Source organism: Netta rufina (genome assembly GCF_964035555.1).
Source record: "Netta rufina genome assembly, chromosome: 5".
In the NCBI taxonomy this organism is placed as follows: domain Eukaryota; kingdom Metazoa; phylum Chordata; class Aves; order Anseriformes; family Anatidae; genus Netta; species Netta rufina.
Window position 1 is genome coordinate 58,932,273 of NC_140128.1, and position 283,939 is coordinate 59,216,211.

Below are 283,939 nucleotides of genomic sequence, written 5' to 3' on the forward strand. Positions count from 1 at the left end.
CAAACGCTTCCAACTTAATGCAAAGCTCAGCTAAAAGCAGACTGGGACACGAAGATCCACACCAAAGCTTCAGCAGCTGAACCAAAGGGCGACGTAAACGTCTCCAGGCTACCTTCATATACCTACAGCCAGTGTAACAAGACTTCAACACTGCACTGATCCGTGTACTGATCACATTGCATGGCGAATCCCACTCCTGGCACTTGTTGGGCTTACGAGGGGCTAATTTACAGCCTCACAAGTAACTGCTCCACGCCGTGCTTGCTGATCTAGCTCAGTCTACTCACGTTGACGGGCAGCGTTCTCCACAGGCCGCGTTGAAGCACAGAATGACGTCCACATCGTGTCAGCCTGGGCCTTGCCCGAGGTCACCCCTCCTTAGGGACACTCTTGAAAGACAAGGAGGAACAGCAAAGAAGTGAGCACGGCTGAACGACAAAGGGAGGAGAGAAATCAGGCTCCTCATTAAGTCCCACCTTTATAAAAACTCAAGCCTAGGATGAGACGGGGAGATGATGGACCATTTTACGCCATCCTGACACCCTTTAAAGGCTTCTATGATTATTTATCCCCCAAATATTCTGGAAAAAGACACAGGAAAACCAGCCCAGCCATCTCCAGCACAACCCACGTCCGTGCTTCTGCAGCACACCGGGGGCTCCCCGCGACCTCAGCAGCACCCAGCCAGGTTTCACCCCCCCGATGCTGTGGCCTGGCACACCACCAGGAATTTCTGCCCTCCCTGCAGCCCAGGCTCATGGCTTAGGATCAGACAACAGAAAGCGATTTTTCCTCAAAACCACTGCTGCAGCCAGAGCCCCCCCCTCCCCACCCCCAGCCGGCAGGTGCCGAGCCCCCCCCCCCCCGCTCCTCGTCCTCCCACGACCACCAAACGCCGTGAGGGAAGCCCCGGCGAGGGGCAGCGCCCCTCGGGCACCTTCCTCCCGCACTCACCGTCCATCGCCATGGCGGCACGGCCCGGCACAGCCCGGCTGGGCTCGGCTCGGCCCGATGGCGGAGCCCGGCAGCCGCCGCTATAGCAGGGAGGGGACGCGGTGACCCGCACGGCGCCTCCCCGCCGCGGGGGGAGCCCCCGGGCCGCGGCCGCCATGAGGGGAGGGAGAGAGAAATAGGGGGTGTGAGGGGGGGACCGGTGAGGAGCCGGGCTCCGTGAGGGGAAGGGGAGTGTTTGTGGGGTGAATAGCGGGGGATGAGGCTACACCCGCTCTGCAGAGATGGTGCACCAGTCCCAAAGCCTCTTTCCACATGCGGGTGCCTCAGGTGTTGCAATAAAGAACCAATAAAGCATCATCTCCACCATCCCTATCACAGCACCCAGCCCCTGTCAGAAACTGATCTGGAGCCACGCAGCAGGCTGTGGGTTAGCTTGTATCTGAGCTCATGATGCCTCACATGTTGTTGCGTGTACAAAACTTTTCTAAAGAAGTTAAGCCCAATAACCCCAACAGCTGACAACCTGCCCTTATATCCACCATTCTCCATATCCAAGTTTGTATTTCTGTGACTGAAGAGGAACCAGGTTGGGGCCCGTTACATGAAATTCCAGCTTTTGCAAGAGAATTTTCCTTTACATCTGTTTCTAATGCAGTCTACCTACCGCGTACCAGAGAAAAGGCTGACCCAAGCCCTTAAGCGCTGAGTATGATGGAGCTTCAGCACATTGCTCAGCAGCTTTGCACAGTCCTGTGTCCACAGGTAGGCTCACATACAGCTGAAGGACACAAGTATTCACTTACCAGGCTTAGTCTGGGGCCCATATTTGAGGACACGGCTGAACACGGGGTGAGAAAACCAGGACCTCACTCCAGCTCCATGTGGCAAGCTTCATAAAATGTGAGTGGATGACTCCAGAAATTATACGAACTTTAGAATGAAACATTCCAAAAAGTGAGGGATAAAATAGCCATGACAGTTGAAGAACTTTATTTCTATGAATGTGTGATAATATAAACCATCTGCACAGGGTCACATTATTTAAAATATTAAAGTACACGACTAGATGAAACCTGAAGGTATGCTCTAGTTCTCCAAAGGTTCTCCATCAGGTCTACCTCAGACAACCATCACTACTATTTTTTCAATAGTGTTTTGAACTCCTACAGTAAAAGTGACTCACTTTGCTACAAGGCCAAGCTAGCTTCTTCACTGCACAAATCTCTCATTATTTTAACAACTTCATATTGCTGTGAGTTGTATAGCTCTACCTCAGTGAACATGGAGAACAATTAATCACCACTTGCATAAACACATTACATAGTTATGAAGACTGTTACATTCACTCTCAAACCTTTTCTTTTCCACACTAAACTCTCCTAGAGCTTGTTTTCTTTTTGTTGCCCCCCATTTTATTTTTTTTTTATTTTTAGATTTTCTAGAGGTGTCTACATACTCCCCAAACTGCAGACAAACATACCACCACTGCCATCCGTAACACGTGGAATTTTTCACATTAGCACCACGCTGCTGATCCACCTTCAGTTTGAGAGCTGCAAAACCCTCCAGACCGAGAACAGCTACTTAGTAAAGCATTCCCTACCTGGTATTTGCATTTAATTTGTCCTTCCAAGTGCAGCCTTTCGCATTTACCTTTACTTGTTTAGACCTTGTTGATTTCTCCCATTAATAGAGTAAAAATTGTATTGGAAAATGTCCTCCACTTAAGCTGTTTCTAAACTGATGTCACCTCTAAGTGTTTTAAAGTATATTCTGCTTTTCATCACCCACGTTATACTTGTAAACATGGCATGCCACACATTCAAACGTCCACTTAGAAGATCCTTCAGCTTTGCTAAACACAAGGTGATTACTATTGTATGAATGTTATTTTTTAGCCACTTGTATATCCATCTTAGAGAAGTTTCAGCCAAAACGTATTTCTCTAATTTATTTAGAAAAGCCATAATAGCATCTAGATACATACTGTCACGCTGCTACACCCTTATCTAGCAGGCCAGCTGGAAGTTAGACTGGAGTTACAGAGATGAAGTTATTTTGAGGTCTTTCACTACTTTATTAACTGAGGCTATAACCAGGAGAGAAGTTGGATATTAGAAAACAATATTCTTGGAAATCTAGATTTACTGTTTTTGTTGTTTTTAAATGACAACACCTTGCTTTACCAAAGCATCTTAGGAATTCCTTCTCTTGTTTTTAATAGCCTGTGATTGCTCACCAGACTGCAGCAAGGGAATTTATATATTTAAGAGATCACACCAGCATTATGAAATGTTGTTTACAGTTGCCTCAAAATTCTAAAGATTACTCTTTAGAAAAATTACCACTGCATATAGTCATCAGTCAAGTTTATCCTTAAGCATAACTTTCTTTTTACATCTATGTTATTTTATAAACAAATTAAAGAGCACATTTGTTTTCATAATTATAGTATTAAAATAACTGCTAGTTGAGTGCACCCGTCTTTGTGCGTATTCAAGCCTTTGCACGCATCAGATGTTGATCTGCAAATCGTTTTCAGAACAGGAGAACTCATGTCAAAAACTGAAAAATGCTCCTACTCAGTTCTTGGGATGGTTCAAAGATACAAAATGAGGCAAACAAGATGATCACATTATAAAAAAAAAAAACCTGCCACTTTAGGGAAGCATGAGAAATATATGCTTGACAGAATAATAATAATTTAACTGAAAGGAGCATGTCAAGAAAGTGAAAAGTAAGTTCTTGTACAAGTGTTTATTGTTTAGTCTCCTTGAGAAAGAAACCTGCAAGTCAGAGGGAAATAGAGAAACACCTTCAAGCTTTCCTTCAAGAATTTAAAATCCCATGGCTGAAAGACCTAGTTTAACCTTAGAGCCTAGGAACAACACAAGGGAACTGGTGCTGCAAAGTTCATCTTTAAACAACCTCTCAAGTGAAAAAACTATTAAGTGGTTAATTTGAAGCCATAAGCCCAGTATCTGCTAGGAAAAGTTCTGCATCTTTTTTAATGGTCCTGGGATTTCCCAAGAGATTCAAGTTCTGTACTTTGCTGCATCTCATTTTCAAATTGTTCCTCTATTACACCTATATTGTTGTCCTGCAATGTCAGGATACCGGAGGCTTCTTGGTCAGCCTCCATATGCACAGCCAGAGCATCAGTTGGAGTTGACAAAATAGACAAAGGCAGCATTGCCCACAGGATCCTAACAGCATTATAATGAGCAGACAATATTGACCAAAAAAGGTCTAGTTGTTTTCCTTAAGAAGTTTCTTTACATCTCTTGTATTTGCTCATTAAAAATTAGGGGCAGAATAAGTTTGTGCTGGTAACAGAAAAGCACAGCCTTCATTCACGTCAGAAAATCCAGATAAAACCACATCATTCCAAATTAACAGGTACGATACCTGCCCACGTTTATAACTACAGATGAGTCTTTTTTTTTTTTTTTTTTTAAACAAAAACACATCTGTGGTACATTTTATCAACAGACTAAACCTAACAAACTCAGCACCAGAAGATCAATGGAAGCAGGCGTGTCACATCAGGAAAAAGGAATAGACACTGGTTGTATGATAAATTTAACTGTAAATTACTTCTATGGAGATTTTGTTTTTCCTGTATAGAAGTACTCTTTTTCTGTAATGACCACATCTGGACTAATAATGACTTTTGGATTAAACCATAAAGTTTTTAGCTGTTTGGTTGAATATTCAATTGTTCACTTAATTATATAATACATTCTTGGCTTTATTAAAAAGTATTTCCTCTTTGGCCATAAACAAAGTTTCCAGTGTAATACTAGTACTTAATTAGTAGTTTTTCCAGTATCCATCCTGTTCATCACTTAGGCCCATTCCTCCTTACCAACTAATGCATTTAATACATGCCTCTTTTATATTCAGACCCTTTATATTTACACTTCACAGCTTCTTCTAGATAAAGGCACTTCAATTCCTTTGGCCTTTGAGAAACCTGCTGAATTAATTCATTCAGCTTAGGCTCCTTTTACATTGAAAATCTTTCATATTTCTATTTTGTACTTCTTATTGTAGAAAAGGACACCCAAATTCCATTGGCCTTTCTTGACAGGTCGTATTTTTTTCAGCTCTGTTCAATTGGAGAAAAATACCAAGGAGAATAATTATCCACATTCTTCTTGAATTGTCATTGTCATAGGGGGGTATTTAAGGCCATAGCCTCACAGGGATGAATGATGACAAATTCTAATGCTTGTTGTTTACAGAAAATACACACGTACAGCTTATGATTCTCAGTCTTTCTGCTTTTTCTGCAGTACTGTTGCCTAGCAATCGTTTCTCTGTTCCATACCTGTCCTTAATACCAAGCTTCAAGTTTATTTCCACACCTATTTCCAAACCTATTTCTTCCACATCAGCATTCCAATTTATAAAGATCATTCTGAGTTCTAGTCATGCCCTTGTACAGCTCAGTGACATCTGCAAAATTAATAAATGCACGTTCTATTTCTTCTTTCAAATATGTAACGATACCAGGTCTGCTGGAGACTTAGTACAATAAAAGACTTACCACCAAGTTCAATTCCAACACCTGTGGGATCAGTGATAAACATTGCTAAAGTTGCACAGTATAAAATGTAGCAAATAAACTGTGAAAAATGATTTATTGTACTAATTTTAAACAGTCAGTAAGCTTATTATGTTCACAGACAAAAGATTCCAAACATCTCTCATATGGGAAAGTTTTTCATGAGCTGTTCTTCCAACAGCCTCAGCTAAAAAAATTGTTGCAAGTCAACATGAGTTCCGAGTAATTACTCACATTGTACAAAGTAAATGCAAGAAACAACCATCTTCTCGCTCTTCCCTTCTCAAACAGCATGTGGCAACTTCATCTCCCACAGGCATCACTCACCAGGTGCTATACCATGAGACTGCTAAGGTATAGCAGTCACTACCAATATCCCAGTGTCACCTGTAGCTCTGGTCCCAGCCATTTCCTACTGTATGTCCAAAGGCATCCAAACAAGCACTTTGTGCTACATCTGACATTTACAACGTGTCATTAAAATTCTCATTAGTGCTTCTCCAAGTGGATCCTCTAACGTCTTCTTCTCCTCTTGGGAAGAGATAATTCTGAAAGGAAATAAAAAGATTTTTCTGACAAGCTTTTCAAACTATCTTCTCTCATGGGAATGACTAAAGTAGAATTAATTCTGCACAGAAAAAGGAAATGAATTAGATGAGCTCTTGAGATCTCCTCCTAATTCCTCTCTGCATGGCTTTAAATATGAAAAAAAGTCCTTCTAGTTTCTATGGCATATGATATCATTCAAAATATTAAATACAACTCCACTGATTAACAAAGTACTGTACTTTTAAACTAATTCAACCTTGACAGCTTTCTGTTCCTTGTGAACTCGTAACATTTCATTATGAATTTGACACACACAATACTCAAAAATTAAGCACAAAATTGCTTATTGGTATGTTTTAGCACTTCAAGTTTACTGGCAAAGCTACCCGGAGAACTCCTGGTTTAAAGTCAAAACATTTGGACATTAACAACTTGAAGGAGTAAATAAAATCAAGTACAATATTAAATGCACCACTGTGCCTTCTTCAACCTGAAGATCTAAAAGTTGAATGACTTCAAATTGTCTATAGCTAAGGTGATCAGAAGATGTAAGTCATCTCAGTACCAAATATGTTCTTTAAGAGAAGAGAATATAAATGTGCTACCTCACTATGAACATATTTTGATACTTGCTATTCTCTTTTATATGAAAATATCTTTCTGTTTCACACAGTTTTTGATAGTAAGTTAACTTAGTATCTACGAGGTTAGCTCCTCTCCCTGAGAGGCTGCCTGTATTTGAGATGTGGCCCCAAAGCAAAATCCTAAACTCTTCCAAGAGCCCTACTAAATGAGGTATCTCAAAGAAAAGATGATGTGGTTTCCTCTGGACAGTGTCTGTTCCATGGCACTTATGTTCCCCTCAAGTGATAATGAGGACAGACACAGAGCAGTTTGAGATTAACATATCAACATACACTAAATGCATTTGATGCTTCTGTACAGCAACTCCACCATCAGCTTTGAGAAGCCTGGTTTACCAATGCTTCCAAATAAAATTTACTTTCTTTTCAGCGACACAAGTGACAGCAACGTCATCCATCCTTCTACCTCAGTCCCCAGATTCTTACCCCAATGCTTCCAATATAGCGGAGGAAGCTGTTACCACGTATGTATACTGGAACTAAAGCCTCAAAGCATTGCCCAGCTGAAACTAAGGCTAGAGAGGAAACTTCTACGTCCCTCACTTCCATGACAGTGAAGGCAGCAAGGGCTGCTCAATCTTCCAGTGCAGGTTACAGAAGTTCCTGGAGCTACTACTACAGGTATCTTTAATAAGTTGGGGTATAACCCAAAATCACCTCTTATACATGAGTACTCTTCAAGGGAGATTTATATTACAGGAGAGTAAGCCATCTTTTAACTGGACTAATTTTAACACTGAGCACGCTATAATGAATTCGACGTACAAAACCCACTATTCACAGGATTTTACCATCTCGTGTGCTTATAACAAACCCTCAGAGCAAAGCTTCAATTTTCATGCAACAATATACAGGTTGAAAACTAACCTAGCTTTTGCAAGGAAGCAAAACATGGTCCAAAATATCAGGTTTTGTTTCAGTAAAAATACCTCACAGTAGAAAGCTATTAAAACAAGTCTCCAGCTTGTTAGAATTTCAATCATCATACCTTCTTCACCTGAGTTATCTTCTTCTGTGATTACAGGCATCCCGATGTGCTGAGTAACAGCTTCCTTTTCTGCTTGCATCTCACCTGCAGATATATTTTTAGGAAAAAAAGTCAGTTTTTTGTGTGTGTGTGTTTCTGCACCTCAGGTACCTCAGTTAAAAGACTGTTCTCTTGCTGCTGTCTCAACTTCCCAGTCAAAGACTGAAGAAACACCGACGTTTCAAAGCATCTTCATATGGCTCACTAGAGAAATCCTCAGTAAAAAGTAACTAACAATACAAGCTTGGAGCATACTAATCACCAACTCAGTTCAGAGATTATTCAAAAATCCTCTCCTTATTCCCTCTCCAATACGTTGCCTACTGTTCTGAAGAAAAATTGCTCAGTGCCCACCTCTGAAGAGGGCTGAATTTTCTCAGAAGCTCTTTCCTAGCAGAAGCTAAAAGTACATCAGAAAACAGACTTTAGAACTTCGAAATGAAATCACTGCCTTCAAAGTAAAGTTTATGCAGAACTACTTTGTTGCTCAAATTTATATAACTTTTAATAGTAAGTCAAGTGATTGACTTAAGTGGCTGAGCAACTTTTATCAGTTTAAAAGAAAGACATCAGAAAGCTGACTTCCTTCAGAAGACAAAAGCTATTTGCCACGTTTTCAGAACTAGGAGACAAAGATCAAAATAAACTCTTGGAAAAAAAGACCGAAAAAAAGGAAGAAAGAAAAGAGATGCATAAGCAGGGATGCGCAAATACGTGGAAAGAAAGTGAAAAAAAAAATGCACAAATTCCAAGGACATAAATGCTATGATAGTAAAATAAATCACTCACTGAAGAGTTCATACATGTCAAAGATCAGTAAAAATTCCCAGAGCTATTTATGATGCTTTAGTTTAACTATAAACAGCATGCAGTCATGTCTTCCTACCTGAGTAGACTGTGTAAAACAGACAGAACAGTTCAATTATGACAGAGGTATCACAAACCTTTCCTTAGTTTTTCACCTCCACTAAACAGTAAAAATTTAACCCAGCTGCCTTAGCTAGCAAAGTAATTGATAAACTTCTGCAGCCTCTCCAGAAAAATACCTTTGAATTCCAAAGAACCTCTTCTCAGTGCTGGCTGTGGTCTCCTACTGTTTCTTCTACTTCGGCTTGGAGATTTCCTATAATCTGACCCTGATTCAGAAGATTCTAATTTTACTTGACGATGTCTTCTGGATTTGGAGGCCTAGAAGGTAAGCATATGCATAAATGATAAAAACAAAAGTTAAAGGGCTACAACCTCACATTGTTGTAAATCACCAGTACTTAACAAGCAAGTACAGACCAAAGCATCAACTTCCTCCCGTATCAAAAGAAAAGGGAATGGAGGAAGGGAAGACTCCCACTAGTTACTGTTTTTCAGTTCAATACGACAACATTAGAACTGATTCTGTGATTTAATGAGCCCATTGTTTAAAATCCAGGTAAAGAAACATTAATTTATGCTCACTCTCTGTCGGCATCAACCTACACTGTACTGCACACCACTTCATGTAAGCAAAGGGAACATTTCCAAAAACTGCTACATCATAAAGCTTATTTACTATCATATTTTTCTCAGGTGCCTAGAAAACAGTACCACTGCATATCCACAAGTCTGGATTGTTCATTGTAAATTCCAGAGCTCTTTTTCATTTAATAATGCACTCTCCAATAAATGATTTAAATAAACAAGGAATTATGTAATGTTTATATACGTCTGCCATAAAAAGGCAATTCAGCAATGTTTTAGAAGTAGTACTTATTGAAACGTTTCAAAAGTTTGCCAAGTGACTTTAAAACCCCAAATTCCATTTTCATAACCATCTTCACAGCTTCAGATACCTAAGCCTTGTGGAATTTGAACAATTAAAATCACAAGTATTTTTAAATTCCATTTACATAAAATTCCATCTATTAAAAAGCAGAGTACAGACATTAAAAGATATCCCAGAAATGAAAATCCCTCAGGCACAGACCATATTGCATTGCTTCCCTAAATCTAACAATAGTGAGGGCTTTAGGTTTTCCCACTGTGTTAGTTTGGAAACCAGAACATGCAAAAGTTGAATTACAGAGTGCAATTTTAACTCCTTCCTTTCTGACAAATCACTTACATTGAACTGGTATTTAAAACTACTATTTAAAACCAAATACATCCCTATCATCAAGTTTTATATCTACCTCAACAACTGCAGAATAAGACTTGTATTTGATTCTAGCCAATGCACTTGCTCTTTCAGAACCCTGCAAAGAAACAAAAAGATCAGTCAGAAAAAGTTTCCATATTACAGCCATATTAAAACAAAATATTCAATTAGATTTGAGCAATATTTCACTATAGTTCTAATTCTACAATAAATGGTAACAAATTATTTCTTAGTTAAAAAATTCAAACTCCATTAGGAATGAAGAGCATAATTTTGGTTGCCTTCAGTTACATAGCCCAGTAAGAGAAAATAAAACTTTGAACTTCACATGTTACTCAAATTCAATGTTGCAACAAGCAGGTAAGTACAACACAAGCATAAAAAGTGGATATTGCATTTAGCTGAAACTCTAGAAAAAATCATAGAGGAGTTTGGCCAAGAAAACAGCTCTTTCCTGTACTTACCTGAAAGAGCCACAGTTTTTTATTGCAAGTGTCCAGGAACTACCACAGCAGCATATGCACGAAGCTTAACAGAAGACAATGCAATTTAAAAAACAAATCCCAATCTCACTAGCTATTCCTGGAATTTACTTTGACACGAACCCTGACAAACACCACTTCAGACCACTGTGATTTGAAGTTAACAAACTAACAGATTTTGCCTGTGCAAAAAACACAGCAAACAAGTTCATTCTTCTTACTTCTGATTCTAGTGAAGTTCCTTCTTCCTTTTTGTTTAGCACTTCATCAGCTTCTTTAGCATTTAGGAATAACTTCTGAAAAAAAAAAAATACAAAAAAGAGTATTTTTAAATGTCTATTGTTCACAAAGCGGTTAAAAAATTCAAGAATTTTGAAAAACATAACAAATATGTAATAATAACATAACAATTAAGTAACCACATATGTTGATTTCTTCCCACCAACATTACAGTACAGCCCTTCCTTGACCCCAGACTGTTACAGAGCGATTTCCCACAGTCATTCTAATACTATCCACAAACCACTTCTTCCTTAAGGGCTTACCTTTAAGCAATCATTTACATTATCACAGAAGCAATAAAAGCCATTGTCCTTCCCACCACACCAGAACTCTGCCTAGGGTTTTACTTATTCCATGTCTTCAGTGTTGCAGTTCCTCTGCTTATGTCTAAGATTTACAGAGTATGTTCAAAGGTAATGACACTAAGCCAGTTCTTACATGTTCACATAATCTGTTAAATTGCCACAGCATAATGGCTGTACTACCTACCATCCTTTTTTGCTGCCATTCCTGATGTTCCAAAGTTATGTCTTTAAGAGTAACTACAAATTCATCCTTTATCAAGCTCAGGGCCTTGTCTGGCTGGGATTTGTCAGCTGATATGACACACTTCATTTTCTGGTAGTGCTCATGGATATTCATCAGCTCCTAAAGCAAGAAAAGAGATGATTTTCAGGAAAAAGAAGATTACAGCAGTAGAGTGATACTAATGCTCACTGAATAAAATTAAGGTTATTTAAACTGTTCTAAGGAGACTACTGCAGTAGAGAGGTGTTAGATTGTTTATATCAGTTCAGTTTCAGGGCGCCTATCAATAATGTCACCTAGCACTTTCCCATTAGTCCACCAACTACAAAGAATGAGTACTTATTATTTAAACTCAGAAAAAAAGTATCTGCAAGAGTTGATCCTTTGTACCACTGAGATTTCAGCCTGATATGGTAGTCTATTTTCTCTCTGGAGGAAGCATTTTACAGTCTACTTACACTGTCATTTCACAGATTACTGAATTTTGTAGCACTGTAGTCAACCTTACTGATGATACATATTTGCTAGCAGCAACTGGAAAAATTATGTAAGCAAAGATATGCTACTGAGTCATAACAAGCAATGTAAGCTATACCCTGCTTGAATTATTTATTTACAAAAAAATTGTTACCTATTAAATGAAACCATGTTTTAAAAGGAGAAATGAAGGTCTGAGAACACTATAATCTTGCAGATCATTCATTTTCTTTTACAAGTACCCAGCTTCCAGCTAAAACTTGCAGACATATCAGAACAAACCTGCTTCCCACAACCCATCATTTTCCATTTTCCTTTGCCTAAGTGATGGTTGACTATTTTTTCCCTTCCTCTTTTACATCTCACCAAGACAAAGCCACAAAACATTGGAGAGTATGGTACAGGTACCATATGGTACCAGCAGATACCACAGTTCTTCCAAAATGTCCAGAAAAATTGCTAGCACAGACTACTACCTTTTTCTGCATTCCATAAGATGACTCATAAAGGACAATCTTGGGCTAATTAAAGAAGTTACAACTCTTCAGAAAAACACAAACGGTCGTTAAGTTATTGTTCAAAGTTACTGTACCTCTAACACATCATTAGTGATGAGGCTGCTAACTCTGTTACTTGGGTCTTTAAATTCTTCTTTAAATTCATTTTCCTGAATCTTCTTCTTAGTTCTGTAGTTTAGCTGTAACAGAAGACAATGCTTTGTAACTTAAACAGTCAACTTAAACCTCCTCTTGAAAAATCTTACTGCGTATCCAACAATCAAGAGATGCTGAAAGGCATAGAATTAACTCATCAACAATAGCGTGCAGCTTCATTGTCAAGTGCTCAGCACTTTTTGAAAATTATTCCCTAATCAAGAATTTAACCCAGCAACCAAACTCAAGAGTTCACTGTTTCCACAAATTATGAGACATCTCAAATGTAATGAGAATATTTGATGCTGGAAAAAAAATATTTTCAAGCGAGATGCACACTACATTCAAACATTCTCTAAGCTTTATATCACATATCTAGTTATACAAAGCAAGACATAGTACATCTCAACCCAGCACGACAGCTAAACTAAATAAATTAGTGCTGTTGAAGTGCTAGCCATTGAAAGTGAGGATATTTTATTAAAAATCGTAAGCCAATAATGTAATAACTCACTAGCTTTGGCATTGCTGTGAAATGGAATGCTCTGGCAAGTCGCAGTGTCCTGAAGATGTATGCCGCATCATAATGCTGGGAATCTATCAGCTCTTGTTGAAATTTCAGGATTTCAGGCCAATCCTTTAGTGCAATTCTGATCTGCAACAAATCCATGGTATATTATTATACTGACATGCGTATTTCAAAGAACAAACACAAATTCAGCTGACTGCTATGACCACATTGCACACACAATAATTGGATGTCTGGATGCAGCATGTCACGCGATCACAGAACTACAGAAAGGATCCTACTATAACACGTTACTACTATCACAAATTTTGCAGATAAGCTTCTTGTACTGTTGTGTTAAATATTCTTACTGCAGTTGCTGGCTATGATAGTGACATGAGTACTCTACAATATCTGAGAAAGTTAATTCTTCATATTGAGGTGTCTGAAACAAAATGAACTCCTAGAAGGCTCCGATTCACCAGGTAATTAGGAAACAATACTTGTACCGTGATCTGTTGCCAGTCAAACATTCATTTAAGTCTCTCTTTCATTTCTTGCTTTTCCTCCTCTCCCATCTACACTGTCCTCTTAAAGTTTGTTCTACCTGAGGTACCTTCCTTGATGATTCCTGGACTCTCTAACATTTGCTATATAGCAGCTGTTTTAAATTTGCCTAAATTCATCTCTGTAAAAGGCAGTGACTTCTCTGAAGTTGAGATATGAGAGGTAATGGCATCATTGCGGGACGTTTAGGTTTGTTTCCTATGTAAAAAATTTGGACTCAAATGTTAATAATGCATACAACATACATGACAGTTCCTGAATAAACCACTTCTTACACTGATTTTCCAACTCCTTTATATACTGATCTCCTCCCCTAAAAGCAGCAAGCAGGCACGTCATTCAGGCATTCAAACTTTAAACATCTTTACATATTCCACTTCTAGTTAACAGAAACTGGAAATAATTTCACCTGCCTTCATTCTCTTGAAATTCTAAGGAATGACTGGGGCTGCAATGGAGTTGTCTCTGCATTTGATGAGTACATTCTCAGGTCCCATTTTGAAAACTAGCCTTGTTCATTCCTTCAGTCTTGCAAACAAGATTTCTATGAACATGGCCATGATTTAAAAGGCATAAACACTATTGTAGTCACGACCATGTAAGTTCTCAAACCCAACAGTGTCTGAAAGGTTACTTTTTCAAAAAGACCTTTTAAATTCTAAATATTTTTACGTTAAGAAAGTGAAAGGAAATACCCCACCCATTTCTGATGACAAAGCAGACAAAGGTACATGAAACATGTTATGTCTAGTCCCTCCTGAGAAGGAAACCCAAGAACAATTACCTTCTGTTTTGGCTGGCATAGCTGCGTATTGTAGAGCCCATACAGCAGGTACAGAGCACCAACTCTGATCTGGAAAGCATACGGTGGCAAGAAGTACTGCTGTGCCAGTTCTAACGTCTTCTTCGTGAGCTTATTCCTCTCCAGAGCTCTTATTCTACCACTAAAGTAAACAAAAAGGAAGCACGTTAAAAGCAAGTAACTATAACAGCGCAGGCTTTACAAAGTCAGTAAGGCAGAAGCAAGCACCACGGATTTGAAAACACATTACCACAGGGCTCAAGTTCTCTGAAGTGTTGAGAGGCCTCACGTACTGACACTTTGTAGTGAGACCTGCAGTGAAAAACGCGATACCCCATGGTCGTGTTTTTTAATATCATTTCTTAAGGAGCGCACCAAGATCCTACTACTTCAGTTCCAACCATCAGCGTTCAAACTCATTGTGCAATTAGTACACAAAACAAACCGGCCTAGTACTCAATAAAACGACTGATTAACCCTTTTTTCGTTACCCTTTACCTGCCAACACCCCCCCGGGAGCCCTCCCTGAGGGAACCGCGGCTCCCCCCTCAGCACCCGGGGGGGAGCCCGGCGGCAGGGGGCTGCGGGACGGGGGGCATGGAGGGTCGGCTCCCTCCATCTCCCACTCACTGGAAGATGGTGTGGAAGCGGCGCTCCCTCCACAGCTCGGCGAAACGCTCGAAGCGGACAGTGTCGGCCTCCTGGAAGGCTCCGAGCAGCTCCTCGCAATCCGCCTGCAGCCCGGGCACCGAGCCCGCCTCAGCCACCGCCGCCATTTCGCGCACGCTCAGGCGGCCCCCTCAGGGCGGTCGCTCATGCGCTTTTCCCCGCTGCCGGGGCTCTGCTACCGGGTAAGGGGGGGGGGTTGAAGGGAGCCGGGGCTGAACCGAGCCGTGCCCGGCATGCACGGCCACACGTAGGCGGCGGGGCTGGGCGGCTGCCGAGCCGCACGTAGGGTGCCTGGGCGCGGCTTCAGCGAGCGGGTGCCGGCGGTGGCGGCTCTCCCGCCCCTCAGCCGCTGAGGCAGCCGAGGGAGCCCCCCGCGCCCCGCCGGAGCCCAGGTGGGTGGTGAGGGGGGAGCCCCCCGGGGCCACCCTGCCGGGGATGGGTTGAGGGAAAAGGGGGTCCCGAGGGGTGCTGGGGGGCTGGGGAGAGCCAGTGGGGGGAAAAAAGGGGGATTGGGAAGGGAGTGAGGGGTGCGCCTCAGCCGGGGGGCTGCGTGCACCTGCGGGAGTTCCTCGTTGTGGGTAGGGGGTGGATTCACGGGTTGCTTTCTTAATGATGAATTAGGAAATTAATGATAAGTTTTGGTCTGCCGCTGCGGCGTTCCCCAAACCGGTTCGCCGTTAGCAGCAGCTAACCCATCCCGAGGCTGCTCTTTGGGGCTGGGCACTGTCAACCGCTCTTATAACCTTCACAGCTTTTGAGGTACAAATATATCTTTCTGTATGAATTATATGCACAAAAAGGCTCCAAAAAGCTGTTGTTAAGCGTCGCAGATAGCTGCTTTCATTGACGAGGGGCAGGGAGGCTTTAGCAGAGCTGTTGCATGCAGTCTGGGCACGTTTCAGCAGCTGTCGGGGGGGAGCTACACCTGGTGGGGTTTTGGTTGTTTGTCTTCTGAAAAAAACATTTTTCGTCTTATTGACACATCATGGGGTGACTTCATTCCTTCGGGGCCAAGCCCGGCTCCTCATCAGTTTCAGGAGGAACTTCGTTTAAAGGGAACAGAGCTTGGCGTTGCAGTGACGGTGTGTAAAGCTCGAGTGTGTTTTCAGAGGATTGAAATTAAAAGTGCAGCGAGCGTTGCGATTTCTCAGAGATGCTGTATCAAGAAGCGCTAGGTGGGTTGTTTTTCTTTATTCTAAGGCAGGTGGGGCTGCAAATCATGACACTTTCATTCCCTAAGAGGATGTAAGACGTGGTGAAGATGAGGCTGTTGTGTGTGTGTGTTAATGCGTGATACGTCTTGCAGAAAATTCGGCTAACGGTGCAAAGAAAATGCGGTGGAGAAAAAAGGCAACAAATTCTTGCAGAACTCCTTTTCTGTGCCATTTGCAATGAAATACAGTGTTAATTTTTTAGGTTAATTAATCGTCCACTTTGTTTTCTTAACTCTCTAGTCAGTGTTTTCATTCAGCGCTCCTTCAGGTGCTGAGTACGTTTTAATTGTTCCTTGGAAGGCAGGCTGTAGGTTACTGTATCCTCCTCATGTTCTTATTTAACTCCTAAATGAAGGGCTGAAGTCCTGTTTGTCCTATTAATTCCTAGCTTATAAGCAGCAAGTTAAGAAGCCAGTCATCCTGCGTAGATATGGCTATAAATAACGGGTTTCTTCAGTTGCACGCAGTACAAGAGAACTCACTCACTTTTGAATGCCTTATGTGATTTAGATCATATAAGCAAATTGAAAACGTGAAAATCATGTTTTCATGGATTTTCATGAAAACGAATCATGGATATGTTTTATTAAACAGTGCATTCCAGCTTCCATGTGTGCAAACCCATCACTTCTAATAAGTAACGGGATCATGCTCTACTGTGACAGCAGCTCTGAAAGCAGAACGCATGCACACTTCTTCCCAGCAAAGCAAAAATGGGGCAATAGGTTTTGAATTTGTGCAATAGGAAATGGCATTCATTTAATGAGACAGTAAGAGCCGCAAGATGTTGTCAAATTTATTTGCATGTGGTGAGAGCAACTGAAAAGTCACCTGGAAAAAGCCTTTTGGATTTAATTTTTCTTTTGTTACTAAAGGTGTTCTTGACTTGTTTACCCAGAGGTTTCCTTTAAAATTTCCATCCCTCTGGCTCTGCATCTTCTCGGTAGCTTCCCCCATGAGAGCCTATGCAATCCCTGGTGTCTGACTTGTTGAATTGTATGCCTAACCTCTTCTGTTCATGGATGTAGTTTATGTAATTTAGGTGGGACCTAAATGTGACCTTTTATAAATGCCATTGGAAAAGAGACCACATGTATGCTTAGTGTCAAAGTCTGTTGACTTCAGTAGCAGGTGGGTCACACCTCCAAACGTGCACAGCGTTCTAGTTGTGCTACACAGTGTTTATTTAATTTGTGTTTGCCATCTCCATCTTTTAGAACAGGAATAACTGATGAACAAATCACAGACATCACAAGTTAGAAACAAACCCTCTCTTTTATTGAATTTTATACTGTTACACAATCAAAAAGAAATACAATCACAAGTATGTCAAAATGTTTCAAGAGAAATATCAATTGCAATAGGTTGTACTTGGTTCCAGAAAAGAATCTCATTAAAATATACCACTTTTTCATGAGAGAATACTGCAATTATTCACAAAATCTACCATACTGTATAAATCCAGTAGCAAACTCTTTAACCTTTTGGTAACTTGGCAAGCCTTGCTCAAGGTAAACAGGGAAGCAGAAGGAAAAACAACAACACATTTTTTGAATTTGGATCAAAATCACAGTTCTCCAGACTGGAGCTTTCCAGGGAGTCGAGTGTCTGATCACTAATGGTACTTTTAATGAAAGCTGGATACCCAACTCATGAGTTCCTATGAAAATACTGGCCTTTCTACAGAGTACTCCTGGCCTGTGAAATGTTTGTTTTCATGCCGGGTAATTGCAGTTTGAATAATCTGCACGAGTGCAGTGCCATCTGGGTGAGATGTGTGCGCTGTTACAGTAGCAGCGAATCAAAGGGGATGGGGAATAAACGACTGACCCCAGGCATAGCCTCTAGTGCCTGCTGCACAGCACTGGGGTGCTCCTGGCTCCCAGGGTCGTCAAAGGAAATGAGTCATTCAGCACTGTGACAAGGGACAAAGCCTGACAGCAGATACTAGTGGAACAGCCCACATCACGTATCTGTTTAGCTGTTTAAAAAACAATTTAAATAATTAAAAATGCCATTAAATATGCACTGGTTTAACCTGTAATAATCAGCTATTTAATTCCTATAGCTTTATTTCATTGCAAGCATGTGAAGTTTTAATTGTTCTTTCTGGCCTCAGGCTGGGACTTAAAAGTAATTCATAATTACTCTGAGGGAGTTTGTGCGTACACAGGAATGGAAACTGATCATAGTAAGATAGTAAATTGCTTTAATTTCGTTTTCCAAGATCAATATACAGTCCAAGCTATCTTACTACATGGGTGGAAGGTGTGGTTAAGTGTGCACTTTGGACTCCAGGCTACCCTTATGGAGTGTAACATCTGCTGTCCAGCAGCTCAGCTGTAATAGTGACTTCTTTGGAGCTACAGCTGTGGTTAATTGCGACTACTTTCAGGTAAAGGACTGAATGTCATCACCATAAATTCTGGCCAAAAAAAAGGCCTTTAGCTTTTAACAAACCCATCAGCATCCTTGATAAAACATCAGTTGGAATCCATATGCAAAAAATAATTGACATGCCATGAGGAAGACATGGTGTGACTACTGCTGCAGTCACAACCTACTGAAAGCTAGCTTCGTTATGCTCAGCTTATGGGGAAATGATAATTTAGCATGTTTCATATGCAAAAGCAAATACTACATCCAGCTGCAGTTTCTTCGTTATTACTGGTGAAGGATAAGTGCTCTAAGTAGCAAGTCAGCACGGAACTTACTCAAAATTGCTAAGAAAACCTCTAGAAAGAAATGTATTCTTCCTCCAAAGAAGGGGTAGAATCTAAGGCTATATAGCCTAATGCTAAGGAAAAAAAAAAATTAAAGCAGCTAAAAAGCCTACTTCCCGCTTTTGTAAACTTGCAGCAGTTTTTATAGCAAAGCTGAGACTAGGCCAGAGCAGTTACTGTTACTTTTCCATGCTTTCTTCAGCATTTCTATGAGCTGAATAACTGTTCTCAGTAACTACAGCACATCATTCTTAGTCATAAAATTAATTTAGCCATATCCTGGAAGCTAGAGCTTCTACAGGGGATGCTCTAATAATGAATGGGAGAGTTAAGCAAAGGAGGGGAACATTTGTTACATTTATGTGTAACTTTACAAGCTACTTTTCAGTTTGAGGCTTTTTCTTTTTAATCCTCCGAAGTGCAAACCACTATGGGTACTACAATTCCTCCAAGAATTATTTATTTCACTCACTTTTACAAGCACTGTAAACAAAATGCTATGCCTCAGTAGTACGTATAATAGGAAATGTATGTGAGTGGGGACGATTCTTAGGCAAGATGATGCTCATTTAAATCCCTGGCTGTTGTCATTAAGAACAGAGATGATTCCTGCTGGCTCATAACCACAGATCATGCAGGTCACGTAAATTTTCCTTCTCCTTGTAATATGGATTTTTCTCTCGTAACTCACTACCCTCTTTTCGTACATTAAAGAGGGACTCCAAGATAAGGAGTAAGTAACAGAACTACTTCAAAGAGGACAACAGAACATTTCTAGTGGGAGATGAAAAAGGATAGCCTCCCAGGACAGGGAAGTAAGAAAAGCACAACCCACTTGTACTTCTCTTGTCTACAAGACTCTCCTCCCTATCTCAGCTCCTGTCAGTCTATGCAGAGCTAAGGATATGGGTAGCCCCTGCCAGCTGCTGCTTAACTTGGCTGTTACAACTTCTGCTACTAGAGAAAGCAATGCTAGGGGAAAACGTGCTGTCTTCAAGGCTTCACACAGCACACACGCAGTATTCTACTGCTTTTATCCAAAGAGCTTTGTAAGCTTCGCATACCAAAGCTTTATTACAAATCTTTAATACTGAAATATTAGGTGCGTATATATTCAAATTGTTCTCTACACAGATCTTGAGCTCTAGCTTAGTGTACCTTCATGCTTTCCTTTCTCTATGGAACTTCTGCTGAAACTAAGTATGCAACCACATTCTGCTACCAGTGCTTTACCTTTCTCTAAGTCAGTAGCTAGCAGTTTCCATGTAGTTTCATTAGCACAGCTGTGTCAGTTTGAAAAGTGCTTTTGCTTCAGTGAAACTGTAACAGTAATTTTAAAAGACAGGTTAAGCTTATGCACAGTTATATCGATTTCAAAATACTCTAGACAAGTTCAGTGAAACCAGTTTCCAAAATAAAAACACATTTTGTGACACTCCACATTTGATTTCTTACACTGAGATACGCTGCTTAAAATAGTTACGTAGGTATGAATGTACAGAATATCTTGACCCTATTTACACATTACAAGGTTGTATCAGTAGTATCATGTTTTATGACAGCAAAAGAAGTCACCTAGTCAAAGTTACCGAGTCAACAGCACAAGAAACTAGAACAACCTTTATCGTGGAGTACCAGCTTCATTTTCCATTGTGCAGTTTTGCAATTTAAAACAAATCATCTTTAATCGGTCACTCTTGTGAATTTTACATATCCTGCTTTCCAGTGTTACCTTGATAATGCTTCCAGAGACAAGCCTTTAAGCTGTTTGCGAGGAAGAATCTTTCCGCTCTGAAATAACGCACGTGCTGTCTTTGCACTTTCAAGTTTGCTAACTGGTGTGATAACATTACAAAATTTCACGTCTTTGGCCGGCAGTAGTACAACACTGTCTAGGAGACTTTAGTACTGAATAGGCTCAAATAATTAAGTCGGAGATGTTACGATCAAAGCAAGGAAGCAGTGATTTCCAATGAACTCTAAGTTAAAAAGGGAACACGGATGAACGATAACCACTAACAAAAATATAAATTATTTCATCTTTCTCAGATAACACACTCCCCAAGGGGGCCTGGTCCACATATAGTTTATTGATGTAAGAAAACAATACAGTTAGTGTTAGATCCAACCACGAAGAGCAAAAGAATGAGTGAATGAAGGTTTTGTACAGTACATATAGGAAAATAAGATGTCTGTGACAACTATATATTTCTAAATAAAAAGGCTTCTAAATATATTCAAGTTATTGAAATCTACATGAAAACATATGGATGTTAATAGCAACAAGGTGCGTGAAACCAAAACATCAAAATATTGAGCAACTCAATGATGTACTAGATAAAACTCTGCTAACAATGCAAGATGTTTTACAATCTGCTTGAAATATCACCTATACCACACAGGGTAAGCTGAACATTTAGATTTAAGATCATACACAATATTAGCATTAACTTCAACAACTACAGGCAGGGATTTATTTTTTTTTAAGCTGGCAAAGTGACTACTTTAAGAACATCAAACTCTCTCTAAATTGAGAATGTACCCAAATAAAATGCTGCTAGCCCTTCCCAGATAAAAACCTTTCCCTTTGACTAACCACACTCATTTAAGTCAAAAGCATAAGACAGCATTTAAGAACAATTTATATTACAACATGACTAAAATAATGACGTAATCCAGGTTTAAACATGATTTCATAGGCAAACAAAAGATTCTTCTTAAAAACTAGTTTTTATAAACGCAGAATATATTGCATGAGGAACTGCTGGTATTTTTTAAGAAAATATATTGTGCGATTGTGGCTACAATGCACTGCTGCAAAGCATTGTTGTTTCTTATAAAAATTATTAAAATAAAAAAAAAAACTCACTTGAACATAAACAGTAAGAGAGCACAAGTCTTCCAGCTACCTATGAAGAGCAGGATGGAAGTATTGCCAGTTGTTCCTGTGTTGACATTTTACTAATGATAAATTTTGGTGACCAACTCCCCAGCCAAAAATAAATATTTTTTAAAATCAGGTGCATATTTCTAAGCTGCTATTGCAAGTGTGTTTTAAATGTAATGGACTTAAAAGTGTATGTACCAAAGAATTATAAAAATGCACTATAGTTTGAGTTACTGTTACATAAAGAACGTATTAAAAAGACTGTCAAAATAAGTAGAAAGGGGATCAAAACTGAACTAACTGAATTAGTGCAGTACTGTAGCCAGGCTTCTAAAATCAGATATAGAAAATATAAATAGACTGCTTTAGGTGATGATTCACCAGTGTCCAAAAAAGGAACAAGTATTGTGAAAGCTCAGTTAACTTGATCCAGAGCTCTGAGCAGTTCTTCCCCCTGTAGCAGGTTTCTGTTGCCTTGTATGGGAGCATTTACTTCACAATCATAACTTGTGAGTTGGGGTAGTCCACTTTCATCCATCGACTGCCCTAGAAGTTTACTTGCTATGTCTACAGAGGAAGGGGAAGGAAAAAAGTGCACTTTATTCACTTTCCTCCAAAACTGTTCATAAACGAGACAAGTTGGATATGTTTTTGTCACTCGGTTCTCTTCCACGCAGCCCTCCCATCCTCTACATATTTAAAAAAAGATACTAACCAGTTGATAATAGAATGATTGTCTTTTGCTCCACTCCATTATGACCAGTTGTTTTGCATGCCTTTACACGTTTCCAAGCAAGCGATGCATTTCCTCCACGGTCACCTGTCTGCTGGAATAAAGACCCCTAGAAAGAAGTAAAACAAAACTGCTTTATTGAATGCTGCATCCTTCTCACCTTCCACATCCCTTTTCCAAACCAGCAGTTTCTGCCACTAATTACCAATGCAGGCATTATTACAATTTAAAGGGGACTTCATTCAGAATTTAGGGAGAATGTGTTTCCAAGTACACTGGCCTTGAAGATTATTTAGAAGAAAACAGAATCAGATTTTTATTTAAAAGAAAACAGGATCAGATTTTAAGGTCTCCTCCCTTACACAAAACAATTACAAAATCCTGGTTATCAGCAGCTACCATGCTCGCTGTTAGCGTGGACATGTACACACACCCACACCCATTTAATTACCACTGCTCTTGGGTGAGTAAGCATCAGGTTTTCACTGAAGTCGCTAATGGTTTTCTGCACTGGAATTAACAGCGTGGACAGGAGATTCAGGAACCGTGGTTGGTTGATTTTATCTAAATTTAAGGTATAAGTTCTGCTTGCACTCCAGTTATTGCCACCAACCCATCTGATCCAAGTTTTGAGGGCAATGCAGTCCCAAGCCTTTCTATTGCAGATACAGCACCTTGACATAAGTCTTTTGGCAGCAGCATACCAGGTATGGAGATAGAAAGTTTTTTTTTAAGAGCTCCATATAATTAGTGCAAGGAAGAAAAAGCCACCACTGAAACAGAAGATGGGATGGAAGGAGAAGCCCCATTTTAGTAACAAGTTTGCTAGCAACAGTGGCTGAATCAGCAAAGCTGTGTCTTGTTAGTAGTAGTGACTTGCAAAAGAAGAAAAAGTATTTCAGAATGCTGCCATTACCCTGAACACTTAAAATAGTAAAGGAGGTGATTTCAGGTTATAAAACACATGCAAGTCAAAAAGACAGTTGTATAATAGAAGTCAAACAACTCAGAAGCTGCATTTCATAGTAAGGTACGTCATCTACATTGTTCCTGGTTTAAATTTTTATTTTATTTTTTTAAACTATGAATGCAATACGGCCTTCCGTATCAAGACGTATAACTCACATTTTTCCCCTTTGGAAATTTGGATCATCATTTATAATCTCATTATAACACATTTTGCCTTTGTCTAATTCTCCTGCTTTCTAAAACCAAACTAAAGTGGTACTGTCTTTGCTTATTTTCATTCTTGGAAGTCACGGCAAATTTTTGCACAATCCCAGTTCAGCCTGGATTTAATCTAATTTTTGTACTATGCATGTGTAAGGACTAGTTCATAAACTCAAATCCATTTTGGAGAAAGAAGCCAGATGACAGAAGTACTTGATTGTAGTAATGTCAATAAGACCAAGCTACATGGAAAAAAATCAGCTTCTGACTGTGCAGAAACCTTCAAAATACAAGTTTTGTCACACACAGGAAAAAAAAAAAGGGTTTACAGAGAATGAAATTTGAACCTATAAGCATTAAAAAGGCACTAAACATAACAGTGTATGTCCATTACAGGAGTTAATATAAAACTGCTTGTGTTCTGCTATTTTATATCTATCAGCAACGCTATATCACAGCCATAGCACCACTGCGTGAGAAGGCGGCAATGAAAAGCAATAAAATTTTTAGCAGAGCTGTGAATTCTTAAAGAGCTACTGGCAGCAACAGAACAACATGCATGAAAATTGCAAAGCATTTAACAAATAAGGACAATGGCATCAGTACGTTGTTTGCTTTTTAATGAAGTCTGCTAGGCTCATAGAAAAAAATGGATGTATGAATGCTTTCTCAGCTCTCACAGAAGAGGCCAATGGTAAGGCAACACACAGTGACTTGTTGCATTCCCAAACCAGAATGCTAACTCAGGAATAGTTCATAATTCAGAGGAAAAACAACCCTGCACTGTAAGATGTGATGGATGACGACATCTAGGAGATGGATCACCAGAGGAAGAAAGAATCTCAAAGGCTACAAGGCAGTAGAGGAACTAAGAACTAACCACTTAAAAACTTGAGAGAAGTGGGAATTTGCAATGAAAGCAAGAGGAGAGATGCAGTACGTGGCAAAGCCCAAGGTTTCAAAATACTAAGAAATGACAGTAGGTGTCAAAGATCTCAGAGACAAAATACCCTTACAGAAGGCAACAAGCTTAATAGCCCAAGTTAAGTGACAGAAGTCTAAGAAAATCTAAAAAGTTTATTTTTGAGTTACTTAGCCTATGATGAGGTACTTGCTATCACATACTAAAACTAGAGAGACAGCGCATGAAATGGAAGTGGTAGTAATGTAAGTTTGCCAGATTGTAAGAATTCTATCTATTCCCTTATAGATCAGATGGTATTGTTATCTGACTGTTGTTATCCGACCAAATTAAGAAAAGAAAGCAACCTCAGTCTCAATGGAGAAATGATAGGAAGAAGTGTAAGAACACTGTCCAGAACTCACAAATATAAAAACTGAGTTTGAAACCAGGAACAAATGACAATAAACGACAATTTTGCCTTACATTTGTGCATATTCTACAGATGAAGCATGCCTCCTTGCATGTATGTTCACAAATGAGCATCTCCTACCTAATCAAGAAACGTGCTTGGGTACAGAGGGCACTTTTGAAATGACTGACAGTAAGAGAACTAAAAACCAGTATCTGCATATACGAGGGAATTTCATGCCCAAACAATCATCTCTGATCCCAAGAGTCCATTGCATACCAACAGCTAAACTCAGGAGTCTGCACTGAAGCCTCGATTCAGAAATTGCAAGGTTAAAAGTGAATATTTTAAAATGGTAAAACAAAACTCACAATTCCAACTGCCTGAAAAAGTGAACCATCATGTTCCATTTTTCGTTTTCTCTGAGCATTATGCAAAGCTAGCATCTTTGGATTTAGTTCTTCATCCATTGCAGTAGATCTAAGAAAAATTGATTCAGGCTGTTAAGACGTTTCTACTATCCTCAAGCCATTCTTTTTTTGTGGACACTTATATACAATATGACAAAACTGAATTTATGAACTATACTAGTTTTCTTTTGTAACTGACTCATTTCAACAATTATTGTCTATGAGCATAGAAAATGTTAGCATTTAATCTTGCTGTGAAGCTCAGAATGAGTTTTAGCAAAAAAAATTTAGTCTGTAGGAAAAAAAACAAAGCATAAAAGTTCAGCAATTCATTTTCTACAGGAAGGAGGGAGGGAAGGGTGAGGAAAGTGAGTATTTCTATGTACAGATAAAGCTTCTGTGTATCAAAAGTCTGACATTCTGATTTTGTAGAATTTTCTATCATAAAAATGTGCTACGTATACCTTCGTCTGTCATTATGAATTATAGCTAATTTTAAAAGTAATACGTGTAGCACAGAGACTGCCGATGACTCTTACCTCTTAACGAAGTGGACAAAAAATATCAGATATATTGTGTGGGTATAACTACCTCTAAATTGCCTACTGCATTCTTTTTAAATGGTTGCATGTCAGATAAAAAAGCAAAATAAACTTATTAATGCAGTTGGCATACAGTAGCTGCCTATTACATGAGATGTAAAAGCTACTGCAAAAAAGCTGCTGAGAAATTAACTTTAGGGAAGATCAGCATATCAAAAATATAGTATGAAGTGTCTGGATTTCAACATGTCAATATCTACTTTGAAGCAGAACACTGAATACAATGTATGCCAGTTGCAGTATTTAAAAAGCACTTTGTATCTAATTTCTTAAATTCCTTGAAAGTGAGCTTGGCTTTTAAAATACCTTTTATTCAGAGTGACTGTTAGCAAACTGGGTGTTCCTGGACAAGGTTTTTCTGTCTGATCCAATGTTCCTTTTCCTGTTCTGATTGGAGATGCAGTTCGACTCCTGTTCCCACCATAAGGTGACGCTGGGGCACTACTCGTGTCATTGATTATGTGGACAGGAGATGAAGGAACAATTAGCGTCTTCACATCATCCACACGTTCTGCCACTGGTTTTATTTCATCAGCAGTAGTTGATGGTGTCTGAGTCTGCTGAAATATGGTAATAGTGGCTGCGTTTTGGGAGCTGGAAGAACTGCTTTCCAGTGGAGATAGCTGATCAAAGGAGCGTAGCTGGAAGTCATCATCCATCGGGATGTAAGGAGCCAACATCTCCAAGTCTAAATCAGTTTCCTGGAAAACAAGACGTAAAACTTACGCATAGGTCAGAACATCTGAGCTCTGAATTCATGGCTCCTTTAAGGCTCTTCTCTTTACCAAATCCTTAGAATAATTATTTAGTTTATTTTAGTAACATGTTCCATAAAAGAAGAATGAGGTCTCTGAAAGCATTCTAAGAAAGCAAGAAGAACATTGAGAATAAGCATTAAGATGATGCAGATTTCAGGTTAATATACATTACCTGAGTAGAGAATGGATTTTTTGCTTCTGTATCTATCGCAAAGAGTTTCTCCACTAATTCCAGTTTGAACTCATTAGCCATATCATTATCCACATCAAAGCAATAGTCATTGGGACTACTGGGCTGTGAAAACATTTTGAATGCAGTTTTAAATTTCTGTCATTACCTTGTTTTATGTTGTATTTACAGGTGGTCTTAAAAGTGTACAAATGTAAGACTTAATTCCAACCTGTGGTTGCACAAAAACTAAAATGGGAAAGGAAGACATTTACATTCATCTGTATACATTTAAATTCACCCCATTTGGGAAGCACAGAAGTACCCTTTGCAAGTAAATTATGGCAAGTAATTTGCTGTTTACAGGAGTCAACTCTGACTCATCCTTTTCTAGAAAGACCAATCCCAAGCTTTTCTTCTTTCTGTGACACGTACTACTGCATGCATTTGCAAGACTTGCTTCCATGAAGATATAATTCTGCCTATGAAAATTTATCCATTTCCTCAGAGCTTAACTAAGTCACAACCTAGAAATAATTTTTAAATTCATGCCTTGGCTGCATCTTTAACTAGATTTGCTCTACAAGCCCCAACACAGCACATACATTTTAATGACAGCATATCCAAATTACGTAACTAACCTCAGGTGAACTTTGGCTGGTACTTGCATCAGAAGGGCTGGTTGGCTGCTCTTGCACCTGAGGCATGGTAAAAGAAAGTTCGAGTGTCTCTGTGTTTGGCTCCAGCTTTGATACAACTTCTCTATTGAGTGCAGGATCAGCATTGCTACGAAGTGGCTTTGTAGTTTCAGAGGCAGGTAGTGGGGACATTGCCATATTTATATTCTGCAATTTCTCACTGGATGAGGGGAGCATTACATCGTTATACAAAGGAACTTCATCACATTGTTGTTCATCAGACTCTATAAAAATTAAAAGAGACCATCAACCTAAGTAACAATACTGAGCGTGTCTACGGACCTCATTAAATTTCAATAGTGGCTGAAATATCACTAGGCAGTGATACTCAGAGCTTATTTTCTGAAGTTCACTGTAAAACACTAGCTTTACTAATTAGCATGCTCTCCAATTTAAACACACACCCACCATTACTGCTGAAATCTAGAGAGATAATTGTGTCTCCAGCAGCTGGAGCCAGCACAGTTAAAGCATCTGGTTCCTGTTTAAGTTTTTCAAAAAGGTTGTTGGTATCATCCAGGTCATCTTTGTTGAATATTTTGGTCATTTTCATATCTGGAGACTCCACTGGTTTCAGCATACACTCAGTTTGTCCAAGGGAAAAAATCAAGTCCTTCTGAACAATTCCACTGCCAGACAGAAAGGAAGATGATTATTAAAAAACAACTAATGCACAGCTAAAATTCAGCCTTAATGGTTTGTAAGTTGCAAGTGATTAAAAGCTAACAAAAATATTTCCTCAAATGTAATAGACAAAGCAAATACTAATTCTGGTGCCATAAAAAGGTAATAAGTAAATAGACACACTTTTCAGAAAGCATCAAAAAAAAAAAAAAAAAAAAAAAACAGAAAATTGCAGATTTACATAAAAAAACAAAAAACTTTGTTTTAAACAAACGTACCATATGGTGACAGACTGACACTAGTACATTCACTAAATTTTTGAAAAACTTAGGACTACTCTACAGTTGCAGAAAAATAGTTAACAAGTCTGCTTTAAGTTGAAGCTTTCAGTTAAAAGAATCCCGAGGAAGATAAATAGGATTGAGATATGATTATTGCTGCTCTGACTACATCAGCAAGAATGATTAGTAAAATAAATCACTCCAGACTGTGTACAAAGATTAAATAAACATACAGAATGCACAGAAATTCTCAGACGTTTCCATCATAGTAAAACCCAGAAGAGGTTGGTCCTATACTCATTTGCCTGCAGAGATCTTCCAAATGACATCACTAGATCAAAGAAGTGGCTTTTGTATTTGTTTTTAAATACAACTGCTAATCCTTTGACTAGCAGTATTTTAAGTAAAAATCTAATTGGCAAGAAAACAACATAGCAACATCATAACAGGGGGAAAAAAAGATGCAGGGCCATCAGAATCTGAGCCTTCAAAGAAATCGTGTCAAAAATGGCAATATCCACTCAACTTACCTCAATACATAGTTTACACATACTATGCACTGTGGCTGAGAATTCTTAGTGTTGTATATAACAGTTGCTTGAGTTTCAACCCAGACATAGCCACCTTGTTTAGCAAGCATTCTGTACTGCCCTGTTGTCACCTGCCCTTTTGTGAACACTGAAAAAAGAAAGGACATCAGCTTTAACCACAGGCAGGAAAAGAAAGTCAGTTTTCAAGATAAATATTCTCTGCAGATTCCTGTCTGCAGTTAAAAGAAAACCCTTGTTATTCTCTTGTTTTCCCCCGGTGCTGCATCTTCCCCACTTACTGTCATGGTGCGTTTTGGTCAGATGATCAGAATCCAGCGCATGGTAGTACTCATAGATGGAACGACCCAGGAGTTCCTCTGGCTCATATCCCATCAGCTCTGTAATTCTTTAAGACAAGGGAGAGGTTGCTAAGTAGAAGCAGACACTGAGCAGTGAAAATACTAGAGCACACGGATGCTTGCAGATACACGGAGTTCTTAAGAATCTCTCCCATATACATTAGCAGCAATGGTGGTTTAGTGTGAGTTCCTTTTGAAGTGCTATTTCTTAATGCTTATTTAAAAGAGAAGGTTCAGCAGGCATAGGATTTTACTTCTCACTGAATAAGTATTAATCATGTCCCATGATAGACAGGATTATGTATATTCCTGCTTCCTAGTCCTTGTTTCTTTGCTTAAAGGTAGACAAGCGACTTATGGATAAGAATATACAGCTTACACAAATGTGAGAACATAACAAAATTATAAAGATATGCTTTAACAGTTTTAACCATGCTGCTAAGACAAATTAGGAATCCGATTTGTTCTTCCCACTGTCTACAAAGGAAACAGTATTTTCTTCAGCCCCTAGAGGGCAGTGCTAACTAGAAGAAAGGATTTCTTTGGCCCTTTTCTTTGCCCTATTTTACACACACAATGTGACCAAATAAGTACCCTTCTATGTGATACCACAAATCCAACAAAGGTGAAGGTATTGCAGAGGCCAGAAAATAACGTGCACTAACATACCTTGCATCTAACTGCAGCAACTAATTAAGAAATTAATTTCTGGTATAAATAAAAGGAAAGTCTTAGCAAGCAGTAACAGGTAATACCCAATTGAGAAAACCTTAGGCCAATGATTTCTTTCACTTCTGCTTTTCAAATTTGTCAAGCTGAAGTTTCCAGATAATAGTAAGAGCGGTATTTATTAGACTACATCTGTGATTTCTAACAGAAAATGTTATTTTTGCAGATGTTATTGCATTAAAAGTACAGAGCTTTTTTTTCTTGACTGGAGCCAGCAGATGCTGATCTCCTGAGGAAAGGGTGGGGAAGAAGGTGTTGCAAGGAAATGTGCTTGACAAATATTATACATGTACTCTTTTCAGTCATCTTCAAGGATCTTAAAATCCTTCCCATCTTTTTCAGTGTCCAGAATGATTTTTTCATTTAAATTTGATTGTTACCACATTACTGAAGGCCAGTGTGAACAGGCAGTGGTATTATTCTCAAGTAATAACCCTACATTTTGCTTAAATTTAAGAATTTAGCTTTTACATAAAACATCCTGATCAGTTAGTAAAACCTAAAGCATCCCAGCAACAACTCCATTTTGCAGAAGAATCAAGTTATGCTTTTACATAGTCTCACTCCCTAAGTCCTACATTAGCCACCACACGTACAACCCCTGCAAATCCTTCAAATGAGCACAGCTGTTAAGCACAAAATGTAGTTTACCTTTCATCACAATAGGAAAACTTCATATCGAGACTGTGACGACTGAGGAACGTTTTACTGTCCAGCGGGACCTCAATGTTGGATGGGTGAGGAATAGGTTCACATATCAACACCAAGCACGTCATGGGAGGCTTCTTGTAGCCACAGTGAGTTTGATTACTGCACGTGTCGTACACGCGGATGTGCCCGGTGCAGTGCAGGACCTGTGGGACAGTTACATTTCAGAAGAGACCGGGTTGTTTTCTCTCAGACCACACAGACTGCACTTCCATCAGCACCCCCCTGAGGGAGTTCTCCCCTCCCCACCTCTCTACGCTGTGCTATCAACAGCAGGAACCCAGCAGTCCTTTCCATCTGATTGTTAAAGCACAGCCAGGTCTCTTCCTCATGCTACGCAGGCTGCAGTCAGTTCGCTGGCTGCCAACTCCTTCCTCTCTGGTGTTTGCAGAAGCAATGCTAGAAATTTCTGCTTTTCTGTCAGTTGTTCTTCTTTTAAAGTTACATTAATTACACTGGTAAGCAATTACCTCAGCAAAAGGCATCCTACTAAGCCAACTTGAAAGCTATGGTAATAGGAGCAGCCTCCATTTTAGATGTTAAAAGGAGAAATCAAGTGTGTTCTTCAAAAGATGAGCAGCTTTGCATTTTCTGTCCTCCCCCCATTTCTTTTTTTTTTTTTTTTTTAAATTGAAGTAAAATTGTTTACATACAGCAGCAAAGAGGAACAAGAAACAAGTTGTTTGATCAAGAGCAAGTTAAAAAGAATATTTTGAGCTGTAATGCCACTTCATACAGTAAAAGGTTACATTTTTTCCACAGGAGAAAATGCATTCATTTCGGAGTTACCAGACTGGGCTCTTTTTATTCTGATTACTACAAAAGGGATAGCCAGCAACTTCAGAAAGAACAACATACAAGTCCTTCTCAGAGACCTCGATGTCGTACTTACAATACCGAATCAAAAGGAATCAGGTATCAGTGCAAGTGGTGTCAAGTATATTTTCTCAGAGGAGGCTTTACACAAACGTTTAGTAATTGTAATTTCTAATAAGTGAACAACCTCTAATTTAAAGTGGAGAATTAATTTAAAGGCTTTTGAAAAACAAATTTTAAAAACATTGTTTCAGTTGCATCCCGATGCACTCAGCATTAAAATTCAGCATATTGAAGCACAATCATTAAATTAGTTAAGTACTTACTGAAACTCCAGCTCAAGTTACATGAAGGGAAAATGTTGAAATACAGCAAGTTATGCAAGTTATGACATCTGAAAAGGAAGCTGCCAACCTATGCAAGTATTCCTTTGTATTCATTACCTTCCACGTAGCAGACTTTATATTCACTGTTCTTCCCCTGCTGGTCAGCGTGCACTTCATTCTGAGAAAAAAGCTGCGCTCCGTGTTTTGTTCTTTGCCCTTTTTCACAGGACCTAGCAAAAGTAAATAGTAAACCAGTTCTTAAACTCTTGGAGCATCTTCTGACTGTATTCAAAAAACTAAACCAAAAAACCCACCACTCAAAAACCCGTGTTATAGAACTGTGGAAAAAAACAGCTAATAAAACTAGAAGCACTTTTGATTAATAAAGCTTTTCAGAATGAGTTTTGCTGTGAGGTAGGCAAAAAAAATGAACTTTCACTGTTTTAAGATCAGTGTTGTATTTGTAGCCAACTCCACACTCCCAGATTTCAGGAAAAAGGCAGGGAGAGACTGAGAATTTAATATATTTTGAAGTTGCAATAGGGGACGAGAGAAGCATATACAGAATAAGTACTTTAAGCTGCTTTGCATTAAAACAGATCAGTAATTCACTGCAGGGAGGTCCACATATGTTTTGGGCCCATTCCTCTTCAGGACTGCAGTATTTTAAGTTTTTTTTTTTAATTCAGAATTAAGCGTTAATTAATGTTTAAATGCATCCAAGTGTTTCCACAGGGATTTATACTCTTAGAGTAAGCAGGGACCAAGTTTTTAAACACACTTATTAGCATTCTTGAAAGAAGTCAAGACAACCTGATACAAATTAATATCCATGGTACTCATTTTTCAGTCTTACTCGCTAGCAGCAGGCTCTAAATTAAGGTTTTGCCTTTAGAGAGGAGAACCTTTCAAAGTCAATTACTAGCTAGGCTACTCAAAAACGCAAAGCCTATTTTGGGCACAGAAAACACAAACTGATGCTATCAGGAGAGCTGCAAGCAGCTCGCTGTGCATGGACAAAGGCAACAAAGCACCTAGGAAAAAGAGCAGTGGAAAACAGTGAGCTTGCAGAGGGCTACTAAAGAGTGAAGCCCAAATCGTGGCAGTGTGGAAGTTCAGAACACGCAAGCTTACTTCTGATACAAGCTTCTATAATAGTTTGCCCATCCTCCACAGGCAGCAGTTGCGATGAAATTCTTCGTGGTGTGGTTTGCACTACCAGCTTGATAAAATCCATCAGAAAACAGTAAAACCACTACGCTGCTTTGTCTATCGCTTCCAGCAGATGCAAAGACTAATGGGGACAAGCCTACTCTATGCCACATCATAACCCTCAATAAAGGAGGAAAAGTAATAACAATGCAGAGTTCAGAGAAACAGCCTTATTTCATTATGTTTTTAAAAGAGCTAAACCAATCTAGATGTTCATAATTGAAAATCATGCAATGTTTTGGTACAAAGTCCCGATGCTTAAGGCTCTGCTTTAAGCAGCAGCTGTAAAAGAGGGAGCAACTTTCTCAAGTCTGATGTTTTTTTTTTAAAGTCACCAGCTTTGAAAGTAAAAAAGCAACCTTCTAAAATCAGAAGGCAGTTCAGTTTCTGCCAATGGCAGCTGTTTTCATTTGCACCTGCACAATCCCAAAGAGAAGTGTTTAATACTCAAATCGCAATAATTCCACTGATGTAAGAGGTGCAGTAGCTGCAACCTGGGAATAATAATAAATATAAAAATGTACTATTATTACTCTAATTTAGACTTCTGTCTGCCAACTTCATTTGCGAAACAGATTTAGTAATAATGTTTTCCAGACATCGTATGCCAGTCTGGTCAATTTAGACATGCGAGAGTTGGTTTGCATGAAACTCACTCACACTACGTTTTTAAGAACATGCTTTTGCAACTAGACCAGCTTTTACACTGCTTTAGTGACTTTTTCCCCCTCCAAATACATCAGTGTATTCCAAGAGGGGAGAAGAAAGAGGGAAATGTCTAATTTAACCTTAAAAATACACTTCAGTATTAGGGACAGAGAATTTTAGAAAATGCTTACAAAGTCAAAGTCCGGGCCCTTACCACAATGATACTGTATCTGGTCGCTTCCACTGAATTAAATACAATTACAGCTATACAAGAAAGCAGAGGTCAGTCCTAATGACATGGTAATTTATGACTACCTAGATTCAGAGTCTATATAACCCTCTTGTTTGATGGAACAGGAATTAGAGAGGTCCAATTTTAGATTTATAACAACTGAGTAAAGCAGATTTGTTTGGAGACATGCATGTTGCCAAGTCTTTAGAGTCATTAACAAACCTTTAGAAGACTTAAAGGCAGTAATTCATGGGCATTTGTTAAATCCCAAAGCGTACAGCATATGTGAATATGGTGTTCTATTCCCTTCCATGGAGAAAGGAAAAGTCTGAAATCTGTGAAAAGATACCAATTTCATGCACCAGTTAAAAGGTGCAGTGAAGCATAAACACCGAAGCCCAGAATTAACAGTCGCTTTTTGGGGCTTTCCAAGTGTTCTTTTTTATTCTTAACAAAGCAAAGAGTATCCAATATCCCTAGGACCACTACCCAATTAGTTTTTCTGCGTCCTAAATATACCATCATTTCTGTGTACTAAATGTAACACCACAGATTTCTGGAAGAAGCCATTTGCTTTTAAGCTGTCCTGCAAAGGCAAGCTGAGACCAAGACAAACATAACAACTTTACTTCTCCATACACTTCTATAGCAATCACTTACAATCATTCTCACTCAACCTACCTCTACATTTATTTAATTCCTGTAGGCATGCTAATTCTTTCAACCCTCAGTAATTCTGTTCATCTTTTTAATTATTTTTAACATTAAAAGTGTACGAATAAAGTCTTATGTGTCCTAAATTAGAATATCTCCAAAACATTCTGGCTATTTCTGTTTTTATTATGTCTGAAAATGACTTACTTTGAGATCTAGGCAGCAAAGCATACTAGTTTGTTCTCTCAATTCCTTTACCTGGCAGATATCCAACTGTACTAATGCCAACAGGAGCTATCCATAAGTAAATTAAATAGATTGTTTTTTCATTCTCACCATTTCTGTGCGTAAGCATTTCTCTCAGCTCTTCATGGTCACATGGATGAGTGAAATCAAATACACTGTGCCCCGTCAACTCGAACTGCAGAAGTAAGAGGTATACAGGTGTCTAACTTCATATATACAAAAGTGTAACAACTTTTACAGATTTGGAGCAGTCTTAGGAAATGTCAATATTTCACCTGAGTGAGTCCCATACACTTGTTCACATTTTCAGACATGTAAATCATGTCCCCATCTTCAGAGAGAACCATGACAAATCCATCAAGAGCTTTCAGGTAGAAACAGTTCAGTTCCTTCTCCATTTTGGCTTCTGTCTCCAGCTCACCTATAAGGACCCACACATTTATATTAAAAGTAAGCATCAATCATTCTTTGCTTACTATCAGGAATGACTTCTGGCACCAGTCTGCAAGGAGCCAATCTTGCAGGGCTGCTCAGAAGTAGCATAATTTACTTAAGTAAGTGATAAATTAAATTCAAGGTCTACCATGAGTCAGAGAAAATCAGAGTGACATTTAACATCTGTGCTTTGATACAAACACCAATAAGCCTCCCAATTTAAGGAAAGTCTAGTTGGCAAAAATACTACCATTTGCCTCAAAGAGACCTTACAAAATTTTCTCAGGGGCTTCCTACGAGACAAACAAAGCTACTCCTTTGTATGGTATAGGTAGGCGTAGATGAGTACAAGTAGCTAGTACAGCATCTGTGGCAGATGTACCCTGGGTTAACTTCACCTTCAGTAGAATTCGAATCATAAGAATTTCTTCCAATTTACACTAAAGAGAAACACATACAGTTAGCTACGTCAGCCCTACACCAACCTTCTACAGTTTAGTAAAGCCTTAATTCCCTAGGGTAAAAAAAAAAAAAAAAAAAAAAAGGTTAAATGAAAGAAGTTAACTCTGGGAGAAGGGTCAGAACAGAGAGAAACAAAGTCGATTAAATTAAACACTGGCCATATTTTCTTGTGCCATCTTTTTGCTGAAAGGTCTTCTATCTTTCCATATAAAGGATGCAACTATTAATTGTTTTTCAACTGCTGAAACATTTTAGAAATATATCCTTCCTCAACATATCTCCAGTCCCTTTTCCAGATCCTGCTGACAATTTATCTGCTTACCAGCATCCAGCAGCTTCCTCATGCGCAAGTAGCTGATGGTCAACCTCATGATGGAGGCCTTGTCAAGGTGGGCGCTCACCGTGTGCGGAAGAGGCAGCTGATGAGCAAGTTCGTAGAACACTTCCGACTCCTTGCTTCTTCGGCATCGAGCTGCATCTCTTGATTTTTCTTTCCTGCGTTCAGAACTAATCCTGTATAAACAAAGTTTGGGGTTAATATGAAAACTACGAAATTCTCTTAAGTTCAATTTGAAGCTGCCTAAGCTGCCCGGGAGCCAATTAACCAGTTATTGAAGTTGGATTATTTAAAACCTCAATTTATATATTTAAATGTAATTCTGTATATACAGCTCTGCAGCAATCGGGTTCTGACAGAATTAGATTCAAAACCACAAAGTCTTCCAGCAGAAAAAAAACAGTTCTTCACACAGACATCTACAAACTCTACAGTTCTCGCAGTCCTTGTCTCACACCTTGACTGCTGCCTCTCCAGCCTCCAAACTCTTTCTCCTTCCTGGTCCTTAATGCCTAAAATTCATCCAAAATACCACAGTTTAAGTTTCTAGTCTAATGCTCCAGTAATATCATTTCTACTCTCCGCGCTCTTCCTCTTACCACCCCATCCCTCACATGCTAAAGCTGTCATTCATCCCTACGGAGCCTGCCAAACAGGTCAGATAAGCAAGCCTACCCATACGGTGTGAGGTGTCCTGCTTTGCAAGTGCTTCAAAAAAGTCCCCTTCCCACTTCTTCCTCCAGCACAGCCCCTTGCACTGCCTCTTCAGCTTGCATCAAGTCAGCGACAGCTCGCCAAGAGCAGGCACAGACACAGCTGTGCTCCCCAGCCATGATCCCAGTAACCCTCCCTTTTCCAGGTGCCCACATCAGTGGAAAATAACTGCACTGAAATGTGCTTTTACTTTTAAATGGCCTATGGAAAGTAGTACCATATGGTTTTGCATCTTTCTTTTTTAATATATACACACATATGTATGTGTGTGTCTTTCAAAGGCATCCCATCTTCTGCTTACATACAACCAGGATGCAAAACGCAGCTGTACTGATCTGTAGGATCCCCTTTTTCCCATCTACTTGAATGCAAGTTGTAAGATAAATAACATGCCCACAAACACTGCTTTTATAATTCAAAGCACATGAATGTTACCATAAAGAGACCAAGCGTCACTAGCTGAAGATGACGGAAGATAAGCCTTTGTTATACTGTATTATATTTGCTACCAACAGTTTAGGAAATACATTTTCTTTTTTTTTAATTTCAATAGACTTAAAAGGCAAGCAGTAGCATTGCCAATTTCTCACTGCTAAGTTTGTGCAAAAAAATCTTTTTAATTAGCACATCGTCCTGCGAGAGGTACCACAGATGACAGAGGAAAGTGATTCACTGGCTGATAATACCCGGGCAATAACGACCAGGTTCAGTGTAAGCAGTTAAACACATGCATAAATAATGTGCTGCTTGCAACAGCCAAAAAACCTGCTTCGTTTGTGCACGAGCACCCAAGTGACCACACTACTGGTGTACGTAAGACCGACCTGGGAAGCACGAATGCCTTGAAATAAAGAAGTTTAAAGGGTTGTTTTAGAGACAAAGTGAGCCATCAGGATTTCTTCTGTGACTACCTTAATTTTTGCCAGCTTTGGGAAACTGTAAGGCACGGATGGGATACACCATGCCTGTCTTCTACCCCTTTGGCACTGCCAACAGCAGAAGGCATTAAAAGCTTCGTTTTCTGAATCCTACATTTTATAATAGGTAAGGTATATTTCATAATAGGTAAGGGTGTGATTGTTACCTCCTTTGTGGCAGAATCAGGCTGCAAGGTCACAAAACCAGCACTTCTTTATCATGAGAAACAATATATCAAAATAATAGTAATGGAGGCCTTTGGATAACTAATTTATGGTTATATGAGTTAAAAAAAAAACTGATACACAGTAAATCGATCAGTTTCTGTGAGTATAGCTTGCGTTCCCCAAACAGGTAGCACAAAATAACTGATGATCTCTCTTATTGCAGATTTCTTTCCATTCAGTCTCAACCTGAAGGCAGATATTCCTGCTCCAGAACTGGTATCTGGGTCTGAGAAGTTTGAGGTTCCCAACGTGCAGGTGTAATCTGAATGTCACTACTAGCAGCCTGAAATGGTCAGGCTGAAACAAATTGAATACTGAATGTACAATACTGAAAAAAGATTTCAGTAATTTAACCTGATTAAGTATTTCTTACTGAAGTCAGGCCTCAAGTACCTTTTCTCTTGGAAGAAAACTAAGGGCGGAGGTGAAAAACCCTTCCCAATTCTTTGTCCTTTTCCTGGACCACAGAGCTCACTTCTGACACAGGTAAAACAAGTAATTACGCTGCCTTTGACAGCTTCACCTTTATCCTTCTGCTTTTCCCCTTGTTAGCTACTCATTCCAGATCCCTTCACCTGTGAAAATTTTGCTCTGCTATAGAAAGGCAAGGGAGAATTACTTGAAGTAATTCACTTCCATCTGCCTGGCTGCCAGCGCCTTGCTATGGCTTCCCTTTAAACTGCAGGCAGCACTGTCATGTAAAAAAATGAAAAAAAAAAGAAAAATGGAAATAGCTGCTCACCTCACAAGTTGTAAGAGGAAGGGCTAACATTGTGTTTTCTTTGTGAACGCTCCATGTTCTTGAAAATATTTCAGCCACTTTCTAGATTTTGTTTGGTTTTGGCATACTTTAGCACACAACTTCTCGTGGCCACTGAATTATTAATTACCGGCTGAAATACCGCTCAAATCAAGCTCATAGCACCGCCGTTAAAAATTAATCCCAGAGCAAGAGAACTGGGTGCTGCCTGCTGGAGCTCTGCCCGGTGTTACAATGGGCAAAACTCACGTGAAGCCGAAGTGTTAGCACCAAGTGCTGGTGTCCCAGCAAAGCCAAAATGTGAATACCAAGAGCTGGTGTCCACGAGGCAGGCTCTGGTCTCCCCCTTGCTATATATTTCCTTACGAGAAAGGCTACTACTATAGATAGATGGTTAAACTGTACAGCACAACAGCTTGCTATTTTTAGCTGTTGTTGAAAACTAAGCTGTAACTAATCGGAGTAAAACCCAGCAATTTAAATAGGAAGATTAATCTCCAGCTTCAAAGAGCGTTTCTTTACTGGATCAAATTAATGGGGAAAAGGTCTTTCACAAATGAGGTTTAATTACCAAGTGAAGTCAGAGTTACCTCAACCTGGGATGGCACCAGATACAAAAAAGCAAAGCAAAAAAATCCCTTTACTGTTGTAACTAATCTGAGCTTTGTTGCTTCGAGTTGCACAAAGTAAATGAGAAAGCACGGTGTGTGCAGCTGCCCACAAATTTCTGTGTAGTCAATTAAAGGACGTTGAATTCCCATACAGAAAATACATCTCTGAAGTGAGCTCTGTCAGCGAGAATAAGAAGGGAGCTCAAGGAAGGGGCCTTTAGACACTAAGATGTGAACTAGCACTAAGATTAAATAAGTCTCATAACTGCAGAGCCATTTCAGAAGTGCCTGTGCTTAAAAATCCTGGTCTCCACAGCAGGCGTACCCTGTAAGGGGAACAGGGACCTGATTCCCATTTAAAAGAAAAGCAACTTCAGAACGATTTCAACCTCCTGCTATCTGTTTCACATAAAAGAAAGCCACCTAAGGATTCAGAAGAAAGATCTCCATTGAAGAGCAGATTATACATGCAATGAAAATATCAGAAATGCCCACTCTAGGCAGGAAATTGCATGCGTTTTCAGGTATGTTTCCTGCCCAATTTCAGTGCCAGACATTCGTTTCCATTTTGTGTTCCCCCCACCAGAATACAGAAGCAGAAATCAATCTAACGCAGGACACACGCTGCAGCTCACCGAAAACAGGGCTCTGCTGACAATATTAAGACCAATACTCAGCACAGCTTACATGTGAGAGATGTTCGCATGTAATGGCTGAACAAACAGCTGAGTTCCCAAAGCTACCCAAGTCAGACACCCGAAGCAAAGCCCTATTTCACCACCAAGATTCACTGCAGCTAAACCAAGGGCTCAGCTGAAGGGTATTACCCAGGCTCCCACTCCTGCCCCACACGAGAAGGGCTTTAAAACAACGGTGAATATAAACAGACGTCTTACAGCAGCCTTTCACAGCAAGCAAGAGCCAGCCCAGCAGCCTTCAGGCAGAGCCCACCAGCAGCAGCCACACGTGCACCGGTTGCAGATGTCAACGCAGCCCCCATACTCGACATGCAATGCCTGTAATTGCAGCCACATGGGCTACTGGGGCCACAGCATCTTTCTTAAACAATTCATTGTTCACCGAATCATCTCAAAGAGCCCACCACGGCACGTTTCTACAAGCAGCTCCACAGTCTTCTAAAAATAACCCTGTTTTCCTCTCCTCAAGTATAATACCAATCCACGGCCACACTAAAAGCTGCTCCATTCCTCCTTACTTAACACCACTAACAGAGACCAAGAAGAACCCTGGAAAATGCCATTAGTAACCAATACATTGAAATTAAAAATTGCTAATGAGATTTAAGACCTGCACACTGACCAATTTTTATAGCTGTGGCATATGAACTTTGCCTCGTTCTAGTTTCTTAAATCATCACCCAGCGTCAAGGACAACTCTGCATCGTGTACACAGCATTACATTGTTTTACTTTCTTCTGTATATTGCTTTACTGCTATTTGTTTTCTCTCCTTTCTAGCTGCACACTTGTTCATACTACCTTACCCTTCCTCTACTCAGATTTCTCCTTTGTAGGTGTTTTCAATTCCCATGTAAAACAGCTATTGTGCACACGGGAATTAATCTGGCCTCATCTTTCCTGACTCAGGTCTGAGAACATTCTTTAAAAAAAAAAAGTTACAAACATCTCGTGTTAGTGATTCACAGTCCCCTTCTCAGAATTGTTTTCCACAATTGAGTGAGTTTGTATACTGCATTTAAACAGTTTCACAGAAGTGTACCATGTGGAAAGAATACAATCCAAATGAATAACGCGTCTCAAACGCTGTAACTTCTCGTTATGGATCTTTAAGTGGCTTTCGGTTCTGATCTCCTTCGTTTGCCAACACAAGATTTCATACGCAGTGCTCCCAGGTCAGAAGCAAACTCTCCCGAGACGGTCAAAGTAGTGCCAGCAACAGCAGGCTTGGACGACCACATCTTCTACAACACAGCTTTGGTTTTTCTTCTTTAAGCAATAAAGAAGACAAGATGCAGCTATTGCAATAAAATCATACATTAACGCTGTATGTCAGTTGAGGGTATTTGAACTCAGAAAGGAGACGTGTAAGTGGCCTTGCGTTTAGCCCTTCAGGTTGAATTTTCTCCTGCAGTTCGAAGGAAATGGTCATCAGCCTAAAAGGGAGCTTCTGCCAGCACCGCTGTGTGGGACAGGGGCACAGCTCCTGGTCTGCAGGTACCTCCACGTGGGCATCGCCACACTGCCGTAACCAAAACCTCACACCGACAGCTCTCACCTGCCACCACGCAGCAGTACACATGGACACGGGCTTGCTGGAAAGGCACGGGCTGCCCAAAAACACGCTAGAGCAGGGCTCTGCTCTTCAGGCTGCGCTGAACATGCTCTGGTTTGATGTCACTGTGGTTAGATTCGTTCAGGGCTGCTGGTCACAGCGCTTACCGAATTCTTCTTCCACGGAAAGAGGACCCAGCCGAGCCCAGCGCTTACCGCAAACTAGCGCAGCACAATTCAACTTCCATAAAGCGGCCTTCGTAAGAAAACCAGGTTTATGATGTAAACAGAGGGCACCACTCAAATCCGCTTTTTTAAGCATATGGCAAGCGCATGAAGTGTTTTTTAGAACAACACAAAAACAACCCCCTGCCCACCTTCTGCCCAGCACACACATGGAATAAGCCTGCTTGTCTTAAAAAACAGAAGAGCCAGGCAGTGGGGCAAGGAAGAGGAGGGCCAGAGGACTTTCATCCCGTGTGCCACCTCACAGGACTGCCTGCTGCTGGCACCCGGCCTCCTGAGAGCAGGGAAAGGCATTTCAGACGCCGCTCTCCAACATATAACGCAATCAGAACTTCCAGGTGAAGGAATCATCGAGGGACGGGCTCTCCAGGACCTGCAGTGAACTTCCACGCATGTTTTCCACAGGTTTTTCTTTGCAGGTTGGTGTGGAAGGGTGCTCCTTCCTTCCTCCTCCAGCTGCACCGCGCAATTAGCACGAGCTCTCAGCTTCCAGCTCACGATGAACTCCAGGCTGCGGCTTCATCTCTTCTGGCTTTGATGTGATTTTAAGTATCACTGCTTTTGCCATTATGGCCAATTTATCAGTTTTCCTTATTTTGTAATCTGTGTAGAATAACCAACACCCTTATCTCCTGCGCGGTTGCGAGCATGTGATCTTCTAGATGAAAGTCTTGCTCGTTATGAATTAATGAACTTAAAAGCCCAGTAACATAACACAGAAAATTAGCTACTGTATTTAAAGGATTTCTAAGATTTTAAAAGAAATTTAACGGTAAAAACTAGAGTAACATTAAGGCACAGAAACAACACTTCTGTATGTAAACTATTGGTTAAGCTTCATTCCTTTGTACATTTTCTTCTGACAAAGCAATTTAAGCTGCTTTCTTTACATTGCTGTGGTTATTTAAGGGCATTTAACATAATTTGAACACCACTAAAAACCTCTTAACTGAAAAGAAACCTAACAAATTAAGAGCAAGCAGACAGTTCAAACTGAGTTAGCTTCTGAATGAGCAGTGCTTTGAAACCCATCCCTACCTGCGGAGTGATAGCAGGGGCTGGCTCTCCTTGAGAGCTACACGGTGAACAAAATACAGCGAGAGGTTTTACTACCAGGACCATGAGGTCTGTATAAACAGACGTCTTACAAACAGGTAAACGATGGCATAAAAGAGCCAGCAGCAACCTAGCACTCCTAAAGCTAGTGCAAGGCCACACTTCCAAGATTATCTATCAACTGTACTTGGCCTCGTGCTGACCTGGAAACCCTCCTTCTCCCTGCTTAGAAAGCATAAGAAGGTAAAAGCTTCCAAATTTAGTATTTCTAATTAAGAACGTGGTGAAGTGATTCTGCTGTGTCTTACTATACAGTGTAACCCCCAGACATTTTCACTGTGCATAGTAATTTACTGTGTAAAAATAATCATAGGACATACAAAGGCTGTTTGTAAGAAAATCCAGATTTTTTTTTTCAACCATGTTATTTGGCTTTTTTTCTTTTAAATAGCTGTACTCTACCCTTCGGGGGGAAGGGTGCATGGTAGTTAAATCATGGTTATTACTAAAAAACTACGTGAAGATGATGCCTGGACACGGACAGAACTAACCTTCAAGTGCTCTCCCTCCTCCAACACTCTTGCTGTTAGTAGCTCTTGCTTCAGCCAAGCTCACAAAAAAGATGAAAAACACATTGCTAAGATGAGTTCTTCACTTGACCTCGCAGCTAACACTGTTTTAGTTCGGAGCTAGCTAGTCTTATCCTCACACAGTTGGAGACTCGAGTTTTCCAGAGCAGAGACTGAAGGTTTTTCCTCAGTGCTTCAACGCAGGTTCTTCACCTCATCTCTTCACCTTGCATTCCTCAACTGCTTTCGCCTAGCAGGGTATTTCATGATCAAAGGTTTTAAGAACAAAATAAAAAAAAATAGAAATAAGCAATATAAAGTTCTATTTCTCTGTATGAATAAAGAACAAACAGATCCAGTGAGCAGTCAAGAAAAATGCTTACATCAATAGGCAGGATAAAGAGCCTGCAGCAGTGTCAGTTCCACAGCCAGGAGATTCAATGGTTTGCACGAAAAAAAGCCTCTTCTGAAGGACTGAGCACCAAATACTCCTCTTATCAGCTGAATCACTTCCATTTAGAGAGTCCCATTTGCAGCCTTTGTACGTGACATGATTGCTTCAAGTCTTCTGTTCCAAGGAATACATTCCCACCTCTTCCAGCAGGTGTAAGCATGGGGAAAATACGAGGAGGCAGGCTTCTGAACTCCCTCCTGGCCTAGCAGTTCATTAATTACTCGCAGTTGTGAGCAGCGTGAAATAATTCCACAAAAACAAGGTTCCTGGCCTCGGTGTTCTTTTCCTTCTTGAAACATAACCTCCACAAACCGAAACCAGATGGGCGCTATCAGTTAGGACCGAGGGGATCACGACGCGTTCTGGTAAACAACACGGGGCAGCTTTTTCGGGTAACACGTCCAGGGTTATTACAAAAGGAGTTGAAAGGGATACTTAGTAAGGTACTTGGGATATTTAATAAGTTGTTTGGTAAAACCTTCCGCTGCTGTAAATATAATAGCAGAAATTTCTTCACACAAACGCGATGATTCAGTTTCCTCAATTCTTCACTTGAAATTCAGGCTCTATTTTAACGTGGCGAGTTATAGGATCTGTTGTAACATTTTTCTACTGAATGCTTAACAAGTATGCATTCATACCACCCCAAATTAAACAGAATTGAAGTTTCTCTAGAGTCTATAATGCACATGGCGTTTATTATGTATTAGATATCTTAAAGGAACTACAAATGGATCTACTTGAAGCACCAGTTCTCCACCGTCCGCAGACACCACGTGAAATAGCCTGCTAGAAATACCTCAGCATTTTAAAACACCACATTTTTGTACAAGTCACCGTATCACCAGGCTGCAACAGAAAGCAATGACGAATTCTGCATGTGACGAAACTCATCGATGCACTTGGAGATATCAGTTCTGATATCTTGGATCAAATCCCCAGGCTGGTACGAACAGGCACAGCTTCAATGAACCCGTGCTAATTTACATCAACTGAGGCTATGGCTCCACATCAAAGCAGCCTAAAGCATTCGTCACCAACATAAACTGTATTTAAACATACATGTATGCTGGCATGTATTCACTTGACTTCATGTTTCTAAATTTCAGAGCTTAATTTTCATAGAGTTTTATTTTAAGATAAATAACATCTCAGTCGATGAAAAACTTAACAGCCTTCACATCCAACTCTAATTTGGAAATCTGTATCTTTCCTGAATTTTCTGTCATTAATTAAAACGCAAAGGCTCCTCTTTTCTCCTGGGCCATTTCTGTAGTTCCCAATGTCATAAACGCCCCAAGCATCTCCCGTTTCGGAGCAGTACTCAGTGGAAAACAAATTCTCCTGCATGCTCTTCTGCCTGCCCTGATACAAAAGAGGGTTCTTGAGAGAGGCTCCAAAACGCTCAAACTTTCTCAAATCCAAAAGAGAAAGGGCTGTTATGACATGAAAAGATGAGTAAGGCCTCCGTTCTTTCCATGCATTGCCTAGGATTTTTTGAGGCATGTAAACACCTGCCTATGGTGAGATAAAAGCAGCATTTGGGCTGATGACTCGCAATCTGGAACGTTCCTCCCTTTTGGACATCAGCTAGCAACACAAGAGGTGGGAAACAGGTTACTACACCTTGCTAAGGTTCTCGCAAGATGTGTTTTTGTTTTGAAGTTGCTTTGTTTTTGAAGAACACACACGGTAATCTGATCTGTATTTGCATCTCCTTGAAAGAGTGGTATCACCAGGAAAATCTGGGTACTCCCCTTGCCACTGCTGAACCAGGCGGTACCTCCCACCCGGGTTCACTTCACAATGCCTGAGAATTGTGTTGTTGGCATATCATAACACCAAGCTCCTCACGGCTAAGGGGAGACACTACTGCTGATTTTTTTCCCCCTGCAGTACACAAAACTGAATACACAAACCCAGTGGTTCCTGCGATACACCATCGCCCTGAACTCTGGAAAGTCTCATGAGAACCTAGCTGAAATCCAGCCCTCTAACACACATTAGTGTAATTTTGTTACCGTGCAGAACAAACGCACGAGAATTTAATCCATTTTGTTAGATCAGCTCAGGGAGAGTCTCCAAGGCTTTCAGCTCAGCACACCGAAAAACAGGCACGATCGTAGGAGCCTCAGAACGGCTCGTGCTCACACCACAACACTGCTGACATTCGCTGGCGCTGGTAGGAGCTGATTTTGTTCCTTTTCCACTTCGCCATCAGCAATCAGAGTCCTGGAAACAACTTTATGAACTCCAGGCATACAATTCAAGGATACGGAGGAACAAAGGTCTACAAGCTGTGCTCACAACATGCAGAGGAGGAAGTAAACGCTGCCTGTTGCATTGCTGCCCAGTCTTACTCTCGGTAGCAGGATTGGCACGGCACCGCACGTCCACCCCGCTTCGCAAGGCTTACAGAACCCTAACGTGGCCCTAAAGAAGCCCTCAATGGCCATTCCTCGGGAAAGAGAAGCCTACCTGAAAAAGGGATCGCAATTAGAAGAGGAAATAAGGTGGATTATCAACTTGACACCTCTGCCTTTAAATCGATAGCTCGCTAATTGCCAGGCTTCGGGTGCCATGACCAGTGCACAGCTACATCTGCCCTCCCTGCGGCCGAAAACATGCCAGGGTAAGCCTCCTGAGAAACAAATAGCATTTATGCAGAAGGTAGCTTCCAAAAAAGGCTTTAAACTACATAAAATAAAAGCCTTTTATCATCCCAGCCCCCCGACACACCTATAGCAAGCCTCTCCACATGGACCACTCGCGGCTGTTCCAAGCCCCCCAGACAGAGCAAGTATCACTCAGCAAAACCCAGAAACCTCCTGCTGCTTCCATGAACGTGCTACCAGGTTCTCAAACCTCCACTGACACAACCAGACCAAAGCACCGAGAGCTCAAAATTTTAAGGAAAGCGTATCTGCAGTTGGCAAACCCTCCCCAGCTATTCCTGCCTGGTTTTCTGTGCCTCGATAACCACGAGGCAGAGCTGTAGCAACGTGCTGCTGCCCTCATCTTTAGCGGGCACTGAGAAGTAGATTCCGATCACTTTTACTGAAGACACTTCAAAACCATTTTGTGTTTGAGGAAATGACAAAGAGCAGACAGCTCGGGCAATACCATTTAAGTCCTAAGGCAAGCCAAACAACCCAGAAAGATCCAGAAAGCAGTAAAGACAACCACTTCTGTGCAAGCCATAAACCACTCTGCCCTCCCCGTACCTGCAAGGAGATTCTGCACAACATTTAGAAAGGTTTCTCCTCTTCGTACAACACAGAAAGGTACAGTTATAGTATATACAAAAGGGTTTTGTATTAGCTTTCAACCCTGTTAGCAGTGGCTCAGTACCACCGGCACTGAAAGAAATTAACAGGCAGAAAGCAGCGCACAATCCTAAAAACCTCACATAGGTTTAAGAAAGCCAGCAGCAGTCATTGCCCCTTTCATAGGAAGTGGCACAGGACCAGGGCCTCTCGGCCAGATCCTGGAGCTGGAACAGAAAAACCCCGGTCTTTCAGATCCCCCTCTCAGATACCAGACGATACAGTTCGAGTCCCAACTATGAGAAACTGAAAAGCTGAAGTTTTTCTGCAAGAGGCTCAAGTCGGGATGTTAAAACATCATGCTTTATACCTTCAAAAGTCCCAGACTGGGCACTCAAGAAGATACTTTTTATAAACTCTCTGCTTGTCATTTTTATTTAGCACTCATACCATTAAGTATATATTTATTTATGCTACAAGTAAGGATTTTAAACAATCCAAGATTCATTTTTAAAATATATCTATTTACCAGCTCAGGCCCTTACCAAAGTAACCAGTAACCCTAAATGGTACATTTACTTAAAGTGTTGCAAGATTCACTCTCCTAAAAGCAAAGTGTCATACCACAGAACTGAGAAAAACTTCTCATGGCACGAGCAATCTGTACACTAGAGTTAGTTAAAAGAAAATTGAAAAGAAAGTCAGACTTACACAAGTCTTAAATTTGAATAAAATTGGAGTTAATAAGCAAGCAAAGCTTCCAACAATGCTCTTTTATTCACTCTATACACAGAAACAAACTGAGTCCTTGCAACATATGTAAAAAAAAAGATCAGGAGCACACAAAAATGAGGCAGCTACTGAAGAACAGCTAAAACCCACAGAGCTGGCAATACATAACAGCGTTACCCGTACATACAGGGGGTCAGGATTCCGAAAGAAATCAAATGAGATCTCCCGAAGTTCGGGACTGCCTAACAGAATGGGCTCAAGAAACCCGTAAGTGAATCTGCGCTTACAGTTACTACGATGAGGAGATTTCACTTATGTAAGAATGAGGGACACACTGGGTCAAATTTCATAATTTCTGCATCCCACAGCACATAATTAGCGAACAACAAGCTTCACTTTAACTCTCGAGAGCCAAACGCTACCCAAACACACGCACGCAGAGGGATGAGAAGCGAAACGAGCCCAACACATGGTGAAAGCGAGGCGCACTGCACCTACAGTCAGCCAAAGTTTTATCATTGAAGGACAGACTGGAAGGTATTTCCCCTACAGGTATTCTGATCAGGGACACTGGCAAACCTAAAGCCTTCTCAAACAACCCCCGGTTCTTGAGCAATGCTTGGGATTTTCAATAAGTTCTCTGGTGAGCTCACATCCTTCCTTTTTTGCTTAGCCATCTTTGCTCAACTGCAGACTCGCAGCCCCAGGATGAGCGTACCACAGACACAGCTTTATGTTTTAATTTGAAACATACCCTACAACAGAGGTAACCTCAATATTCCTCGCTACTTTATAAGAAACATTCCCAACCTCGAACTTGGTCTACAGGAAGCAGAAGGCAACAAATGCTCTTTCTTAAGCTCTCCTTTAGGAAGGGCAGGATAAGCTATGCATACTGATTCCTACATTCAGAAGAAAGCAGATTATATCCAGGACAAGGAAATTGCAAAAAAAAGTACCCAAGCAGGACAGAATGGTAAGTAAAAAATAACAAATGCTCGAGGACAAAGCAAACAGCAACAGAAGGGGAAAAAAAAAGTCTCAAAGCCTCTTTCCAGGCAGCCTTGCCACCAAATTAGGCCAGCAGAGCACAGGACAGAACAATCATTTCTGTTGCAACATTTTCTCTGTGGCTTCTCAGTAGTTAGTAGCTTCGAGAAGGGAAATAAAAATAAAAATAAAACAACACGAAAGGTTACAGAAGTGGAGATATCTCATTAGACCGAAAGCTCCTGCAACCCCCCTGCGCCACCCTCACCACCCAAAGCCCCCCGGCCTCTCCCTTCCAGGGCTTCATGCAGCCTGCTGGGGTGCCCTCCTGATACAAAAGCGGAGATAAAAGTAAATAAATAAATAGATAGATAGATAGATAGATAGATAAATCAAAGGTCCCGGTACCGATAAAAACGCCGTTTTCTGCGGATGCCAATTACAGCAATTTTAATCCCTCCACAAAGCACGCTGGGGGGAGCATCCCATCGAAAAAAAAAAAAAAAAAAAAAAAAAAGCCGCTGACCGAAATGCTCCAACTCCACAACTTCGCTGCCTAACAAAAGCTTTCAAGGCTTTTATCCCCCCCCCCCCCCTTTCTAATTTGAGCGAGCAATCCGCGGTGAATTATTCATACTTCTCAACTCACATTGTTCGGCAGCCCTCCTCCTCCTCCTCCTCCTCTCCCCTCGATTTGCTTTTCTCCAGCTATAACCTAAAATCCTCCCTTTCCCAACCAAACCCGGCGAACCAAAACCTCGGCGACCACCCCCAAACCCCCCCCCCCCTCCCCTTCCCCACACAACCGCGACCATTTGGGACCCCGAGCAGACCCCCCCCGGTGCCGGGCCGGCCGCACACGTTTCCCCTTTCCCCACCCCATCCCTAACTCTCCCTCTTTTTGTTTTTTTTAACTCCGAGACTCTCCCCAAGCAGCCCCACTGAGGGGGCTGCAGCCCCCCGGGCAGCGGGGAGCCGGGCTCCCCCCGCCGACAAAATGGCGACGTGGAGCAGGAGGAGGAGGAGGAGGAGGAGGAGAAGGAGGGAGGATGAAAGAGCCCAGCGCGCTGCGGGGAGCCGGGCTGGGAGCGCGGGCCTGGGCTGTGGGAAGGGAGGAAGGGCGCTGAGGATGAGGAGGGTGAGCCCAAGCCTCTCCCCTCGGTACCTTTTCTTGTCGCTGACGCCGCCGGGGCTGTCCATGGCGGCGGTCTGGCTGCTGCTGCTGCTGCTGCTGCCGCCTGGCTCCGGGGCGGCTCCAATGGCCGCTGAGGGGCGAGGAGATGGCGGCGCGGCCGGGAAGGGGCCGGCGCTGGGGCCGCTCGGAGCTCAGAGCATCGGGGCAGGCGCCGGGGCCTGCGCCGGGAAGGGGAGGTGCGGGAGGAGCCGGGCACGGGGACCGAGGCTGGAGGCGGCGAGGGGCCGGCCGGGGCTGTGCGAGGCGGCGGAGGAGGAGGAGGAGGAGATGGAGGAGGAGATGGAGGAGGAGGCAGAGGCGGGCTCGGCCGGCCCGGGCCCTGCGCTGCGCCAGTGAGGAGCGGCGGCGGAGCCCGGCCCCTCGGCCGCCGGGGTCAGCTGAGCAAACAGCTGGGAGGAGGAGGGGGCCGGCGCTTCACGTGGAGGGCCGTGTGCGGGGCGGGAGGCGGCACGACACGCGACATGTCGCGACATCTCACGATATGGCGCGACGATGCGCCCCGCCGCCCACCCAGCGCGGCCGCGGCTCTGCCCCCGCACGGTCACCGGGAGCCAAAATGTCCGTCCCCCCGCCCCCCCCCCCCCAGCGTGCGTCGCTTCTTCAAATTAAATGTTTTTAAGCCTCTCGTCAGTTCTTAGCTCCTTTTCCCCAAAGTCATAAACGAGCTTAAAAAGCCACGGCAATTAAAGAGAGCCAGGCGGGCCAGAAGGGAGAGACACTTTAACAATGGATCACAGCCGAAGCAAGCTTTAACCGCTGAATAAAACACCCCATTTTTACCCCAAAACCCCCAAAGCGGGCCGCCGGGAGGTCGTGGGGGTGCTGCCTGCCCCCCACACCCGCCCACGCGTGTCCGTGTCCCCGCTCCGTGCCCGCCGGGGGGCGCCCAAGGGTGCCCGGGGGGACGGGGGGCAGCCCACGGTACCCCCACAGCCGGCTCCAGGCTGACCGCGGGGGTCCTGAGGGCTGGGGGCTGAGGGCACCGCGGTCGCCTCCGGGTCCGAGGGTTCTGTCATGGGTGTTGTCGGTTCTGTGGGAGGTGGGAAGGGGATGAAGGGGCTGCAGGGAGACTCCAAGGGGGCTGAGGGGAGGCCTCATGGCGGCCTGCAGCTCCCTCACAGGGGAGCGGAGGGGCAGGCGCTGAGCTCTGCTCTCTGGGGACAGCGACAGGACCCGAGGGGACGGCATGGAGCTGGGACAGGGGAGGGTCAGGATGGGTATGAGGGAAAGATTCTGCACCCAGAGGGTGGTCGGGCACTGGGACAGGCTGCCCAGGGCAGTGGGCATGGCACCGAGCCTGTCACAGCTCAAGAAGCACTTGGACACCGCTCTCAGACACACGGTATTAATTTTGTGTGATCCTGCCGGAGCCAGCAGTTGGACCCGATGATCCGTGTGTGGGTCTCTTCCAACACCGGGTGTTGTATGATCTTGTTGGTTTCCTCCAGCAGGAACTATAAGTGATCATACGGAGCTGAGCCATATGACACTGCTCAGTCTCCATATGACACTTCTCACTTCTCAGTTCTGCGGTAATGATACCTTTTAAAAAGAAGCTCTGACAGGCATATGTAACATCCTTGCCCTGCTGTATGCCCATGTCATGTTGTAGGAAACACCTGCAGGGCAAAACGATGTCGTTACAGTACTGGATCTTCCTAACATTTCTGCAGTGGTCTCTGAGCTTCCATGTGATGAGCAGTCATGTTTGCATACAGACATGGCTTGTTTTTAATTTCTTTTGAAGAAAAAGCAGTGACCGTGACATTTAATAGAAATCACAGGAAGCGTCTCTATGAAACAAGATGCCTCTCCCTGCACCGGTCTGAGACGCAGAAGAGACACAGGTGCTATCGACTCCTTTTATTCCTTTAAGGTTTCTCATCCGCATACTGACAAAGCCTGGCTTTACTTAGCTTATGAGATGTGACAACACGATAGCCCATGGCAGTGTGGCTGTGGACTACTGCTATATTTATTGTTCTGTGCTCACTGGTGCCTCAAGAAGAGAAATAATCAGAACAAGACTCAAACTCGGGTCTCTTGCATAAGTACCAAGAAGCCAAACAGCAGCTCACAGACACCTCATCTTTCCAAATGAGGTACAGCCAGTCAAAGCACTCCTGCACAGCAGCCATGCACTGTTTTAATACAGTCTCAGAGTCACCGTAACAGCCACCGAGGAGTTCCCCTGGTGAAACAGGGGGATGCACTGGCAGGGGCAGAAATGTCAAACAGTTCAGTGCCACCTTCTCCACCAGAGCCCCTGCCACTGGGACACGCCAGGGGAGTTTTGGTAGTGAAGTGTTTCTACCAGAGGTACTTCCCATGCCTGAGAGGAGGCTGGTGCAACTCTGAGCAACTGTTTCAGCTTCTCTAATGTGGGTGTGAGGGTGAAGTGGTTCCTGATGAGCTGCCACACAGCAGTGAAAGCCTGCTTTGCACTTCAACTGCGGTCTCAGTGCTCACACAAAGGTGATTGTGCTCCTTTTAAAGACCAAGTAGCACCGATGGGATCCAGACCAGGGGTTGCCTAGCTCTAACGCTACAGATCTCACCTGATCCCACCCAGCAGTCTCTTATTTTCAATCCTTTAGCTGTTGTTCCTTTGCATGATGATTAATTTTGGTGCCCATAAGCATTGATGTTTCAGGATTCACTTGTACACCTTTATTACCATTTTCCAAATGTACATACTGTACAGTGCATCGAAACAGTTCCTCGTTGAATGCTCTCATGCTGGGTTCTGATCATTTTTAATAATTGAGTCACCAAAACCCTAGATGTGTTAGCAGTCTCTGAGCAGAAGACACGGCAGAAAAATCTCGGTGTACAAATTACTAACATTGCTCAATTTAATTGTTCAAAGATGTCGGACTTCCCAGCATGAACTGGCTGAGGAGCTGTGAATAAGTGTTGTGGTCTCCTTACTAGACACATTTCTCTCATGCCAAACATGCTTTCCCCAAGCCCATAATAAAGAACACTGCATCAAAACCCAATTGTGTTTCAGGATGATGTTAGTGGAAACTTGTTCAGCAGTTAAACATTTCATGCTACAGCATCTCTAGAGGGACGTTAAGCAAATATTCTCCCCACCATCCTCCCCTTTATTAAACTTTTGAGTCACTAAAACTCTGCATATACATTTTCTTTTCCGCTTTGCCAGTGGCCGATAACAGAGCCTTATTAGTGTATAGCACACTCACTTTTCCTGATCTTTATTGCTCTGCTAAGTTCATACTCCAACTTACGTTAAAATAACTTCCTGAATAAAAGACTGTTTGCATATGACTAATTAGGGCAAATGCAGAGAAGGCGAGCTGATGAGTCAGCAGGTGGCTCGGTGAGGACAGTGGCAGGGATTCAGCAGCAGAACAAATCAATGCAAAGATGTGAGATATGCTCCCGTCTGTGGCTTTAGATCTATCTGCTGATGGGCCGAATATCACCACGATGGGCACTGCATGCATTAACTCTCGGGACCCTATCACGCTCTCATCAATATTGACTGGCAAAACTTCTGCTGACTCCAGTGGGAAGAAGTCCAGGGCTTTAATTTTCTCAGGCATCTTTCTCCCAAAGAGCACTTAGATTTTCTGAGTATGGACTTCCTGATGGGGGGTGTTAAAGAGCAACAAAGGCTCCCTCCATTTACGTCACTCGAGCTGGTGATGCACATCGCATGGGGTGCCACTGTGACAACCCACCAGCAGCTCTGCCTTTCCTGGGCCTTCGCTTGGCAGCACAGCTCATTACATTTAGGGAATTAATGTTCATCGATTCAATAAATAAGCACCGTGCTACAGTGAAGGGAACATACCAATCTATCAATATTTGGCCACAAAACACGCCGTGCCCACAGAGCTCCTGTGGGAGCATCTACTTGAAAGGGAAGTGCCAGAAGGTCTCTAAGGCTGCGCAGCCTCTTGGCTCCTCTGCACACTCGCTATCAGCGATCTAAGGCTCGTTACTATGACTCACCGTGCTTAACAATGCAAGAATCTGAGATGTCTGATCGCCAGCTCCTTTCACAATAGAAAAGTGAAGTGAAATTTGAATTAAATTCAAATCAAAACATTGATAGTGAAAGGCTAATGCTGCTGTTACTCAGAATATTGTCTGAAACGGGAGCACACAAGGGGAGTCAGAGTCTCTGCTTGGCATCTGTTATTTCCACTGGTCTTTTCTAACTTTAGTTCCTCTCCTTCTTGTGCCAGGATCTTATTTATTCTTCTGTTCACATTTGCACAATACATTTGTTTTGAGCTATGACCACCTCATAAAGCCTGCTTGACTCAGTGCACATTCAGACATTTGGAAATACTCTCCTGACTTTGATTTCTGCACAGAGAAGTACACCAATGTGGCTAACAAATTCTGCAGCATAATAAGAGCACTATGTCCAATTCAGTGTAATTAGATTTGAGGGAAGGATTTTCTACCCATGAAAGGAATTCACCAGATGAAAGCATGAGGCAAGCATGCGCTCGGCAGGCTACGCCATGCAGTTTCACCAGTTGGCTACATCCTGCCAACCCCAGGCCACTCCTGGGCAGATATTGCAAACTGTATGGTGGTTTTCCTGATGTGGACAAAAAGCAGGATGGAATTTTGAAATTATCCTTACAGAAAAGAAGGGTTTGTGGTCGAAGCCCTGGATGCTTCGGTTACAGGCTTCCCGCAGGATGCTGTACAAATCACTCAGAGAAAGGATTTCAGATCTCATTGCTGCAATCCTTCTCCACACGCCGAGCGGAGGAGTTCATGGTGTGCCAGGCATGGAGTTCGGCTCCTCATGCAGTGCACCGGGAAACCTGTTTCCCCTTGGTCCTTTAACTCCTGCTTACAGAGACACTCAGGGATATGGAGGAGCTGGGTTTACATCCTCACTCCGGATCAGTCAGAACAGGGATTTGGGCACAGCTTTGCCCCACTCTGCATTTGGGGGGTGCAGAGCTGCCTAAACCACGGGTTTGATGCTCCTCATCTCAGTCCTGTGTCCCTTTGAACACCCCAGGCACTGTCTCCATGGCCGTCTGTCCTGCTGTTTGGCACTGGGACACTTCCTCCTCCTCCTCCTCGCCTCTGCTCCCACACCCAGAGCACAACTTTCTCATGAGGCCACGGTGACCAGCGCGGCACCGTCTGTCATCACACAAACAAGCAGGGCACCGGCTGTTTTTACCTGTGACCAACAAAGTGTTTTTAACCTACGTCTCAGAAGCCAGCAAGACACTCCCAATCTGCCAATCAGCCCATAATACCTCATACCTACCAGGCTAGTTTTACTTTCTTCTTTGCCCAACTTCCCTTTTGAAGGTACTACAAACGCAAGTGAAATGCCTTGAGAACACCCGGGGGAAGCCAGAGCAGCAGCCGGCAGAGGCAGCACGAATCCTGCGAGGGTCCGTGCGTGAGTTATAACCCAGAGCAGAGGGAAAATACGCATCTCAGAAGGTGAAGTGGTTTCAATTTCATGCAGATATCTGACTCCTGCAGCTCCTTATGATCAGCAGCGACGTTTTGAAAGAAGTTTCTTTTTCCCCTTTTTGATCTTTTTCATCCCTCCTACTGAGCCCTTTGTTATGTTGCAGCCTGGACCACAAGTTTCTCACACAAAGCAAAAAAAGGCTGAAATAAACGCAAAGATGAAATTGAATGGGTTTCACTTGTAATTAAAATGCAAAGGGGAACAAACTCTTTTACCCAATCAAGCATTGGGAACCGTTTCAAATTCTGTTTTCTTCCTGTTTTGGCATTAAAACACGCTTTCGAATGATACAGTTTGTTAAGTGTTTCTACTTAACATTTCCCCAACTTGGATCTAGCTGAAACACAAAGGACTTGAGGTTTTGTTTGTTTGTTTGTTTTCCCGCAACACATCAAAAATGCAGCGCAAGCTTTAATGACTACGTCTGTTATAACATGCCTTTTGCAGGACTGTAGGCATTTATGGGGGAATGAGGTAATTAATATATTACTTAGGCATGCAAAGACAAGTTAGAGGCAGCTGTCTCTCTTCGCTTGATATGGCAACACAATCATTAAAACAATGGCTTCTTACATCTGTGTTTTTTTTTTTTTTCCTTTTTTTTTTTTTTTTTCTTTTCTCTGTGTTCACAGACCGCTCAGGTTGCTTGTTGAAGGCAAAGCCTCAGGAGATAGCCATATCTTCAGGACCAGTCATTTCTGTCTCAAACACACTGTCCTCTCATTTATTTGAAGTAGCTACATGAAAATCGATACCATGATCCCTTTAAGGAAATGCTGGTATTAAAATAAACTCAAGAGCTCCCACGTTCTAGTCCCGACCTCTAAAACATGACTTTTAGAGAACATCCATTTATCTTTCAGGCTCAGGTACTGCAGTGTCTGGGGCCCACAAGGGGGTGAAGGAGGGCTCAGGTCGCACCGCATCCTGCCTTGCAGAAAGCCAGGTGGGTAGGTGAGGGGCAATGTGTAAACCAGTGTTTCTAAATCACAGGGTCAAGGAACTGATCGTTGCTCTAGGCAGAAATAAGCACTTTGCCAGCCTGATAACAAGAGAGCTGAGACACAGCAGATTACAGTTCCTTTAATTTTCTTCCGGTTAATTAAATGATCAATTGCAGCGTTGGCTTTCAGCCATGGCAATGCCAGCTTGAGTGAGCTCTCCATTTTATGAGAGGATAATCAATAGACATCATTTACATCAGCGTTACAGGTTTTTATTTTAAAGCCAAATATCAAAATACAGAGCAAAATATTGCCATTTTCAAAGCAAGTGGAGATCTTCTCCTGCCCCCCAAAACATCCTAACGAAGGGAAGGATGGCACTGTAATTACAGCTTTAACTTGGGATGTGTTTTCACTTCTCTGCTTACCATAGACTTCCTGCATGACCACAGACAAAACACTTAGGCCCAGATATGCAAAGATATTCAGGCAACTGAGATAAAAATCAGCTGGAATTGTGTACATAAATAGTTTGTGGATTTGGGCCTTTGTAAGAGAGACTGAGCTCCCCATTTACTAAGGGGTAGTAGGCACTTCCAGTGCTGCAGCAGAACTGCAACGAGTCACGTCACAGAAGACATTGGCCAAGCCAGAGACAAGGAAAGGCAGCAAATGAACACCTGCAAGGTATTCGACCACAAAGCAGCATCTGAGCACACTGCCCAGTGTCTTCTCAAGGTGTACTGAGTGCTTCCAAGTGCTACTCACCTCCACCAGCAACATCTGGATTCCCCCTTTGCTTGCTTCCAGATATTCCTTGGTTCAAACTCTTTTTTTTTCCAAGGATGGTAGCTGGAGACACTACGGAGAGCAGGGAGGGTGAGGTGTGGGGCAGTGAAACAAGGACCACCAGCACTGGGCTGTCAGTGCATTTGGGAAAATTATAGAAAAAAATATTAAGACATAGCATGGACAGAGGGCATTGCCATACTGTTAATGTTGAATTCGGCAGTCCTGTCAGGTTATGGTAGGTTGAAGCTAACAAGCACAGCACTTCAGAGGACAGGAAAACCCTGGGTTCATATGTCAAAAGATGTCAAGACAGGGTGGAAAGTGTCTGCCAAGGAACTAAGTAAGCAAAATTCAGGGCCATAATGACAAAGTTGGTGCATCAAACCTCTCTTTGCTATCTGAGATCAAATGTTAAGTAATTAAACTGTTTATCAATAAGAGGCAACTCATGAGCGTGGGAAACAAAGATCTCATAGCAACTGGATCTAGATAAGAATGACCACAGACCTCACCATTTTCAGAACCAAATGAAAATTTGTTTATGCTGCCAGCTTTTGCTCAATACAAATCTTTAATGCATATAGGCATTCATGCACTCCACAGAGAAAGATCTATGCAAACTAATCAGGTTTTCTTTTTCCTGTCTTGGAAAGAATAACAATAACCAAAAAAAAGTTAGTTCATGGATGTGATTTTCAGTTTTAGGCCCTTGAGGAACCCTCAGTTCATCATGACCAAAATACCTCACCAAAATCTAGACGGCAAAGTCAGCAAGTAGTTAGTTCCATTTCATCACTGCTTCCTGTCTGCTGCCATTATTAAAAGAAAAAAAATGCAAAGGAGCATACCAATAGCAGCTCTAACACTAATTTATGTTACTAAAACTGCTACACAAAGCTGAGAGGAAACAGTACTGCCAGCAACCTCCCCCAGGTAAAAGCAAGCACAGTACAACAGCTTGTGGGTTATTGATAGGACTAGCATTAAAACTAAGTCATATTCTCCCAAAACAGCAACAGAAGAAATCTGTTTGGCAGAGCAGAGCGTGGTTTCTGGAGAAGGAGGGATCCATCCAGCTGCAACAGGAACATTTTTGCAGGTTTTTGAACTGAAAACAAACAAACCCAAATCAACCCATTAGGTACCAAGGCCTGCAGGAGAGACCATCGATGTGAACTGGACCAGGAATTCACAGGCCAGAGAGTCTCAGCAGCGGTTAGAGGTGTCTGTACTCCTACGAGTGGTTTATTGGGCAGGAACATATGCCTGGCTCCAGTGCACGTGGTGCAGAGCTCACCTGCTACTCTCAGCCTGATGTGTCCAGATCACAGCACCCTCACCTGTCTTCCAACCATCCCTCGGGCTTGGACAGACAAAGGCCTACAGTGGTAATGTTAGGGGGAAGAAACACAAAGGTGATATCTCAGGCTCTTCTGCAGCCCACCTGAGACTAAGCAATGCCTCTCAGGGGTGCAAGGTATCCCTGGCTCCGTGCTTCAGGCAGTGCCACAGCAGGACAGGCAGGGACAGTGTTAAAAAGGAAGCATAGCCACAATAACAAAAACCAGCAGAAAACACCCCTTCCTCCCTCAAAATGCAAACAAGCAGGCTTGGCTCAACCAAAAGGTCAGCTCGTTGCCAGCCCATTGACTTCTTCAAGATCACGTACACAGCCAGTGAAGTTCCCAGGGATGCATCCCAAGTTTCCAAATTCACAGATCTGTGCAGTAACCACTAATCTGGCAGGGATTTTTGCAGGCAAAAAGTCCCTCATTTTTTTTTCCCCTTGTCAAGAAGAGACAAGTAGCTAGCATAATATGACTTTATATTTTTCCATGTAAAGCAAACTTATCTTTAAAAAAAATTGGTTGAAAATGATTTAAATAAGCTGAAAACTATTAAGGAACAATGTTTATTTGGCAAAAAATAATAATGATAATAATAAAAAAATATAGTTATCTCATGTCCAGGAGCCCTCATTAACTTGAAAAGTTTCCACATGACCTCAGGGTTTCTGGAAAATGTATGAACATCTCTCAGCATCTGCTGCTTATGATGGTAAAGAAATTGTTACCGTAGCCACATGGAAATAGTAATGAAGTTTCTGTCTGTGACTTCTGAGGCAGCACAGCCAAGCTGCTTTCTTTAAAAAAAAAAAAAATAATAATAATAAAATAGGCACTTAACTCATGCATACGCATGCCCACCTGAAGGATGCTGCTCCACACACGCAGCCCAGTTGCTGGTGGTGGGTTTGGGGTCTGTGCCAGTTTCCTGGGGCTGGATGTGGCCAGGAGTGCCGGGTGCCAGAGAAATCAGGCCACGCTCCTGCAGCCTCATAGCAGGGGTATGAGGAAAAGAGCATTTCCTGGAGTTAGCTGACACATCTGACCGGAGAAAGTCAATCTCATCGATGATTATCTCTCCTTCTGGTGGCCCACTCTAATCTCTCCTGCCTGGGAGGCTCCTCCCAAATGCCTCCTTGCTAAACAGCAATTAAAGCACAAGTCCATTAGCAACCCCGTGTTGTAAAATGGCTCGCAAGCCGCAGAGTGCTGTGAAGCCTGTCTGTGACAGCGGGGATCTGGCTTATATCTGTCTGCTTTCCAGCACCAGGAACATCCATCACTCATCCCAAGACCTTGTCAGGGTTCGTGTCCCCTCATAACTCTGTCCCAGCCTTTACAAAGTGCCCGAGCTCTCTGTGTGAGGCCGGCTGAGGGAGGCCAGGACACGGGTTGGGCCCTGCAGTGGGTGACAGGAGATGGCCTGGCTGATGGTGACAGCAGGCCTGGGAGTCTCTGGCCAGCTCCTCAGGTACCACAGGAACAGTCTTGATGGAACAGGAACAATTAGAAAAATGGGCAAGAGGAAGCCATTGCTCATGTCCTTCCTGAGGTGATTTGGTCTCATTTTGATTTAGAGCAATCTATGGCACATATGCCAAGAGATGTGCTTTTGGGAAAAGGTATTTCTGGGCAGAACCCAACCCCTGAGTCCATCCAGCAGAAAGCAGCTTGGCAGAGAAGGACTGGGAAGTCATGGTGGTTGCCAAGTTGAACGTGAGCCAGCAATGTGCCACAAAGGTGGCTAATGGCATCCTGGGCTGCATTGGACACAGCATGGCCAGCAGGCCAAGGGAGGTGATCCTTCCCCTCTGCTCAGCCCTGCTGAGGCTGCACCTGCAGTGCTGGGTCCAGTTCTGGGTGCCCCAGTACAAGAGAGACCTGGGCATACTGGGACAAGTCCAACAGAGGACCACCAAGATGCTGAAGGGACTGGAGCAAAATGTCCTGTGGCGAGAGGCTGAGAGAGCTGGGGCTGCTCAGCCGAGAGAAGAGGAGATTTGGGGCGATTTTTTCCATGTCTGTTGGGCCAGAAAACCTTCAGAGGTCCCTGCCAACCTCAACCATTCTGTGATGCCGCAGAGCCCGGCAGGGCAGGGGAACCCAGCACTTACCTCTCCACTTCTCAGCTTGTCTCCAGGACCATGGGCCCAGCTGTGACACCCTATGCCTCCATTTATACTACCAGAAGTGCAGTTTGGAGCAGGGTTTCTCTGAGGCTGAGGTTCAGGGCTTTAAATGAGAAACCATCATCTGCTGTGCTCTGGGGGCACAGGTGTGGCGAGGGGAGGATGGGCAGTGAGATAGAGCTAAATTTGTAATCCCTCTCTTCACAAATAATCCCTGCTCTCACGACTGATCTCTGACGTTTTGCACCAGCAGGTCATAAACATCAGCTCTCCCGGTACAAAAATGGGACATTTCCCCCAAACATTTTGTATTTGGCTGATGCTGCTGAGTGCATGAGCTTCCACACAAGTCATTTCCCCTTTGCTGCATCATTTCTTCTGCATATCAGCATGGCCGACACCATTTCCCCTCTTATGAAAGAAGGAGATAAAGAGCTATTTGGAAGGCTTCAGTGAGAGCAGACTGAGGGTCTGGGCTCCTTGCTTGCTTGCACACTTGGAAAGGTGACGAGGCAAGCATGGGGCTTTCCCCAGGCATCCTGCTGAGCTGTCCTGGGGAGGTCCCCGAGGTCCCAACCAGCACAGGGGATCAGGAAAAGGATGGAGGTGACTGGAGAGCACAGGGATAATAAACACATGACTCAGGGGCGAAGTGGTTTCAGCAGAGGGATGGCAATGCACGAGCAATAAAATGGGAGCTACCAACACCACGCTGTCTGTAACCACACACCACACTTGCTCAGCTTTCCAGGAGGCACCAGGGAGAAGAAGGAGGGATCTGCTGAGGAGCCGTGGCATGACCCATACCAAAACATCCCTGTGGACACAAAAGATGAGGAGCAAATGCCATCGCAACCTGGAGGGGTGCCTGGGACCAGGGAAGTGTGAGAGGTGCCGCAGGCAAGAGTGCACGAGTGAGAGGTGGGAATGGGCTACAGAGGGGCTGAGTGGTGCTGGGGATGTGCAGCCACCCCGTCGGGGCCTGTCTGCTTCTCCTGCCTAGGACAGAGGATTTGTGCCAGGGCAGCCAGCCAGAGCCACTCTCTGAGCACTGCTGCTTCTGGAGTGGCGCTGCCATCGCTACTTTTGGCTGTTTACTTTAATAAATGCTCTCCGCAAGCGGCCTTTTAATGGTATCTTTTCCCTCTGGAGGATGTGACGCGTGATAGCAGCCTGCAGAAACACCCGCCCGTCTGTCTGCAGAAATAGCCCGAGCAGGGGGCTGGCTCCTGAGTCACGCTGGAGAAAGCGGTGAGCTGGCTGGAGGTGACCCAAAACCCCTGAGTTTCGCAGAGCCCGGCGGGGGGAAAGCTTTGCTCCTCATCCCGTGCTGCCCGATCTGCTGCCGGCTGCCCCATGCTCTGCTCATACTCGTGAGATGTGTCTTGTGCTTTCCTGCACAGGGATTTACCGACGTCGGCAACTCACGGAAAGCCACCGGATATTAAAAAAAAAAAAAAAAAAGGCACCGGGATTAAAAAACATGAAAAACATAAAATATTAACAGCAGCACTGACTTTAAAAAGCCTTGACATAAGTAGAAAATGGAGCTGGAAAGTTTCATAAAGGTTTCAAGAACGGAGGGTATTTTGTGGCAGAATACTGCTCTCTGTCACAAGTGTGGAGGGAGCATCTGGGGGCAGAGGGACCCGATGACATACATCTGCCTTCATGTGTATTTTGGAACATGATTTATTTGTGTTCATTGAAATGGCAGCTTTTCTGGTAATTTCTTCCTTTCCTAGCAAAGAAGCCTTAATCTCCTTACTGGAAATTGTACTATTTATGCAGCAAATCCTGCCTCTGAAATTGCTTGAGATCACAAGTTATGTAACCTGAACAGATGGAGTTTGACCATTTTTTTTTTCTCTTTGTCAATTCATATTACAGTCTGAACAGGCTGCAATCATTTATCAGCCTATTTGCAGCATAGACAACATAGAGTAAGGAGTTTAACTATGAAGTTAATATACTCACACGTAGGAATGCTTACACCAGTGATGAACCATCACTGAGCAGCAGTGATAATAATAATGGTTATTAAGGACTTTCCTCGTTCTTGCAAACATAGTAAGCATTATGCACGTAGTAAGATGCACATTGTGTCATGGCCATCATCCTGCAAAGACATGAAAATGGCTGTATTTACACAGGGGATAGGTGTGATTATCTGCAGCTCTGGTGTGAAGGTAGGTGTCTGAGAGTGTCTGTGAGATCAAACAGATGAATAAGGGGGAAGGAGGAGCTGCAGAAAGGCTGGAGAAAAAACAGGCCAGGGAAAGGCAGCCAGAGTGAGAGCCCTGATTAATGCTGCCCGGTTCAACCCTTCAGCAATATTAAGTCTTAAAATGATGAATCGTCCACCCAGCTCCCAGCTGATCACGTGCGTGCCCTATAGAAGCCAATACATAACATACAACATGCAGCTTTAACATTCACATTAGCTTAATGGTCCTTCTGTTAACACTCATGAGCAAGCAGATAAAATCCTGAAGGGCTCAATTATGCTTGTAGAGATTTTATCTTTTTTTTTTTTTTTGTACTAACATGGCTGTTCTTATTACACGTGAGTTTAAACTGAAGTGAATCAAGGCCATAGGGAATTAGATGGAAAAAGATGATGAAAAGGGACAGGAGGGAAAGGTAAAAAGCAAAGGTTATTCCAAAATAAGATATATATGCATGACATCTCTTAGGTGTTCTTAAAATTGAAGGGGGCTCGATCAGACAAGTTTAGGGGAAAGGGAGAAAAAAATAATATTTTGAGCACAAATCTGGTTTTCTATCAAGCCAAAGTTCAACCAGGGCTAAAAAAGCCACCAAGTTTAAATACGGCCTCAGTCCAACCACATTATATACTTTTATTCCGTTCTGTGGGAATGTTCAATGTGACACACTTGCATATTCGGGGCCAAACTGCAATCTAAGGCTCAGCCCACGTCGAGCAGCTTTGCTAGAGGAGAGCTTTCAAGAAAACCTCAGAAAGCCGAAACGGAGCTCGTGGTATGATGCAGCACTTTTTTCCAAAGTAAAACTGAAACAGAGGCACGATGCAGCCACCAAGGCTGCTGTTCTACTTATCCATGGGTGCAGTTTTTCCTCTTTTTTGGGCAGCTGAGGAGCAGTGGCTCCTGAGAAACCCCAGTGATGCTGCGAGCAACAGCTCGCCTCCACGCTGCAGTTGCACCCTGTGGTCATGCTGGGGGGGATGGCAGCAGCTCAAGTCTCATCACAAGATAAAACCTGGTTTGATCCCATCTTTCACTTTGCTTAGACCTAAAAGCATCCTCTGGTCTCCTTTCAAGGGACCAGCCTAAAAAAATTAGGCAGAGAGCTTACTTGCAGCCAGAGGCTCCATCAGTCCCTTCCTGCCCTCACTATTGACACCAGATCTTCCTCTAAAAACACTTCAGATCAGGACAGTAAAAAACAACCCAATGGGAGCTTCAAACTTCAAATTTTCCCTTTCATAATGTATTTAAGACTGCAGAGACAACAACAGATTTTAATGAAGCATCAAGTGACAGAAAAAGTTACAAAGCCAAGTGGATGGCAGAAGGAATGAAAATTTCAAAGCCAGCCCCGATTTTAGCCAGGGAATTGCCATTTCTTGTGCACAGTGCTATGCAGCACCTCAACCTGCTTTCTTCTGGGCTGGGGGCTTTACATGCCTGGTACTGCTGATATGAGAAAAAATATAATGGGTTTGTAGTCCATTCTGGATCCTGGCCAGTGGTTAACATAGTCAGATGCTTTCCTATTAGAAAAAAAAAAAAAAAAACAGATCCCCTTTTTTATTTATTTTATTATTATTATTTTTTTTTTCCACAAGGAAAGAAAGCCCACAAGCCTGTGCTCCTGCCTACAAATGCATGTAAATGTTTAGCTGAACACGATTTTGCTCAGGCTTATGAAGTGCTCTTTCTTTAGCTTAGCTTTTCCCTGGATGATGTAATTTACTTGACCGGGTATTTTCTACTCTTGCACAACTGTGTTAGTCGAGCTAAGCAGCTTAATCTGAGCGCCAGCCTGGCACGCGGTGTGCCAAATGGTTGTTCAGTGCCCTGCGAAAAGATCTGCTATTTTTGCGAGGCAAAAGGATTGCTCGTCTGCGCCCGAGCTGACTTTCAGATGGATGTCAGTCTGTTTGTGTGTAAGTAGGTCTCAGAGCCCCAAGGACTCGCGGGCTGGCTGAGCCAGACGCGGTCGGAGCAGTTACCTAACAGAAGCGGTGCTAAGAGCAGAAAAATGCTGTTTTTCCCCGTTTTTATGATGGCTATCCTGGGTCAGAGGATTTAAAGGGCGCGGTCGTGACTTTAAGGGAGCACCCACAGCCCTGGCTGTGCTGACAAGATCCTGCCTAAAACTCCAGCACCACAAAGCTCTTGATTTTAGAGCCTGGGCTTGTGGGGGACTGGGGAAGAAAAAGGAGGGAGAAGAGAAAAAAGTAGATTTTTTTAATTTATTTTTTTACTGGATGAGATTCTCAGACAGGGGAAATGGGACAGATTGATCACCTTCAGAAAGCACATTTGGTTTAAAAGTACAGCCCAGGCTGCAGAAGGTTTGTCCTGTCTGTAAGGCACTACAAAACGCTTCAGCATCGCTCCGTCTGTCTGCCCTTAGGGGTGGGATAATCAAGGCTGCACTGTCTGAACCGCTGATTTTTTGGTTCACTGGTCAAAAACTTGCTTAAAATCAACTCGAACTGAAAATTTCACTCCCTGTTTTTTGGGGTTTGGGGGAAGCTGACCTTTTTCTGTCTGTCACTCCAAATTATTAATGTAATTCAGACACTATTCAACAAAACTATTTGTCATTAGGACTGAGGATGTTTCAGGAAGAAACAATCCCATCATGAGTAGTTTTATCACTGTAAAATGACTTCCTAAATTCAACTCGGGTGTCTCTGAAACTGCATGCTCCCGCAGTGACATTTCTGCCTGGACTGCTGGTGGTCTCCGTATTGATATGCAATTCCTCGCTATTTCTGCATATCAAAGACTTAGATTTGGTGCATCCAATCACATCTCCCTCTTGTGGCTACATCCAAGGACTAAAACAACCTGCTGTTTGTTGTATGGGATTACACGGCTTGCTTCTTTTGCTAGCACGTCATTTTCCAGCATCAAACCTTGCTGATGACAGCGAGGGGATGGCTGAGGGGCCACATCACAATTTCCTGCCTTGTGTTTCCCAGCAAGATGCCACCAACTGCGCCGGGAACACAAATTCCCCAGAGAGCAAGATGCAAATCTCCGAGTCCCAGAGCACTGGCGTTTGGGCTTGGGGACACCGATGTCCAACTGCGGGGCAAGAGCTGGGGGTCCTGAGAACCCCACGCCACCCCAGACAGCTCGTCATTTAGACAAATGCCCATGCCCAGCTGAACAAAACCAGTAAACAGGCAACCCTGATGAAATTTGGTCTTCATCGGAAGTTTTGCCCCCTCTTGCAGAGGTTTCCCCCTAAACAACTACACCGCTGCAGATCAGCGCTCCCCATTTGGGTTTTATGTTTGGCTTTTAGCTGCTTTTACAGCGATGTTCCTTCTCCTGCTAACGGTCTCACAGCAAATGATATTTCGTTTTGATGAGGAAGCTCTTGAGCAGAAGCCAGGTTGCCCCAGGCAAAGCAGATTTTTATTTATTTATTTATTTATTTTTCCCCTACAGTTTAATCAGTAGGAAACGATCAGTAGGAAAAGAGGCCAACACTGTGCTGCGAAGGTGAGCGGCCGCCTTGGGATGAGATTTTCCTTTCTCCTGCTCCCAACAACAAAACCAGGAGCCAGCATCCACACTGTCTAACATGAACCCGACCATCCTGGTCCTCAGCCCCCCTCCCTCAGGCTAACGGCAGCACTGCTGATTTGGGGGCACAGAACAGTCCGTGATCGGCCCATCTCTTATTTATTAAAGAGTCAGCTCTACCTTTCAAGAGGAAATGGAGAACATGGTTCGAGTTCCCGTTTGTGTCCTTGCCTCAAGAGGAAGGCAGCTCCTAGGCGGCTCCTGGCAGCTGTTCAGACAGCGTGAAAAGCCACTGAAATTATATATATGTATTTTTATAGCTCTGCTGTCTGAAAGGGTCAAGGCTGGCTGCTGTGAGGGAAGGTGTTTCTAGACAAACATTAATGTGACGCTGTGTTTGCGGGAGGTGACTCAGCTCCGAAAATATGTGCCTTTTATCACATGTTTCTAACTCGGTGCAGGAGCAGGCGCAGGGGACACAGCGCTGCTTATGCTGCGGTGGGATCCAGCTCAACCTCTCCATCCAAATGCTATTTATCTGCCAGGAAACGGAGCTTCACCTGGTGTCACACTGTACAGACCAGGCACTTTGCAATGGCTACGTACCCAGTCCCATGACTGGCGGTGGTTTGGTGCTCAGCCTTTTATACAGGGTCACCCCAGGCTGAGAGCCACAGGGGCTGTGTTGGCTGGGACTTTTCCTGCCTTATTTTCATCAGGATCAGCCTGAAACTCATCCCAGTGCCTTGCCTGGACCCTGAGAGCCTGGGACAGGCTGCTGAGAGGCTGGATGGATGAGATCAATCCCCGTTACAGCGAAGGAGCTTGATGGGGTGGCTTCAACCCCACGGGGATGTGCCACAGACAGAATCACTGTCCCTGCTCCCCTCTGCAGCATCTGAAGCCCGTGGGGCGGATGATCAGGGCTGCTGATAGGGAAAGACATCTTCCAGCACGGCCTTGGATCTCGGTGACGTTCCCAGGAAGGAAATGAGAAGGTGGCGAGGCACCCCACCACCTTTCCCCAGCTTTCCTCCTGCCGAGAGTCAGCACTTTATCATATCGCTGCCGGAAACTATTTAAAGGCTCCTTAATTAGGCTGTGGTCTCGGGCAGTTCCTGTGCTGACTGCTAGATGGGCCCGGCCGATACCACGCGGTTCGTTTTTGTCAGGTGGAAAAAGTTTTTGTGTAAACCGCAGCCAAACGGTGCCTTCAGCTGGCTGGAGGTGGGGGCAAGCGGAGGAGGGACGGGGCAGTCGTCACGGGCAGGATTTGTTTGCTCCTCTCAGATGCCCTGATCGGAAGCGACAGGCTCCAGAGGAGCTGGATTTCTGCAGGGCTCACCTCTAAAGCGCTCCCCGATCCCGGCTCCTGGCGCCTGTGCTGGGGGGAGCAGGATGGGAGCTGCAGCTCGGAGGAAAGTCACTCAGCATCTGAGACACTCGCGGTGTGTTTTGTTCTGGTCATGGAGCTCAGGGCCAGGGCAGAAGTTTATTTTTGGACCTGAAGTCTCACAAAAGCCTTTTCCAGGGCACCACCAACCACCCCCAGCCATGCCTCGGGGTACCCAGCACTGCAGCATCTCCACCTCGTCCCCCACTGCTCCAGGGCTCCCGGCCACAGCCTCGGGAGCAGAGGCAGAGGGGGGTCTTTCATCTGCTTCGGGCTCATGGCAGAGGCTGAGTAAAAACTTTCGATCAGTTGCTGAAACCATTGTTAAATTAAGTTGTTAGATCAGCTGTTTGCTCAGCTAAGAAACCTGCTTTTCAGCCGGGAACCCTCACTGCTTTCCCCGGAGCTTGGGCCAAACCCCAAGCAAATCAAAGCCACGTTTCCTGAATCAGGTGGGGATCCAAATTCAGAGGCTCAGGGATGTCTCCCTGTTGCCCAGCTCCTGGCGGATGCTTCCCCCTGTCCCCTACTCAAATCCCCACCAGTTGCTCATTAACAGGGCAAGGCAGGAGCTCGCTGATCCTGCCCAGCACCTCCTGCATCCCTCCAACAGACCTCGCAGACCTCCCATAGCCCAAATCCTTCAGCTGGCATAAACGTGTGTCCTACAGCCCGAGGCTTTTCCCTGTACACGGGGTGCCCCTGAAGACACATCTACATCTGCAGTCAGGTACACATCAGCGGCTGTACCGCGCTGTGTACACCCCTGTGAATGTTGCTGTAAGTCACAGGCAAACGTTTCTCCAACAAGTGTCCAGGAACCGGTGACCTGGCACTGCCTGCTGCTGTTTTTTCTCACTCTTACTCCCCCACACACAGCAGAGGCTTTCAAAGGCAATAACAACTGGAAATAGATTTCTCGAGAAGCTCAAATTCAGAATATTTTCCTCTGCCTAGGCAGGCATTTGACAATGTAATTCTTAAATGTACTTTATTGCTATTAAATTTAATCCCCGTGAAGGATTACATATCTGCTTCATTGCAAGTCTGGCAGGATTAGCAGCGGAGTGTCTGCTTAGTGTTTTAAAAACATCAAACACGAACACAGCCCTAAGCAAGAAACCTTTTCCGAGGGCTGCAAAATGCCAAGGGTCCGGGGAGCTGCCGGGTGGCAGGACCACTGACAGGTGCCCTTTGCTGTGCGTTTCAGCTGCCAAAGCCTCCAGAGAAGCAGCTGCAGGAGCCCGTGCTGTCCCTTCGTGTGAATATTTCCAATTCTGCTCTCCAGCAGTCAGAAACCACCGGCTTCAGCGCCGCCAGCCAGACAGGGGAGCGGGAGCTCGGTGTTCTCCATGGGGTGGAGAATTCGGGGGTTTGGGGTTTAAATATGATTTGTGATGTGGTCATTGCATGTGATTGTTCATGGTTCTGTTCGTAACTTTCTCTTTTCCTCAGGTAGATAAGTGGAAAGAAAGGCAGTGACTGAGCATCCTCTCCATGTTAGCCCAGGTGGACAGGGATGGAGGTTACAGGACCCCGTGCCCCGGCACTCAGGATCTGCAGCGGGGATGTGAAATCCTGGCTGGAGTGGGATGTGCATCCCTGGGATGGGATGGGATGGGATGGGATGGGATGGGATGGGATGGGATGGGATGGGATGGGCTGCCTGCACTTGGACTCACCCACTTGGAGGCAACTGTCTGTTTAAAGAGGATCTGCAGTTCCTAAAAGCTGCCAAAACTCAATATTGTTTGGGCTAATTAATGGCCTCTTTGGCCCAGGCACCAGCCTTAGGCAAATCCAGCTCCCAAATCCCCCAGAATAATCACAACTGCTCTGATGGCAGTGTGCAAGGTGCTGCGTGCTGCAGTAGATGGGTGTGTGGCACGGCACGGCTGGCAGGCTCTGCCCTTGGACCCAAGAGACCTGGCATTGCCAGGCTTCCCATGCCCCACACATAGGTGTAACACAGCAGGCAGGAGAGGTGCATTTTTGATGTAGCTGCGATTACAGTGGCTCTGGAAGAAGAGATTAGAGAGCAAGAACTGCTCCAAGAATTGCCCTTAAAACTCAGGCAGCAGATACGAACGTAATCTCCAATTACCTCTGCACCTCCGCAGCGAAGCTCAAATTCCTCCTAACTGTTTCCTTGACATCAAAGTCAAAGAAACTTGAAAAAAAAAAAAAATCAAAGCAGCAAACAAATCACAGAGCAAGGAGGACTTCTCAAGCAGGGAGCCAGCCAGGTCCCTGCTCATTTGCCTCAGAAGAGCCCTGACTGCGCAGAGAGAGGCGTGCAGTTGCTTTCAGAGCTCAGGTCACACGGGAAGGCTGACGTTAAATCCTCCCCCAAAAAACCTGCTCAGGTGAGTCTGTTTTAAAGCTGTGCTTCCAGATTCAACGCCATCAGAAGCCAGCGTGGGCATCCGACACGGGACAGAGCAGACTCTTTGCAGATGGCCTGGCTGGAAGCGGACCTCTGGCTGAGGAATTGGTGGTGGCCAATTCATCACCCAGCCCGCTGCAGCGGACGCCGCACGGTTTATACACTCCGCACACAAGACTGATTGCTCTGGCAGCGAGCGGTGCTCTCCTGGGAAGTTTCCTTTGCATTAAGTGCTCCTGACACTAATGTCGGTGCCTAAGCAAACACATTAGGCTGACTGAAACGGCGGCGCTGCTGGGAATCGCGGCATGCGCACACGGAAGGGCAGCGGCAGCGTGTGTCAGTGGGGCAGGACAGGGAAAGCACGGTGATTTTGTCTGCTGGGAAAGCTGGGGAGGAGGCCGAGCCCTGCTCTTTTGCTGGGCCTTGAGCTTGCCTGGTTTAGGTTTGGTTGTGCCCCAAGCAGGCGAGCAGCTCCTTCCTCGCAGCGCTCCAGATGCTGTATAAGAAGCAGGCCCAAATATTCTGCATGAAAATCTCCTCTGTGGATCACGCTCAGGTGAAGCACAACTGGATTTGGTTGTGCTCCGTGCAGCCAGCCCACAGCCTGCACTCGGCAGAAGGATGGTGGTGTAAGAGGGGCTGAAACCAGCCGAAATTCAAGCTCCTTGCCCAGGGTATTGGCACGGCACGGCGCCGAGCGTTTGGGTGCACAGATCCGTGCCCAGGTCCTCCCGTTTGGAAGAACCTGAGAGCTGGGGGATTGTAAGGGCTGAGTGGGAGTACTCGGCAGTTCTCCACGCCGAAGATGAAAAAGACGAATAGAAACACTTAATGGCCTTTGAAACAAGAATAAAGCAGGCGGGATATTTTTAGCAGCCCGCCTGCACTTGCCAACACCTGCGTCCCGAGCACCGACACTCAGCTCCTCTCCAGGTTTGTGCGGGGCCATCCGCTGCAGCCCAGGAAAAAGGGGCACGGTGAAAGGCTGGGGTGGGGAGCACACCCTATAGCATCCCTGAAGGGGCACCTCTGAACATCCTCGGGGACCCCAGTCCCCCCTCTGCACAACAAAAATGTGTTTGTGCTTTGAAGATGCTGCTTTGTGCATCTCCAGAGGTTGCGTGCTGCAGGAGAAGGACCAAGGTGGGATTTTCTCAGCAAGACCTTGACGTTTCCCTGCTTTGCCCAGCCCTTCTGTGGGGTAGGGGCACAGCAGCTCCGTCTCCAGCCAGGCCATCTGTCCCGGGCTCCTTTCTGGAGAGCACAGCAGTGGCTGCCCTTCAAAGACCGTTCCCCCGTTAGGGAAATGCTGAAGCACTGTGAGTGAAAATTTCTTTGAAAGCCACACTTCAAAGCAGCGTACAAACACAGAGTGGTTCGGCGTTTTGCATATTTCCCTACCACTCCAAAGAACGGTTAGGAGCAGGTTGATAAGCAGGGTTTGTAATTATGCTCTGTGCTTTTCCTTTCACCCCCCTCACCATTATTTTCCTTAGAAATATGCACAGGCAGTGGAAGGCAGCGTTTTCCCATGAAGGACTTTCAATGCTAGGTTGTGTAAGTTCTTAGGAAATTATTTATTACTTGTTTGGGTTTTGATAATAAAAAAAGTGTTGTTGTCTGAATTTTCCAGCGAGAGAAATTCAATCTCGTTCAATTTTAAACAAGAATTATCCCGAGCCAGCAATAACATTTCTGAAGGAGCCGGTCATGGAAAATATGTTTCTGAGAACAGTTCTCAGGACGAGAAATTTCCTCGGAAAATCTAAAACTTGAAACAAAATGAAAGTCGAAACGCGAGGGCGCGAGACCGAGCTGGAAGTGCTATGTGAGAGTGGCACGTGGGGATTCAGCGTGTTGCTGCTGAAAATAAGAGGGCTTTTCTCCTTCACCGGCACAGGTAATGGTCGTGCCTGAGATCTCAAAGGGCTGCCTCACAGGGGAAAGATGACAGTAAAACTACCAGGCTCGCCATGCTGTGTGCTCACCGGGCTCCTTTTCCAGCCCTGGGGATCCAGAGGAAGTTTGGAAAAGGGCTAGACAGGACGAAAAACCCCAAGGGTGTTTGAGCCCTACCAGGGACTGTTAGCACCGATGTGATAAATGCGGTCTTCTAGCAGCAGTAATGATTTGTTTGGGAAACAGATTAATTTGGAGCCATGACACAGCCCTTTCTCTTCCCCTCTATTTATTGTTGCCTCTCGGAGCCGCTCGCTGTGAGCTAAGGGCACGTTGCGGAGCTGAGCGTGGTGAGCGTGGTGCTCTCGCATTATTCACGTCCCGGGCCGAAGGGGAGGATCTTTGTAACAGGAGGCCACGGGCAATTTCAATCTCCTTCTGAAAAGCCGCATCTCATTCAGGCATCCTTTGAGGATCAGAGTTTCTCCATCATCTGAAGCTATTGCCTTAATCTAAATTGTTGGTTCAATTGCTTTCCATGAATTTAGCACTTAAAGGGATTAGGGCAAAAAGAGCTCTAATTTTCCCTCTGACCTTTTAACATCATCAAATGAAAGCTGGGACAGCAGCAAAGGAATTTTCTTAAGTCAATAATTGTTTTGCAGTGACTGCACGCCTGTGAGCCAATGGTGCCACGGCCCTGACAGCCGCCCCGTGCGTCTAACAGAGTCATCCGCCGACGTCTTCGGGATTTGGCTTCACGTTGGCCTCGCCAACAGGACGGGACTTGCAAACATGGCAAGGAAGCAGCAATCCAAACTCAAATCCTAGCGGGGAGGCCGCTCTGCCTGAGCCCCGGCGAGTTCTCCAAATGGGATTGTGTTGAAATCCCGACCTCGCTCGCTCTGAGGCTGCCGAAGCTGCTGCCTGCCCTGTAGCCAAAATTAATTAGTTCGCGTATCGATGTGTCAGGGAACTGCCATGAAATCACGAAGCGAGCAGAAAGCTGCCGGCATCCTGCGGTGCTTTAGGAGAGGGGCACAGGAGGTGGGACTCAGGGCAGGCCGTGCAGCTCAGGGGGGTCTCGCTCCCCTCGCACGACGCTGGGCAGAAGGGATGGGATTTACATGGGAACCGAGCATGTGCACATAAAGGATGAGCAAGGAGGCCCAGTCCCTACTGCTTTATCATCTCTTACACCACGTAAGAAGCTGGACTGTGAAGCCTGCTCTGTGCAGGGAGGGTCGGTGACAGCCACGAGCTGTAGGTTTAGGGTTCAGCCGTCACTGGGGCTCACCCACCTCCCTGGCCCCATCACTTTGGTCTTTGGCTCTGCTCTGCTGGCTGCATGCCCCCCTCCTGCCCCTGCAGGCCTTTCCTCGCTGGGCGATGCTGCCCCGCAGGGAGCCCGCAGGATGTCTCTTGCGACATCCGTGGCACTTGCAGCACAAGGAGACCCTGTCAGGAGCCTTAGCTTAATCCAGGAGCAAAGTACAAGGGAGCCACAAACAAGAGCTGCAGTGTTGCAACGCCGTTCTGCTGTCACAAGCCATCCCAGCTAAAAATAAACCGCCAGGCCAAACCAAGCCCAGACTTTAGACTTTCTTTCACCAGATGCTGTGGGGAAGACGCCCATCGAGGGCACCCAGAAAGGGTGCAAACAGCACAGATGCTGAGATGAGGTTCCTTTTTTTGCCTCTCCTCTGAGTGTAATTTTCCCCTCAGTCTCAAGCAAGCTCTACAATTAAAATATTTCCCCCCCCCTCTCATCACTTTAGGGTATTTCGAGTAGCCCCTGGGAGGGTAAATCCCTGTGCAGGGAAAGGAGCAACCAACACCTTCGCTTTAGGCTGGGTCCTGGAAAGGTTTTGATCCAGAGATGCCAAAACACTTCCCAGTTGTCTCTGATGCTCCCTTTAGCACGGCTCAGCGTGGCACCTTGCTGGGAATGTTAGGTGGTGTGATTAAAGCAGCTGAAGGGTGCTGTCAGGGATGCAAGGCGTGTTGCAGTTCCCTGGGTCACCCCAATTCACCGTCTGGCTGGAGCAGGAGCTGCAGCCCCCTAAAAATCCTGCAGGGGAAAAACACAGCCCCGCTCACAATGGATTTAGCCCCTGGGTGGTTACTTGTTTCTTCAGTCTGAGGTCTCATTGCTGCGTTACTGAGCAGTGTCCTGGCCACGTGTCCTCTCCTCTCACCTCCACCCACACCACCCCAGCCATGGCATCACCTGGCTCAGGGCCCTGGGGCAGAGCAGCTCCAGCAGTCGGGAGGGAAATGCTGGGGTCGGAGCTTAGCGCCTCACGCTGCCCATGCCACACACTCCTGGTTTCTTTGTTTGCTTGTTTGTTTTTAATTTTGTCAACCAGGAAGCAGCTCAGACTACATTTTCTCATTTTTCTGCAGAAGCGCTCGAAATTCTCCAGAAAGGGCCTTTGAAAACATTCTGTTCTGAATGTGATCTGGAAGTTAGAAAGGAAAAAGAAATGCTGCTCCGAGCTGCCCGTGGCCGAGCTGGCCAGCAGCGGCTGAGTCGAGGAGTTCTGCTGCATCATTGTTGAATTTGGCTCTTCTTAATGTCAATACCTACGGGGCTTTTAGGGCTGCATTAAAAAGATAAAAAAGGAACCAGACCAGGAGAGCTCAGGCCAAACTTCGGTGCTATTAAATTCATCAAATGCACGAAGCAGCCGCTCTAAAGCCCAGAATCAATATTTTCCCATCAGAGTCCCGCGCAAAACACAGACCAGAGAAATTTGGGAAGTTTTGATGGAATTTTGTTTGGAAGCTTCTGGCTCAGCTCAGACGGCTTTGGAGGCCGGGCTGGACAGGAGTCAGGCCTGCAGGACGTGTTTATAGGAGCCCTGCGCAGGGAAATGTCTGAGCCTTGCACAGTCCCGCAGCTGCCTGGGCCCGAGGGGCATTTGCTTGGCTGCAACCATTCCCTTGGGGTCTACCAGCCAGCAGACTGGTAGATTTTTGGGGGGACAAAGCTGTTCCTGCGATCACTGGAGTTTCCTCACATGAAGAGAAGCATTTCCCTGGTGGTTCATGTGTCCTAAAATACAGCGGGGGAGCCCAGTCAGCCGGCGCAGAGCAGATAAGAGCCCCACAGCTCGCACCCCGCATTGCCCCCTGGCTGTTTTTCCGATGCTGTGGGGATGAGAAGTTGTTCTGCCGCCGCTTGAAGGGTGAATTACTGCTCTGCGAGCAAAGCAGCAAGGTGAGTCTGTCAGACAGAACTCGTTTCTGTCAGGAAGGGAGAAGCTCAAGCCAAGGAGCTCCTCTGCACAAAAGCAAAATTTGTACAGGAACTCATGCCAGCGAGTTATTACATTGCTGATCAAAGCGAGCTTGAGATTAATGGGGAATCAACACATCCAGCAGGCAGATGCACACGGGGAACATGCCTGGATGAAGGCCTGTCTCGACCGCTCTCCAGCTCTGGGAGAGGGGAAGGCGGATGGGAAGCTGGGGCAGCAGTTGCAGGATCCGGCTTTGTCCCGGTGGAAGCCAGCATGACACACGGGCACCTGACTTCTGAGGGGGGGAGAAAAACCAAAACCAACCCACAGATGAAACCAAGGGCAGAAAGACAAAAAAGCCCTGAGACGTCAGGGCCTGGGAAACGTCCCTGGCTCAGTGCTGGCTGCCCCAAGCTGCTGCTGGAAGCCACGGGCACACGAGGGCCACCCCACAGCTCTGATGGGTACGAGGAGGCCGAGCAGCTCCTCAGGCACCCCAGCACCTCCCCCCAGCCCTTAATACCCCGTTCCCTTCCCAAAGGAGCGGGATCTGGCCCTGTGGGCGCAGCGGGATGAGGCCTCAGGGCTCTTTTATCCTTTCCCTTGGTTTTATTTGGATGGATTTGCCCAGGGTGCTGGGACAGGCTCGGCCGCCCCGGTAGGCCGGGCACTCCTCAGGGATTGGCGGCGTTAGGCGCTCATTGCCTGGCACCGTGAGGCGGGGAGAGATGAGCCACGGCTGTCGGGAAGGGGGGAAACGGAGGGGTGAAGCGGTAGGAAGCTCTGATAAGAAGAGAGCCATAACCAGAGCAAATATTGAGTCATGTGGCAGCAGCTGACGGAGGAAGGAGAGCAGTGTGCTTCTTAGTGTGCTTCTTACAACTCCTGACTTGCCGGCTGACGCTGCGCAGGAGCCCCAGCACCTGCTCACCCGCCACATGGGGTCCCAAAAATCGGCCTTTGGGGGCTGCCTTTCACTGAAAACGGAGCTGTGAGCATGGGTCTCCATCCCGCGGGGCTGGCTGTGGCGCCGGGCAGGAGGCCAGGACAAACAGCGTGCCTTGTTTGCCACGCGCCCCGGTAAAACAACAGCAGTGGCAGGCAGCGTCACCGCGGGGCTGAGGCTCCGGCGCTGCCTCCAGGAATGCAAGCATGGGGCTGAGCCCCCTCCCTCAAGCGTCCAGGTGTCTGAAGCAAGACCAAGAGATGCCGTGGCTGCAAGCAAACAGAAGGAAATAACCAAAAAAAAACACAAAAACACATACGCAAAAAAATAAAACCCAAAAAAACACAACAATCCAGCACCTCCCCAAAACACAACCTGAGGGCTCTTTCCTCCCCTCTGCTCCCCAGCTGGTGGGAGCGGGGCTGGTGAGACACCTCTGTTGGGACACCTCTGGTGGCCACAGGAAACCAGCAGAGGTCAAAACAGCCAAAATAACCACAAAAGCAGCAGTGCTGGGCCAGCTGGGGCTTTGCACTGCAGCCATGTGGAGGTGGAGGAGGGTGCTCGAAGCTCCCTGCGATGGGAGAGGAGAGGGCCCGCCTGCCAGCACCAAGGGCAGCCACAGTGGTGGGGACTCTGTTGTCCATCGTTTTGTGAGGAAAAGTGAGCAGCTCCGGCCCTTTGTGGTGCTGAGCGATGCAGGGCTGGGATTTCAAAACCACGGCAGCAATCTGCTCAAGCAGCATAGGCCTGCTTGGCCCTACAAGACCGACAGAGCCGTGCTTGTGTACGTCAGCTTCCAGCGCTGACAGAGCACAGGAGCAGCACGCAGAGCTGGGAGATGAACAACAACCCCCCCAAAAACAAACAAACAAACAAACAAACAAACAAACAAACAAAACAAAACACACACAAAAAAACAACACGGCACAAACAGCGATAAAATCACCTTTTCACAGCTCAAGCTTAACCTTTCTCCTTGGCGCAACGCTGCTCCTCCCAGCCAGGGAGCTGAAGTAACACCGGAGGATCAGAGCCCTAACAACGCGGAAGGGTGAGACACCGAGGAGCCCGTGCACAGCGCGGCACGTCCGCGGGCTGGCGTGGCCTGACGTGGCTTTGCAAAGACCTGTCCAGTCACTGACCGGCCTGCGAGAGCTCAGATGCAGCAGAGCACGACCGGCAAACAGATCAGCAGGAGGTGGGAAGTCCCTCTGTGACTAGCAAGTATGGACAACCAGAGGGCCTGACCTGCGGGGTCCCCATTTCAGCAGCTCTTGGTGGAAGCAGCCTGCCCAGGAGCAGCCCCCAGGAGCAGTGTGGCTCCGTGTGGCCACCAATGCACTGGTCAGCACGAAGGGAAAACACAAAACGCTCCTCATGGGCTTTTTGCCACGGGTGCTTGCAGCTCAACCAGCTCAGCATCACGATTTCGTGCTCTGTTGGCAGCGTGGCGTTGAGTCTTGGATGTTCACAAATCCTTTTCAACGCCTAAAAGACCAGCTGCAGGTGTCACGAGGAGCTGTATGCATCTATACGGCACATACACCCCATGCACAGCCCCGATACCACTTTCCCACCCTCCATCCTCTTCCCCACAGAAGAACAGGCAGAGAAACATTAGGGGGTTGCCAAGAAAGCCAACAGCCCCGGCAGCCCTCCAGCTGCTCCTCCCTCGCCCCGTGCCACCCCAAGACCACGGGCACCGTGGCCGCTCTCCTGCCCCGGCCGTGCAACAGCCGCGGCACATTGCATCACCCCCGGGGCAGGGCTCCAGCACCTCCAAGCCAGGGGGGATTTTGCCAACCAGCCCCACCCCGATGAGAGGAGACGGGGAAATGCTTCCCCCATGCTCTGCAAAATGCCCGGGGCTTGGGGTCATTTCTGGGTTGTGCCAAAGCCAAGACCTGGTGAGCAGGCAAACAAACACTGCACCCTCCTCGGAGACCTCCGTGCAAGCTCCTACCTGCTTGCAAAGACTCATCCCAGAGGGACAAGGTTTTTAGGTGCCTGAAATTGTTGTTATGGGCACACATTCAGATTTACCCATTACAGGCTACACAATTTTGCCCGGCAACACTCCCTTGCAGACCCAAAATTAGGGCTGAAGTGGAGCAATTAGCATCTGATGAAGGGATGGGGAGGTGAAATTTTAAGGTCAGGGTTGTTTCTCAGCAAAGCAGGGCCTGGATGCTGCTGGGAATTTCTCAGTACCACTGTGAGAGAGAAACTGCCCAGAGAAGTAGCTCCCCTTGGGCTGGAGAGCGCTTGGTTTTCCACCTCCTCTGCGTGGTCACGCTGCGACGAGCTCCATTTTTCAGAGGCTTCCAGGCTGCGTGCAGGGGGCAGTCTGTGGATCTGTCACCAGCAGAGCATGGGGTAGTCTTAAAAACAGATGCAGGCCCCGTTTGTACAAAAATAACATCACAAAGGGCTTCTGGCAAGAGGGAGTCCATCAAACCTGTAGAAGAAGGGGCTGGTACCAGAAGCCGGTAGGGATTTCGGGATGCCCAGCTGTGTCCTGCTGGGGGCAGCTGAGGGAGGTAAAGCCACCACCAAGCATCACCGTATCACACCCACAGTTTTTAGGACTTCCTTCGTGGTCTTCTCTATTTTTGACCTGCCACCTAATCGCATAAGCTGCTTTCCAGAGTACCTAAAGCACTTGCAGCTTTCATTGACCTCCACCGGGTGATCGGGTCCTCCAAAAAATGGGAGAAGGGGTGGCCAGGAGAGAGATGCCAGAGCCAGCCTTGGTTTGACCTGGTTTCTTCATCCGATGGTCCCCGGGCTACAAAGAACAGCAGGTGGGCAAGGGGCTGGGGCAGCAAGCGAGGGACTGGCAGTGCCCAGCAGGCAGCTGCCACCTCATGTTTGCATGGGGCAGGCAAAGGTACCTGACAAAAAAATTCTTGTTTACAGCTCTCCCCACACAGCAGAGCCTGAACTGGAAAGCCAAAACACTTGGTGCACTCTCGACTCCAAACAAACAGTGGGTGTTGGGTTTTAAAGAGCATGTCACCGTGACCTTAATGGCCCACTTTGCGCGTGGTGGCATGGAAGGGAGCCCAAAGGTGAAAAGGCTTAATTAGTAATACTTCAAGCTGATTACCACGGCCCATATATAGGGTGACCCGCATCTACTATCACTTAGCATAGTAATGACTAAGTGCAGCGTGTGGTTTAAATATCTCCCTAATGCCGGAGCTAAATGCATCCGTAGCCCTAACCCTCTAATTGACTGATTCTAAATATGATAGATTAGCTTTCCATCTCATTATATGCATCTAATCAGGGGATGAGGGTGTGTATACCCTTAGACACATGGTTTTTCATTTCCACTGCCCTACAACAGCAATTACAAGAAAATTACCTGCATGCTCAGCTTTGTTGCAGGCTTATCTCATACCCCATCTCCGAAAGCTGCCATATTCACTTTATGATGGTAATAAAAAGAAGCTGCAGAAGCCTGCTTCTATTTGGACGCCGAGATGCAGAAATATGGTGTCGGCCTGCTTGACCTTCGCCCGATCACCCTAAATCAGAGCCGGGCTCCTGCCGCCCGTGGTCACTGCCCCATGGCCAGCAGTGCCTCGTGGGACAGGAGTGGGAAGCGGGGGGGGGGGGGGTCTTGGCACAAGCAGCACCTTGGGCTTCAACTGCTGCCCTTGGCAAGGATCCTCACTCTGCTCCTGCTGCAAAGAGGCCGCTCAGCCACACAGGGAGCCTCTCCCTGCGGCCTCCATGCCCGGCTGCAAGGCCCCGCGCACCAGGCGGCTCCTCGGAGCTGCTCGTCGCGCCCCGGCCTGAGGACACGGGTGGGTGGAGGACTAAGGCAAGGTCCCCGAGTGACCTCATGTGCCTCTCGCAGCCCAGCACTAATGAGCTTGCTGTGTTTAGGCTTTCACTCCAGGTCTGGGTAGCTCCAGGCACCTCCTTGCTCGTGCCTCGTGTCTGTGTAGGAACCAGGCCCCACCAGGGGCTGCGGGCCCCCTGTTGGACTCCTCTTGCTCCGAAGCCAGTTCCTAAAGCTTGGGAGTGCCCCAGATACACCCGTGCTCCACCAAAACTGAGAAGCACCCACATGAAGTCACCCTCAGAATTTGGCCAACATCTACAGGCCCTGTGAGGCCCCGCTCTGGCCCAGGTGGCACGTCCCTTCCTGGCAGGAGGTGTGAGCATCCATCTGTCCCTGATGAAACAGGAGAAAGGAGGAGGTCACCAGCCTCTTGCCTGAGGTGTTTGCAGAGGATCAGAAGATCCCCTGGGTTTAACAACCCTTTGTTGTTAGAATGGTCATGGGTGCTGTGCTTCCTCTGTGTTTAACCCACTCCAGAGCCAAAACAAAGGCCCAGAGCACCCTTAACGTCACACTGGATGGCCCAGCCCCACAGACCTATAGATAGGTCCGTATGCAGACACACAGTAATTCACCACGGGGAGATGAGCCACGTTATGATTTTGTCATTTTCCATTCAAGCGTCCCAGGCAGTGATTGCAGTTTGGGGATTTTCCAGCTCAGACAAATTACCGGGCTCCACCAAAACAGCTACGAGACAACCCAATTTTGGGTTACGGAGCCTTCACCAGCTAGGCAGGAGCTGAGCTCTCCTCTGTCTGCACGAGGGAAATGCCTGCTGTGCACAGGAGACTTGGGGCCATGGTAAATTGTTGCAGCGCAAGGAAAATTAAAGGAGCCAGGCTAACAGATCAGAGAAGGCATCCCGGGCTGGCAGGGGAAATTCTTGCTCATTAGGAGCAAAAACAGAAGACAGCTTTCAATTGCCAGGGTGTAATTTAGACCCAGGCTCTACGCAGCAATTTTCATGGGTCTGCATGGAGCCCCAGTGACACTTGGTGATGAAGGTTTCTACAAGTGAAGTCCAGGCTTAGCTGGCTTAAAGGTCATGCTCGCATTTTTTTCCTCTAGTTAAAATTAAGTTTTAAGTTGCTGCGATTACCGATTGAAATGGAACATTGTCCTGTGACATCCGCTCACTTGTCTGGTTTCCTTAGGCAGCAGGTTTCCTCCAGCGCCCAGGGAAGTGGCAGAAGCCCCGAGCTGGAGGAAACAAACACCGTGCCTGCCCCTTGGAGAAAGGGTTAGCGAGAATAAAGGGCCTGAGAAGCAGCAAAGAGAAAGGTTGCCCTAAGGAGAGCAACATGTTCAGATCCGTCTATCAGATAACAATACTTAAGTACAAGTTCGAGAGTGTGTTCGCAGAGCTTAAAAATAATGGTGACTCAGCTCTAGGTGAAATACTTACTCATCCATAATGCTGCCTCCCTGCCTCAAGTCAGGAGGTTTGAGCTACCAATGGTGCCGTGTTCGCTCCAAGTTTGGGACACACCAACAGCCCAGAAGCTAGAGGAGATCTCAGACAGTGTCTCGGTGGCATCTGCAAACCCAACGGCCCAGTTCTTGGGGCAAATGTGACACTAAGTCTCAGTTCAGAAAGAATTTGTGGTTTAGCATCAAGATCCAATAAGGGTTCTTAAGTTCCTCTTTCTTCTAGACTCTGCAATTGGGGAAAAGCGAGACTTGTGCAAAAGGCAGCTCTGGGCAGCAGACAAGCCTGTAATGACTGGGAGGCCTGGAACTGTTCTGTGTCTGCGTCTAGAATTAGATTAGATGGAGATACATAAAATTGCCTCTCACTCCCTGCCCGACCACAGCATACCTTGGCTGGTCTCCAAAAGTGGCCTTACTGCCAGCTCTCCCAATGTTCTTCTGTCTGGGCACATCTGGTGGCAGTGGTGGCAGTGCTGCTGCTGTTGCCGTGGCTTTGAGTGCCTTGAAATCTCGTTCCTGGAGCCAAGTGAGATGAAGGGGAAGCAGGTTTAACTTAAGGAATAAAAGCTTTATTTCTTACTGTTGTAGGAAACCTGAGACTCTGACCCCAGCCCACGTTACGTGTTTGGAAATGAGAAACCAGATGAATAAACCCCTCTTTTGAAGGGAGGAGAGGGAGGGAAAGAAGCTCTGGAGGAGCTGAGTCACTGGTTTTGAGCAATCCTGCTAAAATCTCTCACCTCCACTTTTCTAAGACCGCTTGCCAACAACAGTCGTGGGAGCTCAGAGCTGGAGCAGGAGAGCTGACACCACAGGCAAGTTAAAACCGTTTCAGGGCTAAAACCTTGACGCTGACATGTTACCTGCGGGAGCCCACACCGCGAAGCCTCCGTCTGTGCCGGACCCAAGCTTGTCTCACGCTTCCTTCCTGGGATGAAAGGAGCAGGGCACGGTCCTGGGCAGTTCTGCCCGACAGCCCTTTGCCACAACAGCTTCTAACTCCCACCATCTCCGAGACCTGTGGCCTGCGAGCCGCCGAGATCAAACCGGCCTCACTGAGGGCAAGGCTTCCCCGGTGCGATGGGGGCAGAGATGAAAGGGCAGCCTTATCGCACGCCTTCACTAGCTGCCTACAAGTGGCCTCAGGCACTTCTAAAACACTCCTCCCTCTCGGTCACAACCTGGAGCTGTGACCCCATTTCTCAGAGGACACCCTCCTCTCCCTTCTCTTTGCTCACTTTTAATACAAGGCGTGAGGGGACAGGCAGCCTTCCCTACAGACACCACGGGGACGCTGCCTGTCCCAGCTTCCCAACACCTCATTCAGGACCCGAAGATGCTCCGGCAGCTGAGCACCAGCACCACTTGTTGTTCTTCTGCACTTTTTGACCTCCTGTGCTTCTCACGGGCTCGGCTCCAGCAGCAGGGCACTGCCAGGGGCGATGCTGAGCGCGGTGCGGAGCGCAGGGGGCAGCGGCAGCACTGAAGGCGAGAGGTGACACACTGTGCAAGGGCTGAGGCAGGAGCTCAGAAATGCTGCTGAACGAGCCCCACGTGCAGCAATGATACGAGGTGTGAACGCCTTCCCCAGCCTTCCCCTTCTCCTTCCTCCCTCCCGTGTCTCCTGGACGCCGCCTGCCCTGTCATATGGGTTCGGAGACAGGGAGGAGGCTCCTGTTTGGAGGCACGGGACCGCACTGTGGTGGCTATACGGGAAGAATAAGAGATGGAAAAGTACATAAAAACCTTACCACGCCTTCTGCTGTTACAGTTTTAGCACCCATCTTTTGGTATTTGCCATTTTCCTCCAAGCTCCAATGCCTGGCTTCACATCAATTCATGGACCCCAGCTTTCATCTAAATAAATTATAATTACAAGACTTTCCAGCTCCTATTGATGTGGAGGAGAAGTGCAAGTCAGAATCTGAAATATTCATAATCCAGATGGGGAAAAAAAAAAAAAAAAGAGAGAGAGAGAGAGAGAGAAAGAAAAGAAAAGAAAAAAAAAAGAAAAAGAAAAACGAGAAAGACTTTGACATTTATTATTTTGGAAAGCTCTTGATTTCTGAATGAGCTGTGATTTTCAGAAGACCTGACTCATCACCTTTGAATGCTGGGGTTTGGCAGCCCTGTATATATTTAGTAATACAAACCCTGACTTGCAGCTTCCAATAAGAATCCTAATGGCATGATAAGACAGATTTTTATCTCATTCACGTCATTTCCAAATATCAGGAAATTTCAGTAACAGCAAGAGTTGTAAAAGCTGTGAAATGCTCTCCCTGGGGAAGCGCAGCAGTCCCGTGACTACCCACTGGAACAGCTGAACCATCCAGCAGAGCACGCAGCAGGGAACAGCTCTTTTCCTTCTGGCTGGGAAGGAGCAGATGATCCCAGACACGGTTTCCCTTTCATTTCTCCTGGCTCTGGGCTTTGCTAAGCAAGGCCTCGTACCACAGCCACTGGAGCCTCTTTCCTATCCAGCTGGGGAAACAGCAGCTTCTGCAGGGGGAGCGCACAGCTTCAAGAGCAAAGACTGTTGCAAACCATTTAGGACTTCACAAGGAGAAAGGAACCTGTGCCAGTCCTTGGGAATGCATTCAAAGCATCTTTACCCAGCGGTTAGAATTGCATCAAATACATTGAAATCCCCGAGGCACTTGGAGTCTAGTGAGATTTTTTTTTCCATTGCCTATCAAGCAGTGGTATTAAAAATGATGTCTTTGGCAGCACAACCAGCCTGACTAGATGCAAGATGATTTTAATCTATTCATTCTAGACCATCTGCTTCTTACCCTCAACTTTCAAAGGTCTTGAACAAGACGTAGGCCATTGAATTTTATAGCTAAATTTCATGAACCTCTTTGAAAATGAAAGGATTGCACAGAACACAAATTTAGAGACATCAAAGGGACCTTCCCTTTTCATGCAAGCACTAGAAGCAGTGCAATGGGAACTAATTATAATTTGCTCTATTGCCAGTTTTCGCACTGGAGCAAATACAAGCTTTTTATGCTTTAAACCTCACAAACCTGTGGCTGCCAGCTTAATATACTCCTAAAGCCAAAACCAAATTAATAGACTAAAACCATCTTGCATCCACTTAGGCAAGCAATGAAGCCAGAAGAGCTGTCAGGCTAGCTCATGGAGAAGTTCTTCTTTTTTTTGTGTGTGTTCCTGCTTTGTTTTGAAAATCAACATTTCTTTACATATTCAGAGGCAGTGTAAAAACTAATTCGGCTTTTTCCAAAGCAACGCCATTGCACGGATACTTTTTAATGAGCTGATCTTAATCCACGCTGCCGACAGAGTCTGGAGGGAACACAATCGAGATGGCAGCTCCTCGTGAAAGTATGGCAGAGTTCAGGGATCTCAGCCAGATGTGGCTGACTCAAGATCTGCTGACTCGAGCGGCTGAAGTCATTACGTAGACATGTAAGTTCCAGGAAGGCGATGGCGGGGAAGAGCTGCCCTGAATTATGAAGCAACATCCAGGTGAAATTGTGAAAATCGAGGACATTATAGCAGAATATCAGGCGTCTAGTCCCAACACGGATCTGCACGCGCTGTTCTACGAGCGTGGTGTGACCCTGAGAGCACTTGAAATCGAGAGAAGTGAGTTGGGAAGAATCTCCCTTTGATATTTGATTCTTGCCCCATCAAGTCAAAAACCCCTGGGACAAAGCAGGCACTGGCTGGCCAGAGCAGGAGCTCTTCCAGCTCTGTGTGAGGGCCTCAGTCACCATTTTATATATCTCAGCGATCTACAAGCTTTCTGATTTACAGTTCACAAAAGTCATACTAGTGCACCTACAAAAGTGTCTCAGTTTCCACTCCCCGAGCATTCAGGACACGGATCAGTGGGTGATGGACCTGCTACAGCAGTACAAGTCTCCAGAGGTGAATCTTCCACATGCTTCGTGATCTCAGTGGTATCAGCAGAGCTACTTGGACCCTGGGGCCATGGAGACAGGATCTGTTTTGATGCTGAAGGCAATGCTATGGCACTAGCTTCTCCAGGAGGTGAAGGCTTCATTTCAGAAGGTCTCCAGAGCCCCAAGGACTAACACAAGCAGTGAATGCATGGGATGGTACCAACATGTTGCCAAAAAGGCCTATCAGTTACGACTCTCCTGCCCTGACACTGACTTTTCCAGGGAAGGAGAGGTCATTCATAATCCTTGATAGTAAGAGACTCAAAAAGTCGTCATTGCAAAATTCACAGCAAGCTGCTTACCCAGGTTTTGGTGCTCCCCTGCCGAGGAAGCACAGCTGCAGTCAGTAACGCTGGGATACTGCACGAGGAGTTGCCTTAGGGTCATGCCTGCACCAAACAGGTGAACGCTGTGCTTAATACCCACGTGAACATGATGGCACAGCGGCCCCTTCACGTAAATGCACTCATCCTGTACCATTTCTTCCTATGTGAGAAAGCAACTTGAGCTAGCCTGTGCAGCTGGTTCTTGGATCATTTTTCTGGATATCCACTCTTCCTTCTCACACATCCATCCCGTCCTTCTCTCTTGCCCCACTTTGAAGAGGCTGGGTATCCAGGGATCAGCAAAGGCACGAGAGGCTGGCTGGATGCAAATGTGGCCAGAAGATGTTCATGGAATGGAACAGACCAGAGGATGAAGCCATGCTAAAGAGGGAGATTTGGTACAATACACAAGCACAAAGGCAAGAAGTGTCCAAGAGTAACTGAACCTGTGCCCCACCTGTCAAACACTTCAGCAAATGGTTTAAGGATGGAAGTAAAAGGTGAAAGTAAAAGGTAAAAAAAAAAGTAAAAGGCAAACCTCTTTTGTAAGACATTTAAATCCTTCTCCAGCAATTCATACCAGCTCAAGAAAGAGGTTATAATCCCGACATAACAGCTCCAAACCTAGCATGGAATGCAAAGGTGTGCTATGGAGCTACAGAAAAATCACTCGACTTCCAGAAGAGCACAGAAATCACAGAACTATCTCTTAGTATGATTTTTGTCTGGTTTCCACAAACTGCACTAAAAATTGCCTCAGTCTGTCTGGCAGAGGCTTGAAGCTGCAACTGATAAGAAGTGCCCTGTGAGTAAGTGCCCTTAAACCTAAACCAAACCAAGTCACCCCGTTTCTGAGATAAGCCTTATCCTTCTCATGGGAGAAAGTTGTCCTTTTGTGTTACCTACTGGTCAACAACTTTGCTTTCAAGGAGATCGCCAGCTCTGCAGCTCCCATCACGATAATGCTACAAATAAATTAAGCACTACCACTTTGGATCAAAATTTTAATGAGGCACTAAACCCACAAAAGGGGCTCTGTATAGCATAATTAAATAGAATGGGCGTAAATAAACAGTAAGGTTTTACTAGTTACATTATAGTTGAAAACAGCTGGGATGCAAAGAAAGGAGCATTGAAGATGCATGATGTAAAAAGGCATTTCACAGAATGCAAACACTAGAACTTTTCATATCACACAAACAGTAAAACACTACGAGCACATGACTTCCCTTTGATTTGGAAGAATCTGTGTGGGGCACAGGGCACTTGTTTTTTGTTTTTTTTTCCTTCTGCTAGTCAGCACAATGAAATATTTCACATAGAAACCCAAACAGCGGCAAAGAGAGCCATTTGTCCTTCAGAAAGAAATAAATACTTCAGAAACAGGTAGAGTCAGTAGGAACATCTGGTTCGGCCAGGCCATGGGATGCTGGTTCATGGCTCTGAAACGCTGGACAGTGCTGGGACTCCACGAAACAGCCTCGCAAACAATCAGCATTATTACAAGTCTGTTTGGCTCAGAGCTGCAAGACGCTTGATTTGTGCTCACGCCGACTCCTCAAATCCACTGCAGGCTGCAAGCGATGACATTCAGGCTGAGCCAACTCGCTCAGTACTCAATTCTCCATCTGCATCAGCTATTTACAGTATCACGTTTGTTCCACCCCTGTCAATATTTGATCAAAGAGCTGAATAAACCTACAAACACAGGAAGGTTTCAATTTCACATTAAGGTAATGTTGACAGTGGTGCTGCTGTATCATGTGAAGTCAGTGCACTGTTACTTCTCGAGAATGAAATTCCTGGTAAACCTGGTTTTCATTGCATTTCCCGCCAGTCCTCTGAGCAGCCCTTCCTCAGAGCCATAGCTATTGCTGCAATTCCGAGCTTGTGAATGAAAAGTTTCTAAATTCATCTTGGTTTATCATCGGAAGAATTCCTTCTTCAATGGGAGTCAGAATGGGCTCCTCTTTTATAAAATCTGGATCAAAGTTGCTCACGTCATCTTTGGATTTCTGTCAAATGGAAAAGACAAAGGGAAGAGATGTCAGAAGCATGCACCACCTGCCTGACACCCGCTCTGCATCTTTACTCTGGTCTTGAGTGCAAGGAACCTCCGCAACCCAGGCAAACCTTACTGAAGGTTTTTCTCTGGGGTTGGACTGGGAGCAGCTGAGTGCCCCGCGGAGCCTCGTACAGTATAAACTTTTAGAGCCTCCGCAGGCTTTGGACAGGCAAACCCCTCTCTGCTTTAACTGATACTACCTCTGAAAGGTTGCTTACCCCCACATGGCAGGGCAGGGCACATAAATCAACTCCCTTCCTCAAGTGTCAGCACAGCCCCAGCCATTCAAAGTGGTTATCAGCAGTGTTTCCAATTAGCTGACTCCACACAGCCCTTCCTTATCTGCAGAGCGTCTCAGCTGGGTTGGCTGGGGGGGAGGGGGGTACACTCCTCTGTGTGCGAGTCATTAAACTTGCACAATAATGAATTACCAGGTCACAGGAAGACAAATGGCTTGCCTCCAGGTGCTGGATTCCTCTCTGCACCATACAAAGTGGAACTGTTTACAGTGCACACAAACAAACGGAGTTTGTGGCACATTTTGACAAGGCATGTGTTTTTCCTGCATCCAGAACAAGATCTTTTATTGACGCTGAAGCCTAACGTTTCCAGATTCTGCCCAGCTCACGGATGGACTGAGGAGGCTCCCTTAGCCTTTTATTCAGGCCAAGAAGCAACTCCAGAGCCTGCCCTCGTGCTGGATTCCCCTGGATGCCTGGTCCTGCACCCAGGAAGCTCCACGGAGCAGGGCTGAGCACTGCCACCAAGAGTTAGCAGTGAGACCACAGCACAGGACACAGCCACCCCAACCCAGAATTTCAAAGGCAGGGAGGCCACAGAGACGGCCCTGGGAAGTCTCTCCACAGGGAGCAACATCTCTTCTCGTGGAACATCCCCTGGGCTGTGCGGCACTGGGAAAAGGGGCAGCCCTGGGCCCTCTGCAGCCTGTTTGCCATGGGAACCACTCAGCCCATAGTGGCCTGAGCAGGGAGCACTCTGCTGGGTGCTGTGCCCAGAGAGACAAAAACAGAGGTGATGTATAGAGAGACACAAAAGCAAGGCAGGTCAGACCCAAAGAGGCAGGTGGAGTGGGCAGAATGAAGGTTACTTACCCTGCTTTATATCTGGGCAAGGCAAAGGCCCTGATCTGCTGCATCTGCTTTTATAAACCTGCATCTTCTGGCATTGAGCTGGCTTTGAAAATCCAGCATGGAAGGGAAAAGTGACCTGTACAACACCGTGTGGCCAACCAGCAGCCAAGCCAAAACCATAGGCCTCACCTCCTGGCTCCCAGGCCAGGGCTTTCATGGCAAGGTTGCCTTTCCTCCACCTCGTTTTGGTCTCACAGCAATAAACGTGCTCAAAACACCCAGAGGAGGAAAAATAAAATAACAGGACCCTTTCCGCCACCCCTCCCTCTCACGTACAATTCGGGGCCTGAACGGTGGCTCCATCTGGCGCTGGTTCAGCAGGTCCCAGTCCAGCTCTTTGAAGTAGGGGTGCCGCAGGATCGCGCTCTCGCCGCCCAGCGCCGGGCTGCCCAGCCGCATGCTGGGGTTCTTCGTCATGAACTGCAAGACAAAAAAAGGGCTGTTTGTTTCCCCCCGTCCGGCAGGGCCACGGGAGAAGGACCCATTAGCAGTCGCACAAAAGCTTGTCCTCAGCTTTCCTGTTGAACCCAGTTGCTGGCCAGACTTCTCGATTTCATTGTACTGGAGCTGCGCGCAAGGACCTTGACTCACTCTCTGCAGGAAGCAGTTTGGGCGTATTTCTCCCCGATCCCTTCTATTTCGGTCAAATCCTTGGTTACCACAACAAGAAAAGAAAGTCGAAGTGCATCGTTTGCAACATTATAGAGTTGCAGAGTGTTTTGGGAGGTTATTTATTTACATACTAATTTCTCAGGCATACAAGCTCGCTCTCAAATGCTGCTCGCCAGCCAGGCAGGCCTTGGACTGGAGTCAGTCCCGAGCTGTGCCTTTTTCCTAAACCTCAGCTTGCTGAAGTGCAGCCAGGAGCCTACGCTTTCCTTCCTGTCATCTTAGGAAACAGAGGAAAATGAGCAAGGCGCTGGCTTTCACAGCTCCCAAAACCCTGAGCAGATAGATGAATGCTCACAGGTGACCGTCCTCTCCTCTCCATGGTGAAACTCCAAATGAGGGCTTCCTTTTGTAATGTTTTTTACTCTTCTACTAATGAAAAGAGATCTCAAACTTCAGCCAAAGTGCCCCGATTTGCCAGGGAGCCATGAGAAAAGCCATCGATCATGCACACAGCGCAGAGGGCAGTGGTGGGTGCCCTTTAGGTCCTGACAAGAGTGATGAAGTGTGAGCGCTGCAGGTATTTCGTCAGGGGAAAGAAATAGTGGGGGAGGAGGGCAATCCTTTCCCAAGGCAGGGAAAGAGCTCGTGTGCTTGTTAATTTAGGGTTATAGCCCTTAAAACTTCAGCAAAATGCAATCTTTTCCTTCCCCTCGAGTACTTCTAATTCATTAGAGAAATCAGGTTATGTTTAAACCGGGAAAACAGCCGCTTGTGTTTGCCCATTGAAACCAGCAGCATAAATAAAGCCAGCTTCACGCTGGTGGAGGTGTCCAGACGATTTCCTTGAAGATGAAAGAGCATTATGCTTAGCCAACAGCCCAACCAGCCAAACCAGACAATCGGTCACTGTTTCGGGAGTGACCAAGCCTGCTGCATCTCGGCCGCGGGGAAGCGCAGGGAAGGGGAGGTGCAGGCAGAGGCCGGCTCCGCTCTGAGCGCAGAGCTTCTCGGTGGGTATAAATTCTCCTAGGACAAGTGGATAAAAGGTGTAGGCATTGCCTGCCTAGAGAGGTGACAGGGAGAAGAATGAAGACTCACAGGTTTGTTTTAGCTGTCTGCCCGGTGCTCCTGTCCAGAACCTGAGGGGCTTCAGAACCCGAGCGGATGGGATATCTGCAGGGTGGCTGCAGCTCAGGGACCCCGCAGGAGCCCAGACCCTGCTGACATGAGCACAAAACCCAACCTGGCCTCCCTGCCGACCCCTCTGAGGACACGTACTGCCCCAGGGCTCCCTACGGGACAGCTGCTTTCCAGCATCCCTCCCAAAACCATCAGCAGAAAGGGCTGCTGAGTGCACCCAGACTTGTAAGGACAGCAGCAACGCCAGCAGGGCCGGGGCCTTCCCATGCCCTCCCCGAACTCCTCAGTCATGCAGTATTTTTCCAAGGTCAGGCAGGCCAAGTACAAGTACAACTTGTGTTTCCCCCTGACCCTTTCCACCTGCTTTTGTCCCTTCGTGCCAGCAGAAACCAACCCCAAATTTCTGTGTGGTTCTGAGCACCAGACAACATTTTGGTTTCCCAACCAGAAATTGGTCAAGCCAAAAGTTCTCAGAGACCTGGTTCAGGCAAGCCTTTGCAAGTCTTTCCCTAAACTTCTTTGGTTTGCAAAACAGGCCAGAAATCTCCTGTTAAGCCCCTTTTTTTGTCTAGAAATTCCTTGCCCAGCTTCTTTGTCCCCACAGATGGATATCTGCGCCTCACTAGCTGCAATTTGCATTGCTGGAACACCTAGAAAGCTCAAGCAAGATCAGAGCTCGCTGGTGCTGGGAGTGGTAAAGACCAAAACAGTCCAAAAAGAGAAGACAAAGAGGAGAGAGAGCTGGGAAAAAGTCCCAAGTCTCCTGGCTCTTGACCTACCGCCTCCTCCATTACACCAGGAAGCTTCTGCTAAACGTGTGTGGGGAAAACATAAAAGAAATTAATCTCTGGAAAGGGCTGGCAACGTGCTTTGCTTGGTTCCCATTCATGCTCAGCCATAGAAGACCAAAAACCAAACTGGACTGCCCACTCCCAGACCAGTTCAGTGCCCTGGGATATAGAAGTGTGCTTACATTCCTGTTTGCTTGCTTTGCTCAACGCGCTGCCAAAATTGCACCAAGCAAAGGCACCCGCTGCACCAGCCGGAGAGCCAAGGTAAATGCATTCCTTGCTGCTTAAAACACCCTTTTTGTCAGGACAATGAGGATTAGCCAAGGGCTGTCCCTTGAGCTGGGCTGTTTTGGGCTCTGAGAAAACAAAACCCGAACAGTCAAAACAAAACGAGTGCTCGGAGTCCAGCAGCTGGCTCTGCTTCGTGCGCCCGAGCGGCGTGGCCAGAAACCTCAGCCGACGCCAGGCAAAGGGCAACCCAGGCACCCTCCGCCCCGGGGTAGGTGCACAAAGGAGGCAGGAGGAGGGTGAACGCTTCACATTCGCCCACTGCTGGAACACGTCCTCCTGGCTGGGTGCTGAGAGTGGTGCTGGGCTGCCACAAACCCCCTCTGACTTCATCCTCCCCTCCGAAAACAGCGAGTGGGACGGGTACCTGAACTCACCGCGCCTTCCCCAGCTGCCAGGCACATGCTCAGCGCTGCTGCCTCTCGATGTGTAAGGACAGGGCTTTGAGCCACCAGCACCAAAACCATTTTGGCAAGGTTTTTTTGCCCCTCCGACAGCTTGTTTCTCAGATTCTGCAAAGCCCTAAGGCAGGCTGGTGGAGTGCATGTAACTCACACACCCCATAAAGAGTTGTCGGTGCAGCCTGAGGAAGCTGCCCTTGCACAGGTGCCTCCCGTGTGAGGCACACAAAATTGAAAGATGAAATTTGGGAGCTGATCTCCACCAGAAGAAAGGCCTCCACCCGCAGGCCTGTCTCACGATGCCTCTGGTGTCTGATGGCGCTTGTAGCAGAGCAAACAAGGAAAACAAAAAAACGTGCTCTGAAATAAGCAGCTGGAGCCCAAACCTGTGGCTCTGCCCATGCAAGCAGCACCTCTGAAGCACCAGCAGCTGCTCATCTTTCACCTGATCCCTTCTGCTGCACTTGGGAATAGCCAAGCTCTGGAGCTGGAAAAGCCTTACAAAGTGCTGGCCCCAGAAAGGCCAGGGTTAGCCTCTTGCTTCACAGTTAGGTTCATGTTGGATAGCCCTAAGTGTCCTTCCAAGTACAACTCTCCCGTGCTTTTTGCAGGTGGTGAAAGAAATCTGCAAAAAGTTTTTCATGGCAAAACGTCACCACGTAGTGTTTATTATCTCTAATTTTGCGTGATAATCTGAAATCCAGAATGAATCCTAGCCTCTGGCACGTAGAGCCCTGTGAAGAAATAGAGGAAAAAATCCAACCATAATACCAACAAAGCAAACCAGAGATGTTCCTGAGCAAAAGGAATTATCCCCCTCCCGGTGTAAAGAGCTCCCTTGGGGCATCCAAGAGCTCCCTTGGGGCATTCAAGAGCCCCTTTGGGCTCCTCCAGGCTGCTGAGCAGACTGGAGCGAGGCTGTTGCTGACCTCAGCTAACCCTCTCAGCAACACCACGGCCAAAAGCAGCAGCTGGAAGGAGCCGAAAACCCATGACTTCATGAAATCGTTTGAAAACATTTACTGAAAGAAAACGCAGCAAGCCACGACAAGAAATTACAGAGGTGGAGATCGGTCTTCACGGACGGGCCGTGAAGTTACAGGGAAAAAATGCAGAAAAAGCAGCGCCAGGCACAGGGGAAAATCTGTGCAGCCCCGGGAGCTCGGTCTGTGAGCAGGTGAGGGAGGGCAGGATGGATGTCACTGCCACGGGGGTGTGGGGACCCCTGCACAGATCCTGTCCCCAGGCTGTTGTGATCCCTGGATGCTCCTGGGATCACAGCTTCAGGGCAAGGCTGTGCAGGGCTTCTCCAGCTGCACTGGCCAGGCCGTGTTTATCCCCTAAAAGCAAGCTCGTGCCCCCCGAGCAGCTCATCTTTCAAATGCAAGCCCACGGCAGAGATGGAGAGCATCCCCGTCCTGCAGACAGGGAGGAGAGGAGCAGAGAAACTCATCGCTTTGCTGAGCCCCAGGCAGCGTGCCACAGATCTGACAGCAAATCCTTGGTCCCAGCTCCTCTCCATCACAACTTCAAGGGTCCCTGGTCAGGGCTGTGCAAACATCAGCCCCTACCTGCTAAAACAAAGCAAGACTTCCCAGCTCATGGCATCAAACTTTCCCTGCCTGGTGGTGTTTCTGGTGTTGCTGCCAGGGTGAAAAGCAGCACACAGGAGATTTACGCCCCACGGCCTCCCCTCTAGGAAGGAGGAGGAGATGAGGAGATACCCGACACGCTCACCTTCATTAAGATTCATGAGCTAAACGAACAGGGCAGAAATTAACTCGAAAGGAAATAAGATTTCTCAAAGATCCATTTGATCTCAGACAAAAGGGAATCGTTACATAAATAGAGCAATTACTCTAATTAAGGCTTCCCTCCATGAATCTCTGGGCTGAACGCTGCAGTTGCTGAAAACAGTTCGGCCGCCCATTATGTAAGGCAAACAAACCCACGGGCTGGGCTTTGGGGAGCCCTCCCCCAGCCCTAACAAAGAGAAGATGGATGTATGGCTCTGGTTGTGAGCGTCTGCCTTATCTTTAATGGTTGGGAGCCAGGAGGCTTCACTTGCCCCGATTGCAGCCGCCAGAGACCAGGCGGCATTTCGGCTCTCCACCCAGCACGCAGCAGGATGACTGCTAAAAGCCATGGCTTGTACCAGTGCAATTCGTCGCGGTGCTGAGCCAGGATAGGACCCACGTGTGTGTGTGGCACCTCTTCCTCCACATCAGGGTCCTGGCTACAGAAAACTGAGCAGCAGAAATCCTTCAGTGCAGAAAAGGCCCCGGGGAGTGCAGTGCCAGGACTGCCCTGAAAGCAATACGTGGGGAGGGAGGCAGAGCATGAATTCGCAGTTATTTCCCCTTCCAAATAATATCGGGATGGGAAGGGAGGTAAAAACCAGTCCTCAGCCCTGCTCCTAAAAGCCAGAAGACCTCCAGAGGTCCCCCCCAGCCTCAGCCATCCGGTGGCACTCAGCAGGGCAGCAGCCACACGCTGCATGTGCCAGCCGCAGGCAAGCAGGACGAAATGTCAGCGCAGTGGATATTAAGGCAGAGAAATTTGCTCTTGCTCTCTCCCGCTGCAGAAAGGGCTGCTCGATGTGGCCGAGTCAAAGCTCGAGGGAGCAAGGAGGATTAACTGCCCTGCAAACAGTGCTGAGTGAGGGACTGGCAAAATAAACCAGGCGGACAGAGCCCCTCTCGTGTGGGACGGGCACATCTGGCTCCAAACTGCCTGGGGGTGCAACGTTGCTGACTATCACCCGGAGAGAATTTGGCCTAAAATATGAAATGTAAATGCTGTTTGAATAGCTACAAACTTCCTTGCTGTGCTGAAATCGATTTCCTTGCCTTCTCCCACCCAGTTTAACTCATCCACACTAGAGCACGATGAAAAGGCCACAAATACACAAATACCAAGCACGGGAGCTTTATACCGGCCCCTGACAGTAGCTGGTGATTTTAGACACTTCTGCCTTTGATATTCCTCTAATAATCAGAAATGAACTTCAGTCATTAGATACGTGGATTATTTAACACAGGTTTCGGTCAAGAGGTCCCCCCAGAAATCTGTGTTTTCAGCACTGAGCAGTAAAACCCAGCTCCCACGTGGGTCACCTGCTGCGGGGGCTGCTCGGAGGTTCAAGATGAGGCTGCTGTTTTCAAATCCCCCCGCTCGGATTCTGGATGCAGCACGGGGATCGATACATCAATCAGGGCCAGGCAAACGTGCCGAGGGAACGAGCAGCACGCTTATGAAGGGAGTGGGGGCATGATCCCACTCGCTTTTTAACCAGGGGTAAAACCTCCCTAGGGTTGCCCGGGAAAACAATTAATCCTTTTCTGATAGTCTTGTCAAGAGGAACCAGGCATTTATTACACAGCCCTGGGTGGCCTATTTACATAGGGTCAAGTACAAAGGGGACTAAAGTGCCCCCAGACAAACCTGTGAAGGCCAATTAGGGAAAAAAAAAAAAAAGATCACGGGAAAGTACATCAAAGGAGCTTCGCCATGCTCTTGGTTCCGTTTCGATCCTTTTAATTTTAAAGTTCCTGAAAAGACACAGCAGGTCAGAAAGGTCAACGCTGGAAGGACGAGTGGATGAGCAAGACCTCCAGCCCCGAACAGCGCGGCCAGTCGGAGATTTATGGCTTTTACTGGGGCGCTGCGACCTCCCAGTTAGACGCCCTGGCTCGCTCCTGCGGGGCTGGGCAGCCAGAGATGGTCCCGGCTGCAAGGAAGGGTTATTCCCATGGCCAGGTCGGAGCCAGGTTCTCAAGGGAATTCTCAGGCCTTCCCCCAAGATTAGGTTTTAATGAACTCCACCAAAATACCCCCGAGGGTCTATCACAGAGAAGTGAGCCCAGAGAAGTGAGCTGCAAGTTTTAGGCTCGGCTGCAGGAATCGCTTCTTCCCAAGCCCCTAAGAGCAAGCAGAAAAAGGAAAGGGGAAAAAAAAAAAAAAAGGTTGACACAATGAATGCTGCTTCACTTTTTTTTTCAGTTCTCTGGCAGGAAAGAGAAGGATGAATCATAATTGACACCGCAATAGGCAGGGCTAGGAGCTTTTGTTGTGAAGCAAATCTGAGCCTGCATGCTCTGGGCTTAAACAAGAAGCTAATTTCAGCCTATTGGAAAGGGAAAGGTAAAAGACCTCATGATGAAAGGAAAAAGACCTTCAGGATGCATCTGGCTCTGGCAAGCTACATAGGGCTGGCATTACCTTTCTTTCACAGTGAATTATGCAGAGACATGAGACTATTACTGTGGGGAAGAGAAGCACATCAGAGAGGGGTGTGATCAATCAACAGGAGAGATTGAAAGCACCGGGGAAAACTGTTTGCTTTTCAAGAATTAAGAGACCAAGAGACAGCACACTGCAGAAATGGATACGCAAGCTCGAGCAAAAGAGGTATGAAGACAACCTGTGGTGGAGCTCAGCCTTGTCGCTTAGCCACGCTGCATGTTTAAGGCAGAAATGGGTTAGGTGAGAGACCATTTAAAGCTGCACAATTCCTTCTGCTTGGGGAGCAACCAGCTCCAGAGTCCTGCTTTCGCTGCACAGGCTCCAGAGCCAACCAGGAAACGCAAGATGAAAGCATTTTTAAAAACAAAACAAAGGCAAAAACGTTTACACAGATTCAACGTAGAGTTTCACAGAGAGATTCAAATATCTGCCTGACTCTGACAGCCAAAGCTTCATCAAACTGGGAAAGGGGATTTATGGGGACTGCCAACTCTGAAGGGATGCCAAGGAGAATAATTTATTGGCATATTTGAAGGCATTTTTAATATCTGCCTTTGTTAGCTTGCTCCTTCAGCTCTGAGAATAAAGCACCGAGCTCATCTAGCTCCCGCTTTGAATTCAGTGGGTCCACCGTTGTGTTGTTCCTTCTCCTTTTAATCTCCGTCTAAAAAAACTCTCCCGGCATCTGCTTCATTCAAACCCAGGTTCGTCCTGGCTAGCGAAACAGATCATCTTTTTCTGCCCGCTTCAAAGAAAGAACCTGGCCCAGGTCTGTGGGATGCGAGTGCAGAGGAGAGACGTCTGCCTCGTGCCGTGACGTACGAGAGACGTAGGCAGGGTTACACCATCACCACCCGGCTGCCCTGTTCCACACCTCGTCGGCGTTTGGGACAGGACCAGGGAGGAAAAACAGAAGGGTTTGGTCGAGCTCACCCAGCAGCCAAACTGACCGCCCAGCACTGAGGGAACAGGCGAGGCAGAAAGGCAGCAGGGAGCACATACGCACTGCGCCGGGATGTGCCAAGCAAAGCAGGGCCGAGGTGTCTTGAGTCACACGGTGCTTGCTGCAGCACGCAGGGAGGATGCGGGCACCTACCGTGGCTGCGAGTTGATGACAGCTCCGCCTGGTTCTGACCTCCCAGGAGCCAGGTGGGTTGGACCCCAAGCAAGGGCAGTGCATGGAGAGAGGAAACATCTCCAAAGAACAGCCCAGAAAGCCTCACCATCGCGGAGTGATGACTTTCAGAGGAGAGCAGCTGTGTACCGCAGGCAGCTTGGGCCACGCACATCTCTCCTGGACTCAGATGTCTCAGAAACCAGCCCCTTCCCTCCCCTGTCACTGCAGGCTGCTTGCTTGGATCACGTTAAAAATCTGCCTCTAAGTCTTTCTGCCGTGAAAACTCCCTTCTCTCCTCATTAATGACATTTTCTAGTTGCTTACAGCCGTGGGGCCAGTCTGCTTCAGCAGCGAGCACTCCCAGCAGCGAGCAGAAAGCCTTCCTGAAAACATGTGTCAAAGAATCTCACCGAGATTTTAGGCTCTCATGTGCAAAAGAAATCTCACCAAGACTTCAGGCTCTCCTGGTGGCATCCCCTCGCCACGGAGTTCATTCCTCCCACAGCACAGCTCAGTCGTCACTTTGCTTTCTGCAGCTGGGCCTGGGTGGAGTGCCCTGGGGGATTTTTTATTTTTTTTTTTAATTTCTCTCCAATTTTCTTTCTTCTCAGCCTGTTACGTAAGTTCACACAGCGCAGCTGGGGTCTCCAAGGACTCTGCTGGAGCCATTAGGCTGCGTCCAAGCAAACCCAACTGCCCTGTGCTCTGGCCTCACCAAGTCAAACAAGTTCCTCGGAATTTCTTTGACACAGCAGGAGATAGCCACCCTCAATCTGCACTCCCCAGAGATGCCTGGATTTAATTCCTGCACACATAAAAATAATATTTCTCTTTCGTTACGAGCCACCACTCCTAATTCCTGAGAAACAACAGAAAACACTGCTCATTTTCACTGGAACAAAGGTCAGAGGAGGGTACACTTCACATTTGCTTCTTCCTCAGCTCTTACCACCTGGAGAGGTGCAGAAGAGCCCTAACAGACCCCCCCTTTTCCTACTGTTATTTAATATATTTTCTACGTATGAATAACCCAACAGCATAAAGCACTTCTGCAATCGACTCCCGGTGCCCTCTAACTTAACTTCGTGTTTTAAGGTAGAATTTGGGCACATTTCCAGTTAGATGTGTGTGCTTCCCTCCTCCCCAGCTAGAAACTGCTGCTGGACAGCACGCTGCCTCTGACACACCACCAGCAGGACGTGGGGGAACCCTCAGAGGGCTCCTGCCTGCCCTGACACTTACCGGAGGGATGGAGGGACCTAAGGCGACCCCATACCTGCTCTTCTGGGCAGCGATGGAAAGACAAACTTCTGCAGAGAGTTTTGAGTGGCTTTTTTAATTAGCGAGATGAAAATTGGCTGAGCTGTTGCGGAATGGCCCCAGTCTCCTTCTCTCCCTGAATTAAGTGACTTGCTGCCGTCCGCACTGAGACATTCCTGAGCCCTGTTTTGCTCTGCAGAAAAATCCGTGTGTGCTGCCTCCTCAGAAGGGGGAATGAGCTGCCTTGCCAGTAGCTTACTAGCTGTACACACAAGTAGAGAAGCCAAGGAACTACCTGAGAAGGCTGAGTTTCTTGGGTTTGGTCTGCATTGTGGGCTCACAGGAATGGGAGAAGGCTTTTCCTTCCAGAGCAGGACTTTTTTGACTTCTAGATCAGGCTTCAAGGCTGTCTGGAGGCCACGTGGTTGGATTCAAAGCGTGGCACTTTCAACCATTCCCCCTCCTTCTGCTCCTGAGATCCACACAAGCTCCCTCCTCGTATGGGCAGGAGATCCCAGCTCCATCACCTTGTGCTCCAACAGCCAAACCTGAGTGCATAAACCTGGGTTGTCAGAGCAGCACCTGGCTTCAGCTGACCCCAGAACATCCTTATTAACCATGACTGAGTCTGAAGCCCTAACCCACAGACACTACAGCCCCTCGGTCTTAGCCTGGCAACACCAAGGGGATTTTAAGCAAGTCTGCAAGAGCAAAGCATAACACGGGGTGGGTGGTTAGACTCGAGCGGTGTTGTCAGGGTTCAGATGGTGCCAGATGAGCCGTGGGGGAAGTGAACCCAGTGACACAAAGCAGCAGAGACTTCACGAAAGCAGAGCATTTGCCTTTTGACTCAGCGTCACTTCCAGGCTATTATTCTCTAGAATAACAGATTGACTTCAGGTTTCTCTTTTGCATCCTTTTCGCTGTAGTGCTGACATCATTTCTTCTCTGAAATACGGTCACGTTTGCTCTCTCAGTGGAGCTCCCTAACCTTTCAATCCCTCCTCCTCCTTCTAACACAGTTACACTCCTTGCACTAATCCTCCAGCATCTGTACCACCCTGTGCTGTTCCACCTGCACAGCTTGGGACTGCAGGCTACTAAAACCACAGCCAATTTCCTCTGCACCTTCCTCTTCCCTTGCCTGGTATTCGTTTTTCGTATGAAAGCCACTCAGAAGGGGAATCACCATTTCTGCCTAGTTTTAACTCTGAGTTTTCTCCAAAATACTTGTGTTTAGCCAGCTGGAGGCCAAACAAGCATTCATCTTATTTGTATCCCCAGAATATCCAGCTGCATGCAAGGCTGCCCAAGCTTCAGTTTTTGAAGGAGCATTTCAGCTAGACCAGAAGTGCTTCAGAGCTCACATTGTGACGAGGTTGGCACACAACAAGAGCCACCCTCAGCTTCAGCAGGCTCAGCTATGCCAGGAGTTCAGGAATCCAGGGTCCGAAGGCAGAGCCATGTTAACGCCTCCCCAGGGAGATGCTGCTTGCTGTCACCTGGCCCTGAGAGTGAAAGCATCCAAGGTGCAACTCCTCAGCCAAGTCCCCAAGCCTTTGGGCCAACCCTTGCTACTTCAGTTGATCAGCCCAGCTCAATAGACCTGGTCCTCCTCTCCTCACCTGACAGCAGACTTGGAAAGGAAAAGCCCTGCAGCTTTCCCTGAGACTTTCCTTCCCATTACACACCACTGGCTTTTGAGCCCTGATTCTCCATGTCTCTTCATTCTCCCCTCCAACCAAGCCTGTCTGTTACAAAGCGCGATTGGATTGCATTTGAAAGCCATACATGAAGCAAGTGAAACCTGTGCCAAAACACAATGCACCCTGCTTATAGGAAACAAGAGGGTTGTATTTCATTTTACGACTCAGCTTAATCCCACAGCCTCCAGCTGCCTGGAAAGCCACCCTCTTTGCTCAAGCCCTTTTTGCTGGTGACAATTCACCGATTTAAAAAAATCAACACACTGGAACAAAGCAAACTCCGGCGGCACTCTCACCATAAAAGATATGGCACAGCAATCTCTGCTCTCAGAAAGCCTCTGCTTGCTCAGGAAGTTTCTCTTTCACAGCCTCTCCATCCTCAGACACTGGTGATTACTCAGTCAGCTGATAGCGGAGAATATTTGAAAGAATTATTTAAAAGAAAGCAAAAATTACATTCAGATTGAGATGAAATGGTCTGAATCCATTCTGCAGTAATTCTCCTTTTCTGCAGTTTTTTTCCTACCACGAGCAAATCCATTCCCAAGTAGACTTGCTCACACAAGAAGCAGGAGAGCTCAGTTTGAGCCCGCTCTGCCTGACTTGAGCCATCATTCCACCAATTCCCCACTGACGCACTCCAGCAGTGCAGGGTATATGAGTGGGATTTCCTCCTTTCCTCCTCTGGGAGCATCAATTCCAGCAAAATCCTGCTGATTTTCACAGATTCATCTCTGCCCTGCTTCCAGAACTTCAGGGAAAATACCGAGGGCAACAAATTAAAAAGGGCAATAGGTAAAATCTTCTCCCAGAGCACAAATCTTTCTGCTTTGAATTCTAAACAAGGTCCAAGGGCACTGAGTTTGTTTTTGTTTTCCTTGGTAGCGGTGCTCAAAACCACATCAGGAACACCCACCCACCTAAATGAGGTCCTGCGGACGTATCTTGGTGGTTATCGGGAAACAGCAAAGACGAACAGGATGCAATCTTCAGAAATCAGGTGATTTCTTATGGGGGGAAATCGGTGACACACAGTTATGGTAAACGAAAGCAAAACAAAATAACAGCATCCATGAACCATGTCCTAAAAAACAGTTTCCTTGTTCGTAATGAACCTCTTTGTGAAGACAAACTGATCAAGTGCTTTCCAAACCCAGCTATGTGCACTTGTAGAGAATCTCTTAGCACCTACACCTAATCGCCTCTTCCTGGCAGGGGAATTTGATTTCACTTTCAGAGCTTTGCATCACTCGAGTGCTAAGTGAATTCTCACTAGGCCTGTTCAAGGTTAGAGGCCAGAACTTTTAGTGAGGGGATAATCCAATTATTGAGGCTATTAAGGCCTCGGTCTGCAATATGAGAGACCCCAGGTTTAATTCCCTGGTCTTCCATAGATTTCCCATGCCATGTAATTGCTTACAATCATTTTCGTCACTGCAGCAGTTGAGTTCTCTGATTTTCCAGAGCTCTTAATATCATGGGTTAGAAAGCACTGTCACGGCTGTAAACCAAGGAGTTCACTTCTGTTGAGATAAAGCCAGTAGTGATTATTAATGTGAACAAAGATGCTCACCCAGTAGCAATAATGTTCTATCTGCTAAAAATAACATTAACATCAGAAGCAATGATGCGCAAATCTACTTCTTTAGCAGCTAGAAAACCTCCTAGTATCTTCCTTTATGCAGTAGCTACAAGGGAACAAACAAAATAGGTTCAACACTGTTACACTGACTACTAAAAATACTGTCCTACTGACATACTGACACACTATGGGTACACCGCAAATATAGCACACAGCCGTGATCGTGGTTGTTACCATTCAAATGAAATGAAGGCACGTGCTTTTTTCATTTTAATCCAGAGCCCAGAAAATCTCCTGACAGGACGCTTCCTTCCTGTTAAAGTCAGCGTGCTCTGATGCTTCTAAAACACCACGAGGAAGAGGAGGAATTAGGGAGCTCTTCTAGCTAGCAGGTCTGAACTCCAAAGCAGCCACTGAGACACTGCAGAAATTCAGGCTGCAGAGAACTACCACCAGTGCTATAAAACTCGGCACAAAAGTCACCTCCAGGTAGCAGCCACTCAGGGAAAGGAAACATTGAAGAACTGAAAGTCCAGTAAAACTTTCAATTCTCTCCTCCCATCAGTTAACCACGAGGTTCCTGGCTACTGCTCTGAATTTCAGCTTTCTCCCTGGAGTTACAGTCGTCTCCTGGAAGTGCAGTGCTTCTCCTGAGCAACACGTGAATGTCAAAGAGGCAGTTTTGCTTTCATTTGTGTTTCACCAGCAACACGTGATACAGCTGACAAGCAGAGCAGCAGGAGAGACCTTTTGCAGGTAGGTACCCAGCAGCAGCTAAGTTAATTGTGCAGTTTTTGAGACGCTCAGTCAATCTCTGTTTCAATCCCTAGCTCCCTCTTCCTCCAGCGCCACTCCTCATGCTGCTGTTTGCTTATCCCAGCAGAGATCTGCTGTTGAAAGTTTGGGTTAGAGCAGCGTGGCGTGAATGAAGTCTGTGCTGGCTGCTTCTGTGAGGTTCCAATCAGAACTAGGAAAATAAGCATTGCATCATTAAGAGGCTAAAATGCAAATTGTGTTTTAATATATGAAATTCCAGATACGATGAGCATTGGGCCCCATTCTACAGCTTTTATACAAGACACCTGCCACAAATCTACTCTGCTGTTACCCATCATTGCAGAAAAGGAATCGACTCACATATTCAAGAGTACCAATCCGACAACAGAAAAGGCAATGAGTCAGAACTTCATTTTTTTATTTTAAATTGTTGCAGATCATTTCCATAGATCAAGAGGGCCTTCAGCGCGACAAGCGATACCTCCTGAGCACATCCTGAGCTTTCAGAACAGAACCCTTTGCCTCCCCAAGAAGTGGGCTTTACACTCAGTTGATTTCTGTCAGGTTTACTAGGTGCATTTTCAGCTGCAGCATGCAATTGCTGATTTACTATCTGACAGAAAGCCTTCAGGAGAAATCTTCCAACTTCTGGCTACTAGATTAAAGATCTGACAAAACCCAACTCTCGTCTCTTTTAAATGGTCCCTTTAAATCATTCATTATTCCATTTCTTTGAGTCAGCTCTCCACGTTATGATGAATTGCTATCTTATCCAACTATTTCTCCGGCCCTCTATTAACACAAAATTTAGGAGTATTAAGACTTAAATGGATGTATATTCATTCAGTGCTTAAAAGTATTAGGTGGTGTGATCATCAGCAGGAAGTAGTCAGTAGCTGAACAGCCAAGTCAGGTCTCCTGACTCCTCGGTTAACACCCTTATCATTGAATCACCTTTTGATTCATGACGAAGCCAGGGAGTTCCAGTATTCTAGGCAGTGTTTGTACATGCACAGCCTGAAATCTTAGAAAGTTTCATTCCCATGTCACAGACAAAGATACGAGGCAGAAGATAAGAAAGATCCTGGGAAAATTCAGGAGTACATGCCAGAACAAGGACTAGATATAGCCAGCAACAGCTCTTCTCAAACCATTTGCAGTACAGCCCCTCTTTTTTTCCCCCCAAACACACAAAAAATCAGAAATCTTTGCATGCAGGTAGACAGCAGTCCAACAAAGGATTTTCAGGAAGACTTTACTTCATTGACACTCTGGTCACATGGAAATCACAGAACTGCAGAATCACAGGATGGTTTGGGTTGAAATGGACCTTAAAGACCATCTAGTTCCAGCTCCCTGCCATGGGCAGGGACTCCCACCAGCCCAGGCTGCCCAAAGCCCCATCCAGCCTGGCCTTGAACAATTCCAGGGATGGGGCAGCCACAGCTGCTCTGGACATCCTGTGCCAGGACCTCTCCTCTCTTCTTCTGAAGAATTTCTTCCTTATATCTTTATAAGGAAGAAATTTATATCTTCTTATATCCTTTTGTTTTTAAAACCATTACCCTTGTGCTGTCGTACAGCCACTGCTGATAATACCGTGTGTACCTGCTCCTTCTGTTCTGGAAGATGACCATATGCTGTAAATCATTAAGCCAGCAAGGGAATGCCCAGAGAAGCAGACACGCACACACCGCTTGCCAAGTTGGCTGCTGAACCGTACAAAGGACATAACTATGCAAACACACTGAAGTGTGGCAGGATTATTTTTTTTTCAGTTTATCCTTCATTCCAAGATAAGAAAGGGTCAGGGTCAGGGAAACTGCAATTTCTGAGCGCCCATCCCCCAGCCCTGTTTTCTTTTGCCAGATTTCGGCTGAAGAAAGCCAGGAGAGGATGCAGACAAGCGGCCGAGGGAACTCACCGCTTTGAGGATTGCCACTGCGTCCTGCTGGAGCCACGTCGGGTAGACAACTTCGTCGTTCAGAATGGCCTCGAAGAGGTCGTCCTCATTCTCCGCCTCGAAGGGCGCGTGGCCGCACAGCATCTCGTACAGCAGCACACCCATGGCCCACCAGTCAACGTCGGGGCCATACAGCATCTCCTGCAGAATCTGAAAAAGGGATGGGAGTGAAACATCACCCCTGGAGCTTCTTAAACCGAGCAGGGGAAGAAAACAGGTTTGGAAACATCAGTGCAGAAGCTCTTGCTGTGTCCTCAGAGCTCTCTCTGCTAGCCTGGCTGGATGTCCAGGAACATTTATGTGACCTCAACCTGGGAACCCCCTGATCTATGCTAAAGTACAACAGATCTGTTAAACAAGGGCTGAATTAACTTGGCTGCTCACTGGGTCATCTTGGAAACAACGTCTTTGAACTTCTGCTAGGTTTTATCAGGAGGAAAAGGGGCATTTCAGCTAACCTGCTGAGCCTCAGAAGTGGTGGAGCAGCCATGAGCATGGGCTGACACCGCCTCTTCCCTGCCCCAGGAAGAAATGTGTACGCAGCTCCAACAGCAACACTTTCAGCCGGGGAGGGGAAGGAGCCTGAGTGTGCAAGAAGGCACAAATGCCAACCACAGACAAAAATCATCTGGCAGCATCTGGAGGACAGCTGTTTCTTAAAGAGGTGTTTATTAATTTTGCAGCGAGGTTGGTGAATGACAGGGAAGGGGAGCAGGTAGAAAACAGAACTGGGAAACAAGGGAGAATTCAATCTCCTTTCAAATCAAACTGGGACAATATCTCTGTGTGCCTCTTTCTCTCTTTTTTTTTTTTTTTTTTTAATAGCTGTGGCTCTACCTCACCTTTCCTTAAGAAAAATATATGCTTAGTGCATTATATCTTGGTGCCTAGGAAACTTTACACCCACCAGACAAATAAGGTGTAGCTCAATACTCCAAAGAGCACACTAGCTGCTCAGAAATGAGTTTGCTTGGTCAAGAAAGCTTCCCTGTACCTCAGGAGCAATGTAGTCTGGTGTACCGCAGAAGGTGGCTGTGGTGATGCCATCGTGAATGCCCTCTTTGCACATTCCAAAATCTGCCAGCTTGCAGTGCCCCTCGTAGTCCAGCAGCACGTTGTCCAGCTTCAAGTCCCTGCAATGAGAATCATTCACTGAGTTGCTACGTGCTTGGAGCGGCCCCAGCACAAACGGAGGCAGCGTCCCAGGCCTCACAAGCTTAACCTGTAAACTGGACAAGCCTCATCATCATAAAAAAATAAACAGAAGTCATGCAGGAGGGGTTTTCTTTTGCCTCATCTCTTACAAAAGGGAGGGAGGAACAAACACCATTCTGCCGAACGGCATTTAAGATGGGCAGGTACTCTACGAGCTCGCCCACATGGCTTTCCAAACGCACCACAAGCCCGACTGGCAGAGCTCCTGCTCACTCAGCTCGGGGACTCACTCACTGGAGCAGAGGTTGCCAGAGCTGTCGAATTGCGTAAGGATGCTCTGATGCAGCAAAACGCACCGCACACGACACGCTCCAGCTCGGCAAAGCGCCGCGCTGGCGGGGAGCAGGTCCTCACTTCTCCCAAGGTGTAGGGTTTAGGGCCTGGAATTCCCTTAGCAGGGTGGACCTGACTGATAAATCCCAACTGGCATTTTGTCCAAGCTGAGAAGGAAAGTCCCTGCCAACATGGTGCCACGTGGACAGGGCGAAGCTTCAGCCAGCACGGGACGCAAAGCCTTAAAGTCTTCCCACGTGTACCAACCCCAGACAGACCATGCTAACAAGAACCAATCTTCCCCCGTGGTGCTTGTTGGGGTCAGTGCCTCCTCGTTTCATACCTGCCTGCTTCCTGTCACAACAGTCCTGCAGCCAAATGCCATAGAGAGCAAGCCACGGAAAAGCACGTTTCCCAATACCTCACCTGCACCAGCCTGCAAGTACCTAATCAAAAGCAGGCTGCCAAAATGACAGAGCCCTCACAAAGCTTATCAGGGAGATTGCCTCAGGGATCAGCCCGCAGCCCTATGCGCTGTCAGGACCATTACCAGAAAGCACAGGGTCATCTGCAGACTTAGGCAATGCCTTCCTAAAAATACATACTGGCTCTTGGCACCTCCGCTTTTCAGCTGTCAGACGAGCTCTAGGCACTGTCACAGATGGAGGAAAGCAGCTACGATGGGAGTGCAAATAGGTCACATTTCTGTTTTTTTGAGTGTTTTGTGTGTGTATTTGTTTAATTTTTTATTTTTTTTACAGGTTTGGAGAAAAACTGCACCAATGGGGACCCAAAAGGTATCCTGCTGGCTGAGCATACCTGAGTTTATGCTGCTTCTCACACAATATGCACTTGAACATCTCTGTCACAGAATGAATTTCCAGGTCACAGCTCTTCAACAGAAGCTATCTCAGGTATGGCTAACCTTTGCCCAAGAGTTTTGCAGTCCTCACAACAGCTCTGCAGCAGGGAAATGTTACCACCGTTTTACTGAGATGGAGGACGGGCTCATAGGTTTAGACAAAGCAACTTTCAAAGGCATTTGGATGCCCAGATAGAAACAGAAAAAATAAAGTAAATATATCTGAGGACTTCAGGGCCCTTTTATGAAATCCGTGTTGGAACTTGATCCATTTTGTCCTCTGGTTGGACACCCATTTCCTTGGAAAGGGGGAGCAATGGGGAAGGCAGTAACATCGGTGGCATCTCCATACCAACATGAAAACCTGGGGAGAGCTGAAATCTGGATCCAGCTTGATCCTGCTCATCCTCTGTCTATGATCCTGAAGTGGCAATCAGGTGGTTGATTGCTCTGTCTTGCATTAGCATTTCTACAGCCCACACCACCACCAGAAGCCTCTCTGGAGCTTGAGACAAGCTCTCTTGCAACTTCACTGTTACAGTGGAAAGATCAGTGCCACATCATGCTAGACAATTAGAGCCACATCCTGCCCTAAAGAGATAAGAAAAAGTATTATTAGCTTCTTTTGAATGGATGGGAAAGCGAGGGTTGGAGGTTAACAATTTGCCCACGTTCACTAGAGCCAGGACTGAACACCAGCTTCCTGAATTCCAGCTCAGGATCTTAATCGTAAGATCATACAACATCCTCTCTCCAGTTTTTAACAAAGCACAGAAGCCAGTAAAAACCCCTCTGGAAGGATGCTGCCTGTCCCAGAAGGCTGGCTAACTAGTGGCCAGCAAAATTTGGAGGTCTAGGACAGTGCCCACGCTTGTCTTACGCTGCAGTGTTTGCTCTGGGTGGGATGCTCAGCAGAAGATACTTATTTTTCCCCTTCTTAGAATTAAAAATGGCCGTTAAGCTGTGTGGGCAAAGGCTTGTCTTGTTAAGGTGAGCACAATGAGAGGTATTGTACGTGCTCGTCCATGACAGTATGCCTTCAACAGCGGTTTACAGTCAAAGCTCCTGTTGCTCTTCCTTGTGGTTACTGGCAGAGCAGGGAAGCCCTCCGAGCATAAAGGCAGGCCTTGTTTCCAGGAATCTGCAGTGATGTGGTTAAAACGCGCAGTTTATTCTTGGCTTGCTTTTAAATGCAGCAAACGCCTTTTTCAGTCCCGGGCAGGTCTGACTTCTGGGGGAGGGTGCACCTAAACATGTGACTGGAAGGGGAATTTTGGTGAACTTGCTTGGAGATCCCCCTTCCAAGCTTCCCCCCCACTCCCCAGCACACCCGCCGTGTCCTGGCGTGCTTTGGGAATGCCTCAAAATGTGCCTTCGGTAGGTCTGAGCCAGCAGAAACGCAGTCACGTACCTGCACTGAATAAGCAGGTTGCCGTCCCGCACGCGAAGCCTGAGGAGCAGAGGCGAGATGCTGCAGCACCACGGGGCTTGCTCTGCAGACCAGATCCCCAAATGCCCTGCCACTGGGCAGCTCCTGCCCCGCAGGACGTGCTGCAGGGAGCCTGCAGTCACTGCTGGCTCTACAACACACCGCCCTCATCACACAGGAGCTTCTGCAGGTGCACGATGCTTGCAGCATCCTCCCAGAGAGGCTCTGTGGATGTAATTGCCATTAAATTTCAGCCGTCTGCCTCTCGCTGAGCTAGTGGAGTTTTAACCACACGAGGCAAACCTCCAGCCCTTTGGCTGCTCTGCGTCGCGTGTTAAATCCATTAAGGACGCCTGTTGTCTCCTCCTGCAGTTGGGCTCTTGGCTTCTCCCGGCTTCTTTCCAGAAACGTGAAACCTAAAACTTGCATTTGCTATTTTCACGCAACCGGGAACAAGCCACTGATCTCCTCGCACTTGCTCAGGCTACGTGTGTTTCACTTCGGAAGAGGACCTCCTGTGACCAAAGGGACTGCTCAACGCCTTGCTGAGCCCACAGAAGGCCCCGCAGGCCCCATTGGCGCAGGCCTCATGGGCCAGCATGGCAGCAGGCTTGGCCATGTGGCCACCCTCTGGCTACCCCAGGCCCAGCCTAAAGCCTTCTCACACATCGTGTGCAGCGTTTGCTTCAAGCAATTCCAGCCATTATATGCTTGGTGCTCACTGTTTTACACTGACAGGGCTCCCCGTGTGTCCCACCACGTGAGCCAGGCCCGTCACATGAGAGGAAAAACACTGACAGGTTTCTAAGATTTACAAGGAGCTCTTCAGTTGAGCAGCAAGGATTCCGGGAAGCTGATGAAACTGGAAGCCGTCCAGCTCACAAAGCCCAGATCTACCTCATTTCCTTAATACTTGCATTTTCCATTCAATATTTTTAGCAGCTCGATGAAGCAATAAGAGCAGAAAGGTTTTCTGAGGGCTGCATTTCTAAGGTCCTGATGAGACTCTGCCTTAAGCCCGTTGCTGGCAAACTTCCCTTGGAAAACAGACTCCATCCCAACTCAGAAAGGCAGCTTTGTCCTCACACGCAGTTACGGCACATCGGCTTAACGGCATCATTTTATTCTAGACCCAGAAGAAATGACAAAACGAGCTGCCTCAGCGTCACTCGCTGGAAGAGGTGTTCTTCATACGTCTGCCACTTGAGTCTGACATTCGTAAAAAAAATGAAATTACAATTGCAGATGATCCAGTCCTTTCTGAAGCACGTCAAATACGATTCCCCCGCACCAGAGAGTTTTGCCAGTGAATAGGTGTTATACAAGTACCTGCCACTCGCTCTGCTCAGATCAACTTACTTATGACATAGAAATATGTTATAAAGGATGAGGCTTTGTATTTTTTCCCCTCTTTTGGCTTCACCACCCTGCTTTGCAATGTACTAAGGATCTTTTCTGCAGGAGTGGGGGCAGCAGAAAATGGCTTCCAGTCTGAATTGCTCATGTCAAGGTTCTTCCAGGTTTGGTAATCCCAAAGCCCAGATTAAAGCCTGTAAAAGCTCGGTGATCCCATCTCAAGGCAAATACTTCAGTCACAAAAGATGCAGATACAGAGCAGCAGCAGCTAGCCACAAATGCAGCTGCAACTGGGATGACGCTGCAGTCAAATATGAAAATATGCATACATACATGTATTTATATTGTCCATATACAATTAAAAATAGAATACCTAAACATGGAATTAGCCAAATGATTTATTTTTGGCATTTCGAAACGTGAACATTTTGATTTTTTATCCTTCAGCATGCAAGACCATGTAGAGACTCCTTTGGAAACACCTTTGGAATGAGCAAATATGCATTCAAACCCCTTCTGCAAGCAGGGACTAGATTTTGGTTTTTCTCCATCTCTTCTGTTGAAGTCATTTTACTTCGTAGAAATACTGAAGTCTCCATCACGATGGAGAAAAACGTGTTTCTACTGCCGGCTCTGGAAGCCAGAGCAATACACGTTTCCAACTCCTGCTGCTCCAGTGAAATCGTAATTATTTTTTGTAAAATGAAACAACTTCAGCAGAGGAGAAAGAAAGACATTTAGCTCACAGAATAGCACAGTTGTTAAGACACTTAACTAAGAGGAAGAATGTCCAAGATGGAGGCCCTGCTCCAAATGCTGTGGACATTTCGTCCTCCCCTCCTTTTCTTTCTTCCTTCCTTCCTATAGTAAATTTTGGGGGCTCAGCAGCCAAACTCAAAGAAAATAATTGTTTCACAATGCCATTCCTACTGGTTTTGCAATAGGAGTCTCCAAATTTTGTTTCCAAGATCTTATACCAGTTTGGGAACTAAGGCTGGGAAGGGATTTAAGGAATTTTGGAAATTAATTTCCAATCCCATGCATCTTAGGTTTTACAGAACTCGCTGATGCTTAAAATTTCCTTCACATCAGATGGTTCACATCTCCCCCATTCTTCTAATAATAACCAGGCATTATTTATTTTTATGGTCAAATTAATTTCTATAACCACGAATTCATATGTATAACCAGAAATTCATCAAAGAAGAGTTAAGCAAATGTCCTAAGCACTGGTATAGCTGAGTGTCAGCAGGCAGTAGAAAATACTGGCTACGGATACTTGCAATATATTCTACCAGAGCTAAGACATAAAAACCTACTCTGAGCTGCTGGTATTTGTTTAGCTGCTGCCACATCTGTAGGGTAGGGAGAAATACTGAAATCACAAATGAAAAACCAGGTTACCAGCCTTTGAAAAAGGAAGCCACAAAGCAGAGATCAGAAAAAGATCAGGCTGCACTGAACTTGGGAAGACAGCTTGAAAGCCTGAGGTTTGTTGCTGAAAAAAAGGAAGAGCTTTTGCTCCCTTTCAGCCTTGGAGGCTTGTTCCAATTCAGCTCCTGTGGTTCTTTAAAGGGGAAAATCACCATAAGCTCCAAGAATCTCATTGTGCTTACAGAAAGCACAGAACCGAAGGAAGCCCTGAAGGTACCATACAACATCTAACCAGCGTGCAGCCAGTAATACACAGCAATACTTGGGGCTGCTGTGCTGATACAGTAAGCCTTACTTTATGCACCCACAGCTTCACAAAACAGTCCCCAGACCCCTGGGGGATTCAATCTGATTCAATTCTGATCTCTCCCAGCTTCAGCTTTACAATTAAATGAGGAAGAGGATGGCAGAACTGCATGCTTCGTCCTTCCAGGTACTGCACAGGGTAAACCAGAATACAGCTCAGAGATTGCAAAATGTAAATTCAACTTCTAGTTTTCTCGAAAAAAAACGTTCTTGTGGCTACAGAAAATGTTCCATCTGCTTTCCAACCAGCTTCTGACTTGCAGTGGCAAACTCTTTCAGACTGTCGGCGTGCACACAGACAGCCTGACCACAGCAGGCGTACCTCAACCTGCAGTGCGATGGCATGGGGCACCAATGAAGGGAAGATCTCTCCCGGTGTATTTAAATAAGTTCATAATTAGCAGAAAGTAGGAATGAAACAGAGCAAGGTGCCCTTCTCCGCTGTCCTAACGACCAGAAGTTATTTTCAAAAGCTGACCACACTCAGCCATTTAGTGGCCTTAAATATAGCTGCAGCGGCTCCAAACTGAACTTCTGCATTTCTCAGAAACAAAGTAAAAGCAGAAATATGACATAATGACACAAGAGTAGCATTCAGACCCAGTGTAAGCGGGATAAGTGAGCAAAACTCTGAAAATTATCACTCCCTGCTAGGCCACGTAACAGCTAACAGCCTCTTGTCCTTGCTGCAGGCTTTGTGCGGCCAGGAGGGAGCAGAGGCCCCTGGGGAAGGTCGATCCCACAGGCAGCTCAGCACCTGAGCATTTCTCCAGCCAGGAGCCCAGCACCATTCCTGGGGATTTTACAAAGCCAGGACGTGTGGCTGACCTCTGAAAACTCAAGCCAAAGCACAACCAAGGGCCCTTCTGCAGGGCAAGGTGGGTGTTTGAGCTCGGGGAAGACAAGGAGATCCTGCCAGCCCCCTGTACCTGTGCCCATCAGCGTGTCCAAAGGCTCTGTATCAGCCCCATGCACTCCCCAGGAGAAGCCTGATTAAGCTTCAAAACGCCTTCTTGCTCAGCGGCTTGGGCTGCAGCCTAAACCCCGACTGGCAAGCACCTGCAGCCAGGAGCGCTCTATTATTATGTTTTAATCTCAAAGTCAAGCAGCCCTCCGAGTGCAAGGGCAAGTTCCTGCAAGCCACCTGCCCAGGTTAGGGCAGCACCATGTGGGGTTTGGCAGAGATGGGCTGGGACCAGTGCTCTAGGCTCCCTCTCCGCCTGACCCTTTCCTGCTGGCGGGGTCCCTTCGTGAGCTGCTCCCCTTGGCAGGTCCCTTGCAGGGCTGCTGCTCGTGCCCAAGGGGCTGGCTTCTTTTAGGGCAGAGCAGCTGGCACAGCTCGGGATCCGGGGCCTCTCCGATGGTTTGAAGCATCAGCAGTCCCACCTCCCCTCCCTCCGGGCACTTCAGCAAAGTGTCTGTGGAAGCTACCACAATTACTGACATGATTTCATTGCTATTGAGATGAACGGGCGTGATTCATCCCCCAGCTAAATTAGAGTGCTAAAGCACACAGGCACCGACTACAAAAAGCCTCAGCGCACCACACTGGGTAATCACAGAGCTCCCATCACCTTGGTGGGTCCGAACCCGAGGGGCACAGATCCAGGGGGACCCCACAGGTACCCCGAGTCCTTCTAGGGTCAGGCCCACCTCTGAGAGCTTCCCCTTTTCCACGGCAGCTGGCAGAGAGCTAATGACAGTCTGCACAGGCAGCGTTACAAGGACAGCAGGACATTCTTGTGAAATGGGGCAGCAGAGAGCCGGGGTCATTACTGCTGAAACACAGACGCGCTGGAGATTGCTACGTTGGAGTAATCCCAAAGATGGCGCAATCCATAGATATTTATATGTCCACATGTGTGCGCATACTTCTTTTTTTTTTTCCAATATGTACATATATACAATACGCGCATTATTCGCCGCGCTTTTATGTGGTATTCTTGTCAGGAAAAAGGAGTTACACTCGAGCTATTTCCCAGAATCCCGGAGCAAACGTCCTCCCAGTTGGTGCGGGAAGGAGAGGGGTGGGCAGAAAAAGGCTTCGTGTCCAGCCTTGGTATGCACGCCGCGCACACCCTCCCCGGATGAGCTGCCAGGCTGACTGCCTAGTCCTGTGATAGACTCCTCGGTCCCACTGGGCAGCAACGCTGGAATTTGCTGGCCCAGAAACCATCATTTGCTGAGTTGCTCCCAACAGAGCTGCTATTTTATCCTTGCCAAAAAAAGAGGGAAAAAAAAAAAAAAATCCCAAACACAACCCTTCTTTCTGTGAGTCCCTTTGCTCGAGGTCTTCAGAGGAGGTGTACAACAGGCCTGGGACCCGAATGCACGAACAAGAATAAGATGTGGACTTATGACGGATGGTGCCAGGAGAGATCAAAAAGCATAAGCCTGTTATGTCACCTTGACAAAAATAGAGCAACATCGATTCAAAGCCTGATACAGAAATTAAACAGAAATTGGGCTCGTGCCCATGGTACAATGTGGTCTCAGTGCTTCAAGATTGAGTGGAAGAGTTACAACAAGATCAACCATCACCAGTGGCCCACAGCCCACCCTAGAGCGGCTCTGAGGCCCCATCCCAGCAGGATCAGAGCAGGACCACGTTGCTCAAGAGGCTCCTCTTCCCAGCAGCACTGCCACACGTCCCCATTTCACCACCGTCTGCCACTAAGCCTGCCCCGGGGGAATTAGACGGTGGCTCAAACCAAAGCGACTCTCCTCTCTCCTGAGCTCTCCCTGCTAATCTCACAGCTGCTCGTGAAATCTACCTTCCCCACACTCAGCCTCTGAGGAGGGACGTTTCACTCAAGGAAATACCAAAAGGAAAAAAAAAAAAAAAAAAAAAAGAAGTGGCACCATCCATCATGATCATGTGTGCAGACTGCCTCTGGCAACAGCTCGGGCAGCAAACAAACCTGTACGAGTATTTGTAATGCCAGCAGGGCTTTGTGGGGAAGCAGACACTCCTGAACTGAACCTGTAAGTCTAGTCAGGCTTCTCCATATTCATACGAACGGCTAAGATTCACTCCACTCTGACCCTCATCCTGAATCCAGGGAAATCAGCAGAAGATATCCTGTCAGGTTCGGTCGATTTTGGATTAAGCATTTAGGAGAAAAAAAAAATTACTTAACCTTATTAAGGCTCTGAATTACAGATCCAGATTTATAAAGCTAAATCTATGGGCACTAATCTCCTTTCTATAATTGACTGAACAATGTTGAAGGCAAAAGTATTCTGTATTTTCAATGGGATTTCTTAAAACCACTTTGCTCTGGTCTCCAGATTTCCACTGCCAAATACACTATTAACTTTCAAAGAATCATTTTTCTGGGCCAGAATGGATGGTTTTGAAAATCTCACCATCCCCACGAAATTTTTATGCACACGATGGAAGAGCAGTGTCAGTGCTAGAGACACGTTGTGGGCATAAAATGCATGGGGTGCGCCAGAGGGGGTACCACCTAGCCCCCGCTGGAACAAATTTTAAACATACTTCCTAGGAGATGCTGTCCTGAGATGTTTGTTGTATTGTAAGAACCGAGACTGTCCCTGATATCAGTGGTTCTTTTTTTCTAAGACTCTGACAAACCTGTGGGCACACTAAGTGCTTTCCTGACTGCTCTGATCTCTCTGCTTCTCACCACAACAATCACTTAAATAGCAGCAGTGAAATCAGGTGGAAGAAGAATTTGCAAGAGCCTAGCAAATGGGTCATTATCCCAAGATTTAGGTTCTCATTTCATGTGGATTCCTGCTGCTGTTCCCTCATTACAGGTGATTCACTCCAGGCTCTGCAAAGCCCAAGGATCCCGGATAAGCAGGGCAGAGCCGGGTGCAGCTCCTGGCCGGGCATGCCGGGCTCCCTGCAATCCCGCTCCCACTTCTGGGGACTCCTCCCAGCTTTGCACCAGGATGGGAGGGACGGATTGCATCTCATGCGCCACCCCAAATGCCATACTAGCAGCAACCAGACCCAAAGCCACCCATGCACAACGCTGGCCTGTCTCGTAGTGCTCTGCATCAGTTCCTTTGCCCATGAGTCTCTTCGGTCGGGGCTCCCTCTCCAGTTTGCACAGGGACAGGGGAGCTTTCCCAAGGCAGTTCAGCCCCTCCGAAATTTGACTCACCAGCTGGCAAGGCCATTTAAGTTTCCAAATGAGGTGCCTTAGCTTGCTGCCCGATTGCAGGAAAAGCAGAAGGATGTTTGAGCAGGAGGCAATGCTCAGCTGACACGGTTACCGAGCAGAGAAGGCTGCCAACTCCCCGTTCCCATAACGCAAAACAAATGAATCAGAAAGTGAAAAATAAGCCCTGTCTCAGTGCCCCTCTCCTTTCATAACCCAACACACAGAGTACCAACTCCAGGAAGGAGACTGGGAGGCTTGCATAAAGGAAGCACAAGGGGCACTTTCAGGACAGGAATGAGAATAATGAGTAACTTCGGTGGGCAGCGAGCTCCAGCTATGTTGGAAATTTGGGGATGTTGCCCATGTGCCTTTCAGTGGGCTGATTCAGAGCCAGTTCACACCCTGACTCTGTGTCCTCACTCTTCTTGCCAGGACCAGGACACCCTGCTTACTGGAAGGTACCTGTGACAACTCCTCCTAACTCACCCTTTTTCAGGTCTTTTTCAGGTTTTACTGTTTTCATTGGGGAAAATCTGAAACTGTCAGGTCCCTCTTCTTCACACTAGCCTTTGCTATATGCTTATGCTTTTTGATTATAAATCCCTTTCTACTGGAAGAAGACACCGCGAATCCTCACTGAACTTATTTTTAATCTGTGGAGACAAGAAGCAACAGGTGAAACAGAGAAATCTTTGCTGAGAGTTGTGATGACACCACACCAAATCAAAAGTCCTTAGAATTAACGATATCGTGTCTAAACGTCCCACGTTTATACAGGACAGAACTGCACAACAACACACATTTTCTATCGCAATACCAAAGTCAGCCAACCTGAAGGCACAATGTTTTTCAAAGAACCCTTTGCCTGTGCTTGCTAAAGGTACAAACACCCAGGTGACATCTGCAGTGCGTTGCTTTTTAGCTCATGTCCTCACTAAAGCTTAGCACACCTCACCTCCAAGGGTATATTTTTATTTTGTGGCAGGAAAGCGATTCTTAATGTTATTGACAATCCCAGTGGTTTCAGTCACCAAGTACACCAGACACATCTACTCAGTCAAGTGCCACTGCTCTCAGATGGGGCTGCTGTTTTCAGATATTCTCTCCACCAATAAATAACTGATTGAGGACTAATGGAAAACCACAGAAGCTCAGGGGAAGCAGAACTCTCTACTGACCCAAGAGAAAAGTCCAAAAAGGGAATTATTTTAATTTTTCCATGCTGAAATGCGTCAACCACAAAAAATACATTAAACCTGATGAATTCCTGGCACTGGTCTACACGGGCTAGGCAGACAAGGAGCAATAGGTGACCTGTGTCCTCTCTGCACTTTGGGGACACTACACACACGTGGTTTATCTGTTCTCATTTCTGTTCTCAGGCTGACTTCACAGCACTTTACAAATGGCTTGCAAACCTCATCATGATTTTGCATGAGAAACGATTCCTTGGTAGGGTGGCGAGAGCAGAGAGCTGGGTGGGGATGGCGGGGATGGCGCTGCAGCCTACTTCGTGCTAGACCACACCAGGAAAGCAACCACACCATGACCCAGCAGCTACTTTCACATCAAGATTACATCCCTGCGCGTTGGGAATCAGCTTTTAAACGCATGCCTACTTTCACTTCCCACCCTGCATTGTCCCTGCGGTGACTTGAGAAGCACCACAGCGATACAAATGCAACCCCAGCTTGCTTCCTCCTCAGCCCATGCCATTTTTTTTTTTTTAATTATTATTCCTTGTTTTGAATCTCTGCATTTCCACACACATGCCTGTCTCCACAGCCATCCCTGCTGCCTGGAGCTCAGCCCTTGGGCATTTGGTGCTCTGCCCCCTGACCGAACGCTCGCACTCACTCCTGGCGCCACTGGCAGCCTGCATCGGGGACCGGGCAAAACCTTTCTGCTGCACATCCAAAGATGAGGCTGGACAGCTTTCTTCTCTGAGCACTTCATCTCCTCTTTCTACCTCAAGGCGAAGTGCTCCACAGCCCGATGGCCACAGCCACCAAGCTCCAGCACCAGTGGCGCGTTGCTCAAGCATGCGGTGGCTTGCTGTTAAAACCAGCAGCCAGCCCAGCAGAGCTCCTCATTGCCCTCGATCACCCTGGGCAGCTGGAGCTTTTTCTGGCACCTGACTAGCAAACCTGTGGCTGTTACTCCATGTGCAGAAACGAGGCAGAGCACGGATTCGGGCTCAGCCTCTTCCCGCATCTTTGAAGGAGCGTGTTGAGGTGTAGCACTGCCAGCTGCTGAGGTAGCAGCGGGGTTGATTTTTATAAGCTAAGGACAGCCAGGTTCCTCTTCATGGTGGTGTAAGCCACTTTTCTCTGCCCTCTTCTCCAGCAGCATGGCTGTACTACCTTCCTACCCAAACCTGTCCTTCCCTGCTCTGTCCTGTCGGTGATTTTGGGGTGCTGGGCTGGTAACGGTGCAGCAACAGCGTGGGCATCCAGCGCCTCTCCATGTGCTGCAACCAACCCCAGCAGCAAGAGCATGGCACAGCAGCAGCCCTCAGCGTGGGCAGAGGACAGCATTTCACTTTACTCATGTCACAAGCAGGTAGGGGAACCAAGAGACTTCCCAGATCGCCCTGGCAAAGCTGTGCCGTGGCTCGTGATGCTGCCAGAGGACCTCAGCTGGCCCCTGTGCTCTCCATCCAAAAAGCCCTGCTTTTTGCCGAATTCCCAAGCATTTAATCATCTCACGAATTCTCCTACTCTGCAGCGCTGTCCCATCGCTTGGGGTGAGCAGGTCCTAGAATCAAGTACCACACAGATGAGCAAGACTGGAAAAATCTCCCCCCCTCCACCGCGCGAGTGCTCTGTTGGCTTGTCATTGGTACAAACCACAGATTACTTCACGATTTTCCAGCACCCACAATCCACATCATCAGCCGGCGAGTGGGCCGGCTTATGTACGCAGATGAACCACAGAAGGGTTAACCCTGCAGTGGGCTGAGAGGAAAAGCCACCGACCTATACCCAGGGCTGTGACTCACCAGGAGGGGCTGCGCAAAAATAGGGCTTTCGGAGGCAGCCGGAGAGGTGAGGAATTTCTCCAGGGATCCCTCCCAACAGACAGCAAGGAAACAGAGGCGAGGAAAGGCGCCTCACCTTTCCCATAACTGAGGCAGATCGGGTGGCTGCCCTGCCAGGGGAATCGCTATTGTCCAGCCCATTGTTTGCAGCGTGGCTAAAAAGGGGACGACAGGAGACTAATTGCTTCACTGGAGAAAAAAAAAAACACAACTGTCTGGAGAGACCAAATTATTCTGTAGACTGTTGTTGTTTGGGTTTGTTTCCATCCTGGCTTAACGAGCATTAATGACTTCAGTTGCACGAGGATGGGGGGGGGAAAGCTATTAGGGTGGGAACATGATCTACACAAACCTCTCTTCTTGCTCAGCACACGCTTCTGCCACGGACAGCCTCTACAGCGAACTGTGTGTCCTATTTGCCCGGCCATCCCTCCTCCGGACCATCAGAGGAAGGTGGCCAAGAGTGAAGTGAAACATTTAAGTTTTCCTTTTCCATCGGAAGAAAATGCTGTCCCCTCTCAGCAGCAAGGAAATGAAGGGAAAATGTCCCAAAAGAGGGGATGCTCCAGCAGAAGGCACTAAACCCAATGCCTGCAAAATAAAGTGTGGGGTTTTCGTTTTGTTTTATTTTTGTTTGCAGCAGCCACGCTGAAACTTCTGAGACCACATCTGGTGCCCAGAGTGACAGAATTAACGCTAGAGCCAAGGCACATAATCAACATTGAAGTTCTTCCTTATGTAACAGCACCTGGGCCACAGCCGCTCACTTGGCTGATCCTGTGAGCGGCCCTACTATTGTAGGCCAAAAAAAAAGGCTAAAAGTGAGCAATGCCTGTGTTATGCCAGCCACTACATAAATCCCCGCTACCTGGTGTTGGCTTCAGGGAACTGGGGACTGGGAGCCTGCAGGGACGATGTGCTCACGTCCATAAAGCAACCTGACCAAGGGACAAATATCTCCTAGCTGGGTGCATCCCACCAGCAACAGACCGGCTGGAACCACCCCAGGCCACAGCAGGAACTTCACCAGAGGGAAAATTTCACCATGAACCTGGTTATAAGAATGTGAAGAGAGCAGGAGAAGCTCTGTCAGTCAAAGAATGATTTAAATTAACCTGTTCATGACAGAAAATGGAGGTACCTGACTAACCCACGCTGCATTTCGCTCAGGTGCAGAGGTACCAGCGAGGCCTCCTGAAGCTGTCCTGTGACACCCCCACATTTCACACATCCCACATCCAACGTCAGCTTACTGGTTCACAGCAATAGCTGAAATTTGTTGTCTTGCCTCCTGACCTGTGGGGATCAGGTCACTTTAGAGGTGCCACCAGCTGGTGCTGGGAAGCAGCTCCAAAAAGCTCCAGCAGGAGCTTCACCCGACTGCCCAGCAGCCTGGGGGACGCCATCCATCCTGAAGCACCCCGAAGGCTGCTGTGAGTGGGAAGGCTGCGGTGCAGTAAATAGGGCAGGCCTGAAGACAGTTTTCCATTATTTATATCGCACAAAATCTCTCTCTTCTCTCTGGGGCTATCGCTGTCAGGTTAGTCACCAATTTGGGCTATCAGCGAGCTGAGCAATTTCGCTAGATTAAAAGAGTGCAAGGGGAAAAAACGCTGAGACTTTCCAGCCATGAATCAGACTTTTGCCCACTCAAACTGCAGATATTTTGTGTCTTCCAAGGTTCAAAAGCCAGCCTCACTTTGCTCTGGCTCCTCTCCAAACCATCACGATTTCCATCGAGAAGCACAGGTAGGTATCGCCTTCCTGAGAACTGACAGGAAAATGCGTTTCAAGTGGCTCGTTCACAGCTAAAAGCCATCTATTTAGCAAATATGGTGCTATAAAGGCCTTTTCCAGGGATCCTGAAGAACTGGTGAGATCAGCTGCGAGTTACACTGATCAGGTCCCAGCCCTGCCACCAGCAGACCGGCTGCCAGCAGTCGGCCACCACAGCCCTGCCTTTAACCCTCACTCGAGGCGTGAGGTTGCCTTGAACCAACATCAGCTGCTCCGCTTCGGGCCCTTCGGAGCACGGTGTGGAAGGAAGGACACAAAGGAGAGCTGGGCCACACGCTGTAAAGCTATCCTCTGCTGGCTCCATATGCTTGATCGATTTGTCCCTCAAACAAGGGAGATGGAGAGCTGCTGCAGCCCTCCTGTGGGCTCCTCCCTGGCCCCAATGAGTCACCATGGAGCAGAAGCAGCAGGAGCAGCCCTTGCTCCATGCCCCAGGTTGCTGAAATTGGGACAGAGCAGCCGGGCAGAGCTCCGACCTCCACGGCGGGTGGGCTGCCTGCTTGGGAGCACAGCCAGCTGGCCAGAGGCACAGCAACTCCTTGGCTTCCTCGTTTGTGTTGAGGCTGGGCAGAGCTGCAGGAAGCAGTAGCCCACTGCCAAGATCTGTGCTCCCGTCGCACAGCAGAGGCTGAATGCAGAAAGGCTGGCTGCAGTGCTGCTGCCTGGGCACTGGGCTTTGAACCGGTGATACAAGAAATACTGAAATGGCAAGCTCCAGCGAGGAAAAATGGTTATACAGCAAGAGGAAAAAATTAAGAGAACATGCAGACAATGGCAAAGGCTAAACTAAGTTGATGTGATTGTGTTAAAATCCCCACAACACTGATAACTGTGTAAAAATTCCTGAGGTACTGTCAAACTGAAATACAAAGCACAACCATTCAGCTTTTAGGCACAAGTCAACGAGGATACAGGACCTCGCTTGGTGCTTATTCCGTTTTCCTACTCAGGTAAATGTCAAAAGGAACGTAACCAGATCCAGAGAGGGGAGGAGAAAACCTGAAGCCCGCTTGCTAAATGCCACGCACTGGCTCAGCCTCCGCCACGTGTCCCGCAGAGCCTGCCCGCTGAAATGTGCTGCGGCTGCACAGCGCCATCACACCCGGCCTTGTCTGGAAGATGATGAAGTTTGAAGGAACAGCTTCTCACCACCTCTTTCACCTTTACACATGACAATTTCCCCGTGCTGCTGTCCCTGCTTTCCCACCCACCCTCTCTTCCAGCCCCCTTCGGTGTCCTCCACAACACACGAAGCCACAACACACTTCAACAAGGCACCACGAAGCTGCCTGCCCCAAAACGGCACAGATCCAGGAGCTGGGGCACCTCGCAGTGACCCACGTTCCCTCGCTGCTCTGCTGGTTCAGATGCTAACATTCACATCCCAATTCAATGAACTTTGGCATGACAGGACTCCTGGATTTGAGATCTAGCTAGAAAATAAACTCTCCTAGCTGGAAGTAATCTTCTCAATTCAGGAGCACTTCTCCACTATTCCTGTGCTGCCGAGAGATTTGCGAAAGCTGCTCGAGATGTTAATAATAAATCACGCTTCTGAAACTTTAATTGAATCAGAAGAAATCAGTTCAGAGCGTGGAGTATCTCTGCGGTTATGAATGTATCACACTTTGTATACAGTATGTATGGATAGAGTTGAGACTTGAAGGCTTGCTCCTGTTCCCATTGTTGTCAGCTGGAATATCTCCACTAGCTTTAGTGGAATAATAATTGGGTAATACAATTCTGAGACTAAATTGTGCCTTTAGGCACAGCCTCATAAACGGGAGGATCTCAATCCCATTAACAGCAAAGGTGTTATGACTCAGAGGCCAAATGATGAGCAATGCTTTCCCCTTGCTCCATGGGAACAAGCTTTGCAATTTGCATCCCGGCCTGTGCCAGCAGCTAGCTACAGCTGGCATGAAGAGGGCAGAAGCAAAGCTGTGCTCACTGTCCTACCCAGGGCACCACGGACACGAGATGAGCTCCTTGTTCCACAGCAAGGCCAGGCTGCCAACTCCATCCAACAACCACCACGCAGTGATACTGCCTGCTGCTGCTTCCTGAGGGGCTCAGGGAAGCTCAGGCCACGGTGATGGATAAACACTGCTAAGGAAGCAGAGCTGCTCAGCACCTGGAGTTTCCAGTTTGCAGACTTACTGCACAGTTGGAAATTTTCATTCCTTTTTTTTTTTTTTCTGGAATAAAAGTAAAAAAATTAGGATTTTCTTCCACAGAAGTTCAGAATGCAAAACTGGCAGCAATTACTGCAGTGCTACAATATAATGATGAAATTTTCTACCGTAATTATTTCTATTTTATTTATGCACTCATTACAGACAGCTGATGACTTTGAACTAGAATCTAAAGGCAAGATGATTCAATTGCTCCACTGATAATAAAAGCTGCTGGGTGACTTTACAAAATGCCCGTTTGCATAAAAGTGGTGCATCTACATGCTCACCGGCACAAAGAACAAAATCCAGGCACTGGGATTACTGACCAAGGAAACGTCAGCAGCTGATCTTGTCATCGACTGAGAATAAGTCAAATTCTGCCTGGAAAGCGATGGCAGTTGCTGCAGGCCAAGTATGTCAACAACACCGATTTGCTCATTGTCACTCTAACATCTCTCGCAGCTTCACCCACTGCAACATGTCATGTTGCAAGAAATCTTCCATTTCAGCAAGTCAGAGGGAGCAGATGCAACAGCATTTCGTCGGCATAATCTTTGTTTTACAAACATTGTACAGAACATTTATTAAGGTTGACAGGGACCTTTTCCTCAGCTATAAATATCAGCCTCCCGAATGCTAACTCATGGGTCATATTCTCTGACATTAACGCTGAAAGCTTCCTCGATTCAATGTTATTCCTGGGATGCAGGTGGGTGCAAAGATCAACAAAATGACTGGATTAATGCTGGGCGGTTCTGGAGATCTCAGAGCATAAATTTTCAAAATCGGGTGCTTAAAATTATTAGCCTGAGTGCCTTTGGTATCAGAGAACAAATGAAAAGTTAGGTGAGCAGTTCTGGATACAAAAAAAGGTTGTAATAATATTTCAGGGCAGTTTTTAAAAATAAATCTTACATGACTTCTTAAAATTAAAATATTTTCATTTTTACTTTTTCTCCCTCTCATGCCCTTCACTCCTTCAGACAGGAATAGAGAAAGCAAGAAAAGCAGTATTTGTAGATAAAATCATTTCTTATTTTCAGAAGTTCAAACCTAAATATTGCCAAGTACTCTGGGTCCCAAAAATTTTAGTCTAATTCTGGGCTTCTTCATTTAAGAACTCAGCTGTAATCATTACGCACAGCGATTATATTGTATCTGTAAGCTTTCTAATTGTGAAATGCCTTCATAAGGATGCAGTAGTCACCAAAAATATCGAAATGCAATTCATGTCTAATTGCTTATCCCTGCCACAGATGAGCAATATTGCTCATTTTTGCTGGTACCAGAGTTACCAAGAAGCACCAAGCTCTTACATCAAGCGCTCTGTAAGTGAGTCCATGTCTGTAAGAGCAATGCATGAAGTTATTAAACACAAAAGTAAAACTACACCAAAGGAGAACAAGAGTAGAAGTACCAGGGGCAGGCATTTAGGCAGAGGTTATCCAGCCCCGAGGCAGCTGGATGAACCAGACAAACTCTTGAGGCCCCTTGGAGCTCTGTTTTTAATGATTTATACAAACTCATCATGTGCAGGGCTTGCAGGTTTCAAATCAATCCCTTTAAATAAGCATAAAGGAAAAGTAGACACTAGCAGAGCCAAAAAGTTCTGTAGGCTATTCAGCAGCCCTTAGTCATGTGGAAAGTTGCATTAAAGTTCACAGACTATATACAGTGGAGTCAATGGGGCACAGAGATCTGATATGTGGATCTCAAAACAGGACTGCTCTTCGTAAGCATAACTGTAAATCAGGACTGAACCGTCCGGCACGGTGACTGATTAAACATGACATGGAAACGTGAAAGGCTGGTTTTTGTCTCTGCCCTTTCCATTTGATCAAGTGCAGAGAAACAACACTTTAAACACTGCATTCGAGAGCTCAGCTCGCAAGCATGCAACAGCCACAGTTTAGTGAGAAATTACATCGGGGAGGTACCCCTGATAAGCACAAATCAACCTACAGAGCTGTTGACTCTCACATAAGATAGCTGCAGACATTACCACGCTCCCCACCCTGAGAGACATTCCTTTATATTCTCTAAAGCTGAATGAAGCACTTTCAGGGACTCCAGCATGAAATTTTCTCTTCTACACTAAGCAGTTGCTGTAGGGACTGGGCTGCTGGTATGCTGCTCCGTGCCAATTTGCAGCTTTTAGCCGATTTGCTTCACTTGTTCACCATAAAATCAGCTTATATTTCATTCTTTCTGCTACTCTCATGCAGATCCAACTCTCTCCCCCCCCCTTTTTTTTTGGTCCTGCTTCCATGTATCTACTCCAGTCCTCCTGGTGGCCCCGATTCAGGAAAGCACCAAACCCAGGATCCCATCGAGGTCTCAAAGCACCAGGGACCAGATCCCACAGCTGAGGTTATCCCAAACCAGGGTGGGGAGGAGGGAGGCAGCAAACACAGCAAAGACTACCTCCAGGTGCATCTAACGTAGCGTATTCACCCGATAGTTTTCAGAAGAGTTACCCAGCTTTAAAATACCTCCTGCAACAAAGATTTACCTTGACTTGCTAAGAAAGCAAAGCTCTGCCCAGCAGCTAGGCAAAGCAGCAGGAACCCCCAGCCCACCGCTTTGCCTTGCTGCTATCAGCGGCAGCCCCAGCCCAGCTGCCAAGTTCCGTCCCTGGGGAAAACCTCCTGGCTTCAGGGGAAACCAGATCTGCCTCCAGATGTGAAAAAGGGCAACGTGAGATGAGAATAAACAAAATCACCGGTCGCAAAAAAAAGAATCAGGGAGAGAACATGAGGGATCCTATGTCTACAATGTCTCGACCCATGGAAAAAGCAAACAGCACGCTAATAAGAGCTGCTCTGTTAGCAGTGGCTCTGTGTAATTAGGAAAGGCATCCAGCTTCTGTTTTCAGCATGTAATTTTTAATTGATTTTGCTGAAAGAAACTTTAGTGTTGTTTCAGTTAATAAGAGCCTTTCCAGCAAAACTGGTCTCCTTAAAAGGCTTATGTAAACCTTCCTCCAAATGTCACAGGCTCACTGTTTGAATTGGCAGTGAATTAACCTGTTGCAAAAAAAAAACCACCTCATTGCCTATAAAAGCCAGCAGCCATGAGACATACAGCTGCAGACCTGACGGGCCTCCTGCGCTAAGGAAGGTGATGATTTCAGACACCTGGCCGGCATCCAGCAATCTCTGCAGATCTCAGAGGAGAAGGAGCTTTTCCCTGTTGTAAAGAGCACCGCACACAGGAAGGCGATGCTTGCAGATAACACACGAGAAAGTAAACACTTGCCATTAACGAGCCTATCATACTTTCCCCGAGAGCTAGCGTTCAGCGTTCAAGACCACTTTATTTGGGTAACTGCATAATTACCTTTTGCCTTCCAAAGGGACCGTGCGTGCTATTAAACACAGTCAAGTCAGTGGACCTACTGAATGCTTTGCTGCCTTTATCTCAGTGCCTGGTGCCACATCGGAGCACAGGGACTCCACGCACACCATCCCACGCTCAGAGGCCTGACAGAGCACAAGCAGACCCCAAGGATCTCTAGACAGGCCACCCGCAACAGAAACCAGTCATAATGGCAATGGAATCAGCTAACTAGCATGAGCCCTCAGAATTAAAAAGGGATTTTCATCCAAAAAAGCAGTCCTTCCCCAAGCTTTCTAGCCCAGCCTTTTAGTGCTTCTGGCTTTTAACCAGCCACGCTGCCTGTACCCTTAAAGATTTACCTGTCGTGCTGTGCTGAGAGGTGAGCTGGGCCACACAGCTTTGCTATCCAACCTCTGGCAAAACCAGCCCTGATGTGCACGTGTGACACTGCTTCTGCTCCCAGGTAACTGCTGACCCAAGGCTAGTTCGGGTACATCCCCATGTCCTCTGTCACTTCCGTGGGTAGTGGAGACATTCCAAAAAGCAGCTGTTTCATCACCCTTCATCTTCCCAAGAAGGTACACTTGCAGAGGCAGAAAGTTCACCATAAAAACCAAGACTATGCCAGCAGGTAGGGTTGACTGTTCTACGTTGCTGCAAAAGGCTGCTACCTTTCTGACATCTAAAATGTCTGCAGGGCAAACCCCTACCCCTTACCCCCTCCCTCAAGACAACCCAGTTTAAGAAAACATTTATATTTTATTTATATATTATAATTTATGTTATCAGTATGCAGGTGTGATTCAGGGACACCTTCTAGGTGACCTTGGCAAGTGGACAGAGCCACCACCAAAGCTGTACACCACCCTTCACAAGGTTTGAACTGGAGGGCAGTAGGGCAGATCAGCCATCCTTACATCCTGCTACCTGGAAGGAAAATTATAAAGCCTCATAATTATTTACCATCTCTTTGTTTTTAGAGACTGCGAGTGGACCAGCTCATTTGCTCCGTGTAAGCCACTGTGCAGTCTCACACTGCTCAGCTGTGAATGCTGTTTTGTTTTGTTCCTGGCATGCACAGAAGCCAAAATATGCTTCCCACAGCCTGGGAACTGCTCAACTGAAAAGTGAAAGTCGGGAAGAGCTGCCTGAAGAAAAATAGGTCATGGAGACTTTACATAAAAATCACAAACAAACCTACCAACCTGCAGTAGGGCCCAGCGCGCTGTTTTCCTTCAGAAGCATCCTTAATGAAAGAAGCCGTGCAAGAAGAGTGCCCTGCGAGCAAAGATTTTATCTACAATAGCTTTGATTATCACCTAACCTTTTCCTGGCAGCGTACCTCATGAGCTGATCCTCAGCATGTCCTTGTCCTACCCTTCTGTGGTTAGGGGTGTAGAGTATGCTGTGATTTGGTATGTTGAAAAACTCATTTTCATGTCTGCTTTCATTCTAGCTTTGTTCCTTCTATGATAGGATGTGGAACCACACTATACTTGTCAACGTTTTTTTTTCAGGAAGCAACTATAAATAGGCACTGCTGAGATGACAGCTAAACCTCAGCTTAGGGCAAGCCAGAAATGTTTCCTTGTTAAGGCCAGAAAGCCATCTCTCTTTTGCAGTGCTGGAAATGAGAAGAAAAACAAACAAAAAAAAAACCACACCCAAAACACCATGAAACTAAAAGCTCACTAAAAAATAAAACCAAACACAAATATGCACACACACATCTATAGGACTTCTTTTCTGGGCAAGGCTTAGGAACAAAAAGCAGACTTTCACTGAAGTGAAGGGCGACCACTGAGAATTACATCAATGGCATCATGAAAATCAAATCAGCCTGTAAGAGCACCAGTCCAGCACCAGGACTGACTGAGATGTTAGACAGCCACATCCAAACAACACCACCTGCTCAAGGAACCCCATTCCATGGGCACAGACTCACAGTGGCAAAAATACAGAAATACAGTGCTATAGATATTTCAAATTGGGAACATGTGGCTGGAGGACTCGGCAAACACCCCATGTTCCTTGTTACCAGCATTGCCACCACAGCCCGAAGTAACACATTTCAGCTCCTTCTTGATGAACTTTGAGTGCTCTCTCCCATGCTTCTCTGCCTTTTCAAAGGAGAGAAGACCCAGCTTTTGGCAGTACGTGTTGCAAAAGCGTGACGTACCAGGAGAACAGTCATTGCGTTGGTAAATGCAGGCTGTCTCCTGAATTGCTTAATCTTGGAGGGGTGGGGGGTAGGGATACACAGGATTGTTATATGAAAGGCCAGCCCAGAAGAAAAACAGATGACACAGGGTATTTCTAGGCTACTGACTTACTCCTCTGACCCCGGGAATCCAGAAGAGGCTCATTCAACAGCTCCGGGCAAAACGCTTTCTGGTCAGGTTTTTCGTGGTGTCTCTCCCCACTCCTCCCAGCTTCCTATGAAAGCACCCGAGATTCTGACAACAAAATCATCAACCCTCTTACACGAACGCAGTGATTCCCTTGCCAGTATTTCCTTCCCATCTGCCCACTTTCACACACCTCTGCAAAGCCTGGTGTCTGTGACCCAGCATAAGCAACCTCAGCTTAATACAGCTACAACCAGCAGCTTTCTTCCCTCAGACTTTTCCAGAATGGAGTCTCCCTGGCGATTAAAATAAAGAAATAAATAAAATAAACATGAACAAAACCCTCACTGGCTACATCTACCCACTGCAGCTGAACTGACCTGACTCCATGGCTCAACCAGTCTCCTACCAAGATCAAAGCCCATGCAGTTGTCCAAGCAGCTTTTCAATTACTCCTCCAGTTTCCATCACGGATTACAGCACTGCTTGAAGAGTGCCAAGCCCCAGAGGGATCGATTACTCCTGCCCTGTGACAGGCAGCAGGCTGAAGGGTACAGGAAAAGCTGGAAGCGAAGTGGCATTACATTATGTGCAGGCACAGTTTTGCTGTTGAATGATTGACAATAACTACTGGATGTCACTATTTTGAGGATAATGTCATCTGCGTAATTATCTGGCAGGGTCTCTCTTCAGCAGCTGGCATTATTCGCGAGGGAAGAACCGGACTGAAATCCAGCTGTAGAATCAGTAGATTTGCTATTCTGTGCAGACAAACACTGTGCTTTAGAAGCTCAATACGTATGGGATATACATCGCTGGTAATATTCGTACTGTCAGGACCTGGAGAATATTACGGTGATACTCCTCTATATTACTCTGCCACATATATCATATGATTTCATACTTTAAAAATAATTTAATATTCTCTATCTTCACCTGACCATCTGTTTCTTATGGAACTCAAGCGAGGAAGAGAAGGAGAAATTGCAGTTCCTTGATTAATCTCACCATCAGATAAGAGATTGCCCTCTGCACCACCCCTGGCCCTTTCACCAGCTTAGCCCTCAGCTGTTCTGTCTGCAGTGTATCAAAACCCAGGTTTATCTGATAGGGGAAAACACCCTGCTAAACAGCATCACCTGGGCTGAACTGTGCAAAGCCCAAAATCAAATGGCATTTGAGACTGGCTGGCACTGGAACTGCTCCCACCCCAGACCCAGCTGCGGGTGCTGCTGTACAACTGTACCCAAGCACAGAAATCAGAGGTGACATTATTCTGTGCTGTGCTGAGTGCCACAGGTAGGACTGAGCAGGGCCACGGCAGCCCATCCCCGAATATGCCTGCTTTGCTGACGGAGCCCAGGTAGCAGTGCCCAAACCAAACAACTGACTGCTCCTCCTTCCAGTGTTCTGGGCAAGAGGATGCCAGGGGCATTATGCAAAGCATGTCAGAAAGAAACCTTTCTTTTTAACTAGACTGTCTCAGAACAGGCATCTCCTTGCTCTAGGCTCCTGTGCCACTCCAGAACAGGTCTGGCTCTGCCCCTGCCTTACACAGGAGGTGCTGGTCAAGCGGTCAACTTGCTCAGGAAGGCCTCCCCAGGGCAGACAGGCTGGCTGATCCACGCTGGCTGGTCCATGCCTTGATGTTTGGCAACACAGAAAGGAAAAAATATAACCAAATTGCCCTCCTGGGCACAGGGAGAGGACAAAAGCAGGGAGCTACATGTGGGAAAACATTTCCTGAGAACAGCCTTGAGATCTGGGGTAATGGTGCTCCGACCCCGGTGCAAACACAAAGATGCCAAACACAGACGTGGATAGGAAGGAAAACCTTCTGCTGTAGGATCATGGCAGGAACGAAAAGACAATAACTGAGCTGAATGGCATTGGATAGGTAAGTTGAATAAATAGGATTTAAGCATAGTCCCATGGCTAATACAGGGAAACAAACACACTTGGGCGTAACCAGCACCGATTAGCCTTTAAATAACAAGGCACGGAGCAGCAAAGGCAACAGCTGCTTGTATTTACCTCCCAGAAAATCTAGGAAGGTTTCTCTGAATGTCTGTCCCTTTATCATCACTTTGATACGTGTCCCACAGCAGCAGCACAGGCCCGGAGCAGCACGGGGGAGGCTCCTGTCGCTCAGCAGCAAACACCCTGCGGCCAGGCAGCCCCGTGCTGAACACAGGCACCTGGCAGGGCAGAGCAGGGGCAGTGCTGGGCTGATGAGCAGCCAAGTAACAGAGCGATGGGAACCGACACCAACACAAACATCCCGTGCCTCGGAAGGAAAGCGTTGTTTCCTACGTGTCTGCACACATCATAGGAATACCCCTCCCCGCAGACAAGAGAGCAGCCAGAAGTTTCACTCCTTCCTGGAAGCCGGGTGCACCTCGGACATTGTGCAGGGGGAACGTGGAGGTGCTGCTCACCCAGCTGACAACTTGGTCCTGGTGACAGCAAGTGACAGCTCTTTACTCAGGCAGAAACCTCCAGCCGTGGGGTTCGGACAAAGAGAATGAATGAAAGCAGAGCTCACCGATAAATGATGCCTCTTTCATGGAGGAACATAAGGGCTGAAATAATTTCGGCAGCATAGAAGCGGGCCCGATCTTCGTCGAAGCGACGCGACTTCTGAATGTGGAACATCAAGTCCCCGCCATTCACGAACTCCATCACAAAGAACAGGCGATCCTTCACACACGCAAACACAACAGATATGAACAGCGTTAATCACATCCTCCGTCAGGCTTACCATTTGCTAAGTAGTAGCTCCCAAATAAAGACAGATTAAGTACCCGTGAGATGTTGGGGGAAAAAAAAAAATTAAAAAAATCCTGATTTTTTCGGGAAAGATTAAGCCAATACCACCAAGATCTGATAATACCCCATTGCCATGCGCTCCCTCCAGCTCCCAAACTTTTGCCCCCAGGAATGATCTCCTGTGTACATGTGGGTTGGGCATATCAGTAGGTGCCTGCTCATCACTAACTGGCATCTGGAGGGTTTGTTTAACTGTCCTCAGCCTAAACCCAGCAGCGTGTGATACCCCTTCTGCAGCACTCTCTGAGCTGAGCAGTCAGAAGGGAAGGCTGTAAAGAAGACATTGACTCCCTGCTAAACATCGCAGCTTTCAGGGGGAAACGTTTCCTAATACCCTGTGTGTAACCAGACTGCAGCTTCACCACGCCAGCACAAGAGCAACAACAACGCTGTCTCTGGGGCATCCTGACACTATTTCTAGGGAATGTGCGTTGTCTTACAGAGATTTCCTGCCGTACACTTGCATGGCAGCTGCCTTTTAGGCCTTCACATTTTGCCTTTCCTGGCAGCTCTGATTAACCTACAGATCTTTGTGTGATGAAGGAACTGAGAAGGACAAAGTATAAACTGGAGTCTCTACCAGGCAGAAAAGCAACTGGTTCAATAATGTGCAGCTCATTAACCACAGCTGCTGGTCTCTGAGGTTTCTGTAGTCACTTTGTTCACGTTTTTGCAGAAGTCTCCAGACAGGGAGACGCCCGCTTAAACTCTGTGTGTTCGACAGTCCGGGTGCAGGCGCACTGTGCCAAAGGGGTGCCCACTTAGCTGGGAGAGAATGGTTACACAACAATTTGTCACCAGAGTAAAGCCTAGAAGTGTTTCAGACTCTTTTACAATTTCCCCGAGTGCTTGTTTCAGGACATTCAGCACTGATAATTTCAGTTTTACTCTGAGTAACAGGAATGAGCAGGCTGGAGAAGGGGCAAACAATTCACTCGAGATCTGCCAGCCTTTTACTGGTACAATTTGCCCTTCTCTCCCCCCAAAACCCTTCCCAGGTCTGACATTAATCACCTACAAGCTCGTTTAAAACCCTCTCTAAATTTAAGAGGATAAGCACTGCCAGTCTCCTCTTGCTGGCAGGCAGCCAGCTTGCAGCGACTGCCGGAATTAACGTCCCGGGATCCATGCAGAAGGGAAAAGAAAAGCAGGCAGGAAGCCTTTCCATCCTCCCCGTCCATGAGCAGGAGAGCAAACTGCTCGTGCCAGAAGAGGTCAGATCGTTTCTCGTCACTGCCCTGGGCTCAGCCCAACAGCAATTTTGGGCTCCTTCCCGAGGCAGCAGAGCTCAGGTAGGTGCTTCCCAGCAGGAACAATGCAGCCGCGAGCAGCACCAAGGCCATGTGCTCTGTGCCACTTCCAGTCCCTGCAGACAACACTGCCTCATTGTTTCGCTCTGCTCCTATCTTAGGGCAGCCAAAACACCCGGGCTGGCTCAGAGCAGCACGAACTGTGCAAAGGCGGCGGCGGCGACCTTGGATCTTCATCCCGCAGCAGGTTTGTACTGCCACATCTCGCTGCAGTTGGTGAAGCTGAAGCTGGCTGTGCTGTGCCTACCTGTTCTGCAGCCCTTCCTCCAGCTGCAGCGTAGCTATCACCTCTGCCTTGCCTGTTGGGCCAGCTTTTACCTCTCCTTGTTATTTCTTCCCTCCTCCTTCCACACTGATCACTCCACACGCCACGTGCTTACCTAGCTCAGCTTGCTCAGGCATCTTTTCAAGCCCACACTTTAAAAAAAATTTAAAAAAAAAATCCCTTTTGCCAGGTCTTCTACAGGAAGTAATTTAACTCACCAGCAACCTGACGAGGTATGCGTGTATTTATGTAAGATACATTCTTGTATAAACATGCATACGGTTAGGAACATTGATTTTCTACTCTCTCCTTAAAAGTAAGCTTCAGGGAAGCAAAGTTAACCCTTCCTCTCTCAAAACATGCAGGTCCTGCTGCTCTGGTGCTGGCAAAACTCCAGGGCCTACCTCAGGCTTCTGGACGGACCTGCATGTACTGCAGTGCTTAAAGGAAGGTGCTTCCTCCTCAGGCGTTCAGGTGAGCACTGAAACAGTCTACCATGAAATTTATATACGACTGGCATCGGAATTAGCAGCTTTTTGGTACAAAGAGCTCTTGCTTCAGACTAACTGCAAACCTGAGTGAGTAGCTTTGCCTGTGTTACACGGTGCTCACAGGTGCAGCAGGTATTTCTCCTCCACCCGTGGTCTCATTGCACAAGTCAAATGTAAATATGGATTATTTAATTACTGAAGCTCTCCCGTTTAGGCCTAACAGGACTTTTGATTACCCCAAAATTTTTATTTTTACTTTTTTAAAGTCCAGCTGATCGTCTACAGTTTTCTAACACTCAGAACCCCCTCGTATTTGCTGAAGAAAAGGGCAGGATGGGTTATATCTTGTCCATAAGCCAACATTTGTGCACTGGCCTCCTATATACCTGGCAACAAATATTAGAAATCTCAGCCCTAATGAGCATCCTTGGGGACCAGGATCTAGGATCCAAGCAAGATCTGCCATTTTCCCTCTTAAAAGGTCATCAGCTTGCCAAGCTGCACAGACCAAACACTAAACACTCTTCCAGGAATTGTTGATAAGTAAAATAAACAGTAGTATTTTATGGGAAAAAAAAAAAAAAAAGGCAATTTGGAGCACGCAGAATAAGAGCGGATAAATAGCTTAAAAGGGGTCAGGAAAGGGAAACCTTAAAATAGCAGATAGTTTGGATACTTGAGGGTTTGACTCTCCCTGCCTTTCCTGAGGCCAGGTGCTGTGAACAGGGTTGAGAGGAGGCTCAGCTTGGCTCTGATTCACGTTGGTTCACTGCAGCTCCTCCCTCGGGTACACCCTCAATTGCCAGGTGGAGTTGTGAGCCCCCTTTTCGGGGACTCCTCAGTGGGAATCAGGAGGAGGAGAAAGCTGGAGCGCCTTGGCCAGGGCTCAGTGCTGCAATCCTCACGACTGTTTTCTGTTTTGCATTGCTCACGAGTTTTCCCTGATTTACTATCTCCTCTTGACGTTAGCAAAGTAAGAAAGAGCATTTGAGTCAACAGGAAACGGTGACGCTAAAGCCTCTGCAGCAGCGGCGGCCGCATGAGGAAATCACATTGCACCATTTCTGCACTGGGATCGAGGCGAATAAAGCCACAGAACAATTGTTACTGTGAATAAAAGAAACACTAGGAGGAAACACAACGTCCATGGCATCAGGTGGGCCCATTTCAGGGCTGGCCTACATCTCGAGATCAGCCCTGACAATTGCAGTGAGAGACAAGCGGTTGTTTGTCTTGTTTGTTTGTTTGTTTGTTATTTTTTTTGTTTGTTTAAATGTGAGTTTGCCGTGTCTGTTCCCCTGCTAGCAGGGCAGGGGCCCCTAGAAGCACACACTATGTCCTGAGACCAGGCCAGGTAGTGGTTACCACCCCTACCAAACACAAGCACTCACCAAGCTCCAGTTCAAGCACGGGTTTAGCCCTTTGTCCTCCACAGCTCCACTAGGAAGCTGTTCTGAGTCCTCGTACCTTTCCTCCTCAGCACCACAGCAGGGGGAAATCCAGGTTTAACTAAAAGACCATCCCTTCCTTCCCCATACCCAAAAAAGGCCAGCGCAAAGGCAAGTTTCTACCCACTTCCAGCTAAGAGTCAGAGCCGATGCCCATGTGTAAGCCGCATGAGACCGGTGTCACACCAAAGACCTCTGAAAACAACCAGGGTGAGAGCCTCACCTCCCTTCACACCGCGTAAATGTGGCAGGGCAGCACCATCACCCCAGTTCAAGAAGTGTGGAGGGAGAAGGAGGGGAAGAGACGTATTTCCTATGTGCAGACAGAGAAGAAAATAACAAGACTGCTGTGTCACGGACAGCATGGAAGATGGAGAGGAATTCTCTCAAGAGAGGTGTTGGTGGAGGTTCACATCCCGGGAGGAATTTTACAGAAGCCTTGTCTGTAGCTGACCACTGCTGTCGAAGGCAGCATCTTGAGGTGAGACCTGGTCCAATGTGGTTTACAGAAATGGTCCAGTTTTTCAAAAAAAATTTGTCTGGCTCTGGAATTCTCCTACGCTTGCACTTCATCCTTTTGGAAGCAATTCATGCACACAACTCCTTAGAAAATCAGCTTTGGGCTTGATCTGAGTTCACTGAAGCCAAAGGGTTTCCCCAAGAAAACAGTCATTTTTCACTGTTTTGGCAGTTTAAGCTCTGCAGAGCAGAAAGCAGGCTTTCAGAATTATCTCCGTACAGGAACAGCTGTGTCACTGCTACACAGCAAAAGTTTATTGCTTCCAAAAACGAGTAGCAGGGCTTAGGGAGCTTTCAAGCAAATTATTACAAGATAATTACAAGAGCTGGCAGGCTCCCTCAGCGCTCCCGATGTTCCCTTTCTCCCTTTGTGGTCCACAACCCCCACACAAAGCCATCCGCCCTCGGATGTCCTGAGACAAGCCACACGTCCAGCTCCACCAGCAGCGCCAGTGACCATCCCGTATCTGGGTCAAGGCGCTGGACCTGGAGGAGGAATAATAAGCAGGTTTGTTTCCCAATATTTACCCTCGCAGGAGTAACACAACCAGCAACCACGCTCGGACGCCGCTCTGCGCCTTCCCTCCGCGCCCAGCCCTTCGGCCAGGGCAGCGCGGCGTCCCCGCGGGCCGCCCGCCGCTCCCAGCTACGTGGTTTGCAGCAGGACGGGCTGCTCAGGTGGGTTGAGTTACCCTTGGAAGCGTTTCCAAGCCGGAGAGGATCACAGGCACCTTCAGAAAGGGCTCACCACAAAGGAGGTGCTGGAGCAACCTTCACACGGGAGCTGAAGGAGCCCAAACGAGCTCAGCCCTGAACGGCCGCGCAGTGTTGAAGCAGTGCTTGGGCTGTGATGGAGCAAGACGTTGATGCCGGGCAAAGACTCGGTCCTTTGATTTCAAATCAGTGTAGCTATGTGAAGCAGAAGAGAAGAAACAGCTCCACGTCGTGCTCGCTCAGCTGGAATTATCTGCAGGCATTAGTTACGCTTCTTACACACGGTCACAGCGACGACTGCCACCGGCTCCTGCCACTGCTCTGCCACCCCAGATCCCAAACAGACAAGGCAGTGGAAGGCATCAGACACCACAGCAGCCTGCTGGCTGACCGTCGGTGCTCTCTTGGCCATTTTCTCCCTCTGCTTCAGCGGCTTCCGAGGCACGTGCCAGCCCCAACAACCGCTTATGCCCAGGAGAAATCAGACCATGGCAAGGGAGCGTGTAGCGGATGGCACTGTACAGCCCCGGGGCTATCGAGATGGGAGAGATCGTGGTGTGCCGTGACACATCCGAAGGGCTGAGAAAGGGAAGGTTGCTTTCTTCCTTCCACTGCTTTTTATTTATTTTTTTTTTTTGCAGGCAGAAGGAGGTGCAATGAAATTTGGACTGAGAGATGGGGTAAGCTGCATGCTGCGCTTCCTCATGGTTTGGCTGCATTGGAGTGAGCGAAGGCACTTGTGAGAAGCACGGGTTTCTTCCCCCATTTCAGGCTCTTTCAGAAAGGAACTGCTGCTGTCATCGTCACAACTGCAGAACAGAGCAGTTATCTCTCACTGCTGTGCTCTGCCACGCTGCTGACAGTGGGCACAACGCTGCCTTCCCTCCGCAGCGGCAGCCAGGCACACAAACATCGCCTGGGGAGCAACAAATTGGCTCTTGCCATTTGCATAAATAAACTCTCTGGGGTCCCTCGGGGTAAAGGCTGCCCCGCGTGTGCATGCGTGCACAGCGCAGCATTAACGCTCCGCTAATTCCAGAAGAGCTGCACAACGACAGCCACAGCCCAGGCCAAGCCGACGGCAGCCACGGGTCCCCACCTGCTCCGAAAAAAAAGTCCTGAATCCAGCTGCATCCTTCAGACTTCATCCCATGTCTTCTTCTTCACTGCTGGGCTGAAATTTCAAACTCACAGGCTGAAGAGTTTTTGTAACGCAAGGCCAAATGCGATCCTCTCTCTGCGACAACACAGCCCTGGAGATCTGCAAGTGAACCACATGCGTAGCTGCCCTCCCCATCCCCTCCCTTCAGGATGGTCTAAATCACAGTGGAGTTGGCTCATTTTATGGCCAGAAACCTTCACTCAACATAAATGCAAATGGACAATTTTTAATCATTCTTCTTCATTTGTATCTCTTTCACTAGAAGCAAAACAAAGAGCCCAAAATCGCAGGCACTACATCAACCAGCTAAATTACATACAAAAAAAATAACCAAAAACCTACGTAATCACAATTCAAAAAGGGAAAAAAAAAAAAAAGTGCTGCCTTGGCCACTTAAACAAAATCTCCTAAAAGTAAAATACAAAACAGAATGAAAGAAGAAATAAAATCTTCCCCTCCAGACCTTATTAAACGGCATAGAAAATTACACAAACACTCCTTCCCACCTGAAAGATCAAAAGCCAAAGGGCTGGCTGAACTTAGGAATAAGGAACTAGAACGTATCAAGCTGTACACATCGCTCATTAATCAAAGTTTTATAGGACATCTGCACCCCTCAGCTGGCTGCTAACATCCCAGGGTCTCAGGAGAGGGCAGCTCTGCAAAGCTCAGGCTGTTTTCACATCTCCCAGTTCAGAACAAGCTCCTGGAATTGCTGTTCCCAGTTTGGATTGATCAACCCGAGGCAGCTCTGGCCTGTTTTTCAAAAATCCCCACTACTTGCAACATCTCCTGGCCTCAGATTGCACTTGGGGAAAGCTAGAGACCTCTGAAAGCTCAGCTAAAGGTCTGCAGGAAAATCTGAGCAGCAAAACAAAGGCTTTGGGGATCCACCCTCTCACCTGACACACTGCCTGGAAAGCAACTCAAGTTCAAAGAGATTTAAACCTAAGGCACTGCTGGGTTGAGCCTCAGCTCCTTAGCTCATCTCTGCCTTTTGCTAGCTTCCCCTCCCTTCCTCACGACTAACTGGCACTTGGCCGGTCACCCTGTTTGAGAGTTGGTTTCATTTCAGCCCTTCTTATGCCACAACTTCCTAGATTTTAAGGCCAAAGAAAAATATTGCTTCCATTTACTGTGGCTAACCATGTGCAACACGTCCTTTTGTTACCCTTGCGCTGAGCTCAATAGCTTTGCCTACCAGGTACAATCTCTCTCAGAAGGCACTGCAGACAGAGACAGACGTTTTCTTAGCTTCATAAAAACACAAGTAGCCCGAGTCCCTCAGCAACTAGGGCAGGAAAGTTACACTAAGAGGCTACAACAGCGCTAAGATGAATGTAGCTAACACTTCAGGTCGCATTTTCACTTCAGCTCCTATCACCTCGGTGTGCAGTGTAAGTGTGGACACCCAGCGAAGTTCGCAGAGAAAATCAGAAATGTCAGCCTGATCTTGTTTCACCTCCTGAAGCCCAAACCACTCTGCCTACAAAAAGAAACATGACCACAAGAAAGCCTGGTTTTGAGCAGTGTGCCTTTATTCCGTGACACACAGGAGGGATTTGATTTGGGCTGCCAGCAATGAAACTGAAGCACACGCTGGTCTTCCAGCACGGCAGCCTGGGGCTAGCACCGGTCTGGATGCTGAAGAAAAGGGGAAAAAGGCCCAGCAAGCTTGCAGGGAAGCACCACAGAGACGCACTTGGCTGTCAGGTGTATGCACAGAGCAAGTCGTACCTCCTGCCATGCCACAGGGGGAAGGCTGGGGGCTAGAGCCTGGGAGACGATCAAAGCTCTCCCCTCTGCTCCCAAAGGGCTGCCCCGCAGCGCCCTTCAAACAGCACATCAAAGAGGCCTCAGCATTTCCCTATCTCCCACTGGCACGCTCCGAGGCCTGTGTCAGGATGCTTTTTCACCTCACCAGACCCGGGAAGGCTGCTGCTCACTTTCTAGAGTCCCTTACCTCCACACCTCCACCACTGTCCCGGGGCTGCCCTGTTCTCTGCTCACTTGGTGACGGTGTGGAGCAGCTGATGGGGAACCAGGATGATCCTGGAGACCCCTGGAGGATCAGGACCAAGGGATTCCCCTGGACATGCGAGCACAGCCAGTCCTCTCCTGCGGCCCAGCGGATGGGGGAGCAGTCAGCCAGCTGCCCTTGCTCAGTCCCACCACTTCTGCAGGTGGCTGGTAGGCTCCCACATGAAAATTATGCCCCTGTCAAAGGTTTCAGATTATCTTGAACACTCACAGGAGGTGAAATGCAGGCTCATCTCCCTAAACACCTGCGGCACAATGCCTATGTTGACCCTGGAAGAACTGTTTCAGCACTCCAGGAACTAGAGGTGATGAAGAGAAACCTTCCCCTTCTGTCTCAAGCATGACATCAGCCCACAGCTTGTAAAGGGGGCAGAAAGCCGCATGCCCTCATAAAATAAAATGGTACCAGTTCAATGATTAGCTGCCCTGGAATCCCTCCTGGTTTCAGCAGCACCCTGCTAGCTATTATCTCTGAAGGACGCTTGTTACAGAAAGTCACGTCCCTCCGCCAAGTTCTCGTGTCTCCCTATTTTTGGAACAGCGCACGCGGGCTCTGTGCCTCAGCAACTGTCAGCAGAGCCACACAGAAAGCAAATCCATATAACGATCAGACTAACAGGGACAGTGCTGGAAACAGCATCGCCTGGGGGACGGTCCCCTGAAAGCACCCTGTGGTCATGAGAAAAGGGATAAGGGCAATAAACATAAAAGGCAGAAACCTCTGTCCTCTGCTATTTGACACTATTTGCATGGGAAGCTGATCCCCCCCAGCCCTTCCATTCTCATGCAAAAGAGGTGAGACAAAAGGATTTAAAAGCAAACCACCTGTGCAGGAAGGATGGTGCCTAAACCCCAGAGATGACAGGACCGACTTGTTGCAAACTCATCTTAATTAAAACATTCCAGGCTCTGCATTCCCCAGGATCGAATTACTAACTCCACTAGTTATACGGAGAGCCTCTTTCACCTGGCCTAGGCCTGTATTGTCGAGGTGTTGGATGACACCCATGGCAGGTAAACGGAAAGGAGCAGTTTTGGGTGCTTGTGACCCCTAACGCAGAATCCGAGCTTATCCACAGGTCAGCCCCAGCACCTGTCAGCAGCTCACAGATTAGCGCAGCGGGAGCATAATCCTCTCTGACACTAAAGGATGGTTGTAAGGCCCTAGAAAAAGCAGAAGCAAACGGCTTAGGCAAGGTTGAAAGCACTCGAACCAAGACATTCTATTAAAAAAAATATTAAAATAACAGAGATTTATCTCAGTTTGTGGTGAGCAAGGGAGACCTCACACAGGTGCTGCTGCACCAGGCCAAACCCACTCCCTGCGAGGGACCAGCACAACTCCATCCCTTCAGAGGAAAGGAATCTGGAGGTGCAAGTCCCAAACTGCGCCTCCCTCCCTGCAGAGTGTGGGCCCTGCCCAGGGCCGAGCATGCACAGGGCCATGGCCAGCCTCTGCCAGCCTGCTGCACAGCCAGGGTTTGCTCCCTGGGCTCTACAAACTGCGACCTACCGGGCAGAGACATCACTTGCAGCTCCTACCACCTAGCGGCTGCAATATTTCTCTGCAAAAAGCAAGAAGGCTGGCTGGAGGTCGGGCATCCTCAGCCCACCACGGGCTATTAGAGCAGCTTACGCTGCAGCTGGGACTCCAGAGGACCACAGGAAAGAGGCACAGAGGCAGCACCAAAGAACAGGAAACCTTTCTGAAAATGATCAGCGAGTGATGTGAGCACAGAAAAAAAAAAAAAAATCAGCTAACTAAACAGGCAAGCAAAAGTAGCAACAATATAGATGAACGCAGACAATGCACTGCTGTTTCTGGTGCTTGTGCCAGCTCAGCTAAAGCTAGCTTACCCGCACTACACAGCATCGTGCTGTGCAGTACAGACATGCCCTGGGCTGTGTAAGTCAGCCCTGGGCTCTAAGGCAGAAGGGTTTGCTGGTTTGGGTAGAATATTATACAAGAGTCTGAATTCGAATGGCTCCAGCTCCATCCAAACCTTCAGAACCTGTCCTCAAAGCGTGCAGCATTTCAGACACTTCTGAGCTCCTTCCCAGCTCGTGTACCTTTCCTTGAGCTGGAGGGCCCATAACTGGACACCTGTATCCTAGCTGCAGCCTCACCGGTGCCAAGCAGAGGGGTGAGCAACGTCCCTGACCTCCTGAATCAGCCAGGGACATAGCTTAACTTATTCATAATGAGTCTGCTGGTTCATACTGAGCTTGGCACCTATCAGGTACCTTCCAGAAGGGATGCTACCCAGCCACTTAGTCCCAGCCTGTACTGATGTGTCCATGGCATCAGCCTCTTATTTTCTTTTGAAAAACAATAAGAAGCCTCAAAATGGCTATTTCCCTAAAAATTCCTAAAGCCAGGCCCACTAAGTCATTATTTACCCAGGATCTCCACTCATTGCAGACTGGAGTCATGCTTGTGTGTTTTTTTTTTTAAATGTGAACCTTTAATACCACTTTTGTAGAGTTTGGGCTGTAAGTGTACGTCTGATGTAATTTCCACGTAACTGCAAGTGAAACCAGGCACTGTTCTGAGAAAACCTCCCCCCAGCTCCAACCAAACGAAGGTGCCTTGGTATTTTTAAACATGGTTTCAGGCTGACATTTTAAATAAGTGATTCCTTTTAGTTTATATATGTGTGTGTGTGTGCCTATATATATATATATATATATATATTCTTTTCTGTGAAGAACAAGCATAAACCTTAAATTTTGTATCAGCACCATTTAATCCCTCCTGTGCATCGTATACCCTGTTGCTGCAATCATTTTTCCATTATGGCAAAGGGTTTTAATTATGCTTTTATAAGCAATTTAGATCTGGTTATTCTGGATTGAGGTGGGTGTCACTGAGTGCAGAAGGTGGACAAAAAGACATGGTAAACCACAGAAGTCTGAAATTCCTTTTTTTTTTTTTTTTTTTTTTTTGGTAAATGCTTCTCTTTTTGTTTTTGTTTATTACTGAAGGGAAGTTATCAATCCAGATAATGAAACAATGCAGGATTCAAGTAAAAGAGGAACCTGAGAAAGACTGGAACTAGCAGGGGCCTGCTATGGCAAGCACCACTCCCTTGGCATCCTTTCAGAGACTGACCAGGTTCGGGGCAGCGAGGGCTGAGGGGTTCTTCCCTCCGCTCCTCTGATTAAAAGTTGGTCCAGAAATTCCTGTTCCAGGCTGTTCTACTGTTTAGCAACCTCCTTTTCATTTCCAGTCTAACTGTATCCATGGCCAGTCTAGACTCATTTAATCTTAGCCAGCATCTTGACAGCGCTGTTTCCCTTCTCTGTGACATCTGCAGACATCAATCAGATCCACTTTTTGCTTTCCATTTGCTAGTCTAAACAGGCTGAGTTCTTCCCTTTCTTCCCTTTGCAAAAGACTCCTCAATTACCTCACAGCCCAGCAAACCTTCTCTGCACTCGCAGCAGATTGCATTCATTTTTTTAACGTGACAGACGCTAATAGCACGGTGACCTTAAATCTTCCCGAAGCGCACTGAAAATACCCTACACAGACCAGGACTGCATTTGCTATTTTCACATCTAAGTTGCGATCCTGTAAAGAAAGCCAAAGAGCATAGCAACGAGCTGCAAAAAAAGGCTGCTGTCCTAGATCTGACCTCAAACAGCTCTCATCAATACCGGGCATTTCTGATATCTTACATGAGAATTTCGGTAAGGCCATTAAAATCAGGCCATGTTTCTTCATATTATGGAACACAAAAGAGTTTCCTTAGTTACTAGTGACAACAGCGAGCTTTGTTTCTGCTATAGAGTGTGGCTGCTCTGTGAAACCATGTAAACTGTATATATATTAAAAAAAAAAAAAAGGAAGAAACACACCACCTCATTTCTATTACATGAGTCTATCCCATGGGCTCCACCCTAAACGAGCTCAATTCTCGAACTCCATAGCTGGCTGTTGCATCACCCCAGTGAGAAGAGAAACAGGTAGGTGGCAGGACACATTTGAATGCCTTTATTTTTTTTTGGTCTTCTTTTTCTCTCCTCCCCCCACCTCCCCCTTTCTTTTTTCTTTTGAGAAATTTTGGGTTTATGAAGGATTGAAACCACAATTAATAGGTGAAATTTCTCCTGTCTCCTCAAACAGGGAAAACAAACTCTATCAGCATTTAGCAATGGACCAAAAGCAACTGGAAAGGAGCCCAGGCAGTCTGGAAGAGCTACACTGCAAAAATGCTTTGGTCCTAATAACAGCTTAGCTCAGGGACTCCCAAACTTACCTTGCCGGGATACTGCTGTGGCCACTGCCTCCATCCCAGCCACCCCTGCCACCACCCACGTCAGCAACAAGCTCCCACCCATATGCACACGCGGGAGGAGGCTCTCAGCTGAACAGGCAGCACGTGCAGTCTTCCACTGAGGTATACAAATCACAAGTGACAGCAGTGCTGTCACTTGTCTTATCTACACGAGGAGAAATACCAGCCGTGTATGGGCCCGATCCAGCGTCTGCCCATGCCAGTAAAATCCCTGCCAGTAACCCCAGAAGGATATTTTGCGCGGTTCTGAGCAGACAGGACAAATGCAGCACTATTAAAGTTCAGGTAGCAGGGCAGTAGGGTCTGAGATCCCACAGCAACTGGAGGACACTTCAGGCCTGCAGGCATTTACACTTATGTATTTGGAAATGCTCAATGGCATAAAAATGTTTCCAGGAAAGATATCTAAAATATATAAAAAAAAGGCTTCCCTGATACTTCCACTTTGTCAGGGAGTTTACAAGCCAGGATTTTGTTTGACAAATGCCTCGGTATCAGACGTTAAAGGCCCACAGTGCTCTGTTCACCCTTGAGCAGAGAGCTTTCTCCTGAGTTTAAGGTGGATATTTAGAAGAAGCAGGGGAACAAACACACAGGGCAGTGCCTTTATCCTAAACATACCAGCCTGTATCAGGAGGAAGGCTGTCCACTACCTGGGTTATACTTACAGGAGTCTGGAAGCAACAGTAGAGCTTGGTGAGGAATGGGTGGTTCCTTGCTAAGGAAAGGATGCGTTTCTCAGTCATGGTGCATTCAACATCGTCATCTTGGAGAATGACGTCCTTCTTCAGCACCTTCACTGCGTACAGCTGCCCGCTCTCTTTCATCTTGGCAAGCATCACCTAAACCAAAGGGAAGGGTGAATTGCAAGGGCCGAGCCCTCAGCCTTTATGAGCAACGCTGAGATTCTCGCAGCTTCTCACACTAGAAAGGTCAGTTATCTCACGAGCAGGCTTGTGGAAGCAAGTGAATCAGGCTGTTAGCATGGGCATCAGCATACAGTCAACGGCACGTGCTACTGCCTGCAGCAGCCTTCTGCCCACACACCCCAAAGCCTGCTGTGGGGCTAGGTGCTCAAAGGTCATCCACCATCAGCCGAAATGCTCTGCCAGGGCAGACCCTCTGAGCACCCCCATCTGTCCCACTCCCCTCCTCAGTTACCGATTTCAAGTGCAGCATTTCGCACTGGCTTTGTGAGAATGAAACCCCAGTCGCATTACATTTGAAACCTCTGCTCTGTTTCTTTGAAAAGAAAAGTTTTCACATGCTCCAAGAAATGCTGCCCAAACAAGTGCTAATGCACACACGTGCAGTTTCTGGTATGGGCCCTGGCATGCAGCTGTTCTTCTGGTTGCTAATTTTCTTTTTTTTTGTGATATCCCATTCTTCACTTTGCTGTCAGTTTTCTTTCTCTTCCCTTCTTTCCCTTCTCTTTCTAACCAGCCTCATCACACAGGGCACCAAAAGCAGAGTTCACTAGACAATCTGCACGTCTCATGATGAAACACTCACCTTCCCAAAACTGCCTTTTCCCAGTACACGAAGGAAGGTTAAGTCTTTGATCCCAAGTTTGCTCGCTGAATTCTCACTAACATTGTTGCCATCCTTCACACTGCCCTTCCCCTGATGTCTCAAAGTAGACCTGGAAGCCAGTTTCTGTGGAGAAAAGTAAATAAATATCACTCTGCACAGAAATCGTACTTTGTCTCAGAGGTGATCGCAGGTAGGCAGCCCACCCAACGTGGGCATTTAGGAGCTGTTCGGATGCACTGCGTGGCCACTGCAACAGAAAGTGCATGGGTACTGCCACCCCACACAGCTGCTATGGGTACCAGCCAACCCTGTCACTGTGCAGAGGTGTGCTGAGATGTCACAGCTGGCTCCTGACCTGAGCATTTTACGTTGTAAATCCCAAGGCAGGCCTGTCTCTCTCTGCCCTCACTCCTAGAAAAAATAAAACAAGCGTGGAAATAAAAGTCTCCCTACTAACATCAGAGTGAAGAGCATCATTTCTGCAGTATGAGAGGTGCTGGTGAAATCTAGAATCCAAACAGATTTCCTCTGACTCTCTCCAATTTCTACCTGATGCGAGGGCTCTTAAGAAAAGCCCATACCTCAAAATGGTTTTCTTTCCCACAGCTGTGCTCCTGGATTCCTCTACTGCCGCAAATTCAAATGAATGCTTTCCTTGCCCACATCAGCAATGTGTGTCTGCATTTTCAGGAATTGTATCAGTATTAGCAAGCATTTCTAGAGTTTCTGGTTTTGCAGAACGTGAAGACCAAGTCAATCTCCAGTGCCCTCTGCTCACTGCTTTTCAGGTATGAGTATGCACACAAACTGGAAGTACTTTTGTTTCATTTATTGGTGCGAACAAAGTCACAGGGACTTCTTGAGCTCCACCTTGTGACTGCTCTGATGTAAAGCAAAATTCTTCCCTGCACAGGAAGACTTCCCTTGCTGCCACAAAAATGGTAACCTCAGCCATGCAGAAAGAACCAAAAACATTCAGGAAACACCCAAGGAAACTCTCAGATTTAAGCTTCTGAACACTAACTGGAGCCTTTAGCTCACAAATAAGAAAAGAAGATTGCTAAACACCAAGCACAGATTTATATTTTCCTGGTCTCATTTTCTCTTGGCATATACATATATATTATGCAAACCATGAATGTGAACAAGTGATGATTTTTACAAAACTAAGTTGGGGGTGTGTGGCTTGTGTTTCCGTGTAACTCCAAGAATTACTGAACCTGAACTGTTGCAGCGTGAAGCAGGAAAATAAGGAAGTCTCATTTTTTCTTAGCCAACTGAAATCAAAAGGAGCAGCACAGCTTAATGAGCACGCTAGGCTGAGAAAGCTTGATGTGGTCGATCAGTGCAGCTGACTAACAAGATTAACTACGGCTGGTGATTATCTTTTGGTTTTGAATATATATATTCAGATCAAATAAAAATGTCTAGCGTTTTACTATGGGTTATTGGGGTCTCAAACTGACTTTTCAAAACTGCTAGCAAAAAAAAATAATCTTCATGAAAACCAATTTATTACCAAATAACAGCTCTGACTTCTGGTATTGTGTATGGACACTGTCACTCTAGCTCTTATGCTGTTTTAAATTTCCCAAATACATTCAGGTACACAACAGCTGAATTTTAGGGTGCCTTAAATAGTGACAGGCAGAAATTGTAACACATACGTGCCAGCCCTAGCAGTAATCTCACCAGGACCCTGGCTTGGACAACAAAGACCAGAGATGATGCTATGCTGACAGTGACCTTGGATTTTTGCTGGGGAAAGAATGGTAAATCGTGAAACAGATTGCCCAAAATGACTCAAAACCAGTGACAAAGCTAGGAAGAGAACCTAGGCCTCTTACTTAGCTCTATCACCAGTCACATCTACAGGCAGTGCATTTGTATTTGTGGAAAGGCTGAAGAAAGGCCTGGCATGAATTGCATTGACGATTTATTAGTTTGGGGTCTGATACTCTCATTTAGGCCAAACAGATGCAAGAATCAATGGAGTCACACCACTACGAAGCATAAACAAAGCAACGTTCATAGACTGATGCCTCCACCAGGGTAAATCTGGAGAGAAAACATCCATTTTCCAGGTGAAATCTTAGCCACAAGTCTCACAGAGCAACAGCCTACACATGCAGCCCATTGGCCAATGCCACTTGTCATTACTGAAGTCTCCAATTTCTCCTGGTCACATACAAATTGGACTCAGGTGTAAACATTTACAAATAGAGGAGGAAAAAGAAAAAGACTCACCGAATTTGGGGAAATGCTCCCAGGTTGCAGGCCCATGCACGCCAAGGTTTTAGCAAGCTCTGCTGAGTTCACCCCACAGTTTGGTGCAACATTTGCTTGGCATCGGATGTGGACGTTCATTTTACAGACTGGAAGGGGTGAAAAGGAAAAGCAAAGGAACAATTAGAACAACTTGGAGGGATTTATTGCTGAGAAATAACTTAGCAAAAGACTGCTCAGCTTCAGGAAATATACTGACCAGACTCTATCCTAGATCTGAACAAAAAGTGTATTTTTGCCACCGATCTCTGCCAAAACAAGATTAGGACTCATATAAGAGAACAAACTGCTGAAAATTGGGTTAGCATACATACCCCCAAACACTCCAAGTAGGGTGCTAGATTACCTGAAGCTACTCATACGCAAAAGTATGTTTGGGAGGTATATAAATAACATTGCAGCTATGCTATCCATTTAAATTAAGATTTATAGTGCCACAGAATTAGCAACAAACTTTCCCTGCATTTGCAAATATCTAATTTTAGAGCTATGTTGAATAATGGGAGGTAAAATCTTTCTTGCTTTTACTCATGGACACACATACGACCTCTTGTGGGAGATGAAGGCAAATGGAGATTGTTTGTTACCTATACAACTTTACAGTTTATATCACTGAAACAAAAAAGTGGATACGTTTTGTCATCAAGTAACAGTGTGACAGTTTAGCCAACACATGGCAACGACCTTCTTTTCTTTGGATGCCTTTTGCTGCCTTATCTAATTAGGACAGATAAGGAAAAGCTTCAGATAAAGAGATAAAATGATGCAGGAAGCAGAAATACCCAAGAATATTTTCAAACAGAGCTGTGCTGAGAGTAAAAATTTGAGTCCTTCTGGAAACCTGATATTAAAAAGTAAAAAAAAAAAATAATCTAACTCTTGCAAAGACGAATATTTATTGCTTGTCCTTCTCTTGGTTGCACAAATCAAGCTCACGCAGTGCATTGAGAGCCTAAAAATCTATATCACGTTGTGAAAATACTACAGTAATAAGCTACTCACTTTTGCACTGTAGGCCCTGTCGCATAATTCCCCAGAGCAAGGAACCGCAGTGGTCACAGAAAGTTGGGACTTTGTAGTTGTGGACACTGAACTTATGAGGAATGTTAATTCCAAACCTCTGTTCAGTCACCTGAGGGGCCAAAAGAAAAGCAGAGATTTAAACATTCAAATATATACATATAGCAAAGATCACTTACATATTGACATTTAACTGCAGAACCGTGAAAATAATCCCAGCTCAGAAAACGTCCCAGTCCATCACTTCACTGACATTTATCATAAGGACAATGACTGAAATCTCATTTGCAGAGAACCTTCTCTGGTTAACTTGCTGGGCAGGAGGGAATATCTGACAAAGCAGATTTTAAAGAAGGCCGCCCAGGCAATTTTAAATTCTTAAAACAAACTTGGAATTAGAAAGCATGGATTACCTCATCACAAACCTATCATACTGAAGTGCCAAATATAAATTGCTAGCTACAGCAATTTGTAACTAAATAGTTCTCAAATGACTAACTTGCATACTGTGTGCGAACACGTAACTTTATGTCAAACGGGTGATTTCATTAAATTTAATATTGAATAGTTTTCCCAGCTCCTCCTGAAGTTCTCATTTCTTTTCTCACCCTCCTCTTTCATTTCAGGCCCACATTTAGCTTCATAGCTTGCTGTCATCCCCTTTTTAACTTTGTTCTTTTCCAACTGTGAATCTTTCAGATCTCGAAGACACCTTAGAAAAGGTTACATCAGCTGAAGGAACCCGTTCCCATTTAACCTCTTCATTACTTTCTAATTTGTGTCTCAACAAGCAGCTGCTGGAAGAGTGGCAAGGGGAACCCATCGCTTAGCAAAAACTAGAGGGGCTACTGAAACGATGAGTTTAAAGCAAGTGGTGCCTCCTCACCTGTCTTCTTTTAAAGCAGTTTGGATATGTCATAAACCATTCACAATGCTAAAAGGGGGGATGAGGTACAGGGATGACGACTTAGCATTAGACTTGCACTTTAGCCTTGAGCATTTTAACTTATTTTTATCTGGCTTGGCAAGGGGTCATTTTAAGAAGTCTAGCTCAGCAGTTCTGAGTCAAGAAATAATGAGGAAAGGCAATTGCTTGCATGCACTTGAAAGGTTTCTGCATGGGATACAATAGATCTACCTCCCAATTAAGAATGTTTCAATTGAATTTCCTCAAAGAGTTATTAAACAATTTCCAGTTATAGAAATGAGATGCAATGCACAGTGCTGTTTTAGGTGGGGATGTTATTCCTGTCAAATACAGCCAAAACTAGCACAGAAGAAAGCCTTCAGAAACACAAGTTATGCAAGGGTTTCTTTATTACAACATAAATAATTTCAGAGGATAAAGGTGTGGTGCAGTGACTAAATGGGCACTTAAAATTACCCAAAAAGAAAAATAAAAAAGGCAAAACAAAGAGCAGTGGTTGGATTTTAATACCAGAGAAATCCACTTTAAGAATTGGGCACCAAATTTTGATGATGACGTGGTTAATTGTGAAGGAAAATTACCAAGGAAAACGGTTTGATTTGCTATTTCTTGATGTCTTCAGATGAAGACCCTTCCTAAACTACGTGGTGGTCCAACCAGTTAGTGGAATTAACAGAAGAACAGCTAGATGATATTACACAGCCTATGTAATATCATAATGATAGGGATGCATGTCCCTATCATTCTTCCTCACTTTTAAATCCATGAACGAAGGTAGCACAGAACAGGTTCTATGACAGGAAAATACCCAGACAATCCTGAAGGTTCACAAATTATGATGACCCGAAACAACAAACGTGACTTTACCTTGAGATCGTTCTTGTTAGTATTGTTTTGGCACGTGCAAGCTGTAACAATTAGATGATGGCAGCGCTTGTGTACAACACAGGTGCATACTAGGAAATAAAAGAGGCATGCTGAAAAGAGCTTTTGAAAGACTCAGAACACATCACCCCATCAGCTGGTTTCTTTATGGCTCACTTATATTATCAGGACATGGTAAAAATGCAAAAAATAATCAAGGTGGTTCAGAATTTCCAAAATCTCCTAATTGGAGATTCATCTACAACCCACTACAAAAGAAATTTTGCACCGGATCATTCATACAGGCAAGAAAACAGCTGCCATAAAATACGGGAGATGCAAAGAGAAACACCAGTGTAAAATGAGCTCCCTAAAAATGCTGTTGTACTTATCCTGTGGTATTTCACACAACATACACAAACAACATCAGAGAATACAGGTCTGAGATACCAAAAGCCATTCCTACATCTCAGTGGCAAAGTGTCTCTCCCGTTGGATACCCAGCTGAGTGCTGTGCAGGTTAGTTTGTTAGGCTCAGTGCAGTGCTTGCATCTGAGAAGCTGGTTAACTGCATCAGAACAATGCTGTGTCTAGGCTAATCAGCTAATCCCCATCAAGAGGGCTAATTAGCCCTAAAGCACAGCAGGGCTGTCTGCAGCTCTGAAGCTGGCTTGGCTGGAATGAACTTGGATTCCTCCACTCCATAACCCCGCGTGCACTGGAGCCAACACTAATGGCCACAGTGACTGATTGGGCAAGGAGATTTTTGTAATGGAAAATGTAAGCTGCAGACACATTGCAGGGTCCCACACTATTCTGTCTGTTGCTGAATCAAGCTTATATTCACAAGGGCCTATCAGTAATGTTCACTTTTACCCAGAGATTGTATGCAGGATACCCATTTTGTTTACACGCAGCTTCCTTTCTTATCAAGACTCCAGCACCTTATTATATTGCACAAGAAACAGGCTGTGTTAGAAGGCCTGGGTGACCATGCACTTGTGAAGCCAGTAGTTCTGCTACCTTATCATAGAAAAAAAGGGAAAGGAACTAAAACAATTAAGTGCAAACAAGGACCACAAACATCGATCTATACAGCCATTCAGCGCTAAAACGTGCATTCAGACACAAGTGCTACACCAGGCCATGAAACTGCCCTTTGAAGTCACATCCCTAATTTCACTTTGTTTAGCTACACAGGGAGAGAAAAGAAGAGGGTGGCCATTCCAGCAAGGTATTTGTGTTTTAGTATCAGCTGGACGCTATGCTGAAGGGACATTAGGTTTCTCAGGCCTAGCTGGGTGTTGCACATACTCAGTAACTTGGTGGATCTGTACAGGAGGAAAACTGTGGGTGAAATACAGCAACAGGACCCCTCGGTGTTTGCATGAGCATGTGTGATTGTTCCTACACATATTAAAGCCACCAGACTGACAGCTGATCTAGTGCACGGTCTTGGCTGGCTGAGGAGGAAGATAAGCGGTGACTTCAGAGAAGCTTGTAACCACAGGACATCCCAGCAGCACGGGGAAGTGCTCCTGAGACAGCACACCCTACACACACACAGTGCCCGAGCAGAGCACCTTACCTTGACACTGGTATCCCTGCTTCCCAAACACGCCCCTGTGCAAAGCAAAACATGAACAGAATTTAGTAGCAGAAAAGCAGCCTTCTTGTAGAGAGTTTACAGAAAAGAGAGTCAAAAGGCAAGAGGATCCCAAATGACCAGATCCCTGGGGAAAAACTGCCCAGCAATAAGGGTGCAATTCAGTACTGGGGGGGTGTAAGTGTAGCAAAGCACTGACAGGGCCAGAGCTCACAGTTCGAGGCTGTCAATGTATGTGTTGTTCTCCAAATTCCCCCTCACTCTAGTTTCTGAAATACTTCGTTTTATTACAACACACACCACACTTATTAGACTGATCCCAACAGCCCACACCCTGTTATTATCTCTCCTACTCCATGCTCTTTTGAGACATATATAAGTTTTTCTCCCTGCTCTGCCTACGCCCCCACACATATCATCCCACACCTTACACCTCCTCTGATGGCTTTTCTGTTCTCAGATATTTTCTCTAGTTTTTCAAGCAACTGTTTTTTCTCATCGTAATCTCAAAACTCCACTCAAACTAACATTTGTGGTCTTTCTTTACTTCTTTTCCTGAAATAACATTTGCACTTACAAGCGAGGAACATTGTCCTAGCCCCACACTCTCCCAGCTGGCTTCCAGCATCCAACCTACACATCAGCTCTGGCCTCTCTGCAGTAGATTCCAATTTGCAGTGTAAATGTACCCCTGGTGGGCATGGGGAGTCACTTTAGTAGCCCTTGGTGAAGTGCTGGACAACCGATTCACAGATGGCATGTCAGTCCCCAAAACATAAAGGCTAGGAAGGTCCCCACCACTGCTTTTGAGTGATTCTTACCAGATGAACTCCCTGCAGTGTGAGCAGTACGTTGGCTGTCGCAGGTAGGTAGCCATGAATTTGTGCCCGTTCACCTGATGCACTCGCCTTCGCATCGCCCGCTGGCGCTTCCGAGTGAGGTTCTTAAAAATTCGATCCCTTGGGAGGGTTCCTATGCAGGAAAAACACAAAGCAACAAAGCATTAGTACTGCTGTGCACACTTGCTACCCCACTTTTTGCTATGGCAGAAAATTCTTTCAAAGATCACGATTACATCCCTGGTTTAGAAGTTGGATAATTAGGATCCAGCACAAGGAAAGCATCTGGGAAAAGCAACAGGGTAAATTAATGGCAAAGGCCAAAATCTAGAAATAACTGCTTCTTCTCATCTGCCTCTCGCTCCTCTCCCATGTTGAGACATGTCACTAACACATTGATTCATAAGGTGTAAATAGACCAGAAGCTCAAGGCTAATGAGTTATCACAACTCACAGCTCTTTGGGTAATAACTTCTGAAAATGTGACTGCGTGCAACTGACTGACCAGACCCGTGCAGTGGTGCTGAGCCAAAGCCATCACTCGCTTGCTGAATAGAGTTTATCCTCCTTCAGTATCCTCATGCTACGCTTCACTATCACCATTTGTAGTGACTTTGCTGTTTGGTATGTGTCATTCTCCACTTTCTTTAAAGGGCTCATTTAGCAAAGGACAGGTAATATTTTATAGTTCTGGAGAGCAACACCCCAGGAGCTGTTGGCACTGAAAAACTCAATCATCTCAAAACTTACTGTTATTGATTTGTTTATTTTTAAAAGCAGGTTTAGTTCAGCCATATAACAATTCCCGGGCAAAGCTTAGTTTACACAAAACAAGTCACTCTTATAACACAGAACTGAGCCCTGGATCCAGAAAGTCATTCACATACAGCAGCAGACATCTGTCTTAAAAATCGCAGCCATCTGGCTTCTGGGATCCTTGCACAGACCAGGTCAGACTCATCTGAGCTTCCCAGATCAAAGCCTCATCTGGGCCACACTTGCCTCAGAAGAAAGAAATGAAATTTGCAGTGTTCAAGTCAGTTGCTTTCCAGAGGATAGGATTAGGCCCTCCTAACAAGTGCACCCTGGGGACACTTGCCAGAGTCTGCTGCAGGACAGCGTGCACCAGCACACTCAGGATGCCTGTTTCGAGGGCAGATTGCTGCAAGACAAAAGCCAGCTATTGCCAAACCCCTCTGCATGGATGTAATGCCACAGGAAGAGCAGGCGGTCTGTAAACTTCCCAGCCCTCTGATCGTCCCAGAGCAGCTGATCAGCAGCAGTACCCAGACACAGCTGTTACTGTACCACTTCATTTGCCCATAAAAAGGGGGCAGAGCATTTCCCTGCTTTCAACTAGCTTTGTTGATTAACTGCTAAAAGAAAAAAAAAAAAAAGCCATCGACTTGAAGGCTTGAAGTGTAAGAGTCCCACATCACAGACGTATTTCCTGGTCCTCTCTGTAAGAGTGGAGATTAGGGAAGCCATCCCATCAGCGCTGAACCCAGCCACTTCAAAGGGATGCAAGCTACATGATGTATTCCTCTGAGTGTTCCTGCCACACAGGTTTCGAAGCAAAGCCGGCCATAAAGCTCAGTTTTGCTTTTCTTTCTGCTGTGTGCTCCTACCCATTTGTGCGCGCAGCCCCTCCAGAGGCACCGACTGGAAACTTCATCCCCAATGACTTAACTGTGACACGGAGCTTGGCCTGACTGTGAAACAGCTTGCATTTATTTCTAAAGTGGAAGCACACTGTAAATTAGGATTTTCCCATTAAAGCAGAAAAGGATGTGGTATGGATCATCCAAGCACTTAAAAAGAAATGTGTCTTCTTCACTGCCGAGCTTCAAGCAGTTGCTCAGAAAGAGAGGTGTAGAAAAGCCTGCCTTTCTAGGGAAGTGCTTAAATGTGTGTTTAATTCTCACCAAAGCCAACAGGACTCAAGTGACCACAGGAATTGCCAGGCGGAATCACAACATTGGCCCATCTAGTTCAGCATCCTGCCTCTGTCGGTGGGCAACCAGGAACACATGACAGCAAGATGGAGGAGCCCTGCAGCTGTGAGATAATTCGCCTCTTTCCCCCACACAAGATGTCATTTTGATCTCCAGAAGTGCGAGCTGACATGCGGAGGTTTAATATCCCTTCCAAACATTCAATCATCACTGCGCCATCTCAATAGCCTTGTTATCTACCACAGAAAACACGGCTGAGGAGAACTTCAAGAGGTCAACCAGTTCATCCTTCTTCCCCAAAAGAGGAAGCCAGTGCCTTCGCTGAGCTCAAACTTCATGCGAGAGAATAAAAAAAAAATAAAAAAAATCAGAAATTTCCTTCCATTATTTTGGAATTTGCCCACCTTTAAATTCCAGCGCACTTACCCTTTGTCTAGGTGTAAGCTTACACTTAAGTGTTTTTCTGGATCAGGGCCAAAAACCTCAGTTGGCAACGTTTTCTGGCCTGGAGCTCAGCACGCACAGGAGACCTTCCAAGGAATGGAAAATGGGATAAAAGCCCCTATCCACGAGCAGCCCCCGGGTGGAGAAGAGCAAAGCAGCCCATGGGGCTACCAGGCGGGACACGCAGTGTGGCCCAGGGCTCGGCCTGCTTGCAGGCAGCCTGCGGTTCTGATACGGTTCACAAAGGGCCATTAATATTTAAAACGTTCCTCAAAATTCACGTTTTCCCACATTACACCGTTGCCATTATCCTGTGCATTTCTCCAGGTGCAGGTCTTCCAGGTGATCCTCACCCATGCTTACGTTCATCCCACATTAAGTTACAGAAACTTTAGGGTTTGCTAAACAGGAGACTGACTCCTGCGCTACTTGCAACATGCCATCAGCTCTTTTGGGTCCATCTTCTCCCCATTTCCCGATGCTGTCTGGAGTGAAAACGGGAGGGAGAGCCCAGCACACCTCAGGGCTGCAGGAGGCCATATCCACTATCCACCAGGCGATCTGGTTGATCCAAACACACGGCCACGTCCCACAGAATAAATTCCTCCTTCAGAGGGCCTGAGCGCTCCCCGACCCCTCACACCACGGCACGGAGCGGGTGAGTTCAGCCCTCCGACAACAAGGCCCAGGTGATTCTGAAATGGCGGACCACCACCAGCAGCTATCCTTAGCACCAAAACCACCTTAATCCCGACAGCCAGCCCTCACCAGGATGGCAATTCCTCAGCACACAGGCACCACCTATGCCAAATCACCCACACCGTCGCTCTCAAGAGGCTGTGGGCCGAAATCATCCACCCAGTGCTCGAGCCTGCTTTCGGACAGGGTGGCCATTTAGTGTCACAGGGTGTAAGGTCGCTGCAGAAGTCTTTCTGCTCACAGTCTCTGGAGTTTCCTACAGAATATAGATTTTCTGCTCGTGTGCTGACAGGATTTTACCAAACAAAGCAGCTCCAGACCACTTGAGGAAGACCCAGACTTTGAAAAGCCTCTAATCTCTGGTGAAGCAACAAACCACCACGAATGGTTCGGATGTCCACATACTGCTAGAAAAACAAGCAAGCAATTACCCAGTGAAGGGAGTTGTCTGCGCTGATGGTTAAATATGGATGTCTGTAACTACGGGGTACTTACTGCGCCTGGCTATCTGTAAAAGCGACTACAAAGCCAAGTACTAAAAAGCCTCTTCCCCTTTCCTCCTCTCCACTCAGGCCTAACACGTGTTTATGGCAGTGGAAATTCTGCGTGTGGAGGGAGAGGAGAATAAATAACCCACCGAGTCAGCCAGGGATGGCTGCAGGCACTGGTGCCCCGCTCACCCAGCAGGCAGCGCAGTCACCCTGCCCTGCCTGCCCCCGAGCCCACCCGATCCCACCTTCCCGGACGGAGAAACCCCCTTTCCCCATCGCATACCTTTAGGACAATTAAGCACAACTGCTGTAACAAAGTTATTTATCCATATTGCCCAGTGCCGCTACCCACTGCTCCTTCCAGCAGTCCTGGCTGGAGCTCAGCTGCTCCTGGTGCAGGAAAGACAAAGCAAGCTCTGCTGGAGAGACACGTGAATTCATTTCTCAACAAGCCTTTCTGGAACAGTTTTTTATTTATTTATTTATTCCAAGGGTTTCTTTCAGTTAAGTCCTTAAGTGGTGGTGTAACTACAGCAGTAAGACAAATGGAGAAGCTGCAGCATGACATGCTGCGGAGTTCCTGCTTGCCTCGGAGCAGTCAGAGCGTGTCAGAGCTCACCCATCAGAAATCAATCTCAGCCCTGCTGCCATAACGCTGGCACTACAAAGTATTCGGGTACGCCCTGGCACGTGAAGCTTTCTAGTGTTATAGTTCAGCACGTGTCAATAAAACTTGCCTTTGAAAGAAAGATATTCCAAAAGCAATGTTAAGCAGTAATGCTAATAGATTAAAACTTAACGAAGCCTTTTTTATTAGTACCAGTATGCGTGCTGTCCTGTGCTCCCCTAGGAGCACCCCAAGCAAGATCCCATCACACTGAGCACCATATAGGCACGGCGCAGAGCCCAAGCACAGGGCTCACTGGGCTGCAAAAAGCACATGAGCAGACTGGAGGCCAGTGGCTGCAGCTCACAGCCGCTCACCAGCACCGCAGCACAGAATAACTGCTGGGATCAGGCTGATGGCCCTCCTAGCCCATGTCCTGGCAGCGAGTAGTGGGAGGGTTTAGGAAACGAATATAAAAACCATCACCTACATTGGGAAGGAAAACACACACCCATCCCTTCCAGCCATCAGTGGTGCAGGAGCTTTCTCAGTGTTCACCTAACAGCAGGCTCCTTCCTATTTACTGAAAATAAACAGAGGCTAAACCCAGATGTTTATTTTCCAAGCTGGAAAACATGTATGCTATGAAAAAATCCCTTACAAAGACTTGGTGTATCAGTTAACCAAGAGTTTTATCATCACAATCCCATGCATAGTCAAAACCACAGGAAGCCTTCCTAATTAAAACACCATAAACACAACGCAGCATTGAAGAAGCTGATAGCCCAGCTCTGAAAGGGGAAAAGGATTTAAAAGCTACGACCTGAAGTTGTACTTCCACGGCTGATTGTTCTGCTTCCCCAGAACACGTGCTGTAGATTGAAAGCCTTTCCTTTCTTAAGGACTGCAAAGGTTTCTCTTCAGTTCACCTCATAAGTTACCTGGACGTGTGAATCTGCCAAAGGCAAGCAGCCACATCCCCAGGAAACTTCTTAACTACACGGGTAGTGGTTCGCTTTCACTTCACATCCATGCGAGCTTCTGTCCTGCAATTTCTATCAGTCTGTGCACAAAAACAGATCAGTTCAAATCCCAGCAGAGGCTTACAGCAAGGCAGACATGTGGCACATCAAACAGAGGCTGAGGCTCGTGTTTGAGCCAGCTGCTGTTTTCCTTCTAAAAGCAGAAGTTTGGTACGAAGACCAGAGAAAGAATCAGCTTGTGCTGGTGGGGCTGGGGTGTCTTCTACCAGCACTTGACAGAAAGGCCATTTTAACGGGCAGTTCATCTTTTGAGATGTCAACCAGTCAATATTGTCTGAAAGAACATGAAGCAATAATAGAGCAATTTGCTCTGACTTCAAAAACCAGGAGTTTTCCCACTTGTGAGTACGAAGCAGTGTTCTCAGCAGTCTCAGAGAGGCACAGCACATGCGATCATCGTTGCCCCAAACAGAGCATCAGGTCACACAGAATTACACACTCAAGGCAGGGCCTTTGGTTCTTGTCCACATGCTGAAGTAGGGCAGACTCCCTTTCTTGTTTTTCTGCCCGGTTTAAGACATAAACCCATCTCAGCTCTCACCCTCAGCGCTAAGTGATCAGCAGCATCTGAATATCGAGGCTGAATAATGATTTTGGAGCGCAGCAGCAGTGAGAACAAGATCAATAAAGTTCAAGCAACAGCACTAGTGAACATGACGGCGTTCAGCTACTGCCATAAATCCCATCACAAGCTTATTTCTGGAATCACACCGTGACGCCAAAGCTCTGGCAGCAACAGGAGGTGAGGAAGAGATCACGATGCTGAGCAGACACATCTCAAGTTAGCACCAGGACCTTCTGGAGAAGTTTAATTTGCTTCACAGTCTCTAGCACTTGGATGTAGCAGTGCCAGGGCCAAGGCAAGCTTGGAGGAGCTGGAGAGCACAGCACATAGTTGCCAAGGGGCCATCCACAGGCACGGGAGAGAAGAGGGCTGAGAAGTGGAAGGCAGAGCCTAGTGCTAAGGCTCAAGAAGGAAGAGCTGCTTTATATCTGTTTGCATAAGTCCTGTGAGAAAGTGAGAGAGGATGAATGCAGCTTGAGAAACTTAAAGCAACCAGCATGGGCATATTCTGCTGCCACTTGGAGTCTACCGACCAGCTACGAATACTACAGAGGTTATTTTGCATAGTTTTAATCATGATTGCCACACAGCTTTTCAGACACACGCAGAGCAATTCAAAAATCTGATTTTCCATATCTGCTCTTATAAATTGTGTGATTTTTTTAAATCTATTTAGAAGTCTGCTTGTGGATGTTGACAGTTAGAGAGCAAGGCACCGCAGCATGTTGTACAGGGCTGCAAAACATGATGGTAAGGCTTTTTCCTTCATTTCTGTAGCAAGTAATGAAGAGGAAACGGGATGTGGAGAATAATGAAAGATTTCCCTGAACTTGAACAACCCCATGCCACAAAAGACCAGGTTCTGAAATGGAAATCATCACATGCCAGCTGGTTTGTGCTGCCCAGGCCACAGAAGAGATGCCGGCTGCCAAGGAGGATGTGTTTGATGGGAAAGCCACTTCCCTGTGCTTCCCTCTTCCTTCTCCTTACAGCCACACCACAGTGAGAGAAGGAAAAGGACAGCTCCATTTTTCACCTACGTGTTTCTCTGCCAACAGCAAGAAACGTTTTTCTTATGCTCAGTTTGTCTTTCTGCCTCTACAAGTTTCTGCGTTAGTTTGGAGATGGTAACCTCGTGATATTTGTTTGAAAGAGATACCAGGCTGGGGTGATAACAGCTAAGAACTGCCTCAACATGCACAAGGAGGAGATGCCAGGGGAAAAGGTTTTTAATTTTAAATCGGAGGAGGGACTTGACAGACAGCAGATCCCTGGAGCGCTGAACGGAGCCCTCTGGAGCCCCAGACAGGCCCTGTAACTGGAGGACCCACTAATATCTGTGCTGTACCCAGCAGGAGGCACACGATACCCATGCGGTGTGTAAAAGCAGGATAAATTAGTCAGGTCACATCCAGCGAGATGACAGACGGGAGCTTCCCTCCGGCTGCAGCTGAACGTGATCTTCCAGCTGCAGCCGGGCTGGGCGAAGACACCCGGCCCCAGCCCCAGCCCCGTGCTGCCTGCTCACGATGCTTTCCCCTCCCCAGCCCCTCGGCCCTGCCGGCCTCACTCCATGTGCAAGTGGAACCCAGTCCTGTCATGCTGATCTGGGCTAGGAGCAGGTAACAACAAAACCTGAAGCTGACCCACACAACAGTAATAACCGCGTCCCTTCCTCAGCTGGGACAGAGCTGCACATCCTCCTGGAGTCCTGGTTTTACCATACGATGGGGAAAATCCTCCTTCTTGCTTGAAGATGTACAAATAATAATACTACCTTGTACTTCTTCCTGCATCGCTCGTTGAAGACTTAACGAACCGATTCCTCTCTCTCCTCCCCTTGCCAATTATACTCATTATTATTTCCTTCTGCTTAGGCAAGTGAATTTCCATTGTAAAACCTCCTGTTAGTCCTTCCCACCTATTAAACCGAAGAGAAAAATGTTGAGATGTGATTTATTGGGAAAGGAAACCATTTAAATGTATTATTCATTAAAAACAGGAAAATAAAACTAACAAAGCAACTTCGATCTTTCCCATGATTAATCCGTGCCCCAGAAGCCCTCCGTACCGTAAGTTTTAGAAGATTTCAAGCTACACTGCGCCGGCTGAAGGGTACGCGCAGTACTGATGGAGAGACAGCATTAATAGGGCAAAGTTAGCAGCACCTGTGCAAAATCCTTGAGAAACACATAATTGGCACGCTGGGCAAACCAGCAGGGAGATCCTGAACTTTCCCCTGATCCCGACGCCTCGGGGCTCGTGTGTGTTGTAAGAGCCAGCAGCTCATGCTCGTCGGTAGCTCCGCCGTCGGTGTTACAACACGCGGCGAGGAGGCCTCACCTCCCCAGGAAAGCACGAGTTTCCAAGTGGCAGCTATTTTTAACCAGATGCAGCTTCGTGCTATTTTTAAGCAGATGCTCCAGGGACACCCTTCTTCTGGGCTGCGTGGCCAGCTTCGGGATCAAAATCAGCCAAGAGCATTAAAACCAGTGTGGCTGCACAAGGTTTCACGCTCAAATCCATTTGCTTACAAGCCATGCCTTTATGTTTAAGCAATGCAGCTTTTTCAGAGAGATACAGGCTCAACATCTGTCTCGGAGAAGGGGCACCACCAGAAAGATATTCTTTATGTAACATGAGACAAAAAGCATAAAGAAAGCCTGTTGAAATGGGAATACCAAGCAGCTTGCAGCCAGCAGGACCCGAGGTCTTGCAGCAATTCGACAAATTGCAGCCACGTTACAGCACACTGCAGCCGTCCCTGGGATCAAACCTCAAGTTTCCTAACTTGGGGCACCGCATCTTGCGGTGGGAAAGCAAATTGTAACCAACAGCACAACTGGAACCTAGACAGGAAGAAATTAATTGGGAAAGTTAAGCTAACGAAGTTGGACAATTGACTTCAACACTCCCCTTCTTCTGCTCTTGGTGCCGTGCAGCAGAGCTCACTGGTGCCTCAGCCTTTTCCAGGTCTTTGCTGGGTGTTTGCTTGGTGCCCCCTTGGAGGGATGCCCAGCACCTGAGTCACCAGCAGCAGCTCCTGGCCGCCTGGTCACCCAAATCACACCGAGCCAGCCCGAGCGGCCCGGCCGCACACTCAGCCCTGATTGCACAGCCGATCCCTGGTACTCTCGAGATTTCCATGTGGCAGCTTGCTAATCAGTTCCCTAATTGCAACAGCCTTAAAAAGCAGGTTGTTTACCATGTCGCTCTCCCACGCAGGTTCCCACACACCACGGGCTGAGCGAAACGCCGCCGCAGCAAGGCGTTTGTCAGAAAATAAATAAATTCAGCCTCCCGTGCTCCAAGCTTATTGCTGCCGTGAGGAGGCTTGCCAAAAGGCAGCGCCTCTTCTCGTCAAGACAGTCCCACCTCGGTAACGCGGCGAGGAAATCATCTGTCTGCAAGTGCTCAGCCCGGCGATAGGTTTGGCTTCCCTTCGCAGCCGGTCCAAAAGCCCTCCTGCAGGTGGCACGGAGCATTTCTGCTCTGCCCCACACACTGCACCTGTCCCAGGGCTGCTGGATTATCATCGTTCCCCAGAGGGATTTCCTGTAGGGCCGTGGGCCAGCAGGAGTGTTTGGAAAAGACATCTGCCCCAGACAGCCTCCTGCCCGGCTAATGCAGCCAGACGTGACCGCTCCCACCGCCCCGTCTCTCCCCCGACAGGGTTTTTCACACCGCGATCCATATTTCTCCGTTTCGGAGATACATCTCCGAGATTTCAAAAGCAGATGTCCCAAATCCACGCGGCCACAGCTTGGAAAGCGCTGGGTGCCACATGGGCAGGGCGTTGCTTGCCTTGGCTCGGGATCTCTGCGCCGAGGGAAGGGGCCCTGCAGGTTCCTCCAGCTCTCCAACAGCCACCAGAGCCACCAAACCCATTTCATTCCCACAAACGGCCGGCCCCTTCCACGAGGTGTAAGAGCAGCAGCGCCGAGGACGTGCTCTGCCTCCCTGAGGGCTCTCCCATCTCAGCCGCCTCGACTAATGAAGACGCAGAGGTGGCTGAGCGGGAAGGAAGCCACTTTCTCCACCAGCTTGTGACAGACACCTAAGCCCGCAGCTCCTTTCATCTCCTTGCCAGCGCCTCACGGAGCAGGAACACACGGGGAGGGAATTTGGTTAGGCTCAAATGGCAGGAGATGAAAGTCAGACTACGGCTTGATGCTCCCAACAGTGTCCTTGCACTGCGTTAAGCAGTTCTTCCCCCGTACAGCAGCGCCGTGCCTTCCTGCCAGATTCTTCACCCATCCCTGACGTGCTCGGGGCTGTGCAGGCTGGAGGTGAGACGTCTTCCTCTGCCTTTGGCTGCTCTGCAGTGTGACTGCTATCAGGGGCTGCATCACCAACATATAGCAAGGCCAGGCGTCAGGCACAAATTTCAGCATTTCCTGACGTTTGAGAGTTTGATTTTGTCACTTCAGTGACATCCCTCAAATTAAAAGGTTTTTCTTTTTAAGATGATTTTCGAAATAAAGAAAAGCATCGCTGAAAACAAGTTACAGCCACGGGAACTGTGGCAGCCTTCCCCTAGCTCACCAGCAGGGCTGGTCCCATGCACACAGCGCTGTCCTCGCTCCCTGGAACAAAGCGAGAAACAGAAAAGGGCTGGATCTGTGCAGCAGATCCAGCTCTGGTGACAGAGGGACGTGCTGGCTCTACAAGTTTCACACCTTGAAGGGAAAAAAGAGCTAAGATTCTGGAATAAAAACTTGTTCTTCTACTGTCCCCCCAGGTCCTCTAGCACACGTGTCCTTATTCTCCCCTACCCTCCCTCCAAGCTTCTTGAGGCTCTTTGTTTCCTGCAGCTTCTGGCCACCTCCACCATCATCTCCCCCCAGCCCAGTCTCCTTTTTCCTTCCACCTCTCTTTGTATTTCCCTTTGTCCTTCCTCCCAGGTACGTTTTCCCAAAGGCAGCAGAAGGCAGATGGAGGCTGCGGAGGCTCTCATCCCTCCCACCCTCTCCTCTGCCAAGCCTGAGGTCACCCTGGCAGAACGACACCGGGATCTTTTTGTTCAAAGCCGTATTTTGATCCAGCATCTTGTTCTGCAAAACAACTGAATCATTTCGGCTGAAGCATTCCAGAAAACAAACATAAAACAGCTGGCACTAAACCCCATCAGACAGCATGTCAAGCTGGGAACACTCAGGAACAGCCCAAAACAGGGGCGTATAAATTGTGAGCATTAGGATCCACCTCTGAAAGCGCCACTAGAAGGCAAAATCTGCTTAACTGCAGCTCGCCAAAGGCTGAAGACCCTGTTCTGCTTGGCTGCCAGCAGCTCTCCCAGAAAGGTTGCTCTCTCACCTTAGAAAGCAAATTAAAGGGTAGAGAAGATGGGAAAAGCAAGGTTTAAATAGCAAAAAAATTCTGAGCACATTTAGGGTTGCATGTAGGTGGCAGATGTCCCTGTACTTCTTCCTACCTTGTCTGGCGCTAATCAGCTCAGCCCAGACCCTTTCTTTCCCTCCCCACAGGCTTTCTTAGGATTGTGGGGAAATTTCCCAAGGCTTTGCATCATCCCAGTCCCACAGAGTGCAGGAATTCACTGCCGTGACATCTACAAGCAGCAGCAGATTGGTGCTGTCAGTCCTCCTCATATCAGCAGGGTCAGAGTGATCAGTGGCCATACCTTGCCCCCTGCAAGCACTAACAACCGATGAACACCTTCCAGGTAAACTCAGGTAATTAAGCACTGTGAACCACTGGGATTTTGTTACCACACACGTCCTCTAATGCCAACAGTCCCAGTGGATCTGCTCACACACTGAGTCCAACGCTGCCCCAGATGCCAGAGGCTTCTCGGCTCCTTCCAGGCAGGGCTGCCAGACACGAGGAAAACCCTCGCCTGTTGTGGCACCACCCAAACAAGCAGTCTCCTCCAAAACCCAGAGTTGTCAGGCCTGGATATTAAATGGTACGGTGCCCGATTTAATAGTTGGTGGAGGTGAGGTTAGAACAAAACCTAAGAAAAACAACAACAGCAAACTGTATAGCTTTTTTTCTGCTGCAGGTTTACAGGGAGACCCTACGTAAAGTCCTTGGGCTTTTGGTAAGCCATTTGCCTATTTGATCAGTCAGGTACCTCAGGAATTGTGGCTTAGGGGAAGGCGAGCACAGCCAGAAGGTGTGCTGATGTCCTCCAACACCCCACCTCCATCCTGGTGCAGGCTGTGATCCAGGTGCCCCCGTCAGCAGAGGATGATCACCAGGCAGGGAGCAGCCAGGGCAGGGCTGCTGTCGTCATCCCTGGCCGCAGGATCGGGGTCCCAGCCTCCAGCAGCTTCGTGCCCGGCTCCTTCCAGCCCACATTTGCCACTCCGCCGTGCTGCAGCACAAACACCCGCTCCGGCACAGCGCTGTCCTCCAAGGCCAAGCAGATAGATGCAGCTCCTCTGGGAACCACCGTCACTTCTTCCAGGAATCACAGCAAAATAAAATCTCTGTTCCTCATTACGGCCAGGAACACTGAAATCCCACAGCAGATTGCAAGCTTGCATATTTATATTTAGGTTTGCAGAGCCTAGACAAAACACAGCCCACTGGAAGTAAAGTTAACCCTAATATTGCTGTTTGTTGTATTTCTGCGGTGTCTGGATATCTACACAGTCGGCAGATCTCGGCAAGCCATGAATTACTACAAGAATCCCTCAGCTTTACATTTACTGCTCTACCCGTGGAGCTCAAATCAGTCATCTCCCAGGAAATAAAGGTGGTCTGGTGACTGCACAATGGGCTGGGGGCTGTCCACCTCCTGGCTCTGTGTTAGAGCCCCCTCCATAACACTGAGCAAAGGCAAAAATAAAAAATTTTAACGGAAGAGAGTCATTTGTGAGGTGTAAGAATTCCAGGGTACAAAAAAAAATAAATCAGGTTCTCCCTGCATTACTTATATTTGAAATTCACTGTGCAAAGTTTAAAAACTTCAATTTCCTTTTAAAAAAAAAAAAAAATGTTCAGACCATCCTTCCACCATTAACAGTAATAACTTTTCAGTACCCTCAAGCTTGCCCACATTATCTATCTTTCAAGGCTGGGCTGCCTCACAGTGGCTCCTCAAGCCAGTGTAAGTCTGAACAGCACAAACACAAGGCTGTCCTACAGAAGATGTGTTCCAGCCCCTTCTGCTCCCGGCATTTCATAACCCAAACGATGTCTCTCGCATCACCCAAAGGCACTTCCTTGCCAAAAGGATCTCCAAGTTGTCCTTTGTGCTTGTTCTGACTTTGAAATTCTCTCCTTGGATCTTCAGAGCTGCTGAAAATTTTTTACATCCTTGTGCTTAGCTTGTGGAGGCTTAGTGACACTGACGGAGCCACTCTCACTCCTGCTGGCCTGGCTAATTCGGGAGCACAGGGGGGCACAGTGTGACCTCCAGGGCAGTGACAGCAGCTCAAGACTCCAAGATCAGCCTCTGGAATTGCCTCAGACTTTTCAACCTGATTGCTGCATCCCCAGCCTTGCTGGAAGGTGCTGAAGTTCACCTGCCTCCCATGCAGAGCATCTTTGGTGACACTCCTGGTCTCCATACGGACACAATCTACTTAAGGGTGCACTTTGGGGGGATTTTTCCCCCAAGGGACTCAACATTGCTCTCACCTGTTCTCTTCTCAAAGACTAGAGCTGACCCAACACAGGCTGCACCTGGAAATCCCTTGCCTGAAGCACGCACATTTGTGACCAGTGTAAAGCAATCAGGCATCAGGGGAAAAAAAATACAGGAGTATAGAAAAACACTTCCCCAGCTGCTCTGTCCCACATAAGACTTTGGGCTCATCATTAAAGACCTCCTTGTTCTCAGGCTGTGCACCTAAAGCAGCAAAACAAATTTTTACCCTGTCCCGCACTGATATTTCCTGCTCAGATCAGGAGGATCTCTGGGCAGCGTCCAATACATGCCTGAAAACTGCCTGGCTCGGGCTAGTAACCCAAAACAGAAGAGTTGCCCAACTGGCCAGCAGCTGAGAACAAGACATTTTTTCATTCTTGGTTCCCAGTTTCAAATAATTACTCCCCTGCCTTTAAAAAACAGGCTGAAAACAGTTATTACCGCAGGTCACTGAGGACCAGTAAACATCTTTTTCTCTCCGCCTTGTGCAAGAAACTAATAATGTGTCTGCCACGGAGCTTTGGTGGGGCTGAGAAGCCGCACGCAGCGCAGCCCTTTTTAGCACAAAGGCTGTACCCACTTAAAACTTTGGGGCTGCAGGTCTTCGCTGGTGCCTGTCTGAGGAAATGCTATTTCTTAAGACAAAAACCATTTCACATTAGAAAAAAAAAACAAAACACAACAATGTGTTCTAAGAAAAACAACAGCAGAAGACAAAGCTGGTGCTTGAGAACAAACCATCCCAAACGCGCCACGTGACAGCTGCAAGCTGAAGAAACGTTTCCTGCTTCAGAGGCAGGTTCAGGCTTCCTTGCTGCTGCAAAGCCTACCTACATTAAATATTTAGCAAGGGGTGCTATATCTGCTCCACCGCTTGGCTTTTCAATATTCTCTTTGTTCTATTTCTTGCCCAGAACTCAAATTTTTCCTTGTCTTTCCTGACGCTGAAAGAAAGAAAAAAAAAAAAAACACACAACCATCACTTACAACACTGAAATTAAAACCGAACCTCAAGCCAGAATTATCACTTTGAGTGGCAATGTCAGAAAAAAAAAAAAAAAAAAAGGCAAATTACAAGAGTTCAAAGCACTGAAATAGAAGCACTTCATTTTCTACGGAGTTTGCTTCATTCATTAATTCAGTCAAATCATTACTTTGTATTACTTTCATTAGCTTTGCTCAAAATTAAAAATAGCAAATAAGTAAGAAAGGTGGCAAACCCCAGGCAGGGCAGTGGTGCAGGCAAAGAAGCTGCTGGGAGGCTCCAGTGCTGGAAGGGAGTGAGGCTCACATCGTCCTGCAGGTACACGGCATGGGCCTTGTGGTGCCCATCCTGACCCCAAAGATTTGTGCCACAGACCTCAGCCACATGGGGCTGGAGGCACAGAGCTGCCTCCTGACTACTTTATCTTCATGCCAGGGTGCTTCCAGGTGCCTTCCAGGAGTGCTGGGGCTCCTGAAGAGCCTCCTCAAGAGCCGTGGTCCTCAGGGCTGCGGTAGGGCCAGATGGCCTCACTGCAGCACTGCTTGGTCCCGCTGCTCCCCGCTCCCATCCCCAGCTGAAAACACACCTCGTGTTCATAGACATAGCAAATTCACAGCAAAGGCTTCTCTAGCAGAAGCCACTTTATTTACTTTCAAAAGAGAAAGGGTCTCGGGCCTGTTAAGGAGATGAGGGGCAGAGGAGAGCGGTGCCGGGGCCCCTCACACACCGCCAGCAGGACCACGGTCGTGCCTCTGAGAGGTAAATCTGCTCCCGAGGTAAGGAGATTTCCATCCTCAGTTTGCACAGGAAATGTCATCCAAATGAGGGGGGGTTAAGATAATCGGATATGGCTTTGCACAGCAACGCATACACGTAGTATGGAAAATAAAGGTGGGCAGGGGTAATTTCACTAGGCCTCCCTCGCTTTGCTCCTTTCTCCTCCTGAAAAATGAGCTCTATTTTTACCAGCTGGAACAGGTGTAGTTCCCTGGCTCAGAACAGCAGGGTACCACTGATGGGCAGAAGAGCCATGTTCACAGGAATTTCCCTTAGAGGAAGCAAGAGGCTCCAAGGGAAATGTAACACATTTAAAATTTGGGGGGGTTTCAAGTTGCTGGAGAAGCTCCTGTCTCATTGTTATCCCTGTGAGAAGAAAGGTCTGAGGATGAAATAGGAACATCAGCACTAAAAGAAAGCCACTAACCCAGTGCTGGATTTAAAATAAGTAAAGGAAGGCAGATAGCCTCATCCCTGCCTCCCCTGGGGGACCCTTACCACAAGCCAGGCCCAGCTGGACACGTGGAAATCCTACAAACGGGCTCCCAAACACGGCTCTGCTGCTTCTGGCCATGCCAAAACACCTCAGGAGGCAGTGACAGATGGGCATGGAGGAATTTACAAAGGACTGATCTGTTACCAACTGTGTATTTTCTGCACTGCACTCGTCTTCACAGCACGTCAACACTTCTTTCGGCCACAGAAGTGCCGTCCTCTTCCTCTGTTCTCACAGCGGATAAGGCAGAACCAAATTATATTTTTGGTCAAAAGAACTTTTCATCAAACAGAAAACAACCACTCCCAAAGCCAGAAAGTACAAGCTGCCAGCACCACTGGGACTGTCTATTTTGGGTACGTTTTCTAGGACAGCGAAATAATTGAGTCTCAGGTGCATCTAACGTCTGGGACTTCTTTCTTCCTCCCTCCCCTCCTCTCTGTCCCTCTCTTTAGTTACTTTTTTGGTCTTTCGCTTTACCAGAATCACGTAATAGTGGCTGAGGTTCAGTGAACTTGGTCATTTCTGTAGACAAACAATTAGCTCGTCAAGAAAACACCTCTCAAACGATTCACACGTTGGCCAGTTGGTGTGAACACCGGCAACAGGCACTGACCCTCCCTCTACCTTTGCTCAGCGAGAGCTTTCAGAGGCTTTCTCAAAGTTAGATTCTCCCCACAGTTCACATGAACCCCATTATGTTTTTTTTCTCCTTTCTCCACCACTGTCTATTGAAAGAAGTCAGAAGGAGATGCTGTGGAAGCACACGGATGGCTCAAAAAGTGGATCTACTGACACTGGCACATCCTTCTTTTTACTTTAGCTGACTTTTTTTTTTTCCTTCAACACCATGTCGCAGCTGCTGGCTACATTTCAAAGCAGGAAAGGCACCAGAATTACACCATGCTTGAGTCACAAGAAAATGAACAGAAGTCCTAAAACACCACCTTGACTGAAACTCCCTGTGTCTATGTGCTACCTTGATGGAGTCTAATGCAAACTCCTAATGTAGGCAGTAGGGTTTTATGTGTACGTATAGACAGACACAGGCAGCCTTCACGTGGTCCCTGCCAAGCTGGCCATAACCAGCAGTCAGGACGTGGTAGCAGTTGTCCTCTCGACTGGGGCAAACAAGTGGGAAGCCACCTTTTGGGCTTTCAAGTTGTGAGTGATTGACAGGTTGCTTTCCAAAAATTAAATTTCCAATAAACCTCTATCTCCACATTTCTGGGAGAAAAAAAAAAAAAAAAAAAAAGGAACAGGAAACAATAAAAAACAATAAAATAAAACACGGTATTATAAAAAATATCTCAATGGTTTTAAGAAACCCTTCCCTGACTGATGCCTCAACTTCCCAACTTGGAAGGAGCACAGTACAGTACCCGCACTTAGACTTGCCCTGGATTACATCTGCTCTTGGAAACCCTAAATATGACCACCCCATGGGACTGACCAGTCAAGAAAGGCCCCGAGAGCCCCCTCGTCTTCCTGCTCTTCCAGTTACTACAGAGGAAAGAGAAGTGAACTATTTCCAACATTGCCCGTTTTCCTCTGAAAGCAGAAGCAGTACTGACATCCAAGTTCTCCATCTCTCACCTTTGCGATCCCAGTAGCAACAAAACTTAGACAATTAACACCATTTCTAATGTCTTCTCACCCCTATTGCTGTCTAGGAGCCTCCAGTCTTCCAGGAAGAGTCAGCTCCTCCTAGCACACCTTTGTATCCTCCCTGATCTCTGGTGACAAACCAGGGACCTTCCCAAATTTGCTCTTCCCAAATTAACTCCAAAAAGCCATTCGCACATCCCCTACAGTCCCCTGCCAAAGCACAGCTGTAGGGAGCGTCCCTCAGAGGAGAAATGGTAAATGATCTGCCTGCATTGTGTGCCGCAAGGGTGCTCACCAGACCCCAGCGTCCATATGTAGATGGAAAAAATGTGCGTTCTTTGACAGATAAAGAACTGAAAGTTGAAGCAATACTTTGTGGGCGGCCCAGATTTACACAGAAAGTGAGTTTCAACAGAAAACTGAACTCTGCTCTTCTCTGCCCTGCTGCAATGCCCTGCCAAGGGGCTGTTCTCCCCTCCACTCTTATTCCCTAATCCTCTGAAAACAAGAGGAGCAGACTGCATCGTTGTTGTAGCGAGAAGCCAGTGACTTTCACTGTACACAAAACGCTGCTATTTGACTTCTTGCATCAATCATAGCCTAAGAACATCAGGACACCCTACAAATCAACGACACGCTGCTCACCAGCAGCCTCTGCTCCCACCAGCAGCACCACCACGTGCTGTAATGCTGTGCTAGGAGACGGGATGCCAGAGAGCCCATTCCCCACCAGCTCAACCCCAGACCAACACACTTGCTACTCACCCAGCCTGCTGTCTTGAGTCATGACTGCACGGAGCATCCCCACTCCTCCCTAACCAACAGCCCCTCTCCCCCACCCATAGTTTCTCCCAGTGCATCATGTCTTGAAGAACAGCTCTCCGTTTAGATGCATCTGAGACATCATATTAGCCTGGAGGTTCCTTCTGCTAAGCCACCAAAACAAGCCAAGGAAAGGTCCTTGTAGCACCTCTGGGCATTATTCTCTCCTTTCTCTAGCTCTGGTCACTAAACAGAAGATAACAGCACTGACTAAAGCTCCTTCAGCCTCCTGAGATGCCCTTCAAAAAGCTGTTTCTCCTCCTTCTTGCTGTTGGTCATTTGTGGACATCCAATACAGAAGCTAAAATGCAGTTGTGCACCTGTGCTGCCCCAGGGAGAGGCAGAGGCACAAAGCCACCTGATATTTACTTGGAAAAGTTCAGCACAGTGGTATGATACTCCCTGTCTTCTCCAGCACTCCCAGACCATACATTTCCTTAGGGGGTCAAAGCCAGGCTTGCTGCTCTCCCCTAACACACCTCCTGCAAGCAGCATTACGCCCTGCTCATGGTCCCTATGGGTACAAGCAGCCCCAGGCTGCGTGCAGAGATACCTGCAAAACCCTGCTGCTTCAGAGCACGCCATCTCTCTGCAAACCCTTGCCTGGCACTCAGATACAGCTCAGCTGGTCACACGTTGGGCTCAAACGCTTTAAAAGGCCGCAGCTGCCCTGCAAAGAGCAGCACACACCTGTGGTATGCACCACCTCTGACGAGCTGAGCTCTTTGTCAGCTCCCTGCCCACCACAGCAGGCTGCAGAACCAGCACAGACGCAGCTCCCCAAAAGGGTCAGAGCAAATCACAAGCTTACTTTCAAACCTGTGTTTGAAAAACAAAAGGCAGGGGTTCTGACACGCTTTGTCCTGGGCAGATAATGCAACACGTGAGCTATGTGAGCCACCAGCAGCCCCTGCAGCACCCGCTTCATCCTGAACCCTCCTGGCCTCCAGGACAGAGCGGTAGCAGGGTGAGCTGCCCTGAATGAGAGAAAGCGTTAGAAATCCAGCACCCCGAGACCAAAGGTAAAGAGCAGTGGAGCAGGTCTTGCCTTGATTCTTGGCTCCTGTACAGAAAACATCCCCCAAAGTTCCAGGCTGCAGCTAAAACAAGTAACAACCACAAAGGTCTGAGGAAAATAAGCTTTTTTTTTTTTTTTTTTTTAGCCCTGTTCCAGCTTTCCTGGGTTCCTCCAGCACAGCTCACATCCACGCTTCCACCAGAGTTCACTGCTATCTCAACAAACAGCAGGGAAATTAAAACCATCACGCTATAAAAGATGGTTATGGAAAGAAGTATCTGCCCGGATACTTTTTCAGGGCAGCTTTTGCCCTAAAAATTTTTCCGAGTTTCCTGTGCAAAGTGAACTCTGGGAACAGAAATGCACGTGAAGTAGATGGGAATCATTACGGAACAAAAGCCATCCAGATGTCTGAAACATGTTCTACACGCTCCTGATCTCGCCCTTCAAGAGGCACGCAGGTGAAAAGTACAAGTGACAAAAACAATCCGTTTGAAGGACAACTTCAGACAAATAAAGCAGGCTGAGCATGAATCAACTCCCTGGGCCCGAGATCAGAGCAACAGCAGACCAGATGGACTGCAGCACGTGAGGTTAGCAGCAGCCCTTCCGAACTCGCCAGCCGCTTGAGAAGCCTTTGGTGTGCAACAATGTGCAGCCTGCATGGGCAAAGGTGTTCATTTGCACACTGCTTGGTGACTGATGGCAATAGCACACGCCAAAGGTGAGCTGTTAACCAAAACAAGCCAAAAATAAGGCCCTTACCTTCTGTGAAGCTGCCGGTAAGGGTTATGACGACAAACACTTTACCTTCTGGCTCCAAATCCACCTGAAAAAGTAAAGGCAACGTTAGGAGATTGTTTTGAAAGATCCTACCAGCATATGATAACATATGAAGCTGTATGTACTCTCATGCACGCCCTTAATTTTACAATAAATTAAGCATCCATCCTTTAAATTGTTCAGTATTTTTAAGAAAAAAGGAGGAATCAAGTTCCTTATTTTTTAAAGGAGCTTTGAGTGTTGAATAGTCTCTTCCATTCAACACTCTTCTTCTTGCTAGAAGAAATAACGATGAAAATAAAATGAATTTTATAAGAAAAACTGGTTAATAGTGTTCCAGTTTGTCAGATAAATGAAGCGGTTATAACACTAAACACACAGAATTGTCTCAAAAGATTCACTTCTACCTGTTTAGTGCATTATATGCTTATTTCTTCCCTATTATCTTATCCCATTGAAATTGTTTCAGTCTCTCAAAATACCACCTGTCCCGGGGTAAACTCCCGTTTCTGATATAAATCACCTTTTGACCTTAAACCACAGAAAACAGGAAACGGTCAGTGCTGTTCCCTAAAGACTTGTTGTCATTTAATCTAAATGAGGTAGAGATACAGAATAAAATTGTAGGGATTTGAGACTCCATCCCAGTGTCAGTCATGCCGTCCTTGAAAGGAGGGGGTTTGTTGGTGGTGGTTGTTTGTTTTGAGGTTAGCAGCTTTTCAGTTTTCAGTTACATTTTTAATTAAGGTCTTGTTTCTCTTTTTTTTTCACCAACTGAATTTTAGCAAAGTCACAGCTGAGAAGCCCTGAAGTTTGAGTCAACTGTCACACAGAAACCTCACTTAAAGGGGGAAAAGAAAAGCACCCTCTCCGTACACCCCCAAATTGCAAGGCTAAAATTAGGAGCTTCACACCTCGTGAGTATTGAGAAGCCGTGCGGAATGGGAACTCTGAAAATAGAGCTCTCTGGAGGGATGACTAAATAGCAGCGTTTCAAACCATTTCTGCTGTTGTGCAGTCACCTTTTCCTGGTCAGACAAAAAGACAAGCAAGCCTTCCCCATCAACAGCGCCGACTTCCCTCACGGAGGGGCATTTAACACACCTTCGTGGGCAGCCTGATCTAGTGGGTGGCATCGCTGCCCATGGCAGGAGGGATGGAGCTGGGTGATGTGTAAGGTCCCTTCCAACCCAAGCCATTTTATTTTATGGTTTGTGTGCACATTGTGGAGAGAGCCAAGAGGAGATGCTCTGGGCAGACGACACATACCACCACTGTGCTGCTCCCCAGCCTCAGATTTCTTGCTGAAGTCAAGAAGTTGTTTCCAAACTATTGGGAATTTGTTAGCGTGAGCAGAAGGAATGCATTTAAAGAAAGGAAGAGAGGACGTCCTATTGACGTGACTCCAGCTCCACAGCAGAAGTGACATGTCTCCATCAGTGGGATGCAAATCATGGAAAGTAGGGAAAATCCTATCATAATGTTGATTGTATGGATACTGTATTTTCCACCCTCTAAGAAAAATAATATATACACACACACACCCCTCAGAAAACAAAACAAAACAAAACTGAATTAAATATTTAGCTTTGATTCAGGATTAATTTGGGGTTTGCAGGGGCTGCCTATTGCACTGGCTCACAGCAGGTGTGTTTGAACAGCCCTCTGTCTCCATTAATATGGAAAACATTCCCCCCAAGACTTCAACTTTAGTGATACCACGCACCATTTTTGTCTAAATTTCAGTTCACTGGGGAGACGTGCAACTTTGAAAAGAAATTATTCTCTCAAAACACATAGTATTTATAGCATATACGTACAGTCCCCCAAACTGATTTATGGACTATCAAGATTTCAGGACTTAGGGCAAAATCCTTGTTCACATCAGTTTCCAAATCATCCTTCAGTGTGTAACATTTTTCTACCAACCTCTGTGGACAGTGCTATGTTAGACGCCCGCTTTCACATTCACAAAGAGAATCTTTTCTCGCTTCTTTTGAAATATAAGGTCTCCAGTGCAATGAGGAGCCCTCTGTTTTGTTCTGAAAACAAGGTTTGTCGAGATACAAGCAGCCTGAGACCAGGAGATGCAACAGAAGCCTCATTTGCCAGGGCACAGACAAAAGTTGGTCCCAGCTCCGTGACACACCTCGTTCTCCCTCCCTGCAGGTGAGATCCCTCTGCCCAGGGTAGCAGAGTCTCACAAAACAGAAAGAAAAAAATATTGTGCAAGTAGTAGCAGGAGGCTTATAAAGCAACCTCTCTCCCCTCCAGACTTTGAGATTGAAGACCATTCAAATCCCCTACTCCAACTCAGCAGCCATGCTCATGTCCAATTTAAGAGCACTCAATTAAGAGGATGTAACTACACCCCAGACCTCCTCATGGCACATGTTGGCAGGATCTAATGAAACATTACAGCTGAAAGGCTCCAAAATGAGGAGTGAAGCCCCAACACACCGGGTGCTGCAGAAGGAGGATGTGTTTTGGCACACCAGCACCCTGCTGGATGCAGGACTGACTGAACTGCTTAACATCTTCATCATTTGGACATCTTTGTTGGTGACATGGGCAGTGGGATCAAGTGCACCCTCAGCATGTTTGCTGGTGACACCAAGCTGTGGGCAGGGCTGCCATCCAGAGGGGCCTGGGCAGGCCTGAGAGCTGGGCCTGTGTGAACCTCATGAGGTTCAACAAGGCCAAGTGCAAGGTGCTGCACCTGGGCCGGGGCAATCCCAAACCCAAACACAGGCTGGGCAGAGAATGGATTGAGAGTAGCCCTGAGGAGAAGGGCCTAGGGGTGGAGGTGGATGAGAAGCTCAACATGAGCTGGCAACGTGTGCCTGCAGCCCAGAAAGACACGCATGTCCTGGGCTGCACCAGCAGCAGCGTGGGCAGCAGGGCGAGGGAGGGGATTGTCCCCCTCTGCTCTGCTCTCCTGAGACCCCACCTGGAGCCCTGCACCCAGCTCTGGGGCCCCAGCACAAGAAGGGTGTGGAAGTATTGGAACGAGTCCAGAGGAGGCCACGAAGATAATCAAGGGACTGGAGCACCTCTGCTGTGGGGACAGGCTGAGGGTGTTGAGTGACAGGACAAGGAGTAATGATTTTAAGCTAAAAAGGGTAGGTTTAGATTAGATATTGGGAAGAAATTCTTTACTCTGAAAGTAAAGTGAGGCCCAGGCCACAAGATTAAATGTGACCAGCTAGGCAGCAGCCAAGCAGGTGTCTGAGATCAACCTGCAGCTACGTGGAAAGTGCCTGAAACAGAAAATCATCTCTCACCCAGAAAACCGAAAGCAAACTGGTGCCTTAATGCCTGACCACAGACGAGCCTGCCTGAGATCGTGGAGGGGCCTCGTGCTGGCTCCTGGCACTCGAAGCCCTGGAAGCTGCAGTGCTGCTGAGAGCAGACGATGCTCACGCACCACGGTGATACATCGCTGAGCCGCTCGCTAAACCGAGGCCCCGGGGCCAACCTCTGCGATCCCCGCGGCACGGCTCCTGGTGCTCCTGGCCCTGCTTTACACCTTCATTAGTGCCTTCATGCTTAGTGCTGTAGCTACAGGAACAGCCCGCGCTTCAGGACAGCCCTACCGAGCCAGCAAGTGACCGCAGCCACGTTTGGGCACGAGGAAATGTGCCCGCACCAAACTGAAGCCGGTCACCCACAAACGAGAAGTGTGGCACCCCACTTCTGCCCCCAAAAGGAGAAACTCCTAACACAAGCCCTCCTTCAATCTCTTCAGACAGTGAAGAGCATCTATCACTAGCATGCACGTCCCCAGAGCGAGCAGATTTCTCACTAGGCTCTGCATTTAATGCCATTTGACCACTTCAGAAGGATGCAGCTGGCAAGAGCCTGGCCGTGCAGCCACAAAAGGGACACCCCTACCCAGCAGAGCTGCACCCATGGGATCCAGCAACTCACACACCATGCACCCACCAAGCTTTGCTTCTCGTTTCTTTCCTTTCTTTTCTTCCCAGCATCATCTGTGGCTGCTTAAAGACAAAACCCGTGTTTTTGGAGAGAAGCAGGAGGCACAGAGTTATTCTTGGCAGAGTTATTACAGCCAAAACCAGGCCGTGCAGTCAGTTTGGGTCAGTTGAAGCCGATGCTGGAGAGGCTCAGGGAAAAAACCACCAGTGTGAAGATATGACACAAAGGAGGAGCTGTGCATGATATGTGAGATAAACAATAAGGGAATGTGATCATCTGCGTGTACTTGACAGTGATATTCAGAGAGCACTACGTGGTATTAAAAGAGAGGGTGCTTCTACAGAGCCAAGTTTCCTAACGCCCAGATCTATTTGGTACAGGATGCCTTCCTTTAGGAAACAGCATGCTGCCTGCAAGGTCTAGTATCGGAGCAGCACATCCACCACAGTGGCAGAAGTCCTGCTACGCTGGGAGAAGCATGAATTTTTTGGCACGTGGAGTACTGAGAGGGCTGCAAGGTGCTGATCTCCAAACAAGTGAAGCGGCGGCGTGCCACGCAGCGAGCAGCCCGCACGGTGCAACAGCATACGATGGGCACGCGTGGCTGTAACCGGTAATCACGTTCCCCACTCTGGTGCTTTCATCCCCAGAGAACAACCAGAAGAAAAAACATGGACTTTTTGGCTCTTTCAGGGGTAAACTGGCAAAGTTTTAGCTACCTGGGAGAGGAGTACGGCTTATCAGTCGTGAAACCTTTAATCAGCACCCTCTTGTAGTTCAAGGAACTGGAAGGTGGCACATTTCTCTGTAACTAACCATGGGTAAGATGGACTGTTCAGGCTTACTAACCCCCTTTATATCTGTAAGAACACAGGATTTTGGCCAAGAGCTGAGCCTATACTTTGACTGCTGTTGAACTTTGCAGACATACCTAAGAGAAAACAAGCGCTGGAGGATTTTGGCAAGTGAGCTGGAAAGGAGCAGGTACGAAGGGATGAGTTCAGCTACGGTTTCATTAAGCTCTCGTTGTGAAATGCAGCACGGCTCAGCACAGGACCGTGGAGGACTTTTCTCAGTAATTCAAACCACTTACACCGTGGCCCATGCCTGAACTTGCTCAGATCGCTCAGCTCCGTGCGACTTCAAAGGGAGCTGCGAGGGATCTGTTTCCCACAGGAGGGGCCCCAGTCAATCATCTCACACACACCTTCTCCCCAAAAGGACGGCATTAACGTCACTCCAGACAATGAGGCAGGTGTTATTAACTCCCCTTCTCCCCTACCTGTGTTAAAAATAAATAAATAGTTCAGCAGCAAACGAGGGAACAGATGCAGCGAGACCAAAACAGGGCTCGTTAATCATATGCCTTCACACACATCACAAAAACTGGTCGTGCGTGATTCATCAATGGAAGAGGTTTGGAAAACAATTTCAGAAGGAGGGTAATCTCTCAGGCAACGTATCAACACCCAACTGAAGCATCCGCTGAACTCGACGAGCAGGTATAGTCAGTCGGCCTCGCAAGGAGCCTGGCATGCCTCTCCGAAAACCTCCCCGCCGATGGGAAGAGGCAAACGCCAAGGGTGGCTGCCTGCCTGCGAGCCTCTCCGAAATGGGAGCCGCGTAAATGTGAGTCAGATGGACCCCCAGGATAAAAAGATATCTGCAACGCTGCATCTGGCACGAACGGTAATTCCTGTACACTTAAAAGGGGATTTTTTGGTCCCCTCCCCACAACAGATCATCCCGGCTGGGAAGCCTGATCTCAAGTAGGCTGAAATCAATGGAGCTCTTTTTATTGTCTTTGGATCAGACACAAAAGACAAGTCGTTTACCCTGGAGCCCAGAACATCCTTTCTCCCATTGCTGCCCCGTCCTTTCTTCCCCGCAGGCACAATTAGTCAGCATCCTAGAAGCACAACCTTTTTTCTGAGCCATGTCAATGCTGACGTGGCTTCAAAAACAGAACACGCCAGACACTTGCAGTGAATAAAGCAAATATAAAAGCTACCTGGGGACTTAATTAGCTTAATTAAACAAGTAGCTATATCTTTTGACTTCCTACACAATTTTTACATTTAATTAACAGAGCTGCATGTATAATCACTCATTTGTAGAGGCAATTCCCAAGGCTCTGTTCAGTCGTGAAGCTGAGAGTCTGGAAGAGCCTGGGTTAGTCCAAAGCTGTTTTTTCACATGCCTCTAGTTACTTCTTTTCTTTTTTTCTTGTTCAAGCTCCTACCCAGTCATGCTTATGGAATGTCAGCTCTTTCTGCATTTTAATAACGCAGCACCTCCACCTGAGCATGCTTCGATTGGACGGGGCAAGTAGCAACTTTCTCAGCCCAACACGCATCGGGATTAATCAGGCCCTCTCGGGTGTTTTGAGCCTGACAGACACCTGCCTATCAAGTGAAACACCTTCAAAAAAAATCCCTAGAGCTCTCGAATAGAAAGAGGATTTTACATTTCCAGACCGGCAGCGGATTAAGGCAGGTTTCCTAAAAACGCACCGCATGCATTAGGATTGAAACCTGGGTGCCTAAAAAGCCCGGGGTGCCAAATGTCTCCTCGCTCCCGCCGAGTGCTTAGGGCACTCGCTTCCACCCAGGTGCCAAGGGCACCCAGGGTTGTTTCTGTGCACTCTGGGGACCTTAAATGACACCGTTTGGTGCAAAGCAGTGCCCCTAGCCCCCATCCCAGCCGAGCTGGGAATCCGGAGCTGCCCCACAGCCGCTCCTACCAATTTTCACTTGTGACACCAGAAACCTGGGCTCCTACATCCCGCCTGTGCCTGCAACCGTCCGAGTTTCAGTGGGAAAAAGAAACTCTCCCAGTGACTGCTACTGCCGGGTGTTGGACGCTCTGGAGGTAAACCCACAAATGGGTGGAAAGTTTGTCTCGCTCCTAACTCCTACAACCAGTTATTCCAGCTATTACTGTAATATTGTCATTCTAATGTTTTGTTCCAGGACACCTGTTTAAAATATTACTTTTGTTTTCAGTCAGGCTGCATAATTATAAGCTGAGTCCCAGCCATGAACAATCAGGGATAACTAACCACTCTTAGCTAATCCCGGACTCTTTAATCAATTTTAGCCTGGTTTCACTCGAGATTCCCCATCTCAACAGGAGACCTGCTCCGAAGAGGAAGGGCTGCAAGGCGACTTATCCTTTCCCATGAAGGCTCCTGCCAAGAAAACCTGCTTGGTGGGCTACAAATAAAATATAGACAAAAAAAAAAGGAGGTTCCAAACCTTATGAAAATTAAAAAGAAAAAAAAAAACACTTTCAGAAGCAGAAGCCAAAGCCTGCTCCTACTCGAGGTACACCATCTTATATTGCTTTTGAGAAACCCTACCTGTAAAACAAAACAATGAAGGATTTATCGTGAATTATAGTAGTTATGATCATTAATGAATGATTTATTAATGGTTGCAGGTGGGTACTTTTTACAATATCTGGGGGAAAAAAGTGTACTTATAAAATTAAGAGTGAGAGACAGACAATTGGTTGAAGAACCATTGCATTTTTGTTCTCCCTACACTCCTACAGAAGACAACAGCTACTCTCCAGAGGGATTTCAGATCTTCCTGAGTTATGCAGTAGGGAGACGAAGGACTGGGGAAGGTTCAACAGTACTGAAGCTTGTCCAGGACGAAGTATTGTCCCCAACAACGCCTTCTCTGAAATTTCTGAAGGAACGGGTTTTTGTTAAGTCAAACTCAAAGCAACTTGGGGAAAATAATCAGGCAAAGTGACATGTACACAACCAAATTCTGCTACAGAGGAGGTCCCTCACCCCCAGTCACACGGGGACAGAAATCCCGAGGACGGCAGGCGGGCTGTGAAGGCGGTGCAGGAGATGACCGGACCCTAACACGAGGGCTCTGTTTGTGTGGGCCCAGCCCAAGCGTGGGACAGCCCTGCACATCTACCCACAACCGGCAGCGCAGGTGCTGAAGCTCCCACCTCGAGGCCTTTGTTCTCGAGGCAGCGGGTGTTTTGTCAGCCCTGGGAGGAAGGGGCTCTGCTTGCTGCTGCCACCTCACTCTCGGCTGCCTCGGAAGCGGGGCGCGCAGCCCCAGCACACCGCAGCCGATGGCCGGGGCGCAGCCAGGCGAAGGCGAGCTGCTTCCTGCCCCCCGGCACGTAGCTGTGAGGGGGGAGAGCCCGAGAGCAGCGCTGCTTCCACACAGAAACAGCCAGCGAGCACTATGAGGCCAAGGCTTCCCCTTTTTGGAGAAGCTGTGGGGAGCAGAGAGGAGCGAGGAGGCCCAAAGCCTGCTTGGAGCCAGGGGGGCTCCGCTTCTACACCCGGCAGGCCAGCGGCAGCTCGCTGGCCCTAGGGACCGTCCACTGAGAATGATGAAGGCTTGGGAAGCGAGCAGAGGTGGGCACGGGTTGCTCTATGCCAGCCCCGAGCATCCTCATGAGCCAGCTGATCGCAGAGAAGGGCGGCAGGAAGGCAGCACCCCAGGCGGCCCCACAAGACACCCCCGGGCCTCTTTCCCCCTCAGGTTGCACGGCTGTAGCCCACATGAAACAAAAATCACACGGGCAGGACATATTTTGCCTTTCCCTATCACGCATGTGTACAAGCAGAGGCTTAGCTCTTCTGCACGAAGTAATAAACATAGATCTTGCTTGGCAATAGCAAACCAAATACCACCACATCCATCCGTCATGGGATCCTCCTCCCAACTATTACTGCCCTCTTCCTAAAGCTATTATTTTTTATTTTTTTAAAGGGTTTGAGGAAAACACAGATTAATTTCCTGAAAGAAAGATGCTGACAACAATGCAGGACCACTAACTTAAAGGGTGGCAATATAGGGCTTGATTTCAGCTGCTTGAAAACTTGGTTACAGTAAGCACGGCCATACCTGATAACTGCTGACTGTCGGCTTTACACATGTGATGGATGGAAATCTGCCTACAAACACCTATATATGCAATTGCAGGTAAAATAGGCTGAAAGTAGGGCAAGATCTCTGTTCTTGGTAGGACTTAGGACCTTTGACAAAAAAAAAAAATAATATCCAATTTCCACTCAACGGTAACGACAAATCAAAAAACCTCAACAGCCAGTTGCTTAGCAAGGGAATCAAAACTATTAACAATGAAATAAAAATCCTCCAACAGCCACAGAGCCACTGAGGCATCGTCTTAGCTGTTGTGCTCTGACACATTACTTGCAACGGGACAACGATGACAACTCGAAGTTTAGGTCTCTGAGGTCCCAATGCAGAAGGTACTGTTTTCTATCTCTGAGTTCCGGTGAGGATCAAACATATTTTCCATCATCTTTATTAACTCGGTCTAATTTGGCAGAAAACCCAGGAAACTGTGCCAGTTTTGCTGCCCACGGTAATAGAGAAATAAATCAGTGACGGGTGCCAAGCAGGCATGCTGGTGGCACTTCCCGTTTGGGAACGGTCCAAGGGCTGCAGCAACGAGCTGGGGAGCGGAGTTTCCTCAAAATACAAACACCGCTGACACAGCTCCTCACTGACAGAGCGTCCCTGGACAAGGAGGTGGCAGCTGAGTGTGAGGGTGTGAGCCCAGCGAGCCCAGAACCAAAGCAGAAACTTGGGTTTTGCCTGGAGAGAAGCAGAAGAGGCACCAGAAGGAAAGAGAGGGGGATAAACAAAAAGTCTGGGCTCTTGGTCTCAAGGAGAAGTCTTCCAAGGCACTGCACTCACCTGCAGTTTTAATTAACCTTATTAACAAATCCAAGCTGGCCTATGAATGATTCATTATTTTAAGCTAAGCAGCAAAGTCTGCATCATGGTCTGAGGTTCTCTGTTCAAGGCACAGTCGCTGGTCACCTCGGGACTGCCAGCCACACGGCTACAGCAGGAAAGTGCTGAGTAACTTGAGGGAAATCCACGGACTGTACAATGCAGAATGGGGCCCTCAATATCCTCTTAATGAATCTAACCCAAGGCATGGTGGGTGCCTAAAAACAGCTGCAAAACTCTGTAAAGAATCCATTCGCAGTTGTCTTCTCAGTGACTTCCTCATTTACACACTTATTTTGTTCTCCAGTGCTTAATGCTGGAAAATATTTTCTTATTCTTCACAGGTTTTATTACATCATCTCGAACTGCTGTGAAATTCTTCTCATTCAATTCTCCATTAGGTGTGTGTCACTATTTCTGGAGCATCTTCTTACTGAACACAATTCACTTTGGTGCAGTGCTGCTTCCCCATTTTTGCCCAGTAGCAGCAGCTTCAAAGGGTCCTCGAGTGCAATTAGATAAATATCTCGCTGCCTAAAGCCTGAGCGCAGGAAGCTGGGGTTTCACGATGCAGGGGTTCAAACACAAACCAAAAAAACATTGCAAAGGGCTTGATTTGCAGGTACCTGCCCCCTCCTTCCCTCAGACAGCAAGCATTTTGGAGATCTCTATTAGTGGAAGGCCTTGCAATACCCCACACTGTCAGGCTGGCAAATGTTGTGTTGGCTGAAGGCAGAGCCAACAGCTATCTGTTCTGATCATCACTCACCTTGGCTCAACTTCCAGAACTGCTGTGAGACCACACTGGCAACAGCTAAAACCCCAAAGGTGGATGGTGGGGAATCTCTGCACCAGAAGAGGTTTTTGCCTGCTCGCTTTCACTCGGGGAAGCTTCCTACTCGGGCTGCCATTCCCCTGCTGCAGGCAGGGTGGGATAGGAAAGGAGCTGCACACATGAAATAACTCTCCACCTTTTCACCCAAAGATCTCAAAGCCCCTTGAGGTGCTGGGGGAAACCTTACACTGTTACAGACAGGGAAAGCAACGTCTGGAGACTGCAGAAGCAGAGCTAGTAATGGCGCTTGTGGTCTTCAGAAACCTAATCTCACCCTCTGCACAGCAGGCTTGCAAAACTGCAAGGAAGGCTCTGCAGTACCTATGCAAGCAAATCATGTCTGTGATGCTGTGATTCTGTGACTTCAGAGGTCCAGACGTCAAGAAGAGCCAACTGCTCCTTTCTTGAACGAGAAGCTGCCTCTGCCCACGGCACCCGAAGCCGTCATTCTTTTCTGTGACTGCAAAGCCTCGCTCTAAGTGCATTACTGGGGAAAAAATAAGGACAACAGCACAAATAAAAAAGCGCCCTGTCAGTATCGCAATGAATTAGCTTACGTGCACAATCAGGTTATCAGTAATACTTCTGACAAAATGCATGGCTTCCAATATCAGGGCTCAGCGGTGTGCCGGTCTTTAGAACAGATCCCGTGATGGATATCCCCACGCAGAGCCCTAACTGCATTACGGATCCTTAGTGAGGGGATGAATAAGAGGAAGGAGTTTCAGCAGCTTTTGAAACCTGGTATGGGCTGTGACACCGTGGAGAAGCCCAGCCTCCTATGCTCCGACCATTCTTTCCCAATTTTAAATTAATCTCAGTGACTTCTTCCCTCTTCATCTGGCAGTTTCTTTGCCCTGGAACAATGAGGAACTGAACTACCTTTTACATCCAGCCGATATTAATCCACCACACCTCCTTTTGTGTTCCACGTTGCAAGTTGATTAATAAAATGATTTGAGAGAGAAGAAATGAAAACAAGCTAACGAATATGGGTGGTGCCTTACAGGACACAATCTACTCAGGGCACAGGGAAAGGTGGAGGAGAAGGTTGAAAGCAGTTCAGACTGCACGCTAACTCCTCTCCCCTTCCTTACCACAGCTCACGGGATCGTTTACCATCCTTGGTACAACACATCCCAGAACATCTTGTAAAAGCAGCAGCAATTTTTGGCCACATAACCAATTAGATGCTTCTGAAGGTACAAAAAAGGAGTGCCAAGGCATGCGTTACTCCCCCAGCATTCCTGAAGGTATGATGCTCGCTCCTGCTGCCCAGATGTTGCCGCTCGTGCCTGCGCTCTAATCCCACGACATCCAGAGCTGGGAGTCATCGGCAAGTCCTCATGGAGCACGAAGAACGCAGGTTGGGATCCAGCACGCAGCTGGCAACACCCAGGCAGGACAAGCCATTGCCAGCATTTGCTTTGTCAAGTTAGCTCGTGCCCTATTTGTATGGTGGTTTTTCTTTGTGTGTTTGTTTTTCTGTTTGTTTAGTGGCTTGGGGTTTTTTTTGGGCGTGGGTACAATAACATATTTCTGCACAAGAGTGGCTAAAAGAAGGGTGCATGGATGAGGCTCTTCATAGTGAAGGACCAGCTCGTATATTCGTACGGAGCAAATTAGGAAAAAAAAGGTATTAAAATCCTGGAGCCAAGCACTGCAGTAAGAGACAGACTGTTCAGGACCAGGCAATTTTTAATCCCAGCAAGTCTGTGATTACAGTTTTCCTCATCTACCTCATGAGGGAGATGATCTCAGCATGCACTTGTGACCGTACAGTCATAGCCGTGACTCCGGCAAGCGGGCTGAGACAGGAAGGAGCTGAGAAGCACCAGCCCCCAGCCTGCTGCGGGCCGCTGGGTGGGTGACGAGGTGCAGCATCACTGTGGGAAACGCTGCTCAGCTGACCCAGCCATCTGCCTCCATCCGAAGGAGGATGCACTTTTGGGTTTCGCGTGCAACTGCGAGCTGACAGGCGGCATGTCAGCAGCTAACGACAGCGCGTTGTCACGTATTTCCCCTCGTTAATATTTCTTTTTCCCTTTCCGAAGCCTGGTTGTGAGATGAGAAAGCATTTCGCAACGTGGCCAAGACATGCCTTGGAGTAAAGGAGGTTACGGAGGGAGCGGGGAAGGGAAACCCAGAAAGGGTCCGTAGAGGAAAAAGGTCAGCAGGCGTTTTGTAGTGGTTTTGCTCGGGTGTCCATCAAAAACACACCTCGGTGCTGACCACACTCCCATCTGAAGCTCAACCATGATGTAACAACCTGCAGAGCTGCAGACAAACGTTCTCCTCTCCAACCTGAGCTTTTGGTGGGGTCACTGAGAGCCCAAGCACACAACAAACCTGGGTAAGCCCAAAACAGGACAGGCTCTGTTACAAAGCCACCCTGTTCAGGACAATTGCTGTCATGTTCCCTCCTTAATAAATACTTAGTTTCTTTGTGAACGGAAGGCCTGATATTTTATCCATGGCACAGCCAGTGATGCATGTGCTTTACATTACAAATACACATGCTTTTAACTCCAGCCCACTAGCTAATACTTTTAAAAGTATAAATTCCCCTCTGGAGAAAAGTACTTCCCTACCTGGGTGGCACTGTAATGTGGACCTTATGCCCCTCTTCCCACTGACAAAGAGCCCTTGCTGAGGAGGGGGCACCCTACCTTAATTCCCAAAGCAAAGTTTTATTCACTCCAGGAAAAGCCACATCAGTTTTACTTTTATCACCTTAACCAGGGAGCTTTCACCAGCTGAGGGCAGAAATCCCCCAGACAGCATTTATCTTCTTTCCAAATAAAAATCAAACAACTTGCCTTCTTTAAGGCTTACCAAGCCCTGTAATATAAAGCTAAGAAGCCAGTCAAACAGTTCCTCGCCTCTGCACCAGCAGCATTGCCTGATAATGACCTTGTGGGGGAAGAAAATGAAAGAGATACGGTCCTAACAACTGCCGCACATCCAGCAAAGTGAACCATTACAGATGAAATCCCCTAAGAAAGGGGATAAACTACCTAAAGCTATCCAGCTAATGTGCATGGCATTAAAAGAGCCATAGATAAGATTACAGCAGTGAAGAGTCGGATCCTTAGTGGGGAAATCCTCAACCAGCTGAACTGGAGCTGCTGAGCAGACCTCGCCGTGGCCGCACCATGAGTTTCGGCTTCGTATGACTCCGAGGATTCCTCTTGCAGCCCTCGAGATGTCTGTGACATTACCACACGCAGTAATATCAAGCACTGCAGTGGTTTGGATAGGGAGATACAAAGTCTGAACGAGTAATGACCCACTGGAAAATTCATAGCGACAGACGGGAAGATCTGGTGCCCTTCAGACACCTACGCCCGCTGCCTGTGGCTTCGGAGCAGCCACAACACTGTCTATTGTAAAGAGCACTGTTCCTGTGGAAACAGTTGCTTACTGTATTTTAAGAGATGGAATAAAAAATGCTTTAGATTTATAGATTTTGGCAACTGCCTATTTACTGAAGATATATATTATAAAAAAAAAAAAAAAAAAAAGTCTTGCTCTTATCGTTGATAGTCAATGAAACTATAAGGCTCAGATAGAGACTATTTATCGTTGTGTGGCTGAAATAACTGAAAGAAAGCATCGATTTCTTTGCAAGTAAGATTTCACATGCCCAGAACTATTAATACAAGGAGGCTGCTTAGCCAACCTAGGAACTGAACCACAAAACTTACGTTGGGAAAACGCCGAGGACCTTTTCTGAGGTCAAGGAGATTCTTTCTGAACCATCTCCCAGGAGTCGAGCACAGGGGCTCCAAAGGTTGTTTAAAACCAGCAAACCTCAGGAAACTTTCTCTCACCTAATTTTCACATCCAGAACAGCAATAGGCACTTACAAGATGTTACAAAAATGAGAAGTGATATTGCTTAAAAAACAATGAATACTGCATACACATTTCTGAGGCAATTCTTTGTGGTAAGCTTATTTATATATAGAAATAAACCCACTGGCCTTGTATTAATCATGAGCAGACTTTTCTCTATGGAAAGGGAAATGACAAACTTAGAAGGACGTGTCAGACACCTTCTGAGATCACTTCCATATAAGCTAAAATGTGATGACTTGAAGGACCATTCCCTCTCTTTGCAGGAAACCACCCTGACCCTACAATTTTATTCTTGACAAAAATCAGAACAGTAATTCTAATACACACCATGCAATGATTACGAGTGGAGATTTAGTTCTAAGATTCCTCTAAAACTCTGAAGTTCTGAAGTTCTTAACCCTCAGGCTTTTACCCAGCAGAGACACAACCGGAGGGAACACAACCAGAGGGATTTCTGGTAGGCACAGCGCTAAGCGAGCACTGCAACAAGTACATGCCGCGTCCTGTCTGCCTCTCACCGCGCTCATGTTTACAGGCACTTCTACACCACTAGAGTTAACACCCTTTTTTTCCTGCACAGGTGCAGCAACTGCCCACCCAAGAGAAGCTAAACGACATGGCTTTCAGCACCCATTAAATGGCAAACAGCAGAGGAGAGGGTTATATATTGTGATATCGTGTATATCCAACAGCAGTAGCTAAATGCTGGGAAGAACATAGGATTGATTACGAACTGACAAATTATCAGTCAAGCTCTTCAGTAGACACAAAATAAAGGGAAATGCCATCTCAATATGAGCCTTTGATCAGGAGGAGATAACTATCCTCAGCCCCCCTTTCTTTCCAGATGTCAGCACTGCCCTGCACGGGCAGCAGAATGGACGCTGCCTTCACACGGCCCCAAAACCACACTTCTCAGCCCATTACGTCAACTCACGCCGCTTTGACTGATATTTTCTTCATCACACTGGGCTGTGAAATGGGTAGGTGAGAAGCAGAGCCACAAGCAGGAAGCTCTCCACCTCTCCTGCGGCACAGGGGCTGCCCGTGTGGCACAAGGGCACAAATCTGCTGGGCATCCTCTTCCACCTGCCCTGTGCCAGCTGCCACAAAGTCACGAGCCTGCTGAAAAAGGGCTCCATCGTGGCTGAACACAAAACCCATTCCTAAACTGGATGACTTTGTAAGCATCCACCCAAATGTTTCATCCTTAGCTAACACAAGAACGTATTTTGTCTACAAGGGGCTGAAAGCCCTCCTATATTTGCATTATAGCCTGGATTTTTGATGATTTATTCTTTCTTTTGTCTTCCTTATAACACTTTTGTCTTCCAAAGGGGGAGGATAGGGCCCTGCCAGCTGTGCTGACCAGCACAGTGAGCACTATGAACATGACACTGCTCCAGGCTCGAGAACTATTTAGCACGAGGTTACAAAGGAAGGTGAAGCATGTTCCTTCACAGAACCAAGAAGATGGGAGAAAACTTTCTGTTACCTTTACTGGCAAGACAGGATAAATGTTACTTTAGCTTGTTATTTGAAAATGTGATTGGAATCAGTTACTATCATTAAGAACTGATGGGGTTATTTTCATAAGGGAAGACAGAAACCCCCCTAGGCTAGGGTAAGCCACCCATTTTTGCTCTACTCCAAACCAAAGCAGCTCAGTTGCTTGTACCGTAGCTACTAAACCACCACAATTACATCTCACTTCACTAAGAAGACTTCATAAAACAGCATTTTTCTTCGTGCAGGTCTGTAAGCTGCCACATCATGAATCCCCTCCAGAAACAAGAGGCTGAAACTTCTAAGAAAGGAAAGGGCTGGCAATGGCCTGACAGGCAGTGTCCTGTGAGTGACCCCTTCTCACAACCCAGTCTTGTGGGTGCGATTCTTGCGGGTGCTCAAAGCTCCTCCTTTCAACTTTTTACTGTTATAAAGCAAAGAGATAACGAAGTGCTAAGTTTAGGGCTCAATCTTGCAAAACGATGATAATCAGCAACACTCCTACAAAGCCCTGTTAGGGGACGGCTGAACACCCTACACATTTGACACCACTGTAGATTTTGCATTAAATAGCGTGTACCAACTTTGACGAGAAATCCCACCATAGATTTGGACCACACAGGAACATTTTCCTCACATGATTACGTTTTCTTCCAGGCTTCGCAGCAAGCTGCCTTACAGAATAAATTGTCATTGAATATATTAATGTGAGATGCCTCAGTCTGCGAATGACCTAGATAATAAACTCGTTGCACAGAAGCCAATTTCTTCCTCCTTCTCAGGGCTCCACGAGCACTCTTTGTGCTCAGTAAATAATGTATAACCCAGCTATCATAAATCCTTGTTGCATGCAGGAAGGAGGAAAGAAGCATGTCCAGTTCTGCACCAGTGTAACTGGGAGAAAAGTGGGTAACTCCACTGGTGCCACTGGAAATCACTGGTGTAGACCTGGAAGGCAGGAACAGAGGAAGTCACTGGGCTCCTGTTGTGCTGAAATCCCACAAAACATGCGGATGGACTTTTTACGGTAACATTTCACAACAAATGAGAAAGACGACAACTTTCACTTCAAAATTATTAAAAACAAATACTAGAAAGAAGTGAGGTACGGAGAGCGTCACATGGAGCGTGACAGAGCTTGGGGGAAGGCCGGGAACTGGGCCCCAATGCAGGAAAGATTTCTCTCTCTCTCCTTCAGATTTAAAGCATTTAAATCTAAAGAAACTTAAATAAGAGGGACAAGATAAAAGAAAATATTTGGTGAATCACTCCCCAGATTGCAGCCCGTAGACCAACATACTTTTCCTCTTCTGGATCCTGGGCAAAAAGCCGACAGGCTGCACGGCCTTGTTTACACAGGAAAATAAATGCAGGACAAAGTAGGAATTCAAACAGGATGAGCTAGTCTTTTACCAGTTCTTCATCCACAAGACCTTCCTTATTCTGAATCAACTCAACCCAGAACTGAATACATGTAATAATTGGCACATTGACCAGTTTGGATGGAGAGAAGCACTCTGGAGATTAACGCAGGCGTCCACAAGCCAGGCCCAACACTACCAGGGACCAAGTTTTGCAGCTGTTCTGTCAGATAAAAGCTCTTGGGAGCACCGATATCCCATCTCATTTTTACTCTCTAGTAAAAACGTCCTTCAGACTGCAGGGCCAGCCAGCCCCAGCGAGCTGACACCATCCCAAATGGTCTGACAGTGCCCGTCGCCCTCTTCTTCAGGCCTACAGCACTCAGCTATGACCGGTCCCAGGTTGAACCTCCTCTATAAACCTGAATGACTACAAGTATTTTCTACCCAAAAGCACTAAAAAGATTTGCAAACTAAGACCCTGCTGCTATACTGTAGGAGGTCGAAGACACAAAAGCAAGCGGAGATGTATGAAGAATAATTTCCAAGCGGCATCTTGCTTACATAACAGAGTAAAATAAATTTACTCGTGAGAGAAGCACAAAGTCTGGTACTAGGCCAAGATGGAGCCCACTGACAAAGAGCCACAAAGCAAACAAGAAACAAGCAAAGGAAAAAACAGAAACCACAAAACAGGCCAGACGGAGGGCTAGAAACCAGAGGTGCTGTGGGGAGGGACGAGCTGCATTTTCAGCTCAAATCAGACCGGCTTGCAGTCAAAATCCTGCCCTTGAGGATGGCTGATACTAAACATAGGACACAAAGGCAGAAAAAACAATGTTCGGATAGGGAACTATCATTTCAAATCTCCTCTAAACCCCTGGACACATGCTGTCAGAATACAACTAGTAGTAAACTAGTTGTAATGGCCTGCAACAGAACAGATACACATCCTGCTTCTCACATCCTCTCCCTCACTAGCCTGTATCAGAGTGGTTACTGCTGATCTGTCAAGTGATTTTGCACTGCAAATCATCATTTTTTGACCTTTTTTTTTTTTCCTTAAAGGCAGAGCAGACACTTACTACTCACTTTCCATATCATACTTTTAGATGTATGCCCTGTGTGGACATATTTGACAGAATATACCTGTAATGCAAGAAACTAAAAATAAATAAATGGTCACATAATTTCCAGTAAGGCCTGTGCCAGCAACATCCTGTTAGTTAAAAAAATAATAAACCTCTGTCCCACATCACAAACAGAAGCTGCCCAACTTTTCCTTCTGCACCAGCACCTCGCCTCCTATCTGTTCAGTGGCAAGGGAACCTCTCCTGGAAGGAGTTTGGAGAGCTGCCACCCCACCACCGATTCAGACCCAATCACCTCACTAATGAAACTCGATACTTACGAAACTTGGCAGGTGCACACCAAGAAAAAGTTTTTATGTCGTGTCATCTACCGGTTCACACTCCCCTCCCTCTTCCCCTGCCAACATTTTTTTTGTATTGGCAAAGCTCCGGCTATAGCCGTGTGCTTTCACTCCGGTATGAGCTGCAGCAACCCGAAGGGCAGGTCTGCACCGAACAAAGGCACGCAGAAGTGATTTGTGTGCAGTGTCGAGGAGGGCTGGCAGAAGAGCTGAAATCTTGTCCTCAACGTGCCTTGTGTCTGCATTGCCCTGTGCCAGAGCTCCCAGCCTTCCAGCCTGAACAACTCTTCTGCCTTCCCCCCTGCCCAATGTGCGAGGAGCAAAGCAGGGAGTGGGCTGGCAGCCGGCAAAAGAGCTCCGGCAGCCTGCGGGACAGATCCCGTCATTGATTACATGCCTCTGGTCTTGTGTAACAAGGGCGCGCGAGGCCTCACAGGGGCAGAAAAAAGCACTTTCTCCATCACCTTGGGCCCAGCACAGACACCAAGATTTTCACATTAAATACCAGCGGTGGCAGGATGGCCGAGCAATGCCTGCTCTCACGGAGCGTCGTGCTAGCATGGCCGAACGTGGCTGGCATCCATTCGTGGCGCTGCCCTTAAAAATAGAGCAGGATGCTTTCCTCAGCGACTGACTTCACTGGGCCATCAGAACATTTCGTGACGTCAAAGGATAAAAAAACGTCCTTGGCTTTACAGAAATCTCAGTCGTTTGTCTGGCTTACCTTAAGTGGTTTAGCAACATTAATTGGATGCTCCAGGATGCACTTTGTTTTTAGAAGTACATTTGCTATCTTTGATATAATTATACAGCAAGCCTCTCCCTCACATCCAGCCATCCCTCCTTGTTCCAGCACAACCGAGGGCATGGCTTGGGGAGGAAGAACCGCAGGGTGACCTGCACCAGGTTCATCAGCCAGGGCTGCAGCCTGCACGCTGCACAGCAGGGCAGGGGAGGAATAAGCAATCAGACCAAAACTGCTCGCTGTCTCCAGAAGAAATGAAGTCTACAGCAGGGTTTGACGTGCATTAAGTGCAGCCTAAATGGGCTGAGATGCTGGAGGCAAGGCGTGATGCCTGATCCAGAATCCCTCGCGGAAGCTGCCAGCAACAATCCTGCTCGTCTTTCTTCCCCATGGTTACAGAAGAAGTCCCCGACTCCTCGATTGTTTTAGCAAAGCACAACAGCTACAATCTTCCTGAAACATCAAAGGAGCTTTAACAGTCTGCAAAGGAAGGGTGGGAGTCTGCCCCGGTTCAGTAAGGGATATGCTTTCGTATTGAATTACGCTGTAAACCAGTTGACTTTTTAATGGCATTTCAATAGCTCCAACTGCCCCCTTGACAATCTTTTCCGCGGGGGTTTATTGCCTATAAGCTCGAGATGGCTAGGAACCAAATCATTACTCAGAAACTACTCAAAAAACAGAAAGCCACGGACGGCCTGGATGAGACACGTTTTAACAGCAAGACCTGTGGTAACAGCTAAAAATAAAACGCAGACAGACCGAGGCCTCCCCCCGCCGGTGCAAGCAGCAGGGGCTGCACAGAGCACGGCCGGGACTGAGAGCTTCCTGCAGTGCTCGATGTGCACTTGCTGCTGCTGCTGCTGCCCCAGCCTCACTCCTCCGCCTGTACAAGCAGCCTCTTGTACAGCAGCAAGGGGATGGCCGGGGCTCTGGTCTGCAAACACCCCCAGGTGCTTTTTCAGACCCTGATGTTGCTGAAGGACACCCTGCATCCTATCACAAGCCTCCAAATTAGCAAGGGTTCAAACCGACAGCTCCAGAAAGCCTTGGGTGACTGCAGGAAAGGGAGCCACCCGCTCCACACCACGCCTGGAAGTGCCACCAAGTGCCACCAGGTGCTGAGTGTCAGCCCACGGCCCCGCACCGGCACACGCGTGGGCAGGCGAAGCCAGCACGGGCTGAAGTTTCGCTTTGAGCTCTGCCGACAGCGTATTGCATAGAGCAGGCTGGGCTCCTGCTGCAAACCTCAGCCCAGCACGCACTCAGCACAGAGCCGAGGCACTGGGGACCCTTGGGTGGGACTGGGGTGAGCTCTTGGCGTTGCAGCTCCTTGCAGCTGGGGAAGGCGAGGTGGTGATGCTGGGTGCATCCTCTCCGCACATGCTGCCAGCTCCCGGCATCCTTCCTAACCCCAGCCGTGGCAGGACCAGGCACCTGGCTGAGTAAAAGAGAGACAGCTTCCCAGCCTGCTGCATCCATCTCAAAGCCAGGGCTCGAGTACCACCCCTGCCAGCATCCCAGTGGCTCTGATCACTGGAAATTGGGTTTTCTCGTGGTTTGGCCAAACCTTTCATGCCTCGGATATCCTCAAGAGAAAAGAAACAAAACACCTCTCAAGCAAAATGCCTGAGTTCTCCAAGGATGCTCACGGTTGCCAGTCAGCCCTTGTCTTGGGGAGGAGCTCATGGATGAGAGACGTAGAGAATGGGCTTGGCTCAACGTGTAATGCTGAAACAGGGCAGTAAGCACACAGCTCTTCGCCACACAGTCAGCTTTATTCTCTCTCATCTGCCTTCATCAGTAGAACCGTTACTAGCAACACAATCCAGGATCACATAAATACTTGACATATTGCAAAAAATAAAGAAGGACGAATTTTTGCAACTTTTTTTTTTTAGGCTGCAAGGCACGCTCGAGTAGCCTTGATGCACTGACCCGGTGTTTGGAGGGGTTTGTTTGTGGGCACAAAGCCCAGCTACGTGCCAAGCTGAAGAGAAGAGACAAAACTGTGGAAGCTTTCAAGAACTCTCTTAGGTTCTTGCAGCAAGTGTGTTTCCCCACTATTCCCATTCAACAATGTGACTGCGTATCAGTAATAATAATTACAGAAACAACTGAAAACTTAACAAGAAATAGGGATGGACCTTAATTTACTCAAGCCTAGTTTGCAATTAATGAGCAGCCCGACTTTCATATAGGTGAGAGATCTACACACCATCTACATGGTTGTCCCATGCGTGGAGATGGGAAATCATATAGCCAGAATACTACTGCTCTTCGTTTCAGCCTGCTACTGACCTGTGCATGGGGAAACCATTTACTGGACAGCATTCTCTTTTTGAGCTCAGACAGCCTCACTTGATGTTTGCCCAGCAGTCACATCATTCTCTTCAAATCTCCTCCGAAAACTCACAGTGACCATACACATCACGAAATGCTCTGTCAACAGCTATACAATATTTTTGGCTTCCTGATGCAAGTTCTGTCCACCTGTGAGCCCGGTAGTACTTGGCCCACCACGCCTTGGCTCTCTGACAAGGTCACCATGCTCGGGGGAAGAAGCTGTGTTCTCCTTTTCAATTTAATGTTCAATAAATTAGACAATCACATACAAGCAAGGGTAAAAAACAATTCTTTTTTGCTTAAAGAAAGGAAAAATCCTAGAACAGGGTACAGATAAAAGAGTTCAGGTTAAGCAATGCACAGGAATTATTTGTTTTAATCTCTTCCTGCAAACAAACCTAGCAGTTCTCACATGAGCACATGGCAACAAACTCATCAGGAAGTTGCAATTGGCTCATTAATCTAATAGTCCATCTGTTATCTAATTTCCTTCAGTATACTGTGATAATTTGCTATTTCAAGATTGAGTCACAGAAGGTTTAATTTTAACTCCTTGTTCAAGTGCTAGGAATGACACCTCTCTACCCATGCGCTACCAATTTTTACACTCATAATTAACTCATTCCCTGGTAACGAAGCAGCTCGGTATCTCCTGTAAATACTACCTCCCCGAGCTTAAAAATGAGTTCTGCCACTACGTACGCCTTGTAGGAATAACTCTACATATCGTAAACTTCTCCACTTCAGCTGCAGCTCAGTACTCCGAATTATTTCTGGTGTCTCACTGACGTACGATTGCCTCCTATGCTGCACCCAGAGACAGCTGAAAAGGAGAAACCACCTTGCAGAGCTGCGCAGACAGAATAAAAAAGAGATGTCAGTGTATGCTAGGGCAAAATTAAAGACATGCTTTAGAAGAAACTATTCAACACCTGTTGTAAATCACAACTTCATAGCTTTCAGGTAACAACCGGCTTAATTCTGCACTGCTCTGCACCTGGCAGGGTCATGTGCACCTGTGTAAAATGCTACCATTCAGGTTTGCACAATTTCACACCCACTCATCCCCAGGAAAATGCCTGCCAGAAAGAGCATGGTACCGGCGAGCTCGCCGCCGGTTTCAGCTACATCAAAGCATGCTGAAGGCAGGATGGCATTTATTTGACAGGATTAATAAAAACTACTGCTACTCCGCTGCTTGACAAGTAAATCTAAAAAATGGGAAACAGAGGGCAGGATGCTGAAGTTAATAAGCTTTTAAAAGATTTGATTTGTGTAAAGTTTGTCAAATGTGTTTTACAACTAATATGAAAATTAAAAAATATTCAGGCTGTGGCGATTCGTCTACCAGGAAGATTTCGGGAAACAAACAAAAGGGTTAGAAGAGAGAGGTAGTTTTTAAAGAGTCTCCAGAACACGGATTTTAAAGCAAACTGTGAGCACGATACCCTGTCCAGTACCCAGCAGGATGACTCAGGTACACAAGCATCACTGATGAGACGATTCATGTCCGTGCACTTACTCATCTGCATAAATGTTTGGGGCGATAATTGCAGCGATGTACCTGCAAGTCACCTGGGAAGCACCAGTGCTTACACACCGAATGCTCCTGCTCGCTTCTCACCGACACTTCCTACATTTGTCACCAGACCTTGTGAGAACTGTACCTAAGCACTTTTCCTCCCCCTGCAGAGGAAGATCCAGGCTTATCAACACAACAGCAAGAGCCTGAGAGCTCACACCAAACCTTTCGGGCACTGTGGGAGCTGAGGGAGTGTTCCAGGTAATCTCAAGGCTGTTTTCCTGCGCTCCTCCCTCTCTGGAGGAGCACTCAGGGAGCCGGGGCTGCCCCAGCCCATTTGGCTGCATCACACCAGGTGCATTTGGAGTTTACCAACATACCGTTGTCCTTGCATCTTCTCTGAGGAGAGTACATAAACATTCTATTTCAAACCAAAACAAAAAGCCATCCTTTCTTCCCCCCACCCCAGACCTCCTTTACCAGACACTCAAACTTCTTCCCAGCTCTGCTCTCCCTTCAGTTCTCTCTCGGGATGCCTGAACATCGTGGGTGCTCTATCCCCGAGGATATTCTTTATGACTGTTTCTCAATCATTTTGTATTAAAGGACTACATAACTTTAGGGAAAAAAAAATCTGACTGCTGTTGCAGTGATTTTTTATGTACAGCCTCTGAGGATTTTACGTATAAACTCTGAGGATTCACTGATTTTCCCCTCACGTCATTCCTTTCTTTCCCTGCCTGCATTAGCCTACGTGCTTTTGTTTTTGGGGTTGGAAAAAGGGCAGCATGAGGGATTTCAGAGCGGAGATGTTGCAAATCATCTATAAAACCCTTGCGGTGTCTTTTATCATGCCAGTAGTTCGTGGACCTTGTGTTAGTACACAGCAGCATTTCCTATCCCTCAGACTGCACAAAACCCAGTCACAGCCTTGCTGGATTTATCAAGAAATATTAAATTATCAGGGCAAGATCTTGTTCCCATGTCACCACGCGACTCTGCCTGCACGCTATGCGAGATGCTAACGGAGCAAGTCAAAAGGGAAGGCAGGAGAAAGGGACAGAAGACAAACACTTGCTCACCCTCCCCACTAAATCCACCCCGGTTGTTGTTTTGGGACACTATGAAGGGACAGAAGCAACTCTCCACCTCTGTCTAGGTGCCCTATAAAACATCAGCTTACATCAGTCGAGTTATCAAACTCGCTGCCTTCCCATCCCATTGCAGCCCTCAGCTCCCGGATCCAGAAGCTCACAGAACGTGTGCCTGTTCAGCAGGGAGGAGAAACTCCTCCCTCGCCACCCAGCATCACAAACACCTCAGCAGGCCCCATACTGCACCTGTCTTAAAAATCAGCATCCGTGGGATGTGTGAAAGGAAAGAAACAGCGGGCCCCTGGACGTGTATGCGTACACACGGGAGGTAATATTACTATGGATATTTCGGTAATGTAAATAAGGCCAAAACCCCACAGTAGGGCAGTCCAAACCCCACAAGCAGGCCAGCCCCTGCACAAGCAGGACACCAGCCTTCAGCGAAGCTAAGGTCACTCTCAACAGCAAATAGGAATCACTCCCAACAAATCAAACAAGCAAAAATATCCTCAAATCCGTGACCCTATGTGCTGAGCACACTCCCTTGCCCTGTCCCACACAGGTCTGTTCCATATTTAAAACTGTTTTAGCACCAGTCACAGGAGCAGCTTCTCCCTGGCAGCACAACGAGCCTGGCAAGCTGGGTATGCACCCACGGAGCTCCCCCTGATGAACTTGGCACCTAAGAATGCTGAAGGAGGAAAAAAAAAAAAACCCCCAATATAGGTCTGTTCAGTGCTCCTGCAGCTGGTATTTCCCTGTAGTCACCCTGGAGATGGAGCATCACACCCCAGTCACCGGCACTGGCTGTGAACAAAAAGCACCGGCATTCTCTCCAGCGATACCATCTAGATACCTATCGGTTCTCTACGCTGTCAGCTCTCTTTCCTCCACGTCTGATTTTATTGTGGTGGTTACCTGACCACAGGTGCTGAACTTCCTGGTCTCTAAGTTAATACCTGCACGAGCCTTGGAAATTCCGTGTTCTGCACCTTCTCTGCCGGGAAGAATGTATTTATTTTTTAACTTAATACTTACGAGCAAACTAGTTTGGATCGATACATCCACTTCCTCCTGAGCTACAGCACTGGAAGCAAAGGCACAGCTTTACAGCCTGTGCTACTCCTTTCACTAAGGGCTAAGACATAAAAGAGGTTCTCTGGGCCGGATGTCAGTGACTTGGAAATAACCTAGAATTAACTCTAAGTGAAACCGTGCTCAGCCAGCGCAGGGGTGTACATAATATATGTGAGGCTCGTCCTGCCATTCTGCTCGAAAGACCAAGAAATCTGCATGCACACATCAATCGTGCGAGGATGTGTAGCTCTCAGGAGAAACGCGTCCCTCCCTGGGTATGCACGTTTCCAAGTAGGTCCCTGCGTGCAAAGCAAAAGAGGGAAGGCACAAAACCCTGCGAGTCTGCAGGTGCACTTCGCTGGGTACGTCTCACAAACCTCCTCTCTGCCAGGCTACAGCGAGGAGAGACCTCACACCCCTCAGCCACGAAGTCTCAGCCTTACAGGTGTGACAGCTGGGACTTTGCTTTCGGGGTCCCAAAACATGTCACCTGAAACAACACCAGCCACTTACCCCCATCGGTCCGGCCACAAACCTAACACACAGGGACACGGACGTCCCTCCACGAGGGTACCCCCGAGACAAGACAACCCCGCGCTGCCTGCATCTGCAGCACAGGCAAGCAAGGGCAAGCCTGAGCTCTGCAAGCACCCCTGGAGCGCCTTCATTCATTCGGAGGAGCCCAGCTCCGGCCTCTCACCAACTCACCCAGCCCTCGAAGCTGTCGCTGGGGCCCGCCGAGCGCAGGAGGTCTTGGAAGTGCAAGGTGCAGTTGGCCACGAAGTCATCGTAGCCGATGGGGGTGTCGTGGAAGACGGAGAGCTCGAGCTGGTGGCCGTCGGTGACGGTGGCCGAGAACTCCTCGTTGTAGGTGGGCTTGTTGGTCTTCTGCTTGGTGCTGGTCTGCCCGACTCGCACCTGGTCCACGCTGACGGTCACGTAGGGGTCCAGCAGCTGGTAGCCCTTGCGGAACAGCGAGTGGCGGAGGGACCAGCGGGTGGGCTGCAAGCCCACCGCCTCCCCGATGCGCACCTTCAGGTACCCGTTGAACTTCATGGCTCCGGACATGGCCGGGAGGAGAAGGGGACCCCCAGAAGGAGAAGGGGATCCCCGTGCCGAGCCCAGCCGAGCCGTGCCCGCAGCCAGCCCCCGCCGCTCCTCCTCAGGGGGCCGGGCGGCGGCGGCGCAGCCTCCCCGGGGCCATGCCGGGGCCCCGGAACCGCCGCCCCCGCTCCTCGCCCGAGCTTCCCCGCCCGGCCCGGGGCTTCTCGGAGCGAGGAGAGGGAGGGAAAAGGGAAGGGAAGGGAAAACGGCTCGGCACGGCTCGGCTCCGGGGACACCTGGATCGTGGGACGGAGCCGGGCGGGGAGGAGCCGCCAGCCCCGGGAGGGCGGGCCCGGGCACGGGCTGGGAGCGGCGGCGCGGGCGGGACGGGCCCTGGGGTCGGGGGCTGAGGGGGAGAAAGGAGGAGGCGAGGGAGGCTGGGAGAGCTGGAGGATCCCTGCTTCTGCCTCAGGTTTTAACGAGGGAAGCGGCTGCAGGGAGCCTCCAGACTCCTCGCCGCGAAGTTTTGCTGTCCGCTGGGGTTAGCTGAGCGTGATTCAGGCGGCTGGCACGCAGGGGTTGCTGCGGGTTGCTGCCTGCGCTCAGTAAAGCCAGCAGCCAAGTGCTGGTAATGACGCTCCAAACTTTGCAGGAGACGTGGTGTGAAGCGGGTAAAGGGGCAGCGAAATCCTGCCATCCCCGTGGTGCTTCATCCACCAACACCTCAGCCACCTCCGCAACAGAGGCCATGGTCACCCAAAAGTCCCTCAGGGGACGAGGACACGCAGCCACCCAGCCCTGCTGGCAGCTGGGCCCTCACTAGGGTCAAGCATCTCGGGTGCTAAAGGGCCACGGGGCAGCCCCGCGGTGCCCCAGGTTGGGATGTGATGGAAGGAGCTGCTGGCCTCGCTCCACCTTGCTGCGGCTCCTCCCGCCTGGCCCTAGCCCAAGGAGCCCTCCCTGCCCCGACCCAGCTCCTTCCTTGTAGCTGCCGTGTGTAACGCGGTCCTGCGCGGGTGTGGAGGTGTCCTCCTTCCTCCTCTGCCCTGTCTTTTATTTTCACTCCTTCCTGTCCCTCTCACATCTCCCTGCTCTCTTCTTCTTGTGTGTTCCTTTCATATTCTTCCACATTTTCAGCCTATTCCTCTGTCCTCGGCCCTTTATCCTCCACGTTCTAAGTGGCAGGCTGCCTCTGCTTTCCCACCTTGTTTCCTCGCCCTTTTCTCCTTCCAGATGCTCCACATTTCACAGGAGCTGAGTGCGGGAGCACCAAGCCAAGAGTCCTGCCAGCCTCAGACCGAGCAGGGCTCCTGTTCCCTCCTCGAGAGAGAGCAGGTGGAACAGGTTCAGTAATGGGATAATTCCTGACAGGGAAGCAACAGTTCTACCAGAAAATCTTGCAGACCCTTAAAATCAGACTTTTGACAAGCAGCCTGCAAGGCTTTTAAGTCCCTTGATCTATAACTATTAGCTGGAGATAAGAAGTGGTTAAGAATTTTTGAGCTTTGTTAGGACAGGTCATCCTGCGGAGGAACACAGGTCTAATTTCAGAAATGGCCAAGCTGCAGGATATGCAGCCACCACAGGCTCCAGGATCGTGTCTCTACCAAAGTCCAGCTCCAGGTCTTTTAACAGAAGGTAGGGCTAAGCAAGCACAGAGTATCCTGTCCCCATAACAATACTTCAGGATTCAGGGAAATTGTTGGTCTGATACTCCTGAAATACACTTCATCATTAACTACCATCATTCTGGGTAGTTTTCTTCTCCCTAAAGATCCAGTCCTTTTTTAAATCTTCATGCCTTCATGGATTTTTCTATTCCACAGCAGTGAGTTGGTCAGAAAAAAATAGTTTATTTTCATCAGTTGTGCATCTGCTATCTCTTTAGTTTCTTGTTTCACAACTGTTCTCCTTTCATGACACCATAAGTGTGTATATATATATATATATATATATCTCATTACTTTCTGAAGTGCATCATCATTTGTCATTTTGCACTTTCATCATCTCTGTCCTTCCTAGCTGTGAGCTGTCCCTTGGAGTCTGGGCAGATCCTGTACTGACCAGGATGGTCAAAGTGTTGTAAGTGTTCTTACACCACTTCATCATGACTCTGTGATGACTGCAGACGAGACCTGAAGACAGTGAACTTTGAAGCACCAACCATGAATGTCCACAGGACGAGGCTGAAGGCCTTATAAAGTCTGGAGTGCCTACTCTGTAAACTTCAAATCATCAAACAAAGATTTTACTCTGCCCAGAGGCCCTCAGGGAGCTCAGTGCAATAACAATCAAGAATGATGATTTAAGAAGAACAATTTTTGGCTTAGCCATTTCCCCTGACCTTTTTCTGAGGAAGCAGAGATGAAAGCCTTCCCAAGCAACTTGTTAGAAGTAATCACATATTTACTGACACAAACAGGGAGAAAACAAAATCTGGTAGTTAAAGGTTCAGGCGATGCTGTTTCCTCTGCTTAATCACAGAAGCTGAAGTTCTTTGCTGCGCTGGATTCTCACATATAAAAGTAGGAAAGGGGACATTCCTTTTTCTACACAGTGGCATACTGGATTCTCATGTGATAATGATTCCTGAACCTGGGCATTAAAAAAAAAAAACAGCAACAGTATTGTAAAGCTTACAGAAAATGCAGCTGAGCTATAGTGATATGTGTTTCTGATTAGCGGCAGTACACGTTGCCAGCCAGTTTTCCATTGGAGAAAAAAATTGATCCTGTGCACTCATATGATGTGAACATAACTAATTTTGTTTATCCACTTGAGCCAGTCTGGAACAGATCATCTCGAGCAGCATCTGAACCCACCCCTATTCTGAATTCCCAGCCAAAACCCAAATGACCCATTCTCAAAGAGACTCGGCTAGTGACGTAACGTCAGAACATACCCTGCCTACTCTCCAGACACCCAAGCAGTGGAGAAACATCCCCAGTTCAGTGTTTTCTTCCAAGAAACAAAACATCCCTGCACAGGGTGACCTTGCGAGGCTGCATGCAGCAGCACCATCTGGTGATGGCTGCTGCATTGAACCTCCTTGCACAGCTTTCGGTGCCTGGCAGGAGCTGGGGTGTCTCCAGGAGCACGGCTTCTCTTCTCCACAGCAGGAGCTCGGAGAACTGGCTCCAGACACGGGCAAGTTGATTCATTTTGTGCCCTCAAAGAGTTCAGGGAGGCCGAGCTCTTCCTGGTGCTTCCTGCCCAGCTGCATGGTTTCCTGAGCAGTCGGCCGATGACACACAGTTGTTCAAGAAATGGACTGCGAAGAGGGCACAGATCTCCTGGTGCTGTGCCTGAGCAGCAGAACAGCCGATAGCATGCAATGGCTACAAAGACAAAACAAAGCACAAGGCAATACAATCGGAATTACAGGTGAATTGCAGGATAAACAGAGAATAGGCACTCCTACTAACCTACCACTCTAGGAGAAGATTTTAGAGCAGTGGTGGACAGACCCCTGGAAAATCAGCTTAGTGCTCACTAACTGTCAAAAAGGCAAACGGACTATTAGTAATTATTAGGAACAGAACTGAGAGCAAAGCCGTGATGAGGCACAATATATATGGTACACCCATCCCTTATATTGTGTGCAACTCTGCTTCTCCCACCACTTCACAAAGCACAAACCAGAATTAGAAAAGGCACAGAAAAAAAAAAAAAAAAAAAAAAAAAAGATGATAAATATGATCAAAGGTATGAAACAGGGCTGTGGAGGGAGAGAGACTGACTAGCTTAAGATTTCTCAGCATGGGAAAGAATGACCAAAGGGGAAAATGTGGGAGAGATCTGTACGATCACACGCCATATGAGCTGGATGAATGGGGAAGGATTTTTCATTTTTTCCCACATAAGACCTAAGGGGCACTTGCTGAAATTATGAGGTAGCAAGTTTAAAATATACAGAAGCAAACACCTTTTCACACTGTGTGTAGCTACAATATAGAATCCATTGCCAAAAACAGATGCCAGAAATATAAACAGCCTCATAAAGGGGCTATACATTTACAGAGGATAGACTTAGTGGTGGCTACTGACCAGCAGACAACCTCAGGAAATCCTTTAACCACAAATTGCCAGCTGGGAGGATTCAACAGAGCAAGGAACACTCTGTTTCTCTTATTTCTTATTCCTTTATGCTTAAGCATCTTATTTGTTACTCTGAAGCCTCGGCCACTGGCCACTTTTTGGAACAGTGTGGCTAAGGATGATGAATCTAGGAGAGAATGAGTATGCCTGTTCTGTTCCTCTGGATGGTAATTTCCATATCTAAATGAGAAAGCTCAAGAATGACACTTCTTGAGACTGGCTTAGTCACCATTCCTGCAGATGAGGAAATGGCCAAAGAAGGGACCAACTCCCTGAGATTACTCTTGCATCCTTCCTTCAGGTCACAGTAACCTTAAGGATAAGTTTATGCCAGATCCCTCTTATATTTTTGGTAGCCTATCTGGAAAATTTGCCACTTAGTTTTGCAGACAGTCTATGATTTAAATTTATGATTTAAGCCTGGCCTCGTTTCACACTACAGCCATGCACAAATCAGAGCCCATTCATACATCGTGTAAAAGCCTCCACTTCCTTTTTCCTTCTAAAGCATATAGTATTCCCTTCACCAATAACCTATAATTCTCTAATAATTTAGTATCGTCCCCATTTGGCAAGTTAAGAGCAAATGCTTGAACTGCTCCACTTGAAATTTCTACCAAACACTAGGCACATTCAGAAGCGAGTCGGTAAAGTGATGGAAAAACCTTGGCTTTCACAACCACCGTTGCAAAAATGTTATTGACATCTCTTGTAGATGGAACTGCAGTTAAATACATTTTAAAAGCATAAAAAATAAAAGAGCTGTGGAGGTTAGTAAAGCAGGAACTAACTCTATTTGGTTCCTCTATTAATTTTAGCCTATTTATACAACTTCCCTTTTATAGTTCTTTCTATAACAGTGCTTGTTAAATGTCTAAATAATGACAGCTGCTAAAAACTGAATATCCCATGTGTGGAATCATTTGTGGTCTGGAAAAAAATAATCTAATTCCCCTCTAATGATAATAATTACAGGATCAGTCCAAAACCTACTGAAATTACAAGCAAAGCTTCTATATAAGAATCAGCCCTGGGTTGTACGTCTGCTGTCACTCCTGGTTTATAGTTTTAGGGCAAAGTAGAGAGAGACATTTAGCCTAATATCAGCTTTTCTTATTTAGGATGCATACTTATTTTCCACAGCTAAACCGGAGCTCACATGATCCTTGTTATTTTATTATATATTTATTTACTTTGGAAAACACCAAGTCATTTTATAAAGTGCTGGTGTTATAAACTGCAGAATATAGTTTATAAGAGCACTAACTCCTACAAGCCAACCATTAATACAACTAATGGCCTGTTTGTTGTATTAAACTGATCTCATTTGTCTGGCTCAATTAACAAATGCAGTGGTCATTAACAGTTAACAGCAACTCAGTTATTAGATTTTATTACTTGTACAGGAAACACTGGAGAAAAAACTGATTGTTTTGGTTTACTGGGGTGTATTTCTTTCCCAGCAGTCTTGCCCTATTATTTATAATTTAGCCACTTGCTTATTCCCAAACATAACTGACACGCTCAGGAATGGGTTCAAAGTCATCCATGTAGCCAGCCAGTTCACTTGCCAGCCCCCCAGCCTCATAAACCTCTCCTTTAAACCAGAGAGCTCCAAGGTACCAGGCATCTGCAGAGGCCCATTTTTCTGCTTTTTCTGCAGCTTTTTGTTGGGCAGCAGCTTCCATCCATATATAAAATGATGGGATTTAAGTAAAAGGTAAAATAATGTGTATCTAGGAGGCTGTAAAATCTCCAGCCTCAGTCATGGTTCTCTTTCTCTGTCTCTCTCTCTCTCCCTCCCTTCCTAATTCACCGAAATCCAACATGCAAGATTAAATGTATATTTTACTTCTTGTTTGGGCTGATGCATCAAGTAATGGTGATCTCTTTCTGCCTTGCACAGACATTTAAACCAGGTAATTTTAGGGGTCTCTTCTGGTTGACAAATTAGCTTAGAGCAAACACTTGTACATGAGGAATATCACTCGGTGTCATTAAGCTTGGGAGGACCTCCCATATGCTGAATGCTAAAGACCCCTGACACACACCTTCCTTGCTCTGCTTTCTTCACCCTGATTTAGTTCACAGCAATAGAAAAACAATACCAGCGAGGGACCAACAAAGGCTTGGCATGAAGGTGGCTTTCATCAAGCAGTCTGAGCAGCTCTCTTCACCCTGCATTGCCGCGATACACAAATGAGGGAGGAGACACCCACAGCTGTGTTGTTAGTCCTCTTTGGAAACAGGATCTTCTGGACTCCCAGCAGCCAGTGTTAGGGCAGACTGGTACTGCAAGACAACTATCAGAGCTTCTGAGGTGGAGATATGTGGAGTGACTGTGCCTTACCCTCTGTGGGGTAAGTGTGTGTAATGAGGCTGAAATAACTCAATTTCTGAGCTATTGGGCTGTGTATAGTCATAAGTTCTCTCCTCCTACAAAGGCACAAGGCTATACCTAGAATAAAACCATTTACTAAAGGCTTTGGTGGATCAGAAAGGTATCCAGCACAGTGGTGACACCGCCGGCTGCTTAACTGCCCGAAGAAGAAAGGTTGCACTCCTTCAAATGATGTTCACAAGGCAGTGTCTGAGCATGCTGCACTGGAGACATCCCACCAATCCTCTTATTTGGCTGATCAAATAGGGTCTTATCATGGTTTGATTACACACAGAGTGATCAGAGGGCCACAATGGCACAAAAATTTGGCCAAATTACAATAGCCCACTGCTACCTGCAAACCCATTCAGATGCTGTGGCAGCCAAAGGGTCCTATACAGCATCACGAGGAAGAAAGGTGAGATTTTGCTAAGAGCAGGCACAGGATGCTGCTAGTTTGTATGACCAGCACAGGCGATTTGAAAGGTTTTCTGTCACCCCTGGGACAGAGGTTAAAGTCTCTTCTGTGTGCCAATGCCTGAGTCTCACTGGTGTGGGCATGGGGAAGTGTAATGTTGAAGTGCTGGGGACTGAAAGATACAAGTCAGCTTATCTGCTCCTGCCTATAAATGAGAAACTTTGGATACAACTTCTCTCCTATCAGCTTCTGATAACAACTTCCTTCCTACCCTCTTTCCCAAGCTAGCACGTGCTAACATATTGTGCAACAGAACCAGTCAGACAAGAAATGGGAAGGTGTTTAAGAAGCCCGGAGATGAGCACATTACACCATTCAGAAGCTGACTCAGTGGAGACTTGCTAGGAATGGCCCCAGATCCTTGGGCATGTGTGCATCCTCCCTACCTTGTAGTGACCGAGAGGGGCGACTAAAAAGAGCATCTCTGCCTCTTCTAGTTCCTGCTACAGCTCAGAACATCAAATCCCAGGATTTTCCATGGACAGCAGGACTGTTCAAACACAGAGCAGACAACTCAGTCTTTGCTTTACATGCAAAAAGAAAGAAAGCAGGTGGCAGATCTGTGATCCAGATCCTTGCTACAAAAAGTCTGAGTTCCTTGCTCCCCAGTCTTGCATGAGATACCATGCAGCTTCACCAACCTTCCTCTCCTGCTTCACGTCTGTCTGCATCCAGCTCCCCTTGCAAGAATGGGTCTTTCAAACCAGTCACTGTGCATTTCATGAAGCATGTTATTCCTTCCATTTGCTTCCACTGAATCATTTTTCTTTCTCCAAGGATCTGGGCATCAGCAGAGGAAGAGATCCTGTCACTGCAAACAAAAATTATGTTATCGTTTGCTAGTGGACCCAGCCAGCCAGCAGCGACAGGCTGGTGCTTCCATTTGCGAGATGGCTTGATTTATTCTTTCTGTACTACTCAGGTCACAAGCTACCACCTAAGCCAAGTTACTGAGCCCTAACTCAGCTCATTTTAAAAGAAACTGATCTAAGAAATTATGTTAAGATTCCGAGGGGAGTGTCAGGCCAGGGCCTGTTGCTGCAACAGTACATAGCTTTATTTCAGATCAAGGAAACCTAACCTGGTGTTCCCAACCAGAGAAGCAAGGTTTTAGTGAGGCCCAGAACTGAGCCTTTAAAACTGTGGTTCCCTTGTCTCTGCAGCACACACCTGATCAGGCACAGATGCAGATCTTTGAAGTAAAAGCTGCCAAGATACCCTGGAGGAAAAATAACTTCTGGAGGCAGCTGCTTGCCACAGCCAAATGGAGTCCTCATGGTGACAGCCCATTTCCTGGGCTCCTGAGCTACTCAGACAAAAACAAGAAAACTCCAAGGAACAAGCTGAAGGCAAGATGAATAATGCTAATGAACATATAAAGCCCAGACTTTTGGGAAAGCACCTTTGTTCTACTTCACCTGACCAGAAAACCTCCTCTGGTTTCATTCCTGTCCATTTTCCCTTTCCAGGACTTTTTCTATCCTTCCTCTGTCCCTGCTGCAGGGATCCACCTACTGAGAAATGGCCACAGTCAGGGTCATCAAGATTTCATCCAGCAAGTGCATGTATTTTGGACATGGGCTGACAGTCTTGACCTGGGGATAGTCCTCCCTTGAGCCACCTAGCGTCCTCGTGCTGTCCCTGGCCAACCAGCATCACAGCAGAGGGACATCTCCTCCAGTCCTTTGGCTGAGGTTAATGAATGAAACAGGAAAGGAGTAAGTCCTGAGGGTTGTGTTGGTCAGGTGTCAGTCATGAAGTAAATGAAAAGGGTGAAGGAGAAGACCAGCCAGGGCATCACGGGATGCCACTGTAGGACAAACAGAACCTCGGTTCTGTACCCTGGGCTGCTGCTCTATCTCCACTACCAAAGATGCGAGGTAGAACTGTTGAACCCAGTCAAACCACTTTTATACCTGGGCAAATGTATTTTTGTGGTATTGACAGGTATCACAGAAGGCTTGTATTACAGTCCCGAGAAGTTCTAAGTTCCACTCTCATTAAAGACATACTGAAAGGATTCATAGGCACCAAGGCCTGGGCACACGCTCACTAACTGTTCCTAAGGCTACCAGGAGGTAGCTATGAAGAATGCCATAGCTGCAAAGTTACAGAGCTCTGCCATCTCACTGGAGTTTGCTCCTGAAGAGCAGAGGGCAAAGTAGGGTGAGGTGCATTCAGCTTGCACGCCTCTGAATCACCAGCAGAGTCCCAGCTGCACGAGACCTTGTGCAGGTGCCAACACGACGACGCTGGGAGAGGAACTCTGCTGGCTCTGGAGAGCCGGGCTTTGCGTTGCTGAGGAGACTCGGAGAAGTTTGGCAGACAGCTCTGAGGGCTGCCATGCTCTGGCCCCCAGGAGACAAAGCGACACCCCGTCTGCCTGCATTGAGCGAGAAATAATCTCTGTGAGAAATCAGCGTGAATTGTGCCTGCCTGCCTGGTTCTCATGGGAGAGTCTGAAAGAGGTGAAACAGCAAGTGATGGCGAGCTTGATGCACAAAACCATTGCAGTGGTTCCTGGAGATCTGTTTGAGAATTAAACACTCCAAATGTTCCCCAGAAGTGTTTAATATGAATATTATTCCTCAAGCAGTAGGACGTTGTCCTTTTCCTGAGTAGTTTAACTTTGCTTTTTTTTTTTTTTTGAAGTCTTCAAAAGACTGAACTATGACCTGTGCTAAAACAATAGTAGATATTGTTTAACAGTAAGTAGGTTAAAGAAGAAAGAAAAATAAATGCATTAAAGTAATGGGACTATTATGACTACATGTTGCAGACTCACTCTGTTAGCTAATAATACCTAACTGAGTTGGCTCTTGTAATAGTAGCAAAGGATCAACAAGCCCTCAAGGTTCTCCTTTTGGACAGGACTTAGCTTGATCTTTCAGTTTCCTGCCATGTCTCTCATTAAATTCCCTTTTCTCACCAAAAAAAAAAAAAAGAAAAAAAAAATCTCATCTGCAGAGAACTGCACATTCTTTTTATCATCTCAAGTGCTGAACTCTGTTCACTGAAATGCAAGAGTTCGCCAATAATCTCTACTTATCTGTACATTTTCGAGTAACCACAAGAGCTATCGTCTTTCATATCTATAGAGCAGATTGAAGTTGAAAAGCAAGTAGGAAAGGGTTAGAATGAATAGAGTTAAAAGTATACTGAGGTGAGTCTATTATCAAGAATATAGTGATAAAGAGGAATGTTCAAACAGAGAAGGGAACAATTACCCAGACTAGGTGACAAGAAGAAGAAGAAACACGTAGGAGGTACTTCTGGGCATTATTAGCCTTTAAGCTCGACACAAGGAATATAGGTTTCTTTCTTCAGTCCCTTACAAAGAGCTCTCCTCTTGGTTCAGAAGCAAACCCCAGAACATGCCTCAGCATACAAATGCAGTGCTGTGGCAGGCCTGCACTTCTAGGATGTGCTGTGCATCAGATGTGTTTCTCTGTTTCCGCTTTCCTCATTGCTGATAGCAAGAACACATGCTGTGTGTGCACTTACACTGAGATCTTTAAAAGCTCAGGAAATCATAACTCTGTGATACCAAAATGCTAACCCCAGTGCCCCTGATACCAACTGTTAGATTCCTCATTACTTAAAATAATGCCACTGTTGGTGCACACCTATACGTTAAAGTTACCTGCAGGTCCCCATCCCCACTTCATGGTGGGTACCACAGTGATACTCTTCCCCTTTCGAATCAGAGTATAGGCTCAGACAACAAACACCGCTGCAGGTTCAAGCACAGTCATCTCACAAGTGGCACTGAGGAGTTCTGAGATGTCTGTGAAGAAATAGAGAGAGACAATTGGGAAACAATGGTGAGGACATCCCTGTGCATCCCAGTTCTGCTGAGAAGCCCCAAACTGTGCACAGATGCTGCAAACTGTACACACACAGATGCTCTCGCTGACCTGCAGCTCACTGAAATAAGCAAGGGAGGAAAAATCAGTATCTCAGAATTGCTCTAAAACTTCAAGGCCTTGCTCCAAAACCTTAGAACCTGTAAAACATTTAGAGACCAGGCATACCCACGCTGCACAAGAGAAAGCACCCCCATGCACACAGCGCTGCATCCACCAGGAACTCTAAGAGCAGAGCTAAGAAAACCAGGTTTTCTTCTATTATCCAACGCCTCTAGATGGAGCTACCCCTTTTCTTTTCCAGCCAAGCAACAGATAGTGAGGCACTGGCAGCTCTAAGCCAAGGCAAAAGAAATCTAATGCTTTGTAAGGGAAGGAAGCTTAGGCATTTGCAGCAATGTGCACATCCTTTAGCATGCGTTTTGCTGTCATTAGATATTCTGAGCTTTTTTTGTAATCCTTCTGACACCAGCCATGATACCCGTGCCCTAATTTACAGTCAGCCCTTCCAGAAGAGTAATGTTGGGGTGAGAAGAGTCAAAGTGGATGGCAGAGTGCTGAGACCTGAATGCCATCCAGCAGGACAGGGACCAGCCATGCTAATTTATCTCAGTGGTGTGGCACTGGGAGCTCAGCTCAGTGCTGAACAGGACCTCTTTGAAGAGGGAAACACTACAAAAAACGAGACACTGAAGAACTCCTCTGCCTCCTGTGATGGGGGACTTCATCTCTGGGAGCCCTATCCCTTCTGGGCACAGCCGTAGCCTCGGAGTTCAATGGTTCCAGCAGGGCCAGCCAGTCTGGAGAGAATTGACCATGCGAGTGTCACGCTCAGCCTTGAGATCCTGTAAGCCTGGAGGATGAGCCCTGAGGGTACCACTATGCCAGACAGAAGGAAATAATAACAATATTACACCCCTGTTTGCACTGCCAGGCCTGAGAACCGCAAAGCCCTGATTTTGTAAAGACTAAGGCAGCACACATCTCCCTTTAAGCATCACCCCTAAACCCACCTGCACCCTGTCAGCCTTGCAGGGGGTGAAGAGCACAGAAGGTAGGCTCCAGAGCCAGCGTTTCATTTCCCATAATTTCTCCCCAGCCCTAAAAAAGCCCCATGGAAGTCAGGGCATCCCTGCCTTCCCCTGTCAGCTGCTGTGTTTCAGTGCTGCCAGCGCCTGTTCCACTAGAGGGTAGCCTCGCCCCACACTGGTGCCACGCAGGAAACTGCTGAATGCTGCTCCTAATGAAACCTGAAGGCCAGGCTCAGGAAAGCAGAAATCAAACTTTACAGAAAAGCATGCTGTAATTTTATGATGCGCTTTAATTTGACTCTGTTTAGGTAGAGCAGCCCCCTGGGCAGGCTGGGACCGCACCGTGCAGCGTACGGCTGTGCTTTCAACTTACGGCTCCTGAAACGTAACTGTTAGAGCCTCACGTGCCATCAGAGCTGGAAATGACCCTGGGGAGTAAATGGAAAAAAAAAATAAAAATAAAATTAAAAAAACAGGAGGCCCACAGGAGCTCACATTTAAAATACGTTTAATTTTATTGGAAGGATAAGGGCAAAAACGTTCAGATCTCTAATATTATTTATTATAGCAGTGCCTGAGGGGAACCAAATGAGCACAGGGCTGCTCTGCGTTCAGAAGTGGACAAACACCTAGTAAGGAGCACACAGCTTGTCCCTCATAACTTGCAAACTAAATAGATAAGGCACAAAGAAGGAAGGAAAACAGAGCAAAGCAGGACAAAGAGGTGTCCCAAGACCACCCTGCAGATGGGACAGAGCTGGGAGCAGGACCCTGGTCAACCAGTTCTCCTACCAGAGTCACCTCCTTGGCTCACACTATCCCAATTGCTGTATGTGCACAGCATGTCCTGGTTCACTGTGTTTTGTTTCTTCCAGCTCCGTTACAAACATGGATGTACAGCTCTTCTGAATGCCAGGTCCCCTGCAGCTCAGTTTCAGCTAGACTAAAGCAGGTCACAAGAAAGAACTAGCATGAGCAAACATTAGCCTAAACTGTGACCTAGAAAAACGAACCAAGTATTTGGAAATGCCACTTATTTTCGTGTCAATGGAAACTAAACCCAGCACTTCAAGCTCTGCTTGTTCCAATACCTCCTATATCCCCGGAGACTGGCATCAAAGTCTGCATCTGCCATATTCTAATGGAAGCTCAGAAGGATTCGGTGAGCACTGGCTCATGTAACTGGCTGTGCCAATGGTCAGTTTTCATTGTTTGTTAGTAAAAAATACTGAATTCATGCAACTCTATTTCACTTCCAGGGAAAGTGAAAAGCTCTTGGCTACAAGGAGCAAAATCCTCCTCGATCCTGAACTTCTGCCCCTGGTCTGCTCCAGGTTGCTGCTAAGATCTGTTTTGCTCTCTTCCAAACTGGTAGAAAGCAGGTAGAAATCTGCATACTTACCCTAGAAACTACAGGAAAAGTTTTTCTCTAACTTTTTTTTTTTTTCTCATTCATTCCATCAGCCAACAGGTCCTTTCCTGCTCACCACTCTTTAGATATCAGTGAAGGTGGAAGATGGAAGGTGGATGCTGGGTCAGTCAGACAGCATGGTGTTTTCCCACGTTGAAATACATCAAATACATCAAGGGAAAATATATGCAACTTTGAATATCCTAAAAATAAAATAAAAAATTAACAGCCTCAAACCAATGATAATAACAGCTTGTGTGAATATTTGGAATTGATCCAGGCATATCACTGATCAAGTGAAGGAATTATGAAAGAAACGTTAAGACACATAACAGCCTGAGGTCCCTCACAGCAAATACAATAGAAGAATCATTAACTGGTAGGGCAGCAAGGAGTCTTTCAGCAAAAAATGGATTGAAGCATTCCATTGAATCAAAACCCTCGGATGGGAAAAGTGCTGGTTTCCACCCAGCTCCCGGGGGAAAGTCGGCTCGGCACAGGATGGGATTGTGGTCAGTGTTAGATACAGGTCAGCAGACAGGACGCTCTCATGGGATGCCGCACACCAAGGTGTAAATCCTGCATTTGCAAAAGGACTTGAACTTGGGTCTTCAACACCTCCAGGGACTGCCCTAACCACAGGGCTATTTGCTATTTTGGCACCAGCCCTCTTATTCACTCAGCATTTTTTGCAGTAAAAGGAGAGGGGAAAAAAAAAAAAAAAAAAAAAAAAAAGATTTAATAACAGAAAAAATAAATCTTCAGAGGGCTGATAAATTATTTGCTTCCCCACACTAATCACTTAGCATCTACTTTGCATGCCAGAAACTATCCCTGATGTCTAAAGACAGAGTTGGATGGAAAAGATTAGATCATGAGATCACTAGAGCTGAGCACTACTGGACAGTCAGGAAAACCTGTATGCATCTGTCCTCACTGGGATAATTACTGAAACCCTACTGACGTTGCTGGGGAACTTTCCTGTCTGAGAAAGGGATCCAAGGATCAGTCCTGCAACATTAAACTTGGCTACTATAAAACTTGTCCAAATAGTGTTGGTGGCTCATTTCTCAAACTTTTTTTTTTTTTTTTTGTTGGGGGTGGTGGTGAGGGGGTATAAACTAGGACAGATTTCTCACATAACATTATATGATGTGGTTTTGACTAATGTGATTGTTTCTGATGTATGTGTCTATACAGCTTTGCCTGTAAAACATTTTAGGAGCTTTGTGCACAAGATGTGTTCTGATATAGGTGGATTATACACGAACAAGTGGTACAATGAATGCACAATCACATGCTCCCCAAAACCCCTGTGGGTCATTAGATATCAGAAACAGAGCCTGAAACTCCCTTTTGGAAGCCTTACATACGTGCCTGGAGCTTTCTCCCTGGATTCGATTGACTGATTTACAAAATGAATAGCAGATGAATGGCTGTCATTTCCCTGCTGATTTTGACAGTGGCTGCACCCTTGTAGCAATCAATGTTTTTTAACAAAAAACACCATGTATTTCAACTGAATCGTTGAGCTGTATTTTGGCATTCTGTTTACGATAAAGAATTATTTGTTATTGAATCCTTAGTGGTCCATAGCATCAACTTTGTTCTAATTACCTGGGCAGCCAAGTAACAGTTTTCTCCATTTACATATATTTGTAGGACTATAACCAGCAAGAAAGCCACGAGTGACTAGGCCAGTAAACAGTGCACTTTGCTGACTAGTGTTTGTTTTATAACCTTTGGCACAACTTGATATGTACATAATAATAGTTCTTAACCCATAAATAATATTTTACAGAGGTCACACTATAGTTATTTAAGTTCAGGGGGTTATTTCCCAGAACACTAAGTAGCTGTGAATGAATTATGTTTAGTCTGATCTGCCACAGAAGGGTCATAAACTTATAAGTTGTAGCAAACCATGGAATATTACTCCTGTATGTCAGGCAAACTGTAAATGGTAAAGAATAATGCCTGATAAGGGGAAAGTCTTTTTATTTTGTTAAAGTAATATGTGTTCCTAGGGAAAGACTATAAAAATTCATGTTAACTTAAGTGACAATTTGGGCAATCTCTCCACACAGAGCTTGTGAATTCTGCTTGATACAGGGGACTCTCTCTGCCTGTCTGAAAGGCTGCAAACTCCATTCTGAGCGGGCAATTTTTTTCTTTCTTGGCGCCCCCTTGGCTTGCAGTGTCCCAGAATCTACAGGAGGTGATCGGAGAAAGTTTCGTGCCTCTGCACAGAGCTAATAAAAAAGAAGAGGGTCATTAAATGTTGATGATAGCCTGTTCAAATGCAACAGCCTTGGACAAAGAGACGGCTACCACCTCCTTTATTAAGTCTGATGAACACATAAGGGGCAGGGAGGGAAGAGCACTAAACTTAGGAAAAGACATAGGGCAGGGGTCTTTGATCACTTCAGAGGCTGCTCAGGGTCACCTGACAAAGGAAGGTAGAGAAGAAAGCGGTGCTGGTGAATTGGGAATGAAGAGACCAAAGGGACCGTATGTTCTGGGAAAGACACCTTGTGCAGGAAACAGGAGATGGGGGGCAAACTTGTGTAACAGAAGGAAATTTGTTAATTGCAAGACCAGCTGAGCTGAAGAAATCCAGCCAAGGAGAGGGAAAAGGCTCCTGAGTCCTGAAGGGAAGACACAGACAGGAAGAGTGAGGGGGCCAGACCTGCAAGAGCTCTGACTTGATCCCAACGAGTACGTAAAAATGAGGAAAGCAGGAAACTGCATTTGAGTCTATATGATTTTGGGGCTGGTTACAGTAATTGCTTCAAAACAGTGACTGGATTTAGAACCTACTGCAAAACTCAAGTTTCTTTGTGCTTCCACCATCCCGTGCCCCCAAAGCAGTGAACTGCAAGGCTAGAGCCCTACAAAAGGGCAGTGTTAGGCAAGGAAGAAGAACAACACTGGTCCTGAGGGTGTTCAGCTTCTGCACCACTAACTCCCATTTCAGCAAAGAGGCAACAGATCCTGCACTGGGGTTATGCCCAGGACTCAGCCCCCAGTTAACCTGGGGTGAGTCCAGAAGAGTGCAACACAGCAGCCGGTCACCGCACGTGGCCTACGCACACTCAAGCCCACGCCATGCTCCCCTCCTGCGGCCCGGCCCTGTGCTCCCCCTCCTGTTTGCCACCCCACAAACTGCAGAAAGGCCAGGGCTCCTAAAAATCCGAAGAGTTTCACAGGTGACCTTCACGGGACGCCTTACTGAGGTGGTAACAACTTCCCGAAACAAAGCACAATCTGAACCAAGAGGATCAATAATACAATCAGATCGCTCTGGCTCTGCAGATTTTTCCGACTCCAACCAACTCCTTTGCTCCCACTGACATCGAGGGGGTGGGCTTGCTGAGAAATTCTAGCCAGCCTGGAGACTTTGAAGATGAGGTAATCAATAAAAATAAAACAAAAAGTCACCAGCTTTATTTTTCCAGCGTGCATTGCTAGTGCTGGAAGCCTCAGACCAGGCCTAGCTTTTGCGGGCGCTGTGGCGTGGTGAGGCAGAACCTCGATCACCACCCAGCTGAGCCCGCTGTTACTGGCAAGTGGTGTGAATGTCCTGGCACCTCCTTCTATATAAAATTAGTCCTGCCCAAATGAATACTTGCATACCGGTGGGGGAGATTTTTAAAGTAAAAATATGACAGTGAATTGTTGAGTTCCCATTGAAAGCCAGCAGGAGATGCATGCCTAACTTGCTCGCTTGCCTTGAAAAACTTCAATGAATATTATTTAGAAATATATTAACTATCAAAAGGAAAATAAAATTTGAGTGCTATGTCCTGACTTCTTCAAGAAATCTAAGGACAAATGACTTCTTTTCTGTGCAACCTCTGAGGGAACTTTGTGGAACTCATAAAAACAAGTCTTTAAACAAAATAAAAAACATTCTTAAGTGTCCTGGGCACAGTGCAAGTATTCCAATTCATACGTGTTTTATTATGATGACGAATTCAAACTGAACTGTGATTTCTTGTGTTGGAGGTCTAAAATCAAGGGCTTCTGTGAACAGTGTAATTTGTGAAACCTGGTTTCTTGTGGCTGCCTCACACTTGGATGATGCTGTCTGACAGCATGAACTGCAGTGGCAACTTCTGTTCTTGGGGTCTTCAGTATGACTGCTCCTCCTGTAACTCCCAGCTCTATATAGCAGAGACTGTGCTATAGCCTCTCTCTCAATGTGGGTATTCACTTGGATCTTTCTTTTTTGCACAGATGCCTTTTTTTTTTTTTCCCCCATAAAACCTATAGGATATCTTTCTGAGTCACTATTTTGAATCTTACTGTTTGCCTGATTTGGTTGAAATTCCTTTAAAACAAGTTTTCTGGGGTGAATGGGAGCCAAAAAACACAGGTGTGGTAAAAAAAACGTGATGTATAAGGTAATTCTGTTTCCTTATCCATAACCATAATTTCAGTAATACTTTATCAGTAAGTTTATTTATTGTGAAATTCCTATTCAAAATACTGGGAAAAAGTAAGTAACCATAACATCTCCTATGCCCAGAGATGTTTAGGGACTTTGGGCTCTGTGGTGGTCCAAACAACTGACATGTCACAGAGCTCCTGACTGTGCTCTGTAACCATCCCTCTCAGAGATACCGGCATGAGGTCATGTTATATTTTTTATTATCTGTATTTTAATTCAAGCATTTGAGATTACAGCAAATAACACTGCTGTTATATAAAGCATAATAATGGCTCGGTCCTTTACTTGCTGCCCTCAGCCACCAGACAACAGTCGGATATAAAAAGGTTCATAGATATTTCCTAGGTAGTGAAACCTCATGACACAATGTAGGATAAAGATTACTGATATTCAAGGCCTCTTTATACATATATGCCTTTGCCCTCAACTGGACAAACGATGTGAAGTGGCATTCCTGTATTGCTAAGGCTTATACAACGAACAGAACTGTGATTGTAATGTGTGAGGGCCCTGTGCATGATTTCTGAGTGCAATACATTTTGTTTCATTCTGAAAAAGAAGACTTTTAGAACACAAAGAATCTAAAAAAGCCTGATGAATTGTCAGAATTGATCAGAAGGAAAAATCATTTTATTACTTAATATATTGCATTTACTCAATGCTTTGAATAAACAGATGATGCCCTCAAGGATGCTATTGTACCAAGCAAGTACAGAATAAAAAAATACTTGCCTTCTCCCAAGAGATCTCATGCTCATGCCTAATTCTGTTATACATATGGGAAGTTCTGCATCTGGGCCCAAAAGCAAACTTGTGACCATCAGCTCCTTGCTACCTACATCTACCTCTTCCAAACACAGCCACTCTGTGTCGCTCATGGGAGGTTGCGCTTTAAGCTGCCATTTTCCACACCTGCATGTTCTGGTGAACTGAAAACTTCCACTGGTGTCACTAGAATTTCTAAGTGAAGCTAAGCAAGTAAAGTCAACAGCTGTTGGCTGCCTAAATAAAACTGAAATTGTCCGTTTGAAAATCCTAGCACAGGAATTTTAGGTGCAGCAGAAATACATTAAGAGACTCCTTCTTCCACTGTTCCTAAGTACAGTACATTATAATTCACTTAAGACTCTGCATTTATCAATTCCAGACATTAATCATTTTCTAGCACTACACAGCATCACTCAAGCACCACAATCTACAGTGTAGTCAACTTTGACTAATTGTCCTAATCATATCTGGTACTTAGGACTAAAGCCCACTCCCTCCCCAAACAGACACAGACAAGATTAGCAATACTTTAAGCATATCATGTTTTCTTTCCAGCTTTCAATAGTGACGTTTCTTAATTTCTATGAGATCATTATTTATTGATTATAATAGTGTCTAAAAATCCCAAATAGCAATTTTTGAAATGGAAACACAGATAAACAGAGATGTAAAAGCCCTGTAAATAAAAGGCCCAGAGAAACAATCAAATTACAGCAGTTTAAAGTACTGCAATTCAACAAAATTGTGGTTACTGAGCATGAGCTTGCTCTTAATTTGTTGCAGATAAGACATAAAATGCATTAAGTCAAACCTCTTTTAATGAGATTTAAGTGAATGTGTCCTACCTTGCTTCTGTTGCAGGTTAAAAGCATGGCGCCAGTGAAGAAGTACTGAGTAATTGTGGCGTTAAGCCAGGCACTAGGGCACCTGAGCCCCATGTCACTCCCTGCATCAGCCAGAGAGGTGTGTAATCACCCTGTGCACCTTGGCCACATGGGGTACCACGAAGCACAAGGTCAAAAACATGCTTCCTACTACCCTCTGCAAAAAGGGCAGATTAATACTTAATTAACATGTACCGACTTGTCTTGTGGTGCTTATAAAATGTGTTTTGCATTATGTTTTTGTAACAGTTGGCTAGCAAACCTTGACCTGCAAAGGTTAGGACGAATACCTGCACAGCTGGAGCCTTCAGTGGCCAATCACAGTCCTTCTCTCATCATTTCCCGTTTTTATAAATGTAAATATTGGAGGTCTTGTTTAAACCTTCAGAACCTAAACATGTCATCACTATTAATAACATATGTTATAAGACACCACATGCTGGCAAAATAACCTGCAGTAAATGACACCAAAAATATTGAAAAGCTTAGCATAAAATTGAAACTCGTTAATGGTACGCTGTGCAGTTTGGCATACAACTAGAGGCAAGAATTCCACACAATGGGACTGTGTGAGTGCTAACAGCAGGCTCCCACAAGATAAAATAAACTTGTTTTATGGACATGAGGAATTGATTTTTAATGAGATTCTGCTCGGCCGTAACATCATCCTGGGAGGGTGAGCTGGTTTTCCCCTTGCCTCTGGTGCAAAATTATAGTTTGCAGAAGAAAGGCACATTTAAATTAGGCCTATGGATTTGCACCTTCATCATATTAAGTGAAAAGTAGGTGTTATCCCAGGTCTGAGTATAAAACAGCTGTTAAAATGCCTACAAAGAAGATCTCCTCTTCCCCATATTACCTATCCGTAAGTTCTGGGGTCGGGAGGTCAGCCTGCAAGCAGAACACACACTCCTCAAGTTCTTTAGGAGATAAATGAGCTCGCAAGCTTATTTCCTAAGGACAGAAGATTAGTAAAATACGGATAAATCTCTCTCTTAGGAGAAGCTGAGTAAAGGCATTTGAATTTATCTTTTCATGTTCAGGTCTCAACCGCCTGTTAAGAAAAAGTTTAAGTCTAAAGAGGTTATCAAACCTGCAGTTTGATGTCAAATCACAGACACATCAAGAAAGAGCTGTCCCTCTGCTGCCTATTCACGTTTGATTCTCTATTTTATTCATTCCATCAATTGGAATTCCACAATACTAAACTTGCGCTTTGAAGGCCCCCCAAAACTGATATCAAACAAATGGAAAATGCCTCGCAGCCAGGCAGCATTGTGGGAAAAACAGAACACAAAAGCAAGCACAAATATCAAGCTTCCTTAACTTTAAGCTCAAAACATTTTCTTTAAAAAGCAATCACAGTTTTGCTTCCCGATTCAATGTCACTTGGCCCTGAACGAGCTGAGCTGCACAGTGTTGTTGCTTTTCTTTCCTCTCTGCTGTTATGGTTTGCACTGTTTGTGTGCAATCATTGGCTTTTAATTGCCTTCTATTGCCTATTTCATTTGTCAATAAATAGAAAGTGCAGACCTATCACCAAAGACCTTACATCTGTTTCTCATACATCTTAGCCACCCATGGTGCCTTAAGCTTAAGCTATCCCCTACTGCTAACCAGGCTACCAGTTTATTAGGGTTTTTTTTTCCCTGCCCTTTTAAAAAGATGAAAGTCCCTAAAAGCTTTTTTTGTGCAAGTGATGGTTGAAGTTAATGAAGTAAGCATCTGTTAGGTGAGAGAAGGTCACCCTGGGGTTGGGCACCTCCCAGTGGTGGAACTGGCATTAACCCAGCGATTAGTATGTGATGACAACACCTTAAAGATAATTAGTTGACAATGAGTTGAGAGCCTGTTAACCCCTTTAACACCTTATAGTTTATGATTATAATGAAACACTTTGGGACAAAACAAAATAGATCTAGTTTTTCTCATTGACTTACCATGTCTTGGTGTTTCACTTATCATGCTTGTGACCTTCTTCCAAAGAAAGAAACAGCTGCTAGCAGCCCAGAGCATGTTTCTTATCTTCAACCATCAGAGCTAAAATGCAGCTTTTCTGTCCATTTTTCTCCACAGGCAACAAGGTTAAAGACTCTTTGGCCAAGAGTAGAAGCCATTGCTGGGGTAGACACAGGAGAACATGTACGAGTAAGTTAACGATTACAACATTTCTCACATTAATGGCATTTTTCATGTGACTGAAGACTGAAATCTCAAGCTGATTTTTATTTCCTGTCCCTGCCATTTTGATGGAGGCCATTGGATTTGAGTCATCTGAGTGTTACAGCTGAGTTCACTGAGGCTTCCCCAAGAAACAAGGGCTATTTGGAAGAAGGAGAGAGAGGCCTTTATAAACTTGGTGTATAGTCAGGCAGGATCAGGCTGCATCTCCATTTGGGTGAAGCAAACAGGAAACAGCACTGATTGTGGGTGTGGGGAGAGGAGAAGGAAGCAAATGGAGAACAACTGGCAGTCTGCTGTGATTTATGTAGGCTGGCGTTTCCCATCTTCATTCATTCACTCAACGTGTTTAATCACAATATAAGAGCTCAAATTAATTATGACCGGCAGCAGCTCCAGAAATTGGGCAATAGCAAAGTAAAATGAATCTGTGCACAGCATTCAAGAAAAGCCTGTCTTGAGATTAAAACTGAAATTCCATTTAATTTACAAAGATACACTTCTCACTTTCCTCTTCTTTTGCAATTTCTAGGTCAATGTGATACAGACAGTCTTGGTGAGAAAATTTTATGAGAACATGTACTTGTGCCATTTTTTCACACAGAGCCAGAACAAGAATTGCTCTCACTTTCATTAAGCTTAGCATAGGACTTCGACTGATTTCAGCAGCAAAAGGCTTTAAGTTTGGTGTGTACCCAAAGACACGGCTGTCTAGGCTGATCTGTGAACTTTCTGAAACACGCCCATCATTAACAGTTACTAGGGTGTTAGGATGTACAGTAGTTCCACACAATCCTCATTTCTCCTGTGCCTCCAATTTCAGCCCCTTAAAATGCTTTAAAAACACCAGTAAATTAAGCTCCATTGTGGCAAAACTTCCCTGGAGAGACTTTTATTCCCAGCTGACAGGCAAGGCAAATGCTTCCAAAGGATCCCTGTAGCAGTTACAACCCAGACCTCCTGGCTCCCAGCCTCGTGCTTTACTGCTAATTAAATACGTCTAGCTTAATGCAGAAAATGTAGTTTTGTTATGCTTTTTACATTTAAAGGCAATATATGGATTCAGCACTATATCAAATGTCCATAAATTCAAAAATAAAGTATTTCCAACAACTTATAAGTCACTTATTAACTAAGCTGTACTACTGGATAGTTCTGAGATTACAGAAAAATTGCTGTTATTTATCTTAACATAATTTTAGGAATAGAAAAACTGTCATTCTCCAGAAGTTGAGACTCTGTTATCCAAAACTGATTCACTTCTCTGCTGTTATGACCATCAGTTCTTTCAGCAGCGAAAAGAGCTCACAGTAACTTCATCGTAAACACAGTGAATATAACTTGCTATTGTGGGTAGATGGGTCATAAAACCAGAATCCTTAGATCACATCATTGATTGTTTGAATGTTGATTATTGAGTGTAATTTGGGGTTAATTAACTCATCTCCTCCACGATACTGCAGAAAAATATTTTTAAAATACCTTACAGATTCAGATTCTCTTGTCGGAGTAGTATTGCTCACATATTGGTCTTTACATTTACTTGTCCCCCTTCCTGTAACCCTTAACATTGTGACTAATCATGCATTTAAGTATAGAACTATTTATCTGGCTATGAATTTCAAAAATATGGCATATATGTGGATGGATATAGAGGGCCAAAATAATGGGTTGAATCACTATCTAGTATAAAATGGCTTGGCTCCACTGGCTTCATCAGAGCTATGTAAATTTATGCCAGCTGAGGATCTGTCCTCATCTCTACAAAATTTTTTCTATCCAGTTACTTCCTTTGTCCATTTTTAAACTACTGTAGAACATCACTCTGGGCAACCCATCTAAAATATCTGTTTGATAATGGGATTCTGCATCAAGAAATACAACTCAGTTTGAATTTGGCACTTACCTGCATTCCTTGTTATCTCGTCGAAATGATGAAGTCTCATGCTGATTTCACCATAAGTGAATCCAGAAAACAGGCAACTTGGACAGGTATGCTGGAAACCAGACCTATGCAAAAGTCATAAGAATAGCTGAACGTGGAACAAGCGGAATTATCCAGGATATCAAGGCATGGTGTTCTTTCTTTGTACGACTCACAACTTGTTCCAAAGACGTTTACAGAACCACTGCCACCACCTTGCTCAGTTGTGGGCTGCTGCCTCCTCAGTGGGGGTCAATCCAGCAAAATTTCCAGATGGCTTTGCATTATCCCAGCAAAATGGGAACAGCTGGTTTGGTGGCTTTGAGCATAAAATATTTCCTTAAGAATTTTCAAGCCATATTGTAAGGTGTCCAGGCATTTTCAGCTCTCAGCTAGGAAAAAAATTGTCAATATACATGGATTTGAGTACTAGGTATTTCCCCTCAGCATTTAATCTCACAAATAGGACAAACCAAACCACATAGGCTATGTAGCTTCGGTATTCCGAGGGAGCAACCCATGTCTCACAACCAGAAAGGATTATTATGAGCTGGACGTTTTGACAGACATTGTTATTACTACTTAGTTTCACAACCTGGATGTTCTACAGAGGCACAACCACAGCCAAAACATGAAGCTGTGCAATGGCTCGTCTTTGTCAGCTCTTCTGTGGCAGCAACCTGACGCAGCTCTCCTGGACAGGAGAGAAGCAGAAATGGGCATTCTGTTGTCCAGTCATGAAACCAGCTTGACCGACTGCTCAGCAAGATGGTCATTGATTAAACAAATGTCTTCAGCTGAAGAGGTTACCAGCATAAAGTCATTTGAAAAAAAGAAGATCTCTGATGAGCGGCACTGCAGATGGAGAAACTTTCCATTGGTATAGAACTAAATAAATACTCCTCTCTCAATGTCAGCAAAATGCCTCCGCCAGCACAGCCAAGAAAAAGAAGGAAAACAGCGTGGGAGCCAGCACACAACCTTGTTTGGGGCTGCTTGAGACAGGAATGGAGTCTGATATGTTGCCATTTTCCATACACTGGCCATCACGGAAAAATAAAGTGACAGAAATAAACTTCAGAGACTTCAGAAAGATGAACAAAATTTTCCAGACCCCCTCATGATTTTATGCTGTTAAAAGCTCCTGCTAGACCAACCAGCAAATCTGCTCCCAAGCCCTTTTCCTGAAGTTGACAGGGATCCCATCAATAGAGCATGGCCAGACCTAAATCCACTGAAACTCAGGAAAATATTGAGAACATTCAGGAAGACTATGGGAGGATCTTTCCAGTAACAGAGGCTAGGAACATGCCTGGAGAATTGTGATAGTTCGCTTTGTCACCTTTATGTTTAGAGAAGATTATACAAATTGCAAGCCTGTGTCGTTGACTTTTGCTTTCAGATAATCCTAAATATTCAAGCAAGCTTCCTTCTAGACAGGTAATTGCATGCCTCTGAAGGTGACATCTCCATATGTTTATTTATTAGCTGCCTATGTTTGTCATGTCCAGTACCGCATAGCTATCTGTGACCTGTTTTTCAGGCCAGAAATGTCATGCAAATCCACCACATCTTATTAGTGCTGCTGCTAGTCTGCCCGTGAATGCCAGCTTTGAGATATTTCCTTGTTTATCTGAAGGCTGATCTGAAGTCTGTTCCAGTACCTGCAGGTCACAGGCACCCTCCGTAGCAAGTAACACCAAGCCTGTAATACTCTCTAAACCAAGTTGTCTAATTTATCCCAAATTACAAAGGTAAGTGACATAAGAACCGTAATAAAGAGGCATCAAACCTCCATGATCTTCTTTCCATATGAAAGTCTCCTTTGGTAAACAGTCTGCTACTATCCAGGTCAAACTTACTATAGTTTGAATTTCAGGGCAAGAAGGAATGCTACATGTTGCTCCATGGGGGACCCTGGCCATTTGACAGACCTGTCCAAGGGCTACCCAGCATGGGAGGCTGGAAGTTGTAAGAATCTCTTACCAGCCTTTTTAGGGAGGGACAGACATGGAATTTGTTTTCTAGAGAAGACAAGAGGGTTTATCCCAGAATTAGAAGGTTCTGAGTGAAGAGCACATGAGATGGGTGAAGAAACTTAAAAAAGCAAATATGCCACTTTTTTTTTTTTTTCTACAAAACTTGTGTATGTCTTTCAGAAGCTGAAGTAGCTCAACACTGTTTCTAATTAATAAAATTTGAAAACTTTATTTATCAGGTATCTGTGTTTCAGCTACCGCGTGCCTTTGAAGAGATGACCTCTAAGACTAGGGAATGTGAAAGCCTGGAGCTCTGCAGAGGATATTCATACCAGCTGGAGTGTCTCTGAGGCTCTGTGGAGGTCTCAAGTAAGATTGCAAATGGTAACAGCAAAAAGGCATCTTAGGAGCATGCCAGATAGAGGAGAACGGAGGCCATGTGAGACACAATCCATACCCAGGGAAAATTAAGGATGGGCAGGCCTTGTGCGGTGAGACCCACACACAGGAGCCAGTTCTGTGTCCAGCTGGAGGAACTCTACTGGGGCCATGTGACATGCAATGCTCAGTTTTTGTTAACATCTGTGTGGTCTAATTTTCTATTACTGTCAGCAAGTTATTTCTAGGAGTGCCAGGTTATTTTGTCCATAAACATTGTCCCCATCACACATTTCTAATTTTAACCCTATTTGTCTCTGGTTGATTTACATTTGGCCAGAAGCAAATTACCTATTGGAAGCATTTATTGAAAATTAATTAGGTGGCTAAAATACCTCCAGCAGATTCTGTTGACGGTGTCTGTTCCTTGTGGCTCTCCAGAATTCAGTATTTTCCAGTTAAAACACCTAGCAATTAAAAAAAATCCATAAAGTAAATGATATAATTAGTTCCAGAATGGAACTAGTCTCTTTGAAATCAGATGCTTTCTTGTAAGGTTACAGTACCATACAATAGCAAGAGGTTTATAGTGCCAGGGGATTTTCAATAGACGAAAGAGTAAGGACTTATAATAGCTAGGTCACTGAGTGAGGCAGGATGAAGGTGTCCTTACCAGCTTAAAGTTGGTCAGGCATACAGGACAACTGTGCGGATACCAAAGCAAGGAACAGGAAAGAAGACAAGATGTATGAAGGGAGATTTAGAGGAAAAATAGAGGATTGCATCTGAGGCAATCACAGCACCCAAGAACAGGGAAAATACACACTGCATCTCTCTAAAGAAAAGCCAGGATGTTAACATGATTTACTGCAAATAGTTCCACAACATTAAAATGAGTTTTTATTTTCTGTGTGTGCTGCTTCAAAGAACAACTCTGTGGGCTCATAAAAATGCAGAGAACAAATAGGGGCCTCTAAGACCAATTTATATGCCATGCCCACTGTGCACTGAGACACATATAATCTGTAAAATGTCAGCTTCAAAGTTCCACAGAGATTGGTGTTAACCCTGACCCCCGACCTTGCCGACTCTAGCTGGGCCCTCATGCTCTCTTAACCAGCTGTTTTAGATAAATGTGCTCCATTTTTAAAGAGATTGTCTCAGAGTTTTACGTGAATAGTAGTAATATTATTAACTCTCGCTGAAAAAACCACCTTAACCGAGAGTCTTTACAGATGGGCCAATCAAAGTCTTACCCCATGCAGAGAGTGGTGGGTTAATAAATATGTCATTGGACTGAAAATATTTAAACAACACTGGGAGAAAAGAGCAAGGCATACGACAAAAGGAAAGCATATTAGTACTGTTTCCTGTCAAAATACACAGAGGAAGCACTTTACTTTGACCATTTTCCTCATAAAGAGACACGGTAGGCCAAAACAAACAAAGCTAAGGAATCTGGTTTATCCCACTGTTGGATACTGAGGACTATCAACTTAAATGAAGTAAGGCTGAGAGACCCAAACCAGGTTCTGCTCGACAAGACTGTTAATTGAACATATCAGCAGAGGCGAGACACACCGACTGTGGCCCTGTCGATCAATACCTCCATTTTATAAGGCCTTGTGCGTGTTTTTCATATTTTACTTCATGTATCTCGCCAAAATTAGGTGGGGGATTAGCCACTCATGGTCTGTCGGAAGTCCAAAAGTATGATGTAGCCTGCTGGTTTGGCAAACCGTGGACGAAGTCTAAATCATCCTTTTGAAAGGAAAATGTTGAAGTTCAAGGGCAGACAGTATATTTTAGACAACAAAGCAGCAGCTGGTGTCCACTCATAATAAATAAAAATAAGTTGGGGTCAGCAATACAAGTCAACTGGCTCCCCATTCACTGGAGGTGAGCCAAAGACAACTCGAGTCAAAGGGAAGGCTCGGAATGATTTCATGAGGTTTTGACTCAAACCCACTGCGAATGGGGTGAGAATATATCCACCAATTTCCATGGGATGTGGGTCTGGCTCTTCGGAGTTGCATTCTGAAACCACCTACCTTTCATTTTTTGCTACTGATAGGTTCAAAATCTTTCTGAGTAGATAAAAGAATAAAACGTAGCTCCTTAAAAGCCACAACAAACACAATGACACTGGATGTAGGTTACAAAGATGAAAGTGAGATTTAGAAATACTGCTGTTCCTTAATAAATAAAAAAGCCTTTTGGTTTAAACCACTGTTTAAAATATTGCAGCCAAATTGTTTTCACACTATTTACTTCCAGGGACAGTGCAACCCCATCTTCCCACTGAGTTTCCAAACCTCGTTCCAGCCTTTCTGGGTTAGCAGATAACCATAATGCTAAGAAAGCAAACACACAACGGTCAGAACATGCCAAGTTACAGCTGAAAGCTCAACTTTTGCTCTTCCCGTCAGTACCTCATGACTCAGAAGAAGAAGATCTCCATATTGTGATCAGTCACTTAGCTGTTACTGCAATACCAACAGGAACTTTATTCACTTACAAGCACAGCACCCAGTCTGCAAAAGTGACTCAGGTCTAAGTGTCAAAATGCCATTGACAGGAAAGGTAAATTTGAAGAAGAATAACTCGTGATCATCTAAGCTTTAGCATATCTAAACATTTGCTTTCTGAGCTGTACTTCCCTTGAAGTTTGAAACCGTCCAAGTTTTTTGACAATGCCAATAAATTAGGTTTGAAAGTTACTTCCCACATTATTGGATTCATGTTTTCTAAACAGAATATAACCTCCCACTAGAAAATGCAAAACACACACAAGAGAAGTTGGCAGAGACACAGTAAATGAAAAGGCACAGAAACAAACAGAGGCTGCAATAAATATAATAAATACAAACAAAAACATATGAACAAAAATATACAAATAAATACAAACAATAAATACAAAATAAATACTACAAAAAAAAAAAAAAACATAATAAATAAAACAGAGGAAATGCTGGGAAATCTGATGAAAGGACATACACAGATCTTTGCAGAGGACTGAGCTGTGGCTGCTTTGCTTTTGTCAGTCATCTTTAATACATAAATTGGCTCCCTAGAAAATCTCTTTGTTTTTGAAATGTAATCTCCTTAAACAGCACGGGAGAGAAAAGACATTTAAGTTACAGACAAAACAAGTTTGTGAAGGTAAACATTTTGTTTTTCAAATCCCCAGAATAGGTTAATAGTTTTGAGCTCTGTGAACTTTCGGAGGTTTGCCCTTCCCCACTTGAAATATTTACTTCCTGTTCCCACTTGTGTCAACAGAAATTCTGTTGACTAACAAGGAAGCAAAAAAGGACATGAACACATGAAGCAACCTAAATAAGAAACATGTTTCTCAACACTTGGTTATGGTAAAAATCCAATTACGGTTCCTCAGGATGTCTGAACAGTATGACAAAGCCCTTGGGAAGTAGTAGATTGTCTTGATTTCAATTACAGCTCTTTCTAGGAATAAGAAGCTGTTCATCCTCAAAGTTGATCCCATTTTTTTAACCAAATAGTTTTTCTACTAGAACCATGAGGCTATCGTTGTCTGGCTCTCATTAGGATGCTATGAACTCTACATGGAAACCCAACAGGAAGCACAATATGGGGCAGCAGAAAAACCCTTTTACTTTGTAAAACCCCCATGGATCTACAAGCCTAACCCCACACTTCTTTCTGCACCATCTGTCCTTTGCACATCCAACCCAGAGCTTGGTCCTTCTCTCCTTCTTCCCATTTGGCACAGCTTGCTTGTTGAGAGTACTCCTGTGTTACTGGTTCCCTTTTAAAACTGTCTGTGGGGAAAAAAAATATCTCTTGCTTACCCTTAATCTGCTCACTGCCTCTCTTGTAAAAAAAAAATAAAAATGAAAATAAAGCGTGTCTTACAAATAAAGATACACAGCCCTGTAATTAAGATACTGGCCTCATGTTTGGCAAGCTCAGCCTTACATTCTTGCTCTACCAAAGACCTCCTGCATGGCCTTGGGCAAATCATGAAGGGCTTAATCACAGAGCATCTCGTGGTACCTCACTCACAGATACAGATCCTCAGCACACGGGCTGCAGTGCTTCTTGAGCCTGTATATCCAGATTACCACAATCAAAGCCATGAATGCATACAACTGCTCCACCACTGAGCACGTGCACGACAAGATATGTTTACCAGATCTCACACAGCACTAAACATCAATTAGAGAGAGGGGTGGAAAAGTGTTGCTTTGATATCCAGTATTGGGAACACAGGGACATTGCCCACGATGTGCTGAACTTCAAGTTTTTTCCTGCCCAGTTTGAGCCTCTCACCTTCCTAAAGGTTTTCCTAATTACTGCACTATCAGATATTCTGAGGTTGGTCTTGTTCAGACTCTCATTTATACAAAATAATTAAATGCTTACTGGGGCAACTGCTGTTCCCTAAGTGACTGTGCTAACCACCAAGCCTGAATAATTCACTCTCTGACCCTTCATGCATGTGAGCATTTAGAAAAATTACTCCGTGACATTATAGAGCTGCAGTTTTCATCAGTTTTCAATTTACAAGCCCCCTAAAATTTTTACAGAAGAAGTATGGATCTTTGAATAGAGAATTTAAACCAACTGACAATAGGCTTGCTTCTGTTAGTTGTTTTTCATGGACCTCTTGGAAGTATTCTACAGACTCCCAGAGGTACAGAGACCACAGGTTGAAAAACACTGTTGCAAAAAGAAAAAAGCACAGGTTTAATAACATAGGCTCATTCTCCTAAGGCCTTAAGACTGCTGCCTTCATAATGCATGTTCTGCAAGCCTTGGCTCTGAGAAGATGGAATATGAGACACGATCTAGACGTTCACCTGCCAAGTGAGGAAAATCCTTTCCCTTCCCAATGAGACACAAGTACTGGCACAGGGGGTCACTAAAACCAAGTGTTTGCTGTTGTGGTGATGTGGGTTCGAAAAAGACAGATGTGTGTGAAACAAGATCCCCTGTTCCTTAAGATCCCAGCGTACTATAAGAAACTCATACGGGAACTCTGGCAGTTTTGAATTGCAGAAGATGTGGTTTGCTCCCCTGCCCCCTCCCTGCAAACAGAAAGGAAAAGAAAGAGACATGTCCTTACCTGATATTGATGGGGAGCACATTTCAAGTAGTCTGGAGGAATTTCTGAGCTGCAGCTTATGGTAACAATGTCACAGCTGCGATACCTGATTGTTGGAATCACCCTAAGATACTCACGTCTAGTAGGTGCTTGCCTAAACATGTCGAAAAAAAATGCATTACCCGAATCAACAAATTTGCAGACATTCTCACATCTTATTTCTCTAAGGAGCTGGAGTGAATTTTCCAGTTAGAGGTCTGTTTTGTAATCACTTACGCTCCATTTAGCCACTGGAGGGAATGAAGCAATTCCAGGCCTGGTTCATCTGAAGTTTTTTTGGAGATCTGTAATAAGATAAATCACACACGGTGTGCCTCTCTCTCTGTGGACTAAAAAGAAATGTGCAATATTAACACTGCATAAAGGACTACACTGTAGGCATTTCCACTTGAACGAATGAAACCCACTCCTCATGTTTAACTAGGGCTGGTTCACATTTTCTGGTGGAATAGCAATAACGAAACGTCCTCAAGAAAGAAAACATCAATTTCTGTAATCAACTTTGCAGACACTTATTTATTTCCCTATTGGGAGCCTGGGATATTTATCTTCGGTCAATATTCACATCTGTATACACGTGAGTCGCCAAAATAGGGGCTGCAGGCCAAGCACCGCAGGGCCCTGTAGGCTGTGATGCATAGCTGAACTATGTTTCCTCTGATGGACTGTGGCAGCTTGGCAAACAGGACAGAAAAATCCAGCTCCTACTTATCTGGAGCTGGAACAAACTCCTGTAATCTGTGCTTGTGTGTGAAGAGGATTGGGATGAAAATGCTGGTAGCCAAATAGCTGAGGAGCAGAAATTGAGTTTATTCAAAAAGAAAGCTTCATGGAGGCAAGAAGCGAGTTTTTACTTCCAGATTATTCAATATGTAAATAGGAACCATTACAGGAAGAGATTTTCAGGGGAAGAAAGCAGAATAAAACTGTTTTCCCATTCCAGTACGAGTAACACTCACTTGTGTGAGTTGTGGAGCCAGGAGCTGGACTCAGTGATGCTTGTGGGTCCCTTCCAACTCAGCATATTCCATCATTCTGTGATTCTAAGAAGGGAACTGATGCAGCTCACGAGCCCAGTGACTGTGGTATAGTCTAAACAAAACCCTGCTTCAAATCAATTACTTCAGTACTCTGCCTTGGGCAAAAAAAATATAGGCATTTTAATCAGCTCCAGTGTATTGCTGCAGCACATAGACTACAGAAGAGTAATTAAGGCCATAATTAAATTTTCAGTAAAAGGCTGAAGTGGGAATATGGGAAATAACGTAGGTATTGCTGGACGTAGCATTGCTGTTTTTCCACTGCATTGGTTATGGTAGGTGTTTGCCAGCTGGCAGCAAGCAGAAAAGGGGTCAGTTGTCGGATGATTATCAACCGTGACACTGTTGGTTAGGTTTCCTGATGTGCAATTCCAAAACAGCTAGCCCAACAGTCATCAGTTATACTCACCGTGGAAGGGGAAACCCGTGTGCTCAGAGCTTGTCACTTCTTGCCACCTGAAGTAATGTTTCTTCCCAAAATAGTATTTTGAGAATAAGTTCCTCCTTAGCTGCTTCCTTCTGAATAGTGCAGGGCTAGGTGAATGAAAGCAGTATGCTGGTGGCCATAACAAGAATGCAATGTGTAGTGAAAACAGTCGGTTCTTTGGGGGTGGGAGCTCATTCTGCTCTTCTGGGTTTGTTTCCACACTGTGGAAATAAGGACAGGCAGCAACAGTGAACAATAAATAATTGCAGGGACTTAGAATATTCCTAGACATGTATGATGCAAATCCCGAAACTCTGTCAAGGTCCAAAAATGTGACATGCAAACCAGAATCAGAGTGTCTTTGTTGCCAGCTGTGGCTCTGGAAAACCATTAGTGGTAACAGAATTCAACAGCACATCTCAAAAGGAACAGGAACCAAGGCTCGGCTTCTCAGTGCCAAAGTGCAAGAACCTCATACAAAGCACATCAGAAAACCAAGAACATTCCAGCACTTTGAAACCAGGTCTCAAATCTATATTTCTGTAATAACCTGTTGTGTTTTTTTTCAGTAGCCAAAGCCTAAGCGCTGATATCAAAAAAGATTTTTAGGCCATAAGAAATCATTGTGATAACCAAACGTGATCTCCAGCATAACACAACCCCGACATTCCTGTACCCAGAACAATGACTTGCACTTGTCATCGTTGTCCATCACGGTGTCTGTGCCTCCTTACCCCCTCCTGGCCACCCACTTCTGCCTCTGCAGGAGGCGTTCGTGCAGCCTTGCAGCAAATCACATGAGGTGCTAGCTGAAAAAAAAAAAAAATAAAAAAAAGATAAGCCAAGCAGCCTTATTAACACAAACCTAACATCCCGACCCAATTATTCACACATTTCTAAGTGTGATCAGTTCACCACCCAGCTATGTACACGCCTGTGCCAAGCACACTCAGAAAAGCACCAGGCAGCCTGCAGTGAGCGTGGAGGGAGCGAGGCGCTGCGTTTCGCAGTGGCCAGCTGAAAGGGTCACCAAACTGCCTGTGTGTGGGCGTGCACACATGTTCATCGGTCTTTGCTGTTCATTCCCTCTCCCTCTATAACTCTTAAAACTGTCTGGTAACTTCAACCAAATGCGACAGCAGGGCTGAGGACTCAGATACACTGAGTTCCTACCTCTTACGTAGACGTTGGACGAGGGGAGAGATCCAAGTTAGAAAGTCCTCAGGGGAAAAAAGCCACAGTGTGAGCTCACCTCTTATCAGCCACCCGAGAATACACATGTGCAACCACTTCAGAGACACTGATGTTATTAGACACCGGAGAATCCACGCTGAAGAGGCACAGGAAGCCTGACTTCACAAGTTCCACTGCTCACCGAGCAACTTGTGAGATTTACTAGGTTTTACTCAACTGATTTGGGGTCTCTGAAGAATCCGCAGTGCTGACTGTACAAGAACAACTCACTCTGGCACTGGCAAGTAATTAAAGGGAAAAGAACCAGAACAGCCATTAAAAGAGTCGAGGCAACTTTTTGATCCAGGACTCTTTAAAGAAGTTAAACTAAAAATCAGCATGTAGGAGGAGAAACACTTCCAATCTGCCACACACGCTCTGTCCCCATCTCAAGTTTGGTCCTAGGGGGCTTGCAAAAGTGTTAATACCCTTTGCAGTGTCAGCCTGAGTTTCACCATCATGCGAACGTCCAAATTCATAGGAAAGCATACCCTGACTTAGGGCTGAGAACCACTCTGGAAGCAGTTTATCACCCTGAACAAATCTAGTGGCTGGGGTTTAATACCCTTCACAACCTTTCCATGTATCAGCTGGAGCAAAGGAAGCCCTCTCTCAGGAGGGCCAGAGCTCAAATGAAACTTTCACCTGCCCCATTCTGTAAACTTTGAGTTTAGCTCAAGAAAATAAGGAAAGACTTCCTCCAAAAGATGGGTGAACGCTTGATTTGTATTGGTGCTACAGTTTCATGCTCTAATTTTCCTTATACTTGTTCACTTTGTCCTGCAGAGGTCGGTCTTGCCTGCAACACTTTGCAAAATAGCAAGCCCTCTTGCTCCGCAAACGGTCGGTGTATTCCACTTTCCTAAAACACTTCTGGGATTAGGAAGGTTTCTTTCCCAAAATGAACTTTACCTATACAACAGAGATGTGATGTTTTTATAATGATTTATGTTAAAAAGTGATCATGACACTCCTAAATTATATAATTTATCCTAAGAAAAGAAAAGAGCAAATGATAAATCTTATTTCCCAAAAAACTCTGGTAATTGAGAATAAACTGGTCACATGAGTGAGTTTTGATATAAATATGCTAAATCAAGTCTTTTTATTGCCTTTTTATATCCAACATTTGCACTTGCACTAACCAAGGTTTCTGGCCACAAGCTGGGCAACAGAGCAAACTAAACAATAATTACACTGCTGTAAATGAACACGCATTTGGATGCAGCCTTGCTCCTGAAGCTGTACCAGAACACAATCTCGGAGACTACAGCAGGCCTGAAATCCCTCTCTACCTCCACAGTTCTCAAATATATGAATGTAGAGCTCTTTTCCTGACATTGCAACCCTTGGATGTACTGCAAAAAAATCGACTGTCATCTTCCAAGAGAAGAAAATCTATCTCCAGAGCAATGAAGCACTGCAGCTTTGCTTATTTACCCTAAACACGATTTGACTTATCAAGTGCTAAAAGCTCCTTGCCTCTGAGCTGTGAGGGGGGTTTCTTATCTGCTCTAAGCCACTGAAACATGAGCTGAGTGGCAGCTCTTTGCTAAGCTGGTTTCGACAGCAATTTCACTAACATTTTCCAAACCAGTTCAACTTTCCCACCATCTCAGGACCGATCCCCAACTAGAAGTATTTAGCGTGGCAGCTGCTTCCTGAGACACTTGGCTTTCCGAATGCATTCCTCTGGGGCTAGGAGGAGGTTTCGAAGGAAGCCGGAGGTAGCTCACTTCTCAGCATTTTGTGGTCAGCCTCTTTTCCTTGCTGCAGCCCGGTCAGTGCGGATAGCCAGATAAGAAGGAAAGACAAAACCCTGTCAGCTTAAGTAACCTGGAGAGAAGCAGGGGCTCAGAACAGAGACAGATTTTCAGCTTGCACTTGTGTGAGGGTCAATTAAGCCAGGACTCTTGTTAAGACCAAGAGCAAACACAGCTAAAACAGTGGAAATAAGACCCAATTCCTGGCAGAGAGGACAACGTCTGTGCTTTTTAGTAGGAAGATTAAGAATTCATGAGTAGGAACGAAGGCAAAAGTTCACCTGAGGAAACAAGGAGTTTGTCTGGAAGGCGACAGGGTCCTTTATTTAGACTTTATCCTGCCTTGTGCATTCCTGACTGTTGCTTCATATTGTCATGTGCTGGTTTGGATGAGCAGCTAATAGCAGCTGGCCCGCTTTAACTGACAGCTTGAAATTACCTTCAAAGCAAGCAGCATAAACTTCTGCTACTGTAGATGTGGAGGAGCTGACTCCTACCTATGCCTTCTATTAACAGGCAGGATTTCCTTACAACCTCTCAATACTTTCCAGGTGAAATCACCGAATCCCTACTGGGCTTTACGTACAGGATGGCTCACAGAAAAGTGGATTTTTGTCCATAGCGATTACGTCTCGTTATTCTTGTCTGGCAAATGTATACTCTCACCTTTATTTGTCACCTTTCCTGCTCTTACACTTGTAAATGCTCCCCATGAGTTGAAAATATTTCTGAAGTGACTAGTCAGATATATAAAACAGATGCATGATTGCATCTTGGGATGAATTAATTCTGTCTGTGTGCGAGCAAAAGAATAAATGTGTAGGCAGATCAGGGAATACATTGGACTAAGCACAGCAGCTGATTTTTAAATCTCTAGATCTTGATCATTGTTTCTTTGTGTCTGTTCCCTCCACTTCTCATTTAGAGGGGGAATCAAACCAGGAGGTTTTAAGAAGTAGTCCCATGTCAAGTATCACATATTAATTTAAATCAAACTATTTTAAGGCCAAAATGTATCCAACACTCTTAATTTCTGGTTTTCTGTCATCTGAAGTGTGACCTAAAAGCAGTCAAGCCAGCAAGAATCTTCCTCTAAACTAATAAGGCAAGGAGCCAATTCTGTAGGCCTTCTCTCAGATCCGTTTGTATAATGTTTACTACCAGCAAACAGAACAAATACTCCCTGGGATTTGTAGGCGTAAATTAGGCTACCACATACACTGTGGCAGATATTCACATGTGCGGGTTCCCTCAGTGTATTTGGAACAACTGTTCTTTGTCTGAGAGCTTGACAACCTGGCCCTATATCTCAAGTGTCAGGGCTACAGTGAATTTTATGGCTAGGCTCAGATCTTCTGAATTACATATATCATCCTGTACCGAGAGAGACCATGGGCATTGCTCTTCTGAGAGAGCAAGCAATACTTGTGTAATTAAATCCTCACCTCCGAAAATCTGCATTATATTTCCACATCCTCCACAGTCAGTATTTCATGATAGAAATATTAATGTTGCAACCAACAAAGCTGTAATAATGGCAAAGGTACGGCTAGGGAAGATCCTGCACAACCATACGACCAGCCAGGAACCTGGAAGAGGCATTTGAATCACCGAACCTAAGATGGGACACCATAAACAAACCTATTACCATAATTTCCACAAATGTAAAGCTTTGTGCCCGTGACAACAGCCTCTTGCCACTTCCATTAACTATGGACCATGGCTTGCTTTCACATCATCTGCTTTGTTACCTTCAGCAGGACAAGTGTTAAAACAAATGATGGTTTGAGTACACGGTATTGGTTGGGCTCTCAGGAGAAACTGAGTCATTACCTGATGCCTTCTTACATGGCCTTGGGCATGGGAAGCCCAGATCCATCAAATACAGTTCGTTACTGCATCTGTGTCAACAGAAATCATGCACTGAACTATTTTGAGATGTCTGGTCTTGGTGATTCAGTTTTCTGCCTATAAAATCCCTGTTCATTAACTGTGATCTGTTTGAAGGGAATATTGTGAGGATGTATATATGTTTTGACATCTTTTATGAGTGTATTTTTGTCCTTATAACACTGATGAGGCCAGGACATACCTAGAAAAGTAACAATGGTCATAGAACAACTTGGGTTGGAAGGGACATTAAAAATCATCTAATCCCAGCCTGTCTGCCATAGTCACACTGAACAGGAAAGATTTGGTCCTCTTTGTTTACACTGTCTCCACTCTCATTTAGAAAGGATATGTGAAGTGGCCAAATCCAGCTTATTTTCTTATCAGCTTATTATATATTTGTGTGTAAAAATCCAGACTCGTGCAATTTAAAATAATGCATTAATGCCCTTGTAAAAATTCAGCCCTTTTACTTTTCTAAGAAGCCTGCTAACAGAAACAGCTACAGGGTCAATCTCAGGTATAATAGATTTTTCTTTTAGCCTTCAACAATAAAATAGTTGGTGGTCTCTAGTGCTACTGCCTTTAAAACATTCCTGGGTTTTATTAGGATAACCCATAAGTCTGGAAAGTCCCACCCTAAGAGCAGCAGCAGCTTTTGTTCAACAAACACAAGTTTCTTCTTGTACATTGTTGGACTCAAGGGTATCTGAACTATGAATGGGTGGCTAAGGGCATAATAGGCAACAGGTTTCAGACTTTTATGAGGGGAGGGAGAAAGGCAGCCCTGCATTTGGTGCTAATGTATAACACCACCTGAAACATGAAAGGATTTCACCCAGCTCCTGTTATACACGGTCAGATCCTCAACTGGTATAACACGGTGAAGCTCCACTCAGTGCTGATTTACAATCCCTTCCCTGGCCATATATCTAAACGCCACACATTGTCCTTGAGAAACCAGAGAATGTGCAGATCTCTTCAGCAAACTTTTCTAGGAAACCACATGCAAATGAGAGTGGTTTCTGAAGTGCATGAAACATACTTGTGCAGAGCTAAAAGACCCACTGCAAATGACCATCTTGATCCTTTTCTTTCTAAAATGCCCGGAAAATAATGCCATGGCTCACCATCTTTATAAAATTACGTTTCTTCTTAGTTTATTATTGCTGCCTGACCTCATGAGCTAACTTTTCAGAGAAGCACATGTGAATTTATTTACATACGTGCCAATTATATTAATAGAAGCTGCAATGACTCATCACTGCACATTGCTAAAAATCCTCCCTCATCTCATCTTCACAGTAAGGCTTCTGCTCTATGTGAATTTACCTTACTAGAAGTTCAGGCATCCTCAGGGAAGAGAAGTCCCCTTTTTTCCTTCCATCACAGTGGACAGGCCTGCAGCACCTTGACTTTGTTAACGGGCAATCCTATTTGGGATTCAAATCCCATCTATCTTCCTGGCAGGGAACTGCTGCTTGCTCTGCCACCTCTCAGCCCCTGTTCAGTGAAGCTCTGAGATCACACACATACACAAGCAGTAAGAACAAATCATAAAAATTTAAAACTCTTTCACAGTATCATAACATTTGTGTAAGATAAGGCACATCTCACGAGGCTGGAGCTGACTGGACTGTTAAATACTTGATATAGATAATATTTGTTTTTTAATATCTTTTCTCTATTCCCTTCCTAGTCTTTCAAATAGCTCCCACATCTTTACTTTCTCCCATCTTTCTGCCTTTCTTTTTCTCAATTCCACTTTTTTTTTTCTCGTTTTTCTTATTCTGATGGTTTCAATGTTACAAAATACAAATCCAGCCACACCTTTCCATGTTAGCCAGACACACGAGATAGAGCAAAATGCTCAACAATACATAAAACACCTGCAGCTAAGTGGCAGCATAACTATGGCAGGTGTTTCAGAACTGCTCTGTGTTGGCCCAACACAGCTTCTAAAGAGAGCTTTTGAAAATCCCATGGCAGTATTTTAAACTCCTGAACTGAAGTTCAGAAATGATTCCTAAGGAATACCGTGTTTCCCTTGAAAAACCTAAGTGATGGTGGTTTATAGGCCAGAGTCCAGGTAGGGGGTTCTTCCTCGTGAGGACTACGAACGTGTTCACGATTTAGACTGTCAGTCTGTCCAAGTGAAAGGCAGAACTGCACCAGCTGAGGTGTTCTGCATAAAACTGTCATGGTACACATATTTTAGATACGCACCCACGTGGGCAGCTATTTCGCAGAATTTCAGTGCCTGCTTTTCAGTCACGTATCTGCAGGTAACCTTAGAGGGTAAAAGCAGTATTTCCCAAGCGAGTTTTGGCAAGGATTACTTGATTAGAGCTAATAAATGTTAAATGTATGGTACATCGATAATCAGATTTGCTGATGGTGCTGCTATTAACAGATCATTTCAGACAATTTTACTCGCTAGTAGAAAGGAATCAAAAAAAAAAAAAAAAAAAAAAAAGCAGTCCTTGCCCTGAAGAACTGGCATCCAGGGCAGACCAAAATATCCATCATTTCCCCTTCTGCAGTGCTGCAAGGGGACAGGTGAGGGTGCAAATTTTTAGCATAAAGCCAGAGGAAAGAAAGAGTTGCAATTCGGGCCCATTGTGGAGCACAGCCATGGAGCTTAGAAGAGTGGAAGCAACTTCCCCCAAGAGCTCATGGGTCACATCACAGAGCTGAGCTGAACTGAGCTGAACTCAAGGCTTTCAAGTCCCCAGCCAGTGCTTTAACCATCCCTCCACTTAGGCAGCTTTACCCAGGTAGCCTCAGAGGTCCAAACTCTGCCCTGGGGTATGTATTGGCCTCATTAACTTACTGTAAATAAAAGCTGTGAGCAGAAGTTGGCCCACAGCAAGCAAGATTTATGGACTGAAAATGCCACATACTTTGCTTTTTATTCAGTGAGAAAAAGAAGAAAAAAAAAAAGCCTGAAACAAGCCGAGCGAAATAAATGAATCAAGACTGCATATCTTTCATTCTACAAACATGAAAATATATACATGTGAACATAAAAAACACAGGTGCCTAAATACTGCAGTCGCCTCCTAAATCTGCTATAAAGCACCAATGGCTATGTTACACTTTTCTCTAGACAGATACGTAAATTACTTTTTTTTTTTTTTCCTTCTTTTAAAGGGGGAAAAATCATCTTAAATAATTTTTTTTTCCATTTTTCCCCCTGAAGCCCTGTGGCCCTTTCACTTAAATTAAGTCTATATAGGTGCCATTTTCTTTGAACATAAACTGCACAACAATTTATTCTCAACAGGAAAAGGCAAAGCTTTGGTTATGCTGCATTCCTAATATTTTTTGCAGTTTATGGAAAACTCCCATAAACAGAGTACAACACAGTAAGCCTCCTCTGTTAATATGCTGTCTAGACTGCTTAAAATACGAGTTCTCCTTGCCTACCGTGTACCATAGCTTAAACTTTTGACCTTGTTTCTTTTCCCTTTGACCACTTCATAAGCTTTGACCTTTTTCAAGTATTTAACATCCAAATGGCATGTCACCCAAGCTGCTGGGGATATAAGACCAAGCACTCTTAAAAAGTCTCCTTTATCGTGAAGTTGAGAAAGCTGGCTGGAGTCTAACATTAAAAAAATGTTAAAAAATGTCTTCTGCCTTCATATAGCCTCCAACATACTGCACCCTCCCAGGCTGGGTGACATTGATGCATTATAGAAGTGACAGCAGACAATTCTGTAACACCATCACATACGTGCTAGAAGGGGCAGAGGGTTCCTCGTGGAACCATACAAACACTGGGGCATTGCTAATGCATGCCTTTGATTTCTGTTTATGGCCCCCAAGTCGAGTGATCTGTCTTGTTGGCACCAACCTAACTATTTTTAAATGATGTAGCAGCTGGCTCAACACATACTTTGAAGATTTATGTTCGTGTCGCGAAGCCCTCTTACTGAAAAGGAAACTGTGGAGTAGTTTCTGTAGCTTATTCCACATGCAGATATGGTCTACATACTTCATCCTGGGCCATCATAGCATACATTTTAACAACCAAAAGGAAGAAGCAGTGAGATATACAAGGGAAGGCAAATACAGAATAACAAGCACAGCAATGAAACCAGTGAGGGGTTACAGACCTTGAAGTGTCTGAAGTACATACAAGGCATTACTCCAGAGTGTGCATGCTACAGTCAAACTCTTGTTGTGAATAAAGTGCAAGAAATCATCCCTTCTTGTAAAAACCAATACAGACACAGAGTTAATTCCCACACTTGCAGAAGCACATGGATAGATACACACCCATGTGAACTGGGAAGTGCTCACATTTCAGTAATAGAGCAGAACAGCAACAGCCGAGAGCACTGTGCTGATTGCCATCACCAGGCAGCAGTTTGTGGAGGATACCTAGTGACACTCATGCCTGATGCTGAACCACAGAACATTTTATCTAAGCTTTTCACATGCTAACACTAACAATTAGTAAAGACACTCTTTTGCACAGAGTCACCAAATACGATACTCGGCCTACAAAGCCTCTCCATTACAAATAGTCTGGGTGAAGTCCTGTGGTTAACTGTTCCAGCAGCGCTGATCAGCCTCATCTTAGCAGAGGTCTAGAAATCTGAGGGTCCATGAGGGAATATGTTTCACTACTGAGTAGAAATATACACGTAATTCCTGGCACTATTTTCCTAGCTAGCTCCATGTGGATACTCGTCCAAAGCAGAGATCTGCAGAAGTGCAACAGACACGGGAGGCTGCCATGTACAATCGGGACATTTTGGCCCATTATGACAGAACAGGCCTTCACCACACAAGCTTGAGATGTGAGCCCCATCACCAGACACCGAGGCAAAGCGTACACAAAGCAACAAGTTCTCTGTCCGGTTTACCACGAGGACGCTGCAGTCCTTCAGAGCCCAGCATTGCCTTGCCTCCTGCCTGAGGATCCCAAGGGATCCTCCACACCCCCACACCCCAGTCCCTACCAGCGTTGCCCACCCCACAGGCCCAGCTCGCTCTCCTCAGCTTTACCTCCCCTCAGTGCGGGTGAGCTCGCCTCATGGCAGCCCTAGCACAAAGCATGAAGTCTCCTCAGCCCCAGGGGCAGGCAGGATGGCAGTGATGGGTTGGGACTTTTCACTTTGTGTAAAACCCACGCCACAGCTGCACGACTGCCATTAGAAGAACTGGCTACAGCTGCATGCACAGAGGAGAAGGGCCCCTACCCATGGCTAGGGACAGATCACCAGGAGTCTCCTCATGGGGGAGTCTCCTCTTTGCCCCCAAAACCTGTCCTTCCCCGAACCCCAAAGCTGACAAGCTGTAGAAGGCCTTTTTCTCCCTTAACCTCTGCAGGTTCCAACACATGAGGATATTCAGAAACCCCTTCTTCACTGAGACCCCCATGAAGGTAGCACTATAACTGCATCTCATTTTGCTCCTCCAGCTGGTCTGGAGCTGTTTCCTATGCTGTCTGGTTTACCATCCTAAAATAAATCACCTTTAAAATACAGATTTCATAGAGGTGTCCAAAATCAACTGATTTTCAAGCACTTGGATTATGGAAAAATTTTAATGGCATAAAAATGTAAACCACAGGGACCATATACTAGGAGATTTTCCTCCCACTCTCTGTCTTATTTTAAGGTTGATACCAGACCCATCTAGACTGTCAGGGAAATTTCTCACCAAAGCCATCCCCAGAACTGCTCAGGCACCCGTGCTGCTGATCACAGACCAGAATCACCTGAAGTGTAACCACATCCAGCTGTAGTCTACTTGCAGGCTCTTCCCCTACTCCGACAGCATTCCTGTTTTCTCACAGGAGGTTTCTGTCAGCAGGGTTAATACTGAGAGGTTCCTACACACCTGAGCTGAGCCCTCAGCCTCCCGGTCAGCTGTAGCTTTCTTTCTTTAATGCCTATTATTTCTCTAATATCTAATATCTCACTATGTTATTGCCAAGTTTAGCTTCCAATCTTTGACAATACAAACAAATAAAAAGTTAATTTCTGCTCTTCCCTGGCCCCACAGTCTGCAACAGACTTTTCCTATGGTGTAAAGGGAAATCCAGCTCCTCCCAAGAGAGGATTTAAAAAAATTTATTTTTTTTTTTTAATTCTTTCTTCTACAGATTAGGAGGTTCCACATCTGAGAAGCCAAACAAGCTGGAGCTCCTCACTGTAGCACCAGCACATCAGGTAGCTTTCCTCCTCTGTGCCTACAAGGACATTTAGCTCCTTGTTGGTAGCCTGGGGACCAGAAGCACACCTAGCCCATCACTCTTTCTTAGGGCTGGCCTCTGATGGGGCTGGAACACGTTCCTCCCAGGCCTCATTTCTTCTGGTTTATATAAAATGAAAGTCTTTTGGTTATATAAAATTAGATCTGAAAAATCAGGCAATGGCAGTTTGTTGGAAGGGATGGTAAGGTGACTGACAGAAAATGAACTTCATCCAAACTGGAAAAACCAGAGAGTAATTCCATAAAACCCACACTAAGCATATACACACATACATACTCACACCCGCATTTATCATCCATATGTTTGTCTCTCAGCCTCATTCAGGCTTAAGCCAAAGTCCTTGTAATCTTTATGAGGCGCTGTGGCTGCCATCCCCGCGCCTCACTACCTTTAATGTTTTTTAGGAAATACTAGCCCAAAGCCTTTGAGAACAATAGGAATCTTTCCATCACCCCTGTTGGGTTTCAGATCAGGACCTGAATGCCTGCTCTATGCCAAGATCTGTGTGTTGTCCTCTCTTTTCACTCTGATTTTCATGTCTGCCACAATTCCCTGTCTTCCTTATAACATCTGGCTGAGTTTTTTATGCATCTATATCTGAGGGCTGAATTAGACACATGACTTTTAAACTGCTTAAAATATTGTGACATCTTTCAACCTACTCCTAAATCCTACAGATGGGTCAAATTATCTGCTAAGATCTGCTCAGTGGGTCTCACCCTAGTGTTTTCTTGTCTCGAAATGTGCAAAACAATTATGTGAAAAAGAGTTCCTCCTACCTCAGCTGAAATTTATGGCGCTGAGCTGAGGAGATAAGTTCAGCTAAACATTTTGTCGGCATGTAGCAAACCAAATGTGAATAAGGAATTGATATTCTCTGCGTGTCTTCTTGGCAGTCTTGTATGCATTTATACTCATGCATCTCGAGAAAGAACATTGTAACAATACAGATTTCAGACATGTATTGAATATTCACACACCATAATATTGATACATTTATAATGGTCTTCACATGGAAAATTCTAGCAATTTCAAATGATTCACTAAGATTTTGCTTAGGTATTCACGTCTGAACCAGAAACTCTCCAGAGGGTCATTTGCTTGTTTGATAAATCAGAGAAGAACACATTTTTATACAAGTATTTTAATACAGGAAATATGAGTCTAGTCAGTATCTTTCCAAATACATGTCTGAGTGGTTTTTGATGTGAAATGCTGCTTAATGTCTTTTAAAGTACTATTTAAACAACTTCACATGAGCAACTACCAATCAGTATGTCTCCCATTTTCTAATACTAAAAGACTGATGCTAAATAAATACTTTTTAGGCTCACATATAATGAATAAAACAGAAACAAAGGAGAAGAGGGGGGAAAAGACAACAGCAACAAGGTGTTATTTAGAATATGTATGACCCAAAAAATGTAAACGGTCACCCCCGGTTTGGCTCCCTAATGGAAAAGAAATGACACAAAATTGGGCAATTACAAACCTTTTGCTGAGGTATGACTCAGCCTGCTGCATTTTGTGAGGGCTGGCAGGAGTGGCACTGCTCCTGAGCAGTGTCCAGGCCAGAAACAACTGATTTATGACATGAAGAAGGGTGTAGCCAGAGAATAGCTTGTAATAAATGTATCTGAAAATGAGCTGTAAAGAAATGATGGATTGATAGCAAAGAGCAGGCCCCCAGGAAATGTTGGGGTTTGAAAGCTCCCATTTAACTCTGGGTTAGTTGTTTTGAATGGAACCAGCAGAGGGAAAGGAGGCTTTTTCCACAAGCCATATTTTTATATTGTAAAGTGTAGAGCAACTCAGAAGAGAGTCCCAAGCATCCCAGCAGAGGAAATGGAAGACAAAGCTGCTTGCCAAACAGACACTAGCCATGATTGCAGAGCTTTCCTTTCAGAGGAAAAAAAAAAAAAAATCTAAGCATTTTGGTAATATGGCTCATCAAGAGGATTACTGAACAAGAGTCCAGTGCTGTCACATGTGGGGTGGGAAGGAAGGTCTAAAATACAGTAAGCCACATGAATGGGAGCGGTCACCGAATGTTTTGGATGTTGAGTTTTTATGCGCCAAAAATGCTGATCAAGGGCTGGAGAAAATGACAGATAGACACTTAAAAAGCCGTGTCTGTTTGGCTCACCAAAAACAAACAAGCCTGAGAAGTGACTTAATAACAGTATGCAAGTCTCTCCATAAAAATGCAAAGTACTAAAGGCCCAGCAAGGAACAGCATCACAAAATCAATAGATGGAAACAAGATTTTTAACTCTTGGAAGGAAGCATTGAACAGATAGAGTAGTGAGCCACAGGGACTCATCCACAAGGAAAGTGAGCAGCTTTCTGTCTGTGCTCAAATCAGGACAAGATGCCTTCCTGGAGGTTTCAGCCAAACCCATTTTTTCTTGTGCCAAACACAAATTGTTGGTCTCAAAAGAGAGTTACCCTTGGTAAGTGAATTATTCTCTGCTAAACCAGACTAGATAATCTGATGGTCTACTCTGACTCTATATTTTCTCAGTCTACCTACCCACTTCAATGAGTATGGATATGAACGGTAATGTTTAATTAACGTGCCTATCAAAACTTGTATTAATGTATGATATCTGGGTTGGAAAAGCCTCAATCCAATTTAAGTGAACACTTAAGCATATATAAAAGTTTTTCTGAATCCACCAGGACCAATCTCATGTTCCTTAACATGCAATCATGAAGCACACTGCAGACAATAAAGATATCAATGTAATCCATATCTGTTGGTATAGCATCTACATTTTCCACATTTCTTTTCCAGTATTCTTAGCATATTCTCATTATTTTAGAAGGTCTCTCTTCCCAAGTACAGGTAGTTCCAAAATAAGAAGACTGCATAATTATAGTGATATTGATTGCATTACACGTATGACCAATTGTACTGCCTCTTATTACAATTACTCAGTATTTTCCACTATAATATTATCCTGATTGCTTATAATTTATGCAAATGCAATTGCATGCACTGAGATTTTCTACATATTCTAGGAGCTTTAACTCGAATATATTAATATATGTAGTAAAGATGTATTTGTTCAAATCAGAAGTTGTCTCTAAAAAGAAAAATAAGATTGGGAGAAATTGTTTATCTATGTTAAAACAATTCTAGTGCCTTTTCAGTGAATAGCTGTAGTGCTTCTTACCTTCTGAGAGAAGAACTCAAAAGCTGACAAGTATTGGAAGTTGACTTTTGCTGTGCCTATAAAATCTTCCCTAACAACACTTTTAAGAAGCTCCTCAAAACTCACAGTTCCCACAAGCTCAGAAAAGATATTTTAAGTCTTAAAAGAAAAAATGTCCACTTTTACTGAGCACATTCAGCTACCTCACTGCTCCTAGTGCTGCTCTGGCTGGGCTGGGACTTCCCCACAGGGCAATTATGGGTGCCTGTGGGGACTCAGGAGGACTTTCTCTGTAATTATTGCTCTGTCATTTGGGTATGAGGACATGGACACCGGGAAGTCCTTGTCTCTTCTGTAGCATCTCCCCTAGCACTCAACCAGCACAAAGTAGAGAGCAGACTTACCCAAATGTAGAGGGGATAAAAGCTGCTCAGGACAAGGACAGAGGAAATGAGGTGTATAGGTTGACTTTGTGACTAGGTTGTATTTGTGTAGTAAGACTATACTGTAAAGAACAATAGGGCCAATTTAAGATTGCACAGGCAGCCTTAGTTTGGGTACTTTCTGAGTTTTGTGGACCCCATTTTGCATCCATGATGTTCCTGCAATTTATTTTTACTGGAGATGTGTAATGCCTCACGCGACCAGTATGAAGGAATGAGCTGCCCCAAACGTCATTCTGCCATACCCAGCGTGCAGCTCCATCTCCTTGGCAGACTTACTTCCTCGAGTATTTCTCCTATTTCACTTTTTCTTCTCTCCAATCTCTTTGAGCTCCCCATTCTATTCCTCTCCTCTAAGTTATATTGAAAATGCTAAACTTCTTGCATCCAGAACATCTGCTGACAGGGATTTCCAGTTCTGTTACCACCGTATGGTAGTTACTGTGTGAGAAACACTAACTTTTGTTTTTAACCTGGCTCTTATTAGCTCCATGTCATGCCCACTAGTGCTTGTACCGAAAAAGACCACGAACAGTTGATCCCAGCTCAACCTCTCCTTCCATCTGCGGTGTTGCAGACCTCTGTCTTGCCCAATACGCCCCCCAAGCTGTTTCTTTTCCAGATTCAATCATTTCTCACAAAGAAGTTATTCAACCATCAGATAATTCTTTTTTGAACCTTTTCCAGTTTACTATATCCTTTTCTATAGATGAGGGGAGAGCAACACATATCGTTTTTAGGTATGGGTGAACCACGGCCACACAGAGTGGTGAAGTGACTTTCGTTTCGCTTTCTACTCCTTTCCTAATCATTCCTAACTTGCTTTTTTGATGGCTTGTGAACCCTGAGCTGATGTTTTCATTCAACATTCACTTCTTAGTGTTAATAGGCAGCACAGAGCCCATCATTTTATAGTGAAACTAGGATTGTTGTTCCCCCACATGCATTGCTTTATGTTTATATACACTGAATCTCATCTGTCATTTTATTGCCAAGTCACTCGGCCTCATGAGGACCTTCTGCAATGCTTCACCCTTCACAATCCTCACCATTAAAAGCCAACAGGAAACCTGTGGCTCTTTTTTTCTCAGGGAAGGTGAGCAGAGCCTGGGCACTGCAGAGAGACTCATCTTTGTGCAAAGCCGTCTGGCTGAGCTGCAGCCGTGCTCTTCTCAGGACAAGCTGGGCACTCTCAGAAAGGCTGGGAGAGAGCCCACAAGCAAACCAGAAGACTGTCTAGCACACCTCTCCAAATAAACTTCAGTCTTCGCCTAAATGGGGCCTGAAAGCACGGGTGTATGAGCATGGGGAGGAGCAAGGGAGGCTTTCCCTGTGCAGCTGTACATGTTGCTTGGGAGTTAGACTGGCTATGGTACAGCCACACGTCTGCTAATGTCAGCTCATAAAAGACAAAAAAAAAAGAAATCGCCTTTGGTTTAAAGTTTGCCCCCTCTGTGCCCCCCCCTTTTCCCCCCTTCTCTGCTTCAAAAGAAAGACAGGTTTGAGTCTGACTCTGAAGCACCCTCTGCTACAGTATGTGCCATTTACTTTAGTAAGGCTGATTAAGTCATGCATTTACAAGTAGACCTTCCATCAGAGCTAATTTAAAGCAGATGTTCTGGGTTCCACAGCCAGGGAGGCATCAATCTGAGAATTGCAAGGGTCTCTGTAAGAGCACTGTTTTTACTGCACTTTATAGCGCACTGGGAGGAGGTTAATTGGTGTAAAAGTTTAATTTCAAATAAGGATCCCCTTTTAAAGTTGCATATATGCATATACTTTTTATGGAGCGTTATATTACAAAGTCAAAGTGGGGGAGAAAAATCATCCAAAAACATTTCAGGATCAAAGACACCCAACCTGTCAAATGCTAAGATATTTTTATGAGGAAATAGGACTCACATTTTCTCCAGAAGACGCAGAGAGAAGCAAGGAGTGGAAAAATATTTAACTAGATTCCATGGTATATTAGGAGAAGGAGAAAAAAACCACCCATGCCAATATGTTGGTTTCAGAACCTTCTGGCTTGGCTTCCGCTGCTGAAAATATTGGCAAGAAAATGCTCTATGCTGGGATTATTTATTAGAAAAGCAATAGATTTGTACAGCTCAACAATAGAGGGAGGATTCAGAATCGTCCATTTGCTCTGTCTTCTAACTTTCAACTACTTTTGTTTTTTATTTGTGAGCCAGAATAATTATGCTTATCCCTTGAAATTATCATCAGCACTGGCTTAAGCATAATTTTATTATTTGAGTAATTGTATTGCCTATGGAGGGGTTACGGCCTGCCTGTTACAGTGAGAACTGCATGGGCTACTCCCAGATGGGAGACTGGTTTTCTTATGAATCTTAAGTAATTTAGATATAAATTTAATATTTTTTTAGAACTTATCATTTGGTTTTGCCTTTAGTAAACACGACAAGAGAAGAAAATATATTTACCTTGAACTTCAATCTAGGTTTGCAGGCAATGCAGACTACAGTAGTTTTCAGCTCTAGAAGGGCTCTCCCTCCTGAGGGAGGGAGACTCTCATTAAATTTTGCTGCCCTTCCTGCCTTGCATTACAGCAGCACCTAAGGGTCTCAGCTGGATTTGCCTAACAGATTTGAAACTCTGGTCTTGACAAAGCACCTTCAAGTCTACCAGGGCAAGACAGAAGAGCACAGGCCTACAATCTCTTTCTGCAAATAAGAAATGAGTGATTTACTTGAGGCTGTAGGAAAACTACATCCCAAGTCTTCACAAACGCTTCTACATCCCAGCCTAGAGCCCCAAATATAGCAAGTTCAGTTTCTGTTCCTGGTCAAGACATCTCATCAAACAGCAGCAAGACATGACAGCTCAGCTCAGCTCTTACTACTTCTTTCCCAGCTGTGCAATGCACAGAGGCACTTGCACAGCTGAGGGAGATTGTTGTGGTGTTCAGTGCAGAAGGTCATTTTAGATTTCTCTTGCACCCCTGGCCCTACATCATGCTCCCTTTCTCCTCCTTGGCCAGGACTGTATTTCATTTTTCTGTAGTGCTGTGCTATGTGGTGATGTGCAGATGCATGAAGCTGCTACAAGGCATCCACATCACATTCACCAGTGCCCGCTGAGTTCCTCACCTCTGTCCGTCTGTCCATACGTGGCACAGTTTGCTGCTGTGGAAAGGGCACCATCTGAGCTCTGTGCAGCTCAGGAGCAAGGAATGTGGGGCACCTGGGAAGGGGAAGGGAGCAGTTTACTTTGGAGATTTCCCAACTGGAGCTGAAGGCTGGAGGTCTAGGCATGCAGGACATTTCCCAGACAGCAGAACAGCCCAGGTGCTACAACTGCAAAAGCTGAATGGGCGCTTTTGTTATAGGTGATGTTTTGAAGGGGTTGGCAGGATTTTATCCTTTTTGCTAAATTCTGTTTCAAAATTCAGGGTAGCTGTGCAGAGCAACTCAGACCCTTCACATCTGGGTAGGATGCACCAAGCCCAATGCTAAGTTATTTCAAAGTGTTACCTAAAAAGGTATTGACATGATCAGTAAAGGTCCTAGGCAGTGTTCACACCTATCCCTTATAGCCTAATTTAGGGGTGCACAGAGACAAGAATGGGCTTTGTGCCCAAGGAGGAATATTATCCTTCGGGGGATATGGAACTAATATAATCTCATATAGCACTGGAGCCAAAAGAGGCAGAGCACCCTGGACCAAATGAATACGTACATACTGGAAATCCCATGATTTGAGAAGGACACAACAAGGATGAATTAACCCAATGTGCTTTGAATTTAAAATAGATGCCAAATGGTAACCATTCTCACTTGAAAATAGCTAACATCTCTCTTGGAGACCAGCATGTTCCAATGAAGTGCATAAAGATTTTTTTTTCTTTCCAGCTGAATAATGTAAGAATAAATTAAAAGCAGGAAACCCTGGTAAGTGCTACAAGGATGTCCATGCTAAAAACCCATCAATCCCCAACTTCCCTGGCGCGCTTTCTCAACACCTTCTTCTTCATTAATCTTGCTTTCAAAGTTCTGAAACAAGTTGCTGCCAAGTCTGCTATCTGGGGGAGCCAGGTGAAAATTTTAATACTATAAATGGTTGGAATATGCATTGCAACTTTGTTAAAATGCAGGGAGATTGCCCCAAAAAGCAGTTATTACCCATTTCATACAAGACAACAGTGAGCTTCAGATTCTTTACTTCTGTTTTGTCTTTGAAGAATTCATTTCTGAAAAGATTGCTTCCAAATTCCATGCAGTTATTTTCAGCCCCCCAAACACAAACCGTGAGGCCTTCCAGTTAGCAAATGCTAAAATCTGGAGTCAGCTTCTGGAATCGGTTTTTTCTGGAGCACATTACAGTCCTTCTGACTTTAATAGGGCCTTTTGTTTTAGCTCTTACTGATATCAGTAGGAGCTTTTCAATGTTTAAGCCCCTGAACCCAAAATACCATTATTTCCAGATAAAATATGAATCCTTACCGCAGCCTGTCAGAGATTTAGGAGTTGCATTTAAAACCAAATTTGATCCTCAAACTCCTAACTTTTATTCAGAAACTTGGTAACCTGCAAGCACCTAGGAACCCTAGTGCCCACCAGAAAAGCTTGCTGGACACCTAAATTCATGCCTCAGACTGGGTGGCAGCTTCTCCTTCCAGATGGTTTTAGATATGACCACAATCACCAAACTGAGAATGGCAGAGGAAGGTGCTTCCCTGAAACCCAGCCCTAGGGGCCTATTTACCAAAGTTGGGAAGAGGTTACAGCTACAACCTCATCTCAGGTTCTCCTACTGACCTGTTTATGCAGCTTCCAGCTCAATAACCATGCCTCGTACATGCCATTTGTGGGTGCATATGTTTCCTCCTGAGCTGTCAAGGAAGCCTGAGTAACTAACTTAGCTTTGTGGCTTTTTCCATGTACTTAAAAGCATTGTAATGTCAACCTAAGCTTCATTGCCTTCCCAAGATTTAGGAGGAAAAGTGACATCTGTTGATCCATCTTTCAAACTTAATACCATGCTGATAGAGGAATTATTGGCTTTGGCCTTTATTAGATAGATGCCTTTGATAAGGGACTATCCTGCAGAGGGTATAGATGAGGATAAGCTAGTTCTCTGATTTTCCTAAAAGCATGGAAAGCTGAAGATGAGCGTAGGCCAGATGTACTTTTCTCTTTATGCTGAAGTGAGGGCTCTGAATTGCTACGAGCTGGTAGAATCTGTCCAGCTGGAAGATTTCTCCAGCAGGGATGAAAGCTAGTGTCCTGAACCAGTGTTCAGCCATGACATTCACTGCTCATTTGGGACACTTTGTTTTATCCTAATTTTCAGCTGCTCTAATGTCCATGGGAGACTGAAAAAATCTGAACTAGTTATGTCCAAGCCAAAATGTTAAGATCTGAACACAGGAGTGGTGCTGACCCTGGAGGTATTAACACGATAATTTCCACCAGCTACATCTTTTTCTGCTTCTCACATACCTGTTACTTGCTTCTAACATCAGCAAGGAGCTGACTGCCTAAGAAGTGCTTACCAGCACAGGTAGGAAATGGATAGGACTTCACCGGCAATGAGATAATTCTTAAATCACTTGACTTTTATAGTGAAACATGCTACAGATGTATGTTTACATCAGTAGTTCCTCTTCCTTCATTTCAAATGCACAGAGCAGTTTGATGTTCATAAAAACAGGAGACAAAATGCAAGGTCATGTCCTTGGATGCATCTCCATGGATCCTAGTGTCTGGCTGCTAGTGCCAAACGGCCTCTGTGCACAGCACCCCATTCAGCTCTGCCAACACATTTCTTGCTCCCCACTAACTTATGATGTCACTTGGAGCAAAGCTTCTCAATATCTTACTTTTATTACAGTAACTGAGCTGCAAAGCTGGAAATAAAAGCAGCAGTACCCTGGCTTCTCAGCTGGTATAAAAAGGAGAGCTGCATCGTTTTATGCCAGCTGAGGATGTGGTTCAAGCTGTTCAGGGAGCTTGGGTGTCATCCCCCCACGCCCCCCACAAGCTGTTTGCCATAATCTCAAAGACATTAGAAAAACGTTAATATCAGCCAGTTGGGGGCGGGAGTGAAAAAAAACTGAAAATTTAATATAGTTGCAGAGCACTTTTTGTTTTTTCCATTAGCTGATATTCTCAGGTTACCAGAAAGGAATTTGGTGTACTTCTCCACATTCACTGCTAGTGAAACAAGAGATCGAAAGATCTTAGAATAAAATGACCAGGCCAAGAACTAGCAGTGCTTGTGCTGGGGTTTAGGTTAGGGCCTTTACAAATTCAAGGCTGATTAGGCATCTATTTCCTGGTACTTGGCAATAAGACTAGGAAGTGCAGGAAATTCATTGTCTTCAGCTTGCCACTGCTGGCTTGCTGCAATAGCTATACATCACGCAAAGGACTGACAGGCTCAAAATGTTCATGTCAATCTGCAGCTGCCTTTAATCATACACAGATTTATGAGACACTCCCCCACACCCCCTGTGGAGATCTAGAAATTGCGCTTTGTTTTGACTTGACATACATTTTTCCATTTAAGATTAAGAAGTATGAGCCCTATTAGACTGCAGCTATGAAGCAGAAGGGGTAAAGCTCTGTCTGAAATGGAGGAAATGATGATGTAATTTTGAACCGTTAAGGACTGAAGGGATTAAAAGATTTGGAGTAGGATTTGGAAAGTCTCTGGTGTTGCATACGGTAGGGCTATGTTGCCTGCCTCACCATCTGGACAGAGAAGGCCTTTTTCCTATTTACTGGTTTGAGGTTGTTGTTATAGCTGTGCCGCTCACGAGCACCACTGTACTTAATACTCCATCATCATTTCCATCATAAACCCTTTTTTCCCCACCGAGGGACTACAACGTCACAGTAAATACTTGCTGCAGGGTAGAGCTTGCCACTAGAGCCTGGTCTCAGGCCGAAGAGCAGCAGGGACACATGGCAGGATCCAGCTTGGAAGCTTTCCACCTTATAGTAACTTTACACTTACCTCATTTGCTAAAATGAACATTTCTAGCCATTATCAACAACCATAGACCAAAGGCTGATGCTCCTTTTCCATGGGTTTGGACAGCCCGCTGTCCAGTCTGCGTGAGGATTTATAACCCAACCAGTTTGGTGGTAGGACGTGTGCCCATGGTGACCACGGCCAACCACCCCTCACACATGGGGGTTTGTAAAACCTCAGCAGGCTCAGCAGCATGCTGGTGACTCCAGGCAGCTGGCTTCTCAGTTCTGTTTTGTGCTTTCTGATGCACCAAGCAGGATCTGCATGAGAAGGGAAGTGGCTGTACTTCTCAGCCTCCCCTAGGCCATTCTGCTCTTACAAAAGAGGTCCAAAAGAACAAGGATGAAGTCATCCTGTGCTATTGCACTATTGTTCTGTACTGCTCGAGCGCTATAGTTGGTCCTTGCCATGGTATCTTCCAGCAGCTCAGTAGCATGCAGGATCTCAAGATTTTTTTGTGTATTAAAAAATGAATTTCTTCTTCATCTCCCTAATTAAAACCTCTTTATGAATTCAAACCCTCCTTATCAACCATATTTAGTTTCTCTGAACAGAGGGGCAATCAAATAACAGGTGGGACATCACCTGGTCCTATTGCAGACACCTACTTACTATTAGTCTTTCTCCCTTCTGTGTTCTTTTCTCAGTGTCAGTCTCTGACCATGTCTGGCTGCAGCTCAGGGCCCTTGTTGCCTTTTCTGTTTGCTCCCTTGCTCAGTCTGCTGTTTTAATATACAAACACAAAATTTCGATCAGAGCTGTGCACTGTCCTGCTTGTACAGTGCCTTTAAGATTTTCACAGAAAATTAAGTTTTCCAGTTACAGATACATTCATATCAAGTACATGATAGGGATTTCAAGCTCAGAATATGTTAACAAATGGCAAGACAATGAATTATCTATGAGTCTCTAAGAGCAGAAGTGATAGTTTGACAAGCATTTCTTGCCAGACATTGAAGTATGAATAAACCCTATAAGCTTTCTAAAAACATGGAAATTAAGTATATATGCAAAGAAGCGGGCATATCTCCTACTAAAAAATAATAATTAAAAAAATGAGAAACTGCATTGCAAATATACTTTCAGAGTAATTACAAAGAAAGCTTTGCTATAAAAAAACAGAGCGTGAATTTGTGGTCTGTCCCCAGTAGTTTTAATCACAAAGCAAGCAAATAAAATCAGCTATTCAGACACGCTGAAATAAATTCAAGGGCCTGATAAGTTTGCAGGAATGATCACAGATGCAAATCAGTTTTGGTTTTTTAAAATATTTAGAAAAAAAAAAGCCAAAGTACATCAGTCTAATTCAAGAGGCTTGCAAAGATCTGCTTCATCTTCCTCTAAAGTCAGAAAAAAATGAGTGCAATATGTTCTGATAACAACTTCCATGAGCTTCTCATCTGAATAGAAATAGCACAGGGACTGTCTCACCAAGGCAATTGTAAATCAAAAGTGAAACAGTTTTAGTGTAACCTCTGGGAGCTGAAGAGTGGGCCATACCATTATGGCACAAAAGCTAGCCATAAAAACAGAGCTAAATGAATCTTAAATGTCTTAAAAAAAAAAAAAAAGATTAATTTTACTTTCAGATATGGGCAGTGATTTACAGGATTCATATTCCGGTATTATTTTTATTATTACTTTATTACACGGCTGATCCAGAGTCAATTGAGACTCCAAAACGCTCTGAATCTGTGCTGCTTATTGCAGGGATTAATATAGCAACTAACACCAAGAAAGCAAAGTCATTTCTTTCATATTTCTAGACGTACATTTGTGCTGGGGAGTGGGGTACTGCTTTGTAGGGAAGAGGGTATAGCGCTGTGCCATAGGCGGGCAGGTCTGGGTTTAATTTCTCCTGAGCACAACAGCCTTCATGGGTCCCAGCAGGATCATGGTGAGGTTGCCCAAACAACAGCACTGCAGCACAAAATACACTTAAATACTTAAATACATTCCTGAAGTACTTCTCTGATGGGTAAGAAGGTGGTAAGGGAACATAGTAAGCCCTAAGTAAGCCAGAGGAGAACTTGTGGATGCTGTCCCACATTTCTGCTTTGGTTCATATGAATCCAGTGATCATCTTAATTAAAAAAAGGACTGTGCGACAAGTACACACACATGGATATAGTATTCTTATTTAGAAAGGCCAGAAAACCATAATTCCCCAGATGAAAAATATTGGGCCAAATCCAGAAGTCCTTTTTGCTTAAAAATATTCCACAAAGAATAAGAGTGTCTATCGAGGGATTCCAAGCCTTATGCTTTAGCAAAGCTGAAATAGTATGGCAAAATAATTTTATAAGTCTGTCCTTATTAACGCAGTTAAGGAATAAAAGTATAGGACCAAAGCCACTATTGCTCACCAGTGCCTGAGAACAAAGTTTTATTATTATTATTTTTTTTAATTCTCCCTCTGTGCCATGCTCAGATATAGACAACCAGAAGCAAATTTCAATGCTCAGACAGTTCTGCAGATCTGCTGTGCTCATTAGGAAAAATAGTGGAAGAGTACCTCAAGATAAAACCTTGCCACAGGTTACGCTTTCAAGATTACAATTTGCAACTGACTTCTGGGCTGAAAACAACCCACCTCACCCATACTATATTTTCAACCCAGATCGATGTGCTGCACCATCACTTTGTCCTTATGCCTGGAAGGACTTTGGTCTCTCCTTCCCTGAGCCCTGATGAACAGGTGGAAACTTGCCATCAACCTGGGGGAAAGCTCCCCTTCAATTCCAGATGCATGAAATTATATCTGTAAATTCTGGTCAGTATTGCCATTGCTGGCTTTCACAGGGTTGTTTAAAAGGGTTTTTTCCCATTGTTTTTCCAAGGACCTGCCCAAAAATGTTTCCATCCAAACCACCATCACGCAAAACTCCAGCAGAGGAGCAAAGAACAATAGCACACAAGGTTCCAAGTTCAATAGCAATTTCAAGGATTTCAGCTGTCAAAGTTAATTAGTGGCAGTTTCTCTCAGGCCTCCTTTGCTTAACTCCTGAAGGACAACATTTGGAAAACTGCTGGTTGAGAGGGCAAGAGAAGTCAAAAAGATCAGTTTTAGAGCAGCCAGGAATTATTAAGAAAGCAAAACTAAAATATGGAATGTGTAGTGAAGTAAAAATTTTAGACAAAAGAAAAAAAAAGAAAATTAACTTTTATTTCCCCTTTTTTTAAAGAAAGAGGCATGAGCCTAGAGGGTGGGGTTCAGAGTCTGGATTTTGGGCAGAGTTATTTTAGAAAGCTGAACACAGTCCAACTGTTGTTCTAGGGCAAGCACTTCCCAACTTCAGGGTATTTTAAAAAAGTCTGGATCCTGATCTGAAATCTGTGGCTTGGGCTTGTTTCTGAACATTTCTTTTTCTTACAGAGAAGAGGAGCCATCATATGGTAAGTCACTGCAGAAAACCCCTGGAGCTCTGCTTGCTTACAGGAATCTACCTTGGCATGCCCTCCCTTAAAAAGGTGTGGTTGCTAGATAAAGGACCAAAAGCCAGATGAATTGGGAAATCCAATGTTCCCAAACACCGATACACAAACCATTTTTGGATGATACACCAGAGCAGCTCCTGACCCTCCAGCACAAAGCCCCCTGACACGCTGAGCAAGGCCCTGCACACACACATCAGGAGCCACCATCTTGGTGCAGTCTCCTCCCTCGCAGCTCAGGGGAACTTTTCTTCCCCAGCAGCTATCAGTCTGCATCACGGGGACTGTGGGTCTGCTGCCATCGCCACCTTGAGAATAATAAGGCCCAGGACACAACACCCTTGGCCTAGCCCACAGTAATCCTCGTGACAAGGGGCATCCCCACCACATGAGCTGATGCAGGACATGCATCCCTTGAGCCAAATGAGGCCTCACAAGAGGGCACACATCAGTCCCCTTAGAGGGGTCAAATGGAGGAAAACACATCACAGGAAAGGAAGTTGGATTTCAACCCCCAACACGAGAAAGGCTGTATTCTGCAAGAGGTTAGCAGCCCAGCCAGGCATTGCTCACTATGTGCAACCCTCAGAGTCAGTTTTTTTTACCCCTGCAACAGACAAAGTGAAATGGATTAAGCCTGTGGTACAGAAGGAACAGCTGAATGAGCGGGACACAGCAAGACCTCATGCTTCTGCCTCTCCCAGTGCTGAGCTCAGCATCTCACAACATTTAGCACACACACACGCTGCTGCCCCTGACCACAGGCTTGTCCTCAGGCCTGCCCCACAGGAGCACCCTCCACAGCTGCCCCTTTGCTCCCCACACTCACCCACACCGTGCAGCACATACCACAGCAGGACAGGAGGCCTGAGCCCTAGTTTGCCACCAGTTCCCAAGGCTGACCTATACAACATAGTACTTCACTCTTTCTGCCTTCATTTTAGTGCATTCATGTCCTGTGAATGGCATCACAGATGGAAACAGACCAAAATGAGGGTCCATGCTGCAGAACACAGCAAAGGTAGCTCGGTGGAAATCAGGGGAATATTCAGAATATCAGCACTTTTGTGTTACCTGAGATAGAGCATTCTCTGTTGCTGGTAGTATTCCTAAGGCCTCTGTCCACCTTACAAACAACAACAGCTGAAACACAGCTAAATCCCCCAGTACCTCTAGCAGAGGAAACATGAGGCCCCTGTTTTCAAATAAAATACTCACCACAGCCTCTCTGTCAGAGCTCAGGGTCTTATATAAATGAGGAGGGTAAGCTGACAGCAGGTGGAGATCTTCAGGCTAATTACCTCTGATAATTTGCCTGCAGGTGCTGTGCAGGTGGTCTGAGCCCTGAGGCACTGACCTAGGAAAAGTGATGGCAATTCTGCATCCGCCACTGCTCCTGTCTGGGCTGTAGGCCTGGGATGCTGAAAAAAAAAAATAAAATATCTAGATTCCACATTTTAATCCCTGGATAACAGTTTGGGGTTGTTTTTCTGAATGTCTTGAAAGAGGAAAAAAAGTTTGATCCCATGGAAAAGTTTAACTGTTCACTTTAGTAGCTTGCTACGTGTCAGCTTTGGAAGAGCCCCAAAGTGGAGCCCTTGCTCACAGATTAGAAGGGCATTCAGCAGCTAAACCCAGTGGCATTTAAAAAACAAAACCAAACACAACACACATTCTTTCCTGAGGCTGGCAAGGCAGCTAGTGGGAGTCGCACCCGCTTGAATAACTGCCGTGTGATGTTTTAAGATGTTCTTGGGTTTTAGTTAGTGACAAACCCTCTGGTTCCTCCTGAAATGTGCTCCAATTCTGCTCCAGTCTGCTGACTTGAAGACTACTGTGGCTGCATTAAGGTTTACAGCTGTTTAACAGCTCTTTGTTCTAAGCCAAATTCTCAAGACATATGAACCTTAAGAGTCACAGTAATTTCTGAAGTGAAGTAGTAATTTATACGGGTGAGAACTAGATTTTGCATTATCAGCAAATCTCATTTCTGGAAACAAAAACGCCACACCACTATTCTATGCTTTGAAGTACAGGAATATGTTAGGAAATAAGGTTATTTATTTATACTACATGCTCTACTGGCTTCTAAAATCAGATACATGCCTGTGATCAAGTGAGAGGTTTATCATGCATTTTTTAATGCTTTATGCGCAATGCTTGGGTTATATCCCAACAAGCAATAACAATCCCTTCCACAACCAGGGAACACACTGGTCAGGACTCAGTGTAGACTGATCCCAACTCTACTTAGAAACTAAAGGCTTTGCTCATCTGCTCAAGGCCCACTTCTGGAAGGGGGTAGAAGAATGACTGCAGGGGAGTTCTTATACACAGAGAACACACATTGTCTTAGCATAGGCTGAGGACGTGAATGTCCTCCTATTAATGTTAGGATGAGGAAATGCAAAGCATTCAGAGTCCACTTCAAAATTCACTTTTTTTTTTTTTTTTTTTTTTTCCCACAAAAGGTGTCCCCTGATATCAAAAGCTGAGATGCAATAAGGAGGTACAGGCAGGGATCAAAAGAAATGACTGTTCAAAGAATGAGAGAGCAGGAGTATTGGAACCAAAGCAAATCCAGGCTGTTCTGCGTGTCTGAAATTCATGTTCCTCTTTTACAACTGGGAACCCGCCTTCCCATAAAAGAAACAGTTATTTTAGCACCTTCTTTGTGCACACAGCAGGCTAGATCAGACTCAAGAGGCGAGGGATTTTTATGTTCTTTGGAGGGGAGAGGAGCTGAAAGCAAATGGGTGTTGCTTTTGGTGCAGTTGTTGGGCAATTCTGTAGCATGTCACATTTTAAATAATCAATATACGGACCCTGTAACTGCTGGTATGTCAGTACAACACACGTGTACACACGTGGATGTCTGGTCACCTCCCTCGACCCGGATGGTTTCAGATATGCATTCAGAGAATACATACGCTGAGTTGTAGTCAGATGCCACTTCACTGCTGTACTCAATTTATTTTTAGGAAATGCAAACTGTTCCCCCTTTGCCAGGGCCTGGTGGGATCACATAGCAGGAGGCTGCTGCTTTGTCCACCCATCGGGCTTCATGCTGGAAGGGACCACACTGCCCCAGAGCCAGTGCTCTTTGTTCTGCTTCACGGTGTGCTCTGTTTGCTTTCTCCCTTGCTGTTCTTGCCCATTCTGCTCAATTAAATAGCTTCAGCCCCTTTATTAAAGGAAATATAAATGTCTTGGGAATGTCTTGATATACTTCTGTCCTTGCAGCTCAGTTTCTAACTATTTGCCCTATGTTCTGCTCTATGGTTGTTATTATTATTATTTTACTGTTATTTTTTTTCAGCTGCTGCTAAATAAAGGAGCCATTTTAGAGGAGACAGGAAGACAGCAGCTCTGCCACCACCACTGACTGACACCAAATGCTTGGGAGCCTGCTTTCCCAGGAACAGCATGCACTGCCCATCTTCCCCTGCCTCTTGCTGCGTCCGCACCAAGCAGAGAAAAGGAGCATGGACAGATTACAAATGGTGCAAGCATAACCAGGCAGCCACTATTTTTTGTCATGACGTTTTCATACTGCGAGTCCAGTCTGAGGTCTCTCCTATACAAATCTCCTGGGGGATTTTTAATCTTCCTGCTTATTTTTGCTCCATCTGTCTTTTCAGAGAGTCCCCAAGGAATATTTATTCTTTCTTTGGAATCTGCTGTCTCTTCCATAAACTCTTTCTCACTTCTGCTATAAAAACATATCCAGGACAGAACTCCTTTCAGTTTCCAATTTAATTTTATTCTTGGGCAGTTTATACCTAGTTGTTTCCATGCTGTGGTTGTGTTTTAACTTGAGTTGCTCTTTTCCAGCTCTGGTGTACTCCCCCACAATGTGTGAAAAGCAAATTATTTCTTTTCAGGGCACCTCACATTTTTTTATGATTCAGATGGGCTGCCTTGAGCTTATCACAGCCCACTTATAAAGAGTTTATGAGTTTCCCTTCAAAGACTTTGGTATGCATCAGGGCATCAGCTAGATACAACAGGCTGGACAAAAGACACGCACCCCACTGCAGCCTCTTTATTAGTGGATGGTGCATTTTCAGTCTGAAAGTCACCTCTCGAAATGAGTACAAGCCTTGTCCTGCAATAAGGGCAGGGCTTTTCTCTTCCTGTCTTTTGTATCCACCACTATTTTCCAACACCCATTTTCCAGAGCTCATAAGGAAACCCGAAATGAATCTGCTAGAGCACCCCAAGCACTTCACAAAAGCAATAGCCTCCTTTAAAGGGGTTGAATGTAGCTTTCCAACAGTCACTCAGGACCTGGTGTCACCATCTTATTTCACAGGAAGAACTGGATGAGGGTCAGGGCTTGACTGCAGGTTAATCCATTTTCTCAGTGGTCTGTAAAGTCTCTTCTCCTTTTGTTACTAGTAAATGGCAGAGTGATTGCTTAATGAGCCTACTGCCAGTACCTATTTTCTCCTGGACCATTTCACCAACACCTATACCTTTTCAGAAAATGTCTCAGACTGTTGTTTTCCCCATTTAGAGGTACAGATGGCACCAGTCCATGGACAGTCCTGAGAATTTACTCACGCTCCATCTTCCTCTTCAACCCACTGCCCCTCCACACACACACAGGAGTTATGTTTTGCAGTCGTTCCTCATTTTATACAATTCTGCTCTTTATCAGATATGCTCTGTAGGCAAGCGGGAATCCATTCGTGCTCTGCAAAAGGCCAGATTCCCCGAACCTTCGTGCAGGTCTCAACCATGCTGCTCTGTTCCTCTCTTGGAAACCCACCACAGGAGGAAGTTGTTATGATTGCTTCTGTCCCTGGGGGTGAAAGGAGTCACGCACTGCAAATGAGATACACGTACTGCCATCCCCCAGCCCCACACCACATGCTAAAAAGGGAATTTCTACCAGATTGCTGTGAACACCTTTCCTCACTCTAACCTATTCAGAGAGGGCAGTAATTCCTCTGCTACTTTGGCTAATCAGTCCGTGGGCTCACCCCAGAGACACAGCTTCTAATCCCTGTTTAAACCCTTCTTTTTGGATGGATTCACTCATCACTGATACCGATCAGAGGCTCAGTTTTGGATCCCTTGTTCTCTGCCTGCTCTCACGTGCCCACGTCCACCACCTGTGCGTGCTCCCAGCAGTTGCCAGCGCACCCCCTCTGACTGCCGTGACTGCCAAACTGCCCATAGTTTGGCTCTCCAGCTTTCTGTCACCTCCTGCTCTAGCCCATGCATAGGGAAACAGCTATATTAGGCACTCCTGAAATTCCTTTTTGTATTGTTTCATGTGGCTAAGGGCTTTTTCCTGCAGCCAGGGATTTGTGTTTGTTTGGTTTTGTTTTGTTTGATTTGGTTGTTTGTTTTTTCTTTAATTGCGGAGTGACAGATTGTAAAAGAACTGCTCCTCCTTTCTGTGGCAGTGCACTTTTTCTTGTTTTACAAGGCTTGAACAGTGTTTCAAGTCACAAGCCACCAAGTATCCCCACTCAGCACTACATCAGGATGCTCTGCCTGCATGCTCCTCTGCAAAAGCTGCTGCTTGGAATGAACAGCTGCAAAGACCAAGCCACGTCCTGTAAACCATTTCCACAGTCTCTTGGAGTGCCTTTTTTTTTTTTTTTTTAAATCTCTCTTTTGCCCATACTGAATGTCAAAGACCACTTGTGACTGTATAAATAGATCCATTGCCAATTCATCCTGGACAACCTCACGGTGCCAGGAACACACATTTCCTCTGCTTCTATACGCTTTCAAGCAGGGCATCTCCTCTCTCTCCAGTTCAAGCTTTTGACTCTTCCCAGGCCAGCTCAGGTTAGTAGCTAGTGCCAGAATATGTACTAAAGACTTGTACAAAGTCTGTATTATTCAGCTTTAAAAAAAAAAAAAAAAGGCATTTTTGCACCACTGTCAAAGCTGCTCTAATAGAATAGAGTTCATGCTTGCAAACCCATATGTGTTCTTCCTCCCTAGTTAGCCTTTTAGACTAATATTCAGCTAAACTGAAAAACCTTTGAAGATTTTTCCCTTTCCAGTACAATTTTGCATTATTTGAGAAAGTAAAACCCCCCTTATTTGCACTTCTGAGTTACTGATGGGTACAGAAAAATGCCACAAACATCCTGCTTTAGCCAAATTCTCTAGCTGGCTCAGTTCCCACATCAAGGAAGCTGACTTTCATCGTCCTTTGTGACCCCTCTCTCATCTCAGTTAGGCAATTTTTCAGCTCCTGGAGAGCAGTTGCAGGATCAGGAATTAATTTGCTGCATCATCTTCTGCATTGTCAAGCACTATGTAGCTGAAGGAATATAAGAAAATACACTGGTGGTTTTTTTTTTTAGACTACATTTTTAGGTTTGTCAGGTTAAACCAATCTATTTTTAGACTAAATAACTATAACCTCTTTGCTCACCTTCTTCTGGTTAGTTCTGACAGCAGGAGGACTGATGAAAGACGTCTGCAGCCTGTGTTGAGAAATGAGTGCACAGGGCAGCCTCTCATCCTCCCATCCACCTCCCAGTGCTCTTTGTGCTGAAGCAGTGCATGGGGAAAGGCATGATGAAGAAGGTGGATCTGGCCCCCACATAGGGAAGAGAGGACCAGCTAACCAGATTTCCTTCAATGTCAAATAAAAGTCAGAAATGTAGAGGATAGGTGAGCCCAAGTGTGTGCTGCCACTTGTTTGCCAGGAAACTTCAGAGTTTTTCATATGAAATGGTAGTTTCATAATAATAGGTCATAATACATGAATGAGCTTTGGTTCAAAGTTTGAGTTTGTTTTTAGCAGGAAAAAAAAAAAAAAAAAGAAAGAAAAAAAAAACAAACTCAGTGTCTCACTCTGGGTTTCTCTGATGCCATACACCTCTACAGCCCCTCTGCTCTTCTTTCTCTCTTAGAAGTCTTTAAAGTCTTTTATCCCTTTTGGGACACGACCCAAACACTGCTTGCCTGAACTTGTCCACCTTGCTCTTTCCTTGTTGAGAACCTGGTTGGGAATATGTGACACTAAAAACATTGCAGGGCTTCCCCCTCTTCATGCCACAGATAGCCTAGCAGGATATCACCTGGGGGAAAAAAATGTGCAAAGGGAGACGTGCTTTATATTTAAGACCCCTGCAATAGTTTTCCTGGCTCCATTTTACAAACTCTGAGTCACCCTGGCTCAAGCTAGGGGGAATCAGTGTTTGAACCTGCAGAGATATTATCTGCCTCTGAAATATTTAGGAAAACTCTGAGCCTTATTTGGAAAAGTGAAATCTGCTGTGATAACCAAGGCCTTGATTAGCTGGAAGGAGAGAGGGATCCTAAACACCTCCCCCCTCCTGATTAACTCCTGCTCTGTCCGTGTGGCACCCTGTGGGGCTGCTGGCATGTCAGACATCTCGTAATTGTTTCTAGAGCATCCCACAAGGTCCCAGGTGACCTCCCCAAGGGCTAAAACCTTCTTTCCCCCCTTAATGGAAGACCACGTAGCACACAGTCCTACATCGGTAGCATAGTCATGGATGCAGAGCCCTTCTCCCACACCTCCCCTCAGGGACCAGGGCCACAGTGTGGGGCTCAGGCTGTGGTTGTGAGAGAAGGAACACAGATATTCCCCTACCATGGGGTAGGACACACATCTCACCCAATATCCAGATTTCTATGATGCCTTGGTCTCCATCTCCCAGGACATCACAATGGCAGGGTCTTCTAGCAGGACTGGAGTGGGGACACCTCTGTCCTGGGACAGCATTGCCTTTTGCAGGGACACCTTTGACCACAGGGGTTTTGTTGGTGGCAAGACCCCATCCTGCCAAGCAGCACAGTGCCACAAACCCTGCTCTTTGCTGGGGACCCTCAGCAGCTGATCACGGCAGGAGGTGCCAGCAGGATTATGGCCGTGGGGCTGTAGGGCAAGCCCTGTGTCACCGTGCTGTGACAGCAGAAAAGCCACCACTGGCTCTGGCTGTGCTCACCAGGACTGGTGGCTGTGCTCGGTTCTGCTTCCAGGAGGCCAGCAGCGTATCGCTTACATCTACACAGTCACCAGTAACACAAGACCTGGCAGCTTCTCAAAGATGAGCAGAGGTTTGGAAGTCAAAGATATTTTTCATTCCCAAGCATTTCCTTCATGCCACTGGGAGTATATGATTGTACTCTGCAAGCAGGATAAGGCAAGCAGGAGTGTGTAAAAGTGGTGGAAAAACACCCTCCCCAATTTGACACGGCTTTTTTACCATGTAATAGAGGATGGCCACACTCCCCCTTAAAATGTGCATTTCTCTCATAATAGAAATACTTCATTTCTTTCCTTTAAAAGCCAATGGAATGTGGACAATGAACAATTTCACATTTAGAAGCCAATTTTTCATCAGGGTTTATCCTTTTGATTTGGAAACTGGCTCATTTACGCTGGAAAATTCTGTGAAATGTTGCAATAAAAGAGGCTCTATTTTTGCATTAGCTGAAATATGCACACAGAGAAACCCAAGCAATACAAAAGCAAGCAAACAAAGAAGTGCCCAGCCCGTAAGCTCCAAGCTGCCTAAAATTTCTTACTTCAAGTGCAAATGCCACAAAGACCCTCGCCATCTCTAATAATAAAGCAAGCTGCCACCCAACAACAACAGAACATTTCCACTAGGCAGTGTGTTTTTCCCTGCGAAACATAACTTAGCAAATGTGGCTTCAGCTGCCTAAATGTCAGCTCAATCTGTTGCAATCTGTTGTAAACGTTCGAGATACTAATCGTATGTCATATACTCACAGCAGTTTCTGGATTTGCTTTGGGACTAAAATGTTCCTGAGCAAAACAATTCACTAAGGGAGAAACCCTACCCTCTCTTTTTTTTTCCCTCCTTCCCTAGAAGTAGCTTTTCACTGATTTTTCCCCTTCCCGGCCTACTTCTGTACATGCTGTTTTACTTTATAAATCAGATCCATCCCAGTTCCAGCAGTCAGAACCGAGGGTATCTTGCTTTTCTGTGTTGCATAGCAGAGCAGTAACTTCACATACTGTTTGAGAGAAAAGGAGAATCCAGATCCAGGATAGGCTTCTGGCCAAACCAGCTCAGATTTTCCATCCCTTCTGTAACTGAGACATGAAAAGTGCAGGTTAGGACTGGGCAGCAGCCACTGACATCAGAAGCCCTATGTCTGGCAGTCTTCTTTCCCAGATTTGTGTCTGATTCATGTTATGGCTTTCAGACCAAATGCAGGAAAACTAGGTACCAAGATACATTCAGACACTGAATCAAAGTTTGAGGGAAAACGAGGGTTTTCTACTTTCATATTAAGCCCACATATACTTGCTGGCAGATATTTATAGAGCATGACAGTATTAACTCTCATCTACAGTCAAGAAGTGGGATAAGTTACATGAATTCAGTGCTGCCAGTCCAACATAATTTCCTTTCAACACCACGACCAAATTGCTGCACGTCATTGCCTTGATTTTCACACCTGTAAAATGGGGATAATACTTATGCCTTTTACAGGGGATAACGCTATAAACATTAGCTAAACTATTTGTGAAAACGCTTTGGAGAAGCATCGACCCCTTACTGTACAATAACTTTATCTGTACTGGCTGATGTTAGACAGGAGGAGCTGAAATCTAAACCAGGAAAGTGAGGGAGAAAGGAAGCATAATTTCCTGTTTGCATGATCTACTCTGCAAGTGCAACGGAGAGTATAAGGCTGAGGGATCTTGCGAGAAAAGGCCTTTTCAGCCAGCTCCCCCAGCTTTCTCCAGCCTGTGCTCATGCAATGCCACGGTCTTCATTGAAGACATTCCTAATTTGCCCAGCGTGAGAGGAGGATCCAGCCCTTTCACATCAAATCGATTTTCTTTAGATTCCAGAGCAGATGTGGTGCTGCGTGCCAGTGACCCCTCCGATCTCGCACGCCCGTGCTGCATGCGGTGGTACCCTCTGGTTGAGGAATAAACCCAAGTAACCACCACAGTGCAGCTGAGAAAGCAATGGAAAATCCAGCCAGGCAGGAAGCTTTTTCTTCTTGATTTCTGTGAAGTTCTCCAAGTTTGGCAAGCTTTGTAAACTCAGTAGCGGGAACAGAAAAGGAAAAACCATCACGTACAATTTTTCTGTGGCTTGCAGAAGTGAAATAAATCAAAAGATAAAACGGCAAGGCATCTGTGATACAAGATTTATTTTGTGAATGCTTAAAGCATTTAATCACTGTCCCTGTGGCTTACAATTCTGTTTGCGAGGGCTACATTATTTTGCCTATTTTTTAAGGTATAAGCACGTATATCTCAAGTGCTTTCTGGCTGCATTCCATATTCTCCACTTCCCCGTTGCTGTTAGTGCTTTCCCTTTTGCATGGCTTGGATAACTCTCCGTAGTGCTCCCCATCTGTCCCTCTTTGCTGCCTTCTGATTTAGCATCTGAAAACTTTCCACGTGACACCAGTGAAGTCCTTGTTGCCACCGGTGGGACCAGCTGTGCCCCCTTGTTCCTTCCAGCAGCTGTGGTGCCTCATCACAGCTATGCCACAGGTCTCTGTCAGAGCCACTGTCCCTCTGTTGGGGCAGATGGATGTCCCCAAGCCCACCCCCATCCATGGGTCAGGCATGAGGTGAGCTTACCATTGCCATCATGGTCCCATCCATCCATCTGCTGTGCCATGGTATATCCCCTTTTCCATCTCTTCACCCAAAGCAATGACAAGTAGAGGGGCTTAGATTAGCACAGGAGATCTGTGAGCCACCAAAACTCGAGCACAAAGTTGAGATGCCCCCAGTGGCCCCCAGCCCTGGGGTCTGCTAAGACAGAATGAGCAATGGGGCAAAGAGCCCAGCATGTGTTTGCAAATTGGAAAACCTGAAAACGGCCCCATCTGTCTCGCCTGGTTCAGTCCCAGAGGGACCCCCTGTGTCCCACCACATGTCCAGACCCAAGCGCTGTGGGGTGACAGCGGGCTCCCTGACCCAGCAGGGCTCTGTGGTGCCCGTTGTTAGCTCTGTGCCACGGCTGTTGAATTCCTATTAAACAGCCAAGTCTCCTTTAAACTTCATCCAGAACAAGGAGCTTAAGCCTTACGGCAGCATTTCCTAGGAACTCTCAGCTCTCCTTTGGGGATATATTTCTCTCTGTTGAAGGGAAAATTTCGCAATACCTCTCTTCTGCTTCCAGGCACCGTGGTGCTGCTCTCCTGCCATCTCCTAAGAGACTCATGCTCTCGACTTTCAGATCTCCTCTCTCATTCCAGCCCGTCTGCTAGGATTCATTCAAAGGTGTAGGAAAAAAAAACCTCCTGGGACAGCCTGTCCCGCGCCGCACCCACCCCTGTAAAACCCCAGCCGGAGCACCACTGGTTCTTATCAGCCATCACACCTTAAAGTATAAAAGGTGTGCCTAATATTAGCCAGGAAACGTCGTGGTGAAGACCTGGACTTTTTCAGCTAATCGGTATTAATAACTTCCTATGCTTGAAGACAGCCCATAGGAAATGCAGCCTGACTCATCTACCCTGTAATTAGATGAACTCCTCGAAAAAGTGCAGGTGGCTGCACCGCAAAGGCACATTAGCCAAGGTGCAGAATATGCTTCTGACCAAAGGGCAGATAATAGCAGCAATAATTTCCTCCACTGATATAATACAAAAAAGCAGTATTTCTGACAGATTTGGCATCTGGCTGAGGCTGGAAAGTCGAGCAGTCATTTTCTTTCTTTCCCTCTCCTTTTTATCTCACTCAAGGGAAATCTGTAATATGCACAAAGCCTTGATTTATTTTTTACACTCTCAAAAATTACTGGAATAATTATGCAGAGAAATTTCACAAAAAAAAAAAAAAAAAAAAAAAAAAAAAAAAAAAAACAGAAGATATTCAGGCCTATTTGCTACTTTGGTCATACGTAGACTGCGATCCTTACCAAAGATATTTGCTTCCTGTGTTCTCTTTTTCTGCCAAGTTCAGCCGTATATCACTTTTATGTATCTGAAGGCCGCAGCGTAATGCAATATGAAGCTATGAATGGGATAAGGTTACATATTCTCCATTGATTTTCCATTGTACCCATTATCTTTAATGCTGGAACGCGGGATAGTGCGAGGGCCGGAAGCCTCCGCACCTCCGCGCTGCATGGTGCCGTATGAAAACCAACCCCTGGGGGCAGATAAAACCAGCTGCGAGCTGCAGAGAGGAGACAGGCATCCCCCGAAGCAGCCGGCGTGATGGGGGGAGTGGGTTGCTCGCCCGCCAGCAGGGGAGAGAAAGGGAGAAGCCAGGAGCAGGGAAGGGATTAGGGCATGCAAGAGGCCAGAAGGCAAGAGAAGGGCTGGCAGCGGGGAGAGGGAGCCAAAGGAAGGGCCCATGACAGATCTGCCTCAAGCCTTTTTGGCAGTGGACAAATACTTTTTGCTTCACAAAAGAGAAAGTGGGGGAAAAAAAAATAAAAAAAATAAAAAAGTTTTGTGGTCCGTGATGCTGCCGCTGCCCAGGAGCACAGGGATGCTCAAAAGCCTTTGCCCCCCTGGTTTGGGGCCTTGTGGAAAGCAAGCTGAGGGCTCGCTGCTGTGGCTGCCCAGCCCCATGGCTGTGGGTGTGTGGGGAGAACTCAAAGGCTGAGCATTGGTGCTGGGGGGTGAGGAAGATGAGGGGGCTGGGAGGATGCAGCCGCATGGGGAGAGTGGGGCGCATGGGTGGCCTGCAGCCCAGGCGGGCCTAGTCCCCCTTCTGGGACTAGAAGTTAACACTGGCTCTCTAACAAGCTTCTCCAATCACTTTTTTTTTAAGGCCGTGTGTTAACAGAAAGCAACTGTGCAAATGCAGCGAGTTCCAGCACTGCTTCCACCCTCGTTATGACAGACACCACTGCAATGTGGTTGTTGTTCCTCTCACTAAGGGTCAGAGCAGGGAGCCAGGCAGGCGATCGCCACACGCAGTCCCATTCAGGTCACCCCAGTGGGACCTCTCCCTGCCCCTCCTGGGCAGCCAGGGCTGAGGATCCCCATCCTAGCAGCAGAGCCCTCTGCCACCTCCACTCTGCGGTCACCACTGGTGCCCCTGTCATGTATTTTTCAGGTCAGAATACTTCTGAAGGACGAGCGACCCGCTCATCTTCGCCTGACCTTTACTGCTCTGGATACTTGTGCTGACATCTGTGACTCATTTGTGATCTACGAAACCAAACTGTGACCAATACAAAAAATCTTTATGAGAGCCTTGCCATGTTCACCAGCAGCCTTCGTGACCTTGCTGCTCCAGAGCTGCTGCTCTGGGTAACTCCATGGGCAACATCTCCACCTCCAGCATCCCACCCCAACCACCCCTCCACCACGCCAGCTCTCAGCCATGGGCACAGAGCGTGGGGACCCTTGGGGTGAATTTTCCTGTGGTCACTGAAGAGCAAAGCCCCTGATGAGATCCCCCTGGTGCAAGAGAAATCCAGTGCCTCCTTTTGCTGCCCCAGTAGGGTGAGGCCACGAGCCAGGCTCCTTTGGGGCTGCCCCACTGCTGCATGCGTGTGCACGTGCATGTGCTGCGCAGCAGGGCCCCGCTTCTCGTTTAAACAGCCAATTAAAGCCTACTTTGGCACTTAGCACATGGCATCAGCTTGCAGTACTTAAGCTGCCTAGCACAGTGTGAATTTAATTTGATAAAGGGGCAACTAATAAAGATCTTGGAAGGCTGGTTAAAGTTCATTAAGCCCTTCCTTTCAACGTACACTTCTCTCCCCTGCAAAAGCTTGCGTCTATTTTTTTTTTAAAGCTGTGTTATATCCTGCCACCAGAAAAAGGTGCCTGTGTCACACTCTGACAGGGTATATTTAAAGTCTCGCTGTCAAAATCATGTCAGATCTTGATTCCTTGCCCAGAAATGTGCAGAAAGAAAAACTAAAGCCCCCTTCCCCAAGTGCGGGGAGAGGAGTGCATGGCGGGTTCGTGCAGCTTCTGCGAGGGGAGCTCAGCTTCTGTCACACTGCGCTACATCCATCCTACTTCTTTTGAGCGATCCGGAATTCCAGATGGCTTTCATAAACAGATGAGGAGGCTCCTCCGAGTTCACTGGTTTAATGAAGCCCGTATGGCTGACTCATGTAATAAGTATTTAATCATGCTGATGAAAATCATTTTAAAAACTTCCACCACACACAGTGCTGTTCCCTGCACAGCCGCCGAGCTGATAACACAACATCACAGCCAAAGAGCCTCCGTTCTCCAGAGCCTCTCCAGGTGCCTGCCTCAACTTTCATTAAGGGGTTATAAATGTGTGCACGTCTGTGCGTTGCCACCCTCTAACGAGGACCGGTTCATCTTTGCTAATGCTCATCAAATCACCTACGTGAGTGCCACAGGAAGATTTTTGGTAAGCTCCACATTCCCCGTGCAGCTGTTTTCAGAGGTCACCCATGGGTTAACACTTGGGTGTTTATATCTTCTCATTAGTTTCAGTTTGTGCTCTCAAATGCCCATACTTGCTAGTGTAAGTGGTCTCCATTTGTAAACAGAGGAATGCCAATACCTTGTAAGTACTGAGTCATCTTAGGTGGAAATCTGTCCTCTGGTCAGCAGAAGTCCTGGACAACGCCACAAAAAATGTGAACTTTCGTCATTTCCAGAGCATGGACCTAAATGAATGCATGGAAGCGCATCATGTGGCCAGTGGTCGCCCACGCAATCTCAGTGCATTTCAAGCTAGCTCCAGTCTGCTCGTCTCCTCCAGAGCAAACCCAGAGCTGGAGGCCGCCCTGGAGCTGCTTGCACACCAAGGGTGGCAGTGGCCTCCCCAGGGCAGCTCTGGGGGGCTCGGACATATCCTGGTGTTCTGTGGTCACCCAGACAATGCCCTGTGAGGGCTAGAAGATTTGTTTTCAAGATCTGAATGTATTCCTTGAGGGGAAAGGGTCCAGAAATCACTGCCTTGCAGGGTCTGGGTGGGCTGGAAAAGCCCATGGAGTTCTGAGAACAAGCAGGGCTCCTTGCGTGTGTTGGAGCACTGAGGAAGTTGGAGACACTCTACCAGATGCTCCTTGCTTGTGTGAAAGGCTGAAACAAGGCACATTGACTCCTAGGTCTGGATTCTCATCGTCATGTTTGTGCTTACCTTTACAGCAGGCTCATTGCTGCAGGCCCAAGCACTTCTGGGAGCTCTGGCAAAAGGAAGAAAACCGATAACATATTATTCTGCACATGCTCCCAGCCACACATAGAGAGGAGTCCCTGTTTTTTCTACAGGGAGTTTTGTGGATTGGTTCAAATTTTGATAGTCAGATATTTTTTATCATCAGATGAATTAGTTTTACATGTTGAGGACAAGGCCACTTAAAGTTTCCAAATACTATAAATGTTGAAAGCTCAAGGCACTTTTGCACTATTATCAGTTACAAAATTGCTTATATCCTGATGGGGAAAAGACTTGTTTTCTGACATGAGACCAAACACAATCTCCACTTTGTGTCATTACAGCTAGTTCCCTTTGGTAAGCAGTTCAATCTACTGACATGTAACACAGTGTTCATGGCTTTAGAAACTGGATTTATTTTAACTTCCCTCGTTTGATTTTACAGTAGACTTTTTTCACTTCTATACATGTTCATATGTTGAAAAGCTACTGCTACAGGCTGAACAGAAAGCTGAGTGTGATCCTGTCTCTTACACTTGTAAATGGTGTGCCCAGGAATTACCCCATGCTTTCTGAACGACTTAAATGCCCTTAGTGCAGCGTAGGTGCTGCTTTAAATAGTTGCTCCTTGGTGGCTAGCAGTTAAATCTTCAAGACTGGGAAGTCTTCTGGTTAACTTTGAATCATATTGCTGCAGCACCTAGACATATGCAGCTGCAAATAACTGGGGCATTATGGTCTTTACAGGCTCAATAATGAGATCCAGAGTTCACTTTACACAAGTGCTGCATCCTCCCGTGTGTGGGCTTAAGAAGTTTGGAGCAGCAGGATCAAACTCTGCAGGGATTCTGCATCCTTTCTGCATCTTTTCTTGTACCCCACTTCAGAGCGCCCAATTAAGATGTCACCATGACTTTTCAGAAGAGCACCTTAAATAGAAAAACACTGGGACAGAGGAGAGGTCTCAATTGCCGTGGTTACGACTTCAGACTCCAGAGCTAAAGGATACCAAGAGGAGAGCTTAATGCCTATAAATCTTCCAGGGTGACCTGATTCATGACTCAGCCAAAGCGCCCAAATCCCTGAGAGCCAGGAGAACAACAGCTTTAAAATACAGTTCACTACTCTTGCTGGAATCTGTAACCCGCTGGTTTCACACTCAGAAGGTTTAAGCCGCAAAAGGCAGGAGAGGATTTATGTGTTCCTCTGAACAAAATACGTAAGGGTAGGAAAACTTGACCCGACAATTCTGAGACATGCCTGCCGTAAATAACCAATTGATTGGCTGACTAGCAAAGCCATTAGCGGGCGTGAGGTGCCTGCTGAGATTCAGACACCGCATAAAATGCTGGAGGTGCCTGCAAAATGGACACAGCAATTGGCCACGCAGTCATCTGCTCACAAGCCACTCACAAGAGCTCATGAAAAATGGGGTGGCTTTCATCTCACCCACTTGACACCAGGGCTCTGGGAGGGGACCGTGTGTGGGATCCAGTCTGTCACAGGCAAAGGGGGAAGAACACAGAGGTAAAATGACTACCTTGTGCCTGAGCAGTAAATCATCCGGAGGAGTAAAAGTATTTCATATTAAGTTGGAGAACCTGCCTTGACAGTTGCAGACAATGAGTCTTTTCTGCTGTAAATCACTGCAGCTGCCAAATGGCACTGGTAGGGTGAGCTAATGGGGCTTTCCACCCCATGAAAAGTGGCTGCAGCAGGTATAGGAGGAGGGAATTCAATGTCTCTGCTGATCACAGGCTGTCGGTTGGAAGGACCAGAGGTTACGTTTTACTATCTGAGAATGGGTCATTTTTAGCTTTTCCTTCCATCCCATTCCCTCCCAGTGAATTTATGTGGCACACCCATCTTCACTCTCACTGCTGTGACCAGTTCCTGGATTTGGGTTGTCTTTTTGTCCCATCCCACCCAATGGCAGAGGAACAAGCCAGAGCGGTGGAAGGCCCCTGAAGCTCTGCCAAAAAAATCTTTCACTGAGAAGGGCAGGCCCTAGGAAGCTGAGCAGACAGAATGCTGGGCAACTCCAGACACCCCTTTATACCAGCTTGAGACATATGCACCATGCAATTGGGTAGGGATCTGGGTCTGAATGGCTAAATAGCCAGCAATGTGATGACGAACCAGAGCCAGCTCCTCAGAGAGGCCGTCACTTCAGGCATGAGCCTTGAGCAAGCAAAGACGTGGCCTTGTTCCAGTATCAAATGTAAGATGAAAACTGACATCTGGGAGATAAAAGGCAGGTAGGAGAATGTAGATATGTGAAATTACATTCAGTTTGATTCCACTCACAGTTTCAGATCTTTCCAACCTTTCCTACCCAAGAAGATAGTGGTTGGCTCTCAAGGACCAGCCCCCTGAGCAGGTATCACTCCCTGTGCTAGATCGCCTCTTGCACTGTTTGTTATGGGAGTGAGAAAGTCCTTGGCCCTGCCCCTGCCTCCACTCAACCAAACCAAGCTGCCTGTTCACAAGCAGAGGATTCCTCCACTGCGTAGCACTCAGTTCCCCAGACAGTTTTTCATTTTATGGATTAGACTAAACAGTTGCGTCATTTTCTTTTTCCAGAGAGTGAAGGGCCGCACGATAAGGGTTGGTTCCAAATAGCTGAATTTACACAGTATGCAAAAAGACACTGGCCAAGTATTGATATGCTTCTGCCCAGGTTGTTCCTGGTGTCTCCAAACCCATCAGATACGGTGAGTACCAGCAGAGGATTCATCTGCTTGCAGGAATCTGGCCCTATTCCTACAGACCACAAGATTGTACAAGCATGACTATGTCTAACGTCTCACCAGCTAACCTCAGGTTTTATTATAGCACCCTGCTGCTATCCCAGCAATGTCTTTTGAACAGGCAAAAATATCTCAATCTCCCCACCCAGCCCTAGTCCCCCCAGTTTAATGCCACCCTGATAGTTATCTGTACACAGTGCCGTCAGAAGTAGCATCTGCTCCAACAAATTTTCCAGTGGGGCAACCTGCAGGACAATGAACATCATAGGAGTGAGGGCCTCATCCATGCTCAGAGCACACCCCCAGAACTCATGGCACTGCTTTAGTCAACACATTCAAAATGCTGAGGGTTGGTGTTGCTGGAGACCAGTCTCCAGCACCCCAGTATTCGGGACTCCTCTTCATGCTGGTTTAGCCTGCAGTCTCTAACACTGGACACAAAGTAAAAGACACAGGAAAAAAAGAAATCAGCTAAACATTTCCCAGCCCTGCAATATTGAAAGATGGGGGGTTCTCTCCCTGTGACAGTTTTAGGCACCACAACATCCACCCACTAGGAGGTGTTCTGCAGTGCCTTGAAGCCTGTTGGAACGGGGTTTTCCTCTTGCTTGCTCTGAGCTTGCCGCTGGGCAGTTTCGTTAGGCAACATCTAGTTCTGCTTTTATGAGATGATAGTGAATAATGGCTCCGTGCTCACTTCTCAGCTACGGAGGGATCAATCCATATCCTCTCCATGGAAGCTTCTTTCCAAGAAGCGCATTAGTCTTTGGGCTGTCCATTTTTTTTTTGGAAACCTAACGCTGCATTCTGTACAAACATTTTGCTACAGGAGAGAAAGTTCTTGATTTTGGAAGTGTCATTTTAGTACACCCAACGCAAATGTTTATAAATACATACCTGCACACAGACACAGTGCTTGTCCAAACACATTCAAAGGATACCTAGGTTCTTTCGTGTATTACATACTCAGAGTGAAAATAACCAGCTATATTTAACCCAGATCCAAGCCTAGACTAAATTATTTTAAAGGTCAATTAAAGAACAAAAAATCGTGGTAGTGAAGAGATAAAAAGCTCCCATTCATTTGCCATTCCAAGAGCTTTAACCAAAGCACAGAATGAGAAATTGCAATTAAGTAGGGTTTTATATAAAAATCGGTGACAACTCCAAGTTCCTGTACCTGCCAAGACCTGAATGCAGATGACTGAATTTGGCCTACAGCAGTTGATGGAAACTCCATCACTCACTGCGCTGATGTAGTTGTTTGGAAACCAATGGCTCTTGGCAGAGAAAACACATTTCAGCTTCTGTTGAATGACTGCACATATGATGAGCAGAAGATGAGATAGGCCAATAGCCGGTGTTCAAATCTGGATTATGTTTTGGCTAGGACTTAAAGTTCAGGTCTGGGGCCAAATGAAGGCTAGAATTTAGCCTGAAATATAATCCTGAAATCACATGGACTCTTCTCCTCAGGTATTGGACTTGGCGGCAGGATCCTAGGGATATTTTCTCCCTTGCAATTGCTGGTCTGCCCGTTTGGCAGGCGCGGCTGCGCTTGCTGCATTCCTGTTCTTTGGCCCTGTGTGAGTCAGTTCTGGAAAACTCTTATTAGACCACAACTGGAAAAGAAAAACTAAAAGAAAAAAAATACATATACACACAAAAACCCGAAGTCCAAACCCACAGATCAAATTTGCAAGATGGGTCGGAACCACAAAGCCCAGATTTCCACGCCAGCAGCCTGCATGAGTTCAGCTGGGAGATCCCAGAGCAGATCCCATGAGGGCCACCAGCAGCTGGGGGGGCCATGCAAGGCCAGGACCCGTCCCGAGCCAGAGGGGCCACAGGCGTCCCACGGGGAGAGCAAGCAGGGCCAGCCAAATCCCCCGAGCAGCACCAGGGTTTGTTCTCTGGCTGCCTCCGAAAGCTATTTCCAGAGCTTAACTCAACACCTTCCCTCAACCTCAGAGCACCTCCCAGAGCAAACATAATCACCTCCCAGGTTTGGGCCTTACGCAGAAAGAGATCCATCTGCACAGGAATGATATTTAGCACGGGTCACAGTTTAAAATGCCATCAAAAATACCTGGAAGGGCAGTCATGGTTCGGCTCTGCCATCAGCAGTGAGGTGAGGACACCTCGGTGTGTCTGCTGAGGTAGGGGTGTGACGTGCACCAGAAGATTTGTGCAATAAGCAGGAACAACAGCCTGGCTGCACTCCTCGCCATTTCTTAACGTCTGCACTCCTTGCCATTTCCACACACTGGGAACCCGTTTGAAAAGCAGCAATGGAAATCTTGGAAAGCGAATCGAAGCGAAGAAAAGCCCTTGGTGTAATTTTACAGCGTGTGAAAGACTTAAAGCAAGAAACACAACCAGATGCCACAAGGAAACTACTTCCAATTAGTTCTGCTTTGTGTTATACCTACTGATGAAAAATAAAAACAAATTCATTCTGTCAACAGCTCTATCTATAGCATAATCCTTAAATGAACTCATCCGTCAAACTGGTCTCCTCTGGCAAAACACATTACAATCCCTGTTTCTCAGCTGTGTGAATCAATCATCTGTTTCCCAAACCCATTGGTCAACATCTTAGAAACCCAATATATTTTTATTGCGCTAAACAAGCCAGTTGCAGGGCACCAACCTCACCACACCACCGATGTACAAAGTGTCCGTCTACTAGCAAACTTGGCGATTTCGGGGGAGCTGTTTCCTTGTCAAGGTTATAGGGTGAACGCACTGACCCAAAACGAGCAAACCTCGGCCATCCTGCCCCAGCAGTGTGGTCAGGCTGTGCTGCTGCTCACGGCTGGATGAGGTGAGAGATCACCGAAGAACAGACTGGATTTTCTTCTGGGTGGAGAGTTCAGATAGTGATGTTTGAAAGGGCATGGTTAGACTCTTTAGAAGATAAAGATTTTAAGACAAAGCTAATGGTTCACATTGAAGTGTAAGAAGTTACAGCTACAGTCATGTACCTCAAAGAAGTCCTGTTTCCCACCAAGACTCACTCGTGCTGCAAGCAGAGGTGTGCAGTTGATGCTTTGGGTTTCACTGCATCAGCTGATAGAAAATCTACCAAAAGTGTGATGCCAATCTGGGAGTTTCTTGCAGATGTGTTAGCTCAGACAGGCAAACTACAGCAGCAGTTTTACCTGAGGCCACTTCATAGAAGTTTATTACTTAGTTGTATTTTAACTGTTAAATTGACAACCATTATGAGTGTCACTAGGGAATCCCTCAAAATAATCTACAACACAGTTACCAGGACCTGGCTGATCTCAGAGCTAGGCCTGGGAGCCAGAAAAGGAGGGAGAGAGGAATTCATCTGAGCTGAAACCAAGGTCAGCTTCCCTGAGGACCTAAGCCATGGCTCCTGGACACTCATGTACTGGGGACATGGGGAATTCTGTCAGTTTAATGGCTCCAGCACCAACATCCTTGGGAGGAATGAAAAGTTGCCAGCAGAACTGGCTAAAAAAACAAAGCAAATGAGACACCTTTCACTGGAGGGTCAAATAATCCCAGTGCAGTTCACAAACACACTGTGAAATCCACCCATGGAAAACCATCTGGTGTTCATCTTCCCTAAACCCAAACATGGCCACCCCAAATCCCCAGGCATCCCAAGGGGAAGCAGCCTCAGCCAGAAGAACCACAGGGATGGACACACAGACATGGACACAGCCCTGTGTGCAGCAGGAGGGATGTATCTAGCTCTGCTCAGAGCTCTCTCCCTGCTTCATCGAAGGACCTGCTGCAATCCCCTGCCCCGTACCATGGATTGAGGCCATCCTCCCCTCTTGCTTTCACCAGCTCATCATTCAAATGCTTGTCTTTAAATGAAGCTGAAAGAGGCACTACAGCATGGCCAAATCCAAGCACTCGAACCCATGAGTCAGCCCCACACCCTGTTCATGAGCTGGCGTTGAACACCACGGGGGTTTTCACGATGCACTGAACACGCCTTTGCTTTGCTTTTGTATGTCCAAGGTCTGCTTTTCAGCAACAAAAAGTAGACAAATTTTTCTTTTCAAAGGTGTCCACTGGCACGAGCTTAGAGCCTAAAGCTTCTGCCGAAACATCAGGTTCTGCTCATTCATACTGTGCCACTAATTAGTATTGAGCAGGTACTTGAATTTTGAATGGACAACAATCTGTTGCACTCAAAGAAAAGACAAGAGGACATCTTCTGAGCACACAGCTGTGCTCCTGGCCAGGAGCAGAGCTCCGCAGTGCCTGGCCAAGCCAGGGCATGGCTTTGGGGAGCACCCACCAGGGCCTGGAGCTGTGCCCCAAACATTTTCCCCTGCTCAGCTCCCTAAACACCAATGGAGGGCTCAGGGCTCACCCCAGCAGGACGTGGGCCACCCCTCTGCAGACCCCTGACCCCACCATTGGGATATTTGCACTCCTGCTCGTCACACACCACCACCTCGGGGAGCTGCCCCAAACACTCATGCCCTTCACCTCACCGGAGCCGCTGCTCACCCCCAGCACCACACCACGCTATAAATATCCCTCCCAACCCCTCCTCATCCACTGAGCCCCTGGCACCCCGGGGCAGGGAGCAGCCCCGGGGCCACCACCTGCTTCGCCCACCCCGTGGGACGGCGCGGCCGCCCTGATCCCCGGGAGCCGGGACATCCCGGCCGGCTCTCCCCGAGGCACCGGCAGATTAGCGGCTCTATTTTTCAAGCTGCCCCTCTCTCACCCCCTCCAGCTTTCATTCAACTCGCAGGAATTTAAGGCAACTTGGCAGGGCAGGCAGGGTCTATATATAAACCCTGGTGGCCATCTCATCAAGCAAAACCCGATGAGCAAATGGCCTCTGTACCTGGAATGTGGTTTTGTGCAAGTGACAGGTCAGCAAAGCAGCTGACATCTTTCCTTGCAGCACAATGGGGATAGCAGGGATGCCATCAGCACTATTTTTTTCCTACCCTGCTGTGCACTAAAAAATTTATTCTAAGAACATTAGGGAGCAGGGCAGTAAAAATAGATCTGCAGGTTCAGCAAATGGCTCTCTCCACTCCTTGCGCTTCAACCTTTTTTGCAGAGAACAGGAGCAAAAAGGGTTGCGCTGCTCTGTTGAACTCTGTGTTTGCTCGGCAGTTCCCGGTAATGACACCGCTGTTTTCTGGGCTCATTTAAAAATGCTTCCAGCAACCTGGGCATTCTTGTGGTTCCAATTAAAACACTGTTGGCATTAACCACATGGTAAGGAAACTTGGAAATAAGGGTGACCTCGATTCAAACCCTCTTGCCAGGCTGGGAGCAGCCTGCAGAGCCTTTCTGTGTGCACGCAACATGAATGTCTCAGGGGGCTGCCGTGGCCAAATTTGCCTGGCCCCCAGAGACATGGCAGTGGTCAGATCATCTCAGAGTTAAGGCTGGTGGAGACATTTCCACGGAGCAGCCTGGGAAGTGCCCTGACAGCACTGGGAGGCAGCTCCTGCTTGTCCCAGCTCTGCGGGTGAGTTGCCTGTGGAGAGGTGAGCGTGTTTACAGCCAAATCATAAGCTGCTGAGTGCAGGCTTTGACTTTGGGCTCTCCTCTGGTTTCCTTGTAGGCAGAGGATGAGGACACGAGATGGACCACCACAGCAGGACCATCTCTGGGGTGAGGGCAGAGAAGGCAACCATGCATGTGGGGAGGCGCAGGCTGCCAAGCCTCGGGGCAGCAGGGCTGATGTCCCCATCCTCACCCCGCAGCCCCCCTGCACAGCAGGGCTGGTGCCTTGTGCTTTCAAACACATCCCCCAAAGCTAACGACGGCCTGGGGTTGGGCCATGGGATCTCTCTAAGGAGCTGTTTTGGGGGTAGATGATGCCAGTTTGACTAAGCTGAAACATCTGGCGTCAGCACACTCGGTGTCCCCTCCAGGCACCCAGCGGGGAGCGGCACGGAGCTGTGCACCATGCTCCCATCGAGCACAGCCCGAGCCCTCGAGCAGGGCGCTCCGGTCCCCATCCCCACAGCAGGGACACCCAGCACAGCATGGGGGGGCACTGTCCCCAGCTTCCCACCACAGATGTCACTCCAGGACCAGCCTGGCTGTGCTAACAACCAGCAAAGGGAGCCCCTGTGAACCTCTCTGGCTCCAGTTAAACCCAGCTTGGCTTCAGCTGGCTCTTGGGCCTTAATTAAGGTTTCCAAGCTACAGCAGCCACAAGGCTGGAAGACAAACATGCAGATGGCCTCCTACTCGCCCCCTCACCAGCTGGCATTAAAGGCTCGAGGGATGATGCACTTCTTTGGTGGATTTACACTAGTGAGACCCCATGTGTTGGTGGGCCAACACATGGCCAGGGGTAGTCCAGGGCAGAAATTCCTGCTAAAAGAACCACCCCACCACCCTACTCCCAACCCCTGAAATTTGCAGGCACATCCAAGTGATTAAAGGGATGGATCCTGAAGATTCAGCTTTCATTAAAGCCCTTGGTATTTAGGCTCCTGACCATGACAGAACAGGGGACCAACCCTCAGGTATACCTGTCACCCTCTGGTGCTGGGCAGCATGGGACAACCAAGGGCTGTCAACTCCTTGGGGTCCCCAGCAAAACCTCACCTGTTTGTAGAGGCAGCGTCCGTGGGGCTCTGCTTTTCAGATCTTCCCGGTTAAGCGAGATCCTTCTGCAACACAAGAAGTGACTTCAGCGCTCTGCTTCTCAAGAGCTCGTTTAACAGCATGCTGTGGGGATTAGGGGGACGACAAGGAATTTTAATAGAAGGGAAGCACTTTATAACTCACTTCCAAGTTGATTTGTACAGCCAAAGCTGCTTTGTTATTCTTTCACAGGGGAAAGATCCCAAGAGCAAACACCTTCAAAGGAGCAATCCAATTCTCCTTGAAGGCAGGAGAGGCAAACCCTGCAAGTCAAAGCAAGGGCTGAAACGTGCCCAGAATCCCCAAGCCCCTCGAGATCTCCATTTGTCAGATTGCTGCAGCATCCCCTGAGTCTCAGAAGCTGAAGCCTCATGGGTGACGCTGAGTTATCAAAACACCGATGTAGGTGGAATTTTTTAAGCCTAGAGCAACACTGTGCTTAGGATCACATCTTTAAAAGACTCTTTTCTTGGTGCTAAGGTTCATTTCAAAAGGGGAGATTTCTCTCCTGGGACTTCTAAAGCCCTTGTGTTTGCACTGCACCCTCACACAGGGACCAGGGGTGGTGGGGAAGCACCCAAACTAGCACTTGGCTTGGGTTTGGACAAATATAGACAAGAAATGGCAAATGTGAGGCCCCTGCCCCAGCAGGCTGGCCTGGGTGGCTGAAGGGAAGTCGAATATCAACCTTCAGAATACCAAAATTTGGCGGCAGAGGGATCCATTTGTGATTTCCATGTATTTCCAGCCTGAGGCTTTGCATCCCTCAGGCAAGCGTCATTCCTTGGCTTTCAACCCACCGAACTGAACCATCAGATTAAGGAATGACAAGACAGACGACATTTACTAACATTTGGCAGCCAGGCTGAGACAACGTCTCTCCACCATCGTTCGAGTAATCTCCCCTTGGAAAAGGCCCAGATGAGTGTTCCCGCTGCTCAGATGGTTCCAGAAGAAACGACTTGTAAACAGCGGTGGAAAACGACTTGTAAACAGCGTGCCAGGAAATACCAAAAGAAAAAACCATGCCGATTCAACAACGATTTCGGAGCCAGCTCCAGCAGTGATGCTCTGACGAGCATTAAACATGGCCATCGCTGTGCAGCTCCTGGGGACGGCCTTGTGCGAGGGGCCTGATCGCCTCAGCGGCCATTTGCACTCGCCTCCACCCTTGGCCCCTTCCAACACTGATGAAACCCACAGCGCCATGGCAATGCCTCGGTCCTCAGCACCCAACAAATGTGCCAGGGCCTGATTTTGAGAACCACAGCCCATGGGCGGGTATCTACCTCTGCCTTTCCTCATCGTCAGTGCCCTGCACATGGCGGTCTGTGAGCAGGGCCTGGCTGTGCTGCAGCACTCCTGGGGAAAGGCAGATGGATCAACATCCTGGGGATAAATACCACGTAAACTCATTGAGAGAAATCTGCCCTGTGGCCCTGTACCCCAACATATATGCAGCATCAAAAAGGCAGGAAAGGCCACAATTCCCCCCAGAGCCTGGGCAGAGGAAGGCACTTAGGGAAGTGTTGCAGCTCAGGTGCTTTCTAGCAGCCACAGCTCCCTCTCTTTGAGACAAGTGGCTTCCAGAAAGATCTCACATCGGCAACCCTCGCCTCCCACATGGGACTTCTGCAGTCCTACAGCTCTCCATACACCTGAGCTCCAAGCCTGAAGGACTTGACCAGCACCTGGCTAGGGAGCAATAGAGGAGATTCCCCTGCATCTCTACCTAAAACTTGGGGTTGAGGAGCCCCCCCAGACAGGCTCCTGTGACTGCACAACGACTGGCAATTAAAGAAGTTAGCCTCCACGCCACCAAGATGGGGCTCAAGAGGGACACTTTGCACAGATGTTGTCCAGACTGCCTCTGTCTCCGTGCTCGGTGTTCACCGACACGAGGCCGGACTGCTGAGTCTGTCACATAGGCCAGGCCTTTCAAATGTTAGATCTGAAGGATCAAATAACAATTTATGCATTTGGAAAAAGAGAGGTGAACCGCAGACAATAAAAAGCATGGATTCAGTCATTTCTCTCTTTGAAAGCGGTGGAAGTTGTTCATCAAAATCCCCAAGCAAAAATCTCACTACACGTCCTGTGAGCTATCCCCACTGCCAGATCCATACAAAGCTGTAAAATACACAGGCTACTTAAACCCTTCCTGCAGGGAGATCCACAGCCACAGGCTGCACAAACCCAGCTGGAGAAACACTGCGTTAAAGCCCCGCTTCTGGACCAAGGTTCAAAATGAAACAGCAGAGCAGAGCTTGAGGAGGTGAGAATAGGGCCTGAGGTTTTCCTGGTCATCTGCTCCAGGTTCTGTGCTGTGATCAGCACGTCCTAGGTCCCTTATAGGTCCCCACATGTAAATCCTGTAACCAAGCAGAGTTGCCTGGGAGGATGGCTGGCAGCTCTCCCTGCACGCCTGGAAGGAGCAGCCTCCAGCAACCACCCAGCTTCCAGACCTCTCAGCTCTCCTCCAGCCAGACCCACGATTTGCTGCATGACAAAACGGAGCGATCATTTCCACCCTGGTC

General features: G+C 46.0%; 3 protein-coding genes across 4 annotated transcripts; all 3 read right to left on the reverse strand.

Annotated features, from left to right (window-relative positions):
* Positions 1–2,017: 2,017 nt before the first annotated feature.
* SNAPC1 (small nuclear RNA activating complex polypeptide 1) lies at positions 2,018–14,950 on the reverse strand (the record flags this gene model as incomplete). Its single annotated transcript, XM_084287322.1, has 10 exons — positions 2,018–6,072; positions 7,706–7,789; positions 8,791–8,932; positions 9,910–9,972; positions 10,579–10,653; positions 11,129–11,287; positions 12,237–12,341; positions 12,812–12,952; positions 14,157–14,316; positions 14,805–14,950. 10 exons carry the CDS (start codon positions 14,948–14,950, stop codon positions 6,038–6,040), a joined length of 1,110 nt encoding a protein of 369 aa, XP_084143448.1. The 3' UTR covers positions 2,018–6,037.
* A 2,363-nt stretch (positions 14,951–17,313) lies between these two features.
* Positions 17,314–50,342, reverse strand: HIF1A (hypoxia inducible factor 1 subunit alpha). 2 transcript variants are annotated; one of them, XM_084287776.1, is made up of 15 exons: positions 50,079–50,342; positions 36,105–36,295; positions 35,161–35,306; positions 34,976–35,060; positions 32,011–32,123; positions 30,695–30,897; positions 29,255–29,361; positions 28,956–29,103; positions 27,929–28,149; positions 27,464–27,744; positions 26,826–26,948; positions 26,202–26,596; positions 25,255–25,363; positions 22,383–22,509; positions 17,314–22,234 (listed from the first exon to the last, which is right to left on the reverse strand). In XM_084287776.1, the coding sequence occupies exons 1-15, from the start codon at positions 50,111–50,113 to the stop codon at positions 22,083–22,085; spliced, it is 2,436 nt and encodes an 811-aa protein (XP_084143902.1). In that variant the 5' UTR covers positions 50,114–50,342; the 3' UTR covers positions 17,314–22,082. The 2 variants fall into 2 exon arrangements, with proteins under 2 accessions (XP_084143902.1, XP_084143903.1); XM_084287777.1 differs by lacking the exon at positions 26,826–26,948.
* A 36,666-nt stretch (positions 50,343–87,008) lies between these two features.
* Positions 87,009–199,397, reverse strand: PRKCH (protein kinase C eta; the record flags this gene model as incomplete). Its single annotated transcript, XM_084287312.1, has 14 exons — positions 87,009–88,007; positions 89,485–89,628; positions 105,052–105,240; positions 106,085–106,223; positions 131,348–131,502; positions 144,550–144,723; positions 145,394–145,537; positions 147,662–147,789; positions 148,703–148,832; positions 150,516–150,604; positions 152,101–152,135; positions 152,940–153,090; positions 172,851–172,914; positions 199,038–199,397. 14 exons carry the CDS (start codon positions 199,395–199,397, stop codon positions 87,861–87,863), a joined length of 2,049 nt encoding a protein of 682 aa, XP_084143438.1. The 3' UTR covers positions 87,009–87,860.
* Positions 199,398–283,939: the final 84,542 nt, after the last annotated feature.

Bases quoted from the DNA above. Each gene is read 5' to 3' on its own strand.
- HIF1A (XM_084287776.1), bottom strand. From the start codon at position 50,113: ATGGACAGCCCCGGCGGCGTCAGCGACAAGAAAAG. The intron at 35,061-35,160 runs GTGAAATATTGA...TTACTTCTGCAG, and splicing joins AGTGTATGGGACTCACTCAG to TTCGAGTTGACGGGGCACAG. The intron at 26,949-27,463 runs GTTAGTTACGTA...ATGTTTTCACAG, and splicing joins CCAGCCAAAGTTCACCTGAG to CCCAGTAGTCCCAATGACTA.